The following is a 288358-nucleotide window of genomic DNA, read 5'->3' on the forward strand; positions in this document are numbered from 1 at the left end:
ATCCTTTGTAGTAAATAAGAGCCCTCCCCATGTAGTGTCCTATCTCCAGCCACTGGAAATATTTGCTAACGGCAGTCATGGATGGGGCATTTTAGGCCACCTCATTATTCCAACCCCTTCATAAATTTATCAATCTCTGTCCTGAAACAAATTAGGTTTTTTTCTTCACTTCACTCCTCTGATGGTTAGAAACCTTTATCTAATTTCAAGCCTAAACTTCTTGGTGGCCAATTCATATCCATTTGTTCTAGTGCCAACATTGGCCCTTTACTTAAATAACTCCTTTCCCTCCTTGGTGTTTATGCCTCTGATGTATTTATAGACAGCAATCATATCTCCCCTCATCATTCATTTTGTTAGCTTCTCAAGTCTCCTCTCATAGGGTAGGTTCTTCATTTCTCCGATAATCCTAGTAGACTTTTTCCGCACCTGTTCCAGTTTGAATTCATCTTTCTTAAACATGGGAGACCAGAACTGCACACAGTATTCCAGATGAAGTGTCACCAGTACTTCCTTATCTCTGCTACAATACCTTGCTTGATGCATCCTAGGACTGCATTAGCCTTTTTCACAGCCGCATCACATTTGTGGCTCATAGTTACTGTATGATTGACCGATACAACCAGGTATTCCTCCTCCTCCAACATTTTTAATGGATATGTCCCCATCTTATAGCAAAAATTCTTGTTATTAGTCCCTACATGCATGACCTTGCACTTTGTACTATTAAATTTTGTTCCATTTCTCTTACTTCTTTTTTCAAGGTTATCCAAATCTTCTTCCATGATATTCCTGTTCTCCTATGGACTGGCAATACCTTCCAACTTTGTGTCACCCACAAATTTTATTAGCACACTACCACTTTTTATGCCAAGTTCATTAACAAAATTATTAAATAAAAGTAATCGCAAGACCAACCCTTAAGAAACTCCATTAGTAACCTCGTTCCAGCCTGACAGTTCACATTTCAGCACGACCCATTATAGTGTTCCCTTTAACCAGTTCCTTATACATCTTTTCATTCTCATATTAATCCCATCTTCCCCAATTTAACTAATAATTCCCATGTGGACATCATTTGTGGGGCAGCAACACAGATTTTGTTAAACTAACTTCCCCTCTTTCCCGACAGGCAGAGGCAACGCATGGGTGGGGGCATGTGGGGTCATGTGCCCCCCAGATTTCTGCCAGGATGGGAGTCAGGTTGAGCGCAGCTGAGAGGGACATGCCTGGGAAACACACCGGCACCCAGCATTCTGCTGAGCTCCACTAGGAGGTATCCAGAGCAGGGAAGAGAGACCAGGCTGGCAGCACAACTCCACCAGAGGGGGTGCGGAGAAGCCTGCTGAGTCCCATCCCTTTCTTGCCCGCAGCCACAGCTACTGCTGCTCAGTAGTAGGTGTCTGGAGCCCACTGTGACCCCTGCCAGGCCTGCAGCGGGAGGTGATGGGAGAAGTAAGTGGGGAAGGAGTTCTGAGGGTAGTGAGGGAAAGGTGGTTCTGGTTTGCAGTGAATGTGGGAGGCACAGGTGGACTGGGAAAAGGCCGAGATGTGACAATTGAGGGGGTCACATGCCCCCCACCAAAACCTTTAAATTGTGCCCCCACTCCATCAATAGTTACAGGTCATCTCTGGCTACAGGACATTTCCATGTCTGGAAAAAAAAATAGAATTGTGACACAACAGCCTCATTCTGTTAGCCTCTTTAATATTCATTCTCCTATTTGTAGTAGACCTTGCCTTTAAGAAACCTGGGAAGGGCCCATATCAGGCAGTGCAACAAATCGTCTGAATTTAGATGTCTTCCATGTGTACCAATACTTGCTAGGTGTGGCACTCTGTCCCCTTCTAGTGGCAGCTAGACCAGCTAGAGATTGATGAGTCTGCTACAGCCTTCGCTAAGGGACATGTGTCTTTTTAACTCATGCATTAAGCTCCAAAGGTCCCAGGTTTGATCCCAAATGACGACAACCAGGATCTGTTGGCATTACACATGCAGAGTGGTTTCTTATTAGGCTTCAGTGGAGATCTGTTTTTTGGAATCTCTTGGGTCTTCTCTCTGTGGGCTTGTCTAGACATGGATAAAAAGTGTATTTTTAAATCATATTAGCTGGTAACTGTGAATCCTAGAGGGGAGCTGAGGATACCTAGAGGGTATATCTCTACCAACTAACATGTTAAAGTACAACTTAACCTGTGTAAATTACAGTTTTAAAATGTGTTTGTTACAACATTTTAGGCTTACGCCTTTTTTCCTAGCCTGGACAAGCCCTATGTCAGCTGCTTCCATATCCAATACCAATCAGGGATATTACATTGTCCTTGCTTTTTACAAACACAGCTATTTCCCCATTTCTTTGCCTTACTTTTCCAACAAATAATAGAAAAGGGCATCGTGGGCATGCACTTCCCATCAATGACCTAATGACTTTTTTCCTTGAGAACATTATAGTGGATAAGAAAGGATGAGGTACTGCACTGTGCTCCACTAGACTATTATAGCAGTGCCTGAAGTAGCACTGAACTGTACTATGTTACATCAGTGTAAGGCTGCATGCAGAGATCTCCCACACTGTAGACTATCACTTTATAATATGTCATTTAACAAAGTGTATACAAAATGCTCCAGCACAACCAAACATACTATACCAGCCACACCTACTGATTCTGATAATGTATCCTGTAACAAACAAAACAAGGAAGGTATGTCATGACAGCCATTATAGCAGGAAATGAAAAATCTGGAAGGAAAATTGGCCATCTGTTCAAAGGCAGATGATAATTATTTTGGAAACCTTCAAATAGAGAATTTAAAGGCAGCTATGGGTAAAATTAATACTATCTCCATGATAAGAAGTAGGGGATCAAAGCAAACAAGAAGCAATACCAGCATAGTGCTAGCCAGTGGTTACTACTCTCACACAGAGAATGGCTCACTTGTAACAATGAACCTAATCTTTCCATGATTCACACACAAAAATGCCCTGCATCCAGATTTGGCCCTTCCCACAGAGAAGGCACAGCCTCTTTTGAGGTATCCTCCCTTTCTCCCTTTCCCAAGAACTTGCAGAGAGCCATCCAAGAGCTCCAGGGCCAGTGTACTGGGAGGGGGAAGACCTGAGAGATGTACATTGCTCCCTAAGTACTATCGGGTGTCCATACAAAAGATAATGCATGCCCATCGTTCTATCTCATTTATTACATGCCTGGTTGACATTTATTATACTGCATGAGAATTAATACAAGTAATATCTTTTAAGAATTAAAAATTGCTAATGGCAAAGGAGGCACTGGTGACACAGTGGATATATGTGCACTCATCTTAGCTCTAGAAATCGGAGTTCAAACGGTTTGATAAAGGCCAGTGGCTGCAACATTGATATCCTGTTGATATGAATGATGCCTTTAAGCAGGGGAGGGCAAACATTTTGGCCCGAGGGCCACATCGGTGTTGCGAAACTGTATGGAGAGCCGGGTAGGGAAGGCTGTGCCTCCCCAAACAGCCTTGACCCTGACCCCTATCTGCTCCCTCCCACTTCCCACTCCCTGACTGCCCCCCTCAGAACCTCCGACCCATCCAAGCCCCCCTGCTCCTTGTCCTCTGACTGCCCCCTCCCAGGACCCCCACCCCTAACCGCCCCCCGGGACCCCACCCGCTATCCAACTTCCCCTGCTCCCTGTCCCCTGACTGCCCTGACCCCTATCCAGACCCCTGCCCCCAGACAGGTTCCCCGGGATTCCCATGACTATCCAACCACCTCCTGCTCCCTGCCCCTTATCCAACCCCACCCCCTTACCATGCTGCTCAGAGCAGCAGGAGCTCACAGCCCTACCACCTGGCCGGAGCCAGCCACACCGCCCGTGTTGCCCAACAGGAGCGGCAGGCCAGAGTGCTGGTGGCACGGCGCACTCAAGCTGCGGGTGAGAAAGGACAACAGGGGAGGGGCCTGGGGCTAGCCTCCCAGGCCGGGAGCTCAGGGGCCGGGCAGAACGGTCCCGCAGGCTGGATGTGGCTCGTGGGCCATAGTTTGCCCACCTCTGCTTTAAAGGAATGAAGAGTTAGGTTTTCTTATAAATGGCATGTTTCTATAGATCCTGACAGAGCCTCCCAAATGATTCTTCTCTAAGATGAGATGTATGAGCATACTTTTGGGACTACTGATTTATGGTGGCCTTTTTGTCTTGGGCTGTGACCCCCATTGGATCTCACAAGTGAAAAGGTCTGGTCACTGACTGAATGGGGACCTTCTAAGACACTCTTATGTGCTACAGGTAAGGACACTGGTGATTCAGTAGGTGGATTCCCCTCTGAGTCAGTACTGAGCCAAAGATGATAGGAGATGGAGATGTTGTCTTTTGGATGAGATATGAAAATCAACCAGATATGATCATAAAGGTTCCCATGGCATTTTTATTAAGCACTGTGAAGTTAACCCTGATGTTCTAGCCAAACTTTAGTCTGGGAATTTACATTCTGCCTAACTAAATTACCCCTGCAGTTCTAGTAACAGTCCTCATTTCTTATCCTGCCAATTGTGTAGCATTGCAGTGTGCTATTAAGCAGCTATTGTATTCCACTTAGCAGGGAATAAAGTGATCTAGGTATACACTTCAAAGGCCAGATTCTGACTAACTACTACACAGGTGCACAGGGTTGCAGGGAGGGTAAAACGAACCTTCTTGCTTTGTATCCCCACAATGGGGTCATGTACAATGGCCCAGATCCTCAAAGGTATTTAAGTGCCTACCTCCCAAAGATTTTGTGATAAATGAAGTGGGGGTAACTCCCTTTTATGGACACCCAGCCAGCTAGTTAGGCCAAAAAGTGTCAAATAGGCCTAAACAGGTAACGTACCTTGGACACCAGGTGGGTCAAGGTACTATCAACCCCCTACAGGCTAAGGTAAATGATATCCAAAATTGGCTTGTCCCTAAGTCAAAGAAGCAGGTCCAATCCTTCTTGGGCTTGGCTGGGTATTACCGATGATTTGTACCACACTACAGCCAAATTGCCATCCCACTGACAGACCTGACCAGGAAAAAAACAGCCAAATGCCATTCAATGGACTGAGAAGTGTCAAAAAGCCTTTAACCAGCATAAGGCGGCCCTTATGTCTGACCCTGTACTGAGGGTCCCGGACTTCGACCAACCGTTCGTCGTAACCACAGATGCGTCCGAGCGTGGTGTAGGAGCAGTTTTAATGCAGGAAGGACCAGATCAACAATTCCATACTGTGGTGTTTCTCAGAAAAAAAAACTGAGAGGGAAAGCCACTGGTCAGTCTCAGAAAAAGAATTTTATGCCATTGTGTATGCTCTGGAGAAGTTACACCCATATATTTGGGGACGGCAGTTCCATCTGCAGACTGACCATGCTGCACTGAAGTGGCTTCACCCAGTCAGAAACTAACAAAAAACTTCTTCGGTGGAGTTTAGCTCTTCAAGACTTTGATTTTGAAATACAACACATTTCAGGTGCCTCTAACAAAGTGGCTGATGCACTCTCTCGGGAAGGTTTCCCAGAATCAGTCATTGTTGTCCTTGAAATGTAAAAAGTACTGTTTAGTTCATGCAATTATTAGTAAGATTAGAGGTGCATATATCTTATTAACTCTGTTTCCTAAACCTCCAGGAAGAAATCCCAGCCAGTGTGGACCCAACCTGAACCAGGCTGGCCAGCACCATCTGTGATTTGGGGGGCATGTGATAAATGAAGTGGGGGTAGCTCCCTTTTATAGACACCCAGCCAGCCTTTTAGCTATAAAATTCCTCTTAATAGCTGCTCTCTACTTCCTTTACCTGTAAATGGTTAACAAGCCCTCAGGTAAAAGAAAAGGAAGTGGGCACCTGACCAAATGAGCCAATGGGAAGGTAGAACTTTTTAAAATTGGGAAAGAAACTTTCCCTTTGTCGGTAGTTCTCTCTGGGCTGCAGGGACATGGAGCAGCAATGCTATAAGCAGAAATGCTGTGTAAGATTTGAACCAGGTATGAAAAATTATCTTCCATACCTAGAAGGAATCATTGGAAGGCAGGAAATGTTTAGATAGACACAATCAGGTTTATTTCTTTATTTTGGCTTGTGGATCTCTGTGCTAACCCCAGATGCTTTTGTTTGCTTGTAACCTTTAAGCTGAACCCCCAAGAAAGCTATTTTCGGTGCTTAATTTTTGGAATTGCTTCTTTAAAATCTAGCAAAAGCCTAAATTCCAGATGTATTTTCTTCTAAGTAATTGGGCAACAAAATGGCAAATGAAATTTAATGTGGATAAATGTAAAGTAATGCACATTGGAAAAAATAACCCCAACTACACATACAATATGATGGGGGCTAATTTAGCTACAACAAGTCAGGAAAAAGATCTTGGAGTCATCATGGATAGTTCTCTGAAAATGTCCACGCAGTGTGCAGAGGCGGTCAAAAAAGCAAACAGGATGTTAGGAATCATTGAAAAGGGGATAGAGAATAAGACTGAGAATATATTATTGCCCTTATATAAATCAATGGTACGCCCTCATCTCGAATACTGTGTACAGATGTGGTCTCCTCATCTCAAAAAAGATATACTGGCACTAGAAAAGGTTCAGAAAAGGGCAACTAAAATGATTAAGGTTTGGAACGGGTCCCATATGAGGAGAGATTAAAGAGGCTAGGACTCTTCAGCTTGGAAAAGAGGAGACTAAGGGGGGATATGATAGAGGTATATAAAATCATGAGTGATGTGGAGAAAGTGGATAAGGAAAAGTTATTTACTTATTCCCATAATACAAGAACTAGGGGTCATCAAATGAAATTAATAGGCAGCAGGTTTAAAACAAATAAAAGGAAGTTCTTCTTCACGCAGCACACAGTCAACTTGTGGAACTCCTTACCTGAGGAGGTTGTGAAGGCTAGGACTATAACAGAGTTTAAAAGAGAACTGGATAAATTCATGGTGGTTAAGTCCATTAATGGCTATTAGCCAGGACGGGTAAGGAATGGTGTCCCTAGCCTCTGTCTGTCAGAGGGTGGAGATGGATGGCAGGAGAGAGATCACTTGATCATTGCCTGTTAGGTTCACTCCCTTTGGGGCACCTGGCATTGGCCACTGTCGGTAGACAGGATACTGGGCTAGATGGACCTTTGGTCTGACCTGGTACGGCCTTTCTTATGTTCTTATGTTCTTCCTTTTTGTTTTTAATAAAATTTACCTTTTATAAGAACAGGATTGGATTTTTGGTGTCCTAAGAGATTTGTGAATATGTTGTTTGATTAACTGGTAGCAACTGCTAATTTCCTTTGTTTTCTTTCTCAGCTCTTCTCCGAAGGGGAGTGAAAGGGCTTGAGGGTACCCCACGGGGAAGAATTCCTAAATGCTCCTTCCTGGGTCCAAGAGGTTTTTTTTGCATTTGGGTGGTGGCAGCATTTATCAAGCCAAGGTCAGAGAAAAGCTGTAACCTTGGGAGTTTAATACAAGCCTGGAGTGGCAAGTATTAATTTTTAAAATCCTTGTGGGCTCCCACCTTCTGTACTCAAAGTGCCAGAGTGGGGATTCAGCCTTGACAGATTTTAATGGGAGTTAGGTGCCCCTCTCTGGAGCTGTGTGATGGTAATCTGGTGCAGGATGGAGTAATCCAATAATTCCTCCAAGGGTAGCAGAACTACGGTTCCAGCATGAGCTGTCTGTGAGAAATTGGGAGAAATTCTCCTTGACTCAGCCAGAAGTTGCAGAAGAGGAATTCTGGCTGGAGACTCTAATGGAATGAGGCCTCTCTAATACACCCGTAAAAGGCAAAATCTAGCCCTCTGTTTGTGAAGTGATCGGGAATCTTTAAATCTGAAAGGCACTATGCAGGAGTACATTATTGTTTTATATTGACTCAGCTATTACATTTCACTTGCAATATATTTAAAGCATAGCTTTCTGTGATAAGAATGTGCCCATATCGAGAGTGGTGTACTGTTTATCACTATAGACCTATTGTAATTATTTCTATTTGGACACAAATAGAACCAGGTTTGGTTGTCATACATCCCACTGCCTCCTGGCTATTAGTCCACATTACAAAACAACCATGGAATCTGGCCAAATTCAGCTTGGTGAATTACCACATTATAAATCCTCACATAACAATAACCACATTCACCTCTTCCCCCACTCCTATGCTTTAGTCAGTATTGGTGGGTGAGGTCATCCATGTACAGAACACTTCATACAGAGGACCATATCCTCAGCTTGTGTAAACTGGCATAGCTCACTTAACTCAGTGGAGCTACACTGATTTACACTAGCTGAAGATCTGGTTGATAGTCTGTAAAGTGATTAAAGAACTTAAGGATCCTTTAGAATAAAGGTACTTTATACAGAAAGCATAAAATATAATATTACACACACACACTGGAAAACAGCAAAATAAATGCTGAGCACGGGATGTGCATCACTGATTGGGCTCTAATCACTCTTCAAGTTGGCTTGTTTTAATATTTATAGAGATAGGCTCTTGCCCACACTGGACATTTCTGACCACCAGTGATAATGATCTAAACAGCAGCCAGAAGTCAGTAAGGTTGCACTCACTCTTTTCTGCCTCCATCATAGTAGATAAAAAATTAAAACTATGGCTGGTCAGGGGGAAGTGCCCTGCATCATTTATCATTTGATTGCAAGCCATTAGTATAATATAAATTGACCCGAGCCCACTAATCTTTTTTTAATAAGCCTCATTATTTTTTGTAAAGAAACATTTTCTTAGTGTTGTTCTTTTCAGTGCCTCTGCATCCCATCTTCAGAGAATGCAAAAAAGTCTTTATCCCAGGGAAACAGATGGAAAAAAAAACAACCAAGTGAATCACTAGTGATTAGGCCAGTGTCATGGGCTGCTTGCTGTCAAAGTTGGATGGCATGACTTCTGCTTCCCTGGATCTCAGCAATGTGGTGAAGGCAATGATGCCTGTGTTAAGATGAAAGTGGGGAAATGTGATGAGATGAGATGGGGGGGGGCTATTGTAGAGGAGAGCTAATCATTAACTCTTGCCCAGCATTGCTTAAAACACCAGAAATTATAGAGATTAAGGCCAGAAGGGACCACCAGATCATCCAGTCCGACCTCCTGTATATCACTGGCCACCAACACACCTGGCACCTGCGCACTAAACCCCAACAACCAAAATGAGACCAAAGTACTGCAGCCCAAAGGAGACTAAACTATGTACGTGCCACAGGCAGAGAACAGGAAGAACCAAGGCACATCAGCAACCAAGGCCCATGCAGTGGCAGGGACATGACTAACTGAGATGTACTCAGATGATCACAGCAAGTAATTCGCACCACACAGTGCCAAAGGTCACTGCCAATCTGATCTGGGAGAAAATTCCTTCCTAACTCCACATATGGTGATCAGTTAGACAATGAGCATATGAGCAAGAACCAGCCAGCCAAGCATCACTTGTACCTGAGGACTGGAAAATAATACTAGAGTGAAGTAGCTAAATGGAAAAGCTTTCTTATGCATCAATCAAGAATTAAGAGGAACAGGAGCATGCAAAATACAGACACATTTCCTGCTTGGCAGGGGAAGTGCATACCCTGCTGTGTGCCAGTGGGGCCAGCAGGAGTCCTTGTACCTTTCTGCCTGGTTTGACTGTTATCAGGGAGAGTGGAGACAAGACAACAATAGCGTGCGATATACTTCTGTTATTCTAAGCTAGACTCCTCTCTTTGTGCTCATTGAGTTTCCTTTCACCAAGGATAGCCTCTGTTGCTTTATTTCTTTCCACCTCCCTCCCTTGAACTAATTTATAGCTTTGCAGTAGCAATATTGTAGTTAACATTGAAATGGCACTTCCATTCTAACCTTTATTTTATTCCTTTCATTTGGGTTCATTACTTCAGTTACCATAAAAATGTCCTTTCTAGCAATCCTTCACCTCCTCTTCCCTGGCAAAAAAATATTTGTCATTCCCCAAGGACATTATAAACACTAGACAGCTGATCCTGGGCTCTCTCTTTCAGAGCCTGTGGATTTGTCTTCGATGACAGTTACTGGAGGTAAAAATCCACAGGCTAGTGCAATAAAGTCTGTTTAGAAGAGAATCAGAGTTTCCGAAGATTTTTAAAGAATGTATATCTTCCCTTTATATTTAAATAGAGAGAGAAAGAACCAGGCTTGACCTTCCTGTCCCGGACTGTATTGTACTTCTCTGCTTCTATTTTTAGGTTTCTTAGACCCCCTCCCCAAGGGACCTGACTGCAAACTTACGAAGAGATATTACATTAAAAGTCACATAGTCAGCACTTAGTCTTGTGTTTTACTTTTTGTGTAAGCTGCTCACAGACCAATTGGATGGCATTGGTTAACAAATAATTAGGGTACAAGGGAAAACAAAACAAGGTCCATGAGTTCCCTTCATCTTCATTCTCCTGTTTGGTTAGATAAAGAGAGAGAAAAGGCCAAGTGGTGAAGTTCACTGAGCTTTGTTTCCTCAAAGCATACATCCCTTCCACAGATGGTGTTACCAATAGGCGTACATTGAAATTATTCACACACAAAAGGTTGTTCTCTGAAAGATGGCCTTTTCCCAAAACTTCTCATGAAGGTCATCTTTATCAAACTTATCCATTTTTCATGAAATTTTCCATGATATTATTCAATTTTGCCAGTCATTCTTGAAGTATTTTTAAATCATCAAAACTGCATTGACCATAACCTACATTTTCTTACTGATCTAGATTTTCAGTAAGTAAAACATTCCACAATTCCAAAAATTATGTTGGTAAAAATATGGGTAAAAACTCCTTTAAAAATAGCATGGAAAAATTTCACTCCCCAAAATGGGGAAAGGGTCAATTTCAAACCCTACAAAATAAGAACAACTTTGAGATTTCAGTTTTTTTCATGAAATTATTTTTTGACCAGCTCTAGATATACAATGTTGTTTTGTAAATATATATATATATATATATATATATATATATATATATATATATATATATATATATATATATATATATCAGCTATCCGAAACTACCCCTCTAGCCATTATTAGTGGGCTGATTCAACTTAAGTGTCATGGCAGAAATAAGATTTGAAAAAAGAGAGCGTGGAAGGTTATTGGCTAGCCCTGACTGTGTGTGCCATTTGCTCCATCTATGGCACCATCAATCAAAATGTTAATTACTAGGAAAATTAACCCTTTCAGAATTCTGCATATCTGCTTCTGGAAGAATTCTGGTGCTGGGAAAATGCCAAAGGACATTCTTTTCAAATACAGGGAGAAGGGAGAAGGCCTGTTACAAGCATATTACTATATAATAACCTTTTATGGAGATTCTGAAACTTCCTCCGATGCACATGGTTAGTGGCCATTATCAGTGATCGGATATGTGATTAGACAGACCATTGGTAATTTGAAGCAGTTGAAAAAAATAGAAATATTACTAGAGCTTTATAGCAGGGATTAGCTTGAACCTGCTCTTTCAGGGGACAGAGAAAAAAATACAACAAATTATATTGATTACTTCTGCCCACTCCTTCTCTTTCATTTATCTTCATTTATAACAATTTAGAATGTCATTGTTATTATGTGTGTAATTGGATTCTTCTGAGGAAAAGAGGTCAGATAGGAGGATTTTTAAATTTGCTGACTGTTACATTGGTTCAGTGAGTGCTGTGCATAATGCCATAGTATATAAAAATCAATAAATAATTACAACATAATGGAACTGCTTCTTAATGGCTTAAATTATTGATGCTGTTTTGTAATCTGAACTGATGCCTTTGGGGCAGTTTTTTTCTGCTGTTCTACCTGGGCTTTTGAAGGGCAAAAGGTGAGATGAATAAGATGTCCTGGTCTGGGAAGTGTCTGCTCAAACAAACCACTGATGGAGTTAGCAACCACAGAGCTCCTGACCCTTTGCTCACTCCATTACAGGGGAGGTAACCAGTGGCTTTGCCAAATTAAAAGTGCTTACAGTATTTTCACTGTGAATGGGCACGAAGAAGCAATGTATCAGAGGGGTAGCCGTGTTAGTCTGAATCTGTAAAAAGCAACAGAGGGTCCTGTGGCACCTTTGAGACTAACAGAAGTATTGGGAGCATAAGCTTTCGTGGATAAGAACCTCACTTCTTCAGATGCAATTAATGGAAATCTCCAGAGGCAGGTCTAAATCAGTATGGAGATAACAAGGTTAGTTCAATCAGGGAGGGTGAGGTGCTCTGCTAGCAGTTGAAGAAGCAATGGTTATCAAGTTATTACCAGGTCCATTGTCTTTTGAACATAAGGATGTAAATGTGGCACTAAACTTCGCATTCCTCTCTGAACTGCCGAAACATCCTTTCTATTAGGATTTAATTAAAAATGGAGTTCTCACAGTGGAGAGTTCCCATAAGTTAAGTTGAGGGAAATGACATAAGAGCATGTTTTGGTGCATGGTGCTACGTGGTGAAGGTTTTTACATCTGAATCTGAATAATATCTAATTCCAAAATAAATTAATAGTACGTTGAAACCTTTTAGCCAAATATAGGGAGAGATTCTGTGCTGCATCTCCTGAGAGACACAGAGAGGAGGTGCTGGCCAGAGGAAGGCATCTGCGTAATTTACTGGGGATGCCTAGGGACTGGTCTACAGCCCAAATCCCTCACCGTGTAAAGCTGCTTGAGCATGCTCTCTGCCACCCCCAACTCCATCTCTAGAATGTCCTCTCTACTGGGGATACAAGTGGAAGATCTCCTGCACTGGGACAATTCTCCCTGTACCCATAGCAGCCCCTTTACACTCCTGGAGTAGCTTATAGGGGTTGTAGAAGGAACCCCCCAGAACTAGCCCCCTAAATTCCATGATAGAGTGAGCACGATGCTGTAAACAAACCAAATTTGCGTCTCACAGTAAAACTTAGCTAGAACTTTCCCCGTTTGTTGGACACCTGATATTTTTATGATTTTAATGTCTAGGTCTCACTGTCCCATCTGCTTTCAACAGAAGCATGTAACAGCATGATACCAAAGCAAAGGTGGAGGGGAGAAAATAACCAGATTGTTGTTTCTTTCCTAAATGCTGGGATGGCTGCCAGGTGTTGGTGCTATTTGCATTGAGTAATCCAGCTCAGTAAATAGTTTTTATTTCGTTATCAAATGCAAATGACCTGAAAGCAACATTTATAGCTGAAACTCAATGCTGCCATATGGGAGTTCTAGGTTCCAGAACAACCTCAAGGCCCTTATTCCCTGAGCAGAGACCTTAAGAGTGTGGGCTCACTGCCCAGTGAAGATGTGAAGATCTAGTTAAAGGTTTTAATTTATAACTGCTGCAGGGGAGGGGGGAATAAATATAATCAAAAAGGAGAAGGGAAAGGGAGAGTTTTCAGAATTATGGGATGAGTGAAAAGCCCAGTGTCATCTGATGCCTGGAACCCCTCTTTAGAGATTTTGTCTTCAAGGTTAATAAGAGAAAAAGAAACACACATTAAATTGCCTAGGGAGGTTGTAGAATCTCCATCACTGGAGATTTTTAAGAGCAGGTTGGACAAACACCTGTTAGGGATGGTCTAGATAATACTTAGTCCTGCCGTGAGTGCAGGGGACTGGACTAGATGACCTCTCGAGGTCCCTTCCAGTACTATGATTCTATGATTATGGGCCAAATTCACTTAAGCCCCAAGGCAGTCCCACGCACATTATACTTCAGCATCAGATGTGGCATTGCAACTACCTACCTATTGGGGAGCTGAGGGACTTTCATTACCCCTGGGGAAGTATATGGGCCCCAGTGCTTATCTTCCTCTGCCACCACCAATAACCCATCCATCTAAGAGATTCTGACTGGGACTTGGGCAGCTTCATTGAGCTTTACATCGAACATTTTCATTGGTCTTTACAGCTGAAAAAATAAAATGTCTGTGGTTTTATGGGACCAATCTAGGAAAAAACCTGTGTTTGGCTTGGGTAGTAAACAATCATGTTGACAATGAAATGGTAGTGTCATTATGTGTTTATATCTATCCTTCATATGCAGGACCAAAAGGCTTGTCGTGCCACCCTCTGGCTCACATGCCAGGGTTTCCAAGCTCTTCCTTACAGTATGTGTAAAGAAGGCCAGGGAGTTATTGTACAGAGAGCAATCTAGGACACTGATGGGCCTCCAGCTCTGAAGTCAGAGGGAGGAAATGGTCATGCCACTAATGTTTTGTTCCTGCAGGCTGCATAGGGATATCTGGGTGACCCAAATAGAGAACTGCTGCAAGAACTCACAAAACAGCATTTACTGGAAAGATGCACTTACTTCAGTTTAACCAGACAACCTTTTTGATCCATTTATCAAAGCTCTTGCAGTTCTCATTTAAAGGCCCAGGCAAAACAATAATAAATATTGAGGAAAGGACATTCATCTGTATTCAGAGCATTTCAATAAATAAAAAATAAGTTTGAAATAAATCAGTTTAGCCCCACTGCTGTTTGCCAACACCTGTTTCTAATGGTAATTGTGTCCCTATTACCCTTCTTTTAAAAAAAACAAACACATTCAAGCAATTGAATGTCTTTGTCAGCTCATTCAATATGTCCTTTTCTGCTGATTATTTAGTCTCATTACTTCATGACATTGGAATTCCTGATTTTGCCCAAACCCCTGAAGTATATATGTAGGCAACAAGATAAGCAATAATTCTCTTTCCTTTTAATATTGTGCATACCCACTGGCTTGCAATGCTCCTAGCTCCGCAGTGAAAGCAGCAGTGTAACAATATTATAATGTATGCCAACTCATTATTTAAATATTGCAGATAATTTCCCCATCATTTTCATGTTCCTATGGCAGCATGCTGCAATCTTTCTCCTCCTACATAAGACTCTGTAAAACAAGAAAAGATTACTGTAATCCTTTTCTTCCCATGTCACACAAGTGCTGTAATCATCTTGCTATGTCAGATGCAAATTTCTATCCATAAATGTCAAGTCTGACTTCACAAAAGTTGCAGTAAACTGCACTGTATTTGTGTAAGTTTTTTATCAGAGCAAATACACTGATAGGAGATTGAAGTTCTAGGTCATAATTCAATCTTTGGGTTTCTTCTGGCATTTATAAACAATTCAGAAGTGCTCTCCCTTTTCATTAAGCCTTTGATTGAATTATGTCCTGGTGTACAAATGCCTGATATGGCACACATCTGTATACAATGAATTTAAGGGCATACATGCATTAGAATACTGTCAGCACTCCTCTTAAGCATACAATAGGTAAATATCTAAGCTAAGGGGAGGAGTGGCAACTTCCCCAGTACCATGCTGACTTCTGGGAGTGGGACCGATTTGTGGAAAATCCTCTGCTTGGGAGGATAGGGACCAAGCTCATATCTTAGAGAGACCCCAGGGATCGACAAAGAGCACCGCTATAGAGAAATATTGATTATGGCCTCAGAAAAGACTTGATTCTCTCTCATGCTAAGGCTGCATCACCCTAGCACTGTAAAGAGGCCTGATAGCATGTTGTGACAGACCCAGACCAGTGGGGTACAGGAGTCTGGTAGAGGGCAAATATACTGGTCACTGGATGAGTAGTTTTCTGTTCCCCGAGTGACAAGAGCAGTGGCTGCACTAGAGAAATCAGGTGTTTGGAGGAGGCCATGGGGAAGTAGCCCAGGGAGTTGTAGGTGTCATGCAGCTGTTACAGGAGGCGCTATAGACAGCTGCAGTCCACAGGGCCCTGGGCTGGAACCCAGAGTAGAGGGCGGGCCCGGGTTCCCCCCAAACCTCCCAATTGACCTGGACTGTGGGTTCTTCCAGAGGGGAAGATCTCTGGGCTGTTCCCCAACCCACATGGTGAATCTCTGAGGCAAGAAAATCCACCAGTAAGCACAGGACCCACCAAGATAGAGGAGAAACTTTGTCACAGTGTGTACATGCAATTTAATTTAAGGCTCCTTTGCAAAGCCAGAGTGCAGCAATGGGGCTTTAGTATCAATGAAAATCAAGTTCTCTGAAGCACATAGTGAGAAGAAAGCTGTCACAGTGACAGCTGCCTCAAGAGGAAACCTCCAAATGACAAAGTGGGTAACAAGCCCCTCTTTGATATGCCTAGAACGTGAAAAGGCAATAGCACTTTGAATTGTGCAATTAAACCTATTTAGTCTCAGAAATAATAGTCAGCAGAAGAGGGGTCACAGACTAGGGGCTTGATTTTCAAAGGCACAAAATAGCAGTTAGGTGCCTAACTGACACAGAAAAGCAATAAGTACGAAGCATCCCATCGCTGGAGACATCTCCTCTAGGTTCAGATCATGGGAAAATTGCACTGCAGCTGCCTGCATTCTACCTTCTCTCTATGGGTCATTAGAGAAGTTTAACCCCTGAACCTTTCTCTAGGTTTAAATCTGATTGCACCAAAACTGTTCTCTAAGGAATATTTCAATAGAAATCAAATCCTACATTATATGTTTCTTCTCTATGAAACATAATAAGAATAAGCTCAGTGTAATCTTTTGGAAACACCGGTCATCTTTTCACTACCATATTCAACTGTCTGAGGCCTGGTTTACACTACGAGTTTAGGTCGACTTTAGCAGCGTTAAATCGAATTAAGCCTGGACACGTACACATGACAAAGCCCTTTCTTTCGACTTAAAGGGCCCTTTAAACCGGTTTATTTACTCCACCTCCGACGAGGGGATTAGTGCTAAAATCAGCCTTTGCGGGTCGGATTTGGGGCAGTGTGGATGGAATTTGACGTTATTCGCCCCGGGAGCTATCCCACAGTGCTTCATTCTGACCGCTCTGGACAGCACTCTCAACTCAGATGCACTGACCAGATAGACAGAAAAAGCCCCGCAAAGTTTTGAATTTCATTTCCTGTTTGCCCAGCGTGGAGAGCACAGGTGACCACACAGAGCTTATCAGCACAGGTAACCATGATGGAGTCCCAGGATCGCAAAAGAGCTCCAGCATGGACCAAACGGGAGGTACGGGATCTGCTGGCCATATGGGGAGAAGAATCAGTGCTAGCTGAACTCTGTAGCAGTAAACGAAATGGCAAAATATTAGAAAAAGTCTCAAAGGCCATGAAGGACAGAGGCCATAACAGGGACGCACAGCAGTGCCGCGTGAAAATTAAGGAGCTAAGGCAAGCCTACCACAAAGCCAGAGAGGCAAACGGAAGGTCTTGGGCAGAACCGTAAACATGCCGCTTCTACGCGTGATGAATTAATAACAAATGCATGAATGTGAAGTAACAATGACTTTATTGCCTCTGCAAGTGGTGCTCGAAGAGGGGAGGGGAGAGTGGGGTGGTTGGTTTACAGGGAAGTAGAGTGAACCGGGCAGGGGGGGCAGAGGGTTCATCGAGGAGAAACAAACAGAAGTTTCACACCGTAGCCTGGCCAGTCACAAAACTCGTTTTCAAAGCTTCTCTGATGTGTACCGCGCCCTGCTGTACTCTTCTAACCACCCTGGTGTCTGGCTGAGCGTAATCAGCGGCCAGGCGATTTGCCTCAACCTCCCACCCCACCATAAATGTCTTCCCCTTACTCTCACAGATATTGTGGGGCGCACAGCAAGCAGCAATAACAATTGGAATATTGGCTTCGCTGAGGTCTATCCGGGTCAGTAAACTGCACATTCCACCACCATTAGGCATTTGCTCAGCCTATAATTGAACAGGTCCTGACTACTGTCCAGGCTGCCTGTGTACAGCTTCATGAGCCATGGCATTAAGGGGTAGGCTGGATCCCCAAGGATCACGATAGGCATTTCAACATCCCCAACGGTTACTTTCTGGTCCGGGAAGAAAGTCCCTTCCTCCAGCTTTTGAAACAGACCAGAGTTCCTGAAGACACGAGCATCATGTACCTTTCCCAGCCATCCCATGTTGATGTTAGTGAAACGTCCCTTGTGATCCACCAGGACTTGCAGCAGCATTGAAAAGTACCCCTTGCAGTTTATGTACTCGGTGGCTTGGTGCTCCGGTGCCAAGATGGGGATATGGGTTCCGTCTATCACCCCACCACAGTTTGGGAATCCCATTGCAGCAAAGCCATCCACTATGACCTGCACATTTCCCAGAGTCACTACCCTTGATATCACCAGGTCTTTGACTACGTTGGCTACTTGGATCACAGCAGCCCCCACAGTAGATTTGCCCACTCCAAACTGATTCCCGACTGACCGGTAGCTGTCTGACGTTGCAAGCTTCCACAGGGCTATCGCCACGCGCTTCTCAACTGTGAGGGCTGCTCTCATCCTGCTATTCTGGCGCTTCAGGGCAGGGGAAAGCATGTCACAAAGTTCCATGAAACTGCCCTTACGCATGCGAAAGTTTCGCAGCCACTGGGAATCGTCCCACACCTGCAACACGATGCGGTCCCACTAGTCTGTGCTTGTTTCCCAGGCCCAGAATCGGCGTTCCACGGCATGAACCTGCCCCAGTAACACCATGATTTGCACATTGCTGGGGCCTGTACTTTGTGAGAGGTCTATGTCCATGTCAATTTCCTCACCACTCTTGTCGCCGCACTGCAATCGCTGCAATCACCTCCTCACCTTGTTTTGCTTTGGCATGTTCTGGCTCTGCATATACTCCAGGACAATGCACGTGGTGTTCATAGTGCTCATAATTGCCGCAGTGATCTGAGCGGGCTCCATGATCCCTGGGCTGAAAAAAGGCGTGAAACTATTCTCTGACGGAGGGAGGGAGGGAGGGAGGGGTGAGTGACAACATGGCTTACAGGTACAGGGAATTAAAATCAACAAAGGTGGCTGTGCATCAGGGAGAAACACAAACAACTGTCACACAGAATGGCCCCCCCAAAGATTGAACTCAAAACCCTGGGTTTAGCAGGCCGTTGATTTCACAGAGGGAGGGGGAAGCAAATGAATACAGAACAAATCTGGTCCATCTATTTTTTACATCTTAAGCTGGCAGCAGACGGTTCAATAGGCCAGGAAATAAAACATGTCTGCCCAGGTGCCTCTGATTGAACTCACTGAGGAGTACGATGACGACGGATACCCGTCATAATACACCATCCACTGCCAAAAGGCAAGGAGCTGCTGCTGTGTAGCAATGCAGCCCCACGTCTGCCAGCACCCAGATAGCTGATGAAGGCTACCAGTCATACTGCACCGTCTACTGCCAAAAGCCAATTAACTGCTGCTGTGTAGCAATGCAGTCCCACGTCTGCCGGCACCCAGATGACATATGGTGACAGTGAGCTGAGCTGAGCTGCTTGCCGTGGTATGTTGTCTGCACAGGTAACCCAGGTAAAAAGGCACGAATCGATTGTCTGCCGTTGCTCTGACGGAGGGGGAGGGACCTGACGACATGTACCCAGAACCCCCCGCGACACTGTTTTGCATGATCAGGCATTGGGATCTCAACCCAGAATTCCAATGGGCGGCGGAGACTGCGGGAACTGTGGGATAGCTATCCACAGTGCAACGCTCCGGAAGTCGACGCTAGCCTCGGTACTGTGGACGCGGTCCGCTGACTTAATGCACTTAGAGCATTTTATGTGGGGACACACACAATCGACTGTATAAAACCGATATCTATAAAACCGGCTTCTATAAATTCGACCTAATTTCGTAGTGTAGACATACCCTGAGAGGCAGGCTGCCTGGGGAAGAGAAATTCTCATTTTCATGCTATCAGGTGAATGAAATGGCACCTTGAGGATAGATTCCAAAGCAAGGTGTAAAAAAACGAAAGTGTGCCAGAGCAGCAGCCAAGGTCTTTGGGCCTAATAAAATCACAAGGAACCTCAACATCTTGTTAATTTCTATAGTTTCAATCCAACCCTTATATTTCCTGATGTCCATGGGTACTGACAATGCAGCAGACTTAGCTGCATAGTGCACAGTATAGAGGACACCCAGGATAAATACTTGTAAACAATTTGTGAGTAGCTGACGAAAGAAGGAAGCACAGTTTATGAAGCATGGATCATTCCAGACTAAACTGATCACATTTCCATGTCAAAAAAGCAACATGTAGGGTGGAGAACGGGTTTGGGGTAGATATATGATCTCTGGATTCCAGCAAAGCCTTTTATATAATACCTCACAGAAAACTTATTGACGGACAATGTGGAGATGTAATGTCTGGCTAATAATGCTATCCAGGGGGATAACTGGCATATTTAATTAAATTGCTGTTATCAGTAAGAGTGGAGCCAGGGAGGTTTCTGAAACAGGACCAATGAGGAGAAGAGTAACTAAATCTATAGACAATACAAACCTAATAATTTATACAATTGATGTTAATTCATGGCAAATTACAGAGGAATCTAGGTTGACATCCTGGCCTCACTGAAGTCAATGAATGTTTTGCAGTTGTCTTCGATGGAGCCAGAATTTCACCTCTGGAATTTGGTTGGAACAAAGTGAAAGGTATCCCTTTTTTTGGTATCAAAACACAACCACAATCAATGTACATTCCCAAAGCAAAAATACATCTTAGCCATTGCAGGTGCAAATTTTCCCTAAGGGCCAGATTGACTTCAGTAAGACAACTCATGTAAGTAACTTCTCATCAGTGTGAGCAAGTAGGTCACAATCTAGCCCAATGTTAGTGGTCATGGTATGCAAGCCACTGAAACCAGTATAGCTCCATCATTTTTTCTATAATGCAAACTGAGGGCCATTTACATTGGACAGTCCCAATTCTGCTAATTCCTTTAAATTAACCTCAGTGTCGGCAAACAGAGATTTTTCTGGGGTTGGCCCAAGACTGTGGAATGAACTCCCACAGGAACTAAGGGCCATTACACTTCACCACATTCCACTGTGACTTTGCCTTTACCACATTCCACTGTGACTTTGCCTTTTCTAACATAATCATACAGCAATGCAGATATAAAACATTTTGCTAAATGTACCATTGGAAGGAACTTAGCTACTACAATGATGAGTGTGGCATAAAATGTTACATACAACAGAATAATAACTTGATCTTCACTGACCTGGAGTCTTGTCTGGTTTCTAGTTTCTTTTGTTTTCACGAAGCTCCTGTACTTTTCATTATTTCAGGCTTTCATAACATTCTAAAAAAAATTCCACTTGTGAAATAGATTCATAGACTTTAAAGCCAGAAGGGATCATCATGGTCATCTAGTCTGACCTCCTGCACATTGAAGGCTACAGAACTTCATCCACCCACTCCTGTAATAGACCCATAACCTTTGGCTGAGTTACTGGAGTTCTCAAATCATGATTTAAAAACTTCAAGTTACAGAGAATCCACCATTTACTCAAGTTTAAACCTGCAAGTGACCCACTCCCAATGGAGAACTGGAAAGCAAAACAAAAAACAAAAACAAACAAAAACAGGGTCTCTGCCAACCTGTTGTGGGGGAAAATTCCTTCCCAACTCCAAATATGGTGATTAGTTGGACCCTGAGCATTTTTACAAGACCCAACAGCCGGACACCTGGGAAAGAATTCTCTGTAGTAACTCATAGCCCTCTGCATATAGTGTACCATCACTGGCCATTGAGAATATTTGCTGCTAGCAGTTGTAGATCAGTTACATGACATTGTAGGCAGTCTCATCACACCATCCCCTCCATACACTTATCAAGCTCAGGCTTAGTATACAATAACGCTTTAAGTGAACGTAAATTACGCTAGCCAAGTTGTAAGTTACGTAATTAAAGCCAACGTAACTTACATTGACTTAAAGTGGTGTCTATACTGCACTATGTCGACAGAAGACACTCTCCCGTCAATGTAGCTTCTGCTTCTCATTGAGGTGGATTAATTAAGTCAACGGGAGAACGCTCTCCTGTCGACTTATCTTGTCTTCACCAGACTTGCTAAATCAAGGCTGCTGCATCAATTGCAGCAGTGCCGATTTAGCCCATAGTGTAGACAAGGCCTCAGTCTTGAAGCCGGTTAGGTTTTTTGCCCCCACTACTCTCTTTGGAAGGCTGTTCCAGAACTTCACTCCTCTGATAGTTAGAAACCTTCATCTAATTTCAAGCCTAAACTTCTTGATGGCCAGTTTATATCCATTTCTTCTAGTGCCAACATTAGTGCTTAATTTAAATAACTCCTCTCCCTCCCTTGCATTTGTCTCTCTGATGTAATTATAAAAACCAATCATATCTCCCTTCAGCCTTCATTTGGTTAGGCTAAACAAGCCAAGCTCTTTGAGTCTCCTCTCCTAAGGTAGGTGTTCCATTCCTCTGAACATCCTAGTAATCCTTCTCTGCACCTGTTCAAGTTTGAATTCATCTTTCTTAAACATGGGAAACCAGAATTGCACACTGTATTCCAGATGAGGTCACACCTTGTACAATGCTACTAACACTTCCATATTTCTACTGGAAATACTTCGACAGATGCATCCTAGGACTGCATTAGGCTTTTTTACTGCATTACATTAGTGGCTCATAGTTATTCTATGATTGACTGATATACCCAGCTATTTGTCCTCTTCTGTTATTTTCAACTGATATGTCCCCAGCTTATAGCAAAATTTCTTGTTGTTAGTCCCTACGTGCATGACCTTGCACTTTTCACTTTTAAATTTCATCCAATTTCTATTACTCCAGTTTTCAAGGTTGTCCAGCTCTTCTTGTATGATATTCCGGTCCTCCTCCATATTGGCAATAACTCCCAACTTTGTGTCATCTGCAAATTTTATTAGCACATTCCCACTTTTTGAGCCAACGTCATTAATAAAAATGTTAAATAAGATTGGTCCCAAGACCAATCTCTGAGCTCCTTTAGTAACCTCCCTTCACCCTGACAGTTCACCTTTCTGTGTGACCCATTGTAGTCTCCCCTTAACCAGTTCCTTATCCACCTTTCAATTCTCATATTAATCTCCATCTTCTCCAATTTAACTAATAATTTTCCATGTGGAACTGTATCAAATGCCTTACTGAAATCCAGGTAGATTAGAGCTACTGTATTTCCTTTGTCTAAAAAATCACTTACCTTTTCAAAGAAAGAGATCAGGTTGGTCTGACACAATCTATCTTTGTATTTTATTCCAGTTACCGTTTACCTTTATGTCCTTAACTGCTTTCTCTTTCAACATGTGTTCCAAGACAATTGAGGTCAAACTAACAGGTCTGTAGTTTCCCATACCACGTTTTTCCTTTTCTTAAAAATAGGTACTACATTAAAAATTCTCCAGTCAAGGGGTATGGCCCCCGAGTTTATGGATTCATTAATAATCTTTGCTATTGGCAGAGGCGGGTTACCATTTTGTGGGGCCATGGGCCAGAGCAAGTTGGGGCCCCTCCGCATCCCTTCTGCCTGCAGTCCCCCCACTTCCCATCACCACACTCCTGCTGGGGAAATGGGGTTGGGATGCGGGGGTTTCCCCCATTCAACCCACCCAGTGCTCCTGCCAGGGAGCAGGGTCAGGGCGCCGGGGCTTCCTCCCACCTGCCCGGCACTCCTGGGTGCAGGGCCTTCCCCCACAGGAGCGCTGGGTGGGTAGAGTGGGGCAAGCCCCTGCACCCTGACCTTGCTCCCTGACAGGAGCTCCAGGCAGGCTGGGTGGGGCACGGGTGCACCCATTTTTCCAGGGGCACCCATTTGGCCGTGATTCCTGGGCACGGGCCCCATTGTCCCAGTGGCAAATACGCCAGGTTTGCAATTTCATGTGCCTATTTCTTTAATATTCTTGAATGGAGATTATCTGGGCCCCCCCAGTTTAGTCCCACTAAGCTGTTTGAGTTTTACTTCCCCCCCCAGACGTGGTAATTTCTACTTCCATATCCTCATTTCCATTAGCCACCCTGCCACTACCTCTAAGCTCCTCATTTCCCTTAGTAAAAATTGAGGCAAAGTATTTGTTTAGGTGTTGGGCCATGCCTAGATTATCTTTAATCTCTACCCCATCCTCAATGCTGAGTGGTCCCACCTCTTCTTTCCTTGTTTTCTTTTTATTTATATAGCTATAGACCCTTTTACTATTGGTTTTAATTCCCTTTGCAAAGTCCAGCTGGCTTTATCCCTACACTTTCCGACCTCCAAGTGTTAGCTTTCCTTGCTTATCCATCCCATCTGCCACACCTTGTAGGCTTTCTGCTTTCTTTTAATAACCTGTTTGAAATACTTGCTTATCCAAGTAGGTATGCCACCCTTCCCTATAATTTTTTTCCCCTTGCTTGGGATGCAGGCTTCAGATACTAATTCCAAACCTCTTCCATATTCAGATCCTTGAGTTTTTCAGTCTAGTTAACTTCCCTAACTAATTTCCTTATTTTTTTTAAACTTTGTATTACTGTGTAGGGTGTTAATTGTAATGATATATCCCAGTATATACAGTGAGGCCAAGGTGCGGCATGGTTGCTGTAGGAAATATAAATTTGAATGGCCTGATTTCTGTAGATGTATAATCTCAGTAGATAAGTTCCACTAATAAAACAAAGTGTGCATTTTGCAGTACTGTTCTGTAAGACCACTTGTTCTTGCCTTGAAAAAAGGAAAAATGCTTGATATTGTTATTTAGACCTCGTCTACACCTAAAAGTTGGGTTGACCTAGCTATGTCGCTCAGGGCTGTGAAAAATTCATACTCCTGAGATATGCAGTTGATCCAATCTAAGCCTCGGTATAGACACTGCTAGGTCAATGCAAGATTTTTTCCACTGACCTAGCTATTGCCTTTTTGGGGGAAAGATTAACTACAGTGATAGAAAAAAACCTTCCTCTGCTGTAGCAAGTGCCTATTCTATGGTGCTACAGTGACACAGCTATGACAATCCAGCTACACTGTCGGTGTAGACAAAATCTTAGTCACACAACTGCTATTTCATGAGTGTATATCATGCATATTAAGGGCCCTCAAAAGATTAGCACTAACTAAAAATGAGCATAGATCCCACTGCAAGCTACATTCATAAACAAGTTCATGTGGAAGGTGTGAGCTGCAGAAAGCAAACAAATTGAAACAGATGAACTGAGATCTCAGCAGCATCCAGTCTCATTCATCATGACTTGTTAACATAATGGAAAATGGACTCCCTCTCCTGGTGGATCAAGGTGTGACAGCGGAGGAAAATGACAAAGTGTAAAAGCTCTTAAAAACCTCATGTTTGTTTTGCTTGTTGTTTTCATCCAAATCAAAAAGGGAAATGGCATTAGGAAAACTGCAATCTTATGTCTGTCTCATCTCATAAGGAACAGTGGTATTTGAAATAGCACTTGCTTCTGTTACCATACCTTGAGTTTCTATAGGAGTAGTTATAGAGTTGATTGGAGTAGTTATAGAGTTGTATCCTCATTGATACCAACATGTCCAAAATTCCATCTATAAAATCATTTGTAATCTTCAATGGGGGAATTTCTACCCTTGTCAGCCTTCCAATTACCTCCAATATAGATGCATCACTGATGTGGTAATGCAACATTCTCCCTACCCAATCATTTTAGATGAAGACCTGAGCACAGTTTGGGATTCTGCTTCCTGATAAAGACACAGACCTGGTTACCCTAACATTGCCTTTGAGACTAAACAAATTCTTTGCTGTCAGAGTAATATCAAAGAACATAAGCTGAATAACTGAAACAACAAACATTCATTCAGCGAAGTACTTTCCAAGCCTTTCTTTTGTCTGAAAGAGAAAAGACATATTCCCTAGAAATACCCTGGCCTAAATGCTAAGGGGAAGATTCTGCCCTCAATACTCATGGTAAGGAGTATTTTTTTCAGGAGTAATCTCATTGAATTCAATGGAACGTGCATGGATTCAGGTACCACTCAACATGAATCTGGCCCTGAACATTTAGGTTGGGTGTCTGAAGCTAGGCAGCTTAATCCATTTAGTTACTTAAATAAAAGTGGCTTGATATTCAGAGATGCAAAATGACCAGAGCTCAGGTAGGTCTTTAGTTGTTGCTGTGGTGGCCAGGGCCGGCTTTAGGCCAATTCCACCAATTCCCCCGAATCGGGCCCCGCGCTTAAGAGGGCCCTGCGCCCAGTGTGGGGGGCAAGTGGCAGAGAATCCCTTCCCTGGCTAGAGGCACCTTTTTAATTTTTACTCACCCAGCGGCACTCCAGGTCTTTGGCAGCGGGTCCTTCACTCGCTCCGGGTCTTTGGCGGCACTCTGGCGGCGGGTCCTTCAGTGCCACCGAAGACCTGGAGCGAGTGAAGGACCCGCCGCCAAAGACTAGGAGCGCGGCCCGGTGAGTACAAGCCCCCCGTGTTTTTTTTAACATGTTTTTTTTTTTTTAAGTCATCCCTGTCGGGGCCCCGTCGAAACTGTTTGAATCGGGCCCCGCACTTCCTAAAGCTGGCCCTGGTGGTGGCAACAGATCTTCCATGGCCAGATGAATGCTGTCAATGCACGCAGCCAGTATTAAAAAATGTGAGCCACTGTCCTTCTGATCAGCCAATAACATACCAACAGCAGTGAGTATTTCAGTTTTCAATTTCAAAAAAAGTACTTTTTTTTCCCAAACCAGCTCTATCTTACTCTTATTTCCATGCACAGGCAGCATAGTACGAGAAACAATCCAACCCTTAAACTGTTGGTTGTTTATTGTTATTTATCTCTGGCTGTCCTGGTTTGGACAAGCTTGCAAACAGAAACAACAAAATAAGAACTGGCCAATAGATTTCCAATAGAAGTGTTTCCCATCAAAAGATGTAGTTGAATTAAAATCAAAATGGGTTGAATGTTTGAGTTTCCTGTGAGAAAAAATTAAAATATTTTATTTTGACAAATTGAAATCTTTCCATTCATTTTGTTTAGACTTTTATATTATATTAAAATATTAATTGTAATAGTTGGCAGAGTAAAGCGAGGTCTTACGCTCCGCTCAATGATATTTGTCTGTCTGTAATGCAATAACTTTTGAATGCTACATCTGATCGTTTCCAAAATTTCAGGGAAAGTTCTAAGAATCAAAGGAAGAAACCTAGTAATTTTAGTGAAATTTGGAAAACCAGGAGGAGTAAATGGGGAATATACAGCATCTGGTTAGCAGATCCAACAGTTCAACCACCTCTATAATTGTCCATAGATCAAAGAACAGGTTGAGAGCAGCCATTAGCACACTCCAGAATAACAACAACCTCCTTTCTCAGCTCTGCTTATCCTCTGAATACAGTTTAAAATGTTGAAACCCCGAAATACTTATCTACCCGACAGAAAGAAGATGGTAGAGGGAAGGGGGAATGGGAGATGGCATTAGAGATATGGGGGAATTGGGGTACACACATAGTCCTTGGAATGGCGGGGGGAAATGAGAGCCTGGGATTGACAGAATGGGGAAATAGGGAGCATACAAAACCTCTTGCATGAGGGAAACAAGGAGCACACAGAATCCATGACAGTGGGAGAGAGAATGGAGTATTCTAGTATGGGAGAGAAGGGAGCAGTGGAAGGCATGTGAGGAGGACAGAGGAAGGGGAGAAAAGGAGAAAAACAGAAAAACACCCCCCTGGCATGGGAGAGGGTGCATTTCAGGAACTCCCTGAAGTAGAGAAGCATGGGAGGAGGGCACATAGGGGATTTTGGGAGAGAAATGAAGGGTATGCAACAAGCACCTGGTGTGTGCAATGCACTTAGCCTACAGAAGAGACAACGTGTTCTAGCCTCTATTATGTTTATTACTGTATATATGTATGTATGTTTATTACTCTCTCTCTCTCTCTCTCTCTCTCTCTCTATATATATATATATATATTACAGTATTTTGTTTAGATACTCAATTATTGTTTTGAAACTATCAAAAATGGAACATTTCAATAGTCCCTAATATTTTTTTTTCTGAATTTTTGTTTCACAGGAAATTTTGAAGTTTCAGCTTTTCATTCCAATTCAAATTGTTTTTTAAATGTCAAAATTTCCTGTAGAATGGAAATTCTGGTCCCCAACCAAGTGTAGTAAAAATATAGTCATTTGCTGTAGCATTTCCAATTCAACCAGAACCAGGAATTACCAGCAATCTTGTCTGCAAGCCTCTGACTGCACAAGCTTTGAATGTGCATCCATTTGAGATTCTGCCTTCATTAGCTGTACTAAACTTCTCTCTTCTGGAAGCTGCATTTTGCACAGTTACAGGCTATCTGGAGGATTAGCTAGTCAGTGCCTGTACAGTGCCTTGAACAGGTAAAGCATGAAATGAATGATAAGTTGTCTATTTTTCCCCACCTTTACCTTGTTCCATTAGCCAGGCTCAATGGTACACAGAGCATGCATGATTGGCACAAATTTTACAAACCAGCTAGCCAGGCCTGACATTCTTGGTCTGCCATAGGAGGTTTTCTCCTTCTAGGTGGACTGCCTGCTATGCCTGACAATCCCTACCTGCCCAAATAAAGGCACAGAGAGGGGAAGTGACTTGCCCAAGGTCACCCAGCAAGTCAGTGGCAGAGCCAGGAATAGACTAAGTCTCCTGAATTCCAGTCCTGTGCCCTCTCCTCTATACTATGTTGCCTCCCTTATATAAATGCTAAGTATTATTCTTAATCAATAACAGGCCAGATCATCATTAGCTTCAGTGGAGCTGTACCAATGTACACATGCTGAGCATCTGGCCCACTATTGTGATTCTCAACTGAACTTAGATTGATAAAGTTTTAGTTTAGTAATGACGTTTTTAGGTGTTAGTTTACCAGGAAATCACATTTGTTCCCACATGGTTATTACCCTGTTTTGCTAGATTGTTTTAGGCAAGTGCACACTTTATCATTGTGACAGTAATCTAGCTACGAGAGAGTTAGTTGCAAACAAGAACTGAGACCCACTTGCTGTGTTGTGTGGGTTACAGCATGTAGTAATGTATCTTTTCTTTTTGCTGAAAACACAGTGATTAGATAGCACTCATTTAAGGTATTTGAATTAGAGATGCAGGTACCACATCAAAAGTAATCAAAGGCAGTTTAGGAAATGAAGTTGACAGAGAGAGGAGCACTTCCCAAAGAAACATTTCATTTGCATCTAATGGAGCTATTTTAAGTTAATTTTGACATTACATTATAATAACAACACTTGTTGACATTTAGAGTGTATAAGAGACAAGACTTGCTCTGTAATGAATTCAAATTTTTTTATAAGCAATAAATATATAAATAAATTCCATAGGTGGAAAAAAACCACCTTTGCCTTTTGTTGTACACAAGCTACATCTGAAATCTAAGCTAATTTGCCACAAGGCACATCCTTCAGGAGCAGGACAAGCTCATAGGATGCAGCATTTGGAAAAATAGCTCTGCAAAGATATTGATATATTGAAACAGAAGAATTTAGATGAGGACGATAACCACAGGCCAGCTAACTCATCCCCTGCCCGCTGACTGGGCAGCTGCTCTACATCTTAGTAGTTATCTCCAGAAATATTATTATATGCCAATATTTTTATATATCATATACCTACAGGCCAGAAAATCACAACCACTTACAGCAAGCTGGGGTGAAGAAAGACACCACACCAGCATCAATCTTTGGAGACCTTCTTCCTTCAAAGAACAGAGGCTGGGAGAATGACTCCAGGAGCACTGTGCAACAGACATAGGAGAAGCTACTGCTAAACATAACAGAAAGTTGTTTTTGCTTTCACAAGTGCTGGCCATGGGCTGCCAGCCAGTGCAGAAAGAAGGTTGGGTCACAGTCTTACTCTACCCTATCTGGGCTGTCTAGTGTCATTGGCAGGACTAACAGTCTCCCTCTTTGCATTTGGGTAGCGCAAGTTGCTGGATTCTAGATAAGTACTGCACAGGAGCATGGGCTGCACTCTCTCATCCCCTTGCAATCTTGCGCAAATCAGCTGAAACCTAATATGTGTGCAAGGGTAACACAGATAGAGAGAAATGCTTTTCAGGAAAACACCTCCCCACTTCTGAGTGCATCCTTGCTGCACCCAACAAGTCTTAGGCCTGGTCCACACTAACTTCCCACTTCGAACTAAGGTACGCAAATTCAGCTACGTTAATAACATAGCTGAATTCGAAGTACCTTAGTTCGAACTTACCACGGGTCCAGAAACGGCAGGCAGGCTCCCCCGTCGATGCCGCGCACTCCTCTCGCCGAGCTGGAGTACCGGCGTCGACGGCAAGCACTTCCGGGATCGATCCGGGATCAATTTATCGCGTCTAGACAAGATGCGATAAATCGATCCCAGATGATCGATTGCTTACCGCCGGACCCGGAGGTAAGTGTAGACCTACACTTAGAAGTGGAAACCTGAGTGATGCACTTAATATTGTGAATGAAGCTGGAGATAGAGAAAGCATTTTTTTTTAAATGCATGAACAGTACGTCTGCCTAGCAGTTCCAGGAAGGATGAGTCAAAGTCCCTGCTACTATAGAGTATGTGGGAAAAGATCATCTTTTAGGTCATAAGAGAAAAACGATTTTGTAGTCTCCTCAAAGTCCTTCTTTTGTGCACAACAGTAAGTGACCTCGTTATTTGACCTGGTTAGAAATCTCTGTTCATGTGAGAGGAGCTGCAAGTCAGGACTGATTTGTGTTGGCGGAGTTGTATACAAGGGCCAGCCAGGAATAGGAAGAAGGGTTGGATGGGGAGTACCGTCAAGTCTGAGATGCTTTGGCAAAGCTTGGCAGGGGTGGGGAGAGCGTGAACATTTCCTGGCTGCACTATGCCTGAACCAAGTCACTACATGATATAAGTTCATCACTTCAATAAGCATTAATACAACGATATATTTTTTTTAAAAATACACCATGAAGCTTTATATTTGGCTCCGCAATGTTCCACACTGGAAATTGGCAGGATGTATAAGAATATGTCTGTGTTTCCCAGTGGCAACCAGGTGTCCCGTCCCCCCACCCCCTATATTTCCAGATCACTTGAAAGGCTGCCAAACACATTAGCAAATTTCTAATTATTTATAATTTCCTTCCAAGGGATATTTAGCCATTTAACTGGCATAACAAAAGCAAGTGAACTATCATTTACCATGCTTATCAAATGTCAGTAAGTACTTTGTGGTAATTGATATCCAATTAACACACTAATGCATGTTTTTTGATACCAATTAAATGTCTAAACAGTTCTTTCAGTTTTATTACACTAATAAAACAGTAACTGTGTGTTCATTGTTTCTGTAATTTTTAAGATAATGCCATGTGGATTATATCTAGCTCTCTTATACCCTGGATGCTCAATATACCCTGATAGTCATAAGTATTTAATAATTGCCTTAATACAGCTAAACAAATCACTTATATAATAATCACTTTAAACTACAAACAAGATGTTTGTTTAAAAATATTACATGTGCACTTCAGAGGAAAAGTGTGAAATGTATAAGACAAATCTGATTTGTGGATAAGTTTGATTAGCATTGTTTCTTTCCCACATATATTTCTTCATCTTTATTATAAAATAGAATTGCCAACTGCTTTTATAGAGTACCTTTCACAGGCCATTGCACTGGGGCTCAAAGACTCTAGGTTCAATTCTCATCTCTTTACAGGCTTTCCATGTAACCTAGGGAAACTTCCCATTGGAGTACGACATCTAAATACCTGTGAGGAGCTGAGTTTTAGTCACTCTGGCCCAGATCCACAATGATATTTAGGCTCCTAACCTCCATTGAAATCAATTAAAGGTATGAGCCTAAATACCTTTGTCGAGCTGGGTCTCTGTGCCTTTGTTCTCCATCTGTAACATGAGGATAATAGTCCTTCCTTCTCCCACCCTTCGACTATCTTGTCTATTTACACTGTAATATCATCTGGGCAAGAACTGTCTGATGTTCAGTATTATCATCTCTGTGTACATAAAGCATCTAGCAAAATGAGGTTTTAATATCAGTTCAGCCCTCTAGATATGACCATATTACAAATTAATAACAATACAATAGATTCCGGTTTTAAGGTGTTCCAAAGTACTCTGATGAGCTAAACTATATGATTAAAAATTTCAAGAGCATCCACTAATTTTGGATGACCAACTTGAGAAACCTCCGATCTCATTTCCAAAGGTGTTGGAGGGATCTGTGTGTGTTCACTGCCTTTGAAAACAAGTGTCTCATAGGAAGTACCAGATTCTAACAGATGTTTCAAATATAAAGTGGCAGAAAGGAGGGGGAATATTTTGTCTGGAAACAAAAAAACAAAAAATAAAACCAAAACACCACAATTTACTGACCCCCTACAGTCCTGTCCCCAACTCTGCTGTCTTAAGAATCCATTTGTTTGGAGTGCTTTTAAGACCAGTTCTAGTAGCCATAACAGAATTATATTAAGACAAGCTAGTATGTGTGGTAAGCTCAACTGAGCTCATATAAGCTATTTAAATGTAGAGCTATTCAAAATAATGGCAGTCTTCTCCTACCTCCTCCCCAAATGGCATTTCATTGAAACCTAAATTTTTGCAGAAACATATTGGTTTTGATGAAAATTTCATCAAGGCATCAAGTATCAGAGGGGTAGCCATGTTAGTCTGGATCCGTAAAAAGCGACAAAGAGTCCTGTGGCACTTTATTGACTAACAGACGTATTGGAGCATAAGCTTTCATGGTGAATACCCACTTCGTCAGATGAATGTAGTGGAAATTTCCAGAGGCAGGTATAAATATGCAGGCAAGAATCAGTCTAGAGATAACGAGGTTAGTTCAATCAGGGAGGATGAGGCCCTCTTCTAGCAGTTCAGGTGTGAACACTAAGGGAGGAGAAACTGCTTTTGTAGCTGGCTAGCCATTCACAGTCTTTATTTAATCCTGAACTGATGGTGACAAATTTGCAAATGAACTGAAGCTCAGCAGTTTCTCTTTGAAGTCTGGTCCTGACGTTTTTTTGCTGCAGGATGGCTACCTTTAAATTTGCTATTGTGTGTCCAGAGAGATTGAAATGTTCTCCTACAGGTTTCTGTATATTGCCATTCCTAATATCTGATTTGTGTCCATCTATCCTTTTACGTAGGGACTGTCCAGTTTGGCCGATGTACATAGCAGAGGGGCATTGCTGGCACATGATGGCGTATATTACATTGGTGGACGTGCAGGTGAATGAACTGGTGATGTTTTGGCTGATCTGATTAGGTCCTGTGATGGTGTCACTGGTGTAGATATGTGGGCAGAGTTGGCATCGAGGTTTGTTGCATGGATTGGTTCCTGAGTTAGAGTTACTATGGTGCGGTGTGTGGTTGCTGGGGAGAATATGCTTAAAGTTGGCAGGTTTAAAGGTAGCCATCCTGCAGCAAAAAAACTTCAGGACCAGACTTCAAAGAGAAACTGCTGAGCTTCAGTTCATTTGCAAATTTGTCACCATCAGCTCAGGATTAAACAAAGACTGTGAATGGCTAGCCAACTACAAAAGCAGTTTCTCCTCCCTTGGTGTTCACACCTCAACTGCTAGAAGAGGGCCTCATCCTCCCTGATTGAACTAACCTCGTTATCTCTAGACTGATTCTTGCCTGCATATTTATACCTGCCTCTGGAAATTTCCACTACATTCATCTGACGAAGTGGGTATTCACCCATGAAAGCTTATGCTCCAATACGTCTGTTAGTCTACAAGGTGCCACAAGACTCTTTGTCATCAAGGCATGTTTCTCAGGTTCAGGACGGAGTTTCTGAAGACAGACAGAACGAGCCCAGAATAGCCAATAGCCCAGTGGTTAGGATTGTCTCCAGGGATGTATGCCAGATTTGGAGCAGAGACATGAATCTGTCTCCCCCACAGCCCAGGCAAGTGTCTTAACCACCTGGCTATTTTGGGGCGGCTGTCTTGTCCTAACCACCTGGGTATTCTGGGATCTCTCTCTAGTTTTGTCATGAACAATTTTGGAAGGTCTTGATTTTGTTCCAAATCAGAATGAAAACAAATATCAAAACTTCAATATTTTTCACAAATCAAAATTGTTTTCTGGTTGGCCCTTTTAAAATGTGGCCTTTCCCCAATAAAACAATCCAATTTCTGTGACTGAATATCAATAGTGAAAAAAATAGACAGTACTTGGGACAGAGAATTAAGGTCAAGATTGCTACCAAATTATTCTAGACTCCTGTTTGCTTTATCTGTTACCTGACTGTCTTCAGCAGAGTATTGGAATAATAGCATGCCTAATTATGGATCACAGGAGAGATATTTCCACAGACCATGAGAGTACAACATTGATCACATTTTTGTGGCAAGTACAGTTACCCAATATAAGAATACGGCATTGGTTATCTTGCTCATTTTCTTGATTAATCATTCCTAAATTTAATCCAAAATGTTGCCTGGATTTGAGCGGCTTATAAACACAAGAAAATATCCAACCTACTGCACATGCCACTCATTGGAAAAGATTCAATTCAGATGACTGCTTGTGGGTTCTTTGCGAAGATTTATTGATACTTAGCATTTAAGGCCTCAGACTTAAGGCCAGAAGGGGCCATCATAGTCACCTAGTCTGACCTCCTGCACATTGCAGACAACAGAACCTCACTCCTGTAATAGACCCAGAACCTCTGGCTGAGTTATTGAAGTCCTCAAATCATGATTTAAAGACTTCAAATTACAGAGAATCCACCAATTACACTAGTTTAAACCTGCGAGTGATCCATGCCCCATGCTGCAGCGGAAAGCAAAAAACCACAGGGGTCGCTGCCAATCTGACCCAGGGGAAACTTCCTTCCTGATCCCAAATATGGCAGTCAGCTGGACCCGGAGCATTTCAGCAAGATTCAACAGCCATACACAGGAAAGAATTCTCTGTTGTATAGTGTCCCATCAGGGGTCTTTGGGGATATATACTACTAGCAGTTGCAGATTGCTATATACCAGGGGTTCTCAAACTGGGGGTCGGGACCCCTCAGGGAGTTGTGAGGTTATTACCTGGGAGGTCACGAGCTGTCAGCCTCCACCCCAAGCCCCACTTTGCCTCCAGCATTTATAATGGTGCTAAATATATAAAAATGTGTTTTTAATTTATTGGGGGGGGTCACACTCAGAGGCTTGTTATGTGAAATGGGTCACCAATACAAAAGTTTGAGAATCACTGCTATATACCATTGTAGGCAGTCTCATCATACCATCCACTCCATAAACTTTCCAAGCTCAGTCTTGAAATAATTTAGGTTTTTTATTCCCACTGCTCCCTTTGAAGGTTGTTCCAGAACTTCACTTCTCTGATGCTTAGAAACCTTCATCTAATTTCAAGCCTAAGCTTCTTGATGGCCAGGTTATATGCATTTGTTCTAGTGCCAACATTGGTGCTTAGCTTAAATAACTCCTCTCCCTCCCTGGTATTTATCGCCTTATTTCCCTTCAGCTTTTCTTTGGCTAGGCTAAACAAGCCAAGCTCTTTGAGTCTCCTCTCCTAAAGTAGGTTTTCCATTCCTCTGATCATCCTAGTAGCCCTTCTCTGCACCTGTTCAAGTCTGAATTCATCTTTCTTAAACATGAGAGACCAGAATTGCACATAGTATTCCAGATGAGATCTCACCATTGTACAATAACACTTCCGTATTTCTACTGGAAATACCTCACCTGATGCATCCTAGGATCACATTAGCCATTTTCTTGTTTGCATCCCATCGGCAGCTCATTGCCATCCTGTGATCAATCAATGCAATCCCCTCTTGGATGTGGTAATTTCTACTTCCATATCCTCATTGCCATTAGCCATCCTGCCACTGCCTCTAAGCTCCTCATTACCCTTATTAAAAATTGAGCTAAAGTATTTGTTTAGGTGTTGGACATCTCCTGGAACAATGAGAGATACTGACCATGAAGCAAACCAAACAGCAAGATCTCTTCTATTTCCTAACCTGAGCTGCACATAGAGGGAGGACGATGAAAGGAGGCATCAGAGGAAAAGGAAACACAGATTCAGTGCAGGTCAGGGGGTAATGTTACAAAACTCACCACTGCACTGAAGAAAAAAGAGACGTTAACTGTATATTCACAAAATCTATTTTTGCTGCTTTATGTAGCAATAAAATAATTCCTTATCAGAGGCTTGCTCCACAGAATTGACTTTTATTTATATTGCAAAGTATGAATGAAGCTGTCCTCTAAAAGACAACCCCCCCCCCTCATGGAAACTCTATTTGTTCATCTCCTTTTCCATTCTTGGTCTTTAATAGCATTGGAGTGGCTGCAGGATAAATTGCTATTTTAGCAGAGTGCTGTCATTAGGGTCCTTGACTTTGTCCAATGGGCTATTAGTAGGTGATTGATGGGCTTCTTACTTGAAAGACAGAGAAAAGAAGAGAGAAACAAATGATTCATCATCTTTCCAAGTGGCCACTGATAACCTTAGAAATACAGCTATAAAAACACTGTAGCCATTGAGTCAACAGCTACTACTTCTGCCTGACTGGATAGTCCAATGGAGGGTTTTATAGTGAACGGTTTTGCGAGAGAGCTGAGGGAGTGAGGTACCTGAGTGCAGGGAACTTGAAGCCTGTCATAGGTAGACTTGCTAAATGAGCTAACCAGAGATGCATGGTGCGGGGAGGAAGCCGCAAGCAGCTGGTTCTTTATTAGAGAACTGAAACAGTCATTTGGAGGCACTGATTCTGGGAAGTCAGCTCTGAGCAGGACAGCTGCAAGCAGAACCCCAGGTGGGTCACTCCCTAAGAAATCATAAAAAAGGAACCGGGCTAGATGAAGGAACACTTCTGCTCACCCAGGCTCTGAGGTAAGAGCCATGCCTTGGGACTGTTATTTGGAGCTCTGAGTCTTATTTTTAGTTATTGTCTGAATAAACCCATACCTCCGTAAGGGTGATGATTGGAGAATGGGCAATCACTTATCTTCCTCGAGGACTGCCAAATGATCTCAAAGCACTGTGCAACGATCATTACGCTCTCAAATTAAAATGACATTCAGCCACTTCTGGTACACAATTGTGTTTTTAAAAAGGGAAACAGTAAATTATCCTATAGAAACTACACAGCAAATTTAGGGTTTATCTACACTACCAAGTTTTGTCGACAAAACAAAAATCGCCAAAGGGTGTTCGCACTTGCACCCTCTGTTGACAGATCATGTCCACATTGGGGACACCATCATCAACCATCATCGACAGGGTGAGCAATGCACTGTGTGTACATACCCCACAGTGCAGTGTTGTGGGAAGGAAGAGCTGATCGCTGCGCGAGTTCTCCCACAGCCCCCTCAGCTGCCGAGAGCAGCATCATGAGTAGCTCTGTGAGCTCTCCATGCTGAGGAATGGCAAAGCAGCACAGCAGTCTGTCCCCCTCCCACTGCAGCAGCAGTCTGCCTGCTGCTGTGTTCCTAGTGCAGGGCAGGGCAGGAGCATTCCAATGATTTGCTCTTTGTTTGTTCCCCAAGGGAGCAGCACACAGATACTTCCCGGAGCTTTGAAAGGGGAGGGGCACATGCCTGCAGGGCAGCAGAGATCAAAACACTGAGCAGAGCAATCAGGGCAGGCATTGTGGGATACTGGCAGAAGCAAGTTCTGTTGACAAATCAATCAGCAGTGTCTACACTGGTTCTTTGTAGACAATAAAGGGGGCGGGGAGAGACAAAAGGCTCTCATAGGGATGTAAATTTTTTGTTGCCAAAAGTGGGCATTTTTCACCACAAAAGTCCCAGTGTAGTGTGTATGCTCTTGCTGTTTTGTCACCAAAAGACAGTTTTTGGCACCAAAACTTGCCAGTGTAGACAAGCCCTTAAATTGACAAAAATGTAGTTGTCTGTACTGGAATGGAGCCTTGATATAAGGGTTAACATCAAGCTTATAAAGGGGTATAAAATCTTTGATGGTCATGAACAGTCAGGAGGACCATAGCCAGAATTTCAGAATAAATTCATTTTGACAATATTCACACTCTACAAACATGTGTGATTGGTGAACATATGTAATCCCTTTCCTCAAATGTGTCATCAAGTTTTTCTAGCACAAAAGCTGGCAGAAAGCATATTTTAAGTTCACACATTGAAACTCTCACATTTTAAATCTGCTTTCCACCAGCATTCAAACTAGAAACCTAATTATTTATTAGAGTTACATTCATCCAGAGAACAGAAACAAAACCTTGTGACATATATGATAATGGTGGGGAATAGACAAGGCTCAGAGTTCAAAGAGAAAACTAATGAAATAAAATTCACGAATGAATTAATTCATGAAATCCTAGTCTATTCATAGATGATCTGTGGGGGCATGATTTGTCAATTTAATTATTCACAATGAATTGTTCAATGGGGTGTAATCACAAATCTGTTTGCGCCTTCCTGAGAGATGGTGTGTGTGGCAGCACAGGACCTTCTAGAACTAATGGTTCAATACTGACTCAGAAGAAAATACCATGGGTCTGAATCAAAGCCCATTGAAATCAGGGGGAATCTTGACTTCAGTGGGCTTTGGATCAGGCCTATACTGACTCTGAAGGGAACAGAGTTTCTCCTACCTTCTAGGACTTCTCAGTTAGCGGTGGTGGATTATATGTACACAGACACACACAATCACACGTAAGTAGAGTCTGAGTAAGCTCTCCCCTGACATCTAGTGGTGAGCTGTGGAAAAGGACTTCAGGAGCTGATCTCATCTGCATGGACACATCCACCCTGCTCAGCATGATGGGATTGCTTGCCCAAATGATAACTTGTGGCTGGTGTTGGATCCCCAGTCTCCTTGTTATTGGGGCAGGAGTAATAAAGCATTGTTATCCTTGTTGTGTGAATCGAGGGCAGCAGAATTGTACCTGGCATACCCCGATGGAGGGACTCACCCTCAACTGAATGGCACTCGCTAGGCAGGAGACAGATATTTGTACCTGATTGTGTGGGGTCTGTTTAAGAGTTCTAAACACCATTTGACCCCTCCTCTCTCCATGGTATAATAAAAGAACTAATTTAGATTCAATTGAGAGTCTTGTTATATGCTTCAAAGCTGAAATCACTGATACCTAGGTATAAATATTAGATGTACTTTGGGACAGTGTCTTTGTTGCAAGAGAGTGCCCAGTGTGCACCAGCAGTGAGGATCCCCCACTAATAGCTGAAATCACTGAGAGCTGTGTTAAGTGGTGAGCCCTGAAGACATTTTGGCAAGTGGCCAGCAGGGTGGCTGGTGGAGAGGCATGGCAAATGACCAGCAGGGTGGCTGGCAGAGAAGGCCAGAGCAGAGACCTGCAGAGAGGCGCAACAATCAGCGAGCGAGTGCCTGAGCAGCGGAGCATGTAAGGTGCCTCCTTGCCCATCTCCTTCCACCCAGGGTGGGAGGTGAACTCTGCGGATGAACCTCTGAAGGACAGCAACTGTGAGTGGGGTGCAGAGAAGGGATAGGCACGTTAAAGGGACTTTTGGGTTGCTGGCCTTAAGAACCTGAGGGGGAAAGGACACTGCCCAACTTACTGGGGGGTGCTTATGAACCCTAGTTGCAGTGTTTTCCCCAAATAATGCTGACTTACTTCCCTCCTTTTATTAAAAGTTTTTGCTACACTCAGACTCTGTGCTTGCGAGAGGGGAAGTATTGCCTCTTAGAGGTGCCCAGAGTGAAGTGTGTAATTGTCCCAGATCACTGGGTGGGGGCTTGAGATGTTTTTTTGTTTTATTGGTGAAAAGGTACTAGATACTGAAGCTGACCCTTGTTGGTGCTGGCTCCACCTGGCAGAAGTGTTACACACAGAAAATGGCAATTAAATAATTAGCCCCCCCAAAAAATAGAAACCAAAACTTTTTTTTCCAACTAACATCAGTTTTCAGTGTTGGTATAAAAAGAAAAGTTTTTGAATACCAAACTAGTTTTGGTTTTGGTTTTTCATTTAAAGATTTGTGAAAATTTTTGATTTTTTTTCTTTCAAATTTTCCAACAAAATAATAATTGCCATTTTTTTCAACTAGAGTTGTGGGAATAAATGATTTTTGGTTTGCTGGCCAAACCAGAGAAAACTTGGGGGAAAAATCATTTTGAGCTCAACAAAACATTGTGTATGATTTTTAAACTTTTTTAAAAAGAATTTAAACAATAACATTTTTAAAATGTCACTTTGAATTAAAAAATTAAAATGTTTTGTTTCAAAAATGCCAAAACAATGTGGTGAATTTGATACAAATCCACAAAACATTTGACTCAGCACAAATCTGCATTTCTCAGAGGAAAAACGTTGTGTCCAAGACTTTTCACTCAGCTCTAGTTTCAATCTTTCTATGTCTGACGCTCCAGTTCCAGAGGGTGTAGGAGATCTAGACAGTCAGAGCTCCACTTCATTTTTAAGCAGCCTGAGGCTGGTGGCTGGCAGGAAAGAGGAGAAATAAGCTATAGTGTAGGCAGAGTAATCCAGAATGAGGAAGAAAGCCTCTCCTTCCTGAACTACTTCTTCCCTGGTTCCTAGAGGCAGCCCACTGTGTTGCAGACTGGTTATTTTTTGCCTTGTTTTTGGACATTTCGGCTAAACTCTTCTGACCACCCTTTGGCTGTAGAACGTTGCAGTTAAAGCAATCTTGATGCAGCATTTAGGTTTTACTATTACATCCTAGACAGGAAGCAGGCAACCAAACAAGACTTAAACCATCACAGCAAAACATTTATTTAATGACACTGTAACCTTGATTCACTTTGTCTATGCCCACAACCCTTTCTGTGTTGGTTGTATACAAAACGTTTATGTGTGAGTTGCAGTGACACAATGTTCATGGAAAGCAAAATTTGAAGAGTATATGAAAAAAATATTTTAAAATCCACATCTGAGATTTTGCACTGGAAGTACTTACGTAAGAAACAATATCACATAGCTATCTGCCCAATCACAATTTACCAATACAATTAGAATAGAGAATTTAGAGAATGTTTTGCATCAATCCATAGAGTTGCGATTTTGGAGGTTGGTCAAGGGAAAGAGGGAAAGCCCTGAATAATTTTGAATATATACATTTGAGGAGATTGCAAACTTCTGGAAAATATTCAGCAGGCGATGATGCGGCTAAATTTGTTGGATAAATTATTCATTGTGAAATATTCACTCAGTTCTATTACTGACTCAAATGGAATTACTGAATCTTGAAAGAGGATGACTAAGAAGTAACCCCTCTCAAAGGTCCACCATAGGCTTATCCACAGTGCCATACAACTATGGACACTTTCATGTACAGTATAAGGTTGTAGTCATTTAGGATGTTATTACATACTGTCCCATAGCTGGTTCATATAATCTAACTGGAATCACCCAGGTTTGTCAACTTCCTATTTTCTGGCTAACTTAATTTACCCTGGTAAGTCTAGATATTGTTGACAATGAAGTGCGTACAGGGATAAAACTATTATGATTTTGTGTTTTGTACACTATGCCATTAAATTTAAAGACATCAGCCACCTATAGGGCATCTGCCAATTTGTAAGGTAGAAATAATGCAGTATGTTACACAGGAGACACACACTGTGATGTTGCATGAAGACTAATTTTATTCTTTTGTCTTTTGCTTCCCCTTTCTTTAATCTAAAATAAGTTATTCCAGCTGGAAGTATAAGGTTCCTCTATGTGTATGGAAAAATGTAATGGCTGGATTACAGCAATCATACCAGATTCTGAAAATTTCCTAAGGGAGAAGATTAGGAGGAGAGCCACAGAAAATCTGCCCATTCCACCTAAAGTTTATAGTATTTTTTTGTGTGTATAACATGAAAACAAAAGAAATAATAGCTCTCTCGGGATGGGTCACAGAAAAAACAAGTGTAATGGGAATCTACTGGCAAGAACTACTTATAATGTAACATTTTGCTTAGAATATATGAAAAGTTCAATTCAATTGAATTCCAATTCACAGCACAGTGACCTCTGCTTATATAGAGCAGCTAGAATATGAGCTCTGTCAGTAAAAGCTTCCCTTATTGTGCCCAACTGTGACTCTCAGTGCTTGATCTCAAGGGACTACCTTACGCAGTGAGTGAGTAATTAATTTTCCGTAGCCATTCAAGCCACGGCCTCTCAACTGAGACATCCAGTTGTGATGGTTACATAGCCACGAGGAACTAGACTAAGATTAATAATTCAGATCACTGAGCATGCATCAAATTATATGACTTTCACTCACCACTGAAATGAATCATATTTCAACCAATAATTTAAGTTGAAAGACTCATGTATTTTATTGTCAATCCTATAGGTTATCCAGTCCAAGGCATAACTTTTCTCAAATGAGAAAACTGAAGGATTTTGCTTGAGGTGAAAAACAAAACACTTTAAAATCTGTCTACCTGCATTTCCTTAGTAACATGCTAATTAATTGCTGGCTTTCCCACTCAAAATTGCTGTGTGAGTTGTTTGAAGTAATAAAAAAAGTGTTTAAGTGGATTTAATATGCATTGTAATGAAATAAGAGATCAGCATTTGACAGTGAGTGTGATTTTTTTTTTTTTTTAACAACCCGGATTTGCAGGTTTTGGAGAGTCCTGACTGCCGATTGCTTTGCAGGGCTAATGGCAAATGGATAGATCATGAAAACACCACATCTAAGTATTGTAAAAGTAAGTAATAATCAGAGATTAAAGTCCTACAAGCTACAAGTAATCAAGGAGACTGCACTACCATAATTCACTTTCATTTTATAATAATGTACTCGAGTGCATTGCATCTCACATGTACCTGTAGATGATGTAAAAGTAGTTTTTAAAACACGCATGCAAACTGCACTAATTTCATCCAAGATCAAATCCCTCCCACCCCCAATAACCTAGCTCTAATTTTAAGCTCCCCCGTAAGCTCCCAAAGTACATCTAATATTTACATCTAGGAATCAGTGATTTCAGCTTTGAAGCATATAACAAGACTCTCAATTGAATCTAAATTAGTTCTTTTATTATACCATGGAGAGAGGAGGGGTCAAATGGTGTTTGGGACCTTCTATTTTTTATTTGCCCAGTGAATTTGGTGCATGAGAAAAAGACTGGATTGGTGGTCCTGGAAAATTGAGGTCCTCCTTTATTTAAACACTGAACAGATACAGTATGAGCTATTCCTCATCTGCTCTGCCATCCCTCATCCCTGACCTGAGGGATGAGGGTTGAGAGTTCCTTTCCCATGTCCAGCCATTGCTTTGCTTTTTTAGCAGAAATGGCCCAAAGTAGTGTCCACAAGTGAAAATATGGTACTGGTTTTTCTGGCGGTGGCATCTATCCAAGAAGGGATGAACTGCGACCTACTAACTAGTTCATTTCATATAGGCTATTGAACAGCTGTCAAATGGTAAAAAGATTTTAGTCAATGCTGACCTAGCTGGAATTTGAACCAGTGCTCTGTTTTTTTCCTATTTTCATTCTTGTCCAAGTCCCTGGTCCAGGAAAGCACTTAAGCACAGGTTTAATTTTAAGCTTGTGAGGAGTCCCTATAAAGTCAATGGGACTCCTCACATGCTTAAATTTAAGTACTTGCTTAACTTCTTTGATGCATCAGACCTGTCTCTTCAATTGTAAGCATTTTGCTGCTCTTTCACAACTGCATTGCATTTCCCTGTGGGGACCTTAATCCTCTCTACCCCATCCTCCCATGACATACAGAACATGTTTTTGGTTTAGATTGTGTAGTCAGTTTGGGACGAGGTTCGGCCCTCAGCGGGGCTGTGGGGTGTCCCACCGCCTCGCTCTGGTCCAGCAGTAGTCCGGGGCAACAGGCACACAGTTAGGGGCTCAGGCCCATAAGCAGGGGCTGGGTCGGGGTTTGCAGCAGCCCACAGCCTCTCTAGGCCAGGGAAAAAGGGGGGAGTCTGCCACCCAAGGAGTGGGTGGCAGGGGGGACGCAGGCCCTCCCACTCCACTGCGTCCCAGCCCAGGGCCCTAGCAGCGACGGAAACTCGCTGCTGTCAGTGGGGATCCTGGCCGCAACACACTGACATCAGCTCTGGCAGTGCAGCAGCCAGACTGGGGTCGGCTGCCCCCGGGCTACTTCCACACTCCCCCTCGTATGGTACCTGGGCCGTCTTGTTGTCGGTGCTCTCCACCAGCATTGGCTCCTCTGCGTAGGTGGCGAAGGGCAGGCTCGGCTCCTCCTCGGGGTACCTGGCACGGGGCAGGCTCGGCTCCTCCTCGGGGTACCTGGCACGGGGCAGGCTTGGCCAGCCCTCCTAGGGGTACCTGGCACGGGGCAGGCTTGGCCAGCCCTCCTCGGGGTACCTGGCATGGGGCAGGCTTGGCCAGCCCTCCTCGGGGTACCTGGCAAGAGGTAGGCTCGACCGGCCCGGTGACTCAGCAGGCCAGTTGCGACCTGCGGCTGTTTCCCAAGTGGGAGCTCAGCCACGGACGTCTGCTCTCTCGGCCGGCCTGGGCTCCACTGAGCTCTGCAGACGAGCTTTTATACTTCCGGGTCGGGGCCGTGACCTCGGAGGGGCGGGCGCCGGACCCGGTGGCTCCGCCCACGTTGGGATTAGGGGAGGTTCAGCCCTCAGCAGGGCTGTGGGGTGTCCCACCGCCTTGCTACAGATTGTTTTTCATATTATTGTGAAGAATCAAATTTTCCTCCCTCACACTCATATACGCACACACTCTGTAGCAGTGGAAAGCCCATGTGGTGATAGAAATAAAATATGAGCCAGGGCACATGTTAAATGCCAAGAATCTTAACAATTCTCTGCATTCCTAAGACTCTGGCTTGGACAAACTGGTCCCCAACATGGCACAGTCCTTTACAGTGAAAAAGCAGACATGATTGCTGAGGTAATATTTTTTATTAGACCAACTGCTGTTGGTGAGAGAGACAAGCTTTTAAGCTTACACAGAGCTCTTCTTAAGGAAGACCTGAGACCTGAAGAAAAGCTCTGTGTAAGCTCAAAAGCTTCTCTCTCTCACTAACAGAAATTGGGCCAATAAAAGATATTATCTCACCCACCTTGTCTCTCTAATATCCTGGGACCGACATGGCTACAACACTGCATATAACAACACTGTAGCAGACTTTGTTGCCCATTGCTTCTTGAGTATAGTTAGCCATGATTTCTAAATGGCCTTTTTTCTTTACAGGAGAGTGTTAGAGGAAGTGATCCAGAATCCCCCCTGTTTCACCTTTCTTTAGTTTCCTTTATTCCCTCTGGTTAAGGAAGAGCTGGATGCAGTTGCATCAAACACTGCTCTGATTGCTGAGCAGAAAGGGTGTTGAAAGATGGCATAAACAGTTCATAGCCCCTGTCAGCCCTGGGAGTGAGCATCTGCATCAACTTTTTTTTATTTATGTATTATTAAAACTCTCTATTCAGCAGTGGTTAGTAAGAGCTTTATACCTAACCATCAATCATCTTAACTCTTTTATTCTGCTTGTAAACATCTGATTTACAGCAGTGAAAACAGTTTCCTTTATTCTGTGTGCCTGAGTAATATAGCGGCCATAAAGAGTGTATACATGTGTCAGCATATTATAATACAATGGCATTTCTACTACTATAGCAAACGTTATTAATTATTATTACCTTTTCAACAATGCAACATGACAAGCTCATACATTTCTTGTTATGTCCCCATCTATATTATATTTTATTTTATCTTAATTTATTTTTTAGTATTAGAGCATCCCTCAGGTGGTTTTTTTAAGACACATGGTTGAAGGTTAAAATGAAGTTCCATAGTTGCCTGGAAATGTATTGTCCAAGTATCTTATCATTAGGCTATTATGACACCTTTACATAAAAAATTGGAAAGTAGGCAGTTTGATACTGTATATTCTGGGATTTACAGGTGTCATAGGTACAATGTCAATAATGAGAACCAATCAGAAAGCTCCAATTGCATCCAAGATTCCAAAGCCAATTTTCTAATTCAGATTAATTTCTCCCATTTCTTCTCTGAGCTTTCTGTTTCTGCTCTTTTAAATCTTGGTGTATGTTTTTTGCTCTTGGTGGTATAAATCAGTTGACTTCTTGTGTGAACTATCCACCTCAAATGGAAAGAAGTATCTGCAATATTAAATTTCCTTTTGGACACCAGATCCTCTCTCTCATCCTTTACACTGACATATTCTAAGAGAACAAAATGTCAAGGTTCATATCTCCAATACCAACTTATTCACAAATGAAATTAGTGTTAGACAAACATGCTCTTTACTGAAATGACCCAGTAGACCACAGTTTGAAAACAACACATTGCTAATGAAATTATTCTTGCCTTTGTAAAACTGATACAGATAATATCTATGAACTTCATTTCTAATGTTTCCCACTCTCAGATCCACACTTTTTTCACGCTGCCCACTTCCTATTTGTCAAGTACATTCCAATCTTCCTTAGTCAAAATACCCTTCTGCCTACATTGATCTCTTCATCATATCTCTGAGCTTCCTCTTGCCTGAGCTGTTGTTTCATCTATTATATTAATCAGTTAGGTACATGTGTTGAACTACACATCTGTGAGTAATTCCTGTGATTTCAATGAGACTAATCGTTTGCAAAATTAAATACATGTGTAAGTGTTTGCCAGATTGGGACCTTGGAAGTTTTACTGAGCAGGGTTCTTACCTTTTTTGCACATCCATAAAACATCATATACATTTATACAGCAATATGCTTAATAACTAATTTCTCAAGTTTTCAGCCAGCACTACCAAAAAACAGATGATTTTGGAATTAAGGCATTGGACTGGGGTCCAGGAGATCTGCATTTAACTCCCAGCTCTTCCATAGACTTTGTGTGACCTTGGGGAAGTCACTTAAGCTATAGCTACACTTACGGAGGCGTGTAGAGTACAGGCACTACATGTGTAGCTACATACCACAGTGAAAAGCTCTGGCACGGGGAGGCAGCGGGGAAAGGGAAAGATGTGGGAAGCGCACTGCTTGGGCATGTAGAGAGCCATGTAGGGTATATAACTGGGGGTTCAGGCATGTAGGACACGGCAGGGCGTGGGTGGAGCCTTGGGAGAAGGGGTGGAGTGGAGGTGGAGCCTGAGCGGACCCTGGGGGAGCACCCCCCAGCAAATTAGAAACTCGGCATTTATGTCTCATCATCTACACTGATATCTATACCCACACATGCTTTTACTCCACATGCCATCTTAAGAGTAGGTGTAGCTTTAGGTTTCAGAGTAACAGCCGTGTTAGTCTGTATCCGCAAAAAGAAGAACAGGAGTACTTGTGGCACCTTAGAGACTAACAAATTTATTAGAGCATAAGCTTTCGTGGACTACAGCCCACTTCTTCGGAAGTGGGCTGTAGTCCACGAAAGCTTATGCTCTAATAAATTTGTTAGTCTCTAAGGTGCCACAAGTACTCCTGTTCTTCTTTTTTTGGTGTAGCTTTAGTTTCTCTGTGCCTTAGTTCCTCATCTGTTTTACCTATTTTGGATTGTATGTTTTTTGAGACAGGGACTGTTTCTTACTATGTAGATACAGTGCCTAGCACAATGCCTAAGCTCCGTACCCAAAGAAAAACACTAACATTGACATTGTTCTGGTATTTTTCATAATTTTTATAATCATCTTGGAAGATTCAAAGTGTAGTTTGCCCTTTATCAAGTTGTTTTACTCCATTCTCCTTGCATATGCTATTTTGTCATTGTAGATTTGCTTCTGAGCACCGAACAGCTGGCATTTTATTTATCCAACTTCTGTGAAAGAGCCAAGCTTTTGAGCTTACATAGAGTCTTCTTCAAACCTGAAGAAGAGCTCAGTGTAAGCTCTAAAGCTTGCCTCTCTCACCAACAGAAGATATTACCTCACCAACTTGTCTCTCTAATACCCTGGGACCAACACAGCGACAACAACAATATTGCAAATGAGATTTTATTTACTCTTTTAGAAAATAACTTCCTAGAGCCCGGGGTGAGGCTATAAATTCCCCCCTCTACTTTATACATCCAAGGGTTGGGGTTGTCTTGATATGTGTTTCCAAATCTCACTTTATTTGGGAGATTCTGTGTTGGGTCTTCGTTGTGCCTTGGGCTACTCACCCACACAGCAGAATATGGTGGGGGAGGTGAAGATGGAATAAGGAGGATCTTGAATCACACAGGGGTAAAGAGCTGCACATGCACACCCCACTTACTCCTTGAATGGAGCAGGGGGGAAGGAAAGCGCAGTCTTGGCTCTGCTTCCACTGACTACTGCAAGTGAGCCTGTATGGAGGGGCTGATGATAATGAGCGAATCGTGGCCCCCTGAGTTACAAGAGATGTGCCTAGGATGGAGAATCCATATACCATCCCTCACAATGGGGTTGGGTCCCTAGGACACAATCCAGACCAACGTGTTATGTGAAAAGTAATGGGGATGCAAGGCATGAATAGCATACAGCTTGTCTATTAAACTCTCCACTACCAAAGCATAAATTCACCTTGGATTCCCAGGGCCCACAATCCTGATCATCTTCCTTCCCTCTCTCCCACATGCAGTTTGATGAAAGGTCATTGGCTGTGTCATTTGCTGGAGAGACAGGCTAGGCTGAGTATGTGCCTCTCTTATTTCTCCAAAGGCAGCAGACAAGCATTTGATCCTTAACAAGAACATCATTGCTTGAACCTCATTTAAAAATCTACAGCCATGAGGGAGAAGAGCAGCATCAAACAGATCCTGTGACTAACCTTGATTTCTTAAACAGCATGAAGATATTCTTGATGTGCATGGAATTGTGTTCACCTTACTATGCATGACAGTCATCAAACATCAAGACTATGATATGACTATGACAGTGGACTCAGCAGAGCTGAATATAAGATAAGAATTTAAGATCCTATAAGGCTCGAATGAGAGAGGGGTAGACTTTGGATGTGTCAAGCTTCAAGAGCTGGACTATTAGTCCTGATGCCTGAGCTGAATTCAAACTCAGATACTTAGGTTTTGTCTACATTACAGGAGAAATTTAAACTACGCAATTTGAGTTACGTGAATAGCGTAACTCAAATCAGCGTAGCTTAGATCTACTTACCATGGGGTCCACACTATGCAGTGTCGACCAGAGATGCTCTCCTGTTGATTCCCCCTACTCTTCTCAATCTGGTGGAGTACAGGAGTCAATGGGAGAGCGATCTGCGGTCGATTTAGTGGGTCTTCACTATTACCCACTAAATCAATTGCTGATGCATCGATCCCCGCTCGTCGATCCCCTGGTAAGTGTAGACAAGCCCTATCTCTGTGCCCACCTAAATTCCTCCTGCTTTTTCAGTTGAGTAAGTTCCTCCTCAGTTGTAGTCATGCAAAATGCTTATTGTGCTGCCAAGTCAGAGCTGGATGAATTTCAGTGGTGGGTGAAATGATTCCTCTAGATCAGGCCTGCACAACTCATAAAGCGTCGAGGGCCATATTACTCCAAAGAAAACAGCTGAGGGCCGAAACCCCGTGGCCCCACCGAACCCCCCCCCCCAGCGCTATTGAAACCCCCCGCACCGCCCAGTCCCCCCGAAACACAACACCCCCAGCTCCGCCCACCCCATGGAAACAACCCCCCCCAGCGCCGCCCAGCCCTCCCGAAACACACACACCCCAGCACCGCCCGCCCCATGGAAACAAACCTTCCTTCCCCAGCGCTGCTCCACCGAAACAGCGGTATTGAACCTTGGTAATGTGTTATAGCGGGCCCCTAAGGTAGTATAATTAAGGTAAAAGAAAAATGTCTTTTTGCTAGAAGTAGAATAAGATCTTCCCCCCACTTTGTAATCAATTGCCCTGTTGAATGAATGAGGTGTGAATGAGGAAGGCGTGGAAGACAGGCACCTCCAGACAGCTGCAACCCTTGGAGAGGGGATGGGAGCCAGACCAGATCAGTAGAACAGGTTAGCCACTGACTCGCTGGTCGCCTCCTCTCCCACCTACCCCACCGCCCCCTCCCCCACTGCTGGCTCACCTGCCCGTCCCCCCCTCACCCGCCACTTACCTACTCACCCCCCACAGGCTGCACAGTGAGCTCATGCGGGCTGCATGCGGCCCCCGGGCCGCATGTTGTGCAGGCCTGCTCTAGATCATACAATTCATATTCACTTTCAAATTGTTTTGGATAAAAAGTGCTCTATACAGTATATTCACTCACCATACAACTCACAATTACAAGAAAGTATCAGAAGAACCACTCCAACCCCAACCCCCAAACCTGCCTCTCAGTAAAGTTTATACTCATTTTAGTAGTTAGTTAATCATGATGAACTTTCCCAGCAGTATATTTGAGCCAATCTACACATAAGCACAGTAAAGGCTAATTAAACTTTAGTAGTAGTTGAATCAAATTAGTTACTACAATCAAAGTCAAGGATATAATCAAAGCCCTTGTAGAAAGCACAGGAGTTGAAAGAAGAATTCCTAAATTAATGTTTTGGTACTCTTTACAAATGTGTGTTAACATTAGTATTTGATAAAACAACAAGAGAATTGGCAAAATACGTTCAGAATTTGAAAGGCAATTGAGGACGGATGGCCCTGTGGGGAAAGCACTAGACTAGGACTCAGACGATTAGCTCTGCCTCAGTTTTCTTGTGTGACCTCTGCACCTAAGTTCCCCACCTGCACTATGGGGAAAACAATATATCTCTACCTCATAGGGGTGTTCTGAAGATACAGCTATTAATGTCTGTGAGTCACTCAGATACCACAATAATAAAGGCCATACAAGTAAATAGATAGACCATTACATCAATATTCTTCTGAAACTGTAAAACCAGCAACCATGTTTTCCCGTGTTTTAGTACAGCATCTATCACCACAGGGCCCTATTCTTGATTGGGGTCTGTGTGCTACTATAACATATATTAAATAACAATCCTCCGTATTCAGATTCTGCTCTATACAATGTTGCCCATAGTGAGAAAACCAGAAGAAAAAAAAACCTTTGGAGATAGACTGGTTCAACTACAAAGAATGAACACTGCAATCAGTGTACTGTTGCTAGGCGGGTATGTCAAGAGATGGGGAATCTAACACTGCATATAGTGAGGTCTTTTACATAAAGAGCTGGTGTTATTAATAAAAATGATTTATGTTTAGTGCCAATAATCTGTGTGTGCTATGTAGACCACAGAAATAAAGATAGTTCTTGCCCTGAAGATCTTATCTATTGCCTTTCATTTTTTGCTTTGCCCCCTTTAATCACTGATCTATATACAATTTTTTTAATTGACTTCATCAGGTGTTTTGTTGGATTATGGAGGATCCTATGCTATTCTAATGTCCACAGCTTCTTTGGAACACTCTCTCAGCTTCTGTATTTACTTTGACCAGACATTGCCTGACAGAGTTTTAACCACAGAACATTCACGTTTTGACCTTAAAGTTTATCTTAGTTTGGTCATACATAGTATGGTTTCCTTTTACTCAGAAATGCTCTATTTAAAAAAAATCACATTTAGCTCTTTCCTTGTTTGAGTTGCATGATTAAGACCTAGGAATATGAGAATTTTATTCTCATTACATTATGTCTTTTTGTCTGTCAACTTTCAGTCTCCTGTCTTTCTCACTCATACCAGGAACACAATAGTTAGCATGAGCTCTTTCCTTCTGTTTGAGAGGGAGTGAACACAGTCTGTTATCTTTCATCACACAGCAAGAATTTCCTGGGAAGAGGAGGACAAAAGCATTATAGAAAGAAACAGAGATGGAGTTTGCCCAAGTTTCTGCAGACCTGACTGTTGCACCACAGAAGCAGAAACTGGAACAGCAGTATTTACGAGGGGAGAAAGACCTCCTTGATGAATAGCCTTTTAAGGTAAGGAAAAAACACTCACTCTGTAGATATGTACATGGATCCTGCCTTCGCTTGACTATGAGGAGGGACTGAGAGGGCGGGGAAAGAGAGTAGCGGCCTAGGAGACTAGAGTTGATATAGGAGAGCCAGGTCTAGGGATAGATTAGAGATGAGGAGCAGCAACACAGTGGAAGTGGGCGTAAAATCACAAAGAAAATATCATTGTGTTGCAGTGTATAGCAGTGAGACTAGCTATTCCGGAGATCTGATGTACTGGTGATCAGTCGGATCTTGAGTTGGATGCAGTTTGTTCTTGGGGACTTCTGAGGAGTAGTTTAGATACTAGGAGCTAAAACAGTTGTCAGTTTCTTTAAGACTAAGCAGCTAGTTGAAAAATTTTGGAGAGCATGTGCAAAACTAAGAGGAAAGCAGGACTGGAAATAGATACCGCTGACTTCTGGGGTCAGTGTCAGTGCTAGCCCATTCGGGGCCCTAAGCAGGAATATTTTGGGCCCCCCTCACACAACACATACTAATAAACTTGTCATTGAAAATAATAATAAAAAGGTAATAAAGAGGCCCCTTGAGCTGCTTGGGGCCATAAGGAGTTGCTTAGTCTGCTTATGCCTAGTGCCAGAACTGTCTGCGGTGTATTTGAAGCAAGGTCTAGAGGACAGTGAGAGAGGGTTACATCTATTCCTTGGACCTCTGCATTTGTTTGGTTGCCCAGGTATAACAGTCTTGTAATTCTTTGTTTATTCTTTAATACTTGCATTAATTCCATTGGCATAATGTTTCAATATAAAAAGTCTAAATCAAATAAAATTCTCTTCATTGTATGTAATGTCAGCACCCATGTACTAAACATTTTCTTTTCAAGGAGTAGTACAGCCTTCTTTTGGTGCTGAATCAGGTACAGGTACAAGCAAGAAAGCGAAGGAGTACTGTTAAAAAAGAAATCAAATCTATTCCTACCATACACTTGGGAGTGTGACCATCAATTTGCTAAAGGCAGCACCTCGAATTGTATGCAGACCATTCGCACATTTATTTTGTAAATGTAATTGTACAATTGAGTTGCCTGTATGGTATGCTTATTATCTGTGCAGTGTTGTCTCTCTAGAATCCTGGAACTGACACAGCTACAACTTCTGTTGGTGAGAGAGACAAGCTTTCGACCGACACAGAGCTACTCCTGAGGTCTAGGAAAGCCTGGAAAGGTAGTACCTGAGGAGGAGCTCTGTGTTGCTCAAAAGCTTGTCTCTCTCACCAACAGAAGTCGGTTCAATAAAATATATTATCCCCCCCCCACACACACACACACCCCTTGTCTCTCTAATATCGTTATCTATGTTATTTCTACAAAGTTAAACATTTAAGATGCTTTGGACAGATACTTAGGGGAGTCCATTTGGGACGACAAAAGGGATTCTGAAGAGAGATGCCTGGCCCCAGCACATATTTCTGGCAATAGGAATATATCCAATAGCAGTGAGTGGTTTCTTCTTGTGAAAATCAGGCTAACAGAGGTCCAAATTCAGAAAATCACTTAAGCACTCTTTTTGAGTAGGGGATGGTTTCCTGGATTGAGACCAGAAAGGGTAATGGGGGCATTACGTTTCTGAAAATAACTGCATCAAAGGAAATGACAATACAAAGGATATTATTTTTCTGTCACTTGATTGTCACCATCCTCCACAAGGGTCAAGAAAAAAAAGATAGTTAAGGCAATGTCATTGTCAGAAGGTGACAAGTGAACAAAAGTATACACTAAATGAATTAAATAAACTACAGCAAATCAAAGATTACCTGGTAAAATTAATGGAATTTGCACAAATGGGGAATATTGCAAAATTATGGATTTATGACTCTGTGTAGTTAAGGTTGAAAGATGTAATCTATTTAAGTTCTATTTTTACCTGCTCTAACTAACTTTGTCAAAATAGCTCCCTGTGTACCACAATTTCTCATTGTTAATTTTGTCGGAGAAAAACAGAGTTCTTACTCTTTTGGTTGGGTGCAGCAAAGTCAGATACTTTATTATCTCTAGCAATTTCGTGGAGGGAGAGACCTAAACAGGTCTCTCTATGGGTAAACAATTACAGCAAGCATTTATACCTTTTATTACATACAATAATAATAAGCAACAGATGCATTTTGTTTATACACAGGTCATTCTGATATCTTATTTTTCTTACTTATTTAGACTCTAGTTTACATTCCATATTTATTTACACAAAGTCGCAACAACTTTTCACACAGTTCTTTCCCACTCGCCTTACACAATCCTTGCTTCTACAGATTTTGCGTTATTCGGATTACAGTTAGCCTGACTTTTGCTAACAGAGAGTGTTCGCATTGAAATCCCTTTCAAATCCCTGTCAGTGCTTTCTCTAGTTCCACAGTTTCAACTCAGAAGCGATTATAGTCCTTATTATAAGGAGTTACTTAGTGCTTTAGCTAGCTTCTAGCCCTTTTCTCTGGACTGGAGATGTGGGTTTAAAAGTTTGCAGAGGAGGACTTGACGTTGCAATCTCAGCTTTTATGTCACTGCAGTTCTCAACAACCGCACAATAAAAGAGTATTTTTCCACCTTCTTACCTGATATGTCAAAGCACTGTATTGAAAAAGTAAAAGAAACAAAGGGAATTAACAAACAAAGAACATTGTTAATGAAAAGTTAAGGCTGAGAATTTATGCAAAAAAATCAAAACATCCTCACTTAAGGTACTTGCTTCAGCCTTCACTCTCCCCATGCAGGTATGCATTGCAATCCTGTCCTTCCCTACATGACTACAGCAGCACAAGCTGTGATACTTTCCTCCCATTTTGCATTCTTTGGAGGAAACATAAAATCTCTCTTCATGCTGAAAAATGTCTTGGGGAAGTTACCTCTGCCATCTCCCCTGGTGAGAGGTGTCTTCCTGGAAATTTTTTCAATCCTACTCTGAGCAGCAGTGTTGCCAGTTCTGAATTTGGTCTGTTTTGGGACTTCTTGGGCACCATGATCCAGACCCCAAGAAAGAGCTTCTGAAGTGTAGCACATATTAGAAGAGTGGGGGTCTTTGTCATCCTCTGATAGCTGGTCCACATAAGAGGTTAACAAGTCTGCTACAGCTGCCAGCAAAGGGACTTAGTCAGTTAGTGCATCTTAGGAAAGGCTAGTGAGGGAAGTCTCTGGCGCAGTTTCCAATGATGGCCCAAGTGGCCTCCATTAAAAATATACCATTACTGGAGAAGCCCAGGAAAAGAAACACAGCTGTGGACTGAAATCTCCTCCCCAAAAATGAGGATGGGGGTTAAATGAGCCAGTCAAACACAAAAGTTGGTTTGGTTTGGTTTGGTTTGGTTTGGTTTGATGGAAGAGTAATGGTTTGGCCTGTTCTTATTTTGTCTATTCTTAATTATAATGTACATGTTACCTGCAGAGGGAGAGTTAGGTTGGTGTGGGAATGAGAATTTTGTAATGTATAAAATCTTAACTTTAAGCAAAGTTTCTGCTGTGGGAAATGAGGAGGACATTGCATGGGGGAGTCCTGGATAGGGAGTCTTTCATCAGGGTCTAATAGATACCATCAAGGACAGAATATTCATTACATAATAACATTTTGTTTCCACTGTTATTAGAAGAAAGGATACAGTTATATGTTAGAGATGCATGATGATACCTTTTCTAATCAGTCACTTGAGGATGCTGAACAAAGGTTAGAAAGAGGATTTCCTCATAAATTAAAACATAATGAAAGCAGCTCTAAATCATTATTTTCATCTTTGAATTTGTTTGGTCATATCCCTTATATTAGTGGCAATGGGACTTGAAGTAGAATGACAGAGCTACTCCCAAGGCAGGCTTCCCTGGTTAGGTGGTTAAACATGGCTCTCTATTACCATACACCAGATGGTAGCTTTTATTATGCAGCACAGTATGAAGACTGCATCCCAATGTTGATCCCCTAATAGGAGGTCCTCCCTCAGGGCCCAAGTTTGGGTTCTTCTCTTAGCAGGAATATGTGGGTGGTGGTGGTGGTAATGATTACTGTGTTATTTATATCCTGTAATGCGTAAGGCCTCAGCTGAATTTGGTACTCCATTGTGTTAGGTGGTGACAACAGCACCTCAGATGGGGAACTGAGGACACAGGTGAAATGGCTTACACAAGGAGTCTGTGGTAGAATGGTTACTTGAACCCCAGAGCTCCTGAGTTCCAGTTCAGTGCCTTAATCATAAGATTAGTCCTCCTGTTTATTTTGTTATGTATTTAATAATATTTCCTCTTCTCAAAGCTTCACTAAGGGCTGGTCTGCAGTACCATGGTAAGTTGATCCAAGTTATGCTACTTTAGTTACGTGAATAAGGTAACTGAAGTTGAAGATGCTTAGATTGGCTTACGGCGGTGTCTACACACAAATCGATAGGAGAGCAGTCTCCCATCGATTTAGCGTCTCTTCACCAGACCTGCTTAATCGATACCCGCTTCATTGATTGCAGCAGTGCCAATCTACTGTAGTGTAGATATGGCCTAAGACTTTATATGTACCATCCACTCTTCCCCCCCACAACTCTTGTATTAATGCAGTATTAAGGGTAAGAATCTAATTGTAATAAGTCTGGAAAACTAGAGTTTCCAGAGCAACTGGGTCTCACACCGCATGTGCCTCTCCATTACAGTTAGAGCTGAGGTAAAGCAATGCTATGTATGTTTGTTTATTTTTGCAACACCAGTATAAATATTTTTGTTGTTTCATTCTGGGCCATTTACCAACCCTGAAATGTTGTTTATCATGAAGTGTTTCATAAGAACATCTAATACTTTCATATGATCTATTCATGCAAAAACAGTTTAAAAATTCTTTTTTTGAGAGAGAACGCACTTTTTTCAAAATGAAAATTGGAATTCCAAATTTTAAATATTGAGGTGTCTGGTTGAACTGCAGGAACCGAAGCAGGAAGGTAGAATCCCTCTGCAGACCCTGGTAGACAGCCAGCCAGCATCACCTGGTGCAGAATTACCCTCCCCCAAGCATTCCATGAGGTGTGGGAGAAAAGTCCATTATCCCTTTCATTTAACTCAGGGGGAGGGTACAAGGAACAGAAGGTGCCCATTCACAGAACTTTGATGGTCTAGAATGTGGTGTTATGTTACACAGCTGAAAATGTTTCTCCCATTCCAACTTTACAACCCCTTTTCCCCAAGGCTAACTTTTTTTTCTGTTCTCCCTCTGTACTTATGTTTGTTAAATAAAGTTAAAGGATTCAAGAAATAAATGTTCTTTATTGAGTAGAAGCAGTGGGCTTGGGTGGGGGGTTCGCTTTACAGGGACAGTGATACAAGCCAGGTGAAGATCTGGGAAAGCACAATGCAGACAAGCGGCTCATGTTACTGTGACTCATTACTGAAACGGCTTTTCAAAGCCTTGCAGATACACAGCGCCCTTTGCTGTGCACTTCTTATTGTCCTGGTGTCTGGCTGCTCAAAAATGGCTGCCATGCAATCTGTCTCAACTGCCCACCCCTGCGGAAAATGTTCCCACTTTTTTCACAAATATTATGGAACACACAGCAGACAGCTATAACTATGGGGATGTTCTCTTTACTAAGGTCCAACCTTGTTAGTAAACTTCTCCAGCACCCTTTTAAATGACCAAAGGCTCATTCAACCACCATTCTGCACTTGTTGAGACTATAGTTGAACCATTCCTTACTGCTGTCCAGACTGCCGGTGTATGGCTTCATGACCCATGGAAGCAAGGGGTAGGCTGGGTCCCCCAGGACAACTATAGGCATCTCAATGTTGTCAATGTTCATTTTGTGGTCTGGAAAGAAAGTCCTTGATTGCAGCTTTTTGAACAAACCCGAGTTGCTAAAGATTTGCGCGTCATGAACCTTTCCCGACCATCCTACATTGAAGTCGGTGAAATGCCCCCTGTGATCCACCAGCACTTGCAACAGCATTGAAAAGTATCCCTTTCAGTTTATGTACTCTTTGGTAAGGTGGTCTGGTGCCAAATGGGGATATGCATGCCATCTATTGCCCCACTGCAATTAGGGAAATTAGGGAACCCCATCATGGCAAAACCATCCACTATGTCCTGCACGTTTCCCAGACTCAATACATCTCATAGCAGAAGTCGATTAATGGCACTGCACACTTAGAGCACAGCAGCTCCCACGGTTGATTTACCTACTCCAAATTGATTCCCCACTGACTGGTAACTGTCTGGCGTTGCAAGCTTGCAAATAGCGATCGCCGCTCGCCTCTCCACTGTCAGAGCAGCTCTCATGTTTGTGTTGCTGAACTGCAGGGCTGGGGAAAGCCCCGCACAAAGGTCCTGGAAAGTGGCCTTCCACATTTGAAAGTTCTGCATTCACTGCTCATCATCCCATACCTGCAAAATGATGTGGTCACGCCAGTCAATGTTTGTTTCATGGGACCAGAAATGGCGCTCAACAGTGCAGCTGCTCTGTGACTGCCAGCAGCAACTGTGAATTGCTTTTTTTTCAATGGCTTGCAGCAGGGTTGCTTGAAGGACATTGCTATGTTCCACATGGCGGACCCTACTTTGGCTCTGGAAATGCTGCAGGAGAAGGTGTGAGGTGTTGGAGATGTTCACAGCAAGAGTGCACAACTGAGCAGGCTCCATGCTTCTGGGGTTATGGTGTACGCACGGCGGTTTTAAGGTGTGAAAACCACTGGGTTGTTTGCCGTTTATATGAAGGAGGGAGCACAGTGCATCATGGGATGCCAACGCAATGTTCCCATTCGCCCCTGTGACAATATTTTGGTCCCATGAGGCATTGCACAAGCTTCCCAAAACACACTGTGGCAAGTTGCACTTTGGGATAGCTACCCACAATGCACTGCTAGTGAGGACACACTCCATGGAGATAATGAGTACGGTGTGGCCACGTACAATTGACTTAATTCAGAGGCTGGAGGTCGAATTAGATAAAGTTGATTTAATTTTGTAGTGTAGACAAGCCCTTAGAAAATGATAAATAGCATTTCTTGTGTCAGTCTGCTTTCTTTTCCGAAGAACGGCTTTGTGAGAACTCTAGTTTCCAGGGCAGTTTAATTGGTAGGAGTTTGTTTATTTTCCCTCTATACCGTCTAAAAATTAAGATACTGTATTTTATCTCCAGTTTAGAGTGATTCTTTTTAAACAGAATAAAAAAATTAGAGTGGGTGATGCTTGGAAAAAGTATTTGCTTCCCAGAGAGTCCTTTTTAAAGCTTATGGATAGTCAAGAGCAGCAAACACCCGAATCTGCATTTAAATAGACTTGTGATGCATGACAGCTTTTATCCATTTTCCTCAGTGAAAGGTTTACTGTTAGTTTGAGTTCATCATATTCAACTTAAATCATCCGGTTTCATGCTGGAGTGTTAGCACTGGGTACCCATGAAGAATGCTGATTTCGGTGCTCTAGCTGGTTAGGCACTCACTCGTTACATTGTGCTAACGCAGAATGGAAAGAGCAGAGAAAGCAGAACAAAATCACAAATGTTCTAAAAGCCATGAGAGAACCTCCTCTAAGAAACAGAAATTAGAATCAAACTGTGTTCTCAATTCCACTTTTAAGCAAGGTGAGCCTGAGCAAAAAATAGAGTGTAGGCTTTACTGCTGAGGTAGCCAGCCAGCTTAGTATATAAAGCTTCAAGCCAGAATGGCATTTTCCCCAGCTATTCGTCACCATTTATGCCTTCAGGTGGTTGTTTAGAGTTACACCAGTAACTCCTGGGACTCTTGAGTGCTGCCTTCATAATGTTACTGAGGCCCAGAATCACAAAGCATGCTTAAGTGCTTTCCTAACCTGGGGCCTGAGTCAACTAGATTCAGCTGTATATTTCCAAACAGTGGAAATGTGATTTTTTTCCCCCCTAGTTGGGGAAAACAAGAGGCCAATACTCCATGGTCCCAAAATGTCTCAAAAAAACCCAAAGAATGCTACATTTTTTTAAGCTGCAGCTTTCCAGCCCTACCAGGCCAGCACAAATAATATCTGCTTCTACTACCAAGTTCATTACCACACATTTTGGAAAGGCAAACAGGATAATTTTGTACTTGACCCCTAACAATATTAAATGAAAAAAAAAACAATAAGGTGAAAGATAGGCATTTTTCCTTGAGGAGGAAGTTTCTCTGATTAAACTGATTGACTTGATCCTAGAATGGGAGGAATCGCACTGTTGCATGGAGACTAGGAGCAGCACAATCCATACTAAAACTTTAGATATTGTTCTTTTAAAAGAGGAGAGTTTGTGTTTAAAAGTGGAAGGAAAAAATGAAGGCTGCTGGGAAACAAGTGTGAGCGAAGACCATCGGAGTCCAGAGTTCTCTGCAGGCTTAGAGGAGAGAGATGGGGCTGATCAGCAACACTTCCTGGGCTGCTGAGGATTGTCAACAATAGAATAACTTTCTGGGGATTTTATTTATTTATTATAAAATAAGTGCGGAGAAAAATCTGAGAAAATAAATCTGAAGGCTCCTTCATGCTAACTTCTGTGTGCCTGGTATGGGTGAGAAAGACAGGAGACTGAAAGCTGACAGACAAAAAGACATAATGTAATGAGAATAAAATTCTCATATTCCTAGGTCTTAATCATGCAGCTCAAACAGAAGGAAAGAGCTAAATGTGATTTTTTTAAAAATAGAGTATTTCTGAGTAAAAAGAAACCATGCTATGTATGACCAAACTAAGATGAACTTTAAGGACAAAACATGAATGGACAAGGGAAAGATCTGCACATCTGTCAGGCAGAAGGCCTGAGATGGGGGGACAGCTTCAGGGAGAAGGAGCCAACTGGGGGGGGGAGGGAGGAGACTAAGCTGAGGAGGTCTGTGACACCCCAGAAGAAAGGCTGTAAGGATTGTGAAACTCTGGAACAAGGGCTAGACAAGACCATGAGGGGCACTGAGACTGCTTGAGTTACTTTGTTTTGTTTTGAATGTTGGGTTTTAATTTAGAAAAGAAAAGCCCTGAACAAACAAACGGAAACACTGCAGTTGTTTGGAGCACAATTTCACCTCTGCAGCTGGTGAATCAGTCCAGTGGGTCTGGACCACTATCAATCTGCACCAAGGTTCTCAAAAGAGAGACACCTCTTTTGCTTTGCATAAGAGGCGGCATTGTTACCACCAGCTTCTTATGGCAAGTGACTGGGCTATGTAAAGAGACAGAAACTTTGTGCTTTCTTCCCATAACTTGCCAGGCCTACACAAAGTGGAAGAAATGAGCTTGTCAGCTGCTCCCAGCTGAACCACTACTATAGGGCAATAACCACAGAACTCTGTGAACACAAAGCTGCTCATTACTTCACTGCTTCTAAGCCTGCATTTGCTCAGACATCACTTCCTCCATAGTCCTTGGGTTCAGGCCCATTAGAAGAGCAGTGAGGGAAGTACACATTGGCTCTTCACTTCCCAGGCTTCAAGGTTAATAATATAGCACCTTTCACCAGTGTTAAATCCACCTAAGAAAAGGGTTGGGTGTAAAGGAAACTCCCAAGAGGGTTACTTAGGGTATGTCTACACTATGGGATTACTCCAAATTTAAATAATTTGATTTTGGGCAACAGATTGTATCAAATCGAGTGCATGCGGCCACACTAAGCACATTAATTTGGTGTTGTGCATCCATGTACCGAAGCTAACGTCGACTTCCGGAGCGTTGCACTGTGAGTAGCTTTACCATAGCTATCCCATAGTTCCCGCAGTCTCCCACGCCCATTGGAATTCTGGGTTGAGATCCCAATGCCTGATGGGGCAAAAAACATTGTCGCTGGTGGTTCTGGGTACAGCCTCACCCATCCCTCCGTGAAAGCAATGGCAGACAACCGTTTCATGCCTTTTTTCCTGGGTGAACTGTGCAGATGCCATACCATAGCATGGAGCCCGCTCAGCTCAAGACAGCAGTCATGAACATTGTAAACACCTCGCGCGTTATCGTGCAGTTTATGCTCAACCAGGACCTGAAAAACCAGGCAAGGAGGAGACTGCGACTGCAGCGCGGCAACGAGAGTGATGAGGACACGGACACAGAATTCTCTCAAACCGTGGGCCCTGGCGCTTTGGAGATCATGCTGTTAATGGGGCAGGTTCTAGCCGTGGAACACCGATTTTGGGGCCAGGAAACAAGCACAGACTGGTGGGATCGCATAGTGTTGCAGGTGTGGGATGATTCCCAGGGGCTGCGAAACTTTCACATGCATAAGGGCACTTTCATGGAACTTTGTGGCTTGCTTTCCCCTGCCCTAAAGCGCCAGAATACCAAGATGAGAGCAATCCTCACAGTTGAGAAGCAAGTAGCAATAACTCTGTGGAAGCTTGCAACGCCAGACAGCTACCGGTCAGTCTGGACTCAATTTGGAGTGGGCAAATCTACTGTGGGGGCTGCTGTGATGCAAGTAGCCAAAGCAATCACTGAGCTGCTGCCACCAAAGGTAGTGACTCTGGGAAAAGTGCAGGTCATAGTGGATGGCTTTTCTGCACTGGGATTCCCTAACTGTGGTGGGGCGATTGATGGAACCCATATCCCTATCTTGGCACCGGAGCACCAGGGCAGCCAGTACATAAACCGCAAGGGGTACTTTTCAATGGTGCTGCAAGCACTGATGGATCACAAGGGACGTTTCACCAACATCAACGTGGGATGGCCAGGAAGGGTTCATGACGCTCGCGTCTTCAGGAACACTACTCTGTTTAAATGGCTGCAGGAAGGGATTTACCTCCCAGACCAGAAAATAACTGTTGAGGATGTTGAAATGCCTATAGTTATCCTTGGGGACCCAGCCTACCCCTTAATGCCATGGCTCATGAAGCCATACACAGGCAGCCTGGACAGTAGTCAGGAGCTGTTCAACTACAGGCTGAGCAAGTGCAGAATGGTGGTAGAATGTGTATTTGGACGTTTACAGGGTCGCTGGCGCACATTACTGACTCGCTCAGACCTCAGCCAAACCAATATTCCCATTGTTATTGCTGCTTGCTGTGTGCTCCACAATCTCTGTGAGAGTAAGGGGGAGACCTTTATGGCGGGGTGGGAGGCTGAGGCAAATTGCCTGGCCGCTGATTACACGCAGCCAGACACCAGGGCGATTAGAAGAGCACACCAGGAAGCGCTGCACATCAGAGAAACTTTAAAAACCAGTTTCATGACTGACCAGACTATGGTGTGAAAGTTCTGTTTGTTTCTCCTTGATGAAAACCCGCCCCCTTGATTGACTCATTCTCTGTAAGCAACCCACCCTCTCCCTTCGATCACAGCTTACTTGCAAAGGAAATAAAGTCATTATCGTTTAAAAATCATGTATTCTTTATTAATTGATTATAAAAAGAGGGAGAGAACTGACAAGGTAGCCCGGGTGGGGTTTTGGAGGAGGATAGGAGGGAAGGAAAAGGCCACTAAAAAAGTTCAATATAATGACAGCCTTTTGGTTGGGATGTCCACTGGGGTGGAGTGGGAGGGTGCACGGAGCCACACCCCCCTCCCCCCCGCGTTCTTACACTGGGTGAGGAGGCTATAAAACATGGTGAGGGGAGAGGGCAGTTATTCAAGGGCTGCAGCGGCACTCTGTGATCCTGCTGCCATTCCTGAAGCTCCACCAGACGCCAGAGCATGTCCGTTTGCTCACGCAGCAGCAGCGTTGCATCCCGCCACCTCTTATCTCGAGCATCTCTCCTCACGTTGGTCCCTTCTGTCCTCACGTTCACTGGCATCTTTCCTGTACTTTGATACCACGTCCTTCCACTCATTCTGATGAGCTCTTTCATTGTGGGTCAATTCCATGATTTCAGAGAACATTTCGTCTCGCGTCCTTTTTTTCCACCACCTTATCTGAGATAGCCTTCGGGGTGGAGGAGGGAGGCTTGAAAAATTTGCAGCTGTGGGAGGGAGGGAAAAAAAGGAAAGAAGTATTTTAAAAGATATATTTTACAGAATAATGCTTATACTCTTTCACGGTGAACAACACTATTCACATTACATAGCACATGTGATTTCAGTACAAGGTCGTATTTTGCATCTTAATATTGAGTGCCTGCGGCTTTGGTGTTAGAGATCACAGACGCAGGTCCAGGCAACAGAATTCAGCTTGCATGCGGCCATGGTAAGCCATTGTCTTTCGGCTTCTGCAGCCTTCAGAAAAGCAGCGCCCTCCTTTCCCACATACCAAGCAAAGCCTGTTGAGTGCTGCGGTTTTCCTATTAATATGCAGCAGCAGAAACTAAACAACTCCTCCCCCATCCAATTCTCTGGGATGATCGCTTTATCCCTCCGCTCCCCCCCCCCCCCCCCCCGCGTGGCTGGTATCAGGGAAGATCCCTGCTAGCCAAACGTGAAAAGCTCAGCACCAATCCCTCTCCCGCCCTCCCCACGCCCCCACTTGGTTAACTGCAGGGAAAGATTTCTTTTCAGCCACAGGCAAATAGCCCAGTAGGAACGGCCACCTCTGTCCCCTTAATTAAATTCCCGTATTTCAACCAGGTTACCATGAACGATATCACTCTCCTTAGGATAACACAGCAAGATAAAGAACGGATGTTGCTTGAATGCCAGCAAACACTGGGACCATACGCTGCCAGGCTTTGTCATGCAATGATACCAGATTACTTGCTACTAGCATGACGTGGTCAAGTGTCCTACCATGGAGGACGGAATAAGGCTGCACTGCCCAGAAACCTTCTAGAAAGACTTTTGGAGTACCTCCAGGAGAGCGTCATGGAGATGTCCCTGGAGGATTTCTGCTCCATCCCCAGACACGTTAACAGACTTTTCCAGTAGCTGTACTGGCCGCAAATGCATCCCAAGCCCTCAGGGCAAATTAATCATTAAAAAAAGCTTGCTTCTAAACCATGTTTTATATTTACAAAGGTAACTCACCAGAGGTCCCTTCCATGGCTTCATGGTCTGAGATAATGCCCTGGGAGGGTATTTCAGTCAGGCTGAGAAAAAGATCCTGGCTGTTGGGGAGAACGGAGTGCTGTGTGCTCTCCGCAAGCTCGTCCTCCTCCTCTTCCCCGTCCGCAGAATCCTCAGGCATAGCTGAGATTATCCCCTCCTCAGAATCCACGGTCAGGGGTGGGGTAGTGAAGGCAGTCCCCCCTAGAATTGCATGCAGCTCAGCGTAGAAGCGGCATGTCTGAGGCTCTGCCCCAGACCTTCCGTTTGCTTCTTTGGTTTTCTGGTAGGCTTGTCTGAGTGCCTTAACTTTCACGCGGCATGTAGTGAGTCCCTATTGTGGCCTCTCTCCATCATGCCCTTGGAGATTTTTTCAAATGTTTTGGCATTTCGTCTTTTGGAACGTAGTTCTGCTAGCACGGAATCCTCTCCCCATATAGCGATCAGATCCAGTACCTCCCGTACAGTCCATGCTGGTGCTCTTTTTCAATTCTCGGACTGCATGGTTACCTGTGCTGATGAGCTCTGCCTGGTCACCTGTGCTCTCCACGCGGTGCAACAGGAAATAAAATTCAAAAGTTTGCAGAGCTTTTCCTGTCTACCTGGCCAGTGCATCTGAGTTCAGATTGCTGTCCAGAACAGTCACAGTGGTGCACTGTGGGATAGCTCCCGGAGGCCAATACCGTCAAATTGTGGCCACACTAACCCTAATTCAAAATGGCAATATCGATTTGGGCACTACTCCCCTCGTCAGGGAGGAGTACAGAAATCGATTTTAAGAGCCCTTTATGTCGAAGTAAATAGCTTCGTCGTGTGGACGGATGCAGGGTTAATTCGATTTAACGCTGCTAAATTTGAACTAAACTCATAGTGTAGACCAGGCCTCTGATTATAAACTCCTTGGGGCAGGGAGTCTCTTTTTGTTCTCTGTACAGAGCCTAGCGTAATGGAGTTCCAGTCTATAACTGGGGTCCCTAAGCATCATTTCAATACAAACAGTATTCTGCTACCAGTAAGCAGGAATGTTTCATGTATAAAATTCCTCATGATATTGCCAAGTCTGGCAAATCTCATTATTTGCTACTTTTTTGTTAAATTTCCAGCTTCTGAAGTCATGTTATTTCATGAGAATCTCAACTTTAATTAAAAATAAAGTTTCTAGCCTTCATGGTTCTGGGGAAAAAATCTCAAAAATGTGACCTTAGTGAACCATAAATGTCAACGGAACATGGCTGGCTAGGGTACATCCAGACCTATTTAATAGACTTAGGGTATGTCTACACTACGAAATTAGGTTGAATTTATAGAAACCGGTTTTATAGATATTGGTTTTATACAGTCGATTGTGCATGTCCCCACATAAAATGCTCTAAGTGCATTAAGTCGGCGGACCGCGTCCACAGTACCGAGGCTAGCGTCGACTTCCAGAGCGTTGCACTGTGGATAGCTATCCCACAGTTCCCGCAGTCTCTGCCGCCCATTGGAATTCTGGGTTGAGATCCCAATGCCTGATCATGCAAAACAGTGTCACAGGGGGTTCTGGGTACATGTCGTCAGGCCCCTCCCCCTCCGTCAGAGCAACGGCAGACAATCAATTCGCGCCTTTTTACTTCGGTTACCTGTGCAGACAACATACCACGGCAAGCATGGAGCCCGCTCAGCTCAGCTCAGCTCACTGTCACCATATGTCATCTGGGTGCCGGCAGACGTGGTACTGCATTGCTACACAGCAGCAGTTAATTGCCTTTTGGCAGTAAACGGTGCAGTATGACTGGTAGCCATCATCGGCTATCTGGGTGCTGGCAGACGTGGGGCTGCATTACTACACAGTAGCAGCTCCTTGCCTTTTGGCAGTGGATGATGTATTATGATTGGTATCCGTCGTCGTCGTACTCCTCAGTGAGTTCAATCAGAGGCACCTGGGCAGACATGTTTTGTCTCCTGGCCTATTGAACCGTTTGCTGCCAGCTTAAGATGTAAAAAATAGATGGACCAGATTTGTTCTGTATTCATTTGCTTCCCCCTCCCTCTGTGAAATCAACGGCCTGCTAAACCCAGGGTTTTGAGTTCAATCTTGGGGGGGGGGGGCATTCTGTGTGACAGTTGTTTGTGTTTCTCCCTGATGCACAGCCACCTTTGTTGATTTTAATTCCCTGTACCTGTATGCCATGTCGTCAGTCGCCCCTCCCTCCCTCCCTCCGTCAGACACTAGTTTCACGCCTTTTTTCAGCCCAGACGCCATAGCACTGGGATCATGGAGCCCGCTCAGATCACCGCGGCAATTATGAGCACTAGGAACACCACACGCATTGTCCTGGAGTATATGCGGAGCCAGAACATGCCAAAGCAAAACAAGGCGAGGAGGTGATTGCAGCACGGCGACGAGAGTGGTGAGGAAATTGACATGGACATAGACCTCTCACGAAGTACGGGCCCGAGCAATGTGCAAATCATGGTGTTACTGGGGCAGGTTCGTGGCATGGAATGCCGATTCTGGGCCCGGGAAACAAGCACAGACTGGTGGGACTGCATCGTGCTGCAGGTGTGGGACGATTCCCAGTGGCTGCAAAACTTTCGCATGCGTAAGGGCACTTTCATGGAACTTTGGGACTTGCTTTCCCCTGCCCTGAAGCGCCAGAATACCAGGATGAGAGCAGCCCTCACAGTTGAGAAGCGAGTGGCGATAGCCCTGTGGAAGCTTGCAACGCCAGACAGCTACCGGTCAGTCGGGAATCAATTTGGAGTGGGCAAATCTACTGTGTGGGCTGCTGTGATCCAAGTTGCCAGGGCAATCAAAGACCTCGTGATATCAAGGGTAGTGACTCTGGGAAACGTGCAGGTCATAGTGAATGGCTTTGCTGCAATGGGATTCCCAAACTGTGGTGGGGCGATAGACGGAACCCATATCCCTATCTTGGCACTGGAGCACCAAGCCACCGAGTACATAAACAGCAAGGGGTACTTTTCAATGCTGCTGCAAGCCCTGGTGGATCACAAGGGATGTTTCACCAACATCAACGTGGGATGGCTGGGAAAGGTACATGATGCTCGCATCTTCAGGCACTCTGGTCTGTTTCAAAAGCTGGAGGAAGGGACTTTCTTCCCGGACCAGAAAATAACCATTGGGGATGTTGAAATGCCTATCGTTATCCTTGGGGACCCAGCCTACCCCTTAATGCCATGGCTCATGAAGCCGTACACGGGCAGCCTGGACAGTAGTCAGGACCTGAGCAAGTGCAAGGCTGAGCAAGTGCCGAATGGTGGTGGAATGTGCATTTGGACGTTTAAAAGCACGCTGGCGCAGCTTACTGACTCGGATAGACCTCAGCGAAACCAATATCCCCATTGTTATTGCTGCTTGCTGTGCGCTCCACAATATCTGTAAGAGTAAGGGGAAGACATTTATGGCGGGGTGGGAGGTTGAGGCAAATCACGTGGCCACTGATTACGTGCAGCCAGACACCAGGGCGGTTAGAAGAGTACAGCAGGGTGCGGTGCGCATCAGAGAAGCTTTGAAAACCAGTTTTGTGACTGGCCAGGCTACAGTGTGAAACTTCTGTTTGTTTCTCCTTGATGAACCCTCTGCCCCCCCTCTCCCCTGGTTCACTCTACTTCCCTGTAAACCAACCACGCCACTCTCCCCTCCCCTCTTCGAGCACCACTTGCAGAGGCAATAAAGTCATTGTTACTTCTCATTCATGCATTCTTTATTAATTCATCACACAACTAGGGGGATAATTGCCAAGGTAGCCTGGGATGGGTGGGGGTGGAGGGAAGGAAAAGGACACACTGCAGGTTAAAACTTTAAAACTTTTACACTTATTGCAGGCCAGCCTTCCGATGCTTGGGCAATCATCTGGGGTGGAGTGACTGGGTGGCCGGAGGCCCCCCCCACCGTGTTCTTGGGCGTCTGGGTGAGGAGGCAATGGGACTTGGGGAGGAGAGCTGTTGGTTACACAGGGGCTGTAGCAGCAGTCTCTGCTCCTGCTGCCTTTCCTGCAGCTCAACCATATACTGGAGCATATCAGTTAGATGCTCCAGCAGCCGGAGCATCGACTCTTGCCTATTGTCAGCAAGCTGACGCCACCTATCATCTTCAACCCACCACTTGCTCTGTTCATCCCGCGATTCAGCCCGCCACCTCTCCTTTCGTTCATATTGTGGTTTTTTGCACTATTACATTGACTGCCTCCACGCATTCTGCTGTGCTCTTTCAGCGTGGGAGGACATCTGGAGCTTCGTGAACATATCATCCCGAATCCACCGTTTTCTCCTTCTAATCTTCGCTAGCCTCTGCGAAGGAGAAACATTTGCAGCTGGTGGAGGAGAAGGGAGAGGTGGTTAAAAAAGACACATTTTAGAGAACAATGGGTACACTCTTTCACGTTAAATTTTGCTGTTCACATTACACAGCACATGTGCTTTCATTACAAGGTCGCATTTTTCCTCTTATATTGAGGGCCTGCTGGTTTGGTGTGAGAGATCACTCACGCAGTGCCAGGCAACAGAATTTGGCTTGCAGGCAGCCATGGTAAGCCACAGTCTTTTGGCTTTTTTAACCTTCATAACATGTGGGAATGGTTTCAAACAGCAGCACCCTCATTTCCCACACCAAGGACCCATTGAGTTAGCCATTTAAAATGGGTTTGCAATGTAAAAGGAGGGGCTGGGGTTTCCAGGTTAACATGCAGCACAAACCCAACTACCCTCCCACACACACACACACAATCCTCTGGGATGATCACTTCACCACTCCCCCCCCCCCCCCCCCACCATGTGGCTAACAGCGGGGAACATTTCTGTTCAGCCGAGCAGGAACGGGAACCTCTGAATGTCCCCTTAATAAAATCTCCCCATTTCAACCAGGTGACCGTGAATGATATCACTCTCCTGAGGATAACAAAGAGAGATAAGGAATGGATGTTGTCTGCATGCCAGCAAACACCGGGACCATACGCTGCCATGCTTTGATATGCAATGATTCCAGACTACGTGCTACTGGCCTGGCATGGTAAAGTGTCCTACCATGGTGGACAGGATAAGGCAGCCCTCCCCAGAAACCTTTTGCAAAGGCTTTGGGAGTACATGAAGGAGAGCTTTCTGGAGATGTCCCTGGAGGATTTCCGCTCCATCCCCATACACGTTAACAGACTTTTCCAGTAGCTGTACTGGCCGTGATTGCCAGGGCAAATTAATCATTAATCATTAAACACGCTTGCTTTTAAACCATGTGTAATATTTGCAAAGGTACACTCACCAGAGGTCCCTTGTGTGCCCTCAGGGTCTGTGAGCATGCCTTGGGTAAGTTCGGGGGTTACTGGTTCCAGGTCTAGGGTGATAAACATATCCTGGCTGTTGGGGAAACCGGTTTCTCCGCTTCCTTGCTGTGAGCTATCTTCATTGTCTTCATCATCATCTTCCGCGTACCCCGAACCCGCTTCCCTGTTGCGTGTTTCTCCAGTGATGGAGTCAAAGCACACGGTTGGGGTAGTGGTGGCTGCACCCCCTAGAATGGCATGCAGCTCCGCGTAGAAGCGGCATGTTTGCGGCTCTGCCCCAGACCTTCCGTTTGCCTCTCTGGCTTTGTGGTAGGCTTGCCTTAGCTCCTTCATTTTCACGCAGCACTGCTGTGTGTCCCTGTTATGGCCTCTGTCCTTCATGGCCTTTGAGACTTTTTCTAATATTTTGCCATTTTGTTTACTGCTACGGAGTTCAGCTAGCACTGATTCATCTCCCCATATGGCAAGCAGATCCTGTACCTCCCGTTCTGTCCATGCTGGAGCTCTTTTGCGATCCTGGGACTCCATCATGGTTACCTGTGCTGATGAGCTCTGTGTGGTCACCTATGATCTCCATGCTGAGCAAACAGGAAATGAAATTCAAAAGTTCGCGGGGCTTTTCCTGCCTATCTGGTCTGTGCATCTGAGTTGAGAGTGCTGTCCAGAGCGGTCACAATGAAGCACTGTGGGATAGCTCCCGGAGGCCAATAACGTCGAATTCCGTCCACACTACCACAAATCCGACCCACAAAGGCTGATTTTAGCACTAATCCCCTCGTCGGAGGTGGAGTAAAGAAACCGGTTTAAAGGGCCCTTTAAGTTGAAAAAAAAGGGCTTCGTCGTGTGGACGTGTCCAGTCTTAATTCGATTTAACGCTGCTAAAGTCGACCTAAACTCATAGTGTAGACCAGGCCTTAGACATGAGTGTATGTGGACTGGCAATTTCAAGGTCATTTTCAAGCAAAGTACTACATTTCCTCCCTTTATTACAAAGCTGCTGGAGTACTTCATCTGCAAATTCTGAATTACAATTACTTTACTAATGGGGAATGCTTCAGTTAAAAGCACCATTTCCCCCTCTTAGGCTGGGAGAATATTACAAATCAGCAGTTTTAGAAAGAATTCAGCAAGGTAGATACTGTACTACAGTTTGGGAGCTTGTTTTCTTCTCTGAGGGTACGTGTTCACTAGCAAGATTAAAACGCTGCCGCGACAGCGCTTTAACGTGGCTTTGTAGTTGCAGCACCAGCGCTGGGAGAGAGCGCTGTTAAAAAAACAACAAAAAAACCACCCTCACGAGGGGAGTAGTTTCCAGCGCTGGTGCACTGTCTACACTGGCACTTTATAGCGCTGAAACTTGCAGTGCTCAGGAGGGTATTTTTTTTACACCAGTGAGCGAGAAAGTTTCAGTGCTGTAAAGTGGCAGTGTAGACAAGGCCGGAGTCTAATGAGTTAGTAACAACCTGTGTCTCTCAGGTTTAATCAAAATAATTTGATTTCTATTAGAGCAAACATCAGTTTGCTTGTCTCTCGCTTCCATTCTATTTCATTAGCCATAATACATTTTCAGAACCTTCACATATAAAAACAAATCTAGCCCGATGGAAGTAGTTACTGTTCTAGTATCTAGGATTAGAACTGACAGTGTTTTCATCCAGAGCAGCTCGGAGTAGGCATATATAGGCTAGATTGTCAGCTGGTGTAAATCAGCACAACTCCCTTGATTTTAGTGCATCTATGCTAATTTACACAAGTTAAGGATGTACCAATGAATGTAGCTGAACAAACAATTCCATAGTAAATTGTCGGTGAACTTCAAAAAATCTGGAGATTTGTTGAAGCTAATTCCCACCACCAAAGTTGAGATGCTTATGCACATTCCCAAGAATGTTCTACTACTAAATTGCCTGTGCAATCCAGAGAAATGAATTTTAAGTGAAATCAATTTAACAGCCCTTTAAGTTATATGCACCATTCATACCCTAGGGTTTTCATCTCAAGATGAAGAATCCAACCAGGCTCCAGCACCCTGGATTCCAACAGACAACTCCAAAACAGCACTAGCCAGGCTTCAGTGAAGGGGAGTGGACATCTATTATTCGCAGCCCACAACAGAAGAAAGCGGGACTCGTCATGGCTGTGTGCATTGTAACTTAAGTTCTACTGTAATTGTAAAACACCTCGGAAATGGAGGTTGTTCATAACTCTGAAATGTTCATAACTCTGAACAAAATGTTATTGTTGTTCTTTCAAAAGTTTACAACTGAATGTTGACTTAATACAGCTTTGAAACTTTACTATGCAGAAGAAAAGTGCTGCTTTTAATCATCTTAATTTAAATGAGACAAGCACAGAAACGGTTTCCTTAGCTTGTCAAATCTTTCTTTTAAGCTTTCCCTTTATTTTTTAGTAGTTTACATTTAACACACTACTGTGCTGTATTTCCTTTTTGTTTTTTGTTGTTTTTTCGGGGGGATAGAGGGGGGCGGGATCTCTGCTGCTGCCTGATTGCATACTTCTGGTTCCAAATGAGGTCTGTGGTTGACTGGTCAGTTTGTAATTCTGGTGTTCGTAACTCTGAGGTTCTACTGTAAGGACTGTTGCAATCCTGCACTGAAAATGTTAACCCCTTTGAATTATCCAAGCTTTCTAGATTATAAGGACCTGTCAGGCTCTAGGCGGTCAGGCCCAGTGATTGGAGTCAGCCATAGAGTCAGGACTGGGCAAAGGGCAGCATTGAAACTGAGCTCCAGGGACAGAACTGAGCTCAGAGTCCACAAACAAGCCAAACCAGGGTCAAAGGCTGCAGGCCAAAGGTCAAAGCCATATTGGAGTCAGTCCAGAGGTTTGGGGTTCAGGGCTGGAGCAGGTGTGTAACACAGCTGAAGGAAGATCAGAGAAGGGCATGGACCAGGATAAAGTGGGCCTTGTAGTGTTAGAGTCTAACACTACAAGGCAGCAGGAGGGTTCCTGGCTAACTAATACTGCTTCACAGACAACTCACTTGCCACTCTAACAGAGTCAGTGAAATACTGGTGCCTGGGTGTCATCTAACCTAGGCCTGGGATAGGCTGCTGCAGCATGCCAGAGTGCTGACTTAGGGTTACCATACGTCCGGATTTTCCCGGACATGTCCGGCTTTTTGGTCCTCAAATCCCTGTCTGGGGGGAATTGCCAAAAAGTCGGACATGTCCAGGAAAATAGGGAGGGAGGGCTCGTGGGGCTTGGGTCCGGGCTGGAGCCGCTGGGGCCGGAGCTGGAGCCGCTGGGGCCAGCGGGTGCTCGGCTGCCGGCCGGCGCCGCTCGCTCTGCCAGGGCCAGGGCCGGGCCAAAGCTGCTCGGCCGGAACTGGGGCCCGAGCCGAGCCGGCCGGAGCCGCTGGGAGCGGGGCTGCTCGACTGCTGGCTGGCACCGCTTGCCCAGGGCCGGGGCCGGTGTGCTCGGCCGGAACTGGGGCCAGCGCCCCAGGGCCCGAGCCGGGCCGGAGATGCTGGGGCCAGAGCCTCTTGGCCGGGGCCGGCCGCCAGAGGGAGCCGCTCGGCTGAGGGGGACGGACTGGGCCGCGCCTCCTCGCGCCCCCCCCCCAAGCCCAGCCCCAGGCCCAGCTTACCTGCTGCCTGCCTGCTTCAGGCTTCCTGCGAATCAAATGTTCGTGGGTAGCAGGGGAGGGGGAGGAGCAGGGGGGTGAAGCGTTCAGGGGAGGGGGCAGAGTTAGGGCGGGGACTTTGGGGAAGGGGCGGAGTTGGGGCAGGGGCGGGGCCCCGTGGAGTGTCCTCTTTTTGGACACTTAAAATATGGTAACCCTAGCTGACTCAATGCAGGCTCTGCATACAGGATATCAGTACAGCTGGGTTGCTGCAGCATGTGTGAGTGATGAATCACTGAGAGCAATGTTGGAGGGGTAAATCCTGGCAGCTGAGTAGAGTAGCTTTGGTCTGGTTTAAGGGATTGCTCAGTGGGAGAGGAAAGAAACAGGGACTAATTTCTCATCCATCAACTCTTTCCCCTATTCCCAAGTTTAAATGAGGGGCAACAATCCATAGTTAAGCTCTGTTTTGCCAGGAATAGGGGAAAGGGTTAATTGCAATCCAGATATCTTTTGCCACTGCCTGCTAGTCTAGCTGAATTTTGTGTTCAGCTCAGAGCTGGTAGCATGTGACTAGAAGAGCAATTCAGGCCTGGGATTTGAGGGATGGTCCTGAAACTCCTCTCTGACAAACACATGGGACTCTAAGGAGATGCCCAAATGATAATGGAGAACAAACACTGTTCAATAAGATCCTCAAATTAGTGGTTCTTACTTAGAATCCTAGCTGAGGACCTATAAGGGGGTAACTCCTCAATCTTTCCCTGCCCCCTCAGGCACAATCTCCCCACCTCTACTACACAGAGCCAGCAGAGAAGGAAAAACTAATCCTAGGTGTTCCAGGTTATTTTCCAGTTCTACACTGACTCATCATAATGGTTAGCATTAACCATGAGCAAGCAAGCTGCTGCTAAGAACCTCTTTTGAAAGCCTTGCTTCCCCTGCAAGCTCTGTGATCTTTAGCAAATCGCTTAACTTTGCCCATATGTTAAAAATAACCTCCCCAGTGGTGCTTTCTGATAGTTACAGCCTACTCCAGGACACTTAGAAGTATAACCTATGAGCTTTAGACTGACTAAACTCCAGCAATGGTAATAATACTTAACACTTTTCTACAGGACATTTTTCCTATCTTCAAAAGCTTTTTATATACATAAATCAATCAAAAAGAGTCCTGCACCATTCTGTGCCCTACATGGCTGCCTCATAGTTCTCTTTGTTAGGCATTTCTTTTCCATGATCAAATTTGCTTAAGAAATAGAAGGAGATAATTCATACACAGGAGGACAGAGTCCTACTGCAGTGCCCTAACCCAGATGATTAGTTCACTGGAGGTAGGGGCTGCAAGCAATGATGGGAAAGCTGATACTAATAAATGTAAATTCCTACAGTGAGGGAATGTAACAGGGTCTCCCCAAACCCAGCATGAGATACTGTCTCTGCCTTAGTTTCTCCATTTTTATATGAGCCAGCAGATCAACTCCCTGGCCAGCTGTGCCAACAAAACTTCCACTAGTATCAGTGTTTCCCTCCCTTTTTCCTAGTGTTGCTTTATGGTTCAAACACAGTTCAACACAAATTAAAACTGGCCCCACCAGCTAGCCCCTCCTAAGGGCTCTACCTCTACCTTTGGCTGCTATCTACCCAGCAGGTATCCCCAGGTAGCTCTTTCACCTAGTCAACTGCTAGAGCTCCTCCCTGACCCACAGTCTCCCCCAGAGTGAGCTGTTAGTTGGTCTTTATCACCTCCTGAGAGGCAGCTAGTTAGTTTCAGGTGAGGCAACAGGGAGCTCAATCCCCCCCCACTCTAGTCACCTAAGCTGTGTCTCACCATCTACACTGCTGTTTATACCTGTGCTAGTTGGGCATGCAGAGTCTGTACTCCTCATGTGGCTGTAAGTGTAAACGTACATTAAGAGAGAAGAAGCCTAAGCTTGAAAGGTCTGAGAAATTTTGATGAGAAGCTACCAGGATCAATTCTTTTCCTATTGGAAAGTGATTTTAAAGTCTTTATTATTACTTCAATGTCTGTTTTTCCTTTAAGTTTGCCTATTTGCATCTCATTCAGTTTAGATAGCTTAAATTGTGAAAATATTGATTTAGATTTTTCCAGATTAGGAGTGGATGTATCGAGGGATCCATGGCTGAACCTTAGGGTATATACCATACATGGCTCTCTATATGCCCAGACAGTGCCTCCCATACCCACACTATTATTTTTAGCAGTGTAGTGTCTTGCTGCCACCCCGTGCCAGGAGCCTTTCCCCTCTGCCTCATTCCTGCCTCCTCACAAAGAAAGACCAATGACCCTGATTTTACCATGAAGACTAGGGTTTTCAACTCTCCAGGACTGTCCTGGAGTCTCCAGGAATTAAAGATCAGAGGGGTAGCCGTGTTAGTCTGGATCTGTAAAAAGCAACAGAGAGTCCTGTGGTAAGACTATCAGATGTATCGGAGCATAAGCTTTCGTGGGTGAATACCCACTTCGTCAGATGCAGGAATTAAAGATTATCTCATGTGATGAAATCTTCAGATGTTCGTCCAACCAAAGTTGGCAACCCCAGTGAAGATTCATGGACTCTGACAAATTCCAAATACTTCTAAAGAACAACAGCACTCTGTGCACATCATGAGTAGTCAAAGATCTGGTGAATTATTATCATTGAACGCTAGCCTCAACCATCAACATGCTGGGCCCCAAATGGTCCCTTCCTCCCCATCATCCACACAGATATTCTTTTCTGACACCCAGCACCAGATAAAGAGAGAGGGGTAGAAATTCGAGTGTCGACTGCAGAAAACAAAGGCTGACATAGAAAAGATGAAACAACAAATTCCTCAACGCCTATGCTGAGGGTGTGTTACAGGCCAAGGTAATCTTCCCATCAGCCCCAGTTGAAACTGCCAAATTCCACTCCAAGCTATCCAGATTGATAAACTGCTTCATTAATCCTGAATGCCTACAACCTGCAACAGAAATGAGCACCCAGGGCATCAAACATATATCATACTACTTTTCTGAAAAGATCATGCACATTCAGGAAGCCTTCTCAAACAGCATGGATCAACTCTGCCTATACCAACCAACCAACCAACAGCCCATCTGCATTCCTAGAGTTTGATACATTCAGTCACCAAGAAGGTCTGGTCACCCTAAAGGAGTCTTGATCAAAGACTCATGAATCTAACCCATGACCTTCCTGGTTTTTGAAAGCGTCGTGAGCAACTGAAGCCACTCATGACTGAAAGAGCCAACATATCATTCAGATAAGAAACATTTCCTTTCCTCTTTGAAACACTCAGTAGTCTGATGAACGCTGAAGAAACACACCCTAGACACTATTGGTGAGTGTCGGACTTCCTATTCCTGACCCAAGCTTATAGAGGCTAGACAAAGGCCACAAACAAGGTAACCTAACTTAAACTAATATTCTAGATCCAGCACAATATGGGTTCGAGCTAGGACATGTAACTGAACCCACCTTAGTGGCATTGATAGACAATCTCCTGCTTTCAATGAATAGAGGTCAGACATCTATTCCCATACTCCTGGATCTCTCCAAAGTATTCAGTGCTGTCAGCTATGAGGATGGATACTGCTGTCCCAGTAAGAGAGGTGGCAGGACTCCAGGATAATATGCTAAAAGTGTTTGAGTCTTTCCTGAAGGGATGCATCCAATGATTAGTAATAGGAAACCGCACCTCCACCACTAAGTCCCCCTCTCCCCCCCACCCCGCCTTGTGGAGTCCCACAAGGCTCAATCTTTTTTCTGGTCCTTTTCCACATCTATATGCAGCCACTAGGCAAAAGGTCAGATGACATGACTCAAGTGCCAGCAATATGCGTATGACACACAGCTCTACCTACCATTCACCACATATAACCACACCACTACCACCAAGATGGTGCAGTGTTTGGATGAGTTCAGCTCATGGATGAAGACCAGCTGGCTGAAGCTGAACCTGAGCAAGACAGAAGAAAACATTTTGAAGAGTTTGCAGCCATAGTGCAGTGACTGTTGGTTGAAGGTGCATACCCACAATTGGTCAATTCAGTCTCTAATCTATGTTTGGGTTCCTCATTGACACTAAACTTTAACATAGAGGCATCCATGAGTAATGCTTTCTATAATCTATGGTGGAATAGGAGACTCCATTGCATCCTGATGGACAATGAGCTAGCTTCAGCTATTCACACCTTGCTCACCTCTCAGCTGGACTATAACAATGTGATATGTGTGGGCCTGAAGCCTTCAGCTATTAGGAAATTCTAGTACAGAATGCTGCAATGCAGCTCCTTAACACAGGATACCATGAGCACATCAGACCTGTCCTTCGGTCTCTATACTGGCTTACCATAGAAAATGAATCAAGTTCAAAATCTCAGTCCTTTATCTTCAAGACACTCCATAGCCTGGGCCCAAGCTATCTAAAAGACCATGTAAAGCTCCAGGTGGAAGACTGTGACTGACAACCTTTCTCCTCTGGCCCAATAGAACTCTCTACAATAAGGGCAGAGCTCATCTCTGCGGGACGCAGAACTTTATTGGGGACCACTCCAAGACTATGAAATTAAGTCCCTCAGGAACAAAGGACTATCACAAACTTCACCACCTTCTGCTCCAGCTGCAGGGCTTAGTTATTTGACATTATCTTCTCTAACATGAATACATAGCAAAGGAATACGTTTTAAAAAAAAATCCTTACCAAAACAAAACACTTCACTGCACATGAGATGAGAAATGTTAGTCACACTATGACATTACATTCTATATTCCATATGAAAATATACTTATGTCCATATTCCTTATGAAAATGCTTATTATGTAAATATTACATAACTGAGATGTACTTTATGCAAGATGGCTCATGTAAGATATCATTGGAAAGGTCATGATTTACAGAATGTAATTATCCAATTTATATGTCTGTATCATTTCTGTATCTGAAGTTATGAATATTAGCTATGTATCTGTATTTCAAATGTGTTAATTTGGGTGTCACCCCAACCAGCTCTTCAGGTACAACAATGGAAAAGCCAGACAGGGCTAATGGGTCTTTAACAGAGACAATGGACTATGAAAGAGCTTAGTCTTCCTGTGGACACTGGATGAGCAATGGCTGCCACAGCCATGCAGAGAGGTGGGTCTGAGTCACCTGGTACTGGATACCCCTCCTCCCCCTTTTTGGAATGCCAGTAGTTATCCACTAAAAGACAAACGGTTCCTGCCTTACACAAGAGCTATATAAGGCAGGGGAGTGACATCATCATGGTTCTCCTCTGCCTCCCTGTCCAAAGAGACACTGAAAAACACCTGGAAGCAAAAACTGAACAGGTGGGAAGGGAAGGGAACGGGGAATGGGAGGGATTGAGCCCAAGCTGGAAGGGTGTCTAGCTTGTGAGTAATAATACCTGAGGTTTCAAGAGGGAGACCTGTGCAACTGCCTTTCAACACTTTCTGTAATCTGCCTGCAACAATATCTAGGGTGAGAAATATTATTTGTAACCAATTTCTTTAGTGAAACTAGCTTAGTTTGTGTGTTTGGTTTCATCTGCTTAATAATCTGCTTTGATCTGTTTGCTACCCCTTCTACCATTTAAAATTTGCCTTTTGTAGTTAATAACATTTGTTTTGTTTATGATATAACCTAGTTTCTGTAATTTTTAACTGGGAGCAGCGGGGGGGAGGGGGCACAAGACGTTGTGCATACCTTCCTCCACATTGAGGGAGGAGGTGAATTCCATAAAATCTTTGGGTTTGTACCCCTTAAAAGGAGTGAGCACCAGAGTGTTGGAGCAAGTCCCTTAAGCTGAGTCTTCCCAGAGCTGATCTGCAGCTGGGTGTGGCCCTGCCTGTGTGCTTGGCTGGAAGAGGCTTGTGAGCATAACCCAGCAAGGCCAGTTAAAGGGGGCCCAGGCTGGCAGAACAGGTAGACTCAGTGGTACATCAGGTGGCTTCTTAGGGGGCATAACCCATCACACATACCACTTAATGCATTACTAGAAGACACTCAGATATCATGGTGATTAGGGCAGTATAAGAACCTATATGGAACAGAATGCTCTTGGTTCTTTTACTTGACATCAAGAAACTTGAACAGCTTAACGGGACTAAATTGGGGGGACCAGATGATCTTCATCCGAGAATATTGAAGGAACTGGCGCGAGAAATTGCAAGTCCGTTAGCGATAATTTTTAATGACTCTATAAACTCGGGGGTGGTACCGTTGGACTGGAGAATAGCTAATGTGGTTCCTATTTTCAAGAAAGGGAAAAAAAGTGACCCGGGTAACTACAGGCCTGTTAGTTTAACATCTGTAGTATGCAAGGTCTTGGAAAAATTTTTGAAGGAGAAAGTAGTTAAGGACCTTGAAGTCAATGGCAATTGCGACAAATTACAACATGGTTTTACGAAAGGCAGATCGTGCCAAACCAACCTGATCTTCTTCTTTGAGAAAGTAACAGACTTTTTAGATAAGGGAAATGCGGTGGACCTAATATACCTCGATTTCAGTAAAGCATTTGATACGGTACCGCACGAGGAATTATTGGTTAAATTGGAAAAGATGGGGATTGATATGAAAATCCAGAGGTGGATAAAGAACTGGTTAAAGGGGAGATTGCAGCGGGTCATACTGAAAGGTGAACTGTCAGGTTGGAGGGAGGTCACCAGTGGAGTTCCTTAAGGTTCGGTTTTGGGTCCAATTTTATTTAATCTATTTATTAATGACCTCGGAACCAAATGTAGGAGTGGGCTGATAAAGTTTGCGGATGACACAAAGTTGGGAGGTATTGCCAATTCGGAGAAGGATTGGGATATCCTGCAGGGAGACTTGGATGACCTTGTAAATTGGAGTAATAGAAATAGGATGAAATTTAATAGTGAGAAGTGTAAGGTGATGCATTTAGGGATCACTAACAAGAATTTTAGTTATAAGCTGGGACGCATCCATTGGAAGTAACAGAGGAGGAGAAGGACCTCGGAGTCCTGGTTGACCGCAGGATGACTATGAGTCGGCAATGTGACGTGGCCGTGAAAAAAGCTAATGCGGTCTTGGGATGCATTAGGCGAGGTATATCTAGTAGGGATAAGGAGGTGCTGCTTCCGTTATACGAGGCACTGGTGAGACCTCATTTGGAGTACTGTGTGCAGTTCTGGTCTCCCATGTTTAAAAAGGATGAACTCAAACTGGAACGGGTACAGAGAAGGGCCACTAGGATGATCAGAGGAATGGAAAACCTGTCGTATGAAAGGAGACTCAAGGAGCTCGGTTTGTTTACCCTAACCAAAAGAAGGCTGAGGGGGGATATGATTGCTCTCTTTAAATATATCAGAGGGATAAATACCAGGCAGGGAGAGGAATTATTTCAGCTCAGTACTAATGTGGACACGAGAACGAATGGATATAAACTGGCCGTGGGGAAGTTTAGGCTTGAAATTAGACGAAGGTTTCTAACCATCAGAGGGGTGAAATTTTGGAACAGCCTTCCGAGGGAAACAGTGGGGGCGAAAGACCTCTCTGGCTTTAAGATTAAGCTAGATAAGTTTATGGAGGGAATGGTTTGATGGGATAACGTGATTTTAGTCAATTAGTCAACAACGTGCCATCGCTGGTAAATAGTATCAATGGTCAATAAGGGTCTGGCTGGAGAATCTTGCCTGCATGCTCGGGGTTCTACTGATCACCATATTTGGGGTTGGGAAGGAATTTTCCTCCAGGGTAGATTAGCAGAGGCCCTGGAGGTTTTTCGCCTTCCTCCACAGCATGGGGCGGGGGTCGCTAGCTGGAGGATTCTCTGCGACTTGAAGTCTTTAAATCACAGGATTTGGGGACTTCAATAGCTGAGTAAAGGGAAAGGGGGTGGGTCAGCTTTTGTGGCCTGCATCATGCGGGAGGTCAGACTAGATGATCATAATAGTCCCTTCTGACCTTAAAGTCTATGAGTCTATGAGTCTAAGTATTTGGCAGTGGATGCCTCAGAAGAATATGGAAAACAGAGAGTGTCTGGGAACTCAGAGAGTTAAACCAAGCATGGAGCGGACTCTGTGTAGAAGAGTGGACTTACCACATGTGCATCTCCTTGTGGCGGGGCGTGGTTTAACAGGCTCTTTCCCCATCTAGCACTTCCTGCTAACAGCCACTCCAGCCCTTTGGTGGTGTCTTTGGACCTGTTAAGGGCTTCAGAAATGCCATTGGTAGTATGCAGTGTCCTAGGAAAATGATAGAGACCTAATAGACGAAAGAATGGATGTATAGACTGTGCATATAAAAATGTGCCATCAAAAACTGATGTTAAATGGCACCAGAAATGAAATGGATGGTAACTGTATTAGAATTGCCCGGAGCTGCACATATTCATAGGGAATGGTTCTATGATCTAAACTGTACTGTATGATTTTACAGGAATCTTTGAATGAGGTCACCGAGCCCTCCTCTGATGAGAAATATTCCTGTGATATAGCCCACCAAAATCATCACACATTTAAGAGGGCATTTCCTGTAATTTAATATTCTTCGGAATCCTTGAAACTGCAAATATTTCTTCCCTTGGAATTCACAGAGCGCACAGCTTACTAGCCAAGAACATAATTTTCTTAGTTCCATCTGAGGACAGAGTTCTTACACATATAAAACTCCTGCTGCCTTGAGTAGCCCTTTTATAATGTCCTGGAGGATGATTAATTCAGCACAGCTGACCCAGCCCTGCTTCTCTGACAATCCCTGGACTGATCACATGCAGCTATGGTCTTTCCTTTACATAAAGAAATCATGTTAACCCTTCCAAATTCGGGACAGAATCTTTCCACCTACCCCACCACAAAGTTTCTAAACTGCACATATAATAATGGGAAGAATACATAGTGTTCCCAAGGTCAGACGAGTCTGACAAAAATGATGCCAGCGATAAAAATTCTAAATTTTTTCATGTGACCCATGGACCCTTTTAGCAAATATTGTTAGCAAATCCACCAAAGAAGAGTCGAGAGAGAGGGAAAGCTGCAGCCTGGGAGCTGTTCTGACATGATAATAAACAAACTAGGATTCCCATTAATTATTATTTATCTGCATTACAGTAGCACCAAGGAGCCCTAATCATGGACCAGGACCCCATTGTGCTAGGTACTTATGTATTCATTCTTATGCAAATCCATTCATGTTTGACAACAATTGTCATTAAAATGCACTTTACAGCCTTGATAACCAACCAAGTTTTTCATTGTTAACTGTAACAGGCAAGCCAGATGATGACACATCGCTCTCTGAGATGTCACTGCAAGTGCATTACCAAACCGAGAGCTGTCTTGTGGCATTTAAGAGGCAATGAGTAAAATGAGTCTGTGCAAGGTATCCCCATGATATTGCTAGTGGAATATCAGTACTGGTACATGATTCGGTGCACAGATGTGAACATGAGTATAGCAGCAGCTGCTGCCATATTTTGGGTCCTTCAGTGGTCTCCATGGAGACGTCATGATATAGATGCTCACTCCATGGGTGCTCCAGCCCTGGAGCGCCCACATAAAAATATTAGTGGGTGCTTACTACCCACCAGCAGCCAGCACCCCCACCCTTCCCCCAGTGCCTCCCATCCACCGGCAGCCCTGCTGATGAGTGCCCCCCCCACCTCCCACAGTGCCTTGCACCTACTGCAATTCACTGTTTCACAGCATATAGGAGGCCTAGGAAAGAGCAGGGATAGGGTGCGCTTGGAGGAGGGGATGGAACTGGGTGGGAAGAGGCGGGAGGGAGGGAGGGCTTGGGGGAAGGGAGCAGGACTGGGGGCAGAGCTGGGGGTTGAGCACCCCCCGGACCCGGAGGAAGCCAGCGCCTGTGCATCGTGACATCAAACTTTCAGATCTCTAAAACCACAATTTTACCAGTGGTGTTGTACGGCAGTGAAATGTGGGCACTGAGGAAGGCTGAAGAGCACCAGATGGATGTTTCTAATTCTCATCATCTTCATCAGCTGCTCCATATCATGTGGCAGGACAAAATCAGAAATGACGATATTCAAAGCTGACTGAGTAACTGCCTCCATCAGCATTGGTGGCATTCTTGGTATGTACATATTATTAGGCTGGAAGACCAACAAATTCAGAAGCATGTTCTACAAGAAATTCAACTACATGGCCAGTAGCGCACGGTCACCAAAAGCATCAGTGGCATGATAAAATTACCAGTGATGGACATAAAATGAATATCCAGACCACCTTCAGGACCTAGCAAGAGACCAATCCAGGTGGCACTCAATCTGCAAGGGGCTTTGGGATTTGCCATGATGATGACAGTTTCACACCTTTCAGACTTCTCCAGGTAACACTGTGTCACGTTGTCAGGTAGGGTGACCAGACAGCAAGTATGAAAAATCGGGATGGGGGTGGGGGGTAATAGGAGCCTATATAAGAAAAAGACCCAAAAATCGGGACTGTCCCTATAAAATCGGGACATCTGGTCACCCTAGGAGTGGCTCACGACTGTGAGTGCCTATCTTAGGGTAGACACCCCAAACTGGTTATATATTCTATTGTTAGATTTTCACCAAGCCAGGAACAAATGTGAACTCCTGGATCACTTTACCAGACAAACTGAACTTTGTGCAAAAAAGTTACTTAAACCTAAAATCTCACCACCTCAGGTTTCTCCCAGTCCCAAGAGATCAGTCACTTACCCAAATCAATTGGTACTCCTGATTTTACACTAAAGACAATGCTGGCAGCCAATTCTGTAGTAAATTAACTATAGGTTTATTAGCTAAGAAAAAAAGAACGAGTTACACTGAGAGATTGAAGCAGGTAAAATATAATAACAGGTAAACCACAATTAGTAACACCAAATGGTGGCAATGATGTAATAGACTGCCATTTTCCCAAAAGTCTTTTCCAGGGCTACCTGGAATAATTCTGGGGATCTCCATCTTCTCCTTCAGTTATTCTGCCTTGTTAGAATCCAAAAAGTCCAGTGTCTGTACAGACACCATGGCCAATTGCTTTGAATTTAGCACTCTTCTTTATTTGCATCCAATGAGTTATTTAGTTACAGGGACATACATAATGTAAATGCTTCCCATTATATTATAATTGGAATTGATAAATGAAAGCAATACAAGTAACATTCCATTCATTTTCATGAAGTTCTAATACCTGAATACACTCTTACATTAACACATACTTTGATCTAGGGCTATTTAATTACCAGGCATGCATAATGTAATGTAATTGTAAACAACAGGATATAGATAGGCAAAAAAATACAATTATTATCTCCTTTGATCTCTATTAACACACAAGTGAATTGGCCTGAATATATATTAATGCATATAATTCCTTTTATATTCACACACAAGTGAATTGGCCTATGGCTCTGGCCTGGGATGGTCTGTCAGCACACTGCCGATGACTTAATTCTCTCTGTCATACCACTGAAAATCAGAAGTAAACTCACTGAAGTTGATGGCATTATGCAGCTATAAAACTGTTGAGAGAGGAGAATGTGACTCCAAGAGAGTCTATTGAGCATACTCAAGAGGACGGGAAATAGTGTCTTGCATTTTGGACTAGATTTAAGATCTTTAAAATTTCAGACTCAGTATTAAGTCAAGAGGAGGAAAACTTGGTTTTCTGGATTATTGATTCATGATGTTGTTCTTGTGCCTATGGTCAGACACACCTAGCAGTTGGCTTACCTATTTTTGCCACAGTGGCTGGATTTGTTTGTGTATACTACCTGCAAACTGGTCTATACCTAGCAATTCAGCTGTGTGAATGAATGGGAAGCCAGGAGCTTACTAATAAAGAATATTATTTAGTATTTTACTAGATAGTGTATTTGTTTTCTTCTACCAGATAGAATCAGAACTGCTTGATGGTGTGTGAATGTGATAGATTCTCTATTGCTAACAGCTGACAGAGATTTTTTTTCTTTAACTCAAGTATAGGCCTTCAGAGACAGTGATGTTAAGTGAGGCATAAAAACCTAGAAAGATTGGCTGATAGATCCTCCTACTCCAAAAATCAGACTTCTATGCCCAGTGCTACCAGAAAGTTCCAATTTGCAATGCATAGTAACAATGATGAAGTCGAGGTGGCCAGAAACTACCATCAGCCCTACTGAAAACATTAAAAATAGAGTGGGTCAAAAAAAAAATTTTGATGGGACATTTCTTCATTGGAAAATGCACTTCACTGAAATCAAAACATTTCACAGGACTATGGTGATTTCAATGCAATTTTCAATACAAAAAAAGTCCAAATGATTTGTTTCAACTTTCTCTTTTCATTTTGATGTTGAAATGTTCTGCTTAAATTTTCTTATTTAGATTTTTATTTTATATTAATTTTAATATTATGTTTCAACTTTATCCAAAAATGGTCTGATGCTATCTAAACAAAGTGTTTCAATGTTTCTAAATGTTTTTCCAGAATTTTCTTCCCACAAGAAATTTTGAAATATCATCTTTTGTTCCAATTTGGAATGAAAACAAATTTCTAAATATGTCTGAATTTCCCACAGGAAGAAAATTCAATTTTCCAACCAGTTAAAAGACAATTGTGCTGACCAAATATAGATTCTCTAAATTTTAGTGCCATTATTTATAGGGAAACTATTTATTACTGCACAAAGCTGTGTGAAACTTGGTAGTTTTAGTTGCCAGGGATACAGAAACATTTCTCTGTCTTTCAGTTCAGATAAGTCCACATCCCTTTAGTTTTGCTTTGAGTTTCAGGTTCAAACAAATCCTATCACTGAAAGTAAAAATGCAACCAAAATGTCCAGGTTTTATTAAGTTTTGTCTCTCAAAATCATATATCCACCCAAACTTGGTCCTGGCTTTCCTGGAATATGATCAAGTTTCACGCAGGGCCGGCTCCAGGCACCAGCCCACCAAGCTTGTGCTTGGGGCGGCACCTGGAGGGGGGTGGCGCGGTGCGGCGCTCCGGCTGCCGGGGAGAGCGGAGCCCCGGCTGGGCTCTCCGCCCTCCCCTGCCGCGTGGGGGGGGGGGGGGGGGGCGGCGGGAGGCTTTTTTGCCTGGGGCGGCAAAAAAGCCAGTGCCAGCCCTGGTTTCACGAAATAAGGTTCCTAATTTGTCTCTTGGCAAAACCACCCGGAGTCTACACTAAGGAAATTTTGGGGGAAAAAATCAAATTGGTTCTAAAATGGGTCTAAATTTCACAAGCCAGAACTGTTTTTATAATTGGTTTAGTAGTTAAACCTGCTTTCAGAATTGTCTACAATCTTGCCCACACAGCAGCTCCAAATGCACTAGATTCAGTTTTGAGGCCTATTTCTCCAGCCAGTCTTGGGTTCATTCTGAATGTTTCCATGGCTCTTCTACACACACACACACACACACACACACACACACACACACACACACACACACACTCTTATTTTCATCTGATCCTTTTTTGACTTATTTCAATTATAGAGGTATAATATCTTTCTTCTGGCATCACATTTAGTTGCTGTGAAGATATCTGAGGTATCACAAAAAGACATTCCAGTGGGAAACAAGCAGGTGGATATTAGTAAAACAAGAACCCTTCTTTCCATGCACCTACACCCCCTAATAAACAATGTAGGTTGGGGCCATCTTACAGTGCGGAGGCAAACCTAACACATAAAATGTGTGCTCAGAGCCTGTTTACAGCTTCCCTTGAAGATCACAAAGTAGCTGATTCAAACATGATCCAGGCAATGCCTACCCTGCAGACCCTCCATTGCTAGTAAAAAAGCAAAGAAAAGCAGCCACAAGTAATGCACAAGGAAAATTGTTTCAAAGTTTCCATGAAGTGTCAGCAGCAATTTAAAAACATTAGATGTTTTCTTCACTTTCTTCTCTGTTTTTATCATTAATTTTTCTTATGCTTCATAACATCCTACTACTGTTTGAATTAGAGGACAGCTCATTCATACATCATTCCCCCATGAGTGTATAATTTTAGCTGCGGGTAAAGTGCAGAAAACTTAGTGCTTCAAATCAGCAGTAACAGGAGAGTTTGCAAAATTTCATTTTTAGAAGATTTCTCTAGTAAGAAAATAATCCTAATTTGTTTCCATTTGAGCCTTCCCCCCTCCCCCTTTTCCAAAATTGGAGCATATTGGAAAAATTAGTGATGCTTGGAGCTCTGAAAACTAATAGTAACTGTTCTTGACTCATCATTAAGGCTCTCACACCCACCATTCAGGCAGCAATATTGTATACTTCAAAAGACACAGCAGACATTTCACGGGTGCTATTAGAAACTAATCACCAAGGTCATTGTTGGTTGTTACCTATAGAATTTCTTTTCCTAATTACAATTGCAAATGCACAAAGCTAGATGATCAGCTTCTTATATTCAGCAATGTATAAGCAAATCCAAAGCAGCTAATGGTTGAGATAATACAAGTCCTGTTTGGGGGCCTGAGGCAGATTCTGATCATATATTTATTAAAAGCAAATATATTTATGGGCGGAATTTCATTTTCCCAGGGAAGCTTGAATCCAGTGACCCATTTTTTCCAGTGGCAGTTCTGCTTTTAATGAAATTTTTCTAGCCTGTCTGATGGATGCAAAAGAATGTGATATGATGGTGTGACTCATGGCACATTGTTAAAGTCAGGGAAGGAGATCCTCTGGTACCTTGCATCTTGAGTAGTCATTCGCACCAGTGCAAAGTGGGTGCGAAGCACTCCTCTTTCGGAATGGCAGCATTTTACACCCAATTTGCACTGGCGTGAATGACTGCACAAGGTGTGAGGCAATAGAGAATCTGGCCCAGGTATGGAATAATATTCGTATGTTTTAAATCATAACATTTAAGTGCCACTTACTTCCCTCAAACCTCCTGTGCCGATTCCATTGAAGTCAGTGACATTTTCTACACACTCTAAAAGGTGGGAGGCCTGATATCTCTTGGGAAAGCTGAGAAAAAGATCTTATTTAGGCCACTCAGTCTGAATTATCATTTCTTTATGCATCTCTCTGCTCTTAACTGCAGACATTTGCATGAGAGAAGGAACTTTGTATCATCTCCTCTTGCTTATTCCTCATCTGAATCCTGTTTATGACAGCTTAATCATTTCCACAGCAACCAGGATCATGACATCAAGTGGAGGATAAGCAGCAAGAGAAGATGCTGTCTCTGGAAACAACAATTCTGTTTTCAGGTACATAAATGTGCTTAAAAACAACAAAGTGAGAGGAGTTTATTTTTATTTTTTGCAGCATTTGTATCCACGTTGGTCCCAGGATATCAGAGAGACAAGTTAGGTAATATTGTTTATTTGATCAACATTTGTTGGTGCAGGAGACACTCTTTCATGGAGTTCTTCTCAGAGTCTGGGAAAGGTAACCAGAGTTTTCAAGCTAAATTCAGGATGGGACAGATTATAAAGCATAAGGGGTTCACACATGCACTTCATTTAAGTGGTCTCCTACAGCATGTGCGAACCCCTTATGCTTCATAATCTGTCCCACCTTGTTTTTAGTTTGAATACAGGTTACTTTCCCCAGATCTGAGGAAAACTGTCTGAAGCTCAAAAGCTTGTCTCTTCCATTAACAAAATTCCATTAGTCCAATAAAAGTTATGACTTCACCTACCTTGTCTCTCTTTTATTTGTCTTTCATTCTGTGTCTGCTGCTTTTTAACAGTTTAAAAGAATGTTAGGAGTACAAACAAGAATTTGAGATTGACAAAACCCACAGTGGAAAAGGGTAGGACTGATTTACGTGAAATCCCCAATATAATACACAAGTCCCTATTTTAATGCAAGACTGAGTTCTGTTGCTGTCTGAGCAGATGGTTCAACTGTTGCTGAGCCTAGACTAAAGCAAAGTTGAGCAGTCTAAGGCCTTGTCTTCACTTGGTAAAACTCTAGTGCAGACTGTGCACATAGTTAACACATTAGTTACCACGTGCTAGGCAATATGTGGTGTCTCACAAACATGAAAAATCCACTATCTCCAAGTGCACTAGAAATACCTGGGTGCTTGCATTTATACCACAAGCATCACAACTTGGTTCCTCTTTGAACAATGTTGCTGCCAACTATCTGTTTCTACAGTGGCAACATCTTTCTGGGCAAAGCATTGGAGCAGAGGTGGTACTCCTGGAATATGAGTCAGCACTGGACAATCAGTGTATATGCTTCTTCAGGAATATCACAAGAGGCCAAAACCATTGCATCATCAACTATTCTGTCAAAAAGGGAAAGAAAATAACTGTATGATTGCATGATTCCAAATGCCACTGATTTGCAGAAATGCCTGGATTTTTCCAACTCTCTCAGATGAGCCTCTACTGATCACTTACTTCAGAGCATCAGTGCTGCAGGTGATGAAATCACTCTGAAAACTAATACCTGGGACAGGAATAAACTAAATAAAACTGCCAGCAGAATAGATTATTGACCACTTTGCCTCATGTTGGAAAATAAATGCTGCAGAGCGATGGGAAATACTCCCACTCCCTCTCCAAGTAAATAAATCTGATGCATCCAGCAGCTTTTAAACTTTAGAATCTGTGGCCCTCAAGTGTATATTCATGGTAATGCGAGTTTAAAATATGTATCTGTGCAGCTTCTGCTCTCATTCTGCAGGAGATAGAACCTGGAGATGAAAAGCTTGAATGTAGTACAGGAGGCTGTGCTGCATAGGGGAAGCTGCTGTTTTAGAGAATGTAGTGATAGTAAAAGAAAGTCTTTGAAAGGTGCAAACTCCTGTAACAGCCAAGCCAGAGCAATAATCAGGCTAAAATAAATCCTTTAAATAAATTTATTGAGGGTGAGTAGCAGGCTATTTTAAAGGACCATTGTGACGTTGTGCAGTCTATATGGTTTTATAAAAACATGATAATAAGTGAATATAATGTAACTGGGATAGTTTTATAAAGATTTGATAAGTGAATATAATGTAACTGGGATATGCTTCGTGCAAAAGGTCTCTTGTAAGGTATCATTACAAAGCTCATAATCTACTGAGTGTGATCATCCTATTTGTAGAAATGTACCATTCTTGTATCTAAAACTAGAAATATAAAATATAACTCTGAGGGCCTATTGTAATTATGTAAAGTGTGGGCCATTAATGATGGTTTGGAATCTTGATGACTCCCATTAACCAGGACCATTGTCTGCAGATGGCTATGTTTACCTGTTAGTCTTCCTGTATATGTGTGTGCTGGCAAGTGGGCAATGAAGTCTTGCAGTGACATATGATCATGTCACCTAAACTGGAATCCATCTTTAACCTGGTGCTTTTCCAGTGAGGGGGGGTGGAAACCCAGAGGGACAAAGGGTTCCCACCTTATGCAAAAGATATATAAAGGGGTGGAAGAGAACAAAGGGAGAGAGGAGCCATCATGAAGAATCCCCTAGCTATCACCTAAGCTGCAACAAGAGCTGTACCAGGGTAAAGAATTGTGCCCAGGCCTGGAAGGTGTCCAGTCTGAGAAAAACTTACTGAAGCATCTCTGAGGGTGAGATTATCTGTATTTAGCTTGATTAGACATAGATTTGCACATTTTATTTTATTTTGCTTGGTGACTTACTTTGTTCTGTCTGTTACTACTTGGAACCACTTAAATCCTACTGTCTGTATTTAATAAAATCACTTTTTATTTAGTAATTTACTCAGAGTATGTATTAATACCTGGGGGAGCAAACAACTGTGCATCTCTCTCTAACAGTGTTATAGAGGGCGAACAATTTATGAGTTTGCCCTGCATAAGCCTTATGCAGGGTAAAATGGATTTATTTGGGTTTAGACCCCATTGGGAGTTGGGCATCTGAGTGCTAAAGACAAGCACACTTCTGTGAGCTGTTTTCAGGTAAACTTGCAGCTTTGGGACAAGTTATTCAGACCCTGGGTCTGTGTTGGAGCAGATGGGAGTGTCTGGCTCAGCAAGACAGGGTGCTGAAGTCCTGAGCTGGCAGAGAAAACAGGAGCAGAGGTAGTCTTGGCACATCGGGTGGCAGCTCCCAAGGGGATTTCTGTGATCCAACCCGTCACAACCATCTTATTGTTAAGGTCAATAGTAAGACAGCTCAAGTAGTAGAGTTGCTGGCACAATGCCTTCAGACCAGAATGGCTGTGGATTTCAATCTCCTGGTAAAATATGGCCTGGCACCCTGTGCTAATGTTTGCACTGAAGGAGAGGTGCTGCTCCTCTTTCAGATCAATTATTAAATCGAACTCTCCAGCTATTGTCTCCTGGCCAAATGGGAGTTAAAGGTTACCTGGTATGTGTAGGGCAGTACAGCTGAATCAAAGGCCAGGTTGCTATACTACAAAGCCAGGCCACAATGAATATGCTTTCTTCCTCTAGTGTACTTTCCCACCTTTTCAAAACCTCAAATAGCCTCACCCTACCCAGGGCCGGCTCCAGCTTTTTTGCCACCCCAAGCGGTGAAGGGGGGAAAAAAAAATCCCAATTGAGGTGCCGCTGAAGTGCCGTCAAAGAGGAAGAGAGGGAGTGAAGGACCTGCCGCCAAATTGCTGCTGAAGACCCGGACGTGCTGCCCCCATAACAGACGGAGTGCCGCCCCTTTCTATTGGCTGCCCCAGGCACCTGCTTCCTTCGCTGGTTCCTGGAGTCGGCCCTGACCCCACCACATAGCGCTAGTGTTGCCAACTTTCCTGATTTTATTGTGAGTCTCACAATATTTACTGGTTTTCTTAAATCCTCAGCTCTTGGAGTCAAGTCATTCTGTGAGAATCTCAGGCTTCATTAAGAAAAGTGTAAGTTTCTAGTCCTTATGACCAGGAGAAAAGCTTGAAAATGTCACTAGAGTGCAGCTTAGAGTGGATACTAGAACTTGCAAATAAAAAGAACCCCATAGTATTTTTTAATTCATTATTTTTAAGCCAATCTCATGATTATTTGGGGCTTGACTAATGATTTTAGATGGCTTGAGGCTGGCAATATTTTCCCCCCACTGAGCTCTTCAAAGGCTTGGTAAATGGCCTGCCATTTTGCCTGGCATTGTGACCAGCCATACACAAATTCAGGCCATTTATCAAACAGGTTGGGGTGCATTCATCCCAAATACTCTGGGCCTATCTTTCTGTGAAGTACAGAAAGTCCCAGCATCTTGGTCAACCATCTTACTCTTGATAAAATAAGTTCTTATGTCTGAGGCTGGGTGAGAGTGCATAATGGCTAGACAAATTACCTGCACAATAACTGTGCTGCCAATATCTAAAGCTTTACAGTATAAAGAGAAAAACCTGGAAATACTTGGAGTATGAAAAGAGCTCTGTAAAGCAAGATTTTAGTTTATTGTTGAAACAGACAAACAGGTCTTACAGGTATCATTTTTCTACAATACAACATGTATTGTATTCTGTGTAGATTCTGCTCCCATACTCAAAGGGGAAACTGTGCACTGGCAAAGAGAGTTTTTTGAGTGTCTAACAAATAGGACTTTAAGCTCCATTATGAGGGTTTTAGCAACGGGACCAAAATATTCAAGTTGCTTTACCAACAAATCTCAAAAGTATTGGTTCCTTTGTTTGTACACATGCTTCAGGCAAATGATTTGAACTTCTTATGCAAAACCAATTATTCTGTAACTAAAGAAAGGGTGTGATGTCCAGCACAATTTCCCAATTACTATTACCCTTGTCATCACATCACTCCCCGTGTATTCTTCACGTCCCCCTTAAATTTCCAATAATCAAGTTAATTAGCCATATTGAACCAAGACCCCTGACTTGTGTAAACAGCTGTGGCAAATATAAAGCATCTCACTCTTTAATCAATGTTGCTTCTATGCCACACACGATGGGTCTGGCTCATTAAGGTAGAGACTATGCTTCCCAGAATAGGAGCCTATTTTTGAATGCAGTAGTAAAGAGGTTGATGTGACTTTTGCTGAAAAGAGTGGTTAGCAAAAGGCTTTTTATTCTCTGTAACCATGTCCTTAAACAGAAGTAAAATTTGACGTTTTTCACAGATTTATTGGAAGTCCTATAAAATGCACTGCCCAGACATGACAAATATGTGTCATCATGTCAAATATATCTCAAAAATGATTAAATTGGCCAATTTTTGAGACATTTAAGGTCAAATTTTAAGCATGTCTCCATCATTTCCCCTGCAAAACTTGCAATCATTTCCCTTTTGCATGTGCAAAATCCTCATTTGCACACAGAAAACTGGTGACTTCAGAATCAACCTGCAAATTTTGTAGGTGTAGTCAAAAGGCCTGCTTAGAACTTGACTCTCCAAGTGTATAATGTGCTGGATTCAACTGACACTAATTGGCACTCTTGTTGCCAGTTTCAGCGGAGGCCAAAACCTGCATAGTCATAGAGAAAGACTATACTTTCTTTCCTCTGCTGTGTTAGGGGACTGATGGGCCATTATGGGAGGCAGTGGAAGGAAAGCATGCATTGCTGCTGCCCAGGCTGCCACATGCTCGTTGGGCAGTAGACTTGGGTTCTAAGGTTGTCAGTCTGGTCGTGTTTCTCACATTTTTGAGAAGGAGAAAAAAAAATCCCCATGAAAGGGACACAGAGTCCAACAAACTCCACCCCAAGATCAATACAGGATCCAGAATTGGAATCAGGAACTTTTCAGTGGCATAAATGGGGAGGCATGATCTAGTGATTAATGCACAGAACTGCAAGTTAGGAGATACCAGTTTTATTCTCATCTCTGTTACAGACTTGGGCAATTCATTGAACCGCTCTATGTTTCTATTGCCATAGTGTAAAAAAAGGATATAGAAAATTTTACCTACCTCACAGGGGTGTTGTGAGGCTTAATTAATTACAGTTTGTAAAACACTTTAAAATACTCAGATGAAAAGCACTGTAAAAGTGCAAAGTATTATTATAACTATATTATATACATTATTAAAAAGAAAGGTAGAGTGAAAGGAGACAGGCCTACAGATATCATTAAAAACAACTGCACTATAAAGAAATATTCTACAATCATAGTGTATCATATATTCACCTTTTATCCATTGTCAATATGAGAGTCAAGGTCCCATACCACATTTCCACTAGCCCTGTTATGGAGAAGTCAGTCAAGTGTATAAGCATTGCCTGAATGAACTGCTAATGAACAACAGACAAAAGCCAGCATCTATCAAGACACAATGTATTTATATAAAATAAATGGATCCACGTAATAAAATATTTTTCTGGTGGACCCAGTTGTTTATAAGTATTTATTGCATATACTGGGCCAGATCTTCAGTTGATGCAAATCAACAGTTGACTTCACTGCAGCTATGCCAGTTTATAGCTGCTGAGGATTCGGCTTGCTAGCCCTTTGAAAAAAACATTTCATTCTGTTCCTGGAGGCCGTTTTCTCCAGGTAAGGTATGGGGGGAGTGGATCCACACATCCTCACCCACTGCAGGATCACAAATAGAGAAAACATATTTTCATTCTTAAATGGAAAGCACCACTAAATGAAAGATGTCTGACTTTATCATTTGAGTTATTCTGAGTAGACCTTTCTCTAAGGTCCGAAGAAAGTCTAGAAGAAAATGTTTCCCATCTGCTCACCCTGCTTCTCTTTTGCCATTTGACTTCTACACGTTCACTATGGGACAACTTTCAGAATAAGCATATTGGAAATGAAGATGTTATTAAAACCATGTATTATCAAACTTCCTTCCTTCAAAGTGGAATAATTGAGTGCCAGATCAAGGTTTTATCAGTTGAGTTAGTGTGGAGAGAGTTTTCAGAGTAGCAGCCGTGTTAGTCTGTATCCGCAAAAAGAAGAACAGGAGGACTTGTGGCACCTTAGAGACTAACAAATTTATTAGTCTCTAAGGTGCCACAAGTCCTCCTGTTCTTCTTTTTGTGGAGAGAGTGTGACATCTTGTGGCCAAATCCTGTCTCTGTGCTATGTGGGAATGAGTGGCACACTCCCTTCACTTGTATATCCACAAACTGAGTCAGCTTGACTGATCCGGAGGGGCAAGGTAGTATGGAAAAGGTTGGTCTACCTAGAGCGGATGAAGTGAACTAGGAGATCATACAAACATAAGTCTTACTTTCAGCTATATAGGGGGAAAGTATTATTACTATATTGTTACAATGTGAAGAGCAAGACTCAAAGTAGAGGCCTAAAGATACCACTGGAAACAACTTTAAAGAAGACTGGCCTCTGAATATTCACTCTCTATGTTCACAGGAGTAGGAGAAGAGTATTAGTTGGATGGCACAAAAGGTACCAATTGGTTTAAATAGGGTAACATGACTTGCACATGGATTAAGCAGATGCTGTGAAAGAGCAGGCTCCATGCGTTTTAGATACCATAGTAAAAAAGAAACCTCTTTTTTCCACATGTTGGACTTTCTTTCTTTGGAATGGCAGGGCAGGATGACTGGGTCACTGTAAAAAAAGGGTAACTGTGCTCTTTTTCCCCTCTTCTCCCATAGAAAGGCCATCAAATAGTGCTACTCAATTAGCCTTTCTAGAATTGCTGCATCATTCATGGTGCTTCATTGAACCCTTTCAGAGAGTGCTGCTTCTGGGATTGATGTAAAGCAACATGAAACTATGGCAGTTGCCAATGCAGCTTGATTGTCACGAGCGACAAAATGCCCTTCTTATTCTGAAGACCCTTACAGTGCTCCAGCGTTCATATAAAAGGCACAGATATTTCAAAACCAATGGTCTCATTCTTAAAGCCTCTATCTAGGAGAGCTGTGTTACGTAGAATACTAGTACCCTGGATTCCAATGTCTCTATACCTGCTGCACTTCTGCCTTCCAGTTCATAGCTTCCAAGGTCAGAAGGAACCATTGTGATCATCTAGTCTGACCTCCTGTATAACACAGGCCAGAGAACTTCCCCAAAATAATTCCTAGAACAGATATTTTAGAAAAAACATCCAGTTTTGATTTTAAAATTGTCAGTTATGGAGAATCCACCACAACCCTTAGTAAATTGTTCCAATGGTCAATTACTCTCACCATTAAAAATGTATGCCTTATTTCCAGTCTGAATTTTCCAGCCTCATCTTCCAGCCATTGGATCATGTTATACTGTCTCTGCTGAAGAGAAGAGTTTATTATTGAATATTTGTTCCCTGTGTAGATATTTATCCTGTAATCAAGTCACCCCTCAGTCTTCTCTTTGTTCAGCTAAATAGACTCAGGGAGTTCAGTCTATCACTATAAGGCATGTTTTCTAATCCTTTTATCATTCTCATGGCTCTTCTCTGAACTGTCTTCAATCTATCAACATCCTTTTTGAATTGTGGGCACCAGAACTGTACACAGTATTCCAGCAGCAGTCGAACCAGTGACAAATACAGAGGTAAATAAGCCTCTCTGCTCCCACTCCAACTTCCCTGTTTATGCATCTAATGATTGCATTTGATCTTTGGGCCATAGCATCACACTGAGAGCTCATGTTCAGCTGATTATTCACCACAGCAATATCTCTATACCTACTGCACTGCTACCTTCAAAGGAAAGAGAAAAAAATATTCTAGAATGCAAGAAAGAAAGAAAGAAAATCACAGGTTCTTTTCTCTATTGATCCCACATTGATAAGGAAATATGAGGAGACTCCAGTGCTGCAGGAAAATGACAGCTCGGTTTCAAATCTGGTCTTGAATATAATATGAATTTGTACAAAGCACAGACCATAACAGTAGCTGCTTGAGTTCCTTATCACTGTACTTGTCTTTAGCATTGATTTCAAAGTCCAAGAGGAGAAGTACAGGAGGACTCAATTATAGTGGAGGGAACATTCACTATAAGTGAAGTGAATCTTCACTATAAGCAGAGTTCATTTTAAGCATATTCTATGGTATTTTATTTAAAATATATGATTAAAATGAACTACATTTTCATCAGCAATAGCAAGTATTTCCTCCAGACCTACCCATTAACAGATGTCACTTGTCTCCACACTTGTAGTAGATACAATGGATAATGCAGAGGTAGGAAAGGGTTCAAGGACATGAACCATTTGAAATTTCTTTTTAATCCTTTTTTTAAAAACTCCTCCTATGTTTTTAGGACTGAGTGATTCAAATATTAATATTCCAAAGGAAGTTTGCAGCCAAGCTGAAATACATGTCTGAGTCTTATTGGTTTGCAAGTTGATGCTGCCATGCCCTTTTTAAATGCCAAGGGCCAAGTTTTGCTCCTGGAAATGCATCTGCAATTCCCATTGGTTTCAATGAGTGTGGTGTATACACATCCACAGGAATCATTTGGCCCTTTATCACTGTGACCAAGAAAGCAAAACAAACCTACATTTCTACAACCCAGACTTTGGAGCCCAGAGTGAAGACACTGATAATATTATAAGATTGCCTCTGACATTATGACAGAGAAATATGCAGTGAATAAGTAACAATAATCCATGTGAGAGTCAGAGCAGAGCCATTTTAAATGCATGAATTTCCTGAACCCCAAGAAATGTCTGCCACATTCTACCATTGCACAGCTATGTCTGTGCTTACATTCACTTTACATAACACTAAGTGCAGCACATGGAGTCCTGACATCTGTGCAGAGATTCCTCAGTCTACTTCCTACAAATTTCTGCCCATTGGAATCAGCTTGCAGTTATTCTAGAGCCAAGATAAGCAACAGTTAAGGGAGCACAAAGGTTGGTGAAGAGGGTTTTTTTATGTGATCACAGGATTCTTTTCCTTAATATGATGCCAGGATCATCCATAAAAAGGAGCATTGTTTTACACTGGGGCCTCCTCTAGATTCTCTGAGAAAAGACAGTTTTGAATTCTGGGTGGGAAAATGCAAAGTTCAAGGTTTAGCTGAAGATAATGGTGAACTCTAAATCCTCAGTGGTGATGTTTTCCATATGCTATGGCAGTGCACTACAATGTTACAATGTATACATGGCCATTTCATGATATTAGCCTAGCAGAGAGTGCTCTTCAAGGACGGAGTACAGGTCAGGCCTGCCACATGGGGAGGCAGCCTGATTTTTCTTTGCCTTTGCCTAGGGCTGTAAGGATGAGCTCCTGATTTGATTAAATCTTCCTGGCTTGCTGCGTCTCTATGTGACTGGTCCTCTCCTGCCACCTGCACAGTCCTCTGGTTTGGCACTGCAGCAGGATGTTGCAGAATAAACACAATCCCATTGCAGCATGGCATCACCACATCGCTGATGCTGAGACGTGTGAGTCTATTGGACTTGACTCCTTGAAATTCAGTTTTAGTTTGACAAATTTAAACAGGACAAATTTGAGTTCTGTGGTAAGATTTTCCCAAACTGTTCACGTAAGTCCTGCATTGAAACCCGAACAGTTTTCAACAAGATTGAATAGTCAGTCCCTTTCATTCATTTTCTTGCAATAAGATATATTCTCTTTTTGATGGTGCTTTGTAGTACACTAGTGACATTTGTTTTAGGTTCATCTCATCCACGTTGGCTTACACGGGAAATTACACGGGAAATTTGGAATAAACTGTTTCAAGTCTTGTTCTTTCTAATAGCATGTGCAAACTGTGTTCCCTGATAACTAGATGCAAACTACAGTTTTCCGACAGCTCCCCCACTTTAACTGAAGTGGAGTAGCCTGGAGTCTGTCTGAGGTTATTCAGTCTGCTAGATTTAGTGCATACTGGCAGAGGGTTTCCTCCTAATTTTTTATTCAGTACTGAAAGTGCTTCTAAAAATGATCAGCTAGTTCCTCAGATGGTATAAAAGGATATAGCTCCAGTGAAATCAATAAACTGATTTACATCATCAGCTGAGGATGTGGCCTGGACAACTCAATTTTGGAACCAAACTGTGATACCCAGCCCTACCTTCCCCTACACCCCCTGCCCCCAACCCCAACAAACACACAATTGCAGGACTTACTGATATTGTAGATATTCCAAATGAGCAAGCACTTCCTCTTTCAGTATCATTTCTGGAAACATCAGTTAATCCAGATGTACAGTAGCAGTTTCAGAAAACTAGCATTACCCTAGGCTCTAATGTCATTCAATGAATAGGCAGTACTTCTAAAAATGTGAACATTCAAGACTATGGTGCCTATTGACTCGGAGATAGACTGAGTGGCAAAATCTTCACATTAACCAAGAGAGGTACAAAAGATGAAATCCTGCATTCCTTCCCCCCCACCCATGCATACACCTTGAATAATAGAGCCTAAAACAACTATAAACTCTACTTGATTCATTCAATGTATCTGGAGGAACATGCATTCATTTTCATTTCCAGATAAGTATCAAATATAGAGATCTTTAATATTTAGTTGAAAACTAAAATTCATATAATGTTCTGATGATAGCAGGGGAATTTCTGATCCAGTACACATGGACATGAGGAATGAAGCCACTTCATTTCCTCCTACACGGATAAAATAAATTGAGAAATAAAACTGAGAACAGAAGAATAAGTCTAACAGATTCATCATCTATGGAATCTCCTGACTCCTTGCTGACTGACCTTTACTGCAAATCAAGGACCACCACTGTGTGAATATCACCTATTACTGAGATTTTTGGCTTCAGAAAATCTGAAACATGAAGTTAGAAGAGACTGGAGAATATTTGTCATGATCTGTAGGAGGCAAATGAAGTTCCTGAAGACTCAGGTACTGAGTTTATTAAAATAACACCTTTCACTTTTCTCCTGTAATACAGAATGAATGCTACATCACCCAGTATTGGCAATTTTCCATGTAAGATCATAACCCACACTACAAAAAAACACCTTATCATATGCTTCCCAAAACAAATGTCTATATTTGTGTACACACACTATATTTAAACTTTAACAATTACATTTCTTAAAACAGAGCAAGTGAAGACGGGGGCAGGAATGTTCTGTTGCAATGAAAAAATGAGTAACTTATTCATTTAATTTCTCATAATAGTCTTTTCCACCAGTCCTCCCATCAGACTTCCTTGTCTCCTGACTGTCTAGGAGGTAGCAGTATGTCAAGATTTTCAAAACTGACTAGAGCTACCTCAATTTTTTTGGGTGCCCACATCAAAACACTTTAAAGGGGGCTGGTTTTCAGGGGACAGGTGCTCAGAATTTTCTTAAAACCAGGCCCCTTTAAGGTGTCTCAAGTTTGTCAATAAAAAAAAAAAATAGAGGTTTCTAGTCAGTTCTAAACATTTTGGCCCCAGACTTTCTATGAGTGAATCCGAGCCCAGAAGATAATTTCCAGCTGCAACTGCTTCTATCACTGCTGTGATACTATTCATAGCGATCGAGGAAAATAGCACAAACTAATGACAAGCCCTTTCTCTGGCAGCAAATATACAAGCAGCCTAATTTCTCCCCAACTTCTTTATGAACCTGACTCATCTTCTGCTGAAGTAGTTGGGAGACTTTCCTCTGTCTTCAGTGGACGTTGGATGTGGCCCAAAGGCTCCTATATTAATGCAGCCAGTTTTATGGAACTGCCTTTTCATTGGGGATGAATGTACTTCTTGGAATATCAGTTTCTGCGAACTTTATTTACTTCTTTTTGGGTGGGTGGGAGGAGTTCATGATTATCTTTAGTTCATGTACATTTTTTCCTCCTGTAACATAAGTTTTTTCCTCTCAAAGGTGATTTAATTAAAAAATACTTTCTAGCTAAAAGGAAGCCTGCACTATGTTCTAGGAACGGAGATACCCCATAACACTAAGCTGGCACAAGTGGGTGGCTTGTGTGTAGTATCTCCATTGTACTATTTCTTTCACTATAATGTTTCTCTCTCCTCCTCTTTCTTCCTTCTCCCCCCACAGGCTGCATTTGTTTTTTGCTCTGCCCGTGCTCAGCTCAAATTTTCATTTGCTTTCTCTGTCTAATATTATTTCTCTCTTCCCTTCTATGCTCTATTATTTCCCCTTAGACCCTCCTAAGCAAAATGAGAGCCTAATCACATGTGACTCAAACTTCCAAACCTATGATGTTCATATGGGCTCAGAATTAGGCAAAAACCACTTTGACCATCCCTATTTGCAGCAGGATCACTCCTGCATATTTCTGCTGAAGGTGTAAGCACAGATATACCATGACAAGACAAAATGACTCGCCACCTTCTTTTCTATTTTCCTACCTCCAAATGCATGACATCAGAGTGGAATCAGAAGAATACACTGCAGTGCTATTGTCATTACCTAGACTAGTCCTGGATTGCTACCCACAGTAGTGTGGCCCTGGGGGAGAACATTAGGAATTCAATGGCCTTCCTGAGGAATAAGGGCAGTTCACTAATACTCCCTGAATTTGCTTGTTGTTATTCTCTTTTTACTACCACGAAAGTCTGAACTGCAAACATTTACATACTGTTTGTGCTGCAGCCTGTGATGCCTGATCAAGCCTGTCTCAGAATCCCCCGGCTGTTTTGATTACTAGCTGATCAGAGAAAGGCAAAGGGCAGAATGGGTGAGTTGACCGCCAGCAGCCAGCAGATAACAGGAATACAAATTCCATTTTTTCCTCCCTTTAAAACAAAAATCATTTTTCCCTTTCCCTTTTCATTCAGGGAGTCAGGCATTTGATTCCATGTGTGACATACCAACAGTTTGTATAAATTAACATATGCTGCTAGAGCTACCTTTTACCAGGGCCGGCTCCAGACACTAGCGCAGCAAGCAGGTGGTTGGGGTGGCCAAGGGGAAGGGGCGGCTGCCAATCGCGATCGCGGCTTCCTTTTCCCCCCGCCGCTCGGGGTGGTAAAAACCCTGGAGCCGGCCCTGCCTTTTACAGTATGAACATTTTCCTGTTGAAGGGTATAGGGTTAAAGAGGCTTGACACTCTCACATATGTATTCACTAATGGCATAGACTGAACTATTATAACTCAGTGAGATAAACTGGAATGAGTTAGCATCACAGCAGTGGGATTTTTTTTAAATTATTTTAATTATTTTTTGTGTTGGTGAAAGGTGTTTGATTGACAGCTATGGAAAAAGATGTTTGACTGACAGTTCACAGAACTACCCCACCAATCTGCCTCTATCCTGGCCTGGAGAGACTTTCCTCCAGAGGTCAGAAACTACCACACGCACCATGCTTATTGAAACCTTGGGCCTCTCTGCTGAAATTGCTAACAAGGCCAACTTGTGTGCTGGTTTTACTTGCCTATGGGGCAAGTCAGGGAAAAATGTGCCCCATGTCTGCTAATTACTTAGTGCCAATTATGGTTTCTTTGTTGGTGGTGATTGTTTAGGGGTTTTTTTAAGATGAGAGAAATTCCCTTTTAGCCGGTCAGGATTCCCCAAAATTGGTATCTCCATAAAGTGGCCTTTGGCCATCATATGACCCTGTGCACCAGCATGTGCTACTTAGTGCAGCTGAAGAAATGTTAACTGCTATGGCATTAGCTTCAATCCCACTGGCTGTATTATGGCCCTTCCCACTAGTTCCAGCAGGCTATATGCCCCTTGTCAGCACTAAGCACAAGTGACGAGCTATGACTGCACTACCCACACCCATCTCTCATTCTGCACTGCATGAGCATCAAGTGATTCCAAAACTAATCTAGGGTTATCCACCGTAAATCTCTGTTTTAAGTGCTTCTAAGAGACAGGTCAGAAAAGGAATGTGGCATTTCGCCCTGAGTGAAGATTTCAATCCATTCAATATTTCAGACAGAGTTAAGGCTGAAATGAGTTGAGTTCTCTCTCTCTCTCTCCCTTTCTAAATTTGTCTTGGCCTTAAACAAACACTGATCACATCACTCACAGAAGAAAATCATCCATATAAATAAAACATCTTTCAGTTTTTAAAACGAGTTTCATGCTAGACTTGTGCCCCAGGAGACAGAATTCCTCTTTTTAGTCACAGAACAGGTACAGGAGAGGTAGCAGCAGTAATGCAAACTTCCTCTCACCATATCATCAGTGTGCCCCAACCATGACCTGGAAAGTCCACTTTAGGGAGGATTCAACTTCCATGCTCATTTAACTATTAGTAAGTCTCTGGTAAGACTAACAATAAAGAATTAATTTGAGACAATGACTTCTGTGTGCTAGGCATCTGGCTGCCAGGAGCTGAACTGGACTGAGAACTCACTGCACCAAAAAGACATGAAATAGTCTTCTGGTCATTAGTAATGATAGCAAACTGGCAACTTAGGAGTGAAAGGTTCTCTATCCCATTATCAGTCCTCTGAGCCACCCAATCAAAAGTTTCATCAGTAACAGAAACCATGGGATGGTCTATGCACAGAGATATATGGGAAGTCTGATTCACACAAGCAATATCAGGATGCTAATATGTGACAGGGCTTTCTTTTGTTACAGGACATACACAGACACAGTGCTGGCATTTTCAATATATCTTTTAGGAAGGACAGAACTGTAGATCTGTATTGCAGGTGGGAAAAAATGGATAAAAAAATAGCGTTGTATTTCCTTATTCCAGCTAGAAAGAAAGAGAGAAAATGTGTCTTCCTACCATAGTCAGCACATCAAAGAACTGGCGATTGATTAGCCAGGATAATGGAGTTGGCTTCTAATGTCCCCAATTCATCACTCACTGTAGGTCTATACCAGACCTGTCACTAGCAGAGATGGAAGTGATTGATCTGTGACTTTCTTGGCACTACAAAGCATATGCAGATGAGGATATTACTGAAGAAAGGCTACCTGAAATCATGCAGCTACTGAGAAACGATCAACAACTGACTACTTGGAACAGTTACTTGAGAAAGATTACGAGGAATTTGGGAGTGGGGTGTTTGCATGTGTGGGTGCATGAATGGAGGGGAAGGAGATATAGTAGTCAAAATATAGCCCCAGTGGTCTCTTCTGATTGAGGTCAGCTGATATTTTTCCATCATTGTTTGGAAAAGCTTTCAAGAACATAAAATGTGTCTTTTAGTGTCTTTGCCACTGGCTTGTGTAGAACTGACCCTAAAAATAAGCAGATTAATTTTGTTGATATTATTTGAAAAAACAGACTATTTTCTGGTTCAGAGAGCTCCCTCCCAGCCCCTGCTCCCTACCCACACACACAGAGTAGAGGGGAAAGGGTTGTTTTTCTATATCCTTATCTGACCCCTCAGAAGACATCTTTTTCCCCACCTTGATCCTCCCCTGCCTGTGTTTTGACCTTTAGCCTTCCAACAAGAACACTACTGGACTCCCTATAAAACCCAGAGTATATTCTGTCACCAGAAGAGTGCGCATTTCATAAATATTTATTGTGTGTGAATATATTCATGAAAACTTTTTAACTGAAAAAAGAAAGGAAGCAATATAAAGTAAGACAGAACAATATGTTACCTGTTACCATGTAAAAGAATAAAGCAGACAGTTCCAAATTAAATCCCTCCAAGAAGAGTTTTTTAAATATACAGTAAGAATAATAATAGGGGGATACAATTATTTCAAATATTTTTTCTTTGTTTTGTTTTTCTTTTCGATAGCTGTGAATAATTCTCTGCCTTGAAATTATTCTGCAGGTTATTAATGTCTGTGACCTTTTACATAAACAACCAAAGCACTTTCCAGACATTTCTTGAAGTGCTACCTAAAGTGGATTTAACATGATTGTGGCTTCCCTCCTTCCCCTCCCCCACCATCCCATTTTGTAGCTTACAGAAGTACCTTTTGTCATAGCCACTCAAGAAATGGTATTCAGGGAGTGATTTTTAATGTCAATAGTTATGTAATATGGTGGTGGAGAAATAGCTACCTACTCTGATCTTGTCATGCATACTCAGAGAACAAAAGGGGCTGATAGTCTAGCTGGAATATTTCATTATACAAGGGGAAACGATCTAATTAAATCCGAGCCATCACTGGGCTCTTCCTCTAGAGTTTGCTGCTGCTGCTGCTTCTTTTATTTTTTAAGTGTGGCCAAAAAAACCCAAATTGTGATCAAACAGATGTCAAGAGTATTCTTCAGCTCTGTGATCAAACGCACACACATATCAAGAGCATTTTCCAATTATTTTTGGGTTCATTTAATCAAAGCAGTTAATAGGATGGATTATAGTTACTAGGCCACAAAGCTATGCTGTAACACTCTCCATGATGGAAACAAACATCCTCCTGAAGCAAAGCAGATGGACAAAGTGGGCAGCAGATAAATCAGTTGCATAGAATAAAGGGCTTCAAAAAGTGGAAGCTTATTATAACTATTAGGGTACGTCTATACTTACCTCTGGGTTCGGCAGTAAGCAATCGATCTTCTGGGATCGGTTTATCGCGTCTTGTCTAGACGCGATAAATCGATCCCGGAAGTGCTCGCCGTTGACACCGGTACTCCTGCTCCGCGAGAGGAGAACGCGGAGTCGACCGGGGAGCCTGCCTGCCACGTGTGGACCCGCGGTAAGTACCTTGTAGTCCGAACTAAGGTACTTCGACTTCAGCTACGTTATTCACGTAGCTGAAGTTGCGTATCTTAGTTCGAACTGGGGGTTAGTGTGGACCAGCCCTTAGATCCTATAAGCCCCACCCAGGGGATAATTTTCAGAGGATGTGTCACCAGACTAAGGAGTCAGGGGAGTTTTCAACTGAATTTGAGGAGGTTTGTTTAGTTTTGTTTTTTAATGGATTAAATGAATTATCATGACTAGGCACAAATCATCCAGCTGAGCAACTGACTATGCTCTATCCTTTTCAGAAGACCACTGCAAGTCAGTGATGGGTTGTCAGGAGAGTTGGTTGAACATTTTAAAAAAAACAAAAAAACGTTTTTGGTCAGAAATGCCAGTTCATCAAAAAAAGAAACTGTTCATGGGAAAGGGTCAGTTCTGACAAATTTCTCATTTGAAATTTTTTTGGAAAAAGGTTTGACAATTTCAAAAGTGTCCCATTTCAATCATTTCAAAAATAAAATATTTGTTTTGTTAGTTTGAAACAAGTTTTCATTTTGAAATTTAAGCTAAATATTGTATTTAAAAGGTCAAAATCAAAATGAAACATTTCAGAAAATGTTGAAATAAAACATTTCAAATGACCCAAACCAAGTTTTCTTTTGGATTGTCAGTTCACAAACATTTTCAAGATTTCAACTGTACGTCCCAACAGGATGGAAAAAAAAGATTTCCAGGATGGGAAAACCATTCACCACACAGATCTAGTTGTCAAACTATGTTCCTAGATGTTACTACTTCAGGTTAAATTGGAAGCAGGGGATAGGATAGAACAAGGTGGTAAGCAATGCTGGGATACAAAGCCTGTCACTAGGGGAGCGGCCTGAAAAATGTACCAAAGCTTGTGGTGGATCCTCGTCACTGATAATTTTTAAATCAAGACTGGATGTTTTTCTAAAAGCTCTGCTCTAGGAATTATTTTGCAGAAGTTTTATGGCTTGTGTTATAGAGACAGCCAGACTAGATGATCACAATGGTCTCTTTTGAACTTGGAATCTATGAACCAATGAAAAAGAACCATTGAATAGCCACAACTGGCTCTGGGAACCCAAACATTATTGATTTTCTTGGGGTTTCTGAGAGTACTCAGAGGGCTGGGTGGCCTAGTGGTTAGTGCACCCAAATTCTGACATCTTGCCTCTCTGTCAGGGTTGTAGAGGTGACTGTTCCTGACCTTAAGCCTGGCCCTTAGGAAGGAAGACTCGGTCCTCTCTTTCCACAAGGTCCCAGCCCAAGGCCCTGTGGGAAACACTGGCAGGATCCTCCCTGCAACATGTCCTAGTCTGCTGACTTGGGGTACTTTCTATGTATATGTCCCTTCAGTTTGGGGCATGGCTCCTATAATCCAAACAGTAAATCACTTAACAAAAAGAGTCCCACAGAGTATAGCCCTGCAAGTTCTCAAAGGGGGTGGTAGTTGGTAATGGCACTGTCTGGGGGCCTTACTTGTTCTGTAGTCCTCTCTCAGTCTCAAGCTTGAGAAGGATTCCTTTCTCCTGCAGCCTGCCCACAACACTTTGCCTGGGATTCTGAGGTCATTTTAACCCACTCCTCCAGTTGGAGCATGCTTGGCAGGCCCAATATTGCCTTTTAAACACCTTTGGACCCAGTGTGGAGTTTGTACACCCTTATTTACATCCATCTCACTCACTTCCCTTACTTGCCACTTGACCTCAGGCTATTTTTATTTCTAAAATCTTCACAGTATGGCCCAGAAGTCTCTGTTACACTCTTTCTATCTAGGCCAAGTATCCATTAAATATACAGGCTACTGAGTAGGACTCTTGAAAGTCTTCCTTCAAAACTTCTTGTCATTTGAAAACTGCGTTTTCAACTAAACAAAAAAGTTTCCATGGAAAGTATCTCCTTTCCACAGAAAATGTTGAGTTTTCATTAAAATGTCGACTTTAGGGGGAAAAAAATCTTCAGCTCTAAAATGAAACTTTTCATTTTGGAGCTGAAGATTTTCAGATTTTGTTTGTTTGAAGTCACCATTTCCCATGGAAAATGTAGACAAAAGTTACTTTTTGTTTTGTTTTTACTGAATTTTTTGTGGAAAGAAAATCTATTTTCTGACTAGCTCTACTTTTGGGTCTTCTCTGTCAGAGATGGGCTATAATGAATTGCTTGTCTAATGGGAAATTCCCAGAAATGGGTTATTTAACCAACTGGGCCAGAAAGAGACCTGCTGGGCCTTGTGATGAAAGCCTTTTTGCTGGTAGGTCACTGTTGGATGGAATGTCATGAAACAAGGGGGAACATTTTTGGTTAGAAGAGGACTGTTGAGTTTTTAGGGAATGGTCTAGTCACTCTAAAACACATATTGGGACTATGACCCTGACTTCTGGTGAGTTTGCACAGTGCCTGGTACAATGGTGGCCCGTTCCTGAATTGATCTTTTTGGTGTTTCCATAGTACAAATAATAAATATTATCCAGAACTCTCTGTTCTCCTCTAACTCTACTCCTTTCTATTTCCCACCACTCTATGCCATCTCTACATTTCACCTTCAGATCACTGTTTTGAATCCAGACCAGGTGAGTATCTGTTACCATCAGATGGCTATTTGGTCATCTCACATCATAAAAGCCACCAGAAACAGCAATTTTTCTGTTAAGTCTCAGCGGACAGGAGAAGGTCTGAACAACTCTGGAGATTATAGGTGTTGGTCCTTCCTTGGGGTTAGGGCTGGGGATCTCTGGAGAATAGGTGTGGGGATGCTCACACAGCAGAAATCAGAGTGATATTTATTCTGGGGAGAAATGTATCAGCCTGATACATTCATGAGAATTAATATACTTCAATTACTTTTTAAAAAGGTTTATTTTGCTGTATTCAATATGTTCTTGTCTTTTGCCTAACAGGCCCATCTGGCCTAGCATCCTACACCACCTGTGCATTTCTTTATATATTGAAGAGTACTCTGCTAAATATTCTTCACTTTAAAAAGAAAGCACAGGGGCATTAAGGGTGCTGGGGGTTTCATTGTTGGTGGGTTTTTGTTTTTTGCTTTTTTAAAATATGTAATTTTATTTACATTTTTCTTCCTGACTATTCTGGGCTTTCATAAGAGAGACAGGATGTGCTGGACACATCTGAGAAATGCATAGCTGTACATGGGTAGCATTTAGAGAGGAGCAAATGCAGCCATAAGGAGGAATTTTCACTTTGTCGAGGCTCTAAACAACCAGAACAGGGACTGCTTGGGGGAACTAAATGATTGGACACTGTTGTATGAGTGACTGAAAATGGGACAAACAGGCATTTCCCACTTTGCCTAGTTATTTCATTTATAGATTTTGCTATGATGGTTATCACTGTAGTGTCTGAACACCTCACAACACCTTTGAGAAGTAGCAAAGTGTTATCTCCATTTTACAGATGGGGAATTGAGGCATGGAGCAATTAAAATGACTTTGAGAAGATCAAACTGGAATATTATGGCAGAAATAGCAGCCTAGCTCTCCTGAGATTCAAGGCAGTGTCTTAACCATAAGACAGCGAAACCCCTTAGTGACGGTGCTGTTTATAGATTGTTCTTACTTCTCTCCTCCTCTGCTAAATGCTCTCATTTGAAATGTCTGTCAAGGCTACTAGGACAATTCTATTTTAGATCTTAGACCTGGCTCCTGAATGCAAGAACAGGGGGAAAGCTAATATGTGCTCCTAATGTCACCTCTAAAACATATTAGAGCTGTACACATCAGCTTTACTGCATCATTTAAGCAACTTGAGGCAGGGATTGTATCCAACCTTGCTGCTTGTACAGTGCTTCCCACAGCTGGGCTCTGAATAGGGCTTCTGGAGGCTTTCATGATATAGATATTAAATAATAATCCCTATCATTCTATCACAGCAGGGCCAACAGTAGAAAATGTATCTGTGAACACATTTGCTAAATTTGACATAGGATTTGATCTGACCACATTCATATTGTTTTTGTCCACTTTTCTACCCACATTCAGGAGCCCAATTTTTTTCCCAAGAATATTTGTGAAGGGTTATTTATTTGTGTGAATACAGATTTTAATGAAAAAAAAAAAAGTATTCACACCAGAAACGCTTATTCAACCACAGCTACCCTATTACTTGGTGGAAATGGAACAGAGAAAATGTAAAGTCTGCTAAGCAACCAATGAATCTGGCTTATATCTTTCTCTCCCTCTCAATCAGGAAGGATTCCAACTATTTTTTTAAAATCCGGGGCCCACTAACATACCCAAATACAATGCTTATGTTTGTACAAAAGAATATAGGAGAGATTCAGTATCTCAGGACTTCTTCAGGTACTGTTTATATTTATTAATATATGACCATCCAATCAGGGAACAGGGACCATGCCATGTGATGCCTATGAGCAGAGAGACCAAATTCCACAAATTAAGTAAACTCAAGGCATGCTAACTAAAAAGAATTTACAAAACAATCCATATGCCCAAACTAACCATCTATTAAACAACTGTGCAGAGTCAGTTGAGACAATGCTGCCAGACCTGCCATTGGGGCCTTCAGAGACAGGATGAAATGTTCATGTGATCTTTCCTGCCTGTGCTCCAGTGCCTATAGTGATGAGTAAAAGCTGCTTTGAGCTGATAGCGCTCTGTAACGATAACTCAAGTCAGCTAGTAGAATCAGGATGTCTCCTGTGGCTGAGGAGCAGTGCAGGCTCCTTCCTTCCTTCTGCTTAAAAAGAAGCCTCCATCTACTGTCCCCCACACACCCTTCCCAGAACCACATCACTTGTGCAAACATTCCCTATAGCCTCCGCCTCCTGAAATAGCAGGGCAGTTTGGGGTAAGTGACAGGAAGAAGGCCACATAACACTGAGTTATTAGCTTTGTACTGTGGTGTGGAAGGTTTATCAAATAATTCAGGGGAGTGGGATTGAGTTGTTTGGGTGTGGGAGGGCAGTCTGCTTCAACTGGCCCTGTAATTATGAACAGGATGAATTAGGGAAGCAGCAAATTGCAGGCAATGGACTTGAATGTAGGAGGTAAGGATGAAGTTAGCCAGTAGGTATTGAAAGACGCTTGCTGAACTGAGATTTTCCTGTGCTTCTGCAGGATTTAGTCAAAACAACCTAATGATTCCATTTGTTATAATTAACCATTATAGTTCTAAAGTACCCTTATTTTGTCATTTTGTATTTTAAGTTATTCTTAACCCTTTCCCATTTACTGGTCCATTATGAATAAAACACAACTGGGTTTTTGGCTACTATGCGGGCTTTGCGTTATCTAATCCTTCGTCATTTCAAGTTTTGTAACACAAAATATATGTTAAAATCTAATTAGAAAGGCAAATGAATCATGAAAAAAGTGTAATGGTATAAAACAAATTTGAAAGAACAAACTATTTCCAATTTACAGTTACATTGTATAATCTAACAGAGCTCATCTTGCCAAATAGCACCCTTAGCATTTAAATTTAAGAAGAAAACCATATGCAGTTATGAGATATCGATTATTACCCTCTACCGGAAGGAAAAATTAAAACCAAGAAAGGTGTGACGGTTCTGGTCGAGAAACGTGTGAGATCATCTTAAATAGGACTAAGGGACTAGGAAAGTCATCTCTGCGTAGCAGGAAATATTGCTTCTTTGTAACAATACCATCAGAGGTGCAAGTAAGCCGGTACGGTACGGCACGGCGTACTGGCAATTGCCGGTACACTGTGCCGGACCGGACAGGCTTCCCCAGGCTGGAGATTTAAAGGGCCCAGGGCTCCCTGCAGCAGCCAGAGCCCCTAGCCCTTTAAATCCCCATGGGAGCGAGGCTTGGGCAGTGATTTAAAGGGCCCGGAGCTCTCCGCCACTGGAGCCCCGGGCCCTTTAAAGCACTGCCTGAGCCCGGCTGCTGGAGCCCTGGGGTCGTGGCCACAGGGCTCCATCGGTGATTTAAAGGGCCCAGAGCTCCACTGCAGTAGCAGTGGCCAGAGCCACAGGCCCTTTAAAATTGCCCCTGAGCCCCAGCGCTCCCAGCCACCTCTGCAGCTGGTAGCTCCAGAGGGGATGTAAAGGCCCCAGGGCTCCCAGCCGCAGCTGGAGCCCCGGGGCCTTTAAATCAAGATTTAAAGGTCCACCTCTTCCAGTTGAGGCCATGCCTCTTCCGGTTGAGGCCACGCCCCTGCTCAGGACTCTGGAAAGGCCTTTAACTTACTTTCACCCCTGAATACCATGCATATAAAATCTAAGAACAAATATCCCAAAGATCCAAAATAAAGACCTTCAGGGTTAACCAAATGACATCTGTAGAATTCTCTACACCTCTGAAGGATACCCCCAGATTCACAAGGGCAAGCCTGTTTCAGTAATGGTTTCTGGAAGACCATGTACTTCTGTGATCAAAGTACAAGGGACAAGTTATTTCATAAGGGAAGGGACAATGAAAGGACAGGCAGAAAAGCAAGAGGAAGGGAAGACAATGCAGAGTGGGAAAACAGACAATGATGCCCAAAAATAGGGAAAAAAATGGAAAAGAAAATATTGACAACTTACAGTCTATAGAGGAAATGAAAGGGATTGTGATAACTGCATTTTCGTTTTATTGAACATGATTATGTCAAAATTTGCTTAATATAATTCACAAAAGGAAGCAGCTATCTGCATCATTGAAAAAGTGGTGTTTCCCATTTTTGACATTTCCCCTATATTTTGAGACATTGCTTGGTTATACTAGTAAAAGATCTGGCCTAGCCTCACCTTTTTCAAGTTATTTATGTTCTAAAGAATACACAATGAAGACAAATGAAGACATTCTTAAAAGACCTTGAAAATAAAGCAACCTTGAGATGGCAAAAGCAACCATGAAATGGCAAAAACAGTCACTGAATAAGTGGGATTCTTATGCTGTTTATGAGGGGGGGAAATGGCATAAAGTTTGCAAATTCAGCAAGATACTTAATCAGAACTTTGGGGGAAATGTTTTTCTCATCATACAAAATATTTCTGAGATTTTTTTTCCCATCCCAAATCAGGATGAAAAGTGGAAATCTCAAAAATTGCCAACCAAGAGTTAAAAAAAATCATTATGGGTCAACCAAAATGTTTTTACATCATTTCAAAATGATCATTTCAAATCATTTCAACTTTAACTTTTTTTTTTTACTATGAATTATCAAATTTCAAAACAAAAAGTTGAATTAAAAATTCATTTTGAAAATGTCGAAATGGGATGTTTCAACGATTTCAAAAGGTTATTTTTATTTTTGAAATGGAAAATACATTGAAACTGACTCTTTCCCCATGAGAAATTTAGGGTTTGCTGAATCATCATTTTCTGTCAAAAATGCTTTGATTGAAAAATTCCTAATCAACTCTATACTTAAGCAAGTGCCTATATAGAAGCATGTGAGTAGTCTCATTGATCTAGTGGGACTAAGCACATGCTTAAATTCAAACACATGGTTAAACACCTTGATGAAGCAAAGCTTTATGGAGTAAAGAAAATAGTGACTTTAGCTTGTAGAAAGAGTACAATATGAGAACATCAGGGTTGATGCGAGAGAATATAGAAAATAATATAGGGATAATACTGTGTCAAAATGGTATCAGCTCAGTTCTTTCACTCCTTACTTATGCCAAATAGTATATATTAGTACACAAGTAATTCCCATGGAATTCAATGGAGGCTGCTATTGCTGTCAGCATAAGGATGGGTGCTAGAATGTAGCCAAAAATCATAAAAAGTGCAAATGTATAATAGATGCTATCTTGGGTCTGAAAATATTGTGACAAACTGAAGAACTGTCATGCTTAGTTCGGCTCAAGGGAATGCCTGTGCCATAGTGTGCTGATTATTGTGAATAATTCACATAGCGGACTGCTAAAGGGATGTACCCAAGGATTGGGCTGCTGAAGGTAGGCCAAAAAAGCAACATAATCTATTTATTTTGTCTAGTCAAGTCAAAAAATCTCCCCTCCCCAAGATGTCACATCTCTCATTCAAACCTCATGCAGGATGAGGTGGATTTCATTATGCTGGCCTTGCAAAAAGAAGAAGAAAGACACCAAGAATAACCACTTTCAGATAAAAAGCTATAAATAAAGAAGATGGAGTTATTTATGCACCGGAACACTGTGCAAATATCCTGCAGGATAGTAAGTAAGCTCGCGGGAATACATTAAACCTTAATTCACCAAACAGCCCAGAGGCAATGTCCCCAGCAGCTGGCTGAGCAAGAACATGTGGACAATGAACGCATGATTCATGGGTGGCTGCCGAAGACTTGGCTGCAGGATGCTGTAGGCATCACAGATGATATTTTCACGTTGATGGTGCTGTAATGTTTATTCCTGCCCTTAAAGACTTTTCTTCGTTATGGAAGTGGGATTGCAGACGGTCTATATCAAGGCCTGTTATTGCCTTGAAAACATATTGCTATGTTATATCCATGGCTTCTAGGTCAAATGTCTTTAGAAAAGATTTAATTGACTCCTTTACCATCACCTGCATTTTCTAAAGCAATCCAGTGGACAGTAAAGATTACATAGATATGTTCTTAAGAAATTGAAATCCCAAATGGAGTTTAGGTGGTCTAAGAAAGTGGATTGTTCTTGCATCTCTGGTGACTTGGATTCAAATCCTAAAGTAACATTTATCTACATCATACAATCTGTACACGACTTGGCAGGATGGCCAGTCTAATACATACAAAAAATGATCCATTGCCAGAATTAGACAGATGTATTTGGAAAGCTGTGTGGAGGCTCAAGATTTGAACAGCAAGATGTATCGGGAGATTGAGATGTATTGGCGAAGGAGTGTCTGTGCGTGGGGGGGGAGAATCAATAGAAAAGCAGAGGTTGCTGCATATCAGGAATTCTGTGCATTAGAATTAGAGAACTGTGTAGGCCAAACGGTGACTGATTATCAGCCCCTGTGTGGTGTATGTAGTACTGAGTTTCAAGGCGTAACTGTCTACAAAGCTTTCAAATAACAGGAAAAAATATTAAGAATATTTTGATAGCATCTGGAACTATTCTTAGCTCCCTATTAAGATCCCATAAGTTTACGATGGCCTTATCACAACACAAGTGCTGAATACTTTGCTCATCCATCATGCCCAATGGGTATTTGGAGTCTATATCCCATTTGTCCCGGTCATTCTACTCCATTTCTTCCTCAGCATGACTGATGAAGCTAACCAATATGATGAAGCACGTATGACAGAAAAGGATCACGCCCTTGGAGAGAGGTTATTATCTGTCTGTTTCTCCTTTGCTTTCTTTAATTTCTCAACAACAATGCTGAGCTGCAGTGCAGCTCGGTGTTTTTTCTTTTCTCTCTCTCTCTGTTTCTCTCTTCTCTGCCCTCTTCACCTACTCTTTCCTTCAAATAGTTTTTCTCTCCATTGTGGAATCCTGAGAGAGAACTAAAATTGTTTGAACCAGAATAATTGGCAAGTAAAGTGATGGAACTGAAGGATCAAACTTTTGCAACATTGCCTCTGTTTGTGGAGATGCTGCCTTGCCTACCAATTGTATAAGTGTGCATTTTTGAGCCCTATACAAATAATTGATATTCTCAAAACTTAATTAGCATGTGCACAAATCAAGTACAAATATAATTTGCTTCTCCAAATTCTGTCATTTACACACAGGTTAAATGCTCAAAAATTGCACATGCCAAGTTGCATGTGTACATATGGAAACATCCTTGAAATTTAATTTTAAAGTGTAAGTGGATTCTCACATTTGACTTCTACAAAAGGACTGCGTTTGTACAATTCATTTTATTCAAGACAGCAAGCATACAGAGTTACTGTGCAGTATGCTTATTTCTTATCATATGCCTCCATGTATGCCTGCATGTGGCTGAATTTGAGTGTGGATTTCCATGTGTATGTATATACATAAATGTATCCATGGGGTTGTGAATTTATGAGTTTAGATGCCTGTATACGGGTAAAGTTTGTGATTGCATATGCGCAAAAGGATGTAAGAATGTGTAATATGGCGATGCATGTGGGGATGTTTACATGATTCTTCATGTAATTCCACTCCCACAGATCCTAAATATTTTGTACATAAAACTCTAGTCACTATGCATCCCTTTAGTGGCATGTTGGGAACAAGTTCAGAGCTCTAAGAGTTGAGTGCTTCCACCATCACAGCCATGCTTTGCATCTCTGTTGTTTCTGCCAAGTGGCATGCTGTTCCACCACTGTGCATGGGGAGCACCCAGCTACAGCAACCTCCCATAGGCCAGATAGGCAGCTGAACTACTTAACATAGTCAGCCAGACAGATGCTCCCCATGTCTGTTCCCATCCCCAGGCTTGTGTAGTTTCTCCTGCTCATCTGGTCACATCTTTAAAATGATGTTGCCAAAAGTCCTGCCCTTATGTCCTCATAACCTGATTTGTAAATTTGCCTTTGAATGTTTATATCATGTTCAATATAAGTGTGCACATCTGTAAGTCTGACAGTTACCCTTGAATTTCTGCATTCTACAAGGGGAGAAATAACCTGTATAGAACAAAAGTGCAGGAAAAAAAACAACTGACCTGATCCTCAGTTGGTGTAAATCAGGATAGGTCCATTGACTTCAATGAAGACTTCTAGATTTTGCTTTCATTTGCTAGATTTTGTTTTATTTTTCTAATAGGAAATATGTAAGTTTATCACCTAAATTTGGGATATTTCAACTTGTGCTCTTGTTATCAAATAAATACTGGAGCAAATGAGGAAGTTACTTACCTTGTGCAGTAACGGTTTTCCAAGATCTGTGTCCTTATGGATGCTCCACTGTAGGTATATGTGCGCCCCTGCGCCTCTAATCAGAGATTTTTGGTAGCCGTGTCCGTTGAGCCTGCGCATGTGCTCTCCCTCCCTTGTGCCTAACTAGCACTAAGCGGGCGAACCCCGCTCACTTCCTTCTCCACCACAGAGCCCTATAGAGAACGCCGAAGTAGAGGGGAGGAGGGAGGGTAGTGGAGCACCCATAGGGACACACATCTTGAAGAACCATTGTTACTGCACAAGGTGAGTAGTGTCCCTATGGGTGCTCCACTGTAGCTGACTCCCGAGCAGTACCCACCACTGGGGGCTGGGACTTTGGAGTAGAGTCTGTTACTACAGAGAGTACTATGGAGTTGAAAATGGTGTCGGGGGCCAATCTTCAGTGATTGCATAACATTCTGCGAAAGTGTGGGTGGAGGCCCAAGTCATTGCTCTACAGATTACTGAGATAGGGCTATCTTTAAGAAATGTGACCAAATGCGGGCTGTAGTTTGCCCACCCCTGCTCTACTCCCTTTGAAGTTAAAGACTCTGGGGATGATCCGGGGTCAGCACCAGAGTCCCCTGGAGACTGAAGTGCCTTCTCCATAAGGAGGAGTTTTAACTTCAGCTTTCAGTTCCTGCGAGACTGCTGCTGTTTTAGCTGTGGCAGGTGAAGCATTTCTGTGAGGCTCTTCCAGGCACAGTGAGAGTGTCTGGCCATTTCAGGAATTGACTCCTTGCAAGAGAGGCACCTCTTGGAGCGGGAGAGCCAGCCACGCCACTGGGCGGAGCGGGGACTATCATCCTCCAGCAGTGAGGAATGCAGAGAAAACATCATCTTTATTCCTCTTCTCTTTTTTCCTCTTCTTCTTTTCCTTTTTCTTTTTCCACTGAGGCAAGGTGGGCTTAGAGGGTTGGAAAGGGGAGACCCAGAGAGTGGGGGTACTGCTGAGGCAGAACCCTAGGGTAAGGGGCACCGGGGTGAGACACCGGCCTGCAAAGGGTGCTCTGGGCTGGTCAAGAGCTAATTTCCAGGACGACCAACAGGAGGCGCCACTTCAGAGAGTCACGCATCCAAAATTTCTACAGTCTGAAACCATGGAAAGAAAAAGGGACAGAATGGGAGAGGGGTGGACCACGACAGGAGAGAGAATGAAATGGAAAGGATCAGTGTCGCCTTCTGACATTGTGGTGGCAGCCATCCATTTCAAACGATGATGGTGTAAGCACCAGAGCAGTTCAGCTACTGTATGGCATGCTGCAGCATCATGAGTGGCTAAAATGTCCAATTCCAGTGACTGTTCTTGCCACAGATAATGCAGACATAAGATGCAGGGTCAAAGGATTAAGCCAGTACACTATTAGCACTTGAGGACTGGTGCACTTTCCTCTTCACTCTATGCTTTCTTGTCTCTCAGACGCTGCTCTTCAGTGTCACCTGTTGCTGGCTCCATCTTCCCATCTTGCAGTGTCAATGCTGAAAATTTTAAAGTCTCTCTTGCAAATGTTCTTGAATCTTCTGCCCAGTGACCTTGAAGCTTCTGCAAGTTCTCCATATGGGAGATCCTTTGGAATGTGTCCATCATCCATCCAAAACAGATGACCAAGCCAATGTAGACATGTTTGAGAATAGTGATTAGACTTGGCAATTTTGTTCTCTCAAGTATTTTGGTATCAGGAACTTTAGTTTCTCACCTTCTATTTAGAATATGGTGAAGACAGAGGGTGTGGAACATGTTTAGCATTCACTCACATCTGCTGTAAGTAGTCTAAGTGCAAGTCTCGCCACCCTACAGTACCATGCTCAAAATGCTCCTCTGGTAGAGCCATATTTTGGTATTCAATGTCAGTTTCCTGTTATCCCACACATACTTGGTCAGTTGGCCAAATGTGGTAGCTGCCTTTCCAATGTGAGAATTAAGCTTGTCGTCTAGAGATAAATTATCCCATACAGTTGATCCTAGATAGCAGAACTTGTGAACAACTTTCAGCATAGCCTTAGCTAGTGAAATCACTGGTGCAGTCAACCCAGCTTGTCCCATAATTATTGCCTTCTTTGGACTGATAATTAGTCCAAATTCAGCCCAAGCTAGTGCAAAGCTGCTGAAGCTCCTCTTCACTGTGTGCAACAAGCACTGTGTCATCAGTGAAAAGAAGTTCTCTTATTAGCTTAGTTTTACTTTTCTTCTTGCTCTTACGCATGCAATGTTGAAGGGTTTTTCACCTGATCTTATATGGAGATGTACACCCCTGGTGCTAGATGAGAAAGTATGATGAAGAACCAGAGAAAAGAATGCACTGAAGAGTGTTGTGGCCAAAACACATCCCTGTGGCAGCACTGCGGGTTTCAAAGCTGTCAGATTGGTCCCCATCATACTGGACTGTAGCCACCATCATGCCATCATGGAAGGATAGAATCAGACTGAAGACTATTGGGGTAAGGGGGGCAACCAAATCTCTCTAGCAATTGAAAAAGCCCTTTCTGTTGACAAGTCAGATCTATGAAGGCCACACAGAAAGGTCTTCCTTGTTCTTGAATTTTTTCTTGCAGTTGCCTTACTGCCAAGATAATATCGATAGTAGATCTACCAGCACAGACTCCCTAGATATACACGTTCAGCAAGAACATGCAGTCTTTCGAGAATGACTCCTGCCTTGCAAGCAACACTAAGGAGAGAAATTCCCCTGAAGCGGTTGTAGTCACTCTGATCTCCTTTGTTTTTATACGGCATTATAATGTTGGCATCTTTCATGTCTGTACCCCTCTTTCCCTCCAGCAGGCAAGCAAAACATTGTGCAGAGGTTTAAGCACAATCTGTCCTCCTTGTTTCTGTACTTCAGCTAGACGTACACTTCCAGAAGTCTTTACTGATCCTAGGAAGGTGATTGCCTTTTCATACTTATTTATAGATGTTTCTATACCAAGCTCTTTGGTGGTCTGGAACCAAGTGGCGAAAAAAAATCACATTTAGTGCTGCTTCAGCAACAGTGTTTACACGTTAATAGGTTTTGTGATAGTGTTGCACCCAGCATTGCATCTGTTTGCTCATCAGTGATGTCATCTCCATTAAGAGATTTCCATTGATTAACCATTGCTTTCTTGAATTTGTCATATATATCTCTTAGATCTCCATTCTCAAAGAGGTTTGTAACTTCTCACACAGATGGAATTGAAGTCTCCCAGTAGATATAGCCACACACCAGGTAGTAGCTTGCTAACGACACTGTCAAGTTGCTGATAAAACAAGTCCTTCTCTTAAAAAGTGGAGGAAAGCGTTGGAGCATATGTACCAATGATGCTGCCAAAGCAACCTGTGATGGATATTCTTATATGATACAATACATTCTGATATTGCAATGGGACATTTGAACATGGATTCTACTGATATTTTGACTGCAAAACCCATCCCATGTTTACAACAGTCTTGTTTGCTTTTCCAGTACTAGAAGAAGGTATAATAGATCTCACATGGAGAAAGCTGTGTCAGCTAGTCTGGTTCCTGAGAGAGCAGCTATGTTAATATCAAGCTTTTCCAGCTCTCAGTCAGTGATGGCACCTTCTTAGAGTCACTGATGTCCTGTAGATCATTTGACAGAGCAGAGTACATTTGTCCTCACATTCTAACAAACAAGTTTGAAGACGGTGGACCATTGTACCCAAACCTTCATCACATATGCCTAGGCAGAAAACAAAGAAGAACCAAAGCCCCTTCTTTCCCTCCCCAGAAGTATTGACTGGGTGAAAAGGCTTGGAAGACCAAGACATTTGGAAGCCAGCAAAGCTGCAGAAGATGCTTGAAGAGCTGAATTGCAGTGTGACTGCCTGACACTTTCTCTGCAGTGGATTTAGTTCAGGGTTTTCTCCCCTAGCCTTTACTCAACCAAGAATTAGCTGCAAGGCAGAACTGCCAAATGGAATTACTCCTTTGTATAAATTGGTTTTCATTCCAATGGGTATATGGTATACCCTCCACTACTCAGTGACAGGATTCCCGGCTTAGTCTCTGAGCCCCTGACCCAGGGCAGCTTGTACAGTGTTACGTGGTCTCAGCAGCAAACCATACATGCCTGACCTGACTAAACATCATGTAGATTCTCCTGTCAACTGAAAGGCAACAAAGTAAAATCTGAACTTCTTGGCAACAGTTCTCTAGGTTCACCAGTAGGCATCAGAGCAGCAAAAGACATATTCTAACTTCTGCCAATGGCATAAGGTCTGTTTTTCTCACACTCTAGTCCAGGGATTGGCAACCTTTGGCACGTGGCGTGGGCCAAAGGATGTGCTGGCCACTGCTTCCCACAGCCCCCAGTGGCCTGGAATGGTGAACCGCGGCCAGTGGGAGCCGCGATCGGCCAAACCTGCGGATGCTGCAGGTAAACAACCCATCCTGGCCCACCGCGTGATTTCCCTGATGGGCTGCGTGCCAAAGGTTGCCGATTCCTGCTCTAGTCTTTACACCTTATTTCATGCTGCCCCTCCTTCTGCTTGCAATTGCCTCCCAATTCATATCAGTTCAGGAAAAAAAAGGAAACACTAACTATTAGAGAGAACAAAAGAAACAAAAACAACTACTACTTATGCTAATGACACAGATAAGGAAGGGAGAATTAGAACAGAATGAGACATGCTATGTACTAGCAACGATATTGACTAATGTCCTGTTTGAACCTTTTGAGGGGTGGACAATCTCAAAGCATTTGTTTATAAAACTACCAAGATAACACCTCCAATACAAGTTACTGCTATTTCACATTTCCAGTCTATGAGAGGGTCTATAAAAAGACTGACAAGTACGCAAATTGCACTTCCTTTGTTTTGATATCTAAAGTCAAATGTCTGCTTGGACCATCAGAAGACAAGGATTCTAAATAATCTTCCCATGTCTGTTTGAGCATTGTGAATTATTTAGTAACATTATTTTAAAAGGAACTTGTACATAGATGTGTCTTGATGTGTCTTTCCTTTTTGTGAAATTTAATAATTGTAGCAGGGGAGCTATTTTATATTTGATAAATCATTACTCAAGGAACTTTGTATACATTGTGTTTCGTATATCTATAATGAGGGTGTTAATCCTTTGAATGTCATCCATCGCCCCCACCCCCACCCCCCACACACACTCCCTCCCTCCCAGTTCTGAAAAGCTTAATGAAACTACTTATTTATCAGATAAATCTGTAAGACTTAATATTCCATTTTGGATCCAATTTTCCCAGTAGAGAGTTTGACCTTTAATCTGCCTTGCTAAATTATGCCAAATGTACACTCTTGCATGCTGCTTTGAGTTTACCTTTGTTTTTCAGTAGACTTCATTCCATGTTTTCCTTCTGTGAGTTATTACAGAATTAGTGGCATTTTCTGGGTTTCAGAAGAAAATCCTCAGGCAATTTAATTCCCTTTGTAATTTCTGGCAGAGATAAAAATGGTCTGCTTATCAATTTTGTATATTTGGATGACCTGTTCTCCAGTATGCTTGAGAAAAGATTGTGCTGTTCCTGTTGGATATCTGCCTTTCCTCCCAGCTCACCCGTTTCTCAGCATCATCCACAAGTCAAAATAAGATTGTGCTTCTTCCAGGGATCAGTACACTTGTGCGTGATTGCAATGGAAGCAACTTTATATAGTGGGGGTTAATTGCTTAGGTGCTGCCTTTCAGTGGACTAAGACTTCATATGCCAAATAGAATTGTTTCAGCTCTTTGATCTGCACGGCTAGTTTCAAAGCCATATCCACCCTCCCTTCCTATTCATGCAAGCAGGACTCTGAATATTGCATGCTGATTTACACCAGCCAAGGATCTGGCCCAATATCCTTAGCATTACTAGACCCTTGTTCCTGAGGGAGAGGTGAGCCTCTGTGTTTCTAAATCACTATTTTCCAAAGCACAAGACCGTACAGCATATAGCTATATACTGGGAAAGGCACAGCTTTTTTTCCACAAAGAGCTTATTTTATGTAATGATACATATCCATAACCATAGTACTTGAAGCACGGCAAGACCTTTGCCCTTCTCCAGTCGGAAATACAGAGCTCCATCAGACATTGACTCCATGAGGTGGTTATCAAGCATGCAAGATGCAGCCAGGCAATGTGATATTTACGGACAGACAGCATGCCGTGGGCCACGTTTAATTTCTCTGCTGTAGATAAAGTCTTCCCTTGTGAACCTGTCTCCTCTGCGAAGCGCCACTGAGCACTGTCCAAGCACAGTATGTAAATTATAGAGCTCTGCAGGGGAAATGGAGCACAGCCTGTCAGAACATCATTCAAGCCACTCAGGTCACCTTTTGCTAGAACATCTGAATCACAGCAATTTGAGAGATTGGCAGAGCCCAGATGAATGGCAGTTATGAGATTTATAGAAACTTTTTGTAATTCTGCAGTGATCAATATTTTTTTTTTTTTTTTTTTTTTTTTTGAGGCAGGGGAGACCAGTTGTGGGGAGGGAGGATTCTCGGTGGTGAGAATAAAAGACATGACAAAGAACTGTCTTCTCCTAATTACCAGAGCAATGGGGAGGCTAGGAAGGGGAGAATTCTTTCACATGTTTTTCTGATCATTTTCATTGTTTTACTCCTCTCTTGAGCTTTTTCCTTTTTCTTTTACTTAAGCTTCAGTCAGGCAAGTTGTCCTTTCAGTGGATGGTAAATCAATCTGTAGTACTGCCTGGACAAGCCCCTTGCTGTGTCTCCAGAGAAACAAAGGCCAGGCAGCCAGCATCCCAGTGTTCCAATAACAAAGCAATTCTCTATTTCAATATTCTTCCTGCAGCAAAAAACAAAAGTTTTCACCAGAAAAACAAGCAGCAGCAGAAAACAAAGGACGAATCTCCTTTACTTGTGTTCGACGGTCTTAACTAGGCTTGGGGTTCCCAATTATGGCAACTGTGCTTTCATGTTTCCCCCAGCAACAACCAGAATTTTCTCAACTTCTTGTTCATAATTTTGTTTTGAAGCATTTCATGAAGAATCCAGCCAACTACAATTTCAGGCCCTGATGCTGCAATTTGATCCATGTGAGTGGACCCTTATGCTGATGCTAAGTCCCATTTAAACCAACGGGGCTTTAAATGGATACAAAGCCGCAGATTGCAAGACTGTAGCCATATTTTGTATAGTCTCTTTCAAACACGCTGTATAGCAAAATATTTCACAGAATTACATGCTTGCAGAGATAAATGATTGAGAAATGAAAGAAGTTAAGAGGGACAGGTCACTGTGGGGCAAAACACCCTCAATATTTTGGACTTGGAGGATATTCAGATGATACCAGATCAAATGGTCTTCAGAAATATTTGGATTTAATAATGGATTTAGTTGGGCTAAAATAAGAGTGAAGGTGGGTGAGAGATGGGGGCAGTGGCAGCATCACAGAGCAAACAGAAAGGAGAAAATAGACTTTTTTACTTTTAATTTAGTTACAAGTGTGCTGACCAAATGACTGAGTCACACAGGGTGTATGACAGACACTAGTAGTACTTTGCACACATCAGTCAATCATGGCTGATTAATTTGTCAGTGTATTTTTCCTAAGACAGAAACTGCAGTTTATAGATGACTACACAAGGTTCAAGACTGTGGAGAATCAGGCAGACTCTCCAGAAAACTGGAAATGGCTGAGTTGGGTGTAAATGGAGTCTTCCATTCTGATAAAAATGAAGGAATCTTTTATTCTTATATATATCACCTTGAACTTGAGGCATTGTTCTCCTTGCTCTGGTCAGAATTAATATATGGAGCTGTCACAGGGTTGCTGGAGCCCCCATAAGGTGAGTCCAGGCGAAGGCAACCCATGACAAGCTAATTTAAGGACAATGAGCCCATTAAGATAGTTAATTGAATAACAAGTACTTGGGTCTGATAAAAATCCATCAGGATTCAGCTGTTGGGAGGTGCTTACAGAGAAAGAAGCTCTCCTAAGAGAGTGGTGCTCCCAGAAACGCCAAGCCGCAATGACTTGGGCTGTGCAACCTGAGCCCAAAGGAGAAAGTTTATTTCACATTTATTTGTGTTTATTAATGTAAAAACCCAACAGGGGAATTTTGTCTTATGCCTTTTTGGACTGTGGGGAGTTCTTAAGAGGTCTTGAAAGAATGGAAACTGAGGCATGGAACATCTGCAATGCCACACTAGGTCAGGAGGGGGCACTATAAGGCATGAACATGCTGTGACAAGACTATGAGCAGTAGAGTAAGAAAGTTTTAGGTCTTCACATGTTAAGGGTATATTATAACTGCTGAATGGTAAATAATACCAACTGATTTACAAAAAAAAATTTATTGAGGATAAACTATTATGGGCCAAATTTTCAAAGGTTCCTGAACCTAGTCTCCATTTTTCACATTCAACCTTTTGGACAGAAGCATTTGCACGCACACAGTGAAATCCTTGCACCACTGAAGTCAATGACAAAACTCCCACCAATTTCAATGGGACAGATTTCACCCACACTTGTTAATACTAGGATCTGTACATAGCACATACAAAGAGCATGTGCAACTCTTGACCAGGTTAAGGGTCCTTTGAAAATTTGGCACTGCATAGTAGATGCATAGCTACTATGTAGCAGTTAATCCTCCAAAATGGTCTGATGACTTCGTTGCTATGTTATTTAACTTATAACTACTCTCATATTAACGCTAAATTAGATTGCTGATTAAAGGAATTATATATTATGCTGCGGTGAAGCTTTACATTTACAAGTTGCTGTCCTAATGTCTTTTTAATTAAAGTAAGGACTTAGAGAATCTGAAGATAAAGTGCAGTACTGTGGCTTTCTATTAACCAGCTTAAAATAGCTAATATGAGTCCATCCCAGAACTAACCTTTACCTACATGTGTCAGCATATACTATCTTGTGCCCATTCCTGTACATAGATCAGCTTGTAACAACCCGTGTTTACACCAGTTTGTGCTAGTCTATGCTTCTAACAGTTAGTTTTAGCCTGTATTCATACCATGTTATTATCTGTATCAATCTATGCCTTTACTGGACTGCATTTGTACCAAGAGCATGTTCTTCTGTACAAGCATGTATTTGCCAAAACTAATATCATCTAGCAATCAGTGGAGAAATGCAGTTTACCATGGAACATGAGAGACGGATTAACATATAGACCAAATGTGGTTACCCTGGACCTTTCCTTATTTCTGAGGATTGCTCCTAGTGGCTGGAAAACATTAATACCAAAATGATCCAAACTTTCCCCAAGTTTGGAGGTGCAGAACCAGGGTTTGGTGTGGGTCCCAATCACCAGCTCTTATGTAATAAGTCACATGAAACCAAAGAGATGTAACAATCTACGATATATTTAGTTTCATACTCCCACTAGCATGGATTAGGGGCTTGATCTTGCAAGTGCTCCACATGCAGAACTCCCATTGAAGCCAGTGGGACTTGTCTATGCAGAATGCTTGCATGATCAAATTTTAGATGAAAGGTTTCAGAGTAGCAGCCGTGTTAGTCTGTATCCGCAAAAAGAAGAACAGGAGGACTTGTGGCACCTTAGAGACTAACAAATTCATTAGAGCATAAGCTTTCGTGGACTACAGCCCACTTCTTCGGATGCATATTTTAGATGGATACTGTAGCTAGATACAACACTGTGCCAATTTTGGATATGCAACATGCATTTTATTAGTACTTTGTGTGTCCTCTATTTGACTAGGAAATGGAAGCTTTCTTCTCCTCTTGTCCTCTACGTGGGCTAAAAAGTTCCTTGTTTGAATATCACAGTTCATTTGTGTGTGGGAGGGCTGAGGTGGTGGCGAGCAGAGTAGGGAAACAACTTTCCTCTCACATATCCTGCAAGGTTATTCAAATAAGATCAGCAGAACAGCAAGGAACATCTTGCAAATATGTATGCCATTAAAAAACAGGTTTCATTATGCAAACTTATGACTCAGTTCCATTTCCCTTTGATAACTTCACTGCCATTTGAAAAATTATATACATTGCCCTGTAAAAATAATGGGAAATATAATACATTTTATCCAATAAACACGGAAAACAAAAGCCTTTCGGAAAAGAACCACTGCTTTCCAAGCCAGGAACATAATTGAAGGATCTTTATCATTCTATCCTGTAGTGTTTGCAGCTGTGAGAAGCATAACCTAGATAATAAGGATGTGATAATGTTACAGAAACCTGCTGATAGAAGAGCAGCTCCTGTGACAGTTAATTTATTCCATGTAGCTCAATCATTATTCCTTCTCTCCTCTGCTGGAAGATTTATTAACTATAATATCACTGTCTGTCAATTAGAACCAACTTGTTAATGATATCTGGGCATAGTGAACATTTCATGTGGCCAAAAGTGACCTGGTATGTTTATAAATTTCATTTTGGGGCCTGGATTCAAAAGAGACACAAAGTTAGTAGCAATACCTTTCTTCAATCTGCCCAGTGTCACCTCTCTCTTATAACACTGGTCTACAATTTTTGAGAAGTCGTCTGCTTCAGAGATAAAATGTGCTATTTATTATGTATTTTGATGTGCTGAATTCAAATATGACAATTAAAACAACTGACTGGCTACTGTTTCTAAGATATTTAAGTTTTTACATCTTATGTCTATGTACATTGTGTAGATAGAGTTTTAATCAAATTGTAAACCTAGGTCTTTTCATGTGTTTATGGTTGCTTTACATGATAATATTTCACCTGTCCTGTTTATGTAACACTTTAAAAATCAGCAAAAGGGTTATATAAATAAAATTTATTATGAAACAAAAGGCAAAAAACTATTATGTACATAGTTTAGTCCTGTTCAGTGTCTACTCGGCGCTTCTTGGCTTGTCTCTTGTATTCATTAAATGGAGCATCTCTTGTCACTGTCCAGCAATAGTCTGCAAGCATTGATGGGCTCCATTTGCCCTGATAGCATTTCTCCATTGTTGCAATGTCCTGGTGAAATCGCTCGCCGTGCTCGTCGCTCACTGCTCCGCAGTTTGGTGGAAAAAAAACTAGATGAGGGTGCAAAAAATGTATCTTTAGTGACATGTTGCAACCAAGGCTTTTGTATGCCTTGAGGAGGTTTTCCACCAACAACCTGTAGTTGTCTGCCTTGTTGTTTCCAAGAAAATTTATTGCCACTAACTGGAAGGCTTTCCATCCCATCTTTTCCTTGCCACGCAGTGCATGGTCAAATGCATCATCTCGAAGAAGTTCACGAATCTGAGGACCAACAAAGACACCTTCCTTTATCTTAGCTTCACTTAACCTTGGAAATTTTCCATGGAGGTACTTGAAAGCTTCTTGTGTTTTGTCAATGGCCTTGACAAAGTTCTTCATCAGACCCAGCTTGATGTGTAAGGGTGGTAACAAAATCTTCCTTGATTCAACAGGTGGTGGATGCTGAACACTTTTCCTCCCAGGCTCCAATGACTGTCGGAGTGGCCAATCTTTCTTGATGTAGTGGGAATCTCTTGCACGACTATCCCATTCGCAGAGAAAACAGCAGTACTTTGTGTATCCAGTCTGCAGACCAAGCAAGAGAGCAACAACCTTCAAATCGCCACAAAGCTGCCACTGATGTTGGTCATAGTTTATGCACCTCAAAAGTTGTTTCATGTTGTCATAGGTTTCCTTCATATGGACTGCATGACCAACTGGAATTGATGGCAAAGCATTGCCATTATACAGTAAAACAGCTTTAAGACTCATCTTCGATGAATCAATGAACAGTCTCCACTCATCTGGATCATGAACGATGTTGAGGGCTGCCATCACACCATCGATGTTGTTGCAGGGACAAGATCCTTTTGACGGTCACGGAACATGGAAACCCTAACATCACCTGCCAGGAGATTCCACTGCTGTAGTCTGGAGCCCAACAGCTCTGCCTTACTCTTGGGTAATTCCAAATCCCTGACAAGGTCATTCAGTTCACCTTGTGTTATGAGGTGTGGTTCAGAGGAGGAGGATGTGGGTCCTGTGACATTGATGGTTCAGGACCAGAAGTTTCATCCTCTTCCTCGTCTGACTCAAATGAGAATGATTCTGGTGCATCAGGAACCGGCAGTCCTTCTCCGTGGGGTACTGGGCGTAGAGCTGATGGAATGTTTGGATAATGCACAGTCCACTTTTTCTTCTTTGACACACCTTTCCCAACTGGAGGCACCATGCAGAAGTAACAATTGCTGGTATGATCTGTTGGCTCTCTCCAAATCATTGGCACTACAAAAGGCATAGATTTCCTTTTCCTGTTCAACCACTGGTGAAGATTTGTTGCACAAGTGTTGCAGCATATGTGTGGGGCCCACCTCTTGTCCTGATCTCCAATTTTGCAGCCAAAATAAAGGTGATAGGCTTTCTTAACCATAGTGGTTATACTGCGCTTTTGTGATGCAAAAGTCACTTCACCACAAACATAGCAGAAGTTATCTGCACTGTTCACACAAGTACGAGGCATCTCTGCTCACTTTGGCTAAACAGAAATGTGTCCCTTTGCAAAATCAAACACTGACAAATAAGAGAGCACGACACTGTATGATTTTTAGAGCTGATAGAGGGCAATTTGTTCAGCAGAGTGATGTAAGCTTCGTTATGATTGCATCATCCATGACTTCTAGGAATAACATGATGCAATTCATATAATGTATGACGCAATACCAGCTTCATATTGCATCATTCATTGTTTTGCCTAAAAAGCAAGTACTGTCCAAACCCAGTCATAGATTTATTCATAGATCCAGTCAAAGATGTAGTTTAGTCATTCCTGGTTTAAATTGAGATCCCTTCCCTTTATAACTCACTTATCCTCCGCCATTCCCAAGTCAAGGGTCGTATATACTGACCCAATAGCATATCTTGAAAACTAGAGCCAATCAACAATTTTAAGCATCATTTTTGTTCTCAGTGACCCAGAATTAGTAAAGTTTGACTACATTTATTTCAGAAGCATGTTGGCTGTAGAGCAGTGTAACCTGCCCTGCATACATTTCCCTTTAATGTTATGCTCAGTTGTAGAACAGCGGCAGTGCCCAAAGCTGATGTATGGCCACCAAGTTTTGTGTTGCTCCATGTGTGATATTTCTCACCACTGATAGATACACCTCATTCCAACATCCCCCCCCCACGAACAGTGGTGCTGGAACAATTTGTATAGTGGGGATGCTGAGAGCCATTGAACCAAACTGTAAACCCTGTATATGATGGAAACCACTTCAAGCCAGGGGGTGCGGCAACACACCTAATTCCAGCACCTCTGCCCACAAAGCAATAGAAGCAGATGTCCATAGGGTGACCACATGTCCCGATTTTATAGGGACAGTCCCGATTTTGGGGTCTTTTTCTTATATAGGCTCCTATTACCCCCTACCCCCATCACAGTTTTTCACACTTGCTATCTGGTCACCCTAGTTGTCCATGGTGAGAGCACGTGTTGGGAGCTCAGTGACGCTCTTTCACAAACAAGAAATGTCGCCCATTGAACTGTATAGAACTTAGGAGCTATGCTCTCCCTCCCCACACCCCAGCAAAATAATTTCACTTTAAAATATTCCCCTGATTGGGTTTGGTGGCTTGTTTATTTCTGATCCCACCATCAGCTTCTCTATAACAAGGGCCGCCTCACTGTTACAGTCTCAGCTCAGTAGCACAGCAACCCTCCAGCCCAGGATGTGGCGTTTGTCAGGATTACAGACTTGGCACCTGTTCCTCACAGCATCTCTTCCCACGGTCTCTGTTCTTGTGGGCAAACAGGGTATTGAAACAGAGATGATTCCTGCTCTTTGAAGTGATGTGAGAACACTCTAAGTCATAGTTCCTTTCAGTGCTTTGTTAAGCTGGGGAGGGTGGAACGCCCTTTCAGAGGCATTCCACCACCCTGAATACCAGGATTACTAAATTCAGCTGCTTCCGCACATGCAGGGGAAAAGGGAACAATTGCAAGAAAATTTGACATGTTTTTTAAAAAAAATGTTTTAGTTTCTACTCCCCTTTACAGCAGCCCCATTGAAGGAAAGAAACTGGAATCTACTTCCTAAGTAGAATACCCTCCCCTCCATCAGATGCACACACTGGCCCAGATCCTCCCTGCCTGCAGTAATACCTGTATGTTAGGGCTCTGGGGAAGCTAATATTAGGGAGGATTCCCTTACAGAGATTGTCCCACATCCTCCCATAGAGAGGGGTGGAGCGTCCCCTGGAGGGGAAAAGATCACAGGGGCTGTTCCCAGTGCAGTGGCTCTGCGTTAGTTCCAGTCTCTACTGCATCTCCCATCCTCTGACTCTATGACATCATGGTTTCATTGGAGCCACATTACAACGGACTCCCCATGGCTGCAGCTGCCCCCAAGCAGGGATTCCGTGGTAAAAATACAGACCCAGCTGCTCTGGTGGGCTAGAGGGGACACAATGTGGATCTGATCCCTTCCCATGAGCCCTGTTCCTAGCACACCGAGCCTCCATCCCCTACCTCAGCTTGGACCATGGACCCACACAGAATCCTACGCCTGATCTGGAATGGGGACATGATAGTGCCCAACCCCCTGAGCAAGCTCTACCTGGATTGGGGGGGGGGGGAAGGGGCAGAAGAGAGACTGTCAACATTATCACTTCCTGCAGCATCTGGTTATTTCTTGGACATGTCTCAACCAGATACTGAGCTAGGCTAAGCGTGCTTAGTTTGTAAGAGCTGAAGGTGGTATAGCTGTAGGTAAGGTGGTAGAAAGATAAAGCATTCATGATCTGATGGATCAGAGCAGTGTCTATGTCTTGGGTAAATAGATTAATTGTTTAAAAGTATAAATGCACATACAATAAGCCAGGTCTTCGGGTTCTATAAATCAACATAGCTCCATTAACTCCAATGGAAGTATACAGATTTACATCAAGATTGGCCTCACATTTTTATTGAATTTATTTTCATACAAGGTATCAGCTGAACTGCACAAGTCAGGACTCGGTTAAATGTTCCAAAACTATAACAAAAATAAACATTTTTAATTTGTTTAGCAGAGACTATAAACCAGGACTCTAGTGAAAGAACAGACCTATTTAAAGGGGAAGTTTGTACAATGCTTTCATGCATCACAGTGAGCTCTAGCTTGTTCTGCCATTCATGAACATGAAGTTACCATGCAAATCACTTGTATCCAGTATACATATACTGAAATACCTCTGTTTTGTCTATAGAAGACACAATGTCACAAAGAAAAGTTGGGTAGTTCAGAAATAGATATGCCAGTTCAGTGGCAAATTCTATTGCACCCAGCTGTTTACCAGGTACCCTGCCATGTATCCTTCTGGCCAGATTCCTCAGTGGGCACTTTGACACTATGATCGTCCTATGATCAATACCAATTCTAACGTGGTTTTCCTCTGGATGTTAGTAGGGGCAGTATGGCTTATGTTTCATCAGCGCCTGGCAGAGGGAGGACTCAGCTGTAAGCAGTGCAAGAGCACCTGCTGTTGTTAGTGTTGCCACAGGCAACAGCAGCTGAGCAAGCAAAAATAGAGAAACAACAGGCAGACATAAAAAGATCGAACTGAAGCTTGAAAATAAACTAAATGTGGGGGATGGGGAGGAGAGAGACTTTGTTTTAGGAATGCATATTTGCTTTATGAGGGGTATAGAGGATCTATCAAATGGCAAGTTACTCAAAGGTACCAAAGACAATTACAATGCTTCAGCTCTGTTTCCAGGCATTAAATGTTTGTAATGGACTTTCCCATACTGGCAAGACTGTAGTAACAAAAACCTCTATGTCAGCTTGAAGACACCATTAAAGAAAACATGTGGTTAGGAAATCTTCAAGGTCCTGGAGGTGGCAGACTTAGGCCCTGATGCAGAAAACACTTATGCACTTGCTTACAGTTTAGCACTTGAGTAGTCTCACGGACTTCTATAGGTTTATTCACATGCTTAAATTTAAGCACATATTTGAGTTTGTAGGATCAGGGCTTTAATCAGTTCCCACCTGGTGGCAGAAGGAAGGAGTAAGGGGTAGGGCAATATGAACCTGTAAAAACTGAGATCGTTAGTAACAAATATTCATTTTCACAAAAGCAAAACAGTTTTAGCTCATCTCATATTTTCCAGGAGACTAAAAGACAGCTTCCACAGGTGGAGAAAAAAAGGCTGATTTTGCTCTGAAAGTGGCAACATTTCACCGTTAAAAATGGAGATTGTTCACGCAAGGCAAATTCATGAGTATTCAAAAAAAAAAAAAGTTTCCCCAGCACTGGAATTTTATTTTTTTTGCCAAGAAAAATCAAGTAGCAGAGAGAGCCAAGTTCTACCCTGGATCCATTCCATAAGCACTTGTCAACATATCTGGTTTACATACATGAGTACTTGCAAAGAGAAAATGTGACAGTGTTGTATACAACTTTCTTCAGATGTTATTGCTGTTGGCTTTCCTTCTGCTGCTCTAGCTCCTGTTCCCTGCTCAACTGAGGAGCTGGAGGGGTCTGGCATGAACTCCTTGTTAATAGAGTTGGCCTCAAGATCTATGAAAGAGGGCCTCTGCTTTTATTTAAACACAAGTTTCTACCCCTTTTCTTTGCAAAGTGAGCCTAGAAAATATAAACTCTCATAAACTGGTTGCTAGGAACAAGCAGCTGGCTTCCATTTTTGCAGTAAGAGAATGGAAGCGTTGAAAAGCCAACAGACAGACACACAAAATAAGAGTTACCTACCCCATCCCAAAAACCTTAGTTCAGCCATGTGCATTGGGATGTGCTAATAGAGGGAGTGAATTAGCTACCTTAGGAAGACAGGGAAGAAAAAATGGTGTGACAGGCCTGCCCAGAAGTTCTAAGGCCAACTCCACCTGTTAAAGTATTCAGACCCTTTTGTGATTGGGAAGAGCCAATTGCTGCTTAGTCAGGTTAGATTGTGCTTCAGATAGTTTTCACAGATACCCTATGAAATCACAAAACCAGACCACTGCAGCCTCTCTCCGCTGTTATGGGTATAAATTGGGACACAGGTCTCCTAAGTAGCCAGGGATTTCAAGTTGATCCTGAGAGCCTTGAACAGCACCTAAAGGTCAACAGGAAGTCTGTGCAGACACTTGACCACAGATGACCTACTCAAGAGTTTGTCAGTTGCATTCACCATGACCAGCTGAAGTTTCCAGGTAGCTTTGAAGTCTAGCCATAAAAACATTATGTTAGTCTAGTCTGGAAGTTTCAGAAGCACAGATGACCATCAAGATGTCACCCAATGAAATTAATAGGCAGCAAGTTTAAAACAAACCAAAGGAAGTATTTCTTCACACAGTCAACCTGTAGAACTCCTTGCCAGAGGATGTTGTGAAGGCCAAGACTAAAACAGGATTCAAAAAAAGAACTAGATAAGTTCATGGAGGATAGGTCCATAAATGGCTATTAGCCAGTATGGGCAAGGATGGTGTCCCTAGCCTCTGTTTGCTAGAAGCTGGAAATGAGTAACAGGAGATGGATCACTTGATGATTACCTGTTCTGCTCACTCCCTCTGGGGCACCTGGCATTGGCCACTGTCTTAAGATAGTATACTGGGCTAGATGGACCTTTGGTCCGACTCAGTATGGACGTTCTTATGTTCTTATCTCTGCAATAGACATGAACAATCATAGCCAATTAGCCCCTTCTATCGTTAGGCTATGGGCCACTACTTCTTTAACAAATATTTTTGCATCCAGCTTGCTCCTATGGATATAGAAGTAAAGACAGACCCAATAATAATGTAGAAACCATTATATTATGTGTGTTGGTTGGGGACATTATGACACCTCCTCTTATCCCATCTATTTGACCACACTACACCGAGACAAACTTTAAGCAAAGGGATATTGGAGAACTGATATTTTCATAGTTATATATGTTATGTGGTTTTAATTTGTAGATTTTGATTACCTTGTTTATATTACCATGTATACTAATTTAAACTCCGGGTTTACACAACATCTGCTGATTAGTAAATTAGACACTTGCAATCATTGGTAAATCAGTATAAATCACTGGCGAACATACACAATGTAAACTTCATTTTCACTGCAGCATAATCTACCCCAGCAGATTTGAAGAAATACATGAAAACAATCATTCATTCATAAATTCCAGATATTTGTTCGCAATAAACTGCATCCATTTCTCATCTCAAAAAGATTTTATCCTAAGAAAACAATTTATCCGACATCACAACAATCCAGTAAAAATTATGGATAGATAACATAATATATCCATTAGCAATCAGAACTCTTACACAGACAGATTGACAGACAGACATTGGCCTAATTTACCACTACATTACTCCAGTTTTATTTCTTTGTAAGTCCATTGAAATGGAGTGGTGAATCAAGGCGAGATGCTTTCGTTAGTTACTTGGATACCAAATATGAAAAACAAGTGCAACAGTTGTTCGTTTTTATATTATGCTTTTTTTGATAAAAAAATGTATTGTTACATCTGAAGAAGTGGGAGTTTTTACGCATGAAAGCTTATGCCCAAATAAATCTGTTAGTGTTTAAGGTGCCACCAGACTCCTCGTTTTTTAGGTAGATACTAAGTTCTTAATAACCTTTTCAGCTTGATTGCTATAGCTTGATAGCCCTCTCAAGCCTAGCCTAGGGTTACCAAACCTCCAGGTTGGCCTGGAGTCTCCCAGAATCAGCATTGATCTCCCGGTGACTATTGAAAGCAATCCAGATGATTTTAATAGGATATTTTAAGAAAATGACATTACGTCATGTTGGGGGGGGGGGGGGTAGGGGGGGGAAGAGAAATCTCCCAGAATAGCTTCAGTCAGAGTAGGGTACAAGTTGACATACAAACAAAAGCGTCTTTGCCCCTCCTGGGCTTCTCTCAGTTTTCCTCAATCTTTTCAGAGTGATGACTCCCTATGTTTTTCCAAAAGAAGTCCAAAAAACATATATACTGGTGTGTACACACACACACACACACAATCAGCTCCCTGTGGGTGCCTCAACCTGACTTCTTTGGGCTTTTCCCAGAGGAGAACTCCCCTTGTTCCTCCTTCCAGGATCTTCCTCTTTGTGCTAAATTTCCAGCTCTATTTTAATAGTTCTTGCCCTGCTTCAACAACACAGGTGGCATCAGTCTTTCTAAATAAACCCTATTACATCCAGTTGGAATCACTAACTGGCCCTTGTATTGCCAGCTAATCAGTGAGACTGAGGGACAGCAACTAAGTCATGGGCCAGGGCTAACCCCAACTTGCCTCAAAGGGCCAGTCAGCCCATTTCACTTTGATAGAGGGATTTTCTGAGAGAAACATTCCCAACTCATTATAGGAGTTGAAGGTGCTTCGATCATCACAGGGTGTGCGCAGTGCCTTTCACTATGTAGAGCAAGTTGAAAATAATTCTCACAGAAAGACCAGTCACTAAAATTGAGTGACATCACACACCAGAATAGTGAAATACAAGATGAAAGTACACCTCTACCCCGATAGAACGCTGTCCTTGGGAGCTAAAAAATCGTACTGCGTTATATCGAACTTGCTTTCATCCGCCGGAGCGCGCAGCCCTGCCCCCCCGGAGCGCTGCTTTACCGCATTATATCCGAATTCGTGTTATAATGGGTCGCGTTATATCAGGGGAGAGGTGTATATCAGAACAGAACAAACTTTCATTGGCGTGTGTGCACACCTGTGTGTAAAACAAAACAAATCCAAAAAAATAACTTAACTCTTTCCATAAGGATCCCATGCACCACAGTATTATTAACTTATAACATCCCACTACTAAGGAGAGAGACCTGAAAAAAACCAACATCTCTTCACCTCTCCACACACACACAATCCCCACAGATGTTAATGGGAGTTGTGTCCACTGAAGAAGGGAAGAGACTTCTTAGAGTTTGTCTACACTGTGCCGCAGTGCAGACTATTGGGGAGTGAATTGCAGAGCTCACCAAAGTGTTGAGATCTAACTGCCCCCTTCATACTACTGGCATGAACTAAAAGGTACTATAGTTCACATTAATATAGTCCTCTTTCAAACAGGACTATGTTACCATAAACTAGGTCCCTTTTAGGACTATGTACACAAACTAGGACACCAGCAGTGTCCACATGGGGCAATTAGATTGCAACACTTTCATTCACTTGGCAATTCACTCCCCACCCCCCAAGTCCACACTGTAGCGCAGTATAGACATAGCCTTATTTTCCAATAATATTTCCTTAATCCTTTCAGTGCCTTTTACAATGGCAGTATTGTACCTTCTTTAATGCCTTAGTCAGGGGGGAGGAATTGGGGGGGAGGGGGGTCCTAAATTTGACCTGACAATCCAGAGTATCTCATTTGCTTTTTAGTAGGATATTTCTCCATGACAAGCATGGGCTAATCAAGTATAAGAAAAGTCATTTCACTTTTTAATTCCTCACATGAATTACTCACAGGTGGAAGTATTTCCTCTACAGAGTCCACCAAGATTTCAGTTCCAAAGTACACAACGCAGGACTCAAATTTAGCCTCGAGCCTTTTCTCCTCAATGGTTATTAGAATAGTTTTTAAAGAAACTTCTCCTGAAATTAACTCTGCTTCATGTAGAAAAAGAAATCTCAGACATTTAATATTACAAAGACTTGCTAACCTGGAAGATGCCTTTGTTTCCTGATAAAAGAGGCCATTTTCCCTTCCCTTCAGAAACTTTCAGAAACTAAAAGGAGACTAGGTCATGTTCAATTGTGTATGTTATTTTCACAGATTGTCATCCTAGCAGGAGGTATCTTCTTGTTTTTAAAATAAATTCTTAACAGCTTCAGTTGTGGCCACCTACAGACCAGATTTCATGCAAAATCAACAGGCGCTATTTGAAAGAAAGAAAAAGAAAGAGAAAGGGAAGCTGAGAAGAGAAACAAGTGAATAACCAACTGTAAGATGTGAAGATCAAAAGGTGCTGGTAGGTTCACAAGGCAAACTGAAGAAAACATTATGAGTGGAATATGTAATGCTTGCACGATGGTGTTATTTGTAAATAAATTATACTTTTAAAAGAGTCAACCTACTGTTCAGATACTACAATTAGGTTGTTGTTTTTTTTAAATGTTATGAGGACTATGAAAGAAAAATATACTAGAGAAGAAAAAGAAATGTTCTTAGACTCCAGAAAGGGGACACAGATACTACTCTTTCACACAGAAAAAAAGAATGTTATTGTATTTTTGAAAATGTAATTCAATGTAGTGCACATGAACATGAGACATTCAAGCCAAACACACTGTGGTTAGCACTGTTTGCAAATGGAGGCCTCCATCCTGCAAGTTATAGCATGCAGCTTGACTCACATGTTCTCAGAGCAATGAGGTTTTACTTACACAGAACAACCTTCAGGACTGGGGCCTTACATACACAACTCGGCAATGTACCTCATTCCAAAACTGTAAAGACTAATCCCAATTCCCTATAAGAGAACTGGCAATGCATTTCACTCATATCTGGGAAATTCTGTTCACTTTCACTCATGGATCTCTCTTGAGCAGAGACTTGAATTTAGTTTTATATTTTATACATGCATATAAAATATACCTTACAGCTTCCCTGTAAAATTCAGGTTTTTTTCTCAGATCTGAATATAGCACAGATTGCAACCACCACAACTAGAAATGTCAAAAACTAGAAATAAAGTCAAGCTGAAATTTTAGTTCATGCTGTCTTGCCAGATAATGTCCCTTAAATCACTGGATGGGATTATTGCCTTGTATCTCATAGTAGCCTGTCCATTGTTCACTTTTATCCTCTAATAATGAACACAACACAAGATTTGGCTCCCTGTAAGTAAATGTTTGGCTGGTATGAGACAGCTCAAAACTTCTCACTTCCCCAGATCTTTAAATTCAGTGAACCTCAAAGGGAACAAGCAAGAAAATAACAAGAGTATTCTGCACATTAGCTGTCGTTGCCACCCAGTTTGAACGTTGTGATCAAACATGTTAAGACAAGTGCAAACTTCACCCAACTGAGGGAAATCAAGAGATAAAAGGTTTTCTGATAAACAGAAAGGCAAAGCTGTATCACAAGTAAAATTGTTTGGGGTTGGGAGGTTTTAAGTGGGTTTTTTTTAAGCTTGATATTTTTTTTTAACTAGCTAACCGCACTACCTACATTGCCAGTCTGAATATTTATAGGAAAACCCCTTCTTTCAAGTCTTTTATGATATATCAGTTCAAGAATTTTCAGACATGAAACCTGATTTGCAGGCAACTTGGCATGTCAGGAACCCCCTCTAAACTCAGGCCTTTTGAATCACTCGGAAAGAAGAGGGATAGTGATGGCTTTATTTTCTGTTTATCACTTGAATAAAGGATTAAAAAGAAAGAGAGATATAACCAATATGAAACACAATATACAATGTGATGATAGAAAGAAAACTCTATTAACAGGCAAACAAACAGAATAGCAGTTCAATCCACAGGGAGACACCCCAAGGGTAGTAGCCAGGATAGTGAAGGAGGAGAATGAGGTCACTGGCTTTTTTAACATTAGTTTATTTTGAGATGTGGGAAATGCAGCTTCTCTATTTGTCAAATAAAAAAAAAAGTCAAGATTGGCTTTACTTTTAGGGTCAAATTTGATGGGCATGGGACAAGATATGTTGAACATTTGTTGGGATACACACACACACACACACACACGTGATTCATATATCCGTGTAATATGTTATAGGTCATTGAGGCCTGGTATGAATGACACATGCTTGACATGAATACATGCATTGCAAGTTAGCAACCGAAGCAAGAACTTAAGAACTTAACGAAGCAAGGACAAAGCAGGGACCAACAATCATTTTCTGAGAGAAATACGGAAAATCAGCAGAAAAGGAAACACCACCAGCTGGACTGATATAAAATCATATAAGAATTGGAGGAAATGACATGCCTTGGATCATGGAGGCCCACCCAGGATTGTCTCTTTGGAATTGTGTGGGTAGGAGGCCTAGTAAACAAAGGCAAAGAACCCATGATGTGATGAAATGGATTATAAATGGTTGCCTATGATTTCTGCAAATCTGAGTCGTTTATTGATCCAGAGTCCCATGTGGATATAGATGTGGTTTTCGCCGGCTCCCCACATCTTATGATCGGAAGGAATCTCGACTGGTCATCGGGACCATTCTGACCTTTAGACTCGGGTATAGTATGTTTGGGGTGTGAATGTGGAGTGAGTAAGGTTTGTTTTGTAACCAATAAAGAGCATTTAGAGTATTATATACTAACACCGTGTCTGGTATCTGCCTGCTTCTCTATTGCAGGTTTAACACATTGTCATTGAAAATAAAAAATAACTGATTTTAATTCCTGGAGTTGACAATGCTGCATTTATGTATCAATCCCATTCTTATAATCATTTTTGTATTGTTCCATTTGTCCTAGGGTACATATCCCTGTTTTGTGAGTTGTATGCAACAGCATTAAACATGGCCTCATAAAAGTGGTTTCCTGTAGGGCTAGTTATTTTTTTGGAAACAAATAATAATAATAAATGTTTTTGGAAACAGTTAAGGACTCACACAAACAGTGCCTAACTCCTTTAGACCGTCATAATGTAAAAGCTTGAATTTGCATGGTTCTGAGCACTGTCTGAGAATCTGATTATTAATTATTTATATTATGGTAGTGCCTAAAACCTCAATTAAGGTTGGCATATGATTCTGCTAAGTGCTGTACAAACACACATTAAGAGCCAATCCCTGTCCTGAAGAATTTACAGTCTAAACCTGCAAGATAGGCAAAGCATAGAAGTGTTGTTATTCCCACTTTACAGACAGGGAGCTCAGGCATAGGGGCTGTGACTCGGGAAAGCTGTAAGCTCATGCTAAGCACTTTCCTGAATCTAGGCCAGAAAGACTAAATGACTTGCCCAAGATCACACAAGAAGTCTGTGGCTGATGTAGGAACTGAACTGATGTCACTTCAGCTGCTTAGCCACAAGAGCATTCTTCCTCTCTTATATATGCACACCAAGACCGTCACCTCAAATCTAAAACCCAAATAGAAGGAAAAAATGAATGGATTAACATTGAATTCAAAATGTATTTGTTTAGGAGAAACAAAGTATCTAATACCATCAGCTTAAAAGTGGTGGAGGATCTGGAGATGAAATCAGTATCATCATATTTGGAAGGGGACTATGATCTTCTATATCAGGTATGCAAATTAGTCTGCCTGGGGCTGAACTTATGCTCTACCTGGAGCTGTTTTGCCTGGAAAAATCAATGTGTTTTAGACAGTGCTTTGTAAATCTTGCATAAAACCAACTGCAGTCTACCAAGTTCTCCCCCGGATTGATTCTCCCTGAAAGATTTCATCAACTTACAAGGAGTTAGGTTGTAGCTTCATTTCCCCTAAGGATTCAGCTATGTGTAAAGCAAGAAAATGAGTCTAAACAACAAAACATGGAGTCAAGTTAAAGTACCTCTACTGTACAGGCTGTTTTATTAGGAGCAGCCATTGCAAACTACAAGTGTCAATTAGGTACATGTTCCACTGGGAAATGACAATTGCACATTATTTCTACCTTCTGCATGCTCTGTTACTGACAAATCTAGGCTTAGGAGGGGAAGCACACCCTCTTAGGCCTCCTGGCTGCAGCTCAGATATTTTACAGGTAACATTTTTTCCCCTAGTTGTCTGTAACCCTTTAAATAAGTCAAAGAGTCAGAAAGACTATAGGTTAGTGTCTGTTTGCATCCTCATGTAGCACAGACCCTGGGACCTCAGTTTTAAAAGTGATTAGTGATTTCAGGTCCCCCAATTTTTGGTGTCCAACAAAAGCCATTGCAAAAGACCCTGATCTAAAAATGGTGGGCACTCAATACGTCCGAAAATCTTGATCATTGTTTTTAAACTGAACAACCTCTTGGAGGGGGACACATTAAAAATTCAAACAGGTTCAGTGAATGCTACAAACCCAACAATAATATCAGTAGTGGGCAACATTTTTATGTGCAGGTTTTTCATTCTTCTCTACAAATTTTACCACATCTAAATATGGCTAAATTGGTATGGGGAGTGCACGGTCTTGCCAGCTAGTGATGACAGGATTGAAAGAGGATTTCCAGCCCTAACAATGTTGGTTTGGGATATGAGGCTCCCTATTTCCAGTCCTACAAAAGCCAGATTGTTAAAAGGTTTTAAGCCCAGTGAATAGCAAATCAGCCCACAGAGTCCTTGTTTATGAATAGGGTTGCCAATTGTGGTTGGATGTATTCCTGGAGGTTTCCTCCCATGACATAATCTTTATTAAAGATTTACCTTTAATTCCTGGAGACTCCAGGATAATCCTAGAGGGCTAGAAACCCTACTTATGAAAACTGGATAAGGGATTGACTCTGATAAGACTGGACAGACGTAACTGAGGCCAGAATTTGGTCTTCTAATTATAACTATATCTGTTGTTGCCATCTGCATTAGTCTCATTAATTTGTTTACACCACTCCCTCTTTAAGTACTTCTAGCCAGAGACTATTTTTGTGTGTTAGTTCTCATAGACTAAGTTCACAAGGGACCATCATGATCAGTTCCAGTTTTACATTTGAAATTAGAAACAGCATATGGAAATAAAAGAGGTTCTAGTAACAAATGGTGTCATTCCAGTGTAGTTAATGAAAACACAAAGCATTACCATGCCTGGTGTCAGAATAATTGGAATCCATTGCCATCTACACAAGGATGAGTATCTCTGGCTCTTCTGCATTTGGAATGGACAGGGAATCTTACAGGCTCCCAGAATAATAGAAAACATTTGGACAACTTTTGGAGCTAATACACTCGGATCCCTACAGAGTAAATTTTGAAAAAGAAAAGTGCAGCTATTTACTGCTAAGAATTGGTTAAATGAGCTGAGCCATTTATAGTGAGAAATATATCATTAAGGATACTAAGGTACTGAAAATTTATTTTGAAAAGTATCAAACATATGTTATGCCTAAAGCAAACCTAGGGTTCCCTCCCTCGCTCCTTGTATACAAATGACATGAAAAAAAATGCAAAGAATCTCTGAAACATTTAACCAAATTAAAGCTGCTAAAGATTTTGGCTATGCAGAAAGTGATGAAGTGGTGAGAGACTATATATAGTTACTGATACAAATTCAGAGTTAGTCAAAAAACTCTGAGCACAGGAGCTATGGTTCCCCTAACAAAAGCCATAGATACAGCTAGATCTAATGACCTGACAAAAGCACAGTAGATAACAATGGCTGACAGAAAGCAATCAAATGCATGTGTATTCAATGGAGGGGAAAGTAGAATGTATAGAGGGACACAGGCTGATGAAACCACAGAGGGAAAAAAGTAGAAAATTTGCATATTGAGAAATACATAAAATGTGCTGATTCAATACTCAGCAGGAATGAGAAGCTGTGTCATCTGGTGGAGAGGTCACTAAACTGGGATTTGGGAGACCTGGACTCCCTTCCTGAGTCTGCCACTGACCTCCTTTGAGACCTTGGGGAAATCACTTCACCTCTTTGGTTTTCTTCACACTCTTTGTCTGTTTAGTTGTAAGCTCATAGGGCAGGGACTGACTCTTACTGGGTGTTTGTACACCCAGCACAATGAAGATCTGCTTTCAGTTCGGTGCTTGGGCTTATTATATATATATATATATATAAATAAAACACGTTAATGTAGGAATTTTCCCTACAAAATGTTGCCACGGGACAAAATACAATAAAAGGAATTATTACAAGACCATATAGATTCAACACAAAAAAGTTAAGCTTATTGTTGTTCATTAGGTAGCAACAGAAAAGGCTTCTGATCACAAGAAATATTTCATTTATGCAGCCAGCATTCTTTATAGATTTTGCTTGGTTAAAACCCATAATGATTGCAATTTGCCTGTTTGAGAGACCAGCTTTCTCCCTTTGCCATATTGTTGCAGTTGTGGTCAGCAGAGGAGTTGGAGCTGATGCCTTTGCATATAAAAGACAGAGAATGGATGATGAGACATCCATGAGGGACATTCAGATTTGGAACGTATTCTCCCCTTTGATCCAAAATAGCCTGCAACAGCTAATCATCAGGCCCAACACTTTGCCCAGGCTTTTGGGGCATAGTATGGGCTGCTATCTGCTGGTGGTGCTCAATTTTGATTTAAACCCTAGTAAATTATTTCTTGGTTTGGGGATGAGTGAGCTGCTAGCTTTCACTTATATCATTGTACCTGTGATTATGTCAAAGATGCCTGGAGCCCAGAATGTGCCTTTTATACTATGCATAGCTTTAACCATGCAAGGAGCCACGTTGATTTCAATGGGACTTCACGAGTGTGAAAATTATGCATGTGCTTCAGAATTGTGATGGACTAGAGCTCAAGAAAGTTACCAGTTGCTCTCTGTGATTGCCTCAAAAGACATCAATTGTGTGTTCGTTTCAATCTTATATTTGGAGACTCAGTGAGCAGATGGAAATAAACATATTTCCCATTAACAAATTTTGTCCTATTAGTGCACTTAAACAAGATGCAAAACAGTACAACAATTCAAAGTTACTCACCATATGCTATGTACAATGTACAAATGTTGACATGATTCGGCACTACTAGTTCAAATATGTTACTTAAAAAAAAAATCAATAAAGTTGGAATCATTAGAAAGCCCAGACTAAGCAGGGGCTATTACTTTTGTTTTTTTACAAAACAATTGCCAACAGTTTAGTAATTTTTACAAAACAGAAGGAACAAAACAAGCATTTAGCTAATTTCATATACATTTTGTGCTCAAATTAAAATCAGCCTTGTTTTTTTAGAATACCATGCCTCCTCCTCTGCCTTGCTATTAAGGCAGTAGTTATTTTCTACTTAGGCAAACATACAAGGAAGGAGCATATGGCCTATTTTGCTATGATGAAAACCATGCAATTATGGCAAAGAATTCCCAAGAGAAATCTGAAGAAGCGACACCACAAAGCTTTCCCTTGAGTGCCAATCACACTTCTCCCCTCCTCTCGCTCTATTGCTCATGTGCTGAATTTGTTATTTCATCAAAACTCCAGTAAAGAAGGACTTGGTCAGCTCTTGAAGACTTTATGTGGGATAAGGAAGGAAAACAACACACATACATATTCAGTTTAACACATCCTGCCTGCGCTGCTGTGAGGCAGACAGACATTTAAGCAGTTATTCAAGGCAAGCAACACACTGTGTGGTTCTGATTATTCCTGAGCTGCAAACATTGCACGCAGCTAAAACATTATCTTTCCTTTAAAAATCCTCTAAGGGGTTGTAAAGCTTGCAGAAACCATGGCAATCCCTATTACACTGCATTGTCTCTGCCTTGCAGGCCTACAGGACTCATTAGCAAGTTTTCAGCTTACCTTCTTCTGTACGTACAGTAGGTATAAATAACTTTATATTATTAGTAATGTTCTCCTAGAAATTTGAAGCTAATGCAGCTTTTCCTATTGATTCTGCTCACTTGGCAAACATTGATTTTTCTTTGGTGTGGTTCTGTTGTGCTGCAGAAGCCAACACATCTCCTTTTCACTGAATTCCTTGTTTGTGCTCCAGATCCGTTGATGGGCTTGTGGACGAACTTTGCAAATAGAGTTACCTGGAGTGACTACATGAGGCATAGCAAGGAGAGCTAAAATGATTTGAGCAGGGCCGGTGCTTCCATTTAGGCAACCTAGGCAGTTGCCTAGGGCGCCAGGATTTGGGGGGGGGGGCATTTTGCTGCCCTCGGCGGCAATTCGGCGGCGTGGGGGTCCTTCCGCGCTCCGTGTCTTCAGCGGCTATTCTGCGGTGGGTCCTTCACTCGCTCCGGGACCTGCCACTGAACTGCCCCAAAGACCAGGAGTGTGGAAGGACACCCCCCCCCCCCCCCAACCACAGAATTGCCGATGACGACCGGGAGCGCAGAAGTACCCCCGCCTACGGCGCCAAAAACCCTGGTGCTGCTCCTGGGTTTGAGGGACAAATCTGACGAGTAATAATGGGAAGCAGCACCTCCATCACTAAACCTCTCACCTGTGGAGTTCCTTTTATGCTATCCATAGGTAAAAGGAAGTGCGTGGGCACCTGGCCAAAAGAGCCAATGGGAAGGCTATAACTTTAAAATTGAAACAAGACTCCCCTTTTGTCTGTCTGTGGTTGTTCTCCCGGAGAGAGGGGACAGGCAGAGTTATGCTGTGAGAAGCTTGGGGCCAGGTATGAAAATCATCGGTATCATACCTAGAAACTACTTATTTGAAACCCCAGATATGTAAGTGGATCAGGAAATGTCTAGAAAGACGTGATTAGGTTTATCTCTTTATTTCTTTATGGCTTGTAGACTCCTCTGTGCTAATCCCATATGCTTTTGTTTTGCTTGTAACCTTTAAGCTGGACCTCAAGAAAGCTATTCTTGATGCTAAATCCTTGTAGTTTTTTTTTTTAAATCTAGCAAATGCCTACGTTCCTAGATATATTTTCTTCTTTTTTTTATTAATAAAATTTACCTTTTTTAAAAACAGAATTGGATTTGTGTGTCTTAAGAGGTTTATACACATCTTGTTTAATTAGCTGGTGGCAACAGCTGATTTACTTTTTTTCCTTTCTCAGCTCTTCCCAGGAGGGGGAGGGGGGGTGAAGGGGCTTGAGGGTACCACACAGGAAGGAATTCCCAAGTGTGCCTTCCTGGGCTCTCAAAGGGGTTCTGCATTTAGGTGGTGGCAGCATCTATCAATCCAAGGTTAGCGAGAAGCTGTAACCTTGGGACTTTAATATAAGCCTGGAGTGGCAAATATTAATTTTAGAATCCTTGCGGGCCCCCATCTTCTGCACTCGAAGTGCCAGAGTGGGGAATCAGCCTTGACAGCAACCATTAGGTGAACTGGTTAGATGACATGGATTCAAATGCCAACAATATACAGATGACATGGCTCTACCTATCCTTCACCACATATAATCACTCCATTGCTATCAAAATGTCCCAGTGCTTGGATGAGATCAGCTCATGGATGAAGAACAGCTGGCTGAAGCTGAAGCTAAGCAAAACAGAGGTGATGCTAATAGGAAGAGGAAAGTATTTTGAGGCATACAGCCATGGTACAGCTTCCTTTGACTGAAGTTCATATCCAGTCGGTCAACTCAGTCCATAGTCTAAGAACTTGGACCCTTTGCTTATGCTGAGCTCTCACATAGCAATAGCCATGGGTAATGCTTTCTACCATCTCTGGTTGCCTAGGAGATTCCACTCCAGGCAGTGGATGAAGACTTGGTCTCAGTTATTCATGCCTTTGTCACCTTTTTCTGGATTACAACAATGCAATGTACCTGGGCATTAAATCTTAAGCACTTTAGAAAACTCTAACTAGTACAAAACACTGCAGCAACCACGGGCTACCACAAGCACATCAAACCTGTGCTCCACTCTCTACACTAGTTTTCCATAGACTTTTGAATCAAGTTCTAGGTCTCAGTCCTTATCGTCTGCACTCAGGATACCTAAAAGACAATGTAAAGCTCTGGGACAAAGACAATGGTTGACAACTTTACTCCTGTGGCACAAGAGATCTCTCAACAATAAACCTAAAATTAATCTGTGCAGGAGACAGAACTTCCTTGAATAAACTCTCGCCAGAACTAGGAACTTCACAAACCTCACCACTTTCCACTCCAAGTGCAAGGCACACTTCCGTGGCTTTGCATTCTCTAATATAAATACGTAGCATGAAGTATACTTATTTGAAAAGAAAAAAAATACACCCGAGACAAAAATGACACTCCACACCACACACTTCTCCCTCTCAAAAGTATGAGGGAACAAAGAACAGGTGACTGATGTGCAGTCAGATTGCTTAATGCACTATTGGAAGTGCTCAGATACTATGGTGATGAGCATGGTATTAAAATATATATAGAACAGAACATAAATTAGAATAGAGCTCAGAAAGTGTTTGTTATCTCACCTCACAAAAATGACAACTTGGAAAAAAGTATACATTTCTTGGTGGAAAAGGGACTATAGTTTTCTTTTAATATATATTTAAGGCCAGATTATTTGAGCTCTTCCTGCAATCCCTGGCATTGTGGAGGAAATGGTAGGTTGACAGGAGTAGAGACAAAACATGGCCAAAGCATATGTGATATGTAGTTGCTGGTATTTGCTTCAGGTTGGGGGCTCTCTGTAAGTGAGGACTGGCCTGTCTCCCAAGGTCTGAGAGAGTGAGGGATCGTCCTTCAGGATAGGTTGTAGATCCTTGATGATGCGTTGGAGAAGTTTTAGTTGGGGGCCGTAGATGACGGCTAGTGGCATTCTGTTGCTTTCTTTGTTGGGCCTGTCCTGTAATAGGTGACTTCTGGCTCTGTCAATCTGTTTCTTCACTTCACCAGGTGGGTACTGTAGTTTTAAGAACGCTTGACAGAGATCCTATAGGTGTTTGTCTCTGTCTGAGGGATTAGAGCAAACGTGATTGTATCTTAGAGCTTGGCTGTAGATGATGGATCATGTGATGTGGTCTGGATGAAAGCTGGAGGTATGTAGGTAAGTATAGCGGTCAGTAGGTTTCTGGTATAGGGTGGTGTTTGTATGACCATCAGTTATTTGCACTGTAGTGTCCAGGAAGTGGATCTTTTGTGTGGACTGGTCCAGGCTGAGGTTGATGGTAATATATGCCATCATGTGCTAGCAATGCCCCGCTGCCATGTACATTGGCCAAACCGGACAGTCTCTATGCAAAAGAATAAATGGACACAAATCAGTCATCAAGAATTATAACATTCAAAAAACAGTAGGAGAGCACTTCAATCTCCCTGGACACTCAATAACAGACTTAAAAGTGGCAATTCAACAGAAAAACTTCAAAAACAAACTTCAACGAGAAACTGCAGAACTGGAATTAATTTGCAAACTGGACACTGTCAAATTAGACCTGAATAAAGATTGGGAGTGGATGGGTCACTACAAAAGTAATTTTCCATCTCTTGATATTCACCCCTTCTTGTCAACTGTTGAGACTAGGCCACTTTCACCTTAATTGAATTGGCCGCGTTAGCACTGACCCTCCGACTTGGTAAGGCAACTCCCATCTTTTCATGTGCTATAATATATATACTGCTTACTGTATTTTTCACTCCATGCATCTGATGAAGTGGGTTTTAGCCCATGAAAGCTAACGCCCAAATAAATTTCTTAGTCTCTAAGGCGCCACAAGGACTCCTTGTTCTTTAATTAAAGATTATGTCATGTGATGAAGTCTCCAGGAATACATCCAACCAAAATTGGCAACCCTGAGGACAACTGAGAATCTTCTCTTAGAATCCAAATTACTTTTTCTCCAGTTTTAAAGCAGAGTAGTTCAAATTAAGACTGTACTTTACACCATCTTTTTGGAGAAAAATATAAAAAAAGTTATGCTAACTAGAAAGGAGATAAAGACTGAAGAATGAAATCCCACAAATTCTACTGCATTGCTTCTCTTGTGCCATTGTCACAACCTGGTATTTCTTCTGTGGTTTTCACCTACAGCAGTGAAACAGACTTATTCCAGAATCACTGTAGTACCAGAGGACTTGATTCTGCCAGTAGCATAAATCAGAAGTGATTCCATTTAAGTCAATGCTACACTGAAATAAAACTGTTGCAAAGCGAGAACAAAATCAGGGCCCAGGAGCAGCAAAAAGAAAGTGAACAATAAGTCTGGGCTTTTTAAAATAGTTATTTTCTTCTATCAATAACTCCTTAAAATGACTTGAATGGAGAGCAGCATTCCCCCAGAGCAAATAGTGTTCGGCCACCATTTATGAACAGCTTATAGGAACCAGTTATTTGACCTGAGCAGCTCAAGACAATTCTCATGGTATACTAAATGCCAAAATACAGTCTGTGCATAAGAAAATCTAGTCACTGTGCTTCCACCTCTCACAAAAGATAAGAAAATGTTTCTATAAATCTAGTTACACCTCAAAAGATTCCAGGCCCACTACTATAGCCACTCCCAACAAAAAATCCCTTTGAACTCTGTGGAGCAGCTGCAGAATTTGACTCAAAAGATTCTAGAAACAACAGCCAAAAAACAATATTGGTGTTTTATTCCAACAGAGCTTCAGATTTGAAGGATGGGGGTTTCAAAAGTGCTCAGCTTTGATCCAGCTCTGATAAAACTCTTGTTGACTGCAATAGGAACAGAGCTGGTCCAATTCTTTTGAACATTCCACCTTAAATGCATAGTTTGGGTAGAAAACCACATGAACTACACTTCAGTATAACTGCGATCCATTTTCTCACCCTGTTTGCAAAGAAACAAGTGAAAACACAATTAAAGCTCTGATATGTTCGAAAGTTTCTCTCGATGTGAAAGACCTTTAATTATATGACTTAGGCAGCTAACAGAAAGAGTGCAAGTATGATTTATGATCAATGAAACACTAAAGTAATGAAGCCTGAGATACACTGGCTTTTCCATTAGGAATCAAATCCTGCTCAGTTTACTCACTTGAGCAGCCAATAGGATTCCTTGTGTAAAACGAGCAGGATATAGTTCTATCTGTGCATCCCAGAGTATTTGATTTTTCATCTGTAGCTGTTGCTAGAGATAATTTCATTTCATGCTTCAGAGTTTCACCCAGCCCGCCAGTACATTGAGATACTTTAAGTGTGGATCTGAATATGTGTTTCATTACTTATTGTCCTTTTTAATTTCAGGAACACATTTTTCAGAAATATATTACCACGTCAACCGTGTCTCTAGCTGTTCCTAATGCTTCTACCTCTGATTTGGCAGGCTTCATGGAGGAAGGCCTTTTGTAACATCAAAGAACTGCTGAATTTACATCACTAATGATGTGTTTGGGAATGAAATTAAGTAAGGCGGAGTGTGTGTGTAAGGGTGAAACACATACTGAGTACATTCATAATGTTTCAAATGAAGCTATACATAAAAGATTGCCAGGTTTTTGGCTATCATATCAAAGGGAAGGCAAAAGGTCTCTATTAAAAATTTTCCATAAATCATTATAAAAGCTGCCTTTAAAGAAAAGAAGAAGATAAAACAAATTACAGAGTAGAGAACTAAAGTCAGAGTTGTTTTCTGTATTATGTAAAATATACAGGAGCTGAAATGAAATCTTGTCTCTATCTCAGCAGAGCCCCTGAGCATTCTGTTAGTGCACCAGCACATCTTGTCTATGTGTAAAACATGAAGTGTATCTGAAACTAATAATTTAAATTTAAAATGGCATTCATGAACAGTTCAGCAAGCTTCTTATCCAACTTGGCTAACTTTAAAGACATAGTCCCACTGAAGTCAAAGTCAAGCAGGTACTAACATTGATTGGATGAACCAGGGACCTATTGCTGGTGACAGCCATTTTGTTAACTGTGACATGGTTTACGCAGACACTTTTGTAGTGTAAATTGCCCCCAAACCAAGGCCATATTTGAACACACTGCATATGGATGTCCCCCTCTCCATGCAGAAAAGGAGTCAACAGGTTCTGTGGGAATTCTCCATTGCCCTGGACTCCACGGAGTGTCCTCTGTGTCTGACAAACCATAAAGAGGGAGCTGGTAGGGAGTGGATGAGCCAGGCACAGAGTCAGGTCCAACACAACTCTTATCATCCCCCACCAGTCCTGCGGCATTTGTCTGCTAGTGCATTTGTGCTACAGCCTGCGGCAGTGCTACCTACTTCTTTCCTGTCACATTGGAGAACCCAAGTCAGCCTTCAGGCGGAGCACATGCAGCCAGATTTGTGAAAGAATTTCATAGAACTGGTTGACAATCTTCCAACAGAACAGTTTTCTGTGGGAAAACACTGATTCCACAAACTTAAAACATTTCATCGGAATATATCAATATTGTCAAAAATTTCTAACAGGAAATTATCAAAACATTTTGCTTCAATAAAGTCAAATGTTTCTTTTCATTTCAATTTTTATGTTATATTTAGTAGTCTAAACTTTTCAACTCCCATGGGAATTAGGTACCTAAGATCTAATTAAAATCCCACTAGGTGCCTATCTGCATCATTAGGCACCTAAATACCTTTAGAAATCTGGCCCTTGGACTCTGTTTGGGTTGCCTGTGTCATCGGGAATCCTTGGGGTTGGACCTTTACTTTCTTTCATCCCAATGAACAATCACAGAGGAAACTCTGGTAGGAGCCCCTCACTGCATTTTCAGAGAATATAACACCCTGAATTATTAGAGTTTATGTATATATTTTGCATAGCAATGTACATTTTAAGATGTATTTTTAGTCATCTTGTTGATTTGCTTTGGAATAACTATATAGCAAAACCCATGCAACTGCATGGAGCTTAGTTTGTATTTTAAATAATCTAAATGTTGGTCTTCTCCCCCCCACTTTTTAATATTTAAGAAAAAATGCTTTTGGTTATTTCAAAATTGAAATATAGAACAACACCATCACTTATATTTGTATATAATTAATTTAAAATGAAAGAATAGTTGGTGAAATGTACAGTACAATAGAAACGTAAAAGGACTTAGAATTGGCACAGGATAGGTATGTACAGACACTGGATTTTTTGTTGTTGCTGTTATTTTTATTTTATTTTATTTTACTTTGAATTGTGTGAAACTAATCATATTGTGATACTCGGGGTAATTCCACCCCCCAAAAAACAAAGAAATCAATGTACATTTTTAACTTAAAGTGTCAACATTTTACAAATGAAGATTTATGAGCTTTACATAAGAAATGAAAAGAAACATGTATTGAAGAATATTACTTGTGTGTCTGTTCTTTGAATAAGCACATGATGGGTATATACAAACGGATTTTAAATACAGACTTCATACTCTGTGGATGTTTTTGACATTTCTCATTTTGAAATAATTAGTTCAGGAAATTGTGAAGACTGAGTTAGAAGGGGAAAAACAGTTATTTGTAAAATAATTGCTGCCTATTGACAAAGCCCACCGAAGACACCACAGACAAAGGCACTATTTAATCTGACAGGTCTCATCAGACTATGGATTCACCCCTCCCTCCCAAGAGCCCACTTACTTAGGCTTAGTTCAGTCCACTGGAAGGAAGCTAGAAGATAGAGAGGGCAGCAGTCATTACAGGCTAGAGCAGTACCAATGGAAGACTACTTGTATATGGGAGGGTGTAGCTTAGGGCCACTGCAATCACAGATAACATTAACCTCTCTGTGCCTGGAGCCGGCCCTGCCAGAAAGGAATAGGGTATAATATTGTGAAGCAGTTCAGGCAAAGCTCAGAAGCCACCTAAAGCCAGCTTGGGCTTGGTTTCTTCCCAAACTCATAAGAGTCAGCCTAAATTCACGCACAAATAAAGGGTAGCATCAGGAAGGCCAGGAACTGGGAGAACAGAGGGCAAAAACCATGATATCTGCATTTCGGGATCTAAACGGTAAACTCCTTAAATGAAATTAACATCTGAATCTAACTAATGAGCTATTCATCCTTCGGAGTTTTGAGGGTTCTCCAATGTCAGTCACTTGGGAACAGAGCCATAGGGAGCGGACCTTGCTATAAGCTCTTGGGAAGATTTCCATGGAAGTGAAAGCTAGTGTTACTTCCTGAAGCTGTTCCATGTTAACAGATAGTGAGATGCTTTACTGCAGCAATTCCTTTGCAGCTAGCTACAGTTGCTGAAGCCCAAACCCAAAGGAGAATTCAGTGTTTTGCTTCGTGTTAGTTTTGACATTGTCTGACAAAGGAATTCCCACATAAGCACTGCACTTTGTATCTTATCTCCCTTCACAATAATATGAAGTGGATATCCAGGATTACAGAGTCTTGTTTTTCAAATTCTTTCCAGCTGTCCAATCATAGCTTTATTGGCAGAAGAAGGGATGGTTTTGCTCCCATTTACCTACAGGAACACAGGCAGCCTTTGTTCTCATTTACAGATAAATTTATCCACAAGAAGACAGCCATAACTCTGTACTGGAATCAACCATTTTGTCACATCTCTTCCCACGGTTAACAAAAATAAAACCCTCAGTTCATGAATCTCTCTCTTAAAAAAAAAAATAATCTTGACAAGACAATTATATATTACACATATCTGTTGTATATTTCACTGGGTGCATTCTAAATTATGTATAATGTGTGCACACTGGAAGCAGAAATTCAATTGGCACAGAACCCAAACCAGCATACATTTTTCTGATAGGGACCGGCGAGCAGGAAATTCTGTTCAAAGAAGCACGTGAATTCAGACATGATCTTCAAATTCTGAAGATTTTCATTAATATCCAAACCCCCTGAACCACCACAACCTCCTCTTTCATCTGCCCTGAACAAATCCTTCCTTCCCACTCTTCTATTCTAACCTGCTGGAGGCGTTTCTAAGCTACTAATCACCGTGGTTTCATGCTACCTATGAAAACCTCGTGCAACAGCAGCCATGCATTTTCATGAGCTAACCCATCCCGCACCCTCTTTTCTGGCAGGTCTTCTTGGCTGGGTTGCTTAGACAGTTCATTCTCCTTTACTCCTGTAATTAAGTGTGCTGTTGTCTGACCCAATCCTCCCATGACTGTTAGTGTGGGAGATGACAAGTAGCTAATCACGCCTAACAGATTCAATTGGTGTCAGGTAGCCAAGCCTTCAATCCATCACTATTGTGCCCCTAATAGTTAAAATCTTTCACTGATCATGAGGAAATCATCATAATGGAAATAATGACATCACAGCAGAATTGGAATATAGCCCTTGTGCTGTAAGAAGTGAAAGAATTACAGGGCATGCAGTGGTAGAACAGTTTGTCCTCTGTGCTATATGAAAAGGTGTCAGCCAAAAGTCAGATTGAAAAGCAGCTAAAATATAGGTGCCCTTGTTTTCCTGGTGTTAGCAATACCAGGAACTAGTTATTTCAGCCAAAGAAATGACCTTTAGAGCTATCATGTAATTAATTAGAACAGGGAAGGAGCCTGCCAGAACATAATTAAATTTAAAATAAAAATACTGTTATTTTAGTCAGGGGTTCTGAACTTTTTTCTTTCTGAAGCCCCGCTCCGACATGCTATAAAAACTCTACAGCCCACCTGCATTATAATAACTGTTTTTCTGCACATAAAAACCGGGGCTGACATTAGGGGGTAGCAAGCAGGGCAACTGCCTGAGGCCCCATGTCAAAGGCGCTCCCACGAAACTACATTGCAGAGGTTTCGACTTCAGCCCCAAGTGGTGGGTTTCTACCCTGAGTCCCAGTCAGTCTAATGCTTGCCCTGCTTGGTGGACCCCCTGAAACCTGCTCACAGCCCCCCAAGGGGCCCTGGATCCCTGGTGGATAACCACTGATTTTAGTTATGGAATGGAACAGGAGCTATACGATACTTGTGAGGAAGGGAGAACTACTGGAGAAGTAAATGGATGGGTCTTTGGTAATGGTACAAAGTTAAGCATTGCAAGGAACAGCATTGCCAGAACTAACTGAGCAGACTGGAAGTTTAGGGCTCCATCCAGCAAAGCCCTTAAGCACATGCTTAAGTCCCAATGTGGTCAATCAGGGCCTTAGAACAAAATTACTGTCTGATGAGAATCAGAGTGTAGGATGCACCTTGAAAACACGTTCTCCTAACTCCTTGACTGGCGTATATCTTTTCCAAAGAGTGCTATCTGAAAGTGGTCCCATGGTTGCTTTTTTGACCAGGATTGGGGATGGAAAGGAAAAGAAGTGATTAAAAATCTGAGGTAAAGGAAGTGCAGATGAGAGACAGCAGGGAGAGACGGGGTATACGCTGAATGAAAGATGAGTCTTCTAGGTCAGGATGTGCTGTCCCTCTAGAATACCAGTGAGGCATGGGTGTAACAATACTTCTCATTTCATACTTCAGGGAAACTAACCCAATTAAAAGAAGGTGGGGGGAGGCAGATAGGATTTAGACATTGTTTCAGGCACTGGATAAGCAATTTCACATATTTCTATTCCTTCCTTTGCATCAAACATAGTATTCAGATGCATGCTGCATTCCTTCTAAATAATAGCAGAACAATAGTCACATGGTACTGAGTGGAGTTGGGTGAGTAGTGCAAGAGTTCTACAAATATTCATTTGAATTTTTAAGCAAATTCATATCAGTCGTGTTTACACCCATTTTGTGTTTTCTCAGTAATTATAGTAAATGTGTTTGTTAACAGAAACAGTCACAGACACAGCAAATTTGAAGCCAATACGGAAAATATTCACAGAAAGCAAATTTTGAGTTTGTATTCACATCAGAAAAACTAACTATAAGAGCTCTGTTCATCCAGCTAGAGAACACAAACTATCAGATTTGTGGATTCAGTCAAAATAGCTTGAATCTCAAACACTTGCATTCAATTGCTCATGAATTGAATGAACTGGCAGTTCTTAAAAGATGTAATACTAGAGGCTCAACATCAAGCTGTTCCGACACATTGGGAAGATGAGAAGAACCACAGGAGGCCAATGTGGCTGTATCAGGAGCTTCTTAGCTATCTAACAGACCAAAAGTGATACATACAGGAAATGGAAGGAGGGGCATGTCACCCAGGAAGTATACATGGGAATAGCGTGAAGTGTAGGGATAAAATCATGAAAGCCAAGGCAAAGAATGAGTTACAGCTGGCAAGAAATGTTAGCGATCACAAGAAGGGGTTCTTCAAATATGTCAGACAAAAAAAAAAATGAAGATCAAGGATGGTGTGGGTCTGCTGCTCAATGGAGAAGGTGAGCTGGTAATGGAAGATGATAGGAAGGCAAAGCTGCTCAATGCCTACTTCTCACAAAAAATAATGTGTGACTGGATAACTAGTGAAGTTACCATAGACAATGAAGGGGAAAGGATGCAGATTGGGATAAGTAAAGAACACATCAGAGATCTTCTGACGAGTTTGAATGAATTGAAGAAAGTGGGACTGAGTGCTGTTCACCCCAGGGTACTGAAGGAATTAGCTAAAGAAATCTCAGAGCCACTGGCAATAATATTTACAAACTCATGGATGACAGGGGATGTCCTTCAAGACTGGAGAAGGGCTAACGTGGTGCCAATCTTTAAACGGGGGGGAAAAGGAGGAGTTGGGAAACTATAGACCAATCAGCCTGACTTCAATACCTGGGACACTACTAGAGCAATGTATAAAACATTCAATTTGCAAATATCTGGAGGTTGAGGGAGTAATCACTAGCAGCCAGCATGGATTTACCAAGAAAAAATCATGCCCAACCAACTTGATTTCCTTCTTTGACAGGTAACTGATTTGGTGGATGGGGAAATGCGGTGGACATAATATAACTGGACTTCAGCAAGGCTTTTGACACAGTCCCACATGACATTCTGATAAGTAAGCTGGAAAAATGCAGGATCAATAGAACTATCATTAAGTGGATACTTAATTGGTTAAACATCTGCAAACAAAGCATAGTTATTAATGGAATGATGTTGTTTGGAGGGAGGTCTCAAGTGCGGTTCCACAGGGATTTGTTCTAGGTCCAGTGTTGTTTAACATCTTTATTAATGACCAAGCTGTAGGAAGAGAGAGCATACTGATCAAGTTTGCAGATGACGCAAATCTAGGAGTGGTTGCCGATACTTTAGAGCTAAAATTCAGAGCAATCTTGAGAAATTGGAGAACTGGGCTATAGACGACAAAATGAAATTCAACAACGACAAATGTAAGGTGCTACACTTAGGGAAGAAAAACCAAATGTGCAAATACAGAATGGGGGGAAACTGGCTTGGCATCAGCATTCCTGGAAGGGTATGGGAGTTGTGGCGGATCACTAACTCAATGTGAGTCAGCAATGCAATGCTGTTGCAAAAAAAAAAAGCAAATGCAATTTTAGGTTACATTAACAAAGGCATAGCACGCAAGTCATGGGAAGTGACAATAAAGATCTACTCGGTGCTGGTTAGGCCTCAGCTGGAGGCCAATTTTGGTCACTAATGTATAGAAAGGATTAGACAAACTGGAAAGGCAAGCAACAAAGGCGAGCAACAACGATAATCAAAGGGATGGAATGCAAGCCATATGAGCAAAGGCTGAAGGAACTGGGTATGTTTAGTTTGGAAAAAGAGGAGATTAAAGGGAGGGAGGATATGATAGAGGTCTTCAGATACTTGAAAGGCTGCCATAAAAAAGATGGAGAAACATTGTTCTCTTTTGCCACAGAGGGCAGGACAAGAGACAGTGGGTTCAAACTCAGCACAGCAGATTTAGATTAAATCTCAGGAAAAAACTTCCTAACTGTAAGAACAGTAGGACAATGGAACAGACTGCCTAGGGAGGTTGTGGAAGCTTCTTCACTGGAGGTTTTCAAAAGGAGGCTGGACAGCCATCGGTTTTGGATGGTTTAGATACAACAAATCCTTCAGCTTGGCTGGGAGTTAGACTAGATGACCTTTGCAGACCCTCCTAACCCTAGGATTCTACAAACAAGCTACACACCAATAATTATTTCCAGAAATAATTAGGGAAATAATTATGAAATTATTCAAGAAAATCATGGAAAGAGACTGCATTTGTCATATAGACAACTTGTTACAGATTATTTGTCTAACTCTAATGCTGAGCATGCTGCATTTTGGGGAGTGGGGATTAAAAACAGGGATCGGTATTTAAATAGAGAAATAATGTGTGCAGCTGCTAGAAAGCCCTTCACAAGACCTCACCATGCAGAGAGCCAAACAAGAAGTACTTTGCACCTAGCCTCTTTAGTTTAGTGTTGTTGTGTTTGGAGGGCGGGAAGGGGATCAGGGCTAGGGCAGTGGGTTCGGGCATGGGGAGAGGCTCAGGGTGTGCAGGCTCCGAGCGGCGCTTACCTCAAGAGGCTCCTGGAAGCAGTGGTATGTCCCTTCTCTGGCTCCTATGCGGAGGCGTGGCCAGGTGGCTCTGCACACTGCCCCATCCACAGGCACTGCCCCTGCAGCTCCCATTGGAGTGCATAGGAGCTGGAGCGGGGGCCAAGCCGCGTGGTGCAGCTCACGGGCCATAGTTTGCCCACCCCGTTATAGGGCCTTGCCTGGAAGTTGAAATGAATCCATGAGGGGCCTGATCCAGTAGACAGCCTCTGAGCATGCCTACTGTATTGGGCCCCATTCATGACTTCTGGCTGCCAAACGCCTATGTTCCCCAGATTCTGAATGGTGTGTAAGCGGGAGATAGACACAGAGTGAGGATGCAATGTTGTGTAAAGGCAGAAATGTAGGTGCTGAGTGAGTTTAGGTGCCTACAGGGTTAGGCAGCAGCTGAGCAACAGTTTTGTGGATGCATGTGGTGCCTAAAAACAGGACTCAGACTTTTAAGTATCTTTGTGGATTCCACCTTATAAGACTGTCACCAAAAGTTGGGCTGCATTTCTGAACAACAGACATGATGTGGTGTTGCAATTATTCCTGAAAATAAACTCCATTTTCAGTTGCTTTTAAAAACAAAGATCAAAAGCAGCTATATAATGTTTTGTTTTGTTTTTTAAAGTGTTACAAACAGGCACCTAGATGGGAGGATGGTTTTGTCCTCATTTGGAGGTATGTTGCATACTTGTTTCTCCAGTTCAGGGGCCACAATTACGGTTCAAAGTAGACTACCTTATCTTAGAGAATAAATGTATCTGTCTTGGTTTTAATTATCTGTGCATCTGACATTTTAGTAGCTGATGTTCAAAGAAATCCGTGTATATCTCCCCAAGATATCTCATATCTCAGAGGATAGTTGTGGTATCTCTACAAATACTACAGAGCCATGAGCTTTCTTGATCAAAGATTTGAGCTATGTAAGGTCCTCAAATGTTTCGAGCCTGTATGAGAAACTGTTACACAGAAATGCTTCATATTCTGGCTATGTGGCTTTTCTTTCACTCCCCAGCTATTCACTGGGGACTAGATGTAATTTAACCTTCATGCTAAACAGGATGCATGTAACATGGTGCATCAGCACCACCACCTAAGGTAAAAAGCCATTTTGCAAAGCATCATGGCTCATAGGTGGGAGAAACAGACTTCTGCTCCTTTCTAACCATCCCATCCATTATATCAGCTTGTGCTCTTCCATCAAGAAAACACATAATTGCACGTCTTCCACATTGGATTACCTTGGTTCTGCTTATATTCTGTCTATATTCTGATGCAATATTATATCTTCATGGGAGTTCTTTCATTCTTTTTTCCCTCTATTTATTTCCCACAATCCCTATTTTTGTAAAAAACAAAACAATTTTTTGGTACTAATTTATAACAGACCAGGTTCTCAATTGGTGTAAATAAGTGTAGCTCCACTGCAATAAGAAGAACAATAGAGATATCAACAACGTAGCAAGTGTCTGGGCTCTGCCAAGCCCAACAAGAAAAAGTCCCCTCAGTAAACACAGCAATACACATGCTGACTAAGGATCCTGAATCCGTACAGAGATCCTTAATCCTTTCAGAATTTGTAAGGCACTCAAATACCTAATGATGCCTAGTATTGACAGACAGACAGACAGACAGACAGACAGACAATACCAAGGCCAGCACAGTTAGAGGTGGTAATGCACAGTATGTATGGACACTAAAAGACAAAAGCTTTCACTTTAGTCAGTCAACCTATTGCTTTAAACAGAGCCTCCAAAACTACACAGTTTGACAGATATGCACTTCCATCCAGCTCAGCATCATCTATGCCCAGTTTCTCAGCTCCTTTAAACCATACATTTCCTTCCCCTCTTAGCATGCCTGGAAACCCAGAGTTTATTTTAGGCCCAGTGATATTCAGTGGGCCAGCAGCCCTCCAGGGTGGTGATCAGTGTATATTTTAGGTTCCTGTACCCTTGAGACATCCAACTGACACATCAGCAATACTCAAAAAAGAAAGAAAAAGAGAGGACTTAGATTGGTACATGTTTGTATTGGTTATCATCATCACTGAAACAGATTAAGTATATTAGACTATTGAAGCACAAGAATCGCTTAGACCAAGTTTGCACAATATAGCTCTGTTTCTAGGAGACAGCATGTCACACACAGATCCAGACCAAGTAATTGGAGCTTTAAGGGATGAGTGGAGGGAGGAGGGAAAAAAGCTTTCAGAATTATCTAATGGAGAGAAAGAGAGAAATGCTGCTTCTTCCTCTATTTTGACATTTTCTTGTCATGAAATATCATCAGCAGATGCTTTATTAAGTGGTAGCCTCCCAGCAACAACTTCTGTTTTTGGGGGGGATACAGGCAATTTGCTCCCGAAAATATCTTGGGACAGAGGAGAATATGTTGTGGGAGATTTAAATTATCTCCATATCTTTAATCTTAATCTGCGAGGCAATAGAGGATCTGGTACTTATTTATAGCTGGGGCTGGTGTTAGCTGCTGTAAACAGGGTAATTGAAACAGTATTTCAGCCTGTCTCTGCCACTGATTTGTGTAATGGGTTGCTGTTAGCCAGGGCATAATCACAACACTAAGTGGAAAATAAAAAATAACAAATGCATTAAACATATGTTTTTATGTTGTGTTTTATGATCACGTCTTCTTTTTTATTGCATTTCCAAATTCTGTTGTTGCTGCCTCTCTCAGATCAATTTTCTCACCAGGCAGCAGTTTGCTATTTTGCTACTCAGAGAAAGCTGATCTACTTTCTCTCACTTTCTGGATTAATAGAGCTTTCAGCCTCATAGCTTTTACATTCTCAAGATTTAGGGCTGTGAGCCCTTTCTAAGTTTGCCACTATCTGAAAGGATCAGATCATGCAAATCTTTAATAACAAATATTTTTATTTCCCAAAAGTGGGTTTTCATGTTCCTTTCCTATCTATCTGTTTGTGCACATAAATGACTGAGGTCCTTGCAGAATATGGGGCTGATTCTTATCTACACTGAGGCCCCCTTACACCGCTTTGGAAGCGGGGGAAAATTACACTGTAAATTTGATGCTAAAGCCCCTGCACACAAAGAAAACCAGATCCTACCTATTTTTTAGTCATTATTTCATTTGTGCAAGATGGTATTTACCATAGGGGGATAGCTCAATGGTTTGAGCATTGGCCTGCTAAACCCATTGTTGTGAGTTCAATCCTTGAGGGGGCCACTTAGGGATCTGGGGTAAAATCAGTACTTGATCCTGCTAGTGAAGGCAGGGGGCTGGACTCGATGGCCTTTCAGGGTCCCTTCCAGTTCTATGAGATAGGTATATCTCCACATATTTCTTTTGCCAGCTCACAATGGCTTTGGTTGAGAGATCCAGGGTAGTTCCAAAGGGAGAGATGGAACAACCTACAGAGTCTTGTGCCTATGTCAAATACTACATCAAAAGGTTGAAGACTGGAGTGGTGAGTTGATTGGTATTGTTATTTTAGTACTCACGATCCCCACTTAAGTCTCAGAGTCCCATTGTGCATAACAAAGAAGACTGACTCTGCCCCAGAGAGATTACAATCCACATGATAAAACAGGATACAACAGACAAAAACAGACAAAGTGGGTGGGGCTGAGCTGGGACAATGAGGTAATAAAGTGAGCAGTGTTTAGAACAGAATAGAAATAGAATTCATGGAAGATAAGACATGCACAAGACTATCTAAAATCTGGTTAGAGAACTTGAGCTCAAGACTTCGGGATATAATCAACCCATTTGTCTAGGTTTAAAAAACAGGTTAAATAACAGGGATATCTACACAGCAAAAGCTGTGCACAAACTAGCCTATCCAAGCTACTTGACCCCAATGAGCATGGTTAAGAATAGCAGTGAAGACAGAGCAGCATGGGTAGTACAAGTCCAGTGCAGACCCTGGGTATGTACTCAACTCGCTAGTCAACTCTGAAGTCCAAGCTGTGCTGTCTTCACTGCTACTGTTACCTGCACTAGCTAGATTCAAGCTAGCTTAGGTAGGCTAGCCTGTGTACAGCTTTTGCTGTGTAGACAGACCTAAGACTCCATTCTGCTGGTTGTGTTACATAGTACTGTTTGGGGTAGGTCACAAAGATCACTGCCCTTGACTGGGCACTCAAGTGCTTCCTGACATTTCCTTCCCCAACTTTAGGGTTCAATTTCTCTCTCTCTAAGGCTAACAGCATCCATGGCCCAATTGTTGTAATAAAAACAGATTCCATGGGCAAACTGCCAAAGACAGACAGAAGAGTTTGAAATTAAAGTTGGGTAGGCAAAACTATAAGGTTCCAATCCTGCGAATGCTGATTTCAATGGGAGTTGAGGGTGTTCACCACCTCACCAACTCTGGCCCTTCATGTATCACCACATAAGGGCACCTTTAGGCAGGCGCCAGTTGTCATGGGGTGTATGTGTGTGCTTCCAATTCCAGGCTTGAGGAATGTATATCCCAGCCTCAAAGTTATGTACTCCAGCTCCTTAGCACATCCAAGAAGGTCTCAGGGTCCCAAGTTAGGCACAACCTCTTTCTCAAAGCAGAGGTTTTCAAGTAGTTGGGGGGTGTCAGATTAGCATTTGGTCACTGGATCACCTCAGACTATAACCTGGAAAGTAGAAACTTGATTTTAATCCATTTTAGCTCTTACTTTGTTGTAGCCCTGTGATGGAGTGCAGGGATTAACAGGTGAGCCTGCACTCTGATCATTCTGACACCAATTAGTTCCCCTAGGAGAAAGCTAATTGGAGTTAATTTTCTAATCAGGTGGGAGGGGATTGGGTGAGCTAAAAAATCAGTTAGCCCCTTGACTCAAGACTGATAAGAAAGACACAGGAGGGAAGTACAAGAGAGAGGATCAGGGCTAGCTGAGATCTCCTGGAAAGGAGACCTCTTCTCCTCTTGGGCCCTGGGAGAAGGACTGAGAATATAAGCCAGGGGTCGGCAACATTCGGCACGCGGCTCACCAGGGTAAGCACCCTGGCGGGCCGGGCCAGTTTTATTTACCTGCTGATGCGGCAGGTTCGGCCGATTGCGGCCCCCACTGGCCGCGGTTCATCGTCCCGGGCCAATGGGGGCGGCGAGAAGCGGCGCGGGCGAGCGATGTGCTGGCCGCGGCTTCTAACCGCCCCCATTGGCGCAGGATGGCGAACCGCGGCCAGTGGGGGTTGCGATCGGCCGAACCTGCCGCGTCAGCAGGTAAATAAAACTGGCCCGGCCCGACAGGGTGCTTACCCTGGCGAGCCACATGCCAAACATTGCCGACCCCTGATATAAGCGACAGTGTAAATAACACTGCTGCATGGAACTCTAACAGTGTTGGTGGAAGGAACTTAAGTAAACAGCACAGTGTCAATAGCCAATCAGTGCAAGAAGGCAGGAGTGGACTACCCCCACTATCAGCCCCAAAACATGCAAGGATATTAAGCAATATTCTCTTTAAGAACCTCCGTTCACACACGTGGTCATTACGGCCCTAAGGATTCTCACAGAACACATTTGAAGAAAGGAACAAATATTCACAAATAACTTGTTAGGACTCATTTCAACCAGTTATTTTTGTCATGTCACCTGCTGCAAGACACTGAGAGAGGTTTTGTGAGAAACCTAACTGAACCACCAAGTATTAGATTTACATATATTCTGACAAGGTTCCTCCTCTATCTTGGTGGGTCCTGCGCTTATTGGCGGATTTTTTTGCCTCAGAGATTCACCATGTGGGTTGGGGAACAGCCCACAGACCTTCCCCTCTGGAAGAACCCACAGTCCAGGTCAATGGGGAGGTTTGGGGGGAACCCAGGCCCGCCCTCTAATCCGGGTTCCAGCCCAGGACCCTGTGGACTGCAGCTGTCTATAGCGCCTCCTGTAACAGCTGCATGACAGCTACAACTCCCTGGGCTACTTCCCCATGGCCTCCTCCAAACACCTTCCTTATTCTCACCACAGGACCTTCCTCCTGGTGTCCGATAACGCTTGTGCTCCTCAGTCCTCCAGCAGCACACCCTCTCAGCTCCTTGCGCTTCTTGCTCCCAACTCCTCACACTCGCAGCAGAAACTGAAGTGAGCTCCTTTTAAAACCCAGGTGCCCTGATTAGCCTGACTTAATTGATTCTAGCAGCTTCTTCTTAATTGGCTCCAGGTGTCCTAATTAGCCTGCCTGCCTTAACTGGTTCTAGCAGGTTCCTGATTACTCTAAGGCAGCCCCTGCTCTGATCACTCAGGGAACAGAAAACTACTCATCTAGTGACCTGTATATTTGCCCTCTACCAGACTCCTGTACCCCACTGGTCTGGGTCTGTCACAATATGTATACTGTGTGTAATTCCTCCTGCACTACTAGATGTAGTGCATCACAGACACATGCCGATCATTCACTAAACAAATTATCCATCTTCCCATCACCCCACCCCTTACCTCACAAACACATCTAGAAATCTTACATTAGGCAAAAATGACTCCACTTTGTCTGCCAAGAAGTGAAACTCGGTACCTTGGAGGAAAAGAAACAACCCTGATGGAATGAATCACTCACTGATACAATTCATTAAAAGGAACAAGCATGCATCAAAACAGAGAGGATAATGACAATAATTTTATAAACTTATTAGCAGTTGTCAGGGTTCCTTCTCACTCTGAACTCTAGGGTACAGATGTGGGGACCTGCATGAAAGCCCCCTAAGCTTATTTCTACCAGCTTAGGTTAAAACCTGGTACGATGCCACCACCAAGCGATTTAACAAGAAACAGGGAAAGGACCACTTGGAGTTCCTCTTCCCCCAAAATATCCCCCCAAGCCCTTACACCCCCTTTCCTGGGGAGGCTTGAGAATAATATCCTAACCAATTGGTTACAAAGTGATCAAAGACCCAAACCCCCGGATCTTTGGACAATGGAAAAATCAGTCGGGTTCTTAAAAGAAGGATTTTATTAAAAAGAAAATGTAAAAATCATCTCTGTAAAATCAGGATGGAAAATAACCTTACAGGATAATCAGATTCAAAGAGCCCAGAGGAACCCCCTCTAGCCTTAGTTTCAAAGTTACAACAAAACAGGGATAACCTCCCTCTAGCAAAGGTAAAATTCACAAGTTGAGAAAACAAAGAAACTAATATGCCTTGCCTGGCTGTTACTTACAAGTTTGAAGTATGAGAGACTTGTTCAGAAAGATTTGGAGAACATGGATTGATGTCCGGTCCCTCTTAGTCCCAAGAGCGAACACCACCAAAACAAAGAGCACAAACAAAAGCCTTCACCGCCCCCCACAAGATTTGAAAGTATCTTGTCCCCTTATTGGTCCTTTGGGTCAGGTGTCAGCCAGGTTACCTAAGCTTCTTAACCCTTTACAAATAAAAGGATTTTGGTGCCTCTGGCCAGGAGGGATTTTATAGTATTGTATACAGGAGGGTTGTTACCCTTTCCTTTATAGTTATGACAGCAGTGATTTATCGTTTCTCTCTCACATGATTTGGTAGTTGCTGTTTAACGCCAGTCCATATTCCACCCTCTCAAAATAAAAAGAATAGAAAAGAGAAAAGGATTTTGGTTGCTAGCGGGAAAATACCATGGTTGCACTATCCCAGTGAGACGATGTCACTTGCATGCCTGGAAAGATTACACAGAAGGGAAGAAATCATAGTAAGAGAACCCTCTGATTTATGAGTGGCTAGAGATCCACTGAGAGACCCTAATCCCAGATAACTGCTGTGCAGAAACTGAAAGGCATCCATTTAACCTTTGGACTGCCACTGCTGCACAACTTACAAAAGCTTCCATGTGAAGCCTTTAAATCATACCAGTTAGAGTTGGAAAATACCTGGTATATTATCATGAAGTCCATCCCTCTGAAAGTGAGAGACCAAGAGTCCCTAGATAGATGATGTGTCACTTAGGTCTATTAAATTTTTACAAATATCTAAAATAAACATATTGACAAATATTAAACTGAGATCATGCTTGATCCTCTCCCAAAGGCTGATTTTTCAATTAAGCAGTATCAATATTGTTTTGTCACTTAGAATCTCATTTCTGAGTGACCCCTTATTAACAATGAAGAGAACTTCTGGGAAAGGAAGGATATACTTTCACAGATAAGAATAAATGAAGGCTGCCTAAGGCATTTGTTATCTAATAGCAAATATACTGTACACAGCCTCAGGGAGATTTTAATGCTATTTTTTTTCTTTTTAAAAATATTAAGTGCCTATGGCAGCTAAGTGCTGGCAGAATTAAAAACCCAGGAAGCTAGAAATAAAGTTAAATAAATAAACTATAGTCTCAAAGCCACTGATACTGCTACCAGTGCAGAAGGGAAGCATTCAAAATCATGCTGTCCTCAGCCCATACTTTACCTTCCCATAAATAAACCAGTGGGCAGGACTCTGAAGGAGGAAGTCTCTGTGAAAGTCCCTGAAAGAGGTCTTCCCACTCAGGCCCAGGTTTCAGCAAGTCCATCCCTGTTCAACAAATCATTTCAGTACACACTTAAATTTAGGCACACGCTTAAATCCCAGGATTTAAACATATGCTGAAATGTTTTGCTGAACTGGGGTCATCAGGGTAGCTCCCCCAAACTGGCTTAGTCCCAGATCATTATGGAACGGTATGGCCAACTACACAGACGACCTGTGCTCTGGTACCCATTGTCTCTGTGGCCATGGTTTATCCCTGGAATCCCTATGAAGCCATCTGGAAAAGATCATAGATTCACTCAATTCTCAGCTCATGTTTGCTCACAACATTGAACTGAATTTTATGTGGGGAACAAAACACAATTATTGTTTATTAGTTTGCCTTGCATTCAAAGGGGCACCAATGAAAGATCAATACTCCGTTGCACACGGCACTGTTCCAACAGATAGTGAGAGGCAGCCCCTGACTTAAACAGCTCATACCCATGGTTATGGTAAGTCACAACAGATGAATAAAATATACAAGTAGGGGAGCGAAGGACAAGGTAATAGTGAAACAAACAAGTTTTGTATAATCTGCAGAGGTCTCATCTGAGAAATAAGACTAACAAAACTCCAGTTTCATTGTGAAAGTCTAGACAACTCTGGTATACAACGCATATATAACACAACTGCATCTCTGTAGAGATAGAGTGAGAAAGGCCAAAAGCCGTGTAGAGTTGGACCTAGCGAGGGGAATTAAAAGCAATAGTAAGAGGTTTTACAGCCATATAAATAGGAAGAAAGCAAAGAAGGAAGAAGTAGGACCGCTGAAGACTATAGCCGGAGAGGAGATTAAAGATAACCTAAGCATGGCGCAATATCTCAACGAATATTTTGCATCGGTGTTTAATGAGGCCAATGAAGATATTAGGGATACTAGCACCGTGACAGAGGGGCAAACAGAATGGGGGATTACCGTTTCCGAGGTAGAAACAAAACTCGAACGCCTTGATGGGGCTAAGTCGGGAGGACCGGACGATCTTCATCCGAGAATATTGAAGGAATTGGCGCGGGAAATAGCAGGCCCCTTAGCGATAATATTTAATGAATCTGTAAACTCGGGGGTGGTTCCGTTAGACTGGAGAATAACTAATGTGGTTCCTATTTTCAAGAAAGGGAAAAAAAGTGATCCGGGTAACTACAGGCCTGTTAGTTTAACATCTGTAGTGTGCAAGGTGCTGGAGAAAATTCTGAAAGAGAAAGTAGTTGAGGACCTCGAGGTTAATGGCAAGTGCGATAAATTACAACATGGTTTTACGAAGGGCAGATCGTGCCAAACGAATCTGATCTCCTTCTTCGAGAAAGTAACGGACTTATTAGATAAGGGAAATGCGGTCGACCTAATATACCTGGATTTCAGTAAAGCGTTTGATACTGTACCCCATGAGGAATTATTGGTTAAACTGGAAAAGATGGGGATCCATATGAAAATTCAGAGGTGGATAAGGAATTGGTTAATGGGGAGAATGCAGTGGGTGGTATTGAAGGGTGAACTGTCAAGTTGGAGGGAGGTTACCAGTGGAGTACCTCAGGGATCAGTTTTGGGACCCATTTTATTTAATCTATTTATAACTGACCTCGGAACCGATTGCAGGAGTGGACTGATAAAGTTTGCGGATGATACGAAGGTGGGAGGCGTTGCCAATTCGGAGGAGGATAGGGATATTCTGCAGGGAGACTTGAATGAGCTTGTGAATTGGAGCATCAGAAATAGGATGAAATTTAATAGTGAAAAGTGTAAGGTGATGCATTTAGGGATGACTAACAACAATTTTAGCTACAAGCTGGGGACGCATTGGTTAGAAGTAACGGAAGAGGAGAAGGACCTAGGGGTTCTTGTAGACCGCAGGATGACTATGAGTCGACAATGTGACGCGGCGGTGAAAAAAGCCAATGCGGTCTTGGGATGCATTAGGCGAGGTATATCTAGTAGGGATAAGGAAGTGCTGCTTCCGTTGTATAAGGCGCTGGTGAGACCTCATTTGGAGTACTGTGTGCAGTTCTGGTCTCCCATGTTTAAAAAAGATGAACTTAAATTAGAATGGGTACAGAGAAGGGCCACTAGGATGATCAGAGGAATGGAAAACCTGTCGTATGAAAGGAGACTGGAGGAGCTCGGGTTGTTTAGTCTGACAAAACGAAGGTTGAGGGGGGATATGATTGCTCTCTTTAAATATATCAGAGGGATAAATACAAGGGAGGGAGAGGAATTATTCCAGCTTAGTACTAATGTGGACACGAGAACGAATGGATATAAACTGGCCGTGGGGAAGTTTAGGCTTGAAATTAGACGAAGGTTTCTGACCATCAGAGGGGTGAAATATTGGAACGGCCTTCCGAGGGAAACGGTGGGGGCGAGGGACCTGTCTGGTTTTAAGATTAAGTTAGACAAGTTTATGGAGGGAATGGCTTAATGGTAAAACATATTAGCTGAGGAATACCAAGCAATGGTAGGTAAACAGTATAATGGCTAACAAGGGTCAGGCTGGAGACTCTTGCCTACATGCTCGGGGTCTTACTGATCGCCATATTTGGGGTCGGGAAGGAATTTTCCTCCAGGGTGGATTGGCTGAGGCCCTGGAGGTTTTTCGCCTTCCTCCGCAGCATGGGGCAGGGATCTCTAGCAGAGGGTTCTCTGCCAATTGAAGTCACTAAGATACAGGATTTGGGGACTTCATCAGCAGAGTCAAGGAAAGGGTAGGGATGGTTTTGTGGCCTGCAGCATGCAGGGGGTCAGACCAGATGATCATAATGGTCCCTTCTGACCTTAAAGTCTATGAGTCTACTGAGGTTTGGAGGTTTATTTATTGTTAGACACAATAAGGCCACAATTCAGCAAAATGCAAATAGCTTCAGTGTTTTGCTGAATAAAGGCAGTCTTCAAAATATACTGAAAGTTAAACACGTTCTTAAATTCTTTGCTGAATCAGGATTTAAGGGCTGCATTGGCTTTACTATGTTTTTATTGGTTCGAGGAATAATACTAGGGGAGAATGGCTTAGCTGAAGTCAGGTTGGTATTCGCAATTACAGTAACTCAGTTTACAAAGCGGTTAATTTGGGGGCCTCAGAAAAACCACAAAAGATGACAAACTAGGCCAAGGTTGTATCTGCTCTTCAATCGCTGCACAGAAAACAGAAAGAGACAGAGAGAAGCCATTGTTTGGCTTGGCAACACAAGTATGGTGTCCTCAGCTTCACTCAGGATTATCTCACGTTGAGAAATGAATGCACCCAGAAAACAGCTGCTTATCATGAGTCCTCGAATAGGATGAGCCCAAGTGCATAAACTGCATAATTTGGGATGAACAGTTAAAAACATGCAAAATTAAGATAATGTTTGTTCCTCAGCCTGGGAGGGGAGTATTGATAAATTTCACTGTACCATTTTCCTGCTGCCTCCTCTCACATGTCACTTGCCCTGAGGTAAACTATATCGTTTGAAAATAATGCCAGTCAGAATTCTATTACCATAATAAAGGCTTTTGAGTTGCTTTATGACTTCATACAGTTGAGACTTTTAGCCCTTCTCTTTAATGAAATTAAGAAAAATAAATCCAAATTTATATAAAAAAATCCTGCAGTGCAAATTAGAGTTAATCAGATTATTTGGGGTTTTTTGTTTGTTTGTTTGTAAGGGGCGTGATTGGAATGACCTTATTTAAAGTGGAAACAGTACATGTTACAGTGTGCAAATGGCTCAGTGTTGTTCTTGTGCTTTCTTCCTCTGGCAGATTAAGCCAGCTAACACCATATCTTTTTTTATTACAGAAATTAGGTAAAGAGGTGGGATTTCATTCAGGCTCCTTTTCATATGCATCCCACAAGGATGTCTAAGCACATCAAGTGAAATGTTCTTGAAATGTTTTCATAATAGAAAGGAAATGGATTTCATACTCTCGGTATCCCAGAATGAATTACACTGCAATGAGTAAGACACTAGTAGTGTAGTAACTGTATATTATGTGAGATTAAAGCACTGGACCAGGAAATCTGGGTTCAATTCCCAGTTCTACCACATGTCTGGCCTTTAGCAAGTGACTTAATCTCTCTCTGTCTCAGTACCCTATCTGTATCATGCCGTTAACATTTCCTTTGTCTGTTTAGTTTGTAATTTCTTCATGGTAAGGACTGTTTCTCACTAAATGTCTGTAAAGTGTCTAACAGAACAGAACCACAACCCCAGCTAGAGACTTTAGGTGCTACTGTTATACAATATATACTAATACACAGAAACTAATGGGTTGTTCGTCTAGTCTTTGTGTAAAGTTCTGTGGGTTATTAATTTTCGTAGGAAGCAAGAAAATGGGACCTTGGTTAAATCTCTCATCACAAGGTCAGATTGCTGTGCTTAAAAAAAAACCTTCTTGTAATGTGCTGATTTGCATACAGACATTAGTTGACAGCTATGTACAATCTGAATAAAAAGGGCATTGTTGGCTCCAGAGCATATGAAACAAGGATCCTTGGTCCTGGAAGGAATGCAGACAGATTATTTAACCTCGATGTCTGAGTGAGTACCAGTTTTCTTACAAAGTCAGCTGATTGCAGGAATGGCTGCAAGAATTAGATTTACAGGAGATTGTGGCTGTTTAGTACATCTGTGTAAATTGAATTTCAAAGCCTCTTGAATTGAGCTTTGCCTTTGAGTTCCGATGAAGTCAACCACCTCAGATAAGCATGGTTACATTTTAGTGAGCATGTGCCATGGTTTTTCACACAGTTGGCCCTATAGACAACTTCACTCACTCAGCTGAACAAGCAACAGGACACCACAAAAGGTTAAAAAAAAAAATTAAATGGGGTGGTCTTCCTGGAGATTGCTGGAGATAATTGAGGCTGGAGGTTTCTCTCTGGCTGGTCTAAATTTGTTGGATTCAGACCTGTAATTGAACGTGCAGGAATTGGTGGTGTTCCCTGATTTGCTCACACAGCCTAGGAGCCTGTTCCAAATGGAAACACTGCCATTGAGTTCAATAGATTTTGGATCAGAGCTTTACTTAACCTTTTACAGGGTAGATGGACCTATGTTTGGTATTCAAATGATGGACTGCCTGAGCTCCCTGCTCCTTCAACAGCTGCACGGTCCCTTACACCCAAGCTGACAGACTTGAGAACTGGACAGACTGGAGTGGAGCTCCCTTATGAAGAAACCAGTGGCTAGTGCGTCCCTTACTCCAGTGCACAACAGTGTCAGGCTGTGGCACTTTGTATAAGTCTGCTGAACATTTACAGGCACCATCCTCTCATCAAAACAACAACAGAACAGAGAAGAGCTGGGAAAAACAACCTGGATTTTTTTGGATTGATTGTTTAAATATTGGAATGGATAAATGTTATCCAGGAAGGACTCAGAGGGAAGCAGTAGAACCCGCTGTCCCCCTCAGTTTTCCATCCATACCTCCTAAAACAATGGCATCGCTATTCAGTAATTATTTACAGAGCACTGTGACTGCACATAGCACTGTGTGGTCAGTAAAATGTGCCAAACTAGCAAAGGCCCTGGATCTTCAGTGACCCTCTTCCCACATGTGCATGTTCTGATCCCCACTATTGCCATGTGCAGGCACACTACGCGGGTCCTAGTCACTCATAGGAGGGTCCCAGTCACTGCCCACCACTTTTAACAGTGACAGAGTCACAGGCTGTTGTGCAAAATTATTTCCTTCTGTGTCCAGTACTCATGCTGCAGGGCTATACAGAATAAAATTCTGCTAAAAATAACTGAATGACAAAGGCTTCTATTCTGGTGAGTCTGATGGGAAGACAAGAAAATGTGGGAGTAGTTCATGATACCATTGCACTGCTTAGGAAACATTAAGTATTTTCAGGTTGAGTGAACCAATTACTTATCCATTCATGATAGTCAGCACATTGATTAGCATTGCTACTCCTGTCAGTGTTGAGGGAGGTGCAGAGCTCACAAGGGGTCACTTAGTTCCCTTGCAAAATCAGTACTCACTCAGCTCCCACTTAGAATGGCTAAAATAATTATGCAAATGGCTTGTAGAAGGAATTAAATCAATACTCTTCTGTGATATGGGTGGGTGTTTCCAGATATACATGGTTAACTTGCTCCTGAATTGCAGGATTAATGAAGATACGGGTAAGAGTCAAAGAAGAATCAGGAGCAGAGACCTTGATTTTACAAGCTGCTGAGTTGAACTCAGTGTAAACATGTGAGCGCTACAGATAAGGAAAATAGCCCTTACAAGTGTAACAGCTTATTGGCCCCTCCCACTCTTCATCCTCCCCACCCCTGCAATGGCTTGGTATGTATTACTCTGAGATTAATCATCACTTCTCTGTGGTTCAGTTTTGCCTCTCTACTGGCTGTCAGGAAAGAGCTTCTTTTTTGTTTAATAGTATAATCCAATTCCTGGATTCTTAGTCCCAAAATATAAACAAACCAGGGAAACACTCACTCTTTCATATTATAGACACACTTATATCTAGTAATACATGGTATTGTAGATATATAAAAAGAAAAGATAAAAGCACTTTTGTGGTAAAATCACTAGACAGACCAGAAAATCTGGATTTAATTCCTGGTTCTGTCACAGACTCCCTGCATGACCTTCTATAAATCACTCCATTTCTCTGTGCCTCAGTTCCCCATCTGTAAAGTGGGAATAATGATAGTTCTTTTCTCTCACCTTTTGTCTGTCTTGTCTATTTAGATTGCAAGCACTTCAGGTCAGAGACTGTCTCTCTCACTACATGCTATACAGTGCCTATCACAATGGGGCTCCTGATCTCATCTCACATACTAAAATCAACAAGCTATAGACAGAAACTTTTAATGAAAACTATTATTAAAGCTTACATACTAGAATATCAGAAACAGATACAAGACTAAAATCAAACTCAGACACACAGTAAAATTGGTACATCTCAAATACAGAATTTAAATAAACTAGGCCTTATTAGCTATATTCCCTACCTCCCCCGAGAAAAAAATCTTTGCAGCCCAACAGAAAAATGTAACTCCAATCTGAAATTCTTACTTCAGTTTAAAACAAAAGTTCTCAGAAGTAGCAAGTGAAAAACAATTCTGGGTAGATAATGAGTTTCAAGGTGAGCACCCTACCCCTGGCACTTTTCAATTAAGAGTGCAGAACTCGGGTGTCTGGAGAATAATATCACTGACAGTATTGCTCTGATATATTTTTATAGGATGTGTAAGAATTGCCCTGAGGGCTCTAGTTTCTTCAATCCACCACCCTCCCCTCCCTTCATCAGAAGGCTCCTGATAATTGCCCACTTCCCCACAATACTTCGACCTCTCTCATCCCTTCCAACTTCTTCCTATTTAAAGAAGAAGAAAAAATTACTTTATGGCTGCTATCTTCCCCACTCCAGCATAGTTTGGCCAGCAAGGGAGTGTCACATGTGAACGTGCTGTTTGAATGTCTCTTGGAGGAGCTCCAATTGTCAACAAGTACTGGAGTAGGAGAATAGCATAAAGCACTTTGCTGGTGATAGTGGTGAGCAGGTACAGGATTGCATACCAATTAGTTTTATTTTAAGCCATAAGTATGCTGAGTCATAGGGCAGGTAGAAAATCATTACATGAATGCACAAATGTACACACTTTACTTCAGAGGGTGAAGACTGAAGTCACTGAAGAGCCACATATGCTGGGGATTTCATATGGTCATTGCCAACACGAAGGCTGATCAAGAGGATGTTTAAGCCTTCAACTGAATGTAGAGTGAAAAAAGAAGGCAGCCGTAATAGCTCTCTTTCTTTCTACAAGGCTGCTTCTTCTGAGTTAAAAGAATGCCCCTGGGAGGTTATGCTCATGTATTGACAGGGAAAGGTTTCACAGGATTTCCCAATACTTCATCACTCCAGAATCACACATTCTCCCTACTCTACCCACCTTCCCCGAGAAATAAATATAACCAAATCACAAGCTCTTCAAATTAGTTTCAGGATTTTGTCAATGAATGGGTGAGATCTAGGTTGTGGATAATGCTGTGACCATTGCCAGCTGTGCTATAATTATTAATTATTATTATTATTATTATTACTAACAGCTACCAGCATGCACGAAGAAGCATGTCATCACATCAAACAGCCCCAAGAGAATCTATTTCTTGGCTGAGCCAGATTGATTGTTTTAAGGGTAATTTTGTAATTAATACATAACTCCTGCAAAACCTCCATCATTTAAACACAGGGAGAATGCAGAATAGAGCTAAGTAAAGTTTTCACCAAAACTTTTTTTAATCAAATAATACAGATTTCGCAACATCAAAACATCTCACGAGTTTGTGTTGGTTTCACCAAATTGTGCTGAAGGAAAAAATTATTTGCATTTTGAAATAGCCTTCAAATTTATTTTTAAAAAGTTTTAAAATGCTTGAAATTAAAACAAAACATTCATTTAACCCTTTTATTATTATTTTTTGTTTTGCTGAAAATTTCAAAAAAAATTTCATTTCAGCTCACTCCATAATTAATTATTGTTTCATATTTTCTGCACTGCCACCAAATGGAAAAGTCAGTTATTTGCCCAACTTTAATGCTGAATCCAAGTGGTCAGTTTTAAGGACATGAAGCAGTTAGACTGGTGTTCAGAATGCAAGCCAGATCTGCCCAGGAGGAAATGAGGGTTACATACCCCACTGTACCTGTATGACAGGACATGAGCTTTTGTCCCTATTTCATATATTATATTCTATAACTGAGAGAAACAAGTTATGTTTCAGGGAGGAAACTCCACTGAGAGAAAATGGAGCCAGAGCTATCATCTTCCCCATCCTTCAATGAGGCGGTCATTAACATACACAGTGCAGCCACTGACATCCACTCTTGACTGCTCAGATGGTACTCACCAGACTTGTGTGAAATGGTGTTGAAGGGGACAGAGAAAGCCATTTCCAAGCATGTAATAATGAATCCTCAGGCAAAAGCTTGATAAAAGCTGGTGCAGGAGTAGAAAGGGGACATACACACTGATACTCTCTCTCTAGACAGCATGGGATGCCGAGAACTGGGATCACAGAGGGGATTTGCTTTTGAAAGAATATAAGCTGTTTTCTGTAACCGATGCTCAGAGCACCTTATCTAGGTTACCTTTGACTAAGCATAAATGTAGAACTATTGCGAGGTAGGAACACACAGTTTGTTTTAAACACTTTTCTCTTTCCTTTTTAATAACTCTTGCTTTATTGAAAGACCTGTACGTTTCACCCAGACTTATCTCTGGGAGAAAAGTATCCAGGCCACCTCATAGAGAGGAACCTAAAGGGTAAAGCATTCTGAAACCAAGACATCCCTTTCTCCTCAGTCAAAAGGAGATGGACAATAGCACCCAGTCCCATGAAGAGAGTTTCAAAAGGTGAAAGTGAGTAATTCATAAGGGGAGACATTGAGAGACCAAAGAGATGGAAAGTAGAGGTTGCCTGTTGGTAACAGTGGTGACAACCCACTTCTCCAATTGGCTGCACAAGAGTTGGCACAGTACAGTAGTGAGAAACATTCATATCCTCCTTCTTTGGTTTCATGTGCTATTCTAAGGCTTAAAGTAGAAATGAACTACTTGGTTTTGGTTTATTGTTTGGTTCCTCAGAATTCACTCCCTGTTCTCAGTCACATGCTGATCCTATTACATAAAATTCCTTGAAGGAAGCAGGGAGATCTTTCCAGTGCCTCCCTACACCTCCATGGTGTGGGTGCCTTACCATCCTTGTCATTCTACCTCACACACCCCTTGCTCTATTTTCTCCCTCCCTCCCTCTTGTATTTTAGATGTTGAAGCTATAACTGCTTGAATAAACCAAAGCTATTAACAAGATTACAATCAAAGCTAAGGTTGCTGTGCAACAGTTGCCCAAATGCCCCTTGGGATGAATGTATTACAGATATAGGTCAGTAAGGAGACCTTTTGCCATCATATTTTCATCTGCCCACATCTGCACACACATATGGTGTTAATAATTAAGTAGATCAGAAGACAGCTCTGCCTCCTACAGCAGTACTGTAATGTCTGTAGCACTCTACCTGCCTAAAGTGCAGCACTGCTATGAAAAGTATATGCAGAAATGGCTCCTCCTTATTCAGTAGAGCTTGTTCCCATGTATATTCAAGTCAGATCTGCTCACTTTAGTAACAAAAATAATCCTGTTAGTGCTTTTAGTTGTTTGCCGAGCCAGCACAGCTAGGGGTGGGTGAACAAGAATCTATCCTGACTCATGCATTATCAGCATAACTGTTAACTAACTTCCACCTGTAGGGCCAAAATCTGGTCTCAGTTACACTTGCATAAACCCATTCTCTGTAACAAGGTTGCCCAAGTGTAACTGAGACCAGAATCTGGCCTGTAGAATGTTAACTACCCACAGTAGGTCAACGTGAATTTATCTTCCTTCTCATAACCCAGGTTCGCTTTGCAGGGTTGGCAGTTAGAAAAATCATCTTTTTACTTGATTCTAGTCATCATATTTAGTGTTCGAGTCTCTGAAGGCCAAATTTTCAAAAGCGTGTTCTCACCAAGGTCCATGATCACTTCTGTGCCTGTCAGTTTGCACCCTGGCAGTGCCCTACTACAGGTGCACAAGGCAAGGATTTGCACACTAAATCCGAGGGTATATGGAAATGTGCCCCTGCTTTAGCACATGCACTTTAGAAACTGGCAATAAATATGGACCCCATAATCCCATTCTTTCAGTGATTTTTCAGAGTAGAGCTGCATTTCATGCTTCCAGGAGAAGTGTCATGATAAGGTAACATCCAGAAGCAGTCACATAAACATCATGACTTGTACCAGAAAAGGAACACTTGCCATAAACAGCACTGACAGAGGTTGGGACCAATGCCCCACTGCCTGCCAGATTTGATCCAATAATTCAAAGAGGAAATTTTCTGTGTCCCATTTACAGCTTCTTTGATCTATCCACTCGCCGTTTGAGTTTTATCCCCTTCCTTCCTCTGAGCTTTCCCCAACTCCTTTAGCCAGCTTCTGAGAATGCTCTTATTATAGTTTTGCTTGACTTGTGAAAGCTATAGTTGCAAAATGGTTTCTATTACAATCCCCCCTTTCCCCTTGAGCATAACTTTAGGAAAACATATCCTATTCAGATGAAAGGTTTTATGTTTTGTCTCTTCCCAAAGCGGAGTATTTTATATTTGAAGAAAATCCATTAAGCTATTTTGATACATGTAAAAATAATACTTTTCCTCCCATAAAAATTGCTAAATCTGGTTACGATAAGGACTCTCCGACCCTCATTCAACCCCATAGTAATTTAATTAATCAGCAGCAAGGAAAAGAAAGAGAGAGAGAAAGAGAGAGCTCACCAGGGGTGGAGGCTAGACAGAAGGTTGGCAATTAACTTTCAGGGTCCCCAGTAGAAATGTGTCTGCCAGCAAAGAACAATGTCAGCCCATTCAGCCTGATTTCCGTTTTGAGACTATAGTGCAGAACTAGCTGTGCTTCCCAGGGAGTTTCAGACAATTGAGCCTCCCCTTCTAAAATTGTCTTGGCTCCCAATACCCCTTTCCAAATTTCCCCACAAGCCACTGCTTCAGGCTGGTCACTGTGGTAAAGGTATCCAGAGAGCAGTGCACCTGCAGTGGTTGCTAGAGAGCTGCATGTGGATGTGAAGCAGAATGACAGCTGAAAAAGGATGGCTGAAGTAGATGTCTAGGATTATTGCAGTTTGCTCAGTGAAATCCTACTGATTTCAAGAAGTGACAATACTGCTTTTTAATGGAGTTGCACCTTTACAGAAGCACTGATCTCTTTCACCTCCCTATAATTAATAGCGCTACAGAGACTTTTAACAATGCAAGTTTTACTTGTAAATTGACTAGCAAGTAACGTTTTGCAGATCCACTAGTAACATGCTGATGTTTACTCAGCAGGGTCCATTGCTAGTGCAATGGCAGTGACCCTTAAATTAGACTTCTATTTTCCTTAGATGCCTTTCATAATCCAGTTTATTAGCACTTGCCCACCTTGAGTCAGGAAGGCAAACATTATATCGTGTTTGTTCGTTTCTGAAACAAACGTGATTCATAAACAAAATACTATCTAGCTGCAAAAAATGGAGAGAGACACACATGAGAATCCTGTGATCAGCAGCAGCTCAGAATGAAAACTCAAGATTCTGTGACTTGGAATCAACAACCATTCTGGGACTATTTGAGCTTCATAGTCATCTATCCTCTACACCATTTCCTCATGGACTTCATGGTTTTCAGCAGATGTCAGAACTCATGTCATTCCCTAAAAACATAGCTCTAACCATTTAAGCTAAACAAAATTCTCCATCAGCTATAGCAGTATTAGGGCTTTACACATCTTCGGCATGCTACAGCTACCAGAGTGTGGTACACCACAAGCACTAGAGCAAATATGGTATTCCAGAAGCAGAGGGAAGGATTTCATATACTTATCAGCTAATATATTACTTGACCTGGAGTAAAAAAGAAATTAAAAACTATCCCAACCTGGGATAAAAAACCTGAAAATAAAAGAAAATTAGGTTGTGATTACTATCCCATATTTGCTCAGTTAACCCACAGACTGTCATTAAAGCTGTGCAAAACTTTTGTATTGAAACCCAAATCAGGCAAAACTCAGCCACTAGGCCACACAGCCCCGATTGCAAGAGCTGCTCTATTGACTCTGGCCGCTAGGCAGCACAGCCCTGGTCAAGAGGGCAGGCAGACTGACTTTGGCTGCTAGGCCACATTACTCCGAGACCCAAAGGGGTTACGCAGACTTGCCCATGGGACTATAACGACCTGGGCCCCATCCCAAAAATGGACGGAGCGTGCATGAACCATGATAGCCATCATTTTCTCTTGAATATGTACTTCCTATCAAGTTAAACCATTTTGCAGATACATTAAAAAGTTGGTCAGGTAGCTTCTGCTCAACTATGTATATCTAAATCACCTACTGCTGCTTGGAACTTACCTCCAAGTACAATTGGAATGGGGCTGGGGTATGGCATTGCAGACTCTGGAATTTACTTTTCTTCTTAGTCCAAAAGAACCGGGATTTGTTGACTTTCTGGTCATACTACAAGACTTATCTTTCGTGAAGACTTTTCCAAGAGCAATGGGATGAAGGATTTGGCAGGTTGATCGAAGAGAAGCTCTTTGAGGGCAGAGTTTGTCTCTTACCATGTAAATGTACAGTGACTTGCACAGTGGGGCCCTGATCTTGGTTAGGAACTCTGATCCAAGTGTTAACTACGCTCCCTGTAGTCCTTAATCTTTAGGAGGCAATTAAATTTAATTGTTGTATGGCAGATTAGACAGTGACTGCAATTTACTTGAAAGATACTGTTTGAAATGTAACATTTCTGTATAAGTGCCTAGAGCTAAGATCTAAAGATTAAAAAAAACCCAAACAAATAAAATTCTCTTTTCCATTGCATAGAGAGAAATCGGAGGAGATAATTTTGGATTGCTGTATTTGGCATCAGTCTAGTAGTTGCTGTAGTGTTAGCTGGCTCCACTTCATTACAGGTAATGAAGAAATAAATGTATTATGTATTGTAAGCTCTTGGACCAGTCTTTTTCCTGTGTGTGTCCAGCACAGTGGGGTTATGATCCTTGACTGGGGACACTGGGCACTACCAGAATAGAAATAATAAAAAAATAAAAATAGAGAGGTATAATAGTCCATTGAAATGGATTGGAACTATGAGCAGATTTCCACTATGACCTTCCCACTGTTTGCACTGGTTCCGGTGAACTGGTGTTAGCAACACTGGGAGCCCTCGTGAAGATGGGCCACCAGCTGTCAATATAGTGATCAGTGTTGTGTTGACTAGACTTCAACCAAGCTAGGTTATGTGACAGAGAGTTGAAAATGGTATCTGCATGCAATGGGCTGTCTAAACTGGAGCTTCCCTCACTGCTAACTGTGGTTCAGCTGAACTGGTGCTAGCAACACAGATTTTTTTTCCAAATATTTTCAAATAAGCTGTAGAAAATGCTTATAATTAAAGTTGGTCAGAAAACAGAATTTCTGTCCCATAGGAAATTCTGATTTTCAAAATTTACCTTTGTGCAGAATCAGAACGAAAAATCAAAATGTTGACATTTTCACAAAATGGAAATTGTGAAAAACGTGACGTTGGAAATATTGAAATGACCATGTTAAAATGTTTATTTTTAATAACTGAGGCACTATATGTCTATATTAACATTAATATTTTATATTCCAATGTAATAAAAGAAGTCTAAACAAATGACTCAATTTCTATTTCAAATTGTTCTGAAAATTTTCCATAAAAAAAAACAAAAAAAAACCACCACACTGTGTAAGTTGATGTGTTCCCATGAAACATTTTGATTTTGACAAAACAGCATTGTCAATGGAAAACTGTTTCATCTAATTTTTTTCAATCATCTCTACTTATAACTGGCTTATATCATATTGTTATTGCTAGAAAACCTTTGCAAACTGTAGGACAAAACTTGCTGCCAAAGCCTCCCTTGACATCTAAGAGAGGGAGTTCTGTGTTAGAGTGCAGGATTTTTAAGCCTTATAGGTTCACTCTCTTTGTGGGGAGGTGGTTGCAATTTATTAGTCATTTGCTGAGACAGACAGAGTGACCTTTGGTAAATTTCTTGCAGTAAAATGACTTGCCTTTGCTTTTAGAGTTCTAAAGCAAAGCATTTTTAGTCATGATGTAATCCAATATCAAGGGGAACATTCTGTGATATATTCAGTTACAGAGGTTGTACTCAATCATTTTTGGGAGGGCGGGAAGGAGGGGGGGGTGCTAACAGCCACCCACTTCGATAGCATTGAGTACAGCCCAGATCAGATGAGTACAATCGAAACTTTGTTGGCAAACCAAAAAAGTCTTATAGTCCCTTTTTCAGTTAGTTCTGCATAGCTGGTTGGGATCTTCTGTTTCCTCAAGCTGATAAATACTGCAGTGGTTCTCAAACTTTTGTACTGGTGACCCCTTTCACATAGCAAGCCTCTGAGTGTGACCCCCCTCATATAAATTAAAAACACTTTTTTATATCTTTAACATCATTATAAATGCTGGAGGCAAAGCAGGGTTTGGCGTGGAGACTGACAGCTCGCAACCCCCATGTAATAACCTCTTGACCCCCTGAGGGGTCCTGACCCACAGTTTGAGAACCCCTGTAATAAGGCAATCTGTAATTTCAGTCTTCTAAAAAGTATTTCATTCAAATCACACTGGTTAAGGCATAAAATAGTGACAAGCTTGTAAAGGTTCTCTACTGTGCAGTAAAATTTGTGAATCTTCCATAAGAAAGGAGAGTTCATGCTGAATATACAATGCCCTGTTTGACAGGAAATCCATGGCTCCACTGAGAAAGCGGGTATTAAATTAGCAAAGACAGTGCACTCCTATAAAACTGCAGTTCAGCAGTTGACTAAAGCAACTGATTAATCTGGCATAAGTGGACTAAAGTTATCTCCTGGGAAGCCTCCATGCCTGTAATGGAACAAAAGAGATCTCCAGGAGCACTTCCTGTGAGTGCTTAATGAGCAACTCAAAGTAATGGGGTAGCCCGGTCCATCTGGGATCTGCCTGCTCTCAATGCTGATGTCCAAATGCTGAGCAAAGAACACTGAAAACCATTAGGCAGCTCCTGAATGTTATTCTTCAAGGAACTGGGAGCCAGCGGGGGTCAGTAGGGACTGCAGTGATGGGGCTCTGGCTGCATATATGCAATACAATTCAAACAAGAACAAAACTTTTGTGACCTTAAGTTAAGGCTGCTATTAATGCAGTCATTATAAATCAGGAAAATCATCAGTTAAACCCTTAATACCCATGTTAGCTTCAGTTCATATACAATACCACCCGGACATCATAATAGGCTGACAGACTCTCAGACACTGCAGCTGCACAACAAACTCCCTTGCACTTCCAGCATACACCCACCCACAATGCACGCACCCAGTTCCTAGGAATCATGCTCAAATTAAAAGCCTTAATGCTGACCTCTGTAAGACATAGATAGCTTGTTACTAGACTTACGTCATTCCAAACATTTATGAGGGGTTATGACCACCTGAATAAATCTGAGCTCAGAGCTGATGGAAAGCTAGTCTTGTGGCTGAGGCTCTGGACTGAATCTTAGGAGATCTGGAATTAGTTCTTGGCTTTGTCACTGGCATTGACTTCTTCTGTGACCTTGGGCAAGTCAATCAGTGCTGGACTGGGCAAACCTTAGTTGTATTGGTGAGCATCTACCCAAATACTTCTGTTGAAGTGGAGGTGCTCATCCACGTAAGGATCAGACAATGTAGCCCTTCATCCTTCTGGGCCTCAGGACCTCCTCTGTTACAAGGGGACAATAACTAGAGCTGGTCAGAAATTTCTCAATGAAACATTCTTTGTCAGAAAATGCTGATTTGTTGAGATAAAAACTTTTCTGGGGTCAGATTTGGAAAAAAAAATGGAAACAAGTTTCTACAAATGTCCGAATGGGACATTTCAAAAATTTCTAAGCAAAATATTCCTTTGTTCTATTCAATTGTTATGAAATTTAAGTTAATTTACAGGGAAAATATTTTTAAAAGATCAAACTCAAACTGAAACTTCAAAATTATTGAAACAAAGTGTTAACTGACCCAGTCAGAATGTTTAAAAAAATTTTGCAAACCAAAAATAAAAAAAAATTAGATTGACTAAGTCCTGATTTGGAATAGGAAATTTTTTCAAAATCTTAAAAAGTCTCATGGGACGGGAAAACTGTTTCCTGCTCAGCTCTAATCGTTATATTTCCTTTCTCCCTCCCTTTGTTTTTTTTCTATTCTCTCTGCAAGCTGTTCAGGACAAGGATTGTTTCTTACCATATGTATGTACAGCATCTAGCACAATGGGGCCCCTGTCTCAGTTGGGGGTCTCTAAATGGCATTGCAATATAAATAAAAGTATGAGCAAAAAATAGCAGAAATTGTGATGGGAATCATTGGACTTTTAGGGATTCAGATTAAGGGTGCATAAGGACAGCACTGGAAAATAAAGCCCAAGTGCGCAGGAAAAGCTTGCCCCATGCTTGGCTGATCCGAGCCAGTGCCATTAGCCTTTTGCTTTTATTCATGAGCCTGAACAATCCACATACTAGGTTGCAGACACTTTGAAGGGGGAAGAGGAAACCAAAGTATTTGTGTTTTAAAAACAAAATAATGGTTTAAATCTAACAAAAATAATGAAAACATTTCAAATGTGTTTTCAAACTGTGTGTGTGTGTGTGTGTGAGAGAGAGAGAGAGAGAGAGAGAGAGAGAGGTCTTCAAAAGGACTTTTGGAGTCCTCGGGGACCAGTGTCTCATAACAGTGCTTCCTGACCTCTAACATCCTGCCTGGCACACTGCAATACAATCCCCTGGGGCTTTTGTGCCAGTCAAGCCAAAGATTTCCAAGCTGCTTCTCCATGCATTTAATCATTAGATTCCCAGTTCCCAGGGGAAAGTCTGATGGATGCTAAGGTTGGATCTCTGACCTGAACTGTGATTCACCCTGCACTGATGGCATCTCTGAGGAAAACTTTCAGCGAAGTAAGTTTCCCTTGCTACAACAATTCCCTAAACTTCGACTTCCTTCTCCTCACTAAATGCTCAATAATAGCTATGTATTAAAGTTTAGGTAGGAGAGAGGGAAAAGACAACTTAGTCTAACAGGGCACATAGGGGGCCAGATCCCGCCTCCCCTGTTCTGCCTGCCTGTGCTATTCTGGTTGTTCAGAACACACTGAGCTGGTTTAACAGACCAGTTAGAGGATCCCTTTGCATAAAGGAATCCCAAGGTGGTGTTGAACTCATGTAACCAGGGCCGGGTCCAGGCACCAGCTTAACAAGCAGGTGCTTGGGGCAGCCAAGGAAGAGGGGCGGCACCTGCGGCAATTCGGGGGCGGCAGGTCCCTCACTCCCTCTAGGAGCGAAGGACCTGCCGCTGAACTGCCGCCGCCAATCGCGGCTTTTTTTTTTTTTGCTTGGGGCGGCAGAAATGCTGGAGCCGGCCCTGCATGTAACCCATCCCAAGGGACAAGATTGGATAATCAGAGCATTTCTGTGCTCCAGCAATCCTCAGTTTAACAGAATGGCCCATTAGATGGTGTAACTTGGACCAGGGGCCAAATCAGATCCCAGCCAGCACCAGCATCAAGGGAAGTTAAATGATTAAATGTATAAAACTACCTATGTCCTCCCACCCATCCCCAATCTGCCTCAATTGTGCCACATGAAGCTCAGCTGCTGCTGAGGATTCAGCTTATTACAGCTCCTCCTTATGAGCATTATTCACAGAACAGGCACCTTTCCCCTGTGAAAACTTAGTACAAACTTTGGATGCACTTGAAATTAATTATAGTCCAAGTTCCACCTGTGTTTACAAACTGGTAAAGCTCCCAGTGAAATTTTGTTTCCGTAAACTTTTTTCATTACAGCTGGAGACAAGCTGTCAGTGTTCATGGGAGACCCACCCAGAGCAAAGTTAGCCTTCTATGCACAGGTGTATGTAGACATCAATCTGTGTTGGCTGGGAAAAGGTTATGGAGAATAAATCATATAGCAAGTTTTCTGCATCCTTAATTGGCCAAGCCTATGTGAATACAAGGGGCAGCAGAAGCTATGAGAGAGAGAGAAAGAGAGAGAGATGGGATCTAAGGGGGGGAGAAACCAAATAGAAATATGAGCAAGAAAAACACTGTCATAACAACGAGGAGTCTGTTGGCACCTTAAAGACTAACAGATTTATTTGGGCATAAGCTTTCATGAGTAAAAAACCCGCTTCTTCAGATGCATGGAGTCATCTGCATGGACTCCATGCATCTGAAGAAGTGTCTTTTTTACCCACGAAAGCTTATGCCCAAGTAAATCTGTTAGTCCTTAAGGTGCCACTGGACTCCTCATAGTTTTTGTGGATACAGACTAACACAGCTACCCCTCTGATACTTTATCATAACCTTTGTTTTGGTCTAATTTTAGCAGGCAGAAGTTTAGTCTATCATGCTACTATTCTTAATTCCATCTCCTAGTGGAACAAATCACCTGGAATATCATTTAGCCTTGTTATATCATAGATGCTAATGTTGTAGTTTATCATGTAAAAGTCTCCTGACTTCTTAACTTGACTCAGGCAATGACATGAGGTCCTGTACCATCCGCATACCCTGAGCCCAGAGTCTCTCTCTGCCTAGTCTGTGGCTGCACAACAGATGTCCACATTATCAAGACAATGAAAAGATGACACCAACACCACTTCCACCCCCATACTGCTCTTCCAACACCTCGAGAATGTATGTGTAAATGCACACATGGGTGTACCTCCTCACAATCATGCTCTGTATACACCTCTACCCCTATATAACGCGACCTGATATAACATGAATTTGGATATAACATGGTAAAGCAGTGCTCCAGGGGGACGGGGCTCCGCACTCCAGCAGATCAAAGCAAGTTGGATACAATGCGGTTTCACCTATAACGCGGTAAGATTTTTTGGCTCCTGAGGACAGCGTTATATCAGGGTAGAGGTGTCTTTCCTGGGATCATGGGTTTATAGCATTGTCTGCAGATGAGATATTACACATTTTACAGCAAAAGGAACCCAGACTGGATTCCACTGTTAACCAGCAGGAAGAAAATAATTGTATGTCTAGGCAACCCCCTGCCACACTCCTCCTGCCCCCATGTTTACCTTTAGGTGTCTGTGTGTTTGAATATTGTGATTTAATTTCCTCTCTCCTTGCTCAAAAAATGTCTCTTCTCTGGCTCCAACTTAGAAATCACAATGTTACTTTCCAATATGGCCACTGCACCTGTGAGAAATGAAGTGGGGGTAGCCTCCTTTTATGGACACCCAGCCAGCCAGCAGCTCTAAAATCCCTATTAGTAGCTGTTCTCTAATTGCTCTACCTGTAAAGGGGTAAAAAGTCTCATTGCTACGCATACGTAAAAGGAAGTGAATGGACACCTGGGCAAAAGAGCCAATGGGAAGGCTAGAACTTTTTAAATTGAAACAAGACTCCCCTTTTGTCTGTCTGTAGTTGCTCTCCCAGAGAAAGGGTCAGAGCAGTTACGTTGTGAGAAGCTTGGGACAGGTATGAAAAAAATCATCAGTATCAGACCTAGAAACTACTCATTTAAAACCCCAGATATGTAAATAGATCAGGAAATGTCTAGGATGACGGGATTACATTTATTCCTTTTATTTCTTTATGGCTTGTGGATTCCTCGGTGCTAACCCCAGGTGCTTTTTGTTTTGCTTGTAACCTTTAAGCTGGACCTCAAGAAACCTATTCTTGATGCTTAATCCTTGTAGCTGTTTTTTTAAATCTAGCAGATGACTAAATTCCCAGATGTATTTTCTTTCTTTCTTTTTTTATTAATAAAATTAGCATTTTTAAGAACAGAATTGGATTTTTGTGTCTTAAGAGGTTTGTGCATATGTTGTTTAATTAGCTGGTGGGGTTCTGCACTTGGGTGGTGGCAACATCTACCCATCCAAGATCAGAGAGAAGCTGTAACCTTGGGAGTTTGATACAAGCCTGGAGTGGCCAGTATTAGTTTTTAGAATCCTTGTGGGCCCCCACCTTCTGCACTCGAAGTGCCAGAGTGGGGAATCAGCCTTGACAGCTCCCAGTTCAGGTTCCAGAGAACCAAAGAACCCATGCAAACTGAACCAAGCTGTGCAACCTGAGCCTTGCCTACAGTCTCATACTGGGTTCCAAACAAGAGGCAATCTTTCCACCCCAATTTCAGGGCATGCAAACATACTACATTATAACGGCATTAAGGCAGCATGGTTAAGCACTCAGAAGTCAGGAAATAGCAAAAGTAAGGTTGCGTGTGCAATGTTATCTCTGTATCTTCTGTGTGCATATATATTTAATTACAAGATTACAAAGTATTTTTTCAGCTGATACAATTAGTTTTTTGTATGCAATTTCCCAGGTTTCTCTTTTAAACAAGAAGTAGGTGGAAAGGCTTTAAAAAGCACCAAGGAGAACATCACTCTCTAAGCCTTTGAAGCTGTGCAAAAACTTGCCAATAGCAGGTATAAATTCCATAATGTGGGACTATTTGGCTAGACCCTACCAGAACATCCAGTCTCTCACACCCTCGGAGGTCTGCAGGAGGGAGTTCCTCTGGTGCACACTTCAGGGACTGCACAGCTGAGGGCGGCACTTCATTAAGCTGCATTAGAGAAGGACTCTCCAGAGCCGAACCAGAAGTAGTCATTTTGTGTGGGAAGAGCTACTCAACAAAGGCTACTACAGGACACTGGATGGAGTCGTCTATGTGGAGTATCTACAGGGAGGTCAGAACATTAGTGGGATCCCATAGCCCTGACTTCCCATTGGCTCACCCATGCCCTATACCCATTCTGTCTGCCTGTAGACATCTTATTTCCCTCTCCTCCCCCATCTCCCAATGTTTGAGTTATGCAGATGCATAAAGTTAACAGAAATAAAATGTTAGATCATGTGAATCTGTCTCTTTAGAGAGGAAAAAAACAAGAGTGAAAACGTGCAGATAAGGTTGTCATCTTACCATGGGCCCTTCTCAAAGCTATTGATTTTCTGTCATAGCTTTCTGCTAAAATCACAGCATGTCCTCCAAGGTGATTGAGATGCATCTGGGTGTCTGTACCCATCCCCACACTCCCCCTGCTTTCGCCCTCTTATCACATCATCCTCACATGCCAATTCTCAGCATCTAGCTGGCTATCAGAGTCTGAGACACGGGTTTTTTTTATAAAAAGAAAGAAGTAGGGCAACAGTTTCCAAAGTAGCTTAAATGAAACCTGTCATAAATTGATTTTTGGTCATAATATCCTTTTCCTTCCATCACAATTTTCTCTCTCGAGAGAGAATATGGTAAAACAGTGTTAGAGGAGAAGCATGCTAAAACTCTAGTTAATATTTATTGCTCTTTGCAAAAAAATGCACCAATTATCTAGGATTGTTTTACATTTTTTTTTTTTAAATCAAGCCAGCATCCAGGACATCCAGCCTCTGTTGTGTATGCCCACACAGTCACTCAGGGCTGATTGCCTATTTCAGTCACCAGCTGTTTTCCAAGTTTCCCACCCTTGACATACTTTATATCCATGGAGACAATGCACAAACAGTTCCCACTGTCAAGAGAGACACCTTGCTGAGTCAAAAGGGCTCTCTCTATTTTTAGAGGAAGATACTTTCCATCACAGGTGTGCAAGTGACACAATGATTATAGCAATTGATTACCTGCAAATTTCATGGTATTTATAATTAGCAGTGCTCTATACGGTGGATCATTCTGAGTGTAATTACCATGTAGTAGTAGTTTATAGCTGTATGAGTAAAGCTTTACTTCACTGAGCATAAACTGGATTAAAATATTAACAAAAGGTAACCTACTCCATACTGCAAGACCACTGAGTCACAGAGGAAGGATTGGGTATCAGTTGTCTGAATAATAATCAATACAAAAAATAAACAAAAACAACTGATGTTTTCCATGGAAATTCTGGCCAAACTAACCATAGCTGAAACTTGCGACATTTTCTTGTGCTTTGAAAAACATTGTAGGGAAATGTCTGATTTGTATAAATATATGGCCTATTTATTTTTTACCTTGAAAATCCTAACTCTTACCACCCAACTGGCTTTCAAGTAAATAAATAAATAAAAAAGAATAAAAAAGAAAAACTAGGTTTGCAGGGAAGGAAACTGACCTAACAGCCACCGAGATGTCTCACTTGCAGGATTACCAAACTCATCAACATCCTGCTCTTCCACTTAATAGACAACACAATATTCACGGGCATGTGTGCTCTTGAAGAATCTGAAGAAACAGAGTCCCTGCACTTTCTGAGGAGCACACACATCCTTTCCGTCTTGCCTCACAACTCGAGATGGTGTTAACATTTTACTTGAGAAGAATGATCCGTTTCATTATTTCAGTCCACTCAATTTCTTCTTTCCTACCACTTTTTGTACGATGATTCATATAACTGTCTGGTAAATCACTAGACACTAATCAATTTGCAATATTGATCAGTAGCTTTTATACTTGCTACAATTAGCATGGGAAACAGCCACTGTGAAAATACAAAAATAAGATGAGCTAATTTTTCTTCTTTTATATAGAACCACATACCTTCCAGAAGTTTCTAGATTCTTTCATATCAAGCACCCTTACCCATATATAACTTCACCCTCCCCTACCCAACATCCAATGACAGTTGATTCCACACAATTCATGCCCCAACTACATCCATTTCTCTTCTGCTTCAATGTTCTAGACAGTTCTATAACTTTCTTCTTGTTTCCCACTATGTCTCATAGGCATAACAGAAATCTTGATTAAATACTTAGAATAGTTGAAAGTGAAGATTAGAACTTGATGCATTTAGCATCCAAAAATCTTTCAAATATATGGTATATGCATGTAAATAGTTCATAGTTCTATAGAAAAAAAAATTAAAAGCCTAATAAAAGTCACTGGTAATTTTTTTTCCTGAAAAAATGTACACTCAAGATTTTCCTTACTCTGTGTAAAATCCCTGCAATCACCTGCAAAATAAATCACCACAGAGTCACACAGTCCAGGTGGAAAGTAGGAGAGGTTCCCTTCAAAACTATAAGACATCTGCACCTCAGGACCTACGCAAATCTGACTTTCCAGTCACTTTCCTGAGTTATCAGACAAGAAAATAATTTTTCCACCCTGGGTCAGCTATTTCTGGAAGGCTGAGCATGAAGGATTCCCTCAGATCTTGTCTGTCCTTTACTTTCCAACATTACCAAATATCAATTGGGATTAGGTCTTAATTCTCACCCTATTATTAAAAGTCCTTTACAAATAATACCAAATGAATGCCATGAAACAATAAATAAAAATAAATATTCTTCATAAAACTGCCTCCCTGCTGTTTTATATAATCAAATAATAGAATCAAATTGCCAAATCGCCTTTTTCTTTTTTTAAAAAAAGAGTAGGCTGTGTCTTGCAGGCATTAACCTCTAGACCTTACAAATCAATGTAATCACTGAATATGTTCCATCAGGAAATTTCACCTCAATTTCTTGGTGCTTTGAAGGTCATTCCTCAATAAATCACATGAAAAAAAGGAGTTCAGTATATAAAAAAAATAGGGTTTGAGGAGAGAGAAATTGTTAACATGCAGTTTCCCTTTCACTGTCACAGCCGGGAGTGACTGTCAGATCAGGTAAAGGTCCATTTGGTCGATACCTATTTGTGATCCTTTACCCACAGATTTTTAAAGGTTATCAGTCTACATCTGAGCTTGGTCAGACATGGAATTGGCATCTCATCCTCTCTCTTGCATTACCTCTCCCAATATTGTTTCACCCTGATGGATCTGTTTGTTTTATTTCAGGAGTGAATAAGCGAAGGGCTGATTTAATCAGCTACGTATACACCACAGATCTGGACTGAACATCATGTCTTATTCCATTCCTGGGCCTCTCCTGAGCAGAGATGGCAATCCTGATGCATTGATCAAATTCCTCCCCAGTGAAACTTTACTCACTTCAAAAGAAGAGTTAGGCCAGGCATGAATTTTGTCCAATATGCATTGGCTGTGTAATGTGGTTGTGACCAAATGCACCCCTGAATTCACACCCTACACGCCATTGTAATAATCTTTGTACAAAATATGCCTGTGAGGTATCATTTGAAAACTAATAACTCACTGGTCCATAATATCATGGAGAAATTCATGTAGCAACATTATATGTAAAGTTATGAACATAAGCTGAAGTTATGACTGAAATTTGCTCACCAGACGAGCCTGGAGAATGGGTAAACCTGTTCTTTGAAGACAAAGGACAAGCTGACGCCTCTAGCCAAGTGTCATCAAAGTTGATTTGCCATCACCAGTTAAGTCCTTTGGCAGCAAAAAGGGGGCAGAAACAGATTGATTTGCATTTTAACAAACAATACACCCCACATATTCTCTCTCTCTCTCTCTTTCGCTTACTCTTTCATCTGAAATGACAAAGGAACCAGTCCCTTAGACTTTGGGGTCACATCCTGACCTGAGAATTTGGTCAGCAATGTTACTGGGAACCTGTGGTAAGAAGTTTACCTTGAACCAAGTTTAGTTTGTTAAGTTTAGTTACTATAAGGCATTTCATCTTTATTTCTTGTTACCATTTCTGACTTTAATACCTTATACTTCTATTCATTTCAAATCTCTCTCTTTGTAGTTAAGTAAACTTGTTTTATTCTTTAAATCAAAACTAACCCAGTGTTGTGTTTAAACAAAAATGTGTTGGTAGCTCCATTTAAGGTAGCAAACTGTTGTACATTGACCTTTACAGAAGCAAGAGACCTCCAATACCTGAACTATTCCAGAGAGAGCTGGACAGTACAGCACACACATTTTTGGGAGGAAATCCAGGACTGAATGTGTGTTGGGTAACCCTGCAAGTGATAACCAAGGCTGGTGGAAACCAGTGTGTGACTGGAGTGTGCTGGCATGCTGCGGCTATACTCAGACACTCATAGGTTGACCAGATGTCCCGATTTTATAGGGACAGTCCCAATATTTGGGGCTGTGTCTTATATAGGTGCCAATTATCCCCCACCCCCTGTGCTGATTTTTCACCATTGCTATCTGGTCACTCTAGACACTGAGAGTATGACCTGCATGCTGTCTGGCTGTTTGTGAAGGCCCAGGTTGCAAGTTACAGTAGCAAAGCATTATAAGGTATCCAAGGTTGCATAGCAGGTGGTGACACAACCCCTCACTGGTCTGGATTGCACCTCCGAATGTCATAGTGGTAAAGCCAGAAGAGCTTGTACATTGCTCAAGGAAACCAACTGGGAGAAAAACAGTTTAGAAGCTGAATGAGCACAGAACAAGAAACTTACAAGACACGGTTGCCAGAGCAAATTTTTTTTAAAACTTCTTCACTTTTGGTCATTTCATCTTGCAACCTTAATAATTCATTAATTAATTAAGCTTTTGCACGTGTTCTATAACATAATGGGATAACTTCACGCTAGATGCATAAAGCCAGTAGCTGCAGACTGTTTGTTATGTTTGTACACTTCCTAGTTCAGTGGCGTTCTGGTGTCACCTCTCAGCACTACCACAACACTAACACTTACAAGTAGTAGGGAATCAAAGTGATGCTGTAGACATTTGCGAAAAAAATGTAGCAATTAGTAAGTCAGAAGGAGTGGGACTATAAAGCAAGGCCATGAGGATCCAATATTCCTGTGTGACACCAACAAAGCAAAGAAAGGAAATCCACAGAAATAAAGACTAGCACTACCTTCCACCTATCCCACTTTCTGTTGCTTTGAGATAAACAGAACAGGCTTAAGTGTTTGGATGGAAGACTATAATAGAAAACCCAGGCACTAGAGGAAATATCATTGATGATTCATAGAACACTCTCCCCTTTGGGTTAGTAACCAAGCTTCTATATGGTGCTAGGGGAGCTATGTTATTGAAGGTGCCATCTTTCAAATGATCTATAAAACCATGGTCTTGGCCACTTGCACTTAATAGCCACTGGCACCTTTTCATAGCTGTGCGCCTGAATTCCACAGCAGTAATCACATTCTAGGATTTTCCCTGTAGTCTTAATTGGATATGCTGTTTTCAACTTCCTGTCCTAAACAATATTTTAGCATTGCTCGTGTGCTGTTAAACAGGTGCCAAATTTTACCCCAGAGATGGCTGCATTTTAATGGTGGGTGAAGTGATTCCTGTGTGTAGGGCCAAATTTTGCTCTGTGTGGTACTAGTATGCAAGGGGGGAAAGGACTTAGGAAATTTCTCTCTCTCTCTCACACACACGGAAAAGAGCAACACGTTGTAGAGCTGGCAGATGAGCTGGGAAGTGTGTTATGTCTCCAAGGGGCAATGCCCAGTGAGTTAGGCAGGGGTCCCCAGATCACTCATGTGTGATGCCTATCAATGGTAAGAACTTGCAAAGTGAGCCATGCAGCACGTCCCTCCCCTCCCCATCTCATCCCTGCCATGGCTGGGCAGATTCCTGTAGCAGAGGATGCTATAGGCAGAGTTGCAACAACCAGTGCGGGTTTTAGCACATGGTTTGTAAATTGTTTTGCAAGGACTATTAGGCACTCTGAGATCCTTCAGGGAAAAACAGGCGCTAGTGAGTCATCATTAATGCCAGTTCTTAATATAACTATATAGGTTATTATACAGTATGTATAAAAATAAGGTTAATAAAATGTAGAGACTTTCAGTATGAAGATGGGAGATATTTGATGGGTCCCAATTCAAAATGTTTTTCTGGTGAGGTCAGGGCCTTAAGAAAAACATTGTACAAGGACACACACAAAGATGTGGCGTGAAATTTTAGAAACATGCCCTGACTTTTTAAGCAAGGATAATAATATTGATTGTCATGTATATAGCTCTGAATGTAGAAAAATCCCAGGGCATTTTGAAAAGCATGTCTATGGAATATGCCCACTGATTATTAAACATATCACTGAAGATACTGGTACAGTCGGATTATGCACTTACCCTTCATTCTTATTTATGTGCCGTCACTGACAGAGCTGGTAGTACTGATAGAGTCCACCCAACCAGGGCTAATAAATGTATCAGGCAATATTGTTGCATCCAGCAAACAAATTACTCCAGCAGCCAATGGAAATTCCTGAGGCTAGCTGGCACTTTCTTTGACTGCTGCAGGAGTCAATTCACTCTGCCCACGCCCTGGCCCAGTCTCATTGGCTGCTATGTTTGTGCTTCCATCCTTTCTCCAGTCTTATTGGCAGCCAAAGATTGCTCTTGATGGACCGATATTAGTCTGCTGAGTCTGTAGAATGCCACTAATATACTCAGCCACCCAGGGCTGATCTGATCATTAAAAAACAAAAACATGCCAGGGGGCAGTAGGCAGAAAGATGCCCAGCGTAGTTCTATTGATTTCAGTGGCACTATGACAATTTACACCAGCTGAGCTTCCGAGTCAAGCAGCTGAAAAAAGCTGCATGAAGTTAAAGGGAAAATGTGGTATCTGTCCACACTGAGAAATAACATTGTAAAACAAAGCCTTCTCTTCTTTTAATGACATGGCAAAACTGTAAATAAAGAGAACACTGAAGCATCAATTCCAATCTTGTCAAGCTCCCCAACAGCCCTGAAAGCAGGTAATTATGAATCTTTAAAATGCAAAGACCAATAGACTACTCTTTAAAAAAGAGCAATTGTCATATCCCTAGTGGCTAGATTAATCCCTGCAAACCTCACCTGATTGCCTTTACATAAACTGAACCTTTATTGTGTTCTTAATATTAATATGAGAATGTTTTTCACATGGAAACAAGATATGGACACTGGCTGATGACTTCACTCCTGTGGCACAATGGAACTCCCATCATGCAGGGAACAGAACTTTCACCAGGAGTGATCTGAGACTCCCCCAGGAACTAAGCACCATCACAAACCTCACTGCTTTCTGCTCCAAGTGCAAGGCACATTTCTTTGACCTTGCCTTTTCTAACAGAAACACAGAGCAATAGGTATATTTTTAAAGAAAGAAGGAAAAAAGAGACACACCAAGCCAAAACAAAACACTCCATTGCACACACTTCTCCCTCTGGAGAGAGAATGACAGCACAAACAACACATTTATGTCACATGGCTTAATGCACTACTGGACGGCGCTCAGATACTATAGTGATGAGCATGGTCTGAATATCTATATAGAAAAGAACTGAACGGCGTATATAATGTAGCATACACAATGGCTAATGGAATTCAGCAGATCATATAACCTCTCATTGCTTAAGCAGTGGAAAAAGTACAGCAACAGCAGTTTATGGATTATAGTAGTGTTCTCTAAAAGAGTCAGAGCATAGGATAGGAGGAAAGAGGAAATCTTATACTTGAAAAACTATCTATAATCCCCATGAGATTCCTGAATTGAGATATAGGTGACTGCTAAAAACAACACAAAATTTATCATTTCAGACTAAATCCCCTATCATGCATATAGTCAACTAAAACAAGATCTTGAACAGGCATCTATCATCCAGTAGATACAGGATACAGCTTTTGGCGAGTTTCTGCTTCCATGAGGCATCATGACACTATCAGTTTCCTCTTCTAGGCGGTGGCCAGACAGCACAGCAATGAGCAGGTCTGGGCTCAAGGTTTCACAGAGCCCTGTGGGAATTAACAACTGCCTGGAACATATTTAACTCCCTCTTCACCTATCACCAGGCAGTTCTCACAAGTCTGTACCTGTGCCACCTCCTGTTGCCTGCAATTCCATCCAGGTAACCTTTCAACTCTCAACTGTTTGAGGCTCTGCCACCTCCAGGCTTCACGTATGTGGACTGGGATACCTGGAGTGGAGACAAAGTTCAACTTTCCACAATGGCAGTGGTGCAGTTAGAGTATTCGGGTGCGATTTACAAGAGTGCTTAAGTGACTTAGGAACATAAGTCTCATTGACAGTCAATGTCATCTTGGCTGCTTTGAAAATCCCATTCTTCATTCACAGCCATTGGGACTACAGATAGATAATCAGGCATAGTGTTCTAGCTGGTGGATTGGGGTGTGGCCTGCCAAAGCAGGGCTCTATGCAACTTCATAGTTGCCTAGGCCTCAGTTTTATATTTCCCTAAATTCACTATACCTGAGCAATAAGCGGTCTCAGAAAATAGGCTACCAACAGTAGACAGTGCCTATCATGGGCTTCTTCTACATATTGCAAAACATCAAAACCTCTTGCAGCCCTTACTGCATTTTCTGGTTCAAGTCCAGACATTTGTACACAAGTCTGAAGGAGGCCTAGAATCCCTGCATTCCATCCTGCTGTGGCTCCTGACACACTTGCAGCTGCACTAATTGTTCCCATCCTGACCCCACTGGATCTTAGGGAGCAAATATGTGTAATTCTTTCACAGTAGGATATTTATTCAGAGGCAGTTTCCAAATCAGAGAAGCTTCTCTCAGCCTCAGCTGAGCTTTTCAGTAAATTTACCCTGTGCAGAGCAGCAAATAAAAAGAAAACAAAGCTGAAAGGATCTGAGCTCCAAAACCAGAGACCATTCCACAGCTTGCACAAACTCCTCTCCCCTTGTCCCAGCAAAGAGAGTTTAGATTTTATTTTAAAATCTGGATTCTGTACTTTGAAAAGGGCCTGTTCACCACCATGAAAACCCATGGCCATTCATCTACTGGGGTAGAAAATGATTTGACTGCTGGTCTAGACAGGACAAAATTGTTTCCAACACTAGTTAAAGAAAGAATGCTTTCTGTAAGAGAGGCTGTAATTGGCTGGCCTGGATTACAACAGCAGCCACAGTTCAGGTGTACAGTTTTGGACCCTGTCTACAATGGTAGAATGGAATGATGCACCCATCCGAGCAGTATTTAGTATCTATTTTCTAACATTAAAAGGCAAGCCCCCTTTCATATTCTTTTCTCTGGGGCAAATAAATAAAGTCTCTGAAGCCTGTCTACTCCAGACAAAGCCAGAAGCCAAAGATAGCCAATTACTGTTGAAAGACTGTAGGAGAGATCCCCAGTTGGTGCAAATTGATGTACTGTAGCCCTCCTTTATGCCAGCTAAGCATCTGTTCCTGTAAATTGTTGCTCTGAAATCTTATTTGATTCACATCAATCATCTTTTGGAAACTTGAATTTTGCATGGTGGTTTAAAAAGCCAGTCATAGTAATTACTAAAGTCTTAGCTATTTGTTGTTTAGATTAATAGATTTTTAAGGCCAAAAGCTACCATCATTATCATCTAGTCAGACCTCCTGCCATCGCAAACCATAGATCCTCCCCCACCCACTCCTGCAATAGGCGCATAACCTCTGGCTGAGTTACTGAAGTCCTCAAATCAAGTTACAGAGAATCCACCATTTAGTAGGTTACTCTTTCAGTTATTCAGTGCCATTTTCTGTTAAAGAATATTACTGCAATTTAATGGATTTACAAAGATTTGAGGATACTGTCTGGAATGGTAGAATCCCCAAACTGCAGTGAGATTACATTGTAATCTGTTTGAGACAGATTAAACTCTTTTTACCTGGATGACAATCTGAGGCTATACAGTATTTACTGGCTAATTAAAGACCACTTTTTCTTTTCCATATAAATACAGACCCTTATAAAGCTGGGTATGTTATATATTAGCTATGATTTCTGTGCACCTGCTCTTTTGATGTGCCTATTACCGGTACTTAGATTGTAGAAATAACAATCCCATTCCTAGTAACCCTGTGAAACAACATTTGTTTAAACAGTTACAATTTGGGAGTAAACCTGCTATGCAGAGTTCAACACACATTGAGGAATTCAATATGCTATGGTGAATTCCCAGCCTCGGTACTTATGTGGCTACAGCACGTAAAATATACTTTATAACAACATTTAATTTGATATAGTATCCTTCATGAAGGGCATTACAAATTGCTTCAGACAGAGTGAATCACTCATAGCTAAAGTAACAATGGAAGGTTTTGAAAGAAAACTCATTTGAAAGGGAAAGTAATGCAGATTTTAGGACTGGAAGTTTTAATGTTAATGCACACCAGAGAGTAAAGCATTTAGAAAAAAAATACATTAATGATACTATCTTTCCAATAGGGACAGTCATAGAGAAAGAGATTTCTGTTAAGTTTTTGCTTCTACACTCTCAGAGTGAAATTCACCCCATGCAAAGGTCCAGAACAAAACTTATACACTAATTAAGACCCACATTCATCCTATTTTGAGAATTTAAGTGGTGGTTGAATTAGAGCTTGTTAAATATTGTAAAAACACACCTTTCTGTGAGCATTTTGTCAAATGAGGAACTGGATTTTTATTTGACCTGTTATAGCCACTATAACATTCACCATCTGTGACCATTCATATATATCAAGTTTCATTCATGTCAAAGTCCATGTAAAGAGAGTTTCAGGTCCAGAGATTCATAAAAATCAAGAAATAAAATTTGTTTGGTAATCAGACAAAATTCATTTGGGGGGGAAGTGGAATAAGTTTATAAAGGTTAGTTATGTCCAACTGCAGAACAGAAATAATGTCATGTGAATTAGGGGCCAGATTTTCAACAGAGCTTTGGACCAGTTTTTTTTTCTCTCTCTCTCTCACATATATATATATATATATACACACACACACACACACACACACACACACACACACACACACACACACCACAAGTGGGGTCAGATGTTTAAAAGATCTGAGCACCCATTTAGGCACCTCAGCAAATTTTCAAAAATCGTCAGCACCCACTGTGCCAAACTCCTTTGAAGATCTGGCCCATTATTTTGATGCCTAAATGGGAGCTGAGCTCTTTTGAAATCTAGCACCATTTGTAGTTGCTGAAATCTTTGAAAATCTAGGCCTAGCTGACTAGTGTAACCCTTCTGCCCCTCCGAGTTGGCAGCAACAAGGGCCGGGTTCAGTATCTAGGGGTTCTGTTTCAATAACGCAATGCAAAACCGCTCGAGCCCCCACCCAGTGACCTGGGACAATTACATACCACCCCCCTGGGCGCCTCTAGGAGGCAATACTTCCCCTCTTGCAAGCACGGAGTCTGAGTGTAGCAAAAGCCTTTTAATAAAGGAAAGAAACAATTGGGGAAACACCACAAACAGGATTCATAACACAAACTATGAGCAAAAGACCCACCTCCAAGTAAGTTTGGCAGTGTCCTTTTCCCCTCAGGGTCTTAAGTCCAATCACCCCAAAGTCCAACAACCCAAAAGTCTCTGTCCGTGGTCAGTGCCGCCCCAGAGTTCAAAAGTTTATCTGCAGAGTTTTACCTCCCCAGCCTGGGTGGAAATGGCGGGGGGGGGGGGGGCAGGCACACACAGTGTTAAGGGCACCTTACGTGGTCCAGGGCTGACTGCCCCACCTCTCCATGGAGTTCTGCTGCAGCCTTCACCACGAACGGCTCTGCTCTACCAGCCATTCCTACAAACTGCTCCGCTCTGCTTGCTGTTCCGTGGGCCACTCCAGCTGTCCCCGCAAACTGCTCCGCTCCGCTCACTTGCTCTTCTGTGGGCTGTTCCAACCGTCCCACAAACTGCTCCACTCTGCTAGCCGCTCACTCCACCAGCCATCCCATGAACCACTCCAGCTGTCCCACAAACTGCTCCGCTCTGCCAGCCGCTTAGCAATATATCTTCAGGCTCCCCTACTAGTTAACACAGCACTCAGTGATCTCAGCTCAGTAATTTTAGCTCTTTTAGTGATTTCAACTCTTAGTGATTTCAGCTTGTAGTAGGGGAGCCCCAGTGCTGGTGCACCATTGGCCCAAAGTGAATTCAGCTCAGCAGTCTCTAGCTAGATTCCTAATAGAATCAAAATTAGCTCTGCTATTCAACAGTGGAGAGAGAATGCAGTGTAAGTGGTGTTTCAGACTCTCAAAAGGGGCCCATACCATCAGGTAAACATATCTGTCCCCAACCTCTCTCAATTCACTGGGCTTTGGAACCCATGTCCCTTGTCTAGCAAGTGCTATTTAGGTGATGGTGAAACCCTCTGTCATAAAACAGTTTCATTGTCCTCGATTCACATAATCAGGGTAACAACACTTTATTCCTCCTGCCCCAATAACAGAGAAACTGGGGATCCCACAGCTGCCAAAGTGACCAGTTTGGGCTGCCATGGGCTCATGCTAGGTGAGCTGGGTGTGCCTATGCAAACAAGATCAGCCCCTGAAGTTCTTTTCCACACTTGCCATAATTCACCACCAGTTGTCAGGGTAGAGCTCATCCTGACTCTGCTTACACTAGTAAATGCTAAATATCAAATAATCTACTGAACGTCTGCAATGAACCATTCACAAACAATCCAAAGCTTCTTAATATTATACAGAAAACAAATTCAAATACCAAGCATATTTTAAAGGTTGATTTTTTTTCTGGACAATCTGAAAAGAGAAAAGAGTCTAAGTTAGTTTAAAAAATTGTTTGTTTGTTACAGATACCGGCTCTACATGTATGGTACCTGATTGTTTGCATAAACCTTGGTGTTAAATCAGAAGGCTTAAGTCTCCTGTATTTTTCTAAATACTAATAAATTTAGGGTAAGATTTGAAAAGCGAAATTGACTGGATGGACAAAGGAGGGAAAGATTTTTTTCTGGACAGATAAAGTACAAGTGAAAAAAACAACTCCTAACTACAGAGCCACTGAAGTGGCCATATAGAAGAAACAGATAGGAATGTATTTCTGAACGTAGTTTGAGAAGCAGGATGAAGTAGTTCATCAAAACCAGGAGGACTATTCTGAACTGGTTTCTGAAGGAAGCTGCTTATGGTGACAGGAGTTGCATTCAAACATACAACAGATATTTCCAGGTGCCCCTTTTTTGCATTTTAGACATTTTTAGTCACTTTTAATACTCGCTGAAAAGAGGAAGAGTTTGGAACACCTTCAAAAATTCAAACTATGTTTTCAGAGTTTAGTGCACAAAAATAGGCTGGGATGGCACTAATATAGTCCTCAGGAGCATCTGGAGTTGTCCAGCATACAGCATGAAAGCGATCTGAGCAGTGGGTGTGTCACAGTTCAGGGAAACTGGTGCTACATTCCCCCTTGTGGTCCAGCAAGGGTACCCACTCTTAGGCTTCTGACTCCCAGCTGTCACCTCTCTTGGGCGGAGACCCATGTCTCTCTCCCTGACCAGGGTTTCTACAGGCTGCACAGTTCCCTGCCTACACTGTGAATTCCCCCATCAAGGCAGATTGTCTAGACAAGTCTCCTTTACTTTCCCTTCTGAAACAGTACACTGCATAATTGCCCACAGTTAAGTTACCACACAGCTCTTTTTAAACAAGCACATTTATTCTTAAACTAAAAACATTACAAGCATATTAAAACAATAAAAGAGCCTGTACAAATGCTAATAAGCTTGCCAGAGATCACCTCCTCCCTCATCCACAAGAGCTCTGGTCAATGTCAGTCCTTCCAACCCTTCCCTCAGAATTCGGTCATCTCCCCTCCACCCCCATCCCGTCCCCTCCCCACCCACCCACCCACCCATTGGACAGAAGGTCCTGTCCATTTGCCGGATCAGAAAGAAGCCCTAGAGTCAGTTTAAGCCCAGGCTCTTTATCCAAAAGCCCTTTCTTTGTCTGTCAATCTCTGGAGCATTCACTATGAACTAGTACAGGTGAGCCTCACCAGGTGGTAGTATCCCTCAGGAGGTGTTACAACCTGAGTAAATTTGCCTAATCACGCCACACTGTTCTCAGTTCCTAGAGGGTCTGTAGTTACCTTCCCCGTGGATTTATATGCAATCCCTGGTCCATAATCATACATAAACTTAATACAGTAAAATCTCCCCTAGATATGGCAAGAAATTGCCATATCTGTCACAGTCTGCCATGCTCTGTTGTAAGAGAAGCTTCCAGACCCCAGACAAAGAGATGCAACAGGACTGTTTATCTCAACTGATTCATGTAAAAAGAAGATACATGAATAACAGAATCAGTACTCAACAAATGATGCTGTTAATTTATTAATGTCATCCACTGACCTGACTTTCTGTGATAGACGCGAGAGAGTTAGTCAACTGCTAATACATTCCAAAATGTTTCAGCTGTGGAATCTAAATGACAACGGAAGAATAGGTTGTTTCCTCCCTCTCCCCCCCCCCCCCCAATACAGAATAAGTCTAGTAGTACTTGAAAGACATTTTCTGCAAGTTTAAGTTGCTAAGCAGCTCCTTCCCTTGCAGCAGAAGCAATGCTAACATAATCAGGATATTTGTTTCATCAGAGCAAACATCACCACTCCCATGAGGCTCTTCTGCATTCAGCCAGCTGTAGTTTCCGTCTTCACCTAGAGTTATTCTATTGTTCCAGCTACTGTTATGCTATACTGAAGCAGCTCCACCAGCGATCGCAACAGTGAGAGAAAGGCATAGGCATTAGTACCATGCTGTCATCTAAAATGACATGGTGGCATAGATACAAGTAACTGCTCTTCACTAGCGCTCCCACCATTGCAGCTGCTCCAGTAGTAGTTTAACAGTGAGAGAACTGAAAAAAAGATGCCAGGTTAGTCAAGCCCAGAAGGGGCAATTCTCATTACAGAAATTTCAGTATGCAGGAGGTAATTTGTCATAGCTTGGCTGCCATCTTCCTCACTATGATAGATTAGAACTCAGAGGACTTCAGCTGCAATTTGTTTTTGTTTGCACTGAAGAATACCAGATAGAGTAAATAAAACTGACCCTTCCACTGCCCAGAGTGATCTGCCATCTACCGTGGGTTCATAGCCGTGCCACTGTACAAGCATATTCCTGGTTGTTATATTTGACTTTCCATCCAGCATCAAATTGCCCTTCTATTAAGCAGGAATAATGAAAGTTAAAAGGGGTGTGTGAGTGTGAGAGTGTGAGTGAGAGAGATTTTTAAGTGTTAAAAATACTGCATTCCTCCAAGATATGAATAGTCAGGGCTTCCACCAAATGTGCACTATTTTAAGATAGACGCATAGCCCTGATAGAACAGCAGTTAATGGTAGAGTTGCACCAAGGGCGAGAATACATAGAAAGCAATAAATGAGTATTCAGAAGTATATTTCGTTATTTTAAACATTTGAATCATCTATATTTACACTACAACCAGAACCGTTGGCATCTGTGCACCTCTTATTGTACGTGCCCCATTTTATTTGTAACTTAGGACACCTCCAGCAATTACTGAACCAGTGAGAAAGTGTCAGAAGAAAAGATGGAGAGGGCACTGGACTGGGATTCAGGAGAGCAGGGTTCAGTTCCCAGCTCAGCCACAGACTTCCTGTGCGGCCTTGAGCAAGTCACTTTCTACCATCCCTTGGTCTCCCATCTACACAATGGGATTGTACTTCCCTACCTCAGAGAGGTGCTGTGAGGATAACATTCATTAGCAATTGTTTAGAGATCTGATACTACCATGAGAAGGACCACATAAATATATATAATTCATGTACTGGATCCCACTACCCCACTTTAAATATTGAGTTCCAGCACTCCCTCATTTCGCCCACAACATGGACTCCTGGGGAATAGCTGGATGGAAGGGAGACTATCAAATCATTAAATGGATTGTTCGATAGCAACACTATGCACTGACAGCATGTACATGCCACCATCTGCCAAAAGCTTCAGATCCATAAACTGAGACTGATATTAAAAAAAAAATCTCAAGAGTACTTCACAGAACTCACAGTAGTTAGAGGAAACTTGAATGGTTTCCCTGGTTATACAGACACCTGCAAAAGACCTGATTTCACAGCTAATCTGTGAATAACCTGATCACCATTTGCTCTGTGAGCAGCACATCACATTGGAAAGCTTTTCCCAGCTGAAAATAACCCTCTGTCTTTGCAGTTTTTCAATGGGCTGAATTTGACTTTCCAAAGTTTTGCATTTTTAAATTTAACCCAATACAATAGAGTGAAATACTGTCACGGGCTACAGAACCCTTCACACACGTTGGACTGTTGTTGTAGGGAACTAGAAAGTACTTAACCAAGGGCTAGAGAGGGAGAGAGAGAGAGAGAGAGAGAGATTTAAAAATGTTTTACTGAAACACACTGCAAAATTCAGAATTAAAAAAACTAAGCAATATGTTAAAATGTTCACAATACGGCTTCTATTTGTGTCCAATGCACCTTTCATGCAGACCCTGAAATGGTAACATCAGCTAGTATAATTGTAGGAGCACTTCATTAATCATATGTCTTACCCCTAATCTTCTTCACTCCCTTCAATAGAACGTGCCAAATAACATAAGTGTATATGGTTCAAAGAAGAGGTCCAGTGGTGGCCATCCCAGCCACGATCCATGCTTTGAAATTGAGTAGCACATCCCAGAGGAGCTGTCAGTTTTAACATGCACAAAACCCTAAAAAGTTAGTCAAATATGGTGGGTATTTCCCCAAGTTTATATAGCATAGTCTGATGGGAGGAGGCTAGTGTGCTTAGAATAAAATATTGCTCCCTTTAAGAGATTTCTTTAAATCATTGTTAGCTTTGTTGTAAAACAAGGGAGACAGTGGAGAACATGTTGTATTTGCAATCAAAGTCAAAAGGAGACTAAATAATTGATCTTGTACCCCATAGTAGGCAGCTGGATAGTATTTCTGAAGGATGCTGAATGAAGGCAAAAATCAAAAGATGCGTATTTATGTTTTGCAATCAACAGCAGCCAAAAGCATAAAATTCTAAAAGCCATAACAGGCTTGAAGTGTGAGATGTAAAGGCAAGGAGGGGCATTAACAAGGAGGAAGGTCCAGGTGTGAACGTGTGCAGGGAAGGTCAGTAGGGGCTAGAGTAGTTTCAAGGAGATTGTTACCCTTTGAAGAGCAAGTGATGGGGCAGAAATGAAAAAGCTTTCATGAATCCGTTTTGCAGAAAGGGAAGTTAAGGTGAATCCCCTACCACTGTGGACAGCTAGAAAACTCAAGGAACAATTTACCCTGGTTGGCCTTTCAGATACTGTGGCGAAGAAAACAGGAGGGAATCAGGAAGTATAATTGAACTTTTAACTTATATATAAGAGATATGACAAAAATGACATGCTGCAAGTTAATTTATGCCGACAACCTGGCATTAATGACACAAGCTGTAACACTCAAGGAAGTGGAAGACACCATTAATGCTAAAAAGATGGAAAATTACTTTAGGTGCTGGCAGCTCAAACCCAATCTATCAAAAACAGTGTCATCAGTTTTCCATCTCAGCAGTTCTGAAGCTAAGAGAATGCTGAACATAAACTTCTGTGTCAAGGCAATCACCCACACTCCTAACCCCTGCTACTTAGGGGTCACTCTCGATTGCCGCCTTACCTATCAATATCATCTGAAACAGATACACCATAAAACAAAGAGTTTCATTAATACCATCCAAAAGCTAGCAGGTTCTAACAGGGGTTGTGATGATCGAATGCTATGAATGGCAAAGCTGAATTTAATTTATTCCACAGCCGAGTACTGCACACCTGTTTGGGGAAGAAGCCTGCACATGGTCCTTGTCAATACCCAGATAAATGCAGCTATGAGACTTGTAACTGGTGCCCTGAAGTTGACCCCACTGTCTTGGATTCCAGTCCTCACAAACGTCCTTCCTTCAACAATCCAGCAAGAGATGGCTACCTTGCGCAAGTACAAAAAAGCTCTCACTAATCAAAAGCTCCTGCTCTGTTGTTCTCCAACCTTGCATTCACCAGAAATCCTGCTGGCCATTCTGGTTGGCTGGAGAAGCTCTGCTGTCATTCAACTTCAACCCAGAAGACACCTGACAGATGCAAGGGACAGGCTCTGCTGTAAACAACAAGCTCCTTATAGATGATCCCACCATAGAACTGCCTGGTTTTTTTGCTCTGCTGAAGACACTGGACAACCATCAACCATATTAGGATGTTACATGGAAGATGACTGTGCCTGATGCACAAATAGAGAATCAAGAATTCACCATAGTGCAAATGTGCACACCTCCAAACCATCAAACATATTATGAACAAACACCCCATAATTTCATTTCCAAGAGGCACAGCAAAAATGCATTCTACACCTCCTGAAGCCCTCATATGGATTTCAAACCTTTCTATTAAATTATAAATGTTGCTATTTCCATACAAAAGAAGAACAAGAAGCTTTTTGCATATTGGTAACCGTTTTCCCTATTCCGTGCACCAAATTCATCTGATTTTCAAAAGACTGAAAAATTAAAATCACTGTCATCAGCAGAGTTCCACCATGGATTAATTTGGTCTCAGAGGTTTGTGAATCTTATCTCCTCCCATTAGTAACCAATTACAAGTATTGAATTACCCTTTAACTCAATGGTTTTCTATTTTTTAAGTCATGAGGAAATCCCAAAAGGGTAAAGGTCCAGTTTGATTTAAGTACCAAAAGTTCTGATGTTTAATCAAAGTTAGCCAATCTTCTAGGGTGTGCAAAGCTGTGATTGGTCATTTCAAAAGAACAAGCTCTCATGAGAGAGTCAGTACTTCCTGCTGGGAAGTGCAGCAATTTTCTGTCAAAACTCTTTTTCAAAAGAAAATTAGGTTTTCAACTAAACAAAATTTTTCATGGAGAGTGTCTATTTTCCTTGACCTTTTTATATTTGGGGGGTGGGGGGAAAGCCTTTTAGATGAAAATCAATTTGTTTTCAGGCAAATGTTTTTGATTGCCAAAAATCAAACACTTCAAGTTTTCAGGGTTTTGATGAAAACACAAAGCTTTCTGTGGAAAAAAAAATTCTCTCCAGTTCTACTTATGCTGGACCAGAAATATTGCAGGTAAAGACTCTTTTCTTGACATTTTTGAACTTCCACTTACAGGCTTGTCCAAAATCAAAATTCACATAGATGAGAAAATTGGATAACAAGAAAGCTAAAATATTAACCAGGACTTTAATCAAGACTTGGTGGGGAATGAATGTTCTTATTTTAATGGAATCAGTTAAGTCATCATGGTCAGAATTATCTCCTTTAACATATGGGGAGAGGGTGGAGGATTACTGTTTTCTTTATGATAGGTAGATGTTTGCCTGCTACTTGTTGGGGTGGGGGAGGGAGTAATTAGCCTTGTAATATTTTGATGTAGGATAATATAGATTGGAATATAATAGTTATGGGAAAATTTGAGACGAAAAAATTTGCAGGGGGTAATTCTCTGGAGATATAGGGCTGATTACTAAGCATCTGCAGTTCCAGCTGAAGTCATTGGGAGTTACAGGTATCCAATACTTTATCATCTGACCAACAGTGTCCTTTTGAAACACCAAAGAGAAGAGATGGCTTTCCCTAGATTTACAACAGGTTATTTCCCCCCACTCTCACTATATTAAATAATAAAATAGATATAATACACACAAATTATTGATAATTCTAGTAATTTAAAAAATTTAACATGTTGATTAGTAGGATACAGAACAACCATAGTACAGTTCTGTAGGGGATGAATTATTGCAATTATGAAATCTAGCAATTATATAGAACTGTATGTATATATGTATGTATCATATGCATTATTGCATGCTTGTTTGTACTAATTGGCAATATTAACCAGCGGTCTCTTGCATGAAAGACAATTTGCATTAGTTATTCACAGACCAGTGTAGTGGAAAGAAGAGTGATAATGAAGAAAAGACAAAGATTCAGAAAACCCCTGGTAGTTCTTGAATTAGGGTCAGAAGAATGGTGATGTTATGTTGCTGAGATTTTCTAATATGAATAAGGGAAGTAAGCTCTCCACTCCCTGAATTACAGTGGAAGTTTGGCACCTAAGCCCTTTAGGTGCCTTCGGAAACCCCAATCTTCATTTTTGTTTTTAAATATTTAGAGCTTTGTTGATACCTGGGCAACCCTAGTGATGGGGTAAATAAATCAACATAGATCTTTAGCTGCACCTATTCATTGATGACTTTCTGAACAACAGGTTTGTGCTTCATATTATCCTTTAACAATAAGAATAAAAGCAAAAATAAAATTAGTACTTTTAGCAAGAATGAGATAAAAACTGGGAGACACATAATTTTGGAAGACGCCCAGCATCAGCAGTAAAGTAACACTCTCGCTAGTGCATATGTTACTGGCACAAATTAAGCCTATGGCAAATGTAGACAGGTGAAAAACAAAACTTCTGGATGCAAATCCACCAGCAATACATTAGGTGACAAACTGTGGGCTAGAAATGAATAAATTATATCATCTCATCATCAGTGACTGTATGCATGTAGATGACAGGCAACTAAATTAATACTTACTTTTTGCTGGGGGAAGCTGATTACCCACAGAAATGTTTACACATTATCTGGTCAAACTTTTTAAATTACAGTTTTTCTTTTCTTTTTAAATTACAGTTATCACCACTTTTACTGATTCTAATTAAGGAGCTTATTAATTTTTCACAGTACAAGGTCCTTCCTGTTACAGGGAGGCAGGTGGTATTGTGAGTACTGGGTTAGTTGTTGTGATTAATGGTTTGGCTGAGCTTGGATAAACACTCAGAAATTCACATGTTGATCTGGAGATTGTCTAAACATTTTTGGTCAAGGTATCAGGCTTGGAATGCCACAAGAAGTAGCTGTCTCACACTATGTTCAGAACCTCCTGGACTTAGGTTAGAAAACCCCCAAAATAGTTTGTTTTTGTTGTATGTTTTTCCACTTCCAAACCCATAGAACACCAAAGTGTTCAGAAGCCTGTAAATACATTTTTTTCTAAAGGCTACTCTCATTTTTTTAATCCTCAAAAGGGATTCAAGTTTAGTCCAAGTACTGGACAAAGGTTCACATTGGTATTGATTCATAGGGACATAATAATTGCCATACCAGATCAGACCTGTACTCCGTCTAGTCCAGGATCTTGACTCACACAGAGACTAATACCTAATACTTCAGTAGAAGTTGCAAGGAACTCTATAGTGGACAATTATGAGATAACCTTCTCATAAGGGAAGTTTCTAATCCCTGTCAGTTAAGAGATTGGTTTTTGACCAGAAGCACCAGAGGTTATAGCCCCTCAATATAATAATAATCCTGTCTAATGTAACTGTATATGTTCTCATTATCCATAGAAATGTCTAATCATTCTCTATTTTAACCTTCGACATGTTCTTAAGCCTTAACCAGTGGAACTCGTTGATTATATGTTGCGTATAAAAGATTCAATTTACTCATCCCAAGTTAATACTCTGGAATTTAAATTCTGCTTTAGGTCACAGGTAAACTGAATTTAGCAAATTTGAGGTGTTACCTTTTGGAGGCAACAAAAATTGAATGTTCTTATGCTGCCCCGTTTAAGACACCTTGAAAGGGCCTGATTTTCAGAAAGTGCTGAGCACCCATCCTCCAAAAACCAGGCACCCAAATATTGAGACATCCAAAATCACTAGTCACTTTTTAAAACTGAGTCAGAGATGCCTTTGTCTAATAGTTGAATAGCATATACGATGCAGGCCAGGCCTGAAATTCATCAGCAAAGCTCTAGTGGAAAATCTACCTCCACTGCATCTCTTAAGTAACAAACTGACTTTTTTTAAATAAATGAAATTACTGTTGCCATATTCAAAAAGAAAAAAAAATAGCTTTCATTTTATAGTTGGTGCCGAAGAAGACAAATATTAGGTAATAAAAACATGTCTGCACATTTCTAACTCACAGAATATTTCTGGAAATTAGTTTCAGTAGTAGTCAGGAACTGTATTATATAAAAGGGCTAAAGCAACTCCTTGCTCCATTGTTGTTATGCACGATTTTAAAAAAAATGCAGGTATGTTCAGTTATTTCATAGTTCCACAGTCTCCTTGCCACACTAGGATCCAATGTTTTAAGATGGAATAATTCACAAGTAATGTAACTCATTAGAATTGCAGATGAAGGACCTTGAAATGCTTAAGAGCTGGAAATATTTATGCAGGTTGTATATGAGGACTTCCAGCCATTGCCTGATTTATTCTTATTTGCCAACCAGGAAAGTCCTTTGGAATGAAATGTAGACTTTAAAAGAATTGCTACCATTCCATCCAGCAATATCATGTCTGGGAGGGAGAGTAGAATGCTATTTTTATTCTCTCTCTCTCCCCCCCCTAGAAATAAATAAATACAGATTGTTTTGCTTATGTAGTCTCTGGCTTCATTAGAACTTTAGTACTTGGAATTTTGAGTCAAGTTTGCTGATGAAAGGCTACCACCACTTTTACTGAAATATAAAGTGCTGCCTGTGACAGATATGGCAATTTCCTGCAATACCCTTGAAAAATCTTATAGTATTAAGTGTATGTATTATTGTGGGCCAGGACTGCATGCAACTTCTCTAGGGGGGAGAGGAGATATGAGATGTGGAAGTCTAAAGAACGATACTAAAAATATGCCAAACAGAAATGGACTTTGGGAACAATAGGTATGAAAGGGATTTCCTAGGGAATACCTAGGGAGAGATTAATGAAAATTCTCCACTTCTGATTATGCAAAAACCCAGCCTTTTTTGAAACTATGCCTTGAGGACTGGGTCATAGTCTGCTGATTACTTGTTCCCATAGACTGGAGATCACCTGCTCAAGCTGTGTAAAGAAATGGCTTACCTGCCCAGCCAGGGTTCTGGTTCTGAAACAGCTATGAACTTGTAACCACAGTTGTGGGTTTCGAAGGACTGATACCTACCAGAGCCATAAAGTTGAAGGAGACCTCTGGTCAGCTTTTTAGCATGGGTGCAGGTTCTTTTATTGTTTTATTATGTTTTCTCTGTAATGCTTTCACCTTAAAAGTAATATGGGTGCTTAGAAAGAGCTGTGTGGTAACTTATAACTGCCTGCAATACATTGGTCAGAGCCTCTGGAGGGAAAAGCGAAGTGTAGTAGCTGACCTTTTAGGCAGTCTGGCTTGCTGGGGATATCACAGTGTAGGTAGGGAACTGTGCAGCCTTAATGATTTCCCGGTCAGGAGGTCAGAGCTCCGCCCAGCAGAAGTGATGTCTGGAAGCCAGAAGCCTAAAAGTGGATGCCCTTGGTGGACCATGGAAGGGGAACACAGGTACAATTACCCTGAAACTCTGACTCTGTTGACTACACACAGAAGGCTCTGGTTGAAATTAAAATATGGCTAGTCTCTCAAAGGTGACTCTGTAAAAAACAACAACAGCATGCTTATTACCCCCCCCCCCCCCAGTGCCTTTCAGAACAAGTTTGCTCAGTTCACAAGTAAAAAGATGATTTTTCCTAACTGCCAGCCCTGAAAACTCAAGCTGCGTTGAGTCAAACTGTATTCTTTCAGATGTATGCATCAACAACAGCAATAAATATTGGGGAGTGGAGTTAACCATTCTGCTAATGATATGCAAGGCAGAATAGAAGCCAACTCACTCTTTCAGAGCTGTGCTGACCCTGCAATGCTCACTGGAGTAAAAAGTGTTAAAAACTCATTTTTGTCACTAAAATAATCAGACATGATTTAAAATACACGGAAGCATTAGCCTGATCTGGAAGAAAGTGCTATTTTATTTTATTTTTAGTCACCTTTCTGACTTTAGCTGCAATTTATGTTCAGACAGTTATTGGCAATAAAGAAAATAGAGGCCCTTTTTTTGAAATGATATTTATTATGGAAGGCAGTGTTAGCATAGGCAGTTATTCATAAACCTTGATTGAGACATGAGGCTCATTAAATTATTTTTGTTGTTAAAAAAAAAAACTAATTAAAAATGGGTGCGTGGAGCCAGGATCAGCCTCAACTCTGCCCAGTGTAAGTGACTGCCTGGGATCCTGCACTTCTGAAATCACCTGCCCAGATCTGGCAACTCATAGGCTAGCCAAATCAGCAATGGGACAGGAGGGGATGACAGATGACTAGTTATTTTCTCCCTATGGAAACTGGACCAGAGGGTAGGGCATCGTCGTCATAGCAAATCCCAAAGGCATGTCACCTCCTTGTAGATAGAGGACCACCCTGATCGATCTCTAGCTAGATTCTTAAGGTGGTCTGGGTTGATAATCTTCAGTAATGATCTTACTGCACCACTGACGTTTTTTGCACCCAAGTGATCACCAGCCACGTAGCGGCATTCCTTGGTAAATATGCTTTTGAATTCATTAGGGCAGTTAGTCACCATCTAGTTTCTTCCTCTTTTTTGACAGATGGGAGCAAAAAGAAAAGCAATTCACAGTCCTACACTCCAGTCTAGAAACCAGACTCCTTGTCTATCACAAAACTGGCCCTACATGAATATGGGTAAAACTGTAACGTTAAAAGCACTGGTCTGACTTCACTATAAAATGCTGTCACCAATCCCTGTGGATTCTGTCGGTTCAGATTTTTGGTAGACACCGCTGTCAAGATTGAAAATTTCTAAAAGTTCTCATAATTTTGTACCTAATTTACTGGAGAGAACAGGTGTCCCTTTTATAACATATTGCTAATCTAATCTTTTCCCTTGTTGTGTTCTTGCATTGGGAAAAGGGCTGCCTGCTATGATTTGGAGAGAAATTTTAGAAAACCACGATGCTTGGTGGAAATGAAAAATGCAGGAGTAATTTATCCGGGAATAATACAGTGCATTAAGGAGACAAATATGACAATATTTATTTTACTTTCTTCCTTGCAACACTAGATTACACTGGCTCTGTGATTATATTCCATTAGAAACATGCATTAGTATCCCCTCTCTCTGGCAATATAACATTCCAGTTATTAGTACATGCACATTGAGAACTGTGTCCAGTTTTTGATGCCAGAGTGTAAAAATACATTGAGAAATGGCAAGAAATTCAGAGAAAAGTAAGCAAAATGGAGGAGGACTTGAAAAAATTCTCATACCAGTATGAACCAAGACTGAGAGAATTACACGGGTACGATTTAGGGGGAAAGGAGACTGAGAATTGACATGAGAAATGTATCTAAATAGCTTACAATGTTTACCTGTAGGAACAGTTAGATAAGAGAATAGTCTTCCAAAGCCATTTATAAAAGCTCTGTCACTGGAGATATTCCAAGATAGAGTAAAGCCCTTGTGAATATTCAGTAAAGATGCTCTTGCATATTGCATGGGGTGGACTGCCAGATCTTTTCCACCTTAATAATTGTGACTACTGTACCTTAAAAAGTTTGATCTGTGATCCTTATGCATAACTATGCCTCTGTTAAAAATGAAAATTTAATTCACAAGAAATGAATCATCAGTTCTGAGCAAACAGATGTTCTCCCAGTACTTGAGTTTTCACCATCTTAACCCTGTCACTTTATGAATTATGAAGCTATGCCTTGTATTTGGCACTACTTCAGGACCATAAGTACAACTCAGAGCACAAAGTTGAGCAGAAGCAGAAATATACTTTAGCAATGTCTTTTTATTCCCAGGCAATTAACAAACTGAGAAGATCCTTGGACCCACTTGAAACTAATGCAAAAATAAAATTTTATTACATAAAAGTATGAAAAATTTCATCTCCCAAAGCAGACTAAAAAGCAATGTATTTGCATAAAATATACTCTAAAAAGAACTTGTGGAAAGTACAAGATTGACAGCACTAGAGTCTGAAGTTCTCGATCAGTAGAATAGATTCATGAGCAAAGGTAGAGGAAATTTGCTTGCATGGTTACATCTCTAGGGCATCTCATTCACTCCTGACAGGAAGAGACCAGCTCAAGGATTGAAAGGGTAGGATTAGTTCCAGCACTCATCCAAACCTTCCCATCTCTGTTTAAAATGCCAAGAGGAGTGTAAGTATATACCAGTTGCAATGTGGGTTCCTGTTAATTGGGAATTAGATTGAGACCATCAAAGGCCACTCAGTAGGTAACTTTTGGTCACTACTAGCCTGGGATGAATTCAAAGCAATGGACATTTTCAGTTTTTAGTCTTACAATGTTACAAATGATATACTAATAGTACACTGTGTGATGCTGGGGTAACCCACACACCTTCTGGGTATCGTGTTCTGTCCCATCTAGTGGCACCAAGACCACTTGGAGAGAGAGATAAAATGAGTCTGCTCTACAGCCTTAGCTAACAGCCAGTTGGCTTTTAGCTCACGCAGTAGAGGGTCATATGCTCTAAGCTCCAGAGGTCCCAGGTTCAATCCCGCCCACTGACGACAGGGTCTGTCAGCATTACACTTTCAGACCAGGTGCCAGCTCCTGTCAAGACTGCAGGCATTAGCTAAGGAATGACAAACTCATAGCTGGAGACCAGACTAGTTCATATGTATGTTAGTTTTACTCAAAAGAGGTATTATTTTTTTAAGAATGTCTTTAGTGTTTAGACTTTATGAAATGCTTGTAAGATGCTGCATGCATTAATCTCACTTGTAATGTCTGTATTCCATGCTATAAGAAAATATCTAAACTTTACTTTATAACTTTGAAAGTGTTTGCTCTGAACTTGTGAGCCCAGGCACGGGAATCTCTCTCTCTCTCACACACACACTCTGGAGGGCTATCAAACTTTAAGTTGGCCATTACAAGACAAAAGCTTTGTTAATTGTCCCATCCACCCATAGAGAAGTACATACAGAAAGCCTCAGCCCACTGCTTTGAATGCTGGAAAAGGTAAATAAAAATAGTTGATGTGAAGATTTGTGATCTCTTTGGAGTTTGAACTCTCACAGGACCAGAGAAACTAAAATGAAGCCAAAGATCCCCAGGGGTTACCTCCTCGGTCTACCCTGAAAGACACTTTGAATTGACAGATCAGTGCACTTCTGTCACTCTTAGATGGTAACTCCTTTGTATGTATAGGTTTGCATGCTTTAACCTGTAAATAAATCTCTCATTTCTTTTTCCTAGTTAATAAAACTTTAGATAGTTTATTAAGGGATTGGCTACAGGGATTGTCTTTGGTGTAAAATCTTGAGTACCGAGAGGTCTGGGGACTGGAAGCAATCTGAATATGGTGTGATTTTTGGTGTAAGTGACCATTGATCACTAAATCCAATCTGCCTGGGTGGCAAGATAGACTAGAGTATCTAAAGGGTCTGTGACTCCATGGGGAGACTGTTATAGTGATCCCAGAGTTCACATTTGTTAGTGGCTTGGTGAAATCTTATTATAGAGCATACCGCTAGTTTGGAGTGTCTGCCTTGTTTTTGACTGTCTGCCCTGAGGCAGGCACTCATGGTCATAAACCACTCACTGACAATATAGAGTAATGCAACAGGCCTTATGGACACAGAAATAGCTCATATACCACTTTGGACATCAGAAGCTCCTCATTCAACAAAAGCAATTATACACATGCTTAACTTTTAGTACTCCATTGGAATTTACTACATCTATACAGTAATCATGAAGAATATGGTATTGCTTAATCTGAAATAATAGTCACGTAAATATATGTATTTCGTATGGACATGTTTAAATGCACAGATGCAGGGTGTTTGCTTGCACTTATAACTTGTGTTCCCCTGCCTCTCCATGAACATTTAACTACTCTTGGCCCAGAGAAGAGTAGCTCACTTAATAGAACACACTGATACTAGATGGTTTGATTGCAAACTTTATTGAAAGGTACCAATTTAAAGTCTGCTTTATTTATTTCATTGCACCACAGTAGTCAGGGAGGAATGTAATCTCACACCTCTAAAAGTAGACTCTCTTCGTCTCTAGTAATATTGTCAATGATCTAAACACCTAAGAGTTTATTCAGCAAGAGTTACTATGCTCACCATTGGCCAAAGAAAAGGCAAACTAAATGTATTTCTGAATAATCCTCAAGGTAAGATGTAAATTATTCAATGAGGAGCTTCCAGTTAGATGAATTTAGCACAGTTCCTACTGCCCAAGCCAATAGAAGGTTCACGTTTGTATCACCTAGTAGAGCCAGTGTCTTTGAACCATAAGGATCCCCATCACAGTTTCAGTTGCAATGATGTGCCACACACACACACACAAACAGAGCCCAGCCACCTGTGAAAAGACCCTGGTAATGGATAACTCTTGTCTTTCTTCTGGATACTTCTTCATGAAACACAACATGAGATAGCAAGTATGGTGAATACTACAATTGCATTCCCCTTCCCTCAGAGGCTATCACTTTGGTGATGCTGTGAGCTCCAGATGACCCATGATACTTGATTTGTCTTTAAATACATAGTCTCTATAACAAAAATTTCAAGGGCAAATATTTTAATGAAAAAGAAACACCACAAACAGCAATGTTAAGTCAGTATTTTTCTTCCTTACAGTGATGGCCCAGACTGAAGCAGAAAAGGGAGGACATTTCATCTGAAAGCATTTTCAGCAATTGTTATAGTTTTATAGGCTAGATCTATTCTGCCCAATTTAATCCTGTTTTCCTCCAGTAACAGTCCAGTTTATCCAAAGCAAAAACAAAAAAAACAAACCCCAAACAACATACTATAGATTGTTCATCAAAATAAAAGGTTAAAGAGAAGAAGAGAGTTAAGGAAGAAGCAACGCAGAGGGAGTGGATTGTTCAAAGGATTGACAGGCTATAGAGCCTTTAGTTTAAAAGTCTTCTAGGACAATACTAACTACAAATAGTTTGCTGAGTGAAGAGAAGTTTCACGCAACTTAACATTTCTCTGTGGTTGTCCTCCATTCTCTCCCCAGCCTCCACTAGAGGTCCTATGCGATCTCATCTCCCCCTGTATACCTGGGGTGGTATGTGCCATCCTTTTACCTAGGGTGACCAGATCACCAAAGACAAATATCGGGACGCGGGGGGGGGGGGGGGGGTGTGATGGGGGGGGCGTGGCGGGGGGCGGGGCCAAAAAAAAAAAAAAAAAAACACCTTCCTCCGCAAGTGCTGGAGGGAGGACCGGGAGACTCAGGGGAAGCGCGGGGCCGGGGTAGTGAGAGTCCGGCCTGGCCCCGAGCAGGCAGGACTCAGTTGGGAGGTAGGGCGAGGAGGGGGGCGGCCCGCGGGGCCAGGCGGTGGCTGTTCTCACCCCCGGGCAGCGGGACACAGGAGCAGCCGCTGCTGCAGCTCCCACTGCCGCGGGGGAGGAAGCGGCCATGGCGCTCCGCGGCTGCGGCTCTGGCGCCCCCGAATCCCCCCAGCCTGGGCCTGCTGCGGGGACCCAGCAGTGTGCATGCTGCGCCCAGCCCCTGGCCAGTGTCTGGGCTGCTGCCCAGCTGGTGCTATCCCGCGGCGGCCCCGGAGTGGGGGCAGCAGGCCCCAGCCCCCCCGTCCCGCAGGGGAACGAACGGGGCTGGGCTGCCGATGCCTCCGCCCCGGGGCCGCCGCGCGATAGCACCAGCTGGGCAGCCCAGACGCGACTGGCCAGGGGCTGGGCCCAGCGTACGCGCTGCTGCAGGCCCCGGCTCGGAGGGTTCGGGGGCGCCAGAGCCGCCGAGTGCCATGGCCGCTTCCTCCCCCGTCGCCTGGCCCCGCGGGCCGCCCCCCTCCTCTCCCACCACCCAACTGAGTCCTGCCTGCACTGGGCCAGGCCGGATTGTTACTCACCCCGGCCCCGCGCTTCCCCTGCGTCTCCCGGGCCTCCCTCCAGCGCTTGCGGAGGGGGGGGGGGAAAATGGTGAGCCCGGGGAAGAGGCGGGGATTCGGGGAGGGAGCCAATCGGGGGGAGGAGGGGGCGGAGTCGGGGCAGGGGGGGGGGGCACGAGCACTTCCGGGCTCGAGGCTCGGGGCATTTCCTTGTTTGTCCGGTTGTCCCGACCGCACATCGGTCGGGACGCGGGACAAACAAGGAAATATCGGGACGGTCCCGATAAAATCGGGACGTCTGGTCACCCTACTTTTACCCCACACTTTTTCTCCTATGCCAGGTTTCTGTGTCTTGCCCCCATTCTCCCCTTGACTCCCCCCCCAACACCCATATGTTTTTTCCCCTTTCTCTTTTCTCCTTCCTTCTTTCCTTTCTCTTTCGGGGGGTCAGCAGGCAAAACACTACTGATTTTGGTGAAAATTTGAAAAATTCAAAGGGGACAATGGGAGATGCAATAAGGAACCTCTGGTTAGCAGACCAAGCTGCTTCAACCACCTCTGTAATTGTCTATAGATGATTCAAAGGTCCATAATAATAAATCACCCCCACTAGCAGGTAGATGTAGCTTACCTGCTGAAAAATACTGGACAATACATGCACAAATGCCTCATGGGATACCTCACACAGAGGATACTATAGAAACCCTGAAATGGAACACATGCAAATAAATAAATAAATAAAATAAAAAGAGAGACACTACATTGTGAATTGACATTAATAGGAGCAAATGAACTAGTGCAGACGTCATCCTCATATCTTCCCAATATTGCTAACTCTTGTAATTTTATCATAATTCTCGCAAATTTTTCATGTTTTCCTTAAAGCTGTTGGAATCATGCTATTACATGAGAATCTCAGCTTTCATTAAAGATTCTAGTCCTCATGGTTGCAGAGAAAAGCTTCAAAACATGGAGCAAATGCACCCTAAAGGCTCAAAAGCCTGAAGGTAAAGAAAAAGAACCCAACATTTTTTAAATACCTCATTATTTTTTAAGACAATCATGATTTCTGGGAGCTAGACTAGTGATTTTTTGAAGTTTGAACTGTCTTGCTGATACTAGAAGGAAAATATAACAGATGGCTCTACTTTAGCTGGAGCTAATGTATGGCCTTGGCTACACTTACCGGCAAGTTCGACGGCTGGAAATCGAACTTCTGGGTTCGACTTATCGCGTCTAGTCTGGACGCGATAAGTCGAACCCGGAAGTGCTCGCCGTCGACTGCGGTACTCCAGCTCGCCGAGAGGAGTACCGCGGAGTCGACGGGGGAGCCTGCCTGCCGAGTGTGGACCAAGGTAAGTTTGAACTAATTCGAAATAAGGTACTTCGAACTTCAGCTACGTTATTCACGTAGCTGAAGTTGCGTACCTTAGTTCGAATTAGGGGGGGTAGTGTAGACCAAGCCTATGTTCCCGAATGCAAATATTGCAACCAGCCATTACAACTAGAGCTAGTCTGAAACATCATTCCATCAGAAAACATCAATTCTTCTTGTGGAAAGAAAACCTGGCATGGTTCACCTTATTGCATAATCCACATTGAAGTCAATTTGCAAAACCACAAATCCTTTTACCTTCCAGAAGTTACACACTGCAGAAAAGGTGGTAGCTCACAATATCTGGCACAGCCACTTAATGGCTCCCTTTTAGGAAACTAGACTATTGGCTGCAGTTCCTAGCCAACATAGTTCCTTCTGTTCTATGACATAGAGCAATTTCCAGAAAGTCTTTTGGCAATTTGGACAAAGACTGTTAGCAACTTCAGCATGTCATGTTAAGGTTACTCTCCAAAGCAAATTGAGAGGGGGAGGGAGCGTGTGTGTGTTCTGGTAACTGAAATTCTTTCTAATGGATCTAAAAGTGCTGCTCGTATAAGAAGCGATTAAAAGCCTCCAGTATCCACTCAGTCGTACGTTACTAAGGGTCACGCACAACACCCTTTCCAATTCATGTTGTTAATGGAGTTTCTTAAGAATGAGACAATAGAAAGCAGCTTTCAACCTTCTTCCTATTTTCTCATTGAGCACGAATCTGGTCATATAAACCTCTAAGCACAGAATTACAAGTTTTGAACTAACAGTCTGAAGAGACAATATTAAAAGTGGTCTCAAATTGGATGTGAGAAATTTCTGCTGGCAGAACATCACGGGCAAGAGGATCAGAGGAGGAGTGTAGCAAGGTGCACGCTGGGCCCCTCTGGTTTCAGCCCCTGTGGCCCTCTCCAATCAGTCAGGAACTCCTCAGCTTGATGCAACACCAGTGTTTTTTATTTACAGTTGTTTTCCCTCCACCTCTTTCCACCTATATACAGGTTTCTCAGCCAACTTTGCCAAGCGCAGGCCTGGCCAGCAACAGACCAGAAGGCTCCGGGCCTGGCCTGGTCTGCCTCTCTCTCTTCTTCTCCTCCCCCCCCCCCTTCTCTGTCTTCCTCCCAGCCTTTATAGCCCTGACAGGTGCTGCCCATTACCAGGCAGACACAGGGCTATCCAACCAGCCCCAAACCATTCCACTTGATTGGGGCTGGAGTGGCAGGGGCTGATTAAGTGCTTCTCACTCAGCACCCTGTCACAAGGAATATTGGAGGGATTTGGGAAAGCAACTGAGTTCTCCTTGTAGTGGTTATTATGACCTTAGAAGTGTTCATGAATGTTGTAGCTATGTTCACATTTCTTTATTAAATGTACAGTATAATCCAAGTTATTGTTATGTAAGCTGTATAAACATGACACAGACGTGAACTGCATGGGAAGATAGGCTCAGTAGATTTGTATGGTGAACGGTCTTTGACCTTTACCATTATAAAGTTAATCCATGTTGCCCATTGTTCTGACCACATCCTGCCTGATCTTCAAATCCTTTCACTGGCTTCCTCTAGTCTTCCATATCAAATATAACCTCCTTGTCTTTATCCTTCAGAACCCTACCCACTTCTACCTTCTTATCTCTTTTTGCTCTTTCCAAGTCATGTAGCTAACAATCATTCTTCTCATCCCCTTGTCTCCAAAGTCAGAGAAGTGCTTTGAGATTGGAAGTACAACAGTTACTGGGAGATGGTGAGAAATTTTGTATTTTGGGAGATCCCAAGCAGGGTCACAGTACCCATAAAACACAGAAAAAACTTTTCACAAGGGGAAAGAGAATAGCGGAATTTGTATGTTCTCTCTCTCTCTCTCTCTCACACACACACACACACCTGCCATTACCTGATGCTGTCGCATCTGAGAAAATGATTTAAAATGACTTTGGTTACCCTTCTGACCATATGGGGGGTAACAACAGCCAATCAGGAAACCAAAAACAATTCCATGTGATCCATCTCAAAACACCAGCTTGAAATGCAAATAAAAGAATACTCATATCCACGTAAATCATTTTTTGCAGTTTTCCTAATAGCGAAGTTTTTCCTTAGAGATTACATGTGGAAAAAATTCTCAATTTTTTTTAAAGATTTGTTTCCATTTTGCAACATTTTTTTCCAGCTTTAAAAATGGGCACTTTTGTAAAAAAAAAAAAAAATTGTTTGCAAAACTTTTACCGAACTCTAAATTCAAGTTGGACTGCATTTGAACAAGAAATGTGCAATTGTTTTCCCACAAACAAATAAGCTCCATGTATTCTGACTGTATAGAATCCTGAGGCAATTCTAGCAAGGTAGGCTGCATTAATTCTATACTGAACATGAATACTAGAATCAGAAAAATCCAACTTTCCCACCATTTTTGGTGGACCCCATGTTTCTCCCTAAGATAATACACAGTACAAACTAATTTATATCCTTGGTTTCGGCCGGCCCCAGCAATTTATTCCTTATGTATATTCTCTTTTGTACAAAATAGTTTGAACCAAGTTTCCGATTTTCTTCAAGTTTCTCATTTTTATATAGCCCCTAGTTTTTTTAATCCTATACCATTCTTTATTATCATCTATCCTGCAGTAGCACCGAGGCCTCAGCTTCATTGTGCTAGTCACTAGACAATCCATCGTGTCCCTGCCTCAAGGAGCTTACAATCTACTATAAGATGAGACAGCGAGCAGATACACCAAACCTAGGGCATTAGGGAGAATGCAAGTTAACGATGAGATGATTATGAGCAGCTTGATAAGCCATGGTAACAGTACACCAGCAGCCTAATCGTGTCAAATTTTTGCAGGCATCACAGCAAAGGTTAGTTAGGAAGGGATTTGAGGGAGGACAATATCAGCACAAACAATTCCTCACTATTAACTTTTCCAAGTACTTCCCTAATTGTGACAGCTTTTTTAAGTTCATCTTCAAGTCTCCTCCCACCTTTCTTGATTTTTCCTCCTAATCTGGACTCTTGAGATATGATATCAGTGCATAGCACTCTGTTCAAAGTAATTCCATCCATGATGTGGTATGGTGATTACCTTTGCTCAAACCACTGTCTGGATGATTCCCAGGTGCCTCTCTCTCTCTTTCTCACAATAGAAGTAATATCTTGAAGAATCAGAGGCACAGTGTGTAGACATCTCATCTCAGCCAGTCACCTGCAGAGCTCAGTAAGGGGTTCCTAACCCCGTTCCTAATTCTGGGAAGAGGGGGGCAATCTCCTTCCTCTGAAGCATTACGGATGGCTATTACTGGAGATGAGGCATTGGACAGGGATGGCCAGACATCTGAGATGCTACCCAGTATTCTCTCTCAGGTGCTTGGCAGGCTGGTTCTTGCTCACATGCTCAGGGTCTACCTGATCCCCATATGTGGATTCAGGAAGGAATTTTTCCACGGGTTAGGTTGGCAGTGATCTTGGGGTGAGGGTGGGTTGCCTTCTTCTGCAGTGTGTGGGTGCAGGTCACGTGCCAGGATTATCGGGGCATATCTTAAAATCATTGCAGTGGCAGGGGCTTGGGCATACTTTGGTCTAATTTCAGTTGTTGGATTTAGTATGTGGGTGCTGGGTGGTGTTGATGGTTTGTTATATACAGCTCATGATTTTTGTCACTGAGTTCAGCAAATCCTGCTTAATTGTCTTGCTGTTGCTTAGTAAGCTCCCTCTGCGGAGGGATCATTGGGGATGGAGGGAGGAAAGTTAGCACCTCACACATAGAAAGCTGTACTCAGTTCTGATATTTATAGCAACCTGTAAAGTCCACACATGACTAAGTAAACGTACCTATCAAACTATAAAAGCTGGTTCTGGTCCATGTTTGTAATGCATTATGGGTATTTCCTATCAAGCTAGTAAAGTGGGTTAATACTGGGAAGAGAACGGAAACCATTTTTTTGGCTGCGGCCTCAGATATGATCTGGCTCAGTTCTAGGACAAGATGGCAATCCTGGTGGCATAGCATCAATGTGTATCTCCTACCTACATGCAAATCTTCCACCTACAGTCCTAATCATCCTCTTCCCCATACACAAAATGCCAACCTTCACTGCCTGCAACCTTGCCAACTGGTGTTGGCTCTGTATGGTGTTAGGATTAGTCCTCATTGGGGGCAAATGGCAGTTTTCTCAGTGACAACTACATTTATAGGACCAGATCCAAAGTCAATTGAAGTAAATGAAAGGCATTTTATTCACTTCAGTGGGTTATGGATTAGGCCCAAAGTCCTAAAACCAGTTTCACCTGCTATCATGGTGGAGTGGCCCAACTGTTTCAATGTAGGATCTGCTGACAACCCTTTCCCCTTATTGCCTTTCTGTGGTCAGCGGAGAGAGAACTCCTTGAGAGAACAGAAGAGTTCTGTCTAGTTTGATTGGCTGGGCACAATGTGGCCAGCTAGCCAAAACCATAGGTCATTTGCCTTATTAGACCAAAAGGCTATAGATCATGCCAAGCACCCTGAGCCTGCTGCTGCCACAGCAGCTCTGATCGTGTCACCTTTTTTCCCTCTCTCCCTTTTATCACATTCTAAAAAAGGTACTGAGACTTTTAATTAGTGTCACCAAACCCATGCAAATTAGCTGAAAGCAGCTTTTCTGTCACTGATCGCTGCATCAAGACGAGCTATTAGGCCTGACGTTTCCTTCAGTGCTGTATTCCTTTGATTAGTGCAGCCACACAATTATTTTTTGAAAGTGTTGCATAAAGCACTCCAATGACAGGAATTGATTTATAAATATAAGATCGAGATTAAGAAGGGGAGGTGGACTTACAGCAAGGAAAAAGAAACCTAATGAGATTCATAACTGCAGTCTGAGGCCACCCTCAAACAGGCTGTGCAACTGAAACAGTTTATCATTGGCTGTGGTAATGGGGATGATCCATCAAAAGGCAGGTATAGGTGAGCAATACTTTCACTCTAATGGGGGTGCCTGTTAAAATTCCTTAAAGGACAGCAGCCGTGTTTTATTTCTGAAATATTTGGAGACCAAGCTCACTCATTCTCCTCATCTACTGATGAGACCTGCCCAGTGGAAGACACTGACTTATATGATACAGATCTGTGGTGATTAGCCCCTTTAGGGCACGTATGAAAAGACAGACAGCAAGCACAAGTTTAATAATTTATCCTAAACCACTTGTATATATAAATGTACAACCTACATGGACATGTGCAGAACTAAATGCACACTGGCAGGAAATACAGTGCAGTCAGGCTCACACAAACAGATTTTGTTCACCATGTGCTCCCCAGTCTGTCACAAGAGAAGTCAGACCTATTGGTCAAAGCAGGAGTTGGGAGTCAGGCCGAGTCAGGGCAAACCAAGAGTCAGGCATCAGGAGGCGGGCAGGGTCAGGTTACCAGGAGATCAGGGTCAGGCACCAGATTATAGACAGCAATCAAAGAGCAAAGCCAAGTACAAACCAGGGTCAGAAGCTGGAGTCTAGGGTCTATCAGGAGCAGGAGACATGCATGCAGTCTGCAGTTTTGCTCAGCAAGCTTCCAATCATGGCTTCCTGGTTTAAGTATTGGAACCAGTCAATCAGTGGTCTATAAGAATCTGCTGGGCTGTACTTCCTACTGAGCCCAGCCCCACAGGGTGCTCCTCTAGGAGCCCAGTCTAAGCCACCAGGGACGATACAGTGGCAGCAGCATCACAGAACCCCCATGGTCCCAGGGTCCAACCCTGCAGGGTTTTTACACTCTCTCTCCCAGGTCATTTTCCTTACTGCTGTTCTATTCTTTTTCTGAAGCTTCCTCTCTCCTGCCCCTGCTCTGCTCACTGTTCCACTCTGGCAGTCAGCATAACATCTGGTTGGTGGGAGAGTGCTTTATTATCTGATGGATACCCCTGTATTTGCAATAGTCAAATGTGCTCAGCAGAAACAGGCACCAATCCAACCCTTGCCCATCCCTCTGACCCAAACTAAACCCAGTTTGTACAAGGGTCCTCATGGCTTTGCACTGCAGCCATAGACTTTATGGGAACACTCTTCCTGGCCTGTTGTGTAATCTTCAGCAACCCAATTCACCTCTGGTGTCGTCCCCCCCCCCAATGCAGACAATGACACCTACTCCTTTTTATCTTTGATATCTATGGATGAAAGAGCTAGGTCTTATTGTTATTTATTGTACCACTGGGTATGGATAAGAGAAAGTTAAAGCAAAACATAGTAGTTCTGGCATCCATACAGGAATAGCATAAGGCTGTCATACCAAAAGGAATACCCCGGCACTATGTTTTAATACTATGGCACACTCATTTTTTTATTTGGAAGTGTGAGAAGTTGGTATATCTCATCAAAACAAACCAGAAAATGGTGTACAAATAATTTGTGTTTAATTAGAGCAAAATAAACAAGAAAAATAAAAACACAGTCTCACAGAGCTGTATCTCCTAGCACAATGACACCACTGACAGCGTTGCCCAGATCTCACTGCAAGAGAGACATTCTCCTATTTTCCAGGGTTACCTCAGGCTTAAGTGGCATCCAGAGAAGAAAAGGCTTATTGGGCTGGGTCCTCAGCTATTGTAAAAATCAACATAGTTTCACTGAAGTCAATGGAGCTATACCGATTTGACATCAGTTGAGGATTCCGGTCTGTTATAATTTGAATTACCAGTAAAACTAAACCCCAGGGGGGAAAAAGGTAAGTTTTACCTTATACAACACTTTTGGCTTTATTTGGATCAGGATGGAAATCACACTCACTGTAGTTTATAATGAAGCATTAGCCCTTCAGACCAAAAAATTAAACCTGTCTCTTTGTCAGCTGAAAACAAAATCCATGCGGTTTTCACAGATGTTCATCTGTTTGTTGCTTTTAAGATGCAATAGGCAAGTAAAATGCAATCCATGTATTTTCCATAGGCATTTCCATGTCTAAAAAGAGCTCGTTAGGAGTTGATGTAAAGAGTCTCACAAAAGAAGATATTGGCAGTGCACAGCAACAAACCAATTGTATTGGTCCTACAAAATCCATAAACAATGCTGCATATTCTTGAGCACTATTGGCATTTTTTATTAACTCTTTATATATATATTTAGACATAGAGCACTCTCATAACAGTTCTTGCAAGGACATGTATTTCCTATCAGTACTTACTATCTCTCCCCAAAAGAAATGTTCAATATGATGCAGACCCTTTAGAATTTGGCATTTTGCGTGTTGCATAGAACAAAAAGCACCAGATCTCTGGAGAGCAAGCAATTTAAATGCAAATGACCAGAAAATGATGGGCCACCAGAATAAAATGGGCGTCTAGCAATGTCCCATCTTGTTGAAGCTCCTAAGTCATGCAATATTTTGAGCTGAGACTCTCTTTCAAGATTTCAACTATCTCCTTGCTTTGACTGACCTAATATTTCTTCTCTTCTGTTTCCATTTTAGGAAGACACAGATACACAGAGTGGTGGGAAAAAATAAAAAAGTTCAGCTGATTTTTATAAGTTCAAACATGCTTTAGGTTTAGCTCATATCATAACTATTTGACCTTAAAATTTGGTATGCCTTTTCTGGGTGGCTGTCATTAACACTTATGGCTTTCTGCTAACAACTCCTCACGCTTTCCTGGGGTACCTGGCTGCCATGTTCAGTCTAATTAATTAAGGCCAAAATTCTGCTTTTGCATGTGAAAATACAGTTCACATTGACATTCATTGGATCTCATTTTGCACAGCCAAGTCTGGAATGTGGCCTTTAGTGGACTGCTTGTTTTTGTTGGTTAGGCTCATGGACTGTTCATTGTAACAGGGCTGCTGTAGTTAACACAGAGGCTAAAAAGGACCACATCGTCATGATGCAACATCACCACACAGTGAAAATTCACAATGCTGACTCCACAATGTAGCATCAGTTTGACACCTAGGGATACAGAACTCACAAATAATGTATTTGATCATTTAACTATATGTGTTCTCTATGTTTTTTCTGTTCTGCAACCTGGTCTTGCAGGACAGACATTAGAAAAGTTGACAGGGTTGACAACTATTGTTCTTCAATAGCCAGGCTGACTAGGTTGTGAAGTTGGCTGCATTTTCTTCATTAACTGCTAATAACCTAAAGAGATTAGTTAGTATACAGGGACAGGCATAGTAGAAATAATTAAAATCAAAGGGCCTCATGCTGCTAGTAGTATAACACCACACTGAGGTAGTTAGACAAAAATGTTTCACTGATTCATCATCAAAGTACATAGTGGGGAAGGGAGAAAATCATTACAAGATAGAAGGATAAATTATTACAAAGTTGGGAATATCATGTACGGAAGAAAAAAATCAATCCTGACAGAGAAGCCTTTATTCCAGCTTGTTTAATGTACTTTACATCTACAGCAATATTTGTTCAAGATATTTTTAAACTGCTGTATCGTCAACAGCAGACCCTAAATTAGAACTAGAACTTGGTTGGCTCTTATCACTAGCTTTTGCATTATTGGTCTGCCCCTCTACTTTACTCTAGTCTCTACTTTTTTCATAGGCCAGCAAGAGGAGCCTGACCACTGTCCATCAGGCTGAAAGAAGAAAACTGAACTATCTGAAAGCTAAACACTTTTTCACTGCTTGATTTGGGCACTGTTTAGCACCTTTTCCCAGGCACACCAGTCCTATGATAAACCTACCCTTTCTTGTCTGGAGAGAGAAAGATGTTCATAGTTTTTTCTTCACCTACATCTGCCCTGTAGAGCAAAACATTTTGCTGCATTAAAAATAAAATAATAAAACCAAACTACTAGGAGAGCCCTTCCATCAAATAACACTTTGACAGCCATAATGTCAGTATATAAATAAAACTGCATTTCCATTGCAGCAGGAACCTGCAGGCGATTCAGTGTGAGCATTATCAGGGGAGGGGAATTTACTACTGCTTTACAAACATGGTCCAAATGAGTCAGAAACCAGGCAGAAAATTAAAGAAAACACTCTTTCTCGCTATAAATAAATGATTTGGGGGGCCTGATTCATTAATTTTGAACACTTGGGGTTGCAGTAGTGTTCAATAGTGGTATTGCTTGACCACCACTGTTCAAATCTTAACTTCAAGTTTATTTTGACTTTGATTCAACTGCCGTGTTCGAGCACTTGCAAAGCCACTGCATGTTAACAATGACAAGGCTGCTTGCTGCCCATATAATTTCAGAAGGTGGAAGAATATTTCAGATATTAGACAACAGGTCCCTGTCCCCGACCCCCATCTTTCCTTCCTAACTGTAAATGATCAAGGGCAAGGCAGAAGACGACTACTGACAGGGATTATGTCAGTCCAGAAAGGTAAAGGCTTTTCCATGTTCACCCATCCCCACTATTCTCAGTGAATATTTTTCATCCCTCCAAATGGTCTTTTCCCCTTGTACAGTCATGGATGCAGCACACACATCTAACGCCACTAGGAAGAAGCATGCACACTTCATAATTCAACTGACCTCTCACACTGTTGATGTCACTGAAGTTCAAGTAACCAAGGTCAATGCCAAATTCTACTGTCCAGTGCAGCACCAGCTATACTGAGGAGCTCTGTATTTGGGCATTCTTTCCTTTTATATTGCTGTAATCTCTGCAGGCTTTCCTCTGGTAAGGCAAAGAGCAACTGATGCCCTTGGAAAGTTTCAAAGGGCATTCTAGTCTGAATTCATCCCTGCTGGTACAGATAGCACCTGGCACAGAGAAGAGCATCTTCCTGCAATAGTCTGGTGCACAGAACTCCCACAGGTCAATTCACTGCTACCCTCATGAATGGTCCAACAGGAGAGGAAAAATTTTGTGGCCACTGGATATACTAGAGTCTGCCAAAAGATATGTACATCTTCTGACCACAGCCACTCCATAGCTCACACTGACTACTTTTGGGGTGCTGCTCTGAGCCCCCTTATAGAGTTGTGTAGCACTGGCACAGCAAGTGGACTTTCTGCCACTTGAGAGAGATCCAGGATTTGCACTTATTTTCAGCAGAGTGGATTAAATCTAGCCCCATACATACAAGTTCTTCTGAATATCTACAACTATATGAAATTTACTTATTTCCCTCCTTTCATTTCTTCATGAGATTTATATGAAGATGGAATCTTTCTCTTAAGAAATGGGAAGAACATTTGCTCTGTTTATTTTACACTTTAAGACCATAAGAGCCTGTTTTTTGGAATTCCGATGTGGCAATGAATATATCATCATAAATAGAAGTTTATGACTTAAAAGAGTGGGGGAGGAGAAACAGTAAATAAGCTCAATATATGAACGTCTAAGCAAAGGTATTATATTTAGGCAATATAGAACAAAGGAAGAGAAAAACAGAAGAAATCTCTATCCCTTAGCAGCAGAACTGCTTCTAGAAAATAATACTTCTGAAGATTCACCATGAGATGTCAGTTGCTTTTTAAGATTCAAGTGCATTTTCCAAAGTATTATTGATACCATCCAAGACCCATGTCTCACAGATAACTAAAGATTTAAACAAAGGCCCGTATTTACATTATTTAATCATACAATACAAATGATCCTATGAAATGAAAAAGAATCCTCACTCGAAAATGACATTAAAAATGTAGTAAAATCTCCGATCAAGTTCATTATATGAACCACTGATGCAGTCATGCACAAAATATATCTGATCTACAAACAGAATTTTGTTTATCCAATGGGATTACAAGGCTTGAAAAAAACAGATGTAGCTGGAATGTCCCTTAGCTCTCAGCCCACGGTCTATACTCCGGCCCACTGGAGTCTCAGATCCAAAATAAGTTTCTACTAATATTTAGTTTGGTTTGAAGAGGCAGAAAGATTTCATGCACGAAACCCTAATCCTACATCAGTGCTCAAAGCAACTTCAGAAAGCAATGTACTTCACTGGAGAGCTTTATAGAGTATCTGGATGTAGAGGGTGAAATAAACTTGTGCCATTGTAAGCCCAGTGTATCAAGAGCAGCTCCCTTTCTTTTCAACACTCTATTTTTTAAGCTTATTGCTTTCATTTTAACAAGGACAACAGCTGTCTCTGCACACACAATCCTGAACTCTAAGGTGACCAGAGTCTAGGGTATATGTAGTGTGACAAAGTTCTGTCCTTGACTCCATGGGTCCTGCGTTTCCTGATGGATTTTGCTAGCCTCAGAGGCTCACTGTGACCCTCCACATAGCCCTTCTCTCTCTCTAGAGGCAAGGGTCACAGGCTACTGAGCCATTTTCATCATTAGCCAGCAAGGGAGGTGAGGAGAAGCAACCCTCCCTCGCAAGGTCTCTGTTGTCTCCCAGTATCAGTGATTATCAGGGAGGGGAGGGGGGAGCCCGGGCCCGCCCTCTACTCTGGGCTCCAGCCCAGGGACCCTAAAATTAGCAGCTATGGAAGCTGACTTTTTGGAAATAGGACGTGTACAATTCCCTGGGCCACTTCCCCACAGCAGCCCCCACTCAATATCTTCTTCACAATTACCTCATGGCCTCCCTCCTTGCACATAATATAGCTTTGTGCTGCTTCGTTCCTCCAACAGCACAGTTCCCTCCTATAACTCCTGACACCCACACCTCACTGACTAACTGGGAGGCTTTTAACTAGTTCCAGCCAGTCCTTGATTGTCTTCAGGTGTCCCAATAATCTAGCTATCTCCACTGCCTGCTAGAAGGATCTTAATTGGCCCCAGGTGTCTTGATTAACCTGGAGCAACTGCCATTTGGTTACCATGGTACCAGGGATTTGTTTAGCCTGGGACTAACATACCTGTTCCTCACTACTTTACTGTAGCCATCTGGCCTTGCCCCATCACAGTAGTCACAACATCACACAGAGATGTAGAGGATGGATAAACAAACTCTAGTCGTATTACTGTTTCTTAACATGACTTAATGCCCAAATTTAGGAACCACTCATTCTCTCTCTCTAACAAATTTGTTCTGAAAAAATAAAAGCCAAATGGGGATGTGCAGTTTCCAGTGCAGGTAGTGATAATAAGTAACAAAAATTGAGAGATTATCCCTGTATTTGCATCTGGCAATCTGAACACACAGACAGAAAACTGCCAAGTTTCTGAAATTTTGGAGGGACTAGTGGAGTGGTCTGTTTATGGGCTTCTTGCTCCACAATGTGATATTAAGATACAAAAGAAGTGGATAACAACATTTTTAATTGTACTAAGTGTGATAATTCTCAGTAAGTTTTGGTTTAAAGCATTTTTATAATTCAGTCTAAAACATTTTATAACTAGTCAACAGATCTAGATTCTCCTAGATTAGGTTTGGTAAGATTTCTTATGACTCTGCAATGCTTTCCATGGTAATTGCATATTTTCCAGTTCCAGGAAGGAAAAAATATTATTATATACACTTCTATAAAAGTTCACTGTGGAAGTGTTTCCATTGACTTCAGTGGACTTTGAATCAGAGTCTATAACAGCGATGGACACATTTTCCTATTGCACTCTGGAATTCCTGACTGTTTAGAAGCCTTTCCAATCATCATTTCAATATTATTCTTGAATTCTTTCCAAGTTGGGATTGGTGGTACAAGCTAATGCACTAGCCAATGCAAAGCTTTCACCTTTCAAACACACATTTTATTTAAAAGAAAAATAAGTTTGGTTGGTCACATCTCACATTTTTCCAAATGGGTATTTATTCAACATCAAAAAGAAATACACCGGAGATTTCAGCACAGGGGCAGTCCAGATCTAGAACAGCAATTAGTTCTGCATGGCAGAACTAGGGTACATGGGCACAGCTACGTGGAAGCCTAAGACTAATACACCATGCCTGATATAGGCCAGAATTTAGGTACCCTGGAAGAGATGTGTGTTCGAGAAGCTTACCCAGCAACTGTCCACACTAATAGCCTAGCCCTAGCCAGCACTACCTCACTTTCCTAAGCACTAAATTCACCCACACATTTTTTCAAAAGAAAGGGAAAAACAAGAGTCATATCAGCATAATGCAGGAGGCTCAGTCCAAGAAATCCAATACAGCATTGAAAGAGGAGTTATTATCAAAGATCATAGCAGTACAACGAGACACATTTCAGAAATGAATCCTGACACTGTTCATCCCAGGCCCCTAAATTGTTTTAAGTATCCATTGGATTGGGAATAGGATGTACCTCCTAAAGCACAAAGGATTAATTGCGGTGTGCTGCTATTACTTAAAATAACTCCAGTAGAAAAGCCAGCTGTGATGAACCATAGTGCAATTTACTTTTAAGTAGTATAAGCACATTATCTATAGAAACCATTACAATTTTAATGTTCCTGCCAAACAAAGAAATAATTACCCTTGCAGTCATGGAAGTGTTGATGTGCACCAGAATGAGATACAAATGGAAAGTAACCAGTTCAACATTTCTATTGCTAACAAGAAACTCTCTTAACATGTGGCCAACCTTGCTGATGAAATTAGTCAATGCCTCTCTTTTTTATTCTTTGTTTAAAAATAATAATAATAAAATAATAATGGAGATATCCTATCTCCTAGAACTGGAAGGGACCTTGAAAGGTCATCGAGTCCAGCCCCCTGCCTTCACTAGCAGGACCAAGTACTGATTTTGCCCCAGATCCCTAAGTGGCCTCCTCAAGGATTGAACTCACAACCCTGGGTTTAGCAGGCTAATGCTCAAACCACTGAGCTATCCCTCCCCGCCTATATAAATAAATAAATAAATAAATAAATCAAATAAAAGACTACCCTTTATTTATTTATATATATATTTAAAGTACAGGTGGTAGGAAAGCTGCTTTTCAATACAAATTAAAGTGCAAATAGCATGAGACATCAGAAGGGAAGAGAAAGAAAAAATAAGTTGAATTGAGTGACTTTTTTGTGAAGTAGCTATATCCATTACTGTGGTGTCTAGGAAAGCACCTAAGCATATACTTAATATTAAGCACGTGCTTAAGTCCCATTGACCAAAGCAGAATGGTCAATAAATACTTTATGCTATTTTGCACTGATGTAAATGGACCGCAGAAGGTGCAGGGCAATGAAGAAAACAGTTCTGTGAGTTCCAGTTTCATTCTCTTGCTCCCCAGGCCTAAAGGGGCCATATGCAACAAATGAGTGCTCAGCCTTTCATCTTTTAGCAGCCTCCAGCCAATCGAAGAATTTACACTGATTAACTCAGGAAGGAATCATGTTCTTGCTTCTTCACCAACCAAATGGAATACAATATAAGGCCACCGACTTCAGTGGAATTATCCCTAATCACTCTACTGTAACTGACAGGAATCAGACCATTTATTACTATCACTGATGAATCTTTCAGCCAGTGCCTAGCCAAAAATTATCTTCCATGCTAAGGATCAAGAACCAGCATACTGTCATTGGTGGCAAGACAATCTTAGCTGAATAATTAAGCAGGTGTGAAAAAACAAATCACTGCTCTTTGTGACCACTAAAATCAATGACATACTTTCAGTAAACCTCACTAGGAGCAGAATCAGACCTGAAATGAGGAAAGTTAATGAAATTAAATACTTTTAAATTTCAGGCTGCCAGCAGACAGACAGAATTTAAATAAATACAAAGGAAGCAAAATGTCTTGACTTCCTCACTGCCCCCTAAAAGTCCTAATTTATCATAGGACAGAGGGGCGGGGGGGGACAAAAAAAAAGAAAAGAAAAGAAAAGAAAACCCTGAGCAACCATTTAAAGAGAGCAACTTGTACAATTTCTTATGCCAGCTGTTTTTCTGGAGAATCACCAAATGAATAAGTATGCAAACAATAGAAAAAGCTGAATCCAGTGAATTTTCTCCTTTCTCCAAATTCTTCTGAGAGCCCACAAGCCCTCCTATTTTGCTGGTCAACCTGGCAAATACTATCTTTAGCAAAGCAGCGGTTACTATTTCATAAATTCAAGCTCAGAATTAAAACCCGAGCAGGTAATTTCTCGTAACTGTCCCATGAGGGAGAGGGAGTTTTGTTCACATGTAGAAACACTCTCTTTGTGAAAGCCTAACTAATCTAAAATACAATAAACTATGTTATTTCCCATTGCCTATTCCTCTGCCAGCCATCCTGCTGGATTGTTCATCCTTTTTATATTAGCACGCCAAGGGGGAAAATGTTTAATTATACAAGGACAGAGACCACTTTCACACAATCATTTCCCACAAGAAAAGGAAATTATTCCTATTCTTGCTGATGCTACATTTCCCAAACACACTGCTCCTTTGCACAAAAGCCTCTTTTTTATATATATAATAATTACTCACTTTGGAGTCTTCTCTCTTTGAAGTCAGAGGGAGTTTTACCATTGACTTCAATAGCAATAGGTCTTTTGGACCCAGTCCCACTAGATTATCACCAGGTCAGACCCATGATATCCATGCCACTGGTTTCTGTTGGTTTGCTCATGAGGGCTGGGCTGTCAGTACTATTATACAAGAAAATATAATAGAATAAATCATTAAAGCATTTATTTGGGGAAGAACAGAAAGAGGACTAATAGTAAGGTTATGTTGTCTCTTCCTAGCTCTTGCAATCCATTTCTGCATAACACATGCATATTAATCTTGGTAAGCCTCTCATTCTTAAGTGATATAGGAACAAATAGAATATCTGAATGCTTAAAGGATCTAGTTGGATTTCCTGTAATTGTTGCACCGACTCTTATGATAGTTCTCTCCTTATTGCCCTAGAAACTGAATCAACACAGACAGCAATTAGGAATCAATTCTCAGGCAAACACATTGTAAATATCTCTAGTTGATAGGTACATACAAAATATCTGCAGGAGAGATGGTCACAAAGACAACCTTGGGCCTAATAATACGAAGAGTAGAGACAGCATAGACACCACTGGTGTATTCCTGTAGCACTTTTGATATGGCATAAACATACACTCACTCCCAGCGGTGGCCATCATTCTGCTTTCCTAGGCTTGTTATTTTAGTGAATGGAGTCAAAATTGACTATCAAGTGGGTGAAACTGGTTCTTGTACATACATTTCTACAGTGAACATGTGGTTTCTACCACATAATCAATGGGCTTTTGTTCAATGGGACTTGCTCATGAGCCTATCGATATCTGGCGGTTCCACCAACTTTTCTGTGGCATTGTCCCCTGCTGACCCCGTGCCCGCTCATTATCAGAACAGCACCTCAACAGTTAATTTCATTTTTCTCTTATCTTCATCCAGACTTGAAGACAGGTAAATAACTTAACTCATTAAGATCACTACATATCAGCATTTCCCCCAAACACCACAGTCCAGCTAAGTCCAAATTAGATAAAGTAAATACCTCTCTTGCTCTTGTTTTAAGATACGGCAGAAAAAAAATACAGAATAAACATTTCAAACAGATAATCTCTTAAGTGTCCCATTTAATTACTACCAAAAATTAAGGCAAACAAACCAAATTCAAGGAACTATCAGCTAGAAAGCAGAATCCAAAGGAGTACAACAATTCTACTTTTTGTTAAGCCTGCCTCCTTCCAGAGCTGCCTAGAGGGCCCACACGCCCCTGCCCCCAGAGAATGGAGCGTCCATCTTTTCCTAGGAACTGGGTCTGCTATAGCCCAATTTTGCCTTGAAGATTTTGCTAATATGCAAAGGAAAACATCTGAGGTCCTGATATAATAGTACTATTTCCTTTAATAACACTGTTCTCCTCCAGCTTATTCTTTTCTGGGCATCCATCTTAACCTTTAAAAAGATGTTACTCATATAGATACATGCTGAATGTATGATTTTAACCACTCCGATTGTCAGATTCACAAAAGCGGTTACAGAGAATGGTTTTCTAAAACCTCTTCACAGATATCTTACAGCAAACGTACCATACTACAAACTTTACCTAACATCACTGTCTGATCTGAGTGCTTAAGACTATGATTCAATCACTATGGCCCTGATTCAGCAAAGCACTTAAGTGTGTGTGCAACTTGTGGCACTGAGTAGTCCCATTGACTTCAATGGCATTTCATATGTGCTTGTGCTTAAAGTTATTCACATGATTAATTGCTTTGCTGAACTGAGTCCTATGCCTATTTTTACTCTTTTCTCCTCCTCAGTAACAGCCATTCCTACATTAATATTCAAACAGACTAGGTAGATTACTGGTACCATGCCTAGAAGTGTTCCACTCTATGTAACATGTCTTACATTTGATATGATTAAAATCAGCCTAATCAAAAGTCTGTCTAAAAAATGTGAATGTGCTATAACTCTAAAGTTGTGGGCTTGATACAGAAATTATTGGTCTGTGTTATGCAGTTGGTCAGACTAGATGATCAAAATGGTCCCTTCTGGCCTTAAAAATCTATAAATCTATGAAAAACAATAGGAAAAGAGAAACTAAGTTAATCACTGATTCCAGTTTTAAAAACATACTTGGTGAAGACAGCCCTGGTGTTATGCAGTTATAACCTTCAATAAACTAGAACAGACAAAATCTGTTAGAATGCAGGGGAAAGGAGGGGCGGTATGTTTTTTTAAATATGCAAAATTAAGGTCTATACTGGGGGGGTCGATCTAAGTTACGTAACTTCAGCTACTTTATTCACGTAGCTGAAGTCGACGTACTTAGATCGACTTACCATGGCGTCTTCACCACAGTGAGTCGACTGCTGCCACTCCCTCTTGCCAGGCTGGAGTACAGGCGTCGACGGGAGAGCGCTCGGGGATCGATTTATCGTGTCTAGACTAGATGTGATAAATCGATCCCTGCTGTATCGATCGCTGCCCGCCAATCTGACTGGTAGTGAAGACATACCCCAAGAAAAATCAAGGCATTCTGAGTTTCCATAGTTAATTAGCAAAGTAAAAGTGCAGAAGAAGCTGCTAGATTTTGTAAAGTAAAAGAAACTAATGAATGATGCAAAACTGAATATAAACACAGACAGCTTTCTGGATGCCATAAGACTCATACAAGAAGAGAAAGACACAATCTTCTCAAGCACTCCTATATCACTGCTGTCAGAGGTAACACTTTGACCATTCCCATAGATTACGCTAGTTCTTTAATGGGTGTTTCAGATGACTGTACCCCTGATAGGCTGGGCTTTGTAAACTTTTAATGTTATTTCCCTTCAATTGAACTATTGATCACACTGCACTGACAGCAATCAGACACTACTGGAGTCTATGTATTTGGGGGGGGGGGGGGGGGGGGCTCAGATTGAACTTGCACCTGTTAAGGTGGTACCTGCCTAAACTATCTGTGCAATTGCACCGCAACTCTTCTAAAAATCCCTGGTAGGTCTTATCACCTCTGTTCAGCAGATGATGAAAAGGCACTTCACCATATGTATTGGGCATTATATGCATTACCTGTATTTTGATTCTGTTTTAGAATTCACTGTGTGAATTAATAAAAACCATTCTTTGCAATAATTAACTCACTCATTATCTGTTTGCTATCACAGCATTTTCTATTTGGCTCCCATTATCTGTTCTCTGAGCACTAAGCCATAACAGGCATCATCCTTCAAAGAATCTTCAAGCAATAGGTCACAACTTATGCCCACCTTTGTTTATTTTAAATGTGAATTCTCAGTCAGTGCTGGAAAATATAACTCCCCACATCCCCCCTCTTTTCTTTTTTCCCCTAAATCTGATCTTGTTAATGTGCTATCTGAAAAAAGAAGGCTTTCATGGTAAGCCACTGGCCCTGTAAAGAATGTTTCTGTTTTCTCCTGATAGTGTTTGAACGGTTCTGCTCCAATGTATGCACTTATCGTCCTACTGCATGTAATTGTGCATGTTTATCTATGTGTTTAATGCATGTGTAATGATGGCAATTACCTAGCCTATTGAAGTTATCATTGGGATTTTAGGTCAGTGGCTTTCCTTTCCTTTTCACTGAACGAGTTATTTCAAACCCACTCTAGAGACAGGTAGCCATGCATATAGCATATTTTAACAATGTAGCAAGGCCAGGAACTTGGCACAGAAGTAATGGCAAGATAGAGCCAGAAATTCCAGGCCAAGTTGGGGTTACACCTCATTATGAGGGGCCAATCTATATCCTCCGGATACTTAGTAGTATGAATCCCTCCATTCACTGACTATTGCTACAGTTACACTGAGACACATTTACCTGTATAATCTTGCTCTGACCTTCACTGTCTGTTCAATTGCCTTAGCTTTGTTATTAGTGGGAAGTGGAGAATTGAGGATAGTTATATTCCTTATATCTGTATATGTAAATAGCCTGCTGCATTCATCTGAGAAGAATATGGGGTACAGTGTCACAGCTACGAAGAGCAGCCACTCCCTCAGCTCTCCTCCCCACCAACCCCTCTTAACACATGAACCCCAGCATCCATAGAGTTCCTGAAGAACCCCAGCACTGTCCCTCCTCTCACTAACCAGAACCACAGTGTTACAACTCCCCAGCTCCCTCCACTGCAGTGAGGGTTTTTTTAACCTGGAAAGTAAGAATTTGACAGGTTCTTTGATAGGAGATGTGGGCAAAAAAAAATGCATTGCAGGGGTTGTTTCCTGTAAGCAGATCCGAATGGTTGCAAAAGGAAGATTTTATCTTAATTAGCTCTTTCTCTCATAAGTCTATTCTTTCATTCAGTTCAGATGCCAATTTCTATTCTTACTTATTATTTGTATTACAGTATTGCTTGGAGGGCCCAGCTAAAATTGGATATTTCTAACACAGCCGTTTTAGAAAGGTGTGTGACAGGCTTCTAGGAAGAAGAAAGGATTTTGCATCTAGGTGGAGTTTAAACACTTTTCCAATAGGCTTTATTGTAAAAGAGAAATTTAATAAATCAAGAATGTCTTGCCCCGTCCGGACCAAATATTACAGAGCTCCCCTGAGCCAAGTCCAAAGCAAAGGTCTTCAGTGTGGCTCAATGCAGGAACATCTCCATGTTGTTGCATCTCCTCTCAGCTCCAGCTATCTAATTAAAGGACCATCCTCTCTGAACATTGTTTCCAGTCTCCTCTCCTACAAGAGGAGGAAGTAAGCCGGCACGGCGTACCGTCAAGAGCCAGTACGCCGTGCCGGACTGGACCGGCTTCTGCGGCAGTGATTTAAAGGGCCCAGGGCTCCAGACGCTGTGCGGAGCCCCGGGCCCTTTAAATCCCCACCAGAGCTCCAGCAGCCAGGCTCCCGCGGTGATTTAAAGGGCCTGGAGCTCCGTGGCAGCCAGAGCCCCGGGCCCTTTAATTTGCCCCTAAGCTCCGGGGCTCCCAGCCACCTCTGCAGCTGGTAGATCTGGGGTGATTTAAACGCCCTGGGGCTCCCAGCCACAGCCGGAGCCCCAGGGCCTTTAAATCTTGAAATGCCCCACCTCTTCCGGTTGAGGCCACGCCCCTGCTCAGGACGCCAGCGTACCGGTAAGTCCTTTAAGTTACTTTCACCCCTGCCTACAACTTCCCCAGACCATCCCTCTCACAATGTGAAGGAGGCAATAATTCATCATAGCTGACCTAGTTCTTCTACCCTGCAAATCCTTGCACTTACAGCAGGCAGCTATGGTCTCTCTTGTAGTCCTTTCCTGCCAACCTCTCAGTAGGTCCATACACCTCATCACAATGCCCTTATGGAGCTAGCCTACTTTCTTCCATTTGTAACTGCTGGACTATTCCCTTTTAAAGCATCGCTACAGAGAGAAAAACAGTATTAGTGCAGTAATGAGCTGAGGTTTATTTTATTAAAATTATCTCAAAGACTGGCAATTTACAGTGACGATACATAGAGCCCAACAGTTCCATCCATTTGTAACCAAGGGCCTCATTTGATCAGATTAGCTTCATTTAGCAGTTCAATAGCCTGGACACTCTGGGCCACTATAAACGTTTTTAAATTGAGTTTAAAGTCACTACAGCTAGAATATTTCCCTCCTTTTTGAAGAATATGTTAAGACAAGGGTTTGTAAAATTTCGGTCTGTTGCCTTGTTCCGCTCTATCAATATGATACAATATAATTATACACACTAATATGTGTTCATATTGTATGCAACTCCCACTTGGAATCTGCCAGCTCCTGGAGTGCCAGACGGAGCTCCTAGGGGATCCTAGCCAAGGGACTACAACTGTAATGGCTACCAGCACCTTTGAAGCCAGCATGTTTGGAGTCAGGGATGTGGAACAAATTACTTAAACTCCTGCTCTGACCAACAGGGCGCCTTCTGAATGGGGTGATCTGCAATGGGAGTCTGAACTACTGTGTGCTCCAGCCCCACAGAGACCAGCATCCACAGGAATAGGAATCTGAACCAGTGTCGGCTACCAAAAGCCAGCCAAGACCTCCACAGGACTCCACACCAGGGAGCCTGATAGGAGAGTGAGGAGAAGACACTACCCCACAAAGGGGCTAAGACACAGTAAGGGGATCCTTTGGGTTTAAGCAGGCCAACATTTACAGTGCTGCAACACTCATCTCAGGACTCAACCTCAGGATGCCATCTAGGAAGGTGCCCCGGAGGGTCTTGGGGGTTGGGAAGAGTTGCGAGTATTGGAAGGCGGGGAATTAGTTGATTTGTTAATGTTTAGTATTTACTAGTTAACCCTAACCCTTTCCTTCCCCAGATCTTATTTTCCTGCTCCCCATCAAATTTCCCTTTGTTATACTGTTATTTTCGGGTGTGTCATTCTGTTATTACAGTTTTTGTTGATGTACATTACTGTTTATTGAGTACTAGGCTTTATATTCCTTGCCTGTTGGTAGCATTATTTGTTTTCCCAAAGGACAGCACTTGTTGGTGACTCCTCACTGTGTCCAAGAAGACACAGTGAGGAGTCACCAGGCATCAGAAAAAGAAGCCCGGACCCAACCCAACCCATGTGAGGAGAGCGAAGCCATTCCAAGAGGAAGTTTGAGCCAGACCTTGTGGGAGGAGTTACATATACAAATAATGTGTGTATGTACATATACATACACCACCATCTAGAATAAGCACACAAATATTTCTGTGAATACTTGATGTTTTTCTAAAATATACACTCTAGGAATTATTTTTGAGAAGTCCTCTGACCTCCATTATAAAGGAGGTCAGACTACATGATCACAATGGTCCTTTCCAGCCTCAGAATCTATGAATACCTACTATTGAGCCTCAGGCTTAGTAGTGCTGCTTGTCAACCTTTTCATTAAAAGAATCCCCACTTACCCCCATGCATCCCATTCAGGTAATTAGAGGAATCTGGCATATTGAGTATCTGGTTAACCATTTTACAACATATTCCAAAAAGTGTAGAGGCTCCAAATGCAAGATAAATTGATTATCAAACACTCACTCCTACATAGCTAGACTCCCCAGAACCTATCTTCAGCATACCCAAGCTACAATAATGAACTTCTGAGGAAAAAACGAAGAGACATCTATTATGAATTTCCTTCCAAAAACAGAAAGCACACATGACAACCAATTTCCCTTGTCAGATTTAACTATACCTGTTCCCCAAAAGCTTAAAGAAAACAAAATTCCCCACTTCAACAGGGACACTCAAATATTTTTAGATACCAGTTGCCTAGTGTTCCAAGCTACAAACCTATTAATGGACTACAGATAAACAGAATGCTCCACCTCTTACTTTTATCCAAAACATAAGTTTCTGGATGATTTTACTCTGAGCAGGCAATCCCAGTGAGAATCAAAGATGCTGACTGGAATGAGGGAGAAGATTACACCAGCCCAATCTTGGTATCCTGGACTAGTAGTTCTGCTCTAAAAAGAAAGTCAGTTCTATTTACCACACATATAAATTGGTCAGTATATAACCCAAAATGGGAACATAGTAGCCATATCATCTGATCACCCTATTCAGCCACTCAAATCTAGGACAAAGTTAACTGCAGTATCTGGTCACTGTAGTTAGGACTCTAGGAAATCCGAAGTCTTAGGTGGACATACAGGCCTTAGGACACCATTGCTGCTGACCAGTCAGGTTAAAGTCTACTGTGAACCAATAATATTAATGTTATGGTGACTTGGTCCAGAGTGTGCTCTCACGGACCTTTCTGAGACCACAAATGAGAGAGAGAAGGTGTACAATGGTTACTAACTCTGAGGAAAATGACACTGCACTAATGGTTTTTGCTGAATTCAAATGCAATAGCAGGATAAATGTGCTGAAAGGGAAAGTTATTCTACTCAGTGCTGATAAGGGCTCAGTGATCTAAACTTTCATAAGAAGGCCAACTGCTGAGCTCTTGAATTTCCTGTTTGGAAATAAGTTGGAGAAGCCAAGAGTTACAATCCTCCTGAAATGTGTTTTAAAAAAAAATACTACAAATTCAGTTTTATTAGTTATGATGAAATAATGTTTACAACTTTTTTCCCTGATCTGATACTACTTGACTGCTTTTTGGCTTTATGATTTCTTTCACCATGTTTATCTCTTGCCTGAAAAGCAATTACAGCCAGCCTAAAAACACTGCCTGTCTTGCAGCCTAATATTTATAGCATTTATATCCTAACATTTTATCCCAACAACTACTGAACTATCTTTCTACCCTTTGCTAGACTGTACTGCATGCAGTGGGAATAACGGGGATCCCAGAAGCCCTATATATGCTGTGATAACCCCAAATGTCTCCATGCTTCTTATTTGTTATAGATTTCATTTCATATCCCATGTGTCACCTACAATGATTTGTACATTTCTTATTTTGTGATCTGAAAAGGAAGGCTGCATAAAGTCAATCCACTGAAAATTATTTATCTTTTCTCCGGATAATTTCACTGTAATGGGGCTGACATCTGCTCTGCATACTAATGCTGCATACACGGAGAACTGGTTTCAATACAAATAAGTGAGTAACAGCTTCACAAGCGAAGGGGAATATAAATCCTATGGTACAAGCAAGGCACACCACATGCTCCAAGATCCATGTCACAGCATTACAAGCATTGGTGATGCCCTCCAAAGGCGCTTTATTTTTGCTGCATACAATACAGTCAAGAGAAAGGTCGCAAGATAGTTAAATAGTTGTTGGGGAAAAAAAATTAGGATTCTTGACCTTGTGTGTCATGACATCACCACTTATGAGCATCATTCATAGACAGACTAACTGTCCAATTCGCACCAATGGGCATGGGAAATGAATGAGATCTGATTGTCTCATTTGATAATATTTACACACTTGTGCTAGATTTTAGAGTTGGGGATTTAGAAATAATCCAGGATTACATTCTACTGTATAGGTGCAACTTTGAGTTACAAAATTAAAACCTCAAATCTGAGCTGCCATAACAGCAAGGTAGGAAAATGCTGACAATGTGAACTGTCCACAGAGATGTTGTGGCCAACACATTACAAGATAAAAACATAAGTGATAGGATGTCACCAAGAAATATCCCCAAAGCACTTTGCACAGCTCAAGAGCTGCATATGTTTTATGAAGTTCAGCTTTCACTCCCAGCTCACAAATTGCAACCCTTTGTTTGCAAAACTGCTGCCACTTCAGGGAATCTATGTAAAATGGGCTGTTCTGAATACACCATCGTGGCAGTCTTTTTTTTTTTTTTTTTTTTTGGCATTTATCTTCCCTTTAACATTTTAGAGACAATTGTCTGAAAACCAGATTTTTTGTTTAGTTATTAAGGGAGTTACCTTAGAAGACTGCTAGATGGTGCTAAAGCATATTCATATGTGATGATATGCCAATAGGTTTGCTTGGGTTACAGTTCTTCTTGTGACTGGTTAGAGATTTCTGGAGTCTGTTGATGGAGTTCTTGCTTTGTCACTAGTAGTCATACAGATCAGAAAACATCTTCAGGAACAGATGCACCCTAATGGGTTTGGTTTCTATATAGTTTAGGTCATAATTGTATACACAATTACAGCAATTGCTCATGTGCATACAGCAAGTTTGAATAAATGAAAGTGCAAATTGAGGTTCATACACTATTGTTTCCAATGCATACAGTAGCTGTGCAATTGAACACATTTCACGTATGCAACTGCATGCATGCACTATATATAAAAAAAAACAGACCTTACTAATAACAAAGCTTTTGTTTTTACCCCCATTGATAAAAAATAAAATAAGAGTGAGGAAAAATATACAAAATAAACTGCATGTAAAGAGAAAGTTTTAAACAATTTTTTTCCAAACTTCCTCAGCCTTTAGTCCCTACGGTGTATGTCTGTATTATCAAACTAAGGAATTGCACAGGCTTTTAAAAAAACAAATATATATTGTTTCACTATATATAAGTTGCTCATTTATAAAAATAAAATGTTGTGAAAAGAAATGGCATGATATGCAGAGGGAACCTCATACACCCAAACAAAAAGCAGCTGAGAGTTGCTTGGTATGAGTTCTGTCTCTATCCTAATAGGGTTTAGAAAGTTGGTTCTAAAAAAAAAAAAAAAAAAAAAAAAGGTACTAACCTTATTTGATTTTTTACACTAAGGGGTAAACATGTAGACAGAGAGGGAAAAGAACACACAGAGAGGATTTAGCTCAGTTTTAATTACTGCTAATCTGCCAAGACCTTCACATCAGAAATATCACCCTGGCATTTTCCTGTTTACCAGCTGCAAACCAAGCTCTTTAATGTTTAATCTTTGTAAGTACTTGCCCTTTGAAATCCCTGCTTTCCCTCACCTGCTTACCTTCTCCCCCCAGTCCATTCTACAGAGACATCTCCCACCAATGTCCTGGCCCGGTCCGCTTCACAGCCGTGAAGGAGCTCTCGTAACTTCCTCTCCCTCCTTAACCTTGCTTTCCTGCAGGGTCCCACACTGCAGCCAGTAATCTTTCAGAGGATGAGGATAAATTAGGACTCCCTTGAGAACTTCAAAGCCACAGCATAATTGGCTGGAGAAGTTGCTGAGACACTCTCAACTGGTGGCAAAGAGAGAATCAGAGACAGCCTTGTGCACAGCAAAACCACTAGTCACTTGGATTTGCTAAGCAAAAACAGTTAACTGTCATTTAACACGGAAGGAACCCCAAAGAGGTTTAGAGATCAAAAGAGGCTGACCATTTTATAAGTCTGCATGCAAGTCACCTCAGTAGTTCTAGAACGGCTTTGCTTCCAGATAAAGGCAAAGTTAGCCCCACCCCGATTTAATAAGCAGACTTAATTAGATGGCAGGTGTTCACTACTACATTGGAACTATGTTTACCCTTTTGATTATTCCCAGACATCTATAGCCAATAAGATCACACCAATTTACATACATTTCAGATGAACCCATTTATACACAATTCTAGGCCTCATCAACTCAAATTAGTGGATTACAATTGTGTGCAAAGCAGATATATGAGCAAATGGGAAACAAACCTGAATCTACTCAGTGACCACTACACCACCTCTCCCGCCCTATGTATCTCACTACATAGTCTCCATCATTTTCCCTCTCCTGTCTTCTGACTATTGTGCCCATGTAGGATCAGTAAGAAGCTCTGGGTCACAAATACTAGGAGCGGTATTGTTCATGCTCATATCCTGGTTAAGGGGAAAGTTCTTAATGCCCCATTCCTAGATCATATCTAGTCATGACAATTTTCAGTGGAAATAGAACTATAATAGTGATCCTGGTCAGCAGACTCCAGAAACAAATCCGTATCTCCCCTTCCCCAAGATGAAGCACCAATGATACCAGAAAAACAAAATTATTTCTTCTGCAGTCAGGCACAAAGAGAAAAGATACTTCATTTGAACCAAATATCTTAAGGAAAATAGATGCTGAATAAATAGAACCTCAGGTGATTGCCTTCACTTTCCTTACTGCAGTTTATTTCTGTAAATAATACATAGAAACATAATCAAGATACTTTTATTGTGGGAGTACTGTGTACTGCAGATGGCTCAAATGGAGCTTTTGCCTGTGGGAAGAGACTAGAATCTCATCATCTCTGATTCAGAGGCAGATACATTCATGTGGGTTTGTGAGGCTGACACAGAAAAGTGAGAACACCAGCCAGCAAATAAATTTGTTAGTCTCGAAGGTGCCACAAGTACTCCTGTTCTTTTTACCAGCCAGCAAGACTTTTTAGACTTTTAAACTCAAAAGAGATTCTGGCTGCTGTACTGCAATATTTGTTTTTCTTATTTTAGACATTTGTCAGCATTTGCAGGCGAATAGACACATCCACAGAGGAAATGAAGGGGATATGTCTCCCAAACTGCTCTGTTGATGGGTCTCCCACCTCTCCTTCTTGAATATGGACTATGGCTACACTGTGAACAAGGGGGTTTGATTCCCACCTCATATACGCATACTTGGACCAGCTCAGTGAGAGCTACTGCAAATATAAATCCTAGTGTGACTGCAGCATGGGCAGCAGAATCCTGGCTTAGCTGTGCTGAGTACAAGCCCACTTGAACCCTGTGGATACATACTTGGCACAACAAAACTGTGCGCTGCTACCTGTGCTATCGTAGCTACTACTACTATTTATACTGTCAATAGTTATCAGCTATGTTGTTGGAAAAGGGTTAACTGCTAGCTTAGACAAGAGCAACCCATCCTCCCTGTAACATGTAATGGGTTTACCGGACTACACGAACATTGTCAGCACTCATGCCAGGGCACGGCTGCACACAATCAGTAACGTGTCCTACTATACTGGGAGTCAAGAGACCTGGTTCTGTTCTTGGCTTTGCTACTACTGACATGCTGTCTGATCTTGGGCAAGTCACAGCTGTCCCATCTGTACAACTGGGATAATGATACATAGCTTCTTTTGTAAAGTGTTTTGAGACCTACAGATAAGAGAGACATAAGACTTAATTATTGTTATGATATTAGCAACGGGTCAATTTTCGAGTGTAACTAGGGACAGACATTTCAGCTTGACATCTACATTTTTTTAAAATGTAGACCTGTCAATAACATTTTAGTGGAGATTTATTTTAACAGCACAAGACACCTGATCATTTGGCATGCAATACTTTGTAGTCAGAAGAGGTCTAATCCTAGACTAGCAGGGGATATTACAGGTTATGAGTGAGGTTCGTAACCAAAGATGTGACATGGCCATAGGCCACAATAAATATTTTAAACATAATTTGTCATCATCTTAGCTGTGCTGAGTACAAGCCCACTTGAACCCAGGGGGAGGGATAGCTCAGTGGTTTGAGAATTGGCCTGCTAAACTCAGGGTTGTGAGTTCAATCCTTGAGGGGACCACATAGGGATCTGGGGCAAAAATCAGTACTTGTCCTGCTAGTGAAGGCAGGGGGCTGGACTCGATGACCTTTCAGGGTCCCTTCCAGTTCTAGGAGATAGGTATATCTCCATATATATTAAATCTTTTTTGATTTATGAACTTGAAGCTTATATAGGGTATCTTGTAGAGTGGACACACTCTATTTAGTTAAGACTGCTCTAGGAATTAAAAGGCCTTCTGTACGTTTGCCTTCAGAAACCTATGGTACTTCTCTGACTGACCTGATGAGAGGATATTTCTGGGATTACCTGCTGCATTGCATGTGTGCCAGCAAAAGGGGGCCACCTGCATTTCTTTCGCAGCAAATCCTGACACTGACCTCAGGGAGCAGCACTGCTAACCATAGGTGCTGCCAACTAGGGTGCTGGGGATGCTGCCACACACCGTGGCTTGAAGTGGATTCCATTATATACGGGGTTTATAGTTTAGGTCAGTGGCTCTCAGCATCCCCACTATAAAAACTGTCCCCGCACCCCTGCTACTAATGTGGCCATGGTAAAGGCCAGATGGAATACCTCTCCCTAGAAGGGTAGAATGTGAGTTCTTGCAGTGGCATCCTCAAGATTTAAAGGGTGAGGATAATGGAATACAGCTCCCCCTTGTGGTAGTCTGGGGGCATGGGGGCACTGTGAAATCTCATCTACCTCCTTTCTCCTACTGGAAGACCTGTCCCCTTACTAGTTCCCGCTCTTCTCTGGAGTGCAGAGAAGGAGAGCCAAGGCAGCAGGCTTTCTCTCTCTCCTGTGAGGAGGGGAGACCTGAATACTATACAGAAAAAGAACAAGAAGTCCCTGTGAGTTCCCTATCACTTATTGGCACACTATATTGGGGTGTGGGTGGAGAGGGTGGTTAGGAGTGCACTTCTGTACTGCTTCATACAAACACCTTTGGCCCTGCTTGGGAACATGGACTCCTTTCAGATACATGTATTCCTCTGTACACATTCCTTTATCCCTGTGCTATCACACAATATAATTCAATGTCACATCATAGCAGGATCTCAAACTCACAACAGCATACGGTCATCAGAATTGGTGAGCTATTGCAATAGCTGACATATAGCAATACTTGTGCATGAGTTTATGTGAGCTACTGGACAAAACAAGAGAACAAAAGGGATAGAGAAAAACCTGTGAACTCCATCCAGTCTAGAGCTATCCTAGCACAGGTGAAAGTGCTGTAACAGAGAGCCCTCTCTTTTGAATACCTAGGAAGCACCGCACACCAAATAAATGAACAAGAAAATTGATTTTGAAACCCCCCTACAACTTGACGATGTATTTGATTCAAACTAGTTTCCAGTAGCTTAGCTATTAAACTAAGGACTGACTGACCCTTTACAGGAATCCCATATCACAGCAGACTCTCACCATCTGCAACATTTCTAGATATTTCACCCACTTTGGGACGAGAAGAGAGTGTGTCCAGAGTAAATGTATTTGACACTGTGTGACTACATGATCAAGGTCTGTAGTTCTCTCATACCCTTAGGTAAAAATGTCTGTAGTTTCTACATCTGCTCCAAGCAAGCTCCTGGCTAGATCATTACAGCAGATTAACGTGCCATAGCCAGAATTTGAACTACTGGGAACATATATAGCATACCTATTTTTATGGCAGCATAATAAGATTTTACTGTATTGCATTTGACTAAATCTCCATGCTAATGAAGCTCATGCACTATGGAGAGATACAGCTTCAGTAATTTTGACAGTGGAAGGAGAATCTCCCCCCAAATCAATGCAAGGATGGAACATTTGTTTAATAAAGATATTTCCAGCTAAACATAAAATATTTAGTAACAGATTGTGTGCAAGTGTCTTTTTTTTCTTCCAGCTTCACTTCCTTCTTATCCTTCCTGGGCAGAGAAGATAACAACATTGCAAACTTTGGAAAACATTGGAATAAATAAACGGTAATGCTTAGCCAAGCCCACCCAACCTAGCTTTGTGTTGGATGGAATCAAAAGGGAAACCATCTTTCCTTGACCTTCATAGGCAATAAAGGAGGAGGTGGAATCTTATGAGAGTTAGACAGCCAAACAAAGAAGACAGGAGAGATGGTTGCACTCCCCCCACAGCTCATGCTTTCAGAAGTGTCAGCAGCATGACACACAGTTAAGTTTCTGTCACTTTGTGACACAGATTAGCTGGTTCCACTGTGAAATCACAGATGACATCCATCCCATGAAAGCTTCTGGCTGATTCCTAGAACTGCTTTCTCACCATAATCTGGAGGCGCTATGTATATACCTACTTATCCAGCCCTCATTGCTGTTGTGTCCAAGTGCTCTGCACTGATGTATCAAAAGCAAAATCTTCCTGTATTTCCACTTCATTTTATGCAGCAGCACTTCAAGAGAGATAACTTTCTGCAGGAGTCGATCTTCAGGAGAATGACTAGAGCAGCTCAAAGGTCTAGAGAGAATGTCACTTGGTCACTCAATAAATATCCTAGACAGACAAGAGGGAAGTGCCAATACTGATAGATCTGTGTGCTGCATTTCAAAGGAGGGTAATATCATACCTAGATATAATTAGTAAAGTTCACTATGATCCTTTGAGATGGTATTACAATACAGAAATGTAAGTTAGTAGTAGTAGTAATAAAAAAAGGGGTGGAGGAAATTGGGGGATCGCAGAGAACTCTTCCACCCCAAGAGAGAATTTCTAATCACCGGCAGTTCCTTAATGGTGGAAATTCTGGCCAGGAGCACTTCTTCAGGTGGTTAGTGTGGTCCTGGCAAAACAGGTGCCAGCTCATGCCAAAGTCCCATGACTCAACTGAACATGGACAATCAGTCTGGCTCAGCTGTGTGTTAATACCTTTAAAATAGGAATCTGAATAATAAGAATGTGTTTAGACTTTATTGAATGCTTATCAGTAGCTGCATGTGTAACCCGCACACCTTCTGGGTCTGGTGTTCTATCCAACCTAGTGGCACCGAAACCACTTAGAGAGATTAATGAGTCTGCTTAATAGCCACAGGGCTTTTAGCTCATGCAGTAGAGGCTCATGCACTAAGCTCCAGAGGTCCCTGGTTCGATCCCACCCGCCAATGACCGGGGTCTGTTGACGTTACACATGAATTCATTTAACTTATAACTAAGGCTAAGATTTTGTCATGGTTATTTTTAGTAAAAGTCACGGACAGGTCATGGGCAATAAACAAAAATTCATGGAAGCCGCAACCTGTCTGTGACTTTTGCTGCTGCGACTCCATGATTTCTCCCACCACCATGGTGACTGGGAGCTGCGGGGTTCCCCCTCCGCCCACAGCAGCTGGAAGCTGCAGGGGGGATCCCTCTGCCTATGGTGGCTGGGAGCTGTAGGGTGACCATATTTCCCAAAGAGAAAACGGGACACCCTCAGCTACTCACCCAAAGTGTCTTCTCCCCTTCTTCCCCTGTGCGTCATTGGAACCCTGAGGAGGGCCCCCTCAGGAGTCTGTCGCCTGTGACTGGAATCTTGCAGGGGGCCCCCTGAAGATGCTGCTGCCTATTGCTGCTGTCGCCTGTCACTGGAACCCTGCTGGGGCCCCGCTGGCTGCCAGCTGCAATCCCGCAACCCCTGGGGCTGAAGCAGATTCTGTGACTTCCAGGACCTCTGTGACATAAGCGTAGGCTTACTTATAACCTCTGAGTCCCATATTGTAAGGTAATATTTGAGTGGTTGTATTGTGGCCCCCTGTAACTAGGTAAATCACCAGAGAGGAGAGAGACATTAACTACTGCAAAGTGCTGATTTCCACCAGAAGGTGTTATGTCCTCCCCAACATGAAAGGTACATCAACACCAGATGGACTACTGTGGGACGCTAAAGAGGACAAAAGACATTGGTTGTTCTGCCCTTCCCCCCCTGAAGATGAGTCATGCAAGTGGACTCCTCCCATGAGCCAAGCTTGCAGTTCAGAGCACATGGTAGAAGGGGGATTTAAAACCCCAAGCAGAAGGAACTGATGATCTCTATGCTGCTTGGACTCTTGGGGGCAAGATTTTAGGCATAAGCAAGAGATCCCCAGCTGCTTAGCCTGGGTTAGCCCTAAGGAACATCTAGATCTTGCTTATTATAGAAGCTTCTATTGCTTTTTGAAATTTAAGATTGTAACTCATTTGTGTATATATTTTACCTTCTTTAACCTTGTAAATAACTCATTTACTTTTCCCATTTAATAAATCTTTATATAGTTTATTATAGGATTGGCTACAAGCATCTTTGCTGTGATATCTAGGGTGCTATTGATATCTATGGTGCCTGGGGTAATTGATAGGTCCCTTGGGACTGGGAGTGACTTGAATATTGGTGTAAGGGACCCTCTATCACAAAGGTATGCTCACTATGGGTAGCAAGATAGACCCCCTTGGCTACCCTGCTCTGTCTGTGGCTCCATATTTAGGCTGTTATAGTGCCTGAGGAGTTTACACTTGCTAATTGGTTGGTGAAATCTAAGAATAGAATTCACAACCAATTTGGGGGTTGTGTCCCGTTTCTTAACAGTCTGCCCAGAGGTGGGTATTCATGCTCCTCAGTCACTGCAGGCAGTGCTAGTGAGACAGTGCTGTTTAAATAGAGTTGCACAAGATATATACAGTATTATATATTCAGAGAGGAGTTAAAGCTGCAAAGCTAAGACCTGGTTCTAGGGGATGAGGACCTGGAGAGTAGTTTCCTTAGGACTTGTGACAAGCTGAGTTTAAAGTGATGCAGATCAGACTGGGCTTTCCTGCTATGTAAGACTCAGATCTAGGACTGTGAACAGCATCGAGATAGTTAATATCTATTCACAAATTTCTGAATACATCAGTTTCTCTTCCCTTGTTTAGGCTCAATCTCTTTCAGTTTTCTCCTGTATATGGGATAAACACACACAAATGGTTTACTAGTTATACAATGGAAATATCAGGGCACCCGCCACCAAAAGATAGTACAGTCAATCACAGCGGAACTAAAACAGAAAATGACAACGCTAATCCAGCTCTGGGAAATCACAAACACAGTGTGTGTAATGGCACAAGTTTAATCCCTTTTCATTAGAAAGTCAGACCTTGGATTTCATGTTTTCTGTCTCATGGTCAACTGAATTCGATTACTACACTGTACTTGGAGTTTCAGTTTTGCTTCATATCTATTAATAAAGTTCCAATATATACTGTACCATTTTCCCCTATCATCTTCCTTCCCCACATTCCATCCTCTTATTTTTTGATGAATCCATTTATAATAAGTCTGATGAAAATCTGTTAACTACTGCTGAGAGTACCTGGGACTTTCACTAATGCTGCATAGCATTTCCGAAGAAGGAATTTGCTTCTGTGGAAATGATGAAAATTGATTCTACATTGTCAGTGCACACACCTCCAAGGCAAAAATATAAGAAAGCATGTTCTGTTAAAAAAAATAAAACAAGTGCCATTGCCAGATTGCTTTTTCTCCCTGTTCATTCATTCTTCTTGCCAAATACACAATAGCTGAAAATATTATTACATAGCAGGAAAACCCAGTCTGATTCAGAAAATACTGAATATCTTTAAGTCCTAAGGAAACAGGTCCTGTGCCCTTGCTTGGCTTTTAAGGTAATGCCAAACAGTGTCTTGCTGAGTGTTCCCAACCATGCAAAAACATTTCAAAAACTTTTCATCACCCACCAAAATCAGTTTTTTTCAGATTCCTGTTTGATTTCTCCCACCTACCTCTCCAAACCACTATGGGTCTTATGCACAACATTTTTAAGTACTCACTTCCACTGTGCAATACATAGCCATCAGCTATATGTGCCGCTTTCAGATGAGACTGTGTAAAAACATATTAAGTTTAGCTGACCCTTGCAGGCTATGAGGAAACAAATGTGTGTTTTCTCTCATTTGTAGCTGTAAAATGGCTATGCCAATTTTAGCTTAAAATCTTATCTCACCATATTAGATTAAGTCAAAGAATCATGCTCACCATTTTACCAAAAAATAATCTTAATGCCTGAGTGCATCTGTCACAAAAGTATCCAAAGGGCCTATAGATATACACAGTACATGTTCATGGTCAGTTCAGATCAGTGGTGTCACATGAAAGATTCCAAACAAAAGCAACGTTTGGTTCTTAACTTTAGATACTCTTCTACACACACCCATCCTCTCCTTTCATAAGAAATCCTAGAGAACACATCAATACGTGAATTAATTTTACAGTAAACATGGGGGAGTCAGGGAAATCTTTTTCATCTTCCTAATCTTTGAAGAGGGATGGACCTACACACCGGGGAACACTTTAAATAGCAAACAGTTACACAAAAAAGTAATTCTACCAAGTCTGCAATTGTCTCAATCCCCCTTGCTGTTACTACAGCGATGTGTGTTTGAACAGCTAGATTTCTCCTTCACATCTCAGCTTCTCCTTCTGTTGGGTCCTGCAGGGAAATCCTACTCCTGTCTTTAGGACACCAGGGCTCTCTGCTCTGCAAAAAAATTCAGCAAGACAGTCTCACTTGCAAGAAGTAAGAAGAGAAGATATACTGTGAAGGAGAATATGCTTGTTTAAAGACCACTACCTTTGATAGCTCTACACACGCTGGGAAATGCCCTCTCCTTCTATCAGCACTCATACAACCACAAGTCACTTAACCTTGGCTGCCTCAGGAAATTGCCTACTGGCAGGTGCCCCTGTTAATATAATTTTAAAAGGCAGCATGTGGAATTATTTGCACTTTTAAGATGACTTTAATCCCAGGATCTCAATGTGCTCTACAAATATTAATTTATGAAAAACATGTGAAAGGTAATTGGTTATATATGTTTAAATAGGATTAATTTTAAAGTTCTTCCCAGCAGGAAAGTCCCCCACTTTAAAATACAGGCACCTCAAAGTCAGGGGAAGCTAAGGAACTGATAGGCCTCAGATAATGGACTAGCAGACTTTAGGACAGGTTTCTCTTGTCTTTATAGATCTGACGTGCTAAGCTTCACTTAAAGCAGGGGGAACAGGTAGGAGATTGTAATTTCATGCAAGCTTGCAAAGTCGAGTGTCCTTATAAAAAGAGCAATTATATACACACTTTAAGCACCAAGCAGCACAATAATTAAATGAGTAATTACCTTTCCACTTTTAAGCTGTCATGCAATTAAACTTAATTAAACATTCTCTATACTTCACTAATCTATACAAACAGAGGAAGGTAAGAAGGGTGTGGTGAGAAAAGGAAAGGGCATTTGGTAGAAGGTTTAACCTATTATCCTGGCTATAGTGAAAGATGACAGGGAGTAGTCCGAGGATGGATCTTTGTATAATTGTTCTGTCTCTGGCAAGGTGATAACTTGGGTTGAGCAGCAAGACAGTCAAGAGAATGAAAAAATACAATGCAATGTTCTTCATACACAGGATCCTAAAATGCCTTCCAGAAAGACAGGTAATTATAGGCCTATAGAGGAGAGGCAAATGATGGCAGATTTGAGGACAGGAAGTGAATCAGTGGCTTGAAGGAAGTGAAGGAAAGAACTCAATTTTGTAAAAGAGGACAATATAAGTGTAAATAGAATCATAATCAGAAACCTAATACTCAGCTCCTGTTTTCACATTGGAGAGTCAAGTACAAAGGGGAGGCCAAGATTAGAGATGGGGAGCTGGCAAGGAAGTAGACAGAAAGAATGTGAACAAGCTTCAACTGTGAGTGATCTCCAAAATCAAGGATGCATTTCCCCTGCAGGCTTGTATCATAGCCTCTGGGTTCATGTGCTTCATTTTTAATTGCTATAAAATCAACCTTTAAAAAAAATCCTCAAAAATAATGGTGAAACTCAGTCCCCAGTCTTCTTCAAGCAAAGGCTGGAGTAAACAGAAAAAAGTCTTAAACATGACCTGAAGGTCAGCAAATTCAAGCTTTGTTGAACCAAAGGGCAAGCAGGTTTCCAGCGCTATTCCTTCTCCCACTTCCCCCAATCTACACACAGGCACTACCTCGCTTCCCACTCCTGACAGTTCAAATCATAAGGCTGATACAAAAGCTCCCCCAGCTGATTTCAGTAGAAAGGTATATGGGAAAAGAGACTCAGGCTCTAAAACCTGATGAAAGGAGAGAGTCTTGGCAAGTGGGGAGGGTCTCAGAGCCCAGGCCTGAACATCTACTTTGCTATTCTTAGCTCCACAGTGCGAGCCTCGCTCAGTTGACTAGGGCAGTGGTCTCCAAAGTGGGTGTGCAAGGGGAGGAGCACTTTTTTTGAATGTGCAAAAGCATTCTTGGGGGTGCGCGGCAGGAGGAGCGCTTTTTTTTCCTTCATCAGGCGGGAGTTTGAGCGGGTTTTTTTTTTTTTTTTTTTTTTTTGCGCGCACTTTGGCAGTTCAGGCGGGAGTCCAAGTGGCTTTTTATTGTTGTTGCTTCGGCAAAAATGGTAGAGCCGGCACAGCAGGGGGTGCGTGCTCAAAATTTTTTTACTGATAGGGGTGCGCGATCAAAAAAGTTTGGAGACCACTGGACTAGGGCTCTGAGACTTGCTGACATGTGTCTTTTTTTACTGTGTAGAGGTATTCAAAGCCACCCTTCCCTATTCCCAGTTCCTGCATCCACATCACAATAGATCTAAAGCCTACCATTTAGATTACCAGAGGTGAATGCAATATGGGTTGTACATATATAACTACAGTGATAGGGCAACCGTAGAACACTGGAAAGAAAATGCTATTTTTGAAAAATGTAATGTTCATTTAAAAACATTTGGAAAATACTGATTACTAGAGTGAGATGAAGAAAGGGGGGGAAATGCCCCCCCTTCTTTTCACCCTTCTCTAATCTTAAATCTCAACGCATGAATGAAGAGTGCATTAATATTTAAATCTGTTTTTTTTTTCTGAAATTCTAAATTTTGAAATTTATAAATCTAAAAAGTTTGGATCAGCTGTGTAGCAGGTAAAAGTGTTTGAGGTTTGGGAAGTGTTATAGAAATTTTGCTGCTCTTTCCTCTCAAAATTCTAAATTTAGTCAAAAATGTTCAGGTTTTGAATTTTTGATCAGCTCTTCTGAAAATTAAAATTAGGCCACAAGCGAGAAGAGTTTGATGGTTTTGACACAGAATGTAACAAATGAGACCGTTCACAGCACACAATTACTACACCATGGGCACAATTCATCCAATTCATTGAGCTCTATGCTCAAGAGAGGCATAAATAGTAGAGTAGAGGGCAATGCAGGTCAGGATGGAAGTGCATTGTTAGAACAAGGAAGCATCAGTAAGTGTTATGTGGACAATACCTACCTCCAATCAGTGCTCTCAGAACCTCATTTTTGTAAGGACTAAACAAACCCTCCACGTTCCCAAATAAATAGAAATTACTTGAAAACAAAAACCACTTTTGAATGCTGTCAGCAATCAAAACACAGACTATTGAAGCAATTGGTGATGAGACACAAGCTTTTGTTCAGGCAATCCACAGACTCTTGCTCTATATACTTGTTTCAGTGACAGAATAATTCACGTTTCCCGTCTCATCCATGCAGAAAATTATAAAATGTCTCAGAAAATATTTAATGTTTAAACATTTAAGAAAAGCCTGCTATTCTGATTGAGAGTGTTTATAGGCAAAGGAGAATGACCAATCAGGGAACCCTCCTCCATGGCCACTATCCATTCAGTCCTCTGTGTAATCAAGATTGGATAGCACAGTACGAGCTCTAGTAGGGCCATTCCTTTAACTTCCTGGCAATCCATTTGATTTAGAAGCTGGGGACCTTGGTTCTATTTTTAAGAGCTACAAAACAGAAAGAAAGCTTTAGAAGCTTGGGTTTTAGCTATTAACCCAAGTTTACGAGCTCCAGCAGGTACTGTATTTTAGAACTTGGACATTATATCATTTTGCTAATAGATTGGAAGACAACAATACTCACATCAGCTGGCAGTGGTGTGCAATTTGTGTTTAAACTGGGAATTAGTAACTGGAATAGGGTTAAAATGATGGTTTATGTCTTGCGTGCCAGTTGAGTCCCCACACCAAAAGCTGCACACACAAGGAGAACTCCCACAGCAGAGCACTTAGATACACCAGGAAAGTTATGTAATTTAACACCTGCAGCGGGGGCCGTGCCAGCTAACTTGGGCTAAGGGGCTATTTAATTGCAGTATAGATGTTCAGACTCAGGCTGCAGCCCAAACTCTGGGACACTACCACTTCGCAGGGTCCTAGAGCCCAGCCTCCAGCCTAAGCCCAAACATCTACACTTCAATCAAATAGCCTCTTAGCCCAAGCCCCACGAGCTGGAACCGGCCAACCAGGGGTATCTAACTGCAGTGTAGACATACCCGAAGAGGTCCCTTTTCAATATATAGATATTTAAAGACTTGTTGCTTATTTTATTTCCAAGTTTTGTCAGATTTGGAAATACTGAATATTTTAACCTCTTCCATTCTGATGGGACTGTGGCTTGCATCCAGGACAACAGCAATCATAGGGCCTGCCCACTCCATGAATATCCATTGCTGATAAACTCAATTCAGAGATTGGCAATAAAGATGGTTAAGGACCAGGGAGCTGATTTGCTACAGGAGGAAGGACTGAAAGAACTCTGTAAAGCTTGGAGCAATGTTAGCGGGTTGCTAGAGGGGCCATGCACTTGCACTGCAATTTGCAAAGGAACCCCATACTCTGTGCCTTGTGCTTGTAGCACAGCATCCTGGCCAGAAACCTAGCTAGTGTTAGCCACTTTCCACTAACGAGCAAAGGCATCGAAGTGCAAAGTGTTGTTGTTATTATAGGTCAGATTCATTAACTAACTTTTATAAAAGAGTAACAAAGATATTTGTTCATAAGTAACATGTTTATTTCCTGTATGTAGTATAGGTCTTTAATTTAATTGTTCACTTTATGTGCTAATTGGGTCCTTATCAACATGCTTTAGAAGATTCCTCTGTAATTACAAGTGTCTCTTATAGATTGATGTTACACACAGACCTCTTCATTTCTCAGGTGGTTCAAAGATTATTAGCTTCAGCCTCATGCTTCACAGTAGACTTGAGGTATTTATATAGCTGATTAAACTGTGCTCATTGGTGATCCCACATTCATCACACACTTCTCCATGGTATGTTATCCAGGCAAAATCCTTTTTTTTTTCCTGCTGCACCTCTATTCACATCAATGTAGAGCTAGCCTGCACATACAAAGTAGTTAGGCTAGCCAAGATGTTTATAGGAAGCATAGGGCTTGATCCTGCTCTCACCAGGTGCTATAGTTGTTTCCTTGGAAGAGGTAACAAAACGGAACCAGCTTTCCTTAAAGTTAGTGTGTATCTGAATCTAACTATTGTCAGCAGGGCTGCGCATTTCAAGAATATGATAAACATTTTTCCAGATGCTCAGGAAACACTAACATGTAATTAGTTTGGATAACACACAAACATGGGTAGATTTCAAAACAAAAATGCAATCATGGGTCTTTTATAAAGAACCACTTTCAATGGGCCCTATTCTGTTCCCCCTGAAGCGATTAGGAGTTTTGTCACTGACCTCAGTGAGAGCAGGCTCTATGTTTACCTTAAAAAATCTTGGACAGTGATTACTTTGGGTTCATCCTTGTAGGCCAGTTCTATGAGGAAATTAAGCCAATATGAACACTAGATACTGTAAGACTACTCCCCCCCAGCCCCGCTTTTTTCATAGAAAGCTTATGTTGATGAACTTAGGCTCACCCTCTACTCTAGCTTCTGGCCCAGGGACCCTGTATTAAGCAGCTAGAACTGCTCCTTTAGATGTGCTGGTGTTTTCCTGGCTCACTTTCTAACTCTGAGCCCCTTGTACTGCTTCCATGCAGCCTGGGCTTAACACAGCCTCTCCTCTGGTTCCCAGGCTTCTTCCTAGGCCCTCCCAGTTCCTCCTTTCTCTGCTAGACCACGGACCTGTCAGAACTGTCTCTCTGTGCCCCCTTATCAGGCCCTACCACAGGAATTAATTCCATCCCTATGGCTTTCTGCAATCAACCTCCCCCAGGCCCTTCCCAGAGAAGGAGAACTCCCTACCTCCTCTTCTGGGTTTTTCTGTCTTGAGTCCCCCTTCTGTGCCCTCCCCCATAGCTTTCACTTCCTTCTTTTATGAAGGCCCAGCTGGGTCTAATAACAAATCAAGCCTGCCATATCATCCAGGTGCAGCAAGGTGGGCCAAGTAAGCACTCAGACTCCTGTTAACACTTTGTTCACCTGCGTAAGGTAGACACTCCATCACACACCTCTATATAGTACAATTGTGTCCAGACCAACGGGGGTTGAACCATTTTAGCTAAAACAGTTTTGCTACCAATTTAGTTAAGTTGGTACAAGAAGTATGTGTGAACAAACCCTTGGAGTCCACCTTGCCAATGTCTAGCTTCTGCTATGATGGTGACAGCACTGCAGATATCCTCAGGTATAATTATTAGCAGAAGAAAAGGACTTCATTAATATATTATCTCTATTCTCCTGAAACATCACATTGACTTGACCACAGTTAAATAAGTGGAACTTCAAGGAAGAAAATATACAAATGCATGGGTATGCACGACCCAAAATGGACTCCTTGCCACATTAACACATACAAGAGCAGCGTAATCAATAGCCCTTCCAACTCTGCTAGAGTGATTGTATATAAGCTGTTAGCACAAGCTTTGTTACTTAAATAATAAATAAGTACCCTAAAACAAAATGAAAAAAATCCCTGCTCAGCTCAGAGGCGAGGTCTTGGTAACCAATACACTGTAAATGACCTCCGAGGCTTGTAAATTATTAGAAGTGTTCAATCAACTCCTACTGCCCTTTTTTGTTTAACAACAACTGATCTCCACACAAACTATGCTTCATTTATAAGTATTCACCAACACCATTACCTCCACTCCACTCCCTACTCTTGCCCCAAAAGGCAGGAAATGAAACCAGATCTACTGAGAATGGCTTTCACTACAGAGCTTCATTTATGAGGCAGTTTTTTAAGTGTCACCTCCCCACAGTCTTCCCTGATCCTGTTTGAGAAGATCAGAGGACAGGGAAGATGAGGTGATCTCCCAAAGCTGCAGGATTACTCAGAGAATTGTTAATGTAGCCCACATTAGAGAGTGGAAGCTGCATAATTCCACATGTTTACCAAGGAACTTGGTCTAGTGAAAGGTCAAGTGGAAATGTGTTCTAAGTAAGGCTCCCAAAAGTCTGGATGTGCCATGGAAAATAGACGTACTATCAGCTTGGTAACTGTTTCAGTTATTCAGATACTATGGGGACTGTTGGTGTGTTAATCATCTGGGTTGGACCAGAATGCCAGAATGTATTGGGCATTCTACATACCCCTATTGTGCAATAACATATTACAACACTGATGAGCTCCACTGCCAGACACTCACACAGCTGCTTTACCAGATCCTTGGGTCCTACCTCCTCTTGGCTTGCTGAGGCTGGGCAGAATTATGAAGCTACTCTCAGCTTTGACTCATAGTCTTACTAATGCAGCAGCAGCTAATAATATTGTAATAGATGTTCCCTAGGACTGGAAGAGTGCCAGTTCCATCCATATCTCTAGCAACCCAAGTAAGCAACCAAAGGCAAATTATTACATGCTGTACCCCTCCTCTCAGCGGGGCTGTATAATGGAGTCAAAAGGGTCAGAAGAATAAGAATAGGCAACTTGTGAGGAAAGTAAATTGATATTGCTAGTTATTCAGAGCACTTGTGTGATTAATTCTTGAACTGATGCCCTGACCTCCTTACTCAATTGGATGCTCAACTCTAGTCAGTTCTGAATCTCCCCTCCACCCCCCCCCCCCCCCCCCCACACACACACACACACACTTTCCTGGGAGACTCATAAATCAGGAGTTATTACTGAAAGGTGATGTGGAAGGCCTGGTCTTCAATGCATGTGTTGCTCTTAAGGGGATTATTTGAGGGCTTTGGAAACAGAAGCTTTCTGTGTCAGTCTGATATACTTTAGCCTTAGTCAGGCATCTTGTTATGAAACACTGCATACCCTCTATGTGGTGCATACCCCCAATTCAAATACTGCAATAAAGCCTTCAGCTGACACAACAGATACAACAAAGCATTCACTTTTCTCTCCAAGAAATCTGGCTTCAGGTCAAATGGGCTTAAAACCTGCTATTTCCTATCTGCTTTCTTGCCACTCATCAAAAAATCCTTCCCTATAATTTGAAAAAGATGGTGATGAGCTTGCAGGGCTCTACACTCCAGTAAGGAAGGGTCATGACAGAGTTAAGAGACCCAAGTTTTATTCCAAGCTCTGCTACTAACTTTCCATGTGACCTTGAACATCACTTCATCTCTGTTCTTCTCCATTTCTTTATCTAAGAAATGTGCATAATTATATACTCACCTTAATTAAATTGTTTGAAATCTCAGAATATGAAGGGCTCTAAATATATTAATTATTTTGGACTAATTTCTAATAACATTGTATTTCACAAGTGACTGATAAGTGATACCTAAAGTCAGCCAGCATTGAATCCAGTTGGGCATAGAAATCCGACGACAGATCAGTGAGTGTCTTTCACCAGTGGGAAGTGTTTGCAGGGTCTGTGTGATCCTGAGCCAGCAAGGGGTTAAGCAATCTGCAGGCTGGTTGAACTAAAAAAACCAAACACATACACACCTTTAAGGACATATTAGAAAAGTACTGAAATAGTAAACAGGGTTATTCCTTGTAAATCGCTAGCAAAGATATGATAAAATAGAGTAGAGCTCTTAAAATGTAAGCTTGTATTGTTAGAGAATCAGGAGTAGATACTAATTGTATTTGTCTGTGTTTACCTACATCTTATTAGAAGTTCAACAGTGATCTAATTATCTTATAGATGCTAAACTTCAGTTCATGTCTGTAAATATTTCATTACTATATTCTATTGATTCAGAAATCAAAAGGGGACATTAACATTTAGCTGAAACTTGTGGTGTAATAATATAACTGTCTTTCTTTCTCTTTGAAGTTTGTAGTAAACTACCTATGAACCATGTGAATTGGTGTATGCCTAGGAAATAGAGATCTATTTGAAAGCAACAATGTACATTACCTATTTTTCGTCTAAGGAATGCCTGCCAAGAGGTGTATCAGCTGAACTTCAACTATAAAGGGACTTTGGGATTATAAAGGAACTATATCCTTACTGCCTCAGATCTGCTTAAACTTTGTCAGGGGAAGTTCAAGTCATAAGACTGAGGTCTCCAGGTCTACTCTAGATTATCCCTGAAAATGCTCATGGAAGAATTTGAACAAAACTTTACACATGTACTGCCTAATGGACTATAGCATATTGTACTGATTCTGGAAGGACTTTTACAAATCAGCAGTCTCACCATCTCTGCTGTGAAACTGACCTAAGAACTGTATTCATATCTGTATGTGTAATGATAATTTAACCATAGTAACTCTTTCTTTTTTTTAAAATAAATCTTAGATTCAGTTAATAAGAATTGGCAGTAAACATGTATTAGGGTAAGATCTGAAATATTCATTGACCTGGTGGATAACGTGCCCAATCTCTTGGGATTGGTAGAACTTTATACAGGTATATGATCAATAAGGTTTTAAATAACCTTCACTATATAGACTTGGCTGTCTGGGTGGGAGCCAAAGGCAAAATTGCTTAAAGGGAACTGTATTTTGGGCTTCTTAGTTACCAGTAAGGTATTATAGAAAGGTGTTTTGTCATTGGCTTGATAAATCTAATTATACAAATAAACCATCAATTTTGGGGATCTGCTGCCTTATTCTTTGAAGTTTGCCCTGACTGAGCATTCTCACTATTGCCCCTCCAGCGACCATGGTCGCAGTCTGTAACTTGAATCAAATTGCCATACCAGACCTGACCATTTGAACATCAAGCCCAATATTCTGACTCGGACACTGGCCAACACTGGATACCTTAAAGAACTATGTGCAACATCATAGACAGGAAGGAATTTTTCCCTGTTACCTGTACCAAACAATTTACTCCCTGTAGAATGACTTGATTGACTTTAGCTAATAAGTACATTCTGTGCAGATTCTGTTAATTACCTGACAATAGAGATGTGGAAAGAATCCTCTGAAATAGATACTGTATAATATTGCTATAGTTCACTTATATTTTAAACAAGATTGCAGGACCCAACACATCACAAAGCAACACACTTTGGCAAGTTAAACTGGTCACTGAATGAGAACAAACTTTACTTACTGTATATATAACTCAAAATGCATACAATTCTCTAGAAAGCCAAAGAGACAGGAATCTTAAAGGAGGCATTCCAATCAGGAAATTTGAGAAGATCTTATTTTTAAAATACTCCGTTAATTAAAATATTCAGAGCTATGAAGCACCAGTGAAATCATCTATGTTATTTGCATTCTACACAAAAAGACATAAATGGGCCAAATTCTGACCTCGTGCATTCAGGTGCAGCTACACAGTACAGTCAAATTATCCCAGATTACAGTAGGTCTGAGTTTAGCCCTTTGCTACAAACCAGCGTAGCCTCCTCTCTAAAGAGATTATTCTTCTGACATAAGCAGAGTCTCTGCCATTCATCCTGGAAGTCATTTTGTGGAAGGAATCTCTCCAGGTCACACAGAAGTTAGCTAAGGTCTTAGCTGCTTATATAGTTGGAAATTCTAACTGGACACAAGTGTACATACTGAAAGATTTTTTTTAAAAAGAGAACAGGGAATTATCCACCTGGACTCCCCCAGTGTCCCCAACCATTACAATGGAAAAGAAACAAAAGTAACTAGCTACTAGAGAGCTAGTGACATGATTGTGAAGGTCAGAGAGATTTTAGTATTGGTAGAAAAGCAGACTTTTGGGGGAAGAACAATCCTGTTCACTGAGTGGGGGCTCAAGTTAATCCACCCATGACAGAAAAGGAAAAAAAAGATCAGAGGAGAGGGGAAATGTGACAGGGCATTAATTGTTATTAACTGCCCATACTACTGATAAAGCCATGGACCCTGAATTACATTTTGGTTGAGCTTGACGTCACCACTGGCTGTTATGGCATGAAGTTAAATATATACTGCATATGAAGAGCGTGCATGTCTGTGGCCTAAAGTTAGAAAAAACTGTCAAAGACCATAACCAGAGCACACACTATAAAAAGCCACTGGCATTGCTAGGAATGGCTGTGAGCTGAACATGAAAACCATCGCGAGAATTAGATTAATAGACACTGGAAATTGGTTTATGTAGTGCCAAATGCCATGCCAAACTGTCCCACATGTTGTAACCATTACACAACCACAGCATCATGTGTGCATACCGCTTTGTCCTGTACCACTCTAACAACCCGATAGAGAAAAATCAAGCAGCTAATTGTGCAGCAACCCTGGAAAATTCTAGCTGCCCCTGTTAAAAAAAACTGTTCTCTCCAGGTGTTCACAAAGTGTCCAGTGGAGGCAACTTGTACAAAATAAGGTTCAAACTGAGATTACCAACAGAGTACTCATCTCCCAGTCAGACTGGCCACCGTTGCTTGCATGGCTAGACTTTATGTTTTCATTATATTTCTCATTTCAAAGTTTCCTTTCTCCTTCCCTAAGAGACTACTTGTACATCCTTTAGCCCTGCGAGAATGCAAAGCCCACAGGAAAAGTTGGGCCTTATGGTGGAGTATTTTGATCATATGACTAGGGATCATCCTCATCTCCTCTGGTGCTGGAAACCTTTTAGGCTCCTTTGTAGAAGCTGAACTCCATCACTCTCCTTTTAAATACAGCTTTGCTTGAGCAGCTCTTTCACTTCAATCCAAACTCGTATGCAGGGAATAACATTAAAAGCAATAGAAATTTATTGAATTCGGAGGAGAAAAAAGAAAGCACTTTATTCCTAAGGTGATTGGAAAATGGGATGAAACCAGAGGGTGGCTAAATTAATTCATAAAATATTTTTTTAAATAGAAGACTGTGACAAAATGGCCAGTGTTGGTATGGTGGATCCCGTGCTTTTCTTGGTGGGGGGCTTAGATGCCACCTCTTGCCCCTTCTCTTGGGGCGCCAAGGGTCCTGCTAGTGGCCTGGGAAGGTGGTAGAGGAGGGAAGTGGGGGAGGGGTCTGGGTTTACTCCACACTCCTGTGGGTTTCTTACACTCTTCCCCCCTTGGGTAGGGTTACCCTTGGTCCTTAGACACTGGGGGAGGGAGTCTCCCTTTCATAACAGAAGTCTGTGCGGAGTTGGGGCATATAGCAGTCTAGTGCCCTAACAGGGAGGAGCCCATGCAATGCAATCTAGAAAATGCCGGGGGACCAAAGTGGCCTAATCAGCCTGGTGGGAGTAATGACGGCCCCACATGAGTACACCAGGCTGATAAAGATGAACGGCATCCAGACCACAGCTTTGGTGGACTCTGGGAGTGCTGGCACATTGGTCTCAGGGAAGTTAAAGGAATGGCTTCGGGGTACCGTGTAGCATAGTCCAGGATGACTAGTATGCTTTGGTGGCCCCGGGCCATTCTTTCTAGTGGGCCCACTAGATCCATGGGTATCCTTTCAAAAGGGACTTCAAGGACAGGCAAGGGTACCAACAGGGCCCTTAACTGAAATCGAGGGCTATGCAGCTGGCACTCTGACAGTAGGTGCAATAGCGCTGGACTACTGCCCATACTCTCGCCAGTAGAACCTCCTTAGGACTCTATCCAGGGTCTTATCTGCTCCTAAATGTCCCCCAAACAGATGACTATGATCTAACTCTAATATGGCCCTTGTGTGCTTCTGTGGCACCAAGAGCTGTTCTACTACTTTCCCCCATATTGGCACTACCCAGTACAACAGATCCTGTTTGATTATATAGTACCTTCCCTCTATGACTCTCCCACTGGTCCCTGGCCCTCCTGTATCACAAGACCCATTCTCAACTACTGTAAAATTAATACTGAATGTAAAACATTGAGACCCTTTTAATATATTTGTTGTAGTCATTTAATTAAAATGTCAGTGTAGTCAAGGCAATGGAAGTGAAATTAGGATGCCGGCTATAATTAATTCCTCAAATTTGTTTTATGGTGGAATATTTTACAGTACAGACCCAGATAAAACACTTGTGTTTAAAAGAGGGGACTATAGCTTATCAGAAGAGGTGGGGATAAAATATGGGGAGGCCATGGCTAGAAAATCCTCTCACAGGGCATTCAAGGAAAGATTGGAACAAATCAACTGAACCTCTGATAATCTGATGGACAATCCTGCAGAGTTTCTAAGGGAAGAGCATAAGGTAGATTCATCCTCTCATTTCTACATATGCAAACAGAGAGGGAACAATGGGATTTAAATGGGGACTCTCTCTCCCCCTCTGGGTGCAGAGCAATCACTCAGAGAGGCCCTTCTACATAATGTACCTAGCATAATTATGGTGAACAGGCAAAGAAGTCTGGGTGTGCTGAGGAAGTGCCTTTAATCAAAAACTGAGGCAAGTCCAGGATCTGTTGGCCCAGAACTTTACTCTGCAATTGCTATGGCTATGTCTATGTCTACACTGAAATTTTCCTGAAAATCTCTTACCATTGCAGTACTACCACTACAACTCTACTGATTGTGTAACACTTTCGCTCCATCATTGGAACAGCAACTAAACTACAATAGCAAAACAGTTTAAGGAAAAAGGCTCAGTGGAGACAAGGTCACTGTGACCAACACACCGCCAAAGTGTGACTCTGCTCTGAGCTGGGATAATCCTACAGGAACACACACCTGGAAATTAACTTGCCCTGACATGTTAAGATTGTCAAGTTAAGGATTTAGCTGTATGGCTCCCATTGCACAGTCAGCAGGAACTGAGGGGTTAAAGCCCCTGTAAAAGGCTTTGAAAGCTACCTGCTAATGTTCTTGTGTCGCTGTCCAACCGGAGCTGTAAATAGTGTGCGGGGGGGAGGGAGAACAGAAGCAAAGATTGGCTCTTTCAGACAGCAGCTCAATGCTGGCCACAGTGGGATAGTGTGGCACTCTATACCTGAAAGCAGAACTCTGGAACCCTCACCCCTGTCATATAATGATCTGTTGTGAGGTATTTTAAAAGTCTCAATCTGTTGAACATTAATATCCTGTTGGATTGTACGTGAAGTTATGAGGTTTTGCTATGTGTGTTACTGAAATATGTTGTGAGGTTGGGAATATCCACACTCAGCCTTTCAGGTACAACAGTGGAGTAGACAGATGTGCTGATGACCCAGTAAAGGGAATCCACTCCCAATGGCCATCCCCAAAGACTTCTCAGAGAGAACGCGTAGACAATGAAGACTGCTTGACCAATTGGGACTGCCTGATCCCCACATCAGAAGATCTTTCCAGCAAACTTAGGGTTACCATTCGTCCGGATTTACCCGGACATGTCCTCCTTTTTGTGCTAAAAATAGCGTCCGGGGGGAATTTGTAAAGCACTCACAATGTCCGGGATTTCCCCCCTCCCCCGGCACAGCAGAGCGAGCGGCTGGGAGGGCTGCAGGAAAGTCCCGGGCTGGACTCCGGAGCAGCTGGAGAGGAGTTCCGCCCTGCATTCTGAGCAAGTGTCTCAGCACAAAGTGCAGCCCTCCCCTTTTGCAACTGGGAGCGGTTTCTGCCATGCAGCGTAGCAAAACGGGAGCGAGAGCACTTTGTGCTGATAGAAGGGCAGCTCTCCCCTGCAACCCGGTCCGGACCAGGGACCGGGTTTTGTTGTGCAGGGCCAGGGACCGGGTTTTGTTGTGCTGGGGAGCTTAGCCACGTGTCCGGCTCGCACAGAGCCCAACACCCTGTTCTGAGCAGCAGGGTAAGGGGGGCAGGAGAAGGGGCAGGGAGGTTCTGGAGGGGGCAGTCAAGAAACGGGGGGGGGCTTTTTGGGGGGAGTGGAGAAAGTTTTGGGCAGTCAGGGTACAGGTAGGGGGTAGGGTCCTGGTGGGCAGTTGGGGGGGGGTCTTAGGAGGGGGCAGTTAGGGGTCAAGGAACAGGGAGTCTTAGGTAGGGGGTGGGGTTCTGGAGGGCAGTTAGGAGCAGGGGTCCCAGGAGGGGGCAGTCAGGGGACAAGGAGCGGGGGGGGTAGGGGGCTGGGAGTTCTGGGGGGGAGCTGTCAGGGGGCAGGAGTGGGGAGAGGGATCGGAGCAGTCAGGGGACAGGGAGCAGAGGGGTTTAGATGGGTTGGGAGTTCGGGGGGGGGCTGTCAGGGGGTGGGGAGTGGTTGGATGGGGCGTGGGAGTCCCAGGGGTCTGTCTGGGGGTGGGGGTGTGGATAAAGGTTGGGGCAGTCAGGGGACAAGAGGCAGGGAGGCTTAGATAGTCCTGGGGGGCAGTTAGGGGCAGGGGTCCCAGGAGAGGGTAGTCAGGGGACAAGGAACGGGGGGAGGGTTGGGAGGTCAGGGGGGGCGGGAAGTGGGAGGGGCAGGGGCGGGGCTAGGGCGGGGCTCCTCCCGTCCTCTTTTTTTGCTCGCTGAAATATGGTAACCCTAAGCAAACTGGAAGAAGCTATAAAAGAGAGAAATGACATCGTGACTTGGCCTCACTCCCCCCACAACTCGACACCTGGAAACCCATCTGAAGGACAAAGTCTTTAAACTGGGGAGGGTGGTCCCAGGCTGGAAAAGAGTCACAGCCTGTGAGTTAAGGAACTACCAGCTGTCAAGGTCAGACATTGCTTGATTCAAATCTTATTTAGTTTCTAGAACTCAGACTGCAAGTTTATTTTTGTTTCTTAAGTAACAAACTCGGATCTCTCCACTTGCTACTTATAATCACTTAAAAAAAAAAAAATCTTTCTGTAGTTAATAAATCTGTTTTATATTTTATCTAAAACAGTATGTTTTGGCTGAAGTGCTTGGGAAATCTCAGCTCAGTTTACAAAGACTAGTGTGTGTCCTCTCCATATTAAGGGAGGGGCAGACTGGCTAATGAACTTACACTGGTAAGGCTTCTGACCAGCACAAGATGGTACAACTGTAGGGTGCAAGACTAGGAGTTGGGACAGAATTGGCTGGAGCCTCTCTATTGTTGGTTCATGAGTAGCTGGGGAAAGCATTCCTGTAACTCAGTTGGATGTGTCCCTGCCTGTGAATGTCTATGTAAAGTGTTGCACCTGTTAGAGGTTTGTATCATAGCAACAGCATGAGTGAGAGGGATACTCCAGGTTGATGGGACAGAGGGATCAGAAGTCCCACAGTTCAGGTTGCACCGCAGGAACCCTGTCACAGATAGGAAGAGAAGAGACTCCAACCTGCTTGGCTAAAGCAATTCTATCCCAAGCGGACATACAAAAAGGCTTCCCAAACCCAGACAAAAAGTCACTGACCCCTTCAAAGTTCTTGTCCCCTTTGCATCCCAGGGCTGCTGATCAAAGACAGACTGATTTGTTCTTTTCAACTGGTCACCCAGTGTACCATGCATTTCTGCACTTGTGCTCTCTGTGAAACTGCCAGTACAGCTGCTAAGACAGGGTGTATCCTCAGAATGTTACTGTCAGCTAATGTAGACAAAAGCTAAGCAATTCGTATCTTGGCTTAGAGCTCATGTTCCTTCTGTACAGGGTCAGCGAGAAGCACAGAGGCTTTTTCTCACATTCAATATTTCTGAATTCCAGAAAGGTGACATCTCATTTCAACAAGCTTGTTATCTCAGAAATTTGAGCATTCAGATACTGCTTGTGATGTCTGTGTTCTAACTTCTGCTTTCCTGGATTCTCTCCACTCTCCCTTTATTCAGCTCAGTTATTTTCTTGGCCTAATTAAAGATTAATACTCTCCCCCCCCCTTTTAAATTCGTGCTTCAGGACATTAATCATCTGGATAGCCTTGCTTCTGAAAGTTAAGTTGGAAGAAAAGAAACAGAATAGTCAAGTTCACGGTCTTCTGAGTGGGTCACAATATGTTCATAACCATGCATGCGGCACAGTACTCAGTTCTGTGACTGACATTTATGCAAGTAACAGGCAAAGGACTTAAAGAAAGCTGCAGTAGTGACTCCACGTGCTGTATTAACACTAAGATCTAATGCGATGCATTTATAGACCCTTACACGTGTTGGAACTTTTTTTGCTTCCTGATTTATTTTATAAAGAGAATGGTGTGACATAGAAAGGAAGCCAATTCTGAGCAAATCACAACATAGCAGTCCCAGGAGAGATGGTCCTACGGGTGACTAAAAGAGAAGGGACTGTACTGAATGATGTAATAGAAAGAAATGCTACATTCCCATCAATGCTTATACTGTTCTCAGTAGGAGGGGCTCCTCCTGTCACAACCCGTTCATTCCTTCATAAGCATACAGAGAAAAATATCATTTGTAGGCATGCACAGAAGCAGACTCATCACATCCTGTTGTAATAGTCTAGGCACAGCATATCTGATGGTAGCTAGCAAAGTTCCCCCCATGACCACCTCTTCATCCAGCTTGTTAATGCACTACTAAATAAATAGCAATGAATCTAGCAAAAAGAACCCACTCGTGTTAGTGCTTATATGGTGTTTGATTGGTCTCAGAGGTAGCGCTAGTGTTTGTGGGATTATACCTGAAGGGCCCTCTTCCAGATGTGAAGTCCCCTTATTTTTGCATACACACATCCTCAGCTGCCTATGCCTTGCTGGAACTCCCTGTGCAATCATTTGCTTTCAAAGCTTTGTGGCCTTGCATTTTCCCACCTAGACCAGGAAGTCAAGCTATAATGAAACTTTCCAAGTAGGGAGCAGAGCAGTTAGTGAATCCAATTTCTGCCATTAATTGTTAGTGCTGACAGGACTGCAAACATTGAATCAGGATGGGATTCTGGTTAGCAGGTGAAACTTGCATGTAGAGCCACTGGAAAAGTGCAACTGTATTTATTCACATCCGCATATGGACTAGAGGCATATCTACCTTCAAATGAGCCACAAAAGTTCACAGCAAGATAGGATGCAAACTTTCCCCAAATTCATGAATGTCTGAATGCATCTACACTTTGAAGATTGCAAACAAGTTGCAGGAAGTTTGGGGAGGACAAGAAGGGAGACAGCATCAAAGTTCACTATGTCAAAGTTAGACTCAGGACTCCTAGTTTGTCAGACCACTCTGTTTTATTAGCACAGCGCTCTGCTAATACATTCAGATAATGTGAGCCCCCATGCAAGATTCAAACAGTCTTGTTTATACAGATAAAAGGGTGCGAACTAACAAAGGGACAGAGAGCAAAACTGTAAAATTTGCATACGGCACAATATGCATATCCTGCTTCCTTATTAACTTTTATCGATCTAAGGTTAATGCTTCACCAATTGCCCTTAAGTGGGGCAATTCATTAAGCAGTTAATGTCTGCTTTCCTGCCACATGGATTGCAGCATTTCTCATTTCTACTTAAAGGTACATACAGCATTCTTTAATTCATTCTATTTCTTTAATACAATTCATTTCACTTTCACACATAGCTAGATATACTTCCAGAAAAATCAGTTTCTCAGAATCACAACCAGTATCAACACGTGGGGGAGTTCAAGACTTGGAGTTATTTTATGAGCTAATGCAGCTGGGCAGTAGGAGAGATGAAAAAAGGAAAAACCACATACCACGCACTCCCTTATCCTTATTTCTAATATTCAGGCCATGAGTGGAGTTTCTCAAAGGCTTATTACATAGACATCCCTGCCAAATTTCAAGTCCCTGCTCCAAAGCATAGGGGCATTTGACTTTCTGAAAGAAAAAAAGTCACCAGAATTTAACATGGGCAAAACTACATATTTTCCCTAGCCTTATTCTCAGAAACAATAGAACTGATTTGGTGGATATTCTGAAGGGGGAGGAGAAGGGAAAAAAAAATCTGAGACAGCCTGCTGAGGTTCCCAGAACTGTGAACCTCTCACACATCTATAAAACTCACTGGCAAAATGCATCTCCTTTCCTTCTCTATTGTTGGCCCATATACAAGATGACAGCATACTATATCTGTTATACCTTTAACTCAAGTGAGAGGCCTGTGCAGTGTACTTAAAGGTTCCAACCCTGCTGATAAAGCATGTGGGTATCAATATACCTCCACATGATGGATTTTGATCCCCATATTTGCTTTAAAAAAAAAGCCCCAAAAGCCTTTGTTCAAGGAATTTTATTAAGGTTGCACAGTCAAGCACTCAAACATTAGGAAGTGCCAGAATTAAGGTTGCTCCTGCAAAAGAAAAATCCAAGTTTTACTCCTGTGAGAGAGTATGAGAGCCAAAAATCCCCCAGCCCTTCATAGGAGTATAGAATGACGACTTAGGCACTGAAGAGTTTGTGAAAGGAAAAACTGCATGCTCTGCAGTGTGAATCTTACTGCAGAATGGAGACGAAATTGACAGGATTCAAGACTTGTTGACCCTCCCCTCATTAATTATGAGACCTTTTACGTGAACACATTAGTGGAAACAGCTTGGCTGCTCCCTTCTCCCCCAACAAGATTTAATTAGCGGGCTCACTCCAGCTGTGATCCAAGTTTGCCCTGGCTGAAAGGTGGTGGGAGCTGCCAGCTCTTGCAAAATTGTGTTCATTACAGAAGCCATTCCCTGACAGCTCTGCTTATCCTACTGCACTTAATCCATAAATAAAAAATAATACAGTTTAAAATGTGCATGCCTAGGGGGCAAGAACTCCCATTTGCCCCTTCTCATGTCCAGGCAAGAGGAAGTGAGACAGCTGATTGTCCTCGGGCCTCTGTGCCGGCAACAACTACATCTGTTGAAGTGGACAGCAACAGTGGGGTTCGTTGCCCGGTGTGCTTCGCGTTGATAAACATGCCGGGGTGGAGAAACAATCAAAGTTTATTTGAGATCTCAAAGTGATGCAAGGAGACAGGCAAGACTCAAATCAAGCACACCAGCAAAAACAGTTACTCTCTTCTTATACATTTTACAACTAAGCCCCGCCCCTCTCTACCGAAGGCATGTTTATACATTTAAGCAATTAAATCATTCTAGGGCTATAAATCTAGCTTGTTAGTAACACTCCTCTAAACAGTTATTTGGTTCTGTTTACCCTTAGTTTATTACCCCTTCCTCAGCTAGAAACATGCAAACCTCATCATTATCATTTGGTACCTGGTATGAGCAAGGTCGTAATAGCTAACTGGCTGTTTACACATTCCAATTCCTGTCCTTGGTTTTTCAGGTCGATTAGAGTTAAACATGGAAGAACTTTGGCTCAGGTAGGCCTAGTGACCCCAACATAGTCAAACACACCCCAGTTCTAGAAAAGCAAAGGTCAATCTTGACTATCACTCTAACATTGTGTAAGGTTCCCCTTACTAAAACTCAGTGGGGAATTTTAGTTGGCTAGCTCCCAGTACCAAAAGAAAGGGGAAAGGTCAATGGGAAGTCAGGACCCTGAGACTGACAGTCCCCAGGAACAATGGGGAGAGGCCAATGCGCTAGGTCAGCCTGCCCGCACTGTCAATCAGGGAGTCAGGAGGCTATGGGGAGGGAGGGGTCCTGTCCTCCATGTGAGCTGGAACTGCCTGGGTCAGACAGAGTGGGGCAGAGCTAAGGAGAAAGCAGGGGCCCAAGCTGAGCTGGGGAGAAGAGCTGTGCTAGATCCAGAGGGTCTAGAAGAGCAGCTCAGGAAGCAGGTCTATGCTTGGAGCAGTCACAGAAGCAGCCCAGTAGCAACCAGAGCAGCAGCCCAGGGAGCTGGAGGGAGAGTGGAACTGGAGCTGAGGCTGGAGCAGTCCAGAGTCAGATTTGATGAGCAGCTGGAGAGAGCTAGGGGGACCCTGGACAGTAGGTCCAGTGTAGGAAGATGCCCCCAGCCAAGACACCTTGCAGGCCAGACTTGAGGGGGATTGTAACCTTGACACAGTAGGGGTGATGCTGGGAAGAGTCCTGCTACCTAGAGCCTGAGGGCATGTGGCCACTGCCAGAGCAAGTGTCTGACCTGCAGCATCCCTGCAGCACAGCCAGGGCCTGAGGAGGCAGCCTGGGACACGTGAGGAACAGACTGAACTTCCCTTACATTCCAGAGATTGCTGGTTGTTACAGTCCCATGCCACAGAGCGGGGTTATGTGTTTTCCTTTAACCATTCCCTTGCTTACAATTGCTCAAAATTCTTCTTCATCATTCTCTTCCCACAAAACTATTGGTAAAATTCCCAAAGCACTGAAATGATTTGGGAGCATTATCCCATTGACTTTCAGTAAGATTTAAGACAAGGGGTTTAGGTCACCTAGGCACTTTAAAAAATTAACCTGTATTCCCCTTCCGTCCCCCAATACACACAGTATGTATTTAGAGATACAAATGGTTTTTCAAGGGGACAACAAAAGGTGCCTCCTGGACAGCTGCAAATTATGGAAGTATAGAGCTTCTCAAAGAAAGGTCAGTATATATTTTCTTAATGGAAAGTGTTAAGTCCTATAATGAGGCAGACTATTATCACTCCCATAATACCAGCACACACTAGGAAAAAAAAAACAAAGTAATTTTTAGAGTATATTTAAATCACTAAAATGCCTACTATTCCTAAAATGGGAACCACCACCTTTAATTATGCTTAATTGGTTAGTATTAAGATTCTCATACCAGACACCTGTTTAATCAAAAATAGGTTCTCTATTTGCATGCTTTTTAAATACCGTATTAGAACAATAGCAAGCTATTAACAAAATACATAGAGACAGCTAATACAAAGCATATATTACCACCTGCCAAGGTCCAAATCAGGAATGCAGCATGTGACAACGACCCAAAATGTGGGGCACACAATTACTCACATTGGAAAATTAAACTGATATGGGCTTGCTTCCTTTAGTGTAAATAACCAACTTTTTTTGGGAGGTAAATATTTTGCAGCTATTAGTGAGGAGACACCAAACTTGTGTTGAATGTAGGAAACTTTGGAACTAAAAGTTAGGTTATTCCTTGTTATGAAAGGTATGAAACCAAGGGGTTACTTACCAAAGTAACGTTAGTTCTATGAACACATCTCCTCTGTAGATCCCCACAATGAGATCATATGCCTTGCCACACAGCCATAATCACCCATTTCAAAGCAGCTAGGTCTTGAGAGCATGTGCATTCCTCTCTCTCTTCCAGCATTACAGAGCCAAGCATATAAAAGCCCACACACATTATAGCCTCTATAACAGGGGTTCTCAACCTTTTCCTTTCTGAGCAGCCTCCCTGCCCCCAACATGCTGTAAAAACTCCATGGCCCACCTGTGCCACAATAGCTGGTTTTCTGCATATAAAAGCCAGGACCGGCATCAGGGGGTAGCATGCAGGGCAATTGCCAGGTACCCATTCCACAGCACCCTATCCCCCCCCGCCAAAAAAAAAAAAAAAAAAAAAAAACAAACTACATTGCTCAGACTTAAGCTTGGGTAGCAGGACTCAGGGCCCTGGGCTTCATCCCCATGCCGTGGGGCTTCAACTTTCTACTCAGACGCGCTGGGGCCCAAATGCTTGGTGGTCCCCCCTGAAACCTGCTCATGGCCCGAGGGGGCCCCCCCGACTTCTGGTTGAGAACCACTGCTCTAGAACTCAAGGCATAACCTTTAAATCTGCTAAGGAGAGGGAGGAGGACCAGATCAGCACGTGCCTGAGATGGTAATGTATTTGGAAGCCAGAAAGTATTTTGGCAAGCACTCATTTTCTCCTTCATGACATGCTACTGCAGATTTCCACTGTGTGAAACTAGCTAGCAGGACTATTCAGTACAAGGAGTGAAGAGTGCTATTCATTGAAAATTGATGGAAACACCACTCTCTTGAATGGAACAGCCAATCTGATTTGGAGTCATGTTGAGAGAATACTTGGTAAATGTAGAAAATGAGCTCCAGGGAGGAGCTTCATGAGGCCCTGCAGACCTCAAATTGGAACATGATAAACAGAGTTAGCAGTAGCTGCTACATCCCTAATAACAAGGGCCTTAAATCTAGCTGGAAAAGGAGCTTCAGTGAGCATAGACACACTATCAATTTTGAATCTGACCCATTTAGATCTACTCTACAGCAAAATGAACAACCTTCAGTTTTCACCAAAAGCCACTCAGTCTTGAGGATTTCTTAGAAAGCTTTCTGCTTGCTTGCTTATTCCAGCTGAGCATCTCCTTAACATTCCTAACCATTGTATCTGATTTTAGATCTTTATTAGAAACTCTTAAAGTTCAGATCTTACCATAAAGCACAGCGTGCCCAGTTGGAAAATGTGCAGCAACTTCACATCTCACATTGTTGTCCCCAACCAGGTTCTTGACTTAACAGAATTAAATACTGACTAAAATCCATTGTACCTGGACTCCCAATCAGGCAGAGAGAGGAAGGGGTCAGATAACGGTTGTCAAGGAGGAAATTATTTTTTGCAGCCCAGTTTCATGGCTGAACTTACATCTGCTAAAGTAAAAAAAAAAAAAAAAATTGCTGCTATAATATAGTTTTAAAAAGCAAGAATCCCCTCCTCATCGATAATTTTAGCACAGTTAAGATTTGGTTCATGAAGCTATGCTTCAGGCTGCTGGTAACTAAACCATTACTTTATTAATAATAATGACCAATATTTCAGGGCCATTACATTTATCAGACCCAAACACAGGATCAGCTGAAGCAGAAACCTTAATCGGTAACTCATTCTTTGCACTCATGCCACTTAAAGGTGCTTGGAAAAAATGAGATATTGGAAGAAACATGGTCTGCATTATTGGTGTTCATGCATTTCACCACCAGGATTGTTGCAAATGAAATATATTCGGATTTTAGTAAAGCATTGGATAGTGTGTCTTATGAAACCTTCATTGAAAATTGATTCAAATCAGTTTGGATATGAACACTGACAGAGACATTGAAAACTGGTTGAAAGACTGTACACATCCAGCATCCTCCTCCTAGTATAGGGGACAGCCAGTGCCAGGAGGAGGTTGATGAGGCGGTCTCGCAACTTTGTGGGGTCACAGTTGGGGTGAGGAGGGAAAACCTATGGAGAAGGTTCCCAAGAAGCCGTAAAAGGAGCTGTAACCGGGCGGACTCTATGTAAATGTGCACAAGGGCCTCCCTCGAGCCACAAAAAGGGCAAGTATCATGGGGGGAGGGGGGGCGGGAAATCACACAAAGTATAAACCTGTGCTCTCAGCTCCGTAAAGGAGCTGCCAACTAATATCCCTGTCTGGTAGCTGCAGAAACAGCCAAAGCAGTGACCCTTGGACATTCAGAAAACAGTCTGTTTTTGCTTTGACGTTCTCTTCCCAGTACTGACTGGCTGTTGGTTTCAACCCTCCCCTTCACTTTCCCCATCCCTCACAGTCTTCACCTCAGCATCATTCCTCTTACCCTCTTCCACCTCTTCTATCTGTCTTGTCTGTTTAGATTGTAAATTCTTTGGGGGTACGGACCATGTGATTAACTTTAATCCCCAGCAATTCTGGGGATTAACTTCAGAATGTCAACATCCCTTCTCATGGCAGCACTCCATCTCTCACACTTTGCAGCCCTTCTCTCATTCCACGAGCTGCTGCTGCTGCCGCTTTGTGACAGCCCCGCGGCCAGATTATTATTTACATTTTCCCCTTCTGGGGTACCAAAAAGTTCCTCCAGCAATCTTGGGCAGTCCTCCCAAGCACTGCATCATGGTGCCACTCCCTCAGTGGCTAGCAGGGAAACCTGGGCCCACCCTCTACTCCACGTTCCAGCTCAGGGACCTTCTAGCCAGAAGTCAAGGTCTGTTCACTCCTAGACATTACTGCATTTCCCTGAGCCCTTTCCTTACCATCTGGCAGTCTCCACCCCGGTTTGACAACTTTACCACTCCCTCCTTCCAGGGACGGACTGTAGGCTACCTATCGCTATAGCCCTAAAACACCTCCCTTCTCCCAGGGGAAGACTGAAGACTTTCCCAGCAGCCCCCTCTGCTTCCAGTTTCCTGGCTTTATAAATCCAGCCCAGCTCATTCTGCCTCAGCTGGGCCCCCTCACTCAGGGGATTACTTAGCCAACAGCTGTGGCCTGTTGGGTTAATTAGCCCCCTTCTCACATTCAGGGCAAGTATGGGGTAAACACCCCATCACCGACTGTCTTTTGTTGGGTCTGTGTAGTGCTTAGCACAATGGGGTCCTGGTCCATGACTGGGGTTCATAGGCACTACTGTAATACAAAATAAGAATAAAGAAAGTGCAGGATAATAGCTTTAGTAGTAAGACATACCAAAATACTAAAGTGAATGATAGTATCAAGTGGGGGTATCACAGGAATCTCCGAGGACAGTCTTTAAACACTTTCAAGAATGAGCTGAAGGAGATCACCACACACATCTTGAGAGAATTTATACAACTTTTAAAATGAGAGATGTTGGAAAACACCAGTGAGATCAAAAACACAAAGGGTCATATTCAACCTGGTAAAATGTAGACAAATGCTGGCAAAAAGATCATCCAAAACAAAAAAAACATTCAGTAGGAGAGAGAAATCCAGGAAAGAGAAAATTAGAGACAGTCAGGATTTCCCCATCAAAATGATTTTGATAGAAAATGGAATTTCCATAAAATCCAAAGTTTCAGTTCATTTGAACATGTGGAAAATGTTTTGTTTTGAGTCAGTTTGACATTGAATCGCATCTGCCTATGGTTCTGTGGTGCCTCATGGGAAGTGTAGTTCATGTCTCATCCCCCCCTTTTTCTCCTATAAGCTGGGTTTCTTGGCTGGACTACATCTTCCATGATACATTGCTGTCTCCTCTCTGACCAGGCTGACCATGACTGTGGGTGCATCACAGTAAACGTATAGCAACCAGGGAGTTTGGCCTATAATGACGAATGGGGCAGGAGGCATCCAAACTTTAACTCCTGTGATTCACCGAGGCATCATAGGCAGATGCAGCTTTAGTTTAGTGCTGTGCTGACTCAAAATGAAACATTTTGATTTGGATCAGAGGGGTAGCCGTGTTAGTCCGAATCTGTAAAAAGCAACAGAGGGTCCTGTGGCACCTTTGAGACTAACAGAAGTACTGGGAGCATAAGCTTTCGTGGGTAAGAACCTCACTTGCATCTGAAGAAGTGAGGTTCTTACCCATGAAAGCTTATGCTCCCAGTACTTCTGTTAGTCTCAAAGGTGCCACAGGACCCTCTGTTGCTTTATTTTGATTTGGATAGGTCAAAGTTGCATTTTGATCAAAAAATGTCAAACACAAAATATTTTAACATTTCCAAATCAAAATTTTCCAGAACTACTTCTTGTAGGAAAATTTCAGTATTTTTGACCTTCTATCCCAGTTTGGGACACAAACAAATGTTGAAATACCAGAATTTCCCATAGGATGGAAATTCTGATTTTCGCACAGCCCTAGTAGTAGTGACAAAATAGAATGGTGACAGAGCAGTAGACATGAGTTTGTAATGTAATTTGGCAGCAAAAATGGACAATGTGATTCTGACCTCTTATAGGCAGTAGCATGACATCACACAGAGACCTGGGATAGCTTCTGCCCATATGACTAATGAGCTTGACTGAAAAAAATGTCCAGGTCTGATTTCCTCATTACTAGACAGGAGTAAATAACCGGAAAGAGTTCAGAGAGAGAAAGGGAACAAAAATGATTAGGGATAGACAGAAACCAATTTGCAAGGAAGAATCAAAACCTTGATTCTGCAAATGCCTCAGTAGGACAAGTCAAGTGAACACAGTTATACATATGCATAAGAGTTTTCAGGATCAGGGCATGGGAGTAGGTGTAGAAGCCGGGGTGGGGATGAGACGGGTAGGAGCAGAGGGAACAGGAGATGGGAGGGAAAAAAAAGCAGGAGTTGTGGAGGTGGATAGAAGCTGAGGGGTGGAGGGAACAGAGCTGAGGAGGTTGGATAGGAGCAGCAGGTTCTATAAACACTATTAGGACCCCCTCCCTTACAGAACCTTCGGCTGAGGATAAGATTCTTGAATCATTACATTACTGCTATTAAACTCACTGACCAAGTATACGTGTGTCATCCTAATAGGAATCTTTCTGTGCACTTCAAACAAGCATTAGACCAGGCCTTAAGCAATCATTCCTAAAAATCGGATCCATGCATGCTTAGGGTTACCATATCTAATAAATAAAAAAAGAGGACCCTCCACGGGCCCTGGCCCCGCCCATTTCCCCACCCCCTAGCCCCGCCCCAACTCTGCCCCTTCCCGCCCTAACTCCGCCCCCTCCTCCCTCTCACTCCCAGCCACGCAGAAAGGGCTGCCCTAGCGCTACCGGCTTCACGGTTTGCCGGGCAGCCCCCAGACCCTGCGCCCCCAGCCGGCGCTTCCCCAGCACAGCTGGAGCCCAGGAGGGGAAGCGCCCAGCCGGGGGCGCAGGGTCTGGGGGCTGCCCGGCAAACCGTGAAGCTGGTAGCGCTTGGGCTTCGGGCAGCCTCCGGACCCTGTGCCCCCAGCCGGGCACTTCCCCTCCCGGGCTCCGGCGGCGCAGGGTCCGGAGGTATGGGGGCTGCCCGAAGCCCATAGCGCTCGGCTCTTAAACAGAGCTGAAGAGTCGGGGAGGAGCAGAGTCGGGGAGGAGCAGAGCCGCCGCAGCTGGAGGCTCTGCTCCTCTGCTGACTCTTCGGCTCTGTTTAAGAGCCGAGCTGCCCGAGCGCTACCGGCTTCAGGCAGCCCCCTTGCCTCCGGACCCTGCGCCGCCAGAGCCCGGGAGGGGAAGTGCCCGGCCGGCAGCTGGGGTCCGGAGGCAAGGGGGCTGCCTGAAGCCCATAGCGCTCGGGCAGCTCGGCTCTTAAACAGAGCCGAAGAGCCAGGGGAGGAGCAGAGCCGCCATTTTCCCGGACATGTTTGGCTTTTTGGCAATTCCTCCCGGACGGGGGTTTGAGTGCCAAAAAGCCAGACATGTCCGGGAAAAGGAGGACGTATGGTAACCCTATGCATGCTGAGCCCACGTGGCCCGCCTGCATGGCCCCTCACTGAAATCAATAGGGCTGTTTCTGCATGGATTAGAGTGCAGTGTCAAAGCCTTAATAATAGACAGCTAGCAGCAGAGGCTAAGGGGTTCCTAAAATGAGCAGATCCTAGCAAGTGGACTGCTCTTATAATTAAACAGTAATGAAATATTTCTGAGCGAGTAACTAAATAAAATTGAAATGCTAGTAACAAATTCCTTAGGGCAAGACAGTCTTCCTCAGATGCTATGAATATGTAATTTCATTACAGAAAACACTGAAAGAACATTAGGACTTTAGTTTATTTTTGTTTAATTAAAACTGACTCAGCTGTGAGGACAAATGGCAACAACCCAACCTTGGGAAGGTCAGGTCATGGCCAGAGAGAAACGGGTAAGTGAGGAGTACAATATTATTTGAAATTTTATAATAAAAATGAATGTAGCAGAGGTAGTAGGCTGGCTGGGTGAATGGGCATTTCTGAGCACATCTACAGACAGCCCTTAGAAACGTGGCTCCTTCCACATGGGAACGACCCATGTCTCAAGAGTGTCATGTTTCCTGCCTTGGGGAGAAAGATACTATTTTTAGTCTGCAGCACCTTCTTCTAGTAATAAAGAGATGTTCTTCTCATATTGAGCTTGTGGGTCTGTCATTCTGGGGACTCTGCATGGCTGTGCTTATCCACCAATAAGGATACTATAAGGCCACATAACATTAATTTTCAAAACTGGAAAGACTTAAATAATCATCTTTTCCTTTTTTAAAAAAAGAAAAAAGTTGACTAAGTGGAATGCCATTCTTCAGGATTTCTAAACTCTGACAGCTTGCAAAAGATTTACAGACATGCTGTTGCCAATTCCATAATCGGCGCAATTTATCTAGACTGAATGCCCTGTCCATCACCCCTTAGCAGACCTGCAGAAAGGACCCATCTCCTATACAACTTAAGAGCAGCTCATCATTTATGGTGCACCAGAAAAGGGATCTTACAACCATCAAAGAGCCATTTGCATCTTTCAAATTCTGCAAGAGTCAAATCCATATGCACTTACAAAGTGTGCATCTTTGGCGCTTTTCAACTATACAGCTGCTTTAGCCATTTCTGTGTACACATCACAGCATTTCTTAGCTGTGAACCTTGAGTTTAGCTTAAAAATCCCATGCAAAGTGCATAGCACGTGCGAGTTTCAAAGTGGTTATAACCATCAGATCAAACGAGAACACTTTCAGAGGGGGCCACCAACATGCCAGATTTCAGCTGTCCACCCACTGTGCAATTCCACTGCAGAGTTGTTTTTAAAAGGTGGTTACCTTTCCCAGAAGAGCACTGTGAAGCTTGAAAGCTTGTCCCTATCAACAGAACTGGATCCAATAAAAGATATTACCTCACCAACCTTGGCTATCTCATATCCTGGGCCAACACAGCTACATGACCACTGAAAAATTAAAATTGAAATTAAAAAAAAAAAGTGACTTTAAGTAATGGGGGAAGTATTCTCCCCCACACACAGACATTTTCAGAAGTGGTTGAACTGATTTTGCTTAATCTTTCCAAAAAGAAGAACCCATCTCACCATATAGCAGAAACAAGTGTGTAAAATTGCAGCCTAAAGCGCGAGTACTGTATTTCAAAAAGCTATGAACAGCTGACAGAGGATTAGAATGGAAATGCCCATGCACTTTAACTAGAGTGGTTCCTACTATTCCCCCTAGAAGATCTGTCCTGTGCTATAAATGAATAGTAACTAGAGTTGATTTTGTAGAGACAGTCCTGTCAGTTGGATGGGGTTTGTGCAAATACATCCTGGAAATGAATGATAAATAGAAGGTTTCTTACCAGTAACCAGAACTCTTGTGGGGTCAAGGCAGCTACACCATGAGCTTCCAGAATCTTCTGGTGAGCAATGGTCATTAGGGCCACCCCCTCCCCCAGAGGGTTCCAAGGGCATACAAAGGGAAGTGGCCTCCATCCATCCTTCAGTGCCCTCTATCCACAGACAGTGCAGTGAACCTGGATTGTATGCATTGTCCTTGGTGCTTCCTTCACTGGCTCTCTCTCTTGCTGCATTTTGGGGGCTATTTGTGTTTCTAAAGTGTAGTTCATCAGCTTTTCTTAAGAAGTAGGTACACCATAGGAGATCAGCTGGACCTGCAAATGCTGCAGGGATGGCTCACCCTTACAGACTGGGGAGGCTCTTCAGCTCCAGTTGATTAATGCTGGCACTGGGCAAGTCTTTAGTTTTCCTGCATCATACTTAGCAACATTATAGGAACCATACACTGACTGCAGCAGTAAAACTACTTCAGACTGTCCTTGTTATAAAACTATCTCCTTCAGACAGAGTTCCATTTGGTGCCTCATTGGAGACACTAACTCCAGTCCCAGAACAGTCCCTTTTTGGTGGTGTCCGGGATCCACTCAGTGGGAGTAGCACCTCCTGCTAGCCATCCTGGGGATTTTAGCTCTGCCAAGTTACACTCTCCCTCCAGCATTGTCTTCTGTTTTGTCTTGCTCTGCTGCCCTGCTCAATCCCAGGTCCGCAACTTCCACTTCATGATTTGGCCATCTGGCCAGATCACTAAAGTCCTCCCATTCCAGGGAATTCACAGTCTTTCCCAACCTGTTATCTAGCTAGCACCTCCAATACCCTAACCACTTCCCTATAGCTGGTAGGAGAAACCCAGGCCTGCCTTCTACACTGGGTTCCAGTCCAGGGACCCTATGACAAACAACGACAATCCCTGTACAGTCCTATCTCTTACTGCTGTTTTCCCTGGGCTTTTTTCTATATATACAGCTCCCCGCTGGGTTTGCTAGTCTCCAACTTCCTCCACTCAGTGAGCAACTACAGCTTTTTTTTTCCCCTACAGCCTTTTCCAGCAGCAGTTCCCCTCCCTGTAGCCAACTACCTGCCTTTATACAGGCCCTGCATGTTCCTGCCTAGGTGAACCTCTCCTTAATTAGTTGCCTGCAACCTAAATCTCCCCTGCTTGCAGTCTAATTAGCTGATTGTACCCACCTGGCCTAATTCAGCTTTTGCAGGGCTAGTGTCAAGATTACACCTAATCTAGGGTTGCTAGGTGTCCAGTTTTTGACTAGAAAGTCTGGTTGAAAAGGGGACCTGGCAATGTCTGGTCAGTACTGCTGACCGGGCACTAAAAGTCCAGGCACTGAAGTAACCACAATTGGCCTCCCTGCTGAGAGGGAGGGAAAAAGCAGCAGTTGCTACCTAGAGAAGCTGCTGTTGGAGAGAACTGGCTTCTGGACCAACCACTCCAGCCTCTGGCAGAGAGATAAGTACCATCACCACTTGGGGGGGATCCTGTCTACCCACCTTACCCCTGCTCAGCCTGTGCCCTGATTGCCTCAAGCCCATTGTGCCAGCTCTGCAGGCAGCGGGTGTGTACTGGTGGAGGGGGGAGTGAGCAATAAGGGGGGGAGAGTAGTAAGTGTGGGGAGCAAGGCCTTGGGGGAAGAGGTGGTGCGAGAGCTGGGCTTCAGCAGGAAGAGGGAAGGCAGGGGTATCTGGTTTTCAGCAGTTAGAAAGTTAGCAGCCCTAACCCCATCATAGGCAGGAAAACCCACCTTTCCCCTTTACTGTGCCCACTCATTGCAGCTAAATTCATGACACATTTTTAAAAGTGTGTATTTATGGAATGCCTTGGAAATTTGCTTTTCACATCTTCAACAACATTAAATAATCTTAATTCATAAAAACATGAATGATTCAATAGCTGTTGGAAATGCAGTTAGGAGTCTATTAGGGCTGCTTAAGTGACTGAAATCGCAGCAAACACTGCTCCCATGACATTAAGCTAGCCACTAGTACTCTTTTGCTCTTGCCCAAAAGTTTCTGTAAAGTTGTGTACTGGTTCTTCAAATGTGTAAGCAGAAGCCAGGCAGGACATAGAGAAAATTCTTGTCAGAAACTCTAAAATGAAATAGACAGGGAGTATCTTTAGGGAGAATACTCTTTTCTTACTGTAACAGACTTCCTTGTTTAGAGTTGGAAGAAAGCAGCTTGGGGTGATAAAATCAGTCTAGATGCTATTATACCATATCCGAGCACCATTGCCCCATGAGCTCTAAGTGCTGAAAACTCAGCTGCACCTGAGTCCTTCAAAATTTGCAAGCATCATCTTGCATTCATCCTGCTGACTCACATTAACACAAACCTAAAAAATAGACAGACTCTCTTTGCTACCTCCTGGAAAGTGTAACTGGATAGTTTGGAAAACAGGTTATTTGGGTCTGTCAACATTCAAGCAAAGAGCAGAAGTCAAGCAAGCCCTCACGCCGAGCAAGGCCTTCCCTATGTTGTCCACCTGTTATCAACACAAATTGCCTCTTCTTCAGGAATTTTAGGGATGTGCTATTTCCTATGAATGTGAAGCATTGCCCAGAGAATGCATGATTGCAACAGTCTCTTCTGTATCCCCACTGGCTGCAGTCAGGCTCCAAAAAGTGCAATGAGGGATTATTCACATTTTATTGAACTCAATTAAAGAGAAACAGGGAAGATAAGATCCTTTTATCAAAGCAGCAGAGCTGAAGAGATTAGAAAAGTAACAAAATACATTCTGACAGTGTTTGTGCTTTTTGTCTGAGAAATAACTCACAGCCCAAAGCAGAGAAAAATTAATTACCATCCCTTTGGTAGAATGGAGGCTGATGATATGACTTCAGACATCAAGGAAACATCTCTAAGGAGTAGGCTTAAGACTGAAAAGTGATTTCCATGGTTCCACTGGTAAAAGGTTAATTCAGTGTCAATCTAACCAGTGCTGATGAAAGACTAGTGTCAGCCAGAGTGGTAATGAAGAAAAAGCAAACTCGGTGATGTTCACAATACTTAAGTGTGACCATGTAAGGGGGGTAATTTACCAGTAACCAACAAATGATAAAATGTAATCTGGGACTGATGTGTGAGCCTGGGGAGCTGACAAGGAGATCAGGAGTTGCTGGGGAGGATGCGGGAGGGAAGGAGCTGAGTTACATAATTTATCTCAAGTTAGCTTTAAAAAGAGAGAGAAATCAAAACATTTTCAATTAACAAGAGCTAGATGAATATCAAAAAAAGTGATTACAAATAAAAAGATGCAAACACAGGTTGCCAGGGAGGTGTTCTGGTGCTGCAAAACAGCTCAGATTTTAATCTAGTTGCTTAAAAACAATCCATGAAAAAGGAAACAAACAAAATACTCCACTGTTTTGTCCGTGCAATCAAAGCATCTCAAGCTAAGTAAGAGCAAGCCTGATCAGTACTGTACTTGAATGGGAGACCACCAAGGAAAAGCTGGATGCTGCAGGAAGTGGTGTCAGTGAGTCAATAGATGGCACTCTGTATCATGACCTGCAATGCTTTTGCACCATGCTGGGCGGGCGGGCGGGGAGTTGTGCAACTGGCAAGTCATTTTTATTTTTTTTGCAGAAGCCTATAACCATGAGCATGAAAATACCACAGTTGCTTTTTTTCTTTTTAAAAAACCCCAGAGTAGAGGTGTCAACCTCAATGTACTGCCAAAATTTCAACACGGTTAATTACATTCTGCTCAAATTAATTCCCCCCACCATTTCAACTATAGAGGGTTTCTGTCACAGTCTGCCCTCTTGTGTCTGCTCTGTTAATAGTTATCATGCTTCTTTCCATTTCCATACGGGATGAAGTGATTCTGCTGTATATCTGTAGACCATAAAAATACCTTGGGACCCTTCTGGAAAAAAGCACTCCTTGCTGCTGCTGTTCTGGGTGCGTAAACTGCTCTACTAATGCAACTCATTTCTTGTCTGCAGTATCTTTGGGGGAGGGGGGGTTTCAGAAATTTTCAGAATTGCTTTGTACTTCTCCCATTCTAAAAAGGCATATCACATGCATCAACAATATCTTTTATTGCCGTATCACTGCAGGGCCAGGTCTTAAAAAAAAAAAAATAGTAAAAACACAATTCCCAGATTTGGATCACTTATAAAATAGTGTTCTTCAGTAATGGTGCAAAGCGCTGGCATCTTAATACTACTGCTCCAGTATTACTGTACAAGAGTACTTCTGTAGAACACTGTACTTTATCTTCAGAAGGAATTAACCTTTAGCCTGTGTAGGTTAGAGCATTCTGGTTTTGTGTTACGTTAAACCTTAATGGGAACCCACATTTAAGATTTTTTTTTTTTTTTAATCAACTGATTAGGGAGATTTTCAGGAATTATCAAGAAATAATGTTCTGAGTAGGCCCTACATCATAATACCTAGCTTTTATGTAGTGCTTTTCGCCTTCAGATCTCAGAGCTTTACAAATGCGGTCAAAGCCAGACATACCCCATGAGATTATAAGAATTTTATGCCTGATTAAACTAACGGTCCAATGTTACTTGAATATTCAAAGGAAAGTTTTCAAAAATGGTTAAATGTTGTGGACCTGATCCAAAGCCCACTGAAGTCAATAGGAGTCTCTGATTTCAATGTGCCTTGGATCATTACCTCTATAAAAGGATTAGGCCCAATATTTCCTCCCAGAAACAATCAGTGAAATAAATGACTAAAAACTAAAAGGCTTAGGTCTAATAAATCAGCCTAATTTAATTCCCTGAGAAATTGTTTGCTTATGTCTATTGTAATTCAATGCAGTAACATATATATTTCATAATTTTATCTGATATTAATTCATGTTGGCACTTGTGCTAATTTTAATTTGAGCAGTAGAAATGTTAGAAACTAGAAAAAAAATACTGTTGCAATGGGCCTTCTATTACTGTAGAAAAATAAATGATTCATAGAATTCAGTATTGCCAATGAGTTAATTCTACATTTAAAATATTCTCATCAAAATTCAATTCATATTGAATTGCAGGCAAGTATCAACACTTATGAACATCTTTGCAAAGTTATTTCCTATGCAGCAAGATCAAAATTTGTCCTACAGCCGGCTCACTAAGTGGGCTATTGCAATAACCTTATAGCTCTGAAGAGCAGAGATCAAGTTCTGACATAGGTCAACAAGGAATATTAAATCTGATGAATTTATATACTAGTGCACTTTGCAAAACTGCATGTCATTTTGCTTACAATAAAATTAATGCCTACATTTTTGAGAAGTAACAGGAGATTGCGGATGCCTTAAAGTTTGGGTAACCAATTTGCAGATGTTTCAGAGGAATTCTCTGGAAATAAGACCCCTTTAAAAGGTGTCTCACATTGGGTATCCAAAATCAGTAATCATAGCTGAAAATTTAGGCCCATCAGTAGAGGGGTAGGGAGAGGTTGGAGATGGGGGGGAGATAAGTAGTGAAGTCTTTAAAAAAAAAAAAAAAAATCCCAATTTTTTTTTTTTAATGACTAATTCGGAGACCTTTGAAGTGATAACATACAATATTATTGGGCTCTGATAAAGACAATCCGTTACATTGATGAGTGGGGTTTCAGAATATTTGTGTGCACTGAACAGAACAGTGGAAGATTTCTGTACGAGTCTCCCCACTAGTGGAAAAAGGCCCAGCTCATGCAAGTGCTATAAGCTTGAGAGACATATACTCTCTACACATTCAGTCTCTATCCCAATTTCCCTTGCTGATTTCCAACCCAAACAGAGTTAGTTAATGTTGGTTGAGTTAATTTGCTGCTGCTCATTGTCAAATGTGTAAAAATCAGCATAGAGTTAGGTGCTTAATGTGTATTGCCTGTCACACAAAACGCAGCACCCCTGTACTGTTTGCTGTATGTTAGTCAAAGATTCTGTCCCCATCCTATGTGCTGGAAGCTGTTTTGACATATGCAGAAATTACACTTTTAGATTTCACAGACTTTCTGCAGCTTGCATTACACTGCCCTCTGCTGCATGTTTAAGCAAGGATCCAAGCCAGCAGTCCTTAAAATGAGTGGAGGAGGGGCAGTGAGAGAGGTCTGTGGTATCTGACCTGGATCAAACGTAGGTTCTTATTTGACCTAACCCAAAAAA

The sequence above is a fragment of the Chrysemys picta genome, chromosome 7 (genome assembly GCF_011386835.1).
Source record: "Chrysemys picta bellii isolate R12L10 chromosome 7, ASM1138683v2, whole genome shotgun sequence".
Taxonomy (NCBI): Eukaryota; Metazoa; Chordata; order Testudines; family Emydidae; genus Chrysemys; species Chrysemys picta.